The 250,072-nt window shown below is 41.9% G+C and overlaps 1 protein-coding gene across 1 annotated transcript; it reads left to right on the top strand.

The window, feature by feature from the left end:
• Positions 1-50,583: 50,583 nt before the first annotated feature.
• RBM20 (RNA binding motif protein 20) lies at positions 50,584-242,210 on the top strand. Its single transcript, XM_084846282.1, has 14 exons — positions 50,584-50,919; positions 180,003-181,149; positions 183,172-183,233; positions 183,856-183,950; positions 185,441-185,532; positions 191,696-191,839; positions 197,059-197,190; positions 204,143-204,222; positions 205,201-205,897; positions 207,986-208,084; positions 217,352-217,988; positions 222,434-222,553; positions 223,938-224,059; positions 239,283-242,210. The coding sequence occupies exons 1-14, from the start codon at positions 50,762-50,764 to the stop codon at positions 239,391-239,393; spliced, it is 3,696 nt and encodes a 1,231-aa protein (XP_084702408.1). The 5' UTR covers positions 50,584-50,761; the 3' UTR covers positions 239,394-242,210.
• The last annotated feature ends 7,862 nt before the right edge of the window (positions 242,211-250,072 follow it).

Here is a 250,072-nt window from a genome sequence, read left to right as displayed (position 1 = left end):
CCCTTTGTCTAGTCAGTATAAGCAGTTCTTAATAAACATGTAAACAGAAGCAGCATCCTCTGTGCTCCTCTCGGATCTGTTAGGGCAATCAAAGTTTTTCAGTCATCACTTTGGCTAAGCGTGCCAGCAATTTCTAGATGGATCATCCTTTGACCACATGCTGATAAACACTGAATCGTACAATTCAAAAATTCTGCCTTCTGTATTGCTTGGGATTGTTGCTTTTTAAAAAATAAATGCAACTTTTGTTCCCATTTACCTGAAAACAATATAAGCAATTTGATTTTTTTAATGCGTGGATTATCTGATTGTTATAAATGTGTATAATTCTTCATAAGGTTAAATTCATAATTCAAAGTAGAATTTCTAGTCTAAAGCAATACTAGACTGGAACAGTGAACAAGAGCACTCCACACTGCAACATTTTGTTACAGTCTCATTTTTAACATTCTACTAATTCATTACAAAACAGTATAGCGATCCAAATAATAAACGATACAAATATGTAACTTTCTGTTAACATAATGGGAAAGGAAGGAAGTAGCTTGCATAACATGTTGAGGCATAGACATTTCAGAGTTTCAATCATGCCATACTGTGTACAACAGATGGGGAATGTGTTGCCCTCCAGATGATGTTGAACTGCAATTCCCATCATCCCCCACCATTGGCTATGCTAGCTAGGGCTGGTGGGAGTTGCTGTCCAGGAGGTTGATCGGTTCTATGAAGACCTACAACACCTTCTAGAACTAACACCGAAAAAAGATGTCCTCTTCATCATAGGGGATTGCAGTGCTAAAGTAGGAAGTCAAATCACCAGGATAACAGGTAAGCATGGCCTTGGTGTACAAAATGAAGCAGGACAAAGGCTAATAAAGTTTTGTCAAGAGAACATGCTGATCATAGCAAACACTCTTTTCCAACAGCACAAGAGGCAACTCTACACATGGACATCACCAGATGGTCAATATCGAAATCAGATTGATTATGTCCTTTGCAGCCAAAGATGGAGAAGCTCTATACAGTCAGTAAAAACAAGACCTGGAGCTCACTGTGGCTCAGATCATGAGCTGCTTGTTGCAAAATTTCGGCTTAAATTGAAGAATGTAGGGAAAACCACTAAACCATTCAGGTATGACCTAAATCAAATCCCTTATGAATATGCAGTGGAGGTGAGGAATAGATTTCAGGGATTAGACCTGAGACAGAGTGCCTGAGGAACTATGGATGGAGGTCCGTAACATTGTTCAGGAGACAGCAACTCCATCCATCCCAAAGAAAAAAATGCAAGAAAGCAAAGTGGCTGTGTGATGAGGCTTTACAAGTAGCTGAGGAAAGAAGGGAAGAGAAAAGCAAAGGAGAAAGGGGAAGATAGCAAAGAGCGACAAGAAGACCTTGTTAAATGAACAATGCAAAGAAATCGAAGAAAATAATAGAAGGGGAAGACTAGAGATCTTTTCAAGAAAATCGGAGATATCAAGGGAACATTTTGTGCAAAGACGGGCATGATAAAGGACAAAGAAGGCAGGGACCTAACAGAAGCAGATGAGATTAAGAAGAGGTGGCAAGAATACACAGAAGAACTATACAGGAAAGATTTTAATGTCCCTGATAGCCATGATAGTGCGGTCACTGAACTGGAGCCGGACATCCTAGAGGGTGAAGTCAAGTGGGCCTTAGGAAGTATTACTAACAACAAATCTAGCGGAGATGACAGTCTTCCAGCTTAGCTATTTAAAATCCTCAAAGGTGATGCTGTTAAAGTGCTGCACTCAATGTGCCAACAAATTTGGAACACTCAACAGTGGCCACAAGACTGGAAAAGGTCAGTTTACATTCCAGTTCCAAAGAAGGGCAACGCCAAAGAGTGTTCAAACTACCATACAATTGCGCTCATTTCACATGCCAGCAAGGTGATGCTCAAAATCCTACAAGCTAGGCTTCAGCAGTATGTGAACCGAGAACTACCAGAAGTACAAGCTGGGTTCCGAAGAGGCACCAGAGATCAAATAGCCAACATTTGCTGGATCATGGAGAAAGCAAGAGAATTCCAGAAAAGCGTCAATTTCTGCTTCATTCACTATGCTAAAGCCTTTGATTGTGTGGATCACAACAAACTCTGGCAAATTCTTAAAAGAGATTGGAGTACCAGACCACCTTACCTGTCTCCTGAGAAACCTGTACGAGGGTCAAGAAGCAACAATAAGAACCAGACATGAAACAACCGACTGGTTCAAAATTGGGAAAGGAGTACGACAAGGCTGCATATTGTCGCCCTGCTTATTTAACTTATATGCAGAGTACATCATGAGAAATGCCAGGTTGGATGAATCACAGGTCAGAATTAAGATTTCCAGGAAGAATTATCAACAACCTCCGATGTGCAGACAATACCACCCTAATGGCAGAAAGTGAAGAGGATCTAAAGAGCTTCTTGAGGGTGAAAGTGGAGGGTGCAAAAGCTGGTTTGAAACTCAGCATTCAAAAAACTAAGATCATGGCATCTGGCCCCATCACTTCCTGGCATATAGAAGAGGAAGAAATGGAAGCAGTGACAGATTTTATTTTCTTGGGCTCCAAGATCACCGCAGACAGTGACTGTAGCCATGAAATTAAAAGACGCTCCTTGGGAGGAAAGCTATGGCAAACCTAGATAGCATAGTAAGAAGCAGAGACATCACCTTGCCGACAAAGGTCCGTCTAATCAAAGCTATGGTTTTCCCAGTAGTAATGTATGGCTGTGAGAGCTGGACTATAAAGAAGGCTGAGCGCCGAAGAATTGATGCTTTCGGACTGTGGTGCTGGAGAAGACTCTTACGAGTCCCCTGGACTGCAAGGAGGTCAAATCAATCCATCCTAAAGGAAATCAACCATGAGTGCTCATTGGAAGGACAGATACTGAAGCTCAAATATTTTGGCCACCTAATGCGAAGAGAAAACTCCCTGGAAAAGACCCTGATGCTGGGAAAGATTGAAGGCAAAAGGAGAAGGGGACGGCAAAGGATGTGATGGCTAGATAGCATCACCGATGCAATGAATATGAACTTGAGCACACTCTGGGAGGGAGCGGAGGACAGGAAGGCCTGGCATGCTATCATCCATGGAGTCACAAAGAGTCGGACACGACTTAACGACTGAACAACAACAACAACAACATCTGGAGGCCCACACATTCTCTGTCTTTGACCTAGAACAAAACACTAAGATTAGATACAACCAAGAGCAAGTTTCTAAATATAATCGAAGGAAACTAAAATATTTTTTTAAGTAAAATGTTTGCTTCTAAGGGGATTGCTTGTATTGAGGCATCACTTGCCCATTGTATAAGCATTAAGAAATAAGTGGAATAAAATGTAATACACAAATTATTCAGTCTTTTATATGTATTTACACTGCAATGCTTTTGTGTTTGTCACAGAGTGGTATCATCACTGTCTGAGAAAATCAGGGGAAAGGGGATGCAGGGATTTCCACAGATAATTTTCCAGGAGCTGTATAATCTTGAACTTAAGTTTCAAAGAAAGAGGCTCAGTATATGCTACTTCTGTGAAGATAAACAAAATTTGCTCTGAGTTGTCCAAATCAAATATTCTTTTTTTACTGGCCCTGGTTTGGCTATGAAGTTTCAAGGACTTTCTTTTTCTGCACAATTCTCTTCTTCCATATATTGGTACATACAGCTTCCTCCCTGCTGCCTAAAAATGCTGATTCTGCAAAAGCCCAAACTAGGAAAAAATAATTCAAGCACTCTTACTTTGCTTGAAAGCTTTTTGGGCCATGGTTTCCCTGTCCACAGGTTATACAAATAGGATAGTATAGCCTGATGTCAGAATTGTCTTGAGTTGTGTTGAGGATTTCTCTTTCAAGATGCTATTCCAGTGGTTTTCCAGGGCCATCGTTCCTTAAAGTGGAACTGGGCACAGCAGAAAGTTAACTCCAAACAGTAGATCAGGTGTCACTGCAACAAGTGAGTATTAAGCACAGGAAAATCTCCAAAGACAACTTTGTAGATTTCACACACAAACATGTTTCCAATAAATGTATGTTTAATGGGAAGGCTGTTAGGATTGCAACATTAGGTATAAAACATAAGTCCATTGAACTCAGTGGGACTTAATTCCAAGTAAGCCTTTTTATTATCTGGCTGCACAATGTAAATTTAGCTGCACTTCATTCAGAGAATTTCATTATACCCAGTTGTCTTTCTGGCAACGCTGGCTAACATTACCAAATATTAGCTCAATTCTTTCCTCATTTTTAGTTGATACGTTCGCGACACATTTCCCACCCAAGCCATTGTCACATCTGGGAGCTGCCATTGTCACATCTGGGAGCTCACATCTGGGAGTCCCTAGGTCATTTCTTGCATACCAATTTTCATTAACAATTTTGTTCTCCCACAATTCATGCCTAAGATTAAAATCATGTGTTGTTTCTGTCCATGGGTGAGTACACAAGTGTGGCAATTTTTCAAGGATCTCAACATAGCCATGTCTAATGAGACACAGGTTTACATCCATCTACATCATGTTTTCATTGCAGAAGTAACTAGCAGGTGCATTCGGGGGGGGGGGGAATTATCCTGTGGGAATTTGCCTTGTGCTACCTTGATAACCTTCCATTATACAAAGTATGCAAACAACCAGAAACAAAAAACCCTTCAGATGTAGATACATCAGCTGTGCTGCATTAACAGGAAAAAATATTAGTCTGCTTTAATACTGATTCCACCCCCATCCCCTAGTAATTCGGCACTGGTAGCCAGGCAATGTATGGGGTCACGAAGAGTCGGACACGACTTAACGAATGAACAACAAGAAGCCAGGCTATATAGGATTAGTTCCATGTTTGTAGCTGTCTGGATTCAAGTGGACTATCCAAAACATATTCTCCGCTATTGGCAGGGCCAAACTAGCAGCTGGTGGCATTGTAAGACAAAACTTCTTAAATGCCAGGCCAAGGAGACAAGCCAAGGTTTCATTTAGTGTTGTCCTAGTAAACAATCTTAATATTTTTGAAGTGTTTTTAAAATGTGTGTGTATGTTTACTTTCTCTTTGTTGTCCCACCCTACCCTCAGTATTCCTAATCTGGAAAATAGATCTTAATAATTGATTGCTCTGACCAGGTCTTTGTGCAGCCCTCCTGGCCATTTTTAGAGTTTGATATTAGAATCTGATCTGTAATAACTCAGATGCATATTTGTACTTGTATACTTTGATCACCCCAGAGTATGGCTCAGGTGGCCAGATCTGCCCACCCCTACCCTAGAAAAATGAGTGCAGGGACAACCCAAGACATCTGGCTGCCTGAAGCAAAATAACAAATGATGCCCCCACTCAAGTCAAGGTACATAGTTCCCAAGGCCAGCCACATTTTCCCCTGCCCCTGTTATATTAATCATGGATTTCTCTATTGGGTGTGCAAGCCGCTTTGAGACTGCTTTTTTGTGGCGGGAAGCAACACATTAATGTTTTTTTGTTTTTGTTTTTATTTTTTACTTATTTTTTATTTGAGCACTTGAGACAGAAAACCCCAGAAGTGCCTTTCCCCCCCCCCACTGTCCTTTTTTGACACCCAAAATCAGCTACCTGAGGCAGCTGTTTCACCCTGCCTAATGGTAGGGCCAGCCCTGGCAGAGTGCATTTCTTGCACCACAGAATAGTGGAGCCTCCATGCAGTAGGGCTTCGGAGAAGGGCTTCCATATTGGAGAGTGCTGTTTCCAAGCACACTTGAATCCTAGAGTCTGATTCTAGAAATTAAGCACTGATAGTATGTAACATTAGTATTTGATAGTTGACGTGTGAGAGGATCCTGAGAGGATTTGATAGATAACACATGTAATGGTGACTAGTAATTGATTATGGCAGTTTATGAGATTTCACATTTGAAGCCTGCCAAAATCAAAATAATTAGGAGATGCTAACAAGCCTAAAGTATTTATGTGTTTAGTTTTGACTGCAAAAATTCAAATTCAAAATACAAATTAAAATTTGCTTTAAAATTTCTCAAGCACACATTTAAATGGAAAAATCAGGAAATTCAGCAAACTTTTAATATTTTTGATACTCATTCCAGCTCTACTTGTTACATGGTTTTGCAGCCAGCAGATGGTGTCTCTAACCCAACACATTGTGATCGCCTGGCCAAGCCCATATCCTATCTGTTTTTCTTTCACTTGCCAGCTGTTTCATATTGAGTTAAATAGCAATGCACAACTTCAAAGTATGGTTGCCTTCAGGTTCCATTCTTCCTAAGGTTAATGGACAAAGTGTGAAGTAGTTTATGTTCCTTGAAGCAAGCAGTTGCTTTTAGCCTGCCTACTTATAAGCACAGCGGGTGAGCATCAATTTTCAGTGCTACTGGAAGCTTGACGCAGCTGTTTCAAATTACATTTCATGCAGTGGTAATTATCTGTTTTGTTTGTTCCAAATGTTGCTGCATTCCTTTCCATCCTTTGAATCAGATTTCTTTTTCTAATTTATCCTTGTAACATATAAGCAATATTAGTATGGCAGGAAAAAAAAAAAACCCTACCTAGCCTGGTGAAAATATGGTGGAATAAACTGGAAAGTGAGCTATGATACTTGAGACATTGAGACGCCCGGCCGTTCCTTGCTTTATAGACGTGTGATCGTTTTAGCTCAGGAAGCATCACCATGCAGAATTTGACTATTACAGCTGCATAGCTATGTAGAATTCTGAGTCGCTGCAAGTGCTTGATTTGTGTGACACTTTTCAAATAGATTTATTTTAGCTTTTTAGTAGACTTTTTATCCCACTTATTAATAACTTTATATGTGAAGTGGTTCACAAATATCTATATATAACAACATCAGTAATCACATACATAATCGAATTACAACTTTGATAATTAAAAACAAACACTTTTCTAGCCTTTGCCATAGGATGCTGGGGGTCTCCTTCTCCATGGCTGTGGACATTTTTAGCGTTTTAGCATTTTTAGCTCTGCTGTCTTAAATCAGCTATTTCGTTTTAAATATCTGCACTGCTGCTAGGTTTTACTCTGGTTGTATTTTTATTCTCTAGTTTTAATCTATTATATTTCATATTGTTTTTTCTGTTGTATTTTTGTGGTTTTAATTTTGTGAATTGCTCAGAAAGCTTCAGCTATTGGGCAGTATAAAAATGAAAATAAATAAATAAATAAATAACAGCTATGAGCATAGAGGAGAAGATCCGATCATGGATCTTCCCTCCCCCTCCTAGCTGCCGCGGAAAGCTTTTCTTACATAAGAGAAGTTGGAGAGGGAGAAAAGGGGACGGTGTGCTGGTTGACAGGGAAAGAAGAGGAGAAACCAGGTTGCACAGTATCCTATGGGATCTCCAGTTTCCTCCCTACCCAGCGAAAGGTAAATCGGCTAGATGGGCGCAGAGGCCTTAGCTGCTTTTTGTATTTTGAATGGAGGCAACATTTCCTCCATCCTCTTCTTGCCCTGCCTGGCTCTTGTCTATTGGGAGCGAAGCCATAGGATTGTGCCTTAAAACATTAAGCTATGCATTTTAAAAGGCTAAATTGAAAAGATGCATCTTTACACCCTTTCTAAAAGCCAAGAGAGTGGGGGCCAACTGTAGTTCCTGAGAGAGTGCATTCCATGGTCAGAGAGCAATACAGGAGAAAAACATTTCATGCGTGTGCCTGACTAACACTCCTCTGTGGGTAATGGGGCCCGCCAAAGGTCTTCTCCTGCAGATCTTAATACCTACACAGGTGATCCCTTAGAGGAGGCCCATTGATTTTAATAGGTCTACTCTAAGTCTGGAAAGAATCTAAGATTGCCCTGGCCACATGATCTCTAGGTTCTAGAGTAGCCCCAGCTTCTGTTTTATGCAGCCCTTTGAGAGACTTAGCTTGGAGAGGGGTGAGTTTTCTCTTTAAACTCCCCAGGTCCTGCCTTGGTAAAGAGATCATAGCTCAACACCTCCAGGTCAATTAGAGCTGTGCAAACATGAATGGCATCCTACTATGAAAAAACAAATGGCAAAAAAAATTGAGAGCTGACAAGCAGGCAGGCAGACAGTACACCCAGTTAGATTAATCATAAGAGGTAGTAATAGTACTTTCATATCCAATATAGCTTAGCACACGTGCTCAAACCTTCTGAGTTTACTTGACAGTTTCTTGAACTGTGCAAGTGCTTGTGTCATGAAATAAACATTTCCCCCATTCTCTGTATGTAGCATAAGCAAAGAGGACTAATCTCTAGGTTGTTGCATGTGGTGGTTGCACAGAGGCTCCTGCCTTAGGGCAAGAGGATATACTTGGGGCATTTCTACATGAAGTTTTTATCCTGCACCTTTACCGAATCTGCTTCTGGATTCTTTGAGGAATTAAGATTGGCTCCTTTACATGTGTATTTTTCCAGACTTTTTCTTTCTCTGCCTTTCCAAATGTTCCATTACATAACCACTAGGTGGTGTTGTGGTATAGTGAAAATACACAACTCTACAGGAGGCTTCTATAACACCATGCAGAAAAAAAACAGACTTTCCCTGTTAGGAAAAAAAACCCATAATAATGGTTGCAAAGCATAGGAGAGGCCCTGGAGGATGCTGACATCATACAAAGGACCCACAAACTACCATGAGTGAGTAATCACAAGGAGTGCACATTAAAAGCTTTGTGTAGAAACACTCTTGGTGATCTTCAGGGGCCTTATGTCTTTAAAGTTATAATGCCAGGAAAGTACTGGCCTTTCAAGGTAACGGGCTAAATAAAACAGTGGGGCCAAATCTATCGAAGGCTACACGATTTAGCCGTGAGTCCGGAATATCACTCACTGTGTTTTGAGCATATGCACAACTATCTCCCCTTTATCTAGCCTTGGGGAATCTGTTCCCGAGCTGAAGGGGTTGTGCACGGTGCTGATTGCTGGGCCTTTGTGATTGACACAAAGCCATCTCCCCTTTTTCTTGGTGCACTTTAAAAAGTGTAAATAAATTGCTTGGTGTCGGTGTTGTTGTTTAAATACAATAAAGGGCTGAAACAAACATGCAAGGTGCTTGGGGAACAACAACAGGGAGAGGGGCAAAGAGGACGAGGCACTCTGTATTAGAGTCAGAGGCTGTACACTCTCCATTTGAGGAGCATTGGGGGAAGCAGATCTCACTTGCAGTACCAGCTCCTGTATATAGTACTGTTTACAGTAATGAGCCTATCTCATTTGTTTCTGAGTTCTGTTACCTGCAGTGTGCCTTTGGCAATATGATAAGCTAAATGTCCTCACCTGGTTCCAATTCAGATAAGTTCAAAATCACAAATATTCTAGAAAAGGGTTAGCCAGTTTGAGCCACGGCAGTTGGCAACATGTCAGGCCATCCATCAGCATACAAAGTCCTTTCTTGTGAGAAAAATGCCAGAAAAGCCAAAGCAAAATGCTAAGATTCCAAGCCAACAATGAAGTCATTGCGGGGGATGACTTCCTACCCCTTTCAGGCTGTTTATAGGCTCCTCCAGAAATAAGGCTGAATATTTGGATTTAAATTGATCCAATTCATTGGCTGCAATCCTATGCACATTTACTGTGGATAAGTCCTATTCAGCTCAGATGGATGTCCTTCCAAATAAACCTGCATCGGATGAGTATTTAGAGCTTCTTCTACATCCTAGCAGCAGCATTTGAAATCCACTACAAAAAGGCCTCAACGCTGCCATAGACTGAAAGGCATATTCTTGCTCCCACACAAGCAATAGCGTCAACGTTCACTTTAATACTTGGAGGAATTCACAGATTCTCGACTAAGGTTTGGCGGCACAGAATGTTGCTGGACAGCAGAGAAGGTCAATGTAAACCCAGAATAGTTTATGAAATCTGATCTGAATATAATTAACATTGCAATTGTATGCATGTTTACTCAGAAGTAAGCTTCATTGTAAATTGGCTGGCTGGGGGATGCTAGGAGTTGTAGGACTTATTTCTGTCTAAACATGCATACGATTGTGCCCCTAGTGTGTTTAAAATTGCAGCCTAAAAGCCAGTCACACAACCCATTTTGATAGCCTCACCCTCTGAGGCTGACTGAGACCTTGATTACTACAGACCGTCTTCCAGAAGTATTTATGGGGTGGAGAAAATCAGGATCTCTGCGATGCACTTAAGTAATTGCTTTAGCAGACATATACTCAAAACAAGTTGACAAAGAAACTCCGCACACCCTGAATATAGTTTTTTAAAGGGTCGTGTGAATTTGCCCTGATGTTGGCCATAGGACTGTTTAATTCCTGCCTACTTTCTTATCCAAAACTTATTGTGCTGTCAAACAGGCACATCATAATACATTTATTATGTACTAATTCATTTATTTATTTAGCATCTTTTTATCACACCTTTTAAAATATAATTTTTACCAAGGTGAAATCTAAATAGTGCAATTATTAACAGTGCAAAACAACTTAAAATTACAGAGAATTGGACAGTTTACCAAACATCAAACAATTTCAAAACATGTCAGGATAAAAATCTAAGGAAAGCCATCAAAAAGACTAAAACGTCTCTGATTGATTCATGCCCCGACAAAAAAAAAAAGAACATGGGGAATCAAACATAAAAAGCCTGAAGGAATAAACATGTTTTCAAAGTCCATTTGAAAATGGGAAGAAAGTAGAACTGGGGTTCTATGAAGTTCCACACCCATAGAGCCACCACTGAGTAGGAGCTGTCCCTGGTACCCCCCAATTTGATCTTAAATATTCATGGAAAAGAGAGCAGGGCCTCTGATGCTGATTTTAGGGCTTGCATAAGTTCATATAGGTGCCAACCTGGAGTTAGGCTATGTAGGACTTTAAAGATCAACATCAACAGTTTAAATTGAGCCCAGAAGTGAATTGGTTACCAATGCAATTGATGTAGGATTGGTGTAACATGTTCCTACCAGCTGCATTTTGAACCACTTGCAGTTCCCAAAATGTCTTTGGCAGCTGCATGTTGAGCTCATTGCAGTAGTCCAGTGTGGAGGTCACCAATGCAAGAAAAACTGAGGCAAGAATCACCCTCTCCAGGCAGGGTCACAGTTGGCTAACCAGCCAAGGCTGGAAAAAGGCACTTCTAGCCACTGGTTGCCTGAGCATCTAGAGATAAGAAAGGCACTTCTACTATTGTACATTGACTAGCATTGAGGGCAATCAAATACATGATTATTTAAACATTCTTTTTAAAGGCTGAAACCATCTTGATTGGTGTTGTTGTTTATTCGGTCAGTCGCTTCCGACTCTTCGTGACTTCATGGACCAGCCCACGCCAGAGCTTCCAGTCGGCCGTCGCCACCCCCAGCTCCCCCAAGGTCGAGTCCGTCACCTCCAGAATATAATCCATCCACCTTGCCCTTGGTCGGCCCCTCTTCCTTTTGCCTTCCACTTTCCCTAGCATCAGCATCTTCTCCAGGGTGTCCTGTCTTCTCATTATGTGGCCAAAGTACTTCAGTTTTGCCTTTAATATCATTCCCTCAAGTGAGCAGTCTGGCTTTATTTCCTGGAGTATGGACTGGTTTGATCTTCTTGCAGTCCAAGGCACTCTCAGAATTTTCCTCCAGCACCACAGTTCAAAAGCATCTATCTTCCTTTGCTCAACCTTCCTTATGGTCCAGCTGTCGCAGCCATAGGTTACTACGGGGAATACCATTGCTTTCACTATGCGGACCTTTGTTATCAGTGTGATGTCTCTGCTCTTCACTATTTTATCAAGATTTGTCATTGCTCTCCTCCCAAGAAGTAAAGTCTTCTGATTTCCTGGTTGCAGTCAGCATCTGCAGTAATCTTTGCGCCTAGAAAGACAAAGTCTGTCACTGCCTCCACGTTTTCTCCCTCTATTTGCCAGTTCTCAACCAAGCTGGTTGCCATAATCTTGGTTTTTTTGAGGTTTAACTGCAACCCAGCTTTTGCACTTTCTTCTTTCACCTTCGTCATGAGGTTCCTCAGCTCCTCCTCGCTTTCAGCCATCAAAGTGGTATCATCTGCATATCTGAGATTGTTAATGTTTCTTCCAGCAATTTTAACTCCAGCCTTGGCTTCATCAAGCCCAGCACGTCGCATGATGTGTTCTGCGTACAGGTTGAATAGGTAGGGTGAGAGTATACAACCCTGCCGTACTCCTTTCCCAATCTTATACCAGTCCGTTGTTCCATGGTCTGTTCTTACCATTGCTATTTGGTCTTTATACAGATTCCTCAGGAGGCAGACAAGATGACTTGGTATCCCCATCCCACCAAGAACTTGCCACAATTTGTTATGATCCACACAGTCAAAGGCTTTAGAATAGTTAATAAAACAGAAATAGATGTTTTTCTGAAACTCCCTGGCTTTCTCCATTATCCAGCGGATATTGGCAATTTGGTCTCTAGTTCCTCTGCCTTTTCTAAACCCAACTTGTACATCTGGCAATTCTCGTTCCATGAATTGCTGGAGTCTACCTTGCAAGATCTTTAGCATTGCCTTACTGGCATGTGAAATAAGTGCCACTGTTCAATAGTTTGAACATTCTTTGGTGCTTCCCTTTTTTGGTATGGGGATATAGGTTGATTTTTTTCCAATCTGTTGGCCATTCTTGTGTTTTCCAAATTTGCTGGCATATGGCATGCATCACCTTGACAGCATCATCTTGCAAGATTTTAAACAGTTCAGCTGGGATACCGTCCTCTCCTGCTGCCTTGTTATTAGCAATGCTTCTTAAGGCCCATTCACCCTCACTCTTCAGGATGTCTGGCTCTAGCTCACTGACCACACCATCAAATCTATCCCCAATATTATTATCCTTCCTATACAGATCTTCCGTATATTCTTGCCACCATTTCTTGATCTCTTCTGCTTCTGTTAGGTCCTTGCCATCTTTGTTTTTGATCATACCCATTTTTGCCTGGAATTTACCTCCGATGTTTCTAATTTTCTGGAAGAGGTCTCTTGTCCTTCCTATTCTATTATCTTCTTTCACTTCCCCGCATTGCTTGTTTAAAAATAATTCCTTATCTCTTCTGGCTAACCTCTGGAATTTTGCATTTAATTGGGCATATCTCCCCCTATCACTGTTGCCTTTTGCTTTTCTTCTTCCTTGGGCTGCTTCCAGTATCTCAGCAGACAGCCATCTTGCCTTCCTGGTTTTCTTTTTCTTTGGGACATTTTTTGTTGCCGCATCCTGAACAATGTTGCGAACTTCTGTCCATAGTTCTTCCGGGACCCTAAATAGTAAATCTAGTCCCTTAAATTTATTCTTCACCTCCACTGCATATTCATGAGGAATATTCATGAGCTCCTATCTAACTGATCTGTGGGTCTTCCCTATTCTCTTTAGTCTGATTCTAAATTGTGCAATAAGAAGTTTGTGATCTGAACAACAATCAGCTCCAGGTCTTGTTTTTACCGACTGCATAGATGTCCGCCACCTTTCGCTACAAAGGATGTAGTCAATCTGATTTCGGTGTTGACCGTCTGGTGAAGTCCATGTATAAAGTCGTCTCTTAGGTTGTTGGAAGACAGTGTTATGCACAGTGAGTTGTCTTGGCAAAATTCTATCAGCCTATGTCCTGCTTCATTTTGTTCTCCAAGACCATGCTTGCCTGTAATCAGGTGTGTACAAGTACTACAAATACAAGTAGAGAAGGAGAAGGAGAAGAAATTACCTGTAGAGAAATATCAATATTCCATCAAATACAACATTCTTAAAAAAACACACACCAGAAGATTATGCATAAGCTTCAAGAAAAGCAGACCAAATATCCATATATTTATCCATTTGCAAGTGGCACCTATATACCACCCGTTCAGATGTTGATAGTGTTTTTAGTTTTTCAATCCATTGCATTACAGGAGGTGAACATTTATCCTTCCAATGTTGTAATATCAGTCTTTTGGCATAAAGGCTTGGAAAATCCATTTGCGCTGGCCATACATTAACTTCCAAGAAACCGGTAAACAGTTTAGGAGGACATCCACATCATTCAATATTAAAGAGTGTTCCAACACAAACGTTAATCCATATTATGACCTCCTCCCAAAAAGAGGTGACTATTGGGCATTACTACAACATATGAATAAGAGAAGCATTAGATGTTTTACATCTCCAGCAATTGTGTGAATTAGACAAACCCTTATAAAAAAAGTCATTGTGTAGTCCAATAAAACCAAAACAAGATTTTTTTTTGCTGAACAAGGCATAGCCTAAGGTCCATAGATACTTCAGGTACAGATACTAAAACAACATTCCATTGGCTAGGCAAAATAGGGTGCTCCAGTTCTCTGTTCCATTCCTGTCTTAGACCCCGAGTGTCACTGGTCAGCTGCTACAAATATTTCCAGTAACAACCAGGGCTCTGAAGCTGTAAAATACAAGTATAAATACTACCACTACTATTACTAATCATAATAATTTAATTTCTTAAAACCTACAATTCGATTGCTAATCATGTCATTTATGTTATGTGTAGTTAGGCCCTAAGCTAGCCTGCTAGGAGATAAAGGGCAGAATCCCACGGGGCTCTTACGCCCCTGCCAATTTTCTTCCACCCCACAGATTGCTTTTTTGTACAAACAGACCCCACCACTTGCACAACAGTGCTTTAGCATTTCTGGGGCAACCCAACACAAGGATTTCCACTCATTTTGGGGTTTCTCCTAGGAAGCGCTAAATCTCCCTTGCATAGCCTGCTGCTCCCTTGCATAAGCGGTGGGTTCTGCTTGCCCAATGGAATTGGCGAGACCCACTGCTTGTGGAAGGGAATCGGTGGGGTGGAAAAGAATTGGTGGGGGCATAACTGCCCTGTTTGTTTCTGCCCTTAGACTATGATCTAAACCCCACTGAACACAGTGGGACGTACTGATAAATAAATATGCATAGGGTAGACCCAGCTGAATTTGGGGAGGACCATAGGTCAATGGTCAAGCACATTCAGAAGGCTCAGTCCCTTGCATCTCCAGTTTTAAAATATTTAGGTAGCATGTGATCAGAAAAGCTTCAGTCTGAGGCCATGGAGAACCGTTGCCAATCAGAGTAGACAAAGCTGGGCTGTATGGACAAATCATCTGACCTAGTATATGACAGCTTCCTATGTAGTCTTGAGTGCTATAAGGCATTTCTTGCACACTGAAATACGATAGGCATGCACAGAATGTCAACCCACAAGCACCCACAAGCCTACAGTGCATTCTGAAAATAATTCGAGTTTTAAGCTGAAGAAATAAATCACATCGTTAGGCAAAGAACATATATTTTCATCTTTTAATCAATAATTCGCAGCATATGGTGGTGTAAGATGAGGCTCCATTAATTATCTCCCATGTTGCTTCAAAAGGATATGAGGATTTCTGCACACAGAAAAAGGTCTCTGCATACTCTACATCTTTGATCTTCTGCCATCAAATAAATATGACCCCCAAAAATCTATTGCAAATCCTTCTGTCACGTTAATCCCTGAAATATCTTCCAGGCACTTGTTGATGCAGCGATGGTCCAAACATATACTATAACCAACTTCCAGTTGTTAGCTTGCTCTATATTTCCCCCTACTCATTGATTTAAGCCAAAATGTAGGCAGAGTGAGGCAGCAGATGCTTAGAGGCAGGGAGCTGTAGAGAGATGTTGGAAGACCAGAGCTGCATGTGCCACACAGCCGGCCTTGCGCCCCCTAAGCTAGCCTGCTGGATCCGGTTGCTGTCCCTTTGCAAGTGTTGAATTCAAAAGCCAGTCCAGTTGGCTTCTGTAGTAAGTGGAATGGCAGAGGGGTGTTGTATGCTTCAGACAGTACATGATAAGATGCCCCCACCTTATTTCACATGTCTTGGGCAGGCCCTGTTAGTGGGTACTATGAATGTTATTAATATTTTTATTATATGGCATTGATTACAGCACACACACAAATTAATAACTTTAAATACTGCCATTGCAACTAGGAAAGGGAAGAATGTAGGAAAAGACTAAGAAGTGGGGAGAGGTTCTGAGCAGGAAAAGAAAATAGAAAAAAGAACTAGAGAAGGGAAAGGAATTTGACTGGGTGCAATCTCAGTGTTCATGCCTTCTAGGCTGCAAGTATCTTAAGGTGTTACTGGAATTAAGCTGTCATGGATAGATCTCTTCATAGTGTTTGCAGTTAATTTTCTCCCTGAGTACTAGGGTAGGAGTGTCCTCAATCCAGTGCTCAAATTTGGGAGGGAGCAAATTTGATCTTTTCATGTTTGTAGCAGGAAAGTTTTTGTTACCAAGATAAGCCACAACAGCGTAACAGCACCAGGACTAAACCCCACAACTTGAGACTATCATGCATTATTATTTGAGGGATAAGGCAAATTTGAAAATAGTATTTAAATTCCTGCATGCCTCCATCCATTGGGTTGAATTAGATCATATGAATCGAACTGCCCACCTCAGAACCAAATCTCCTGAGAGGTAGCTTTTGCTCACTGATGGGTTATTAAAATAATTCCTTTATCACTAATTAATGCTTTTATGTCACTACGCTTTTGTTGCAGTGACTACATACAACATGCAGAACAGACAACTATTTTAAAAAAGAGAAAATTGTTCATTAGACTTTCTGGGGAAATGGCAGTTTATATTGCAGGGAGGTAGTTTTAAATTAGACATTAGGCAAACATTTGCCCAAATCTAACATTAAGAAATCAGCAAGCTCTTTTACAAACTTATGTAATATCCCACAGAGGTTTTAAAGAAAAGTTTGTAGGCTGAAAAGCTGGAAAGGATGACATGTGGACTCTCTTCTAGTTCTGTGATTCAATTCTATCATTATAAAAATAATTTTTATTTTATTTTAATACTCCCCTAAATACCTTCTCACAGGAAGTAGGGTCAATCCAGAGATACCTATATAAAAGCACACAGATCCAGGAGCAATCCTATGGTCACTAGACAGCCAAAGGATTATTCAATTTCTGGGAACCAAGCTCGGAACCAGGACTCCAAGCTCGGTTCCCAGAAACCTCACTCCCCACTCCTGCCCCCACTGCCCCATAGGCAGCGTGGTTCGTCCTCATCTCCGCACTCATAAGCCCAGAATAAAGCAGGTGAAAAGGGGATGTTTCCTGGGGCAGAGAGGGGAGGAGACCAAGGAAGTGCCATCACGACACTGCCTATGCGCCGTCCAGCCTCTCCCTCCTGCTCCTACATCCCCAGTTAGACAGCCAAAATTGGCTGTCTTGTAGCAAATGCAGGGTGGCTGGAGTGAGTTGAAGATCCCCTCCATTCTCTGCCTGTCCTGTATTGGATAGTCCGCCACCTCTGACTTCAGAGTTGGATGGCTATCCTCATAGGAATGAGCCCTTAGTTCCTCTGGTCCTGCATGGAGTAATTTTATAGGGATGTTCATTTGCATCTGGATCCAAGGATAGATAGGAGTTAACAGATAACAACAGGCAAAGATAGCAGTTCATCCTCTGACTGACAGTCCCCATTTGCAAGCAAAAGGATTTGACATTAGTTTTTACACGTAGTGTAAAAATACACATTAAAGTTACATATAGTTTGGGATTTTGTGTGCATCATGATCCAATGTAGGTTTAAGCGTGAAGAATAACTTTTACGCACACCCATGCACACCCACAACCCCAACCACACACACAACTTGATTAATGGATTGGGGAAGTGTTGGTAACAGGGTGGTTCAAATATCTTCATGCTTATTAGTAGGTCAGCCACAGTGTCGTTTTTTACTTGTATTATTATCAGCACCTTAATTGCAGACACCCATGCCAGTTCAATTGCACATGGGGTGACACAGAAGATGTGGGTGGTTGCCAGCCACAAAAATGACCTTCAAGGTAATTTTAAAGGTCACATATCACTGTTCAGCATGGATTAGGCTACTTTGGGGGGAACTGTCACAACACTGAAAGTAATGATCTGATTTTGACATACTATACAATAAAATGAAGGCAAGAAGCTGTGCTACGAAAGATATAATAGCAGTGGAAATGACCTTTGATGGGTGAAGTGCTATAATGGGTTGAGCAACAAAACCACTGTAAATTATGGAAAAAACATGGCTTTGGAATCCTGCACTGTTTTAACTGCCCCACACATCTCTATCAAGCCTCCTTTCCCACACAGTTTTTCAAATTCATTTAGTATAATTTGATAAATGGAATGTCCAAAATGGATTGTTGTTTACAAAGCTATGATCATAAATAGAGGTCACAGCTATACTCTTTAATGGTAGACCAGCCACAATGTTAAAAGCAGGCATCTATAACAGAAAGAAGCCTAACCTGTGCTGTGCAGTATTAGGTAATTTTTGTGGGTGGCATCAACACACACTTGTCACTCTGTGTACAAGGCAGGGGGACGCTAATCATGCTGATGCTAGTAACTCATTTTCTAAAGCACTTCCTGGATGTTGGCTGGCCTAGACAGGGCCCCCGTTTCCTCATGAGCTTCAGAAAGGGCCCATCCACATGAACATGTGAGTCTAATAGCCATAGCTTTTTAATTTGTTGTTGTTCAGTCGCTCAGTCGTGTCAGACTCTTCGTGACCCCATGGACCACAGCACGCCAGGCCTTCCTGTCCTGCGCTCTCTCCCGGAGCGTGCTCAAGTCCATATTCATTGCCTCAGTGATGCTATCTAGCCATCTCATCCTCTGCCGTCCCCTTCTCCTTTTGCCTTCAATCTTTCCCAGCATCAGGGTCTTTTCCAGGAAGTGTTCTCTTCGCATTAGGTGGCCAAAATATTTGAGCTTCAGCTTCAGTATCTGTCCTTCCAATGAGCAGTCAGGGTTGATTTCCTTTAGGATTCACTGATTTCCTTTAGGATTCACTAATTTCCTTTAGGATTCACTCCTTGCAGTCCAGGGGACTCGTAAGAGTCTTCTCCAGCACCACCGTTCGAAAGCATCGATTCTTCGGTGCTCAGCCTTCCTTATAGTCCAGCTCTCACAGCCATACGTTGCTACTGGGAAACCCATAGCTTTGATTAGACGAACCTTTGTCCGCTAGCTTTGTTGTTAGTAATGCTTCCTAAGGCCCACTTGACTTCACTTTCTAGGATGTCCGGCTCAAGTTCAGTGATCGCACTATCATGGCTATAAGGGACATTAAGATCTTTCCTGTATAGTTCTTCTGTGTATTATTTCCACCTCTTCTTAATCTCATCTGCTTCTGTTAGGTCCCTGCCTTCTTTGTCCTTTATCATGCCCGTCTTTGCACAAAACATTCCCTTGAGACCTCCGATTTTCTTGAAGAGATCTCTAGTCTTTCCCATTCTATTGTTTTATTCGATTTCTTGGCATTGTTCATTTAAGAAGGCCTTCTTGTCTCTCCTTGCTATTCTCTGCCATCTCATGTTTGACCACCTCCAGCTTACCTTGATTCATTGATCTTACATTCCAGGTTCCTAAACAATATTGTTCTTTACAGCATCGGATTTTCTTTTCACCACCAGACACATCCACAGCTGAGTGTCCTTTTGGCTTTGGCCCAGCCGCTTCACTCTTTCTGGCACTACTTGGAAATTCCCTCTGCTCTTCCCCAGTAGTATATTGGACACCTTCCGACCTGAGGGGCTCATCTTCCTGCGTCATATCTTTCATCCTTGTGATACGTTCCATGGGGTTTTCTTGGCAAGAATACTGGAGTGGGTTGCCATTTCCTTCTCCAGTGGACCACATTTTGTCAGAACTCTCCGCCATGACCTGTCTGTCTTGGGTGGCCCTGCACAGCATAGCTTATGGCTTCACTGAGTTAACCAAGCCCCTTCGCCACAACAAGGCACTCAGGCAGTGATCCACGAAGGAGAGCTTTTTAATAGCCATGGCTTTTTTTAAATAGCCAAGGCTTTTTAAAAAATAGCCATGGCTTTTTTTTAGTCCATTTTTAGCTACATTACCATAGGCTAAGCCAGGGGTGGGGAACCTCAGGCCCACAGGCTAAATCGATCCCTCCTGCCGTCCCAATCTGGCCCTCCAGGGTTCCTCAGCCACGCCTCCTTTCCTGGCCACACCCCTTTCCCCTGACCACTGATCATTTGGTGGTGTTCCCAGCTTTTGCATGTTTCTTCCCCATTCTAAAAGGTTGAAATGCCTCTCCTAAGGCTTAATTACTGGCAGTAAATGCTTTTAGCTAAAGTATTCTGGTGTTTTGACCCGACCCCTTTTGTCTTTGACTCAACCCACCACTGGAATGTGGCCCCCAAGAGCTTGTCCAAAACTGAATTCAGCTCTCACGATGAAAGAGGTTCCCCACCACTGGGCTAAGGCAATCATCTTTAAAACCACCTGTTACTGCTTGCCAGTAGTAACTTTGCTTTCTTACATGCCATCTGCTTTGCTTTCTTACATGCCATCACATCTACACCTTTCGTACATGTGAAACCCTGATCCAGGCTCATCTCAGTGCACAGTGGACAGCACTGGGCAGCTTTCATATGAACAGCTTAGCTCCTGGCAGCACTGGCGAAATTCTGATCAGGCTGACTCAAAACACCACTGCTGCAGCTTCAAATGGTCTGTGAATGAGTCAAGCCCAAATCTGTCAATTTCGTCATGACGCTCCCAAGCAAACAGAAGTTTCCTCCAAGTGAACAATTTGCAGCTTCAACTTCTCCAGTTCTAAACTTAGGGCTGATACAGGTGGATCTGGTGTGTGGCAAAATGGACAATGGCAACATGCTTCTGGCAGTTCCCCATAGAAAATGAGCTAGCATAAAATCCCAGCTATTTGGAAAGCACAATTAAATTAAGCTCCTGTGGAAATGCCAAATAAAATTTTTAGCACCCCCCCTGCCCCGCCCCAGGGTTCTCGTTATGTAAGAACACTGCACCTCTTTAAATATTTAGTTCATAGAATAGTAGGGTTGGAAGGGGCCTACAGGGCCATCGAGTCCAACCCCCATAGTTATGTGTAGGAAGCTGACGATCATATTTGTCTTTATTATGATCGATGCAAACTGAGGTCAGTCTCATCGCTTCTGCGACCTGTCCGTTCTTTGGCTATATAATACCTGAACGGGGTGACTTCAGGAGGTAACTTCAGGACTCTGCCATTATTTTCTCAACAGACAGAAAAGGACAGAGACCTTGGTGTGAGCCCTTGACCTTAGCTGACAGCCTGGCGGCGCCGACAACATGCCAGCTGGGGCGTGGTGGGGGTGGACATAAAAGACAGATGGCCTAATTCATCATACACTAGGAATAAATAAAGGCTGCTCCAAACATTACAAGCACAGTGATGACTATACAGTCCACAAATATGGAAACCTGCCAACCAATTATAAACACAAAGGGTAGTATGGCAAGTGCAAAGCAAGCCTAAGAAAGAATAGAAGTTGGAAGTGTGCACAGTGGAGTGTGAAATGCGACTCCTCAAAGCAATAGTCCAGTTCCTCGATGAATGTGGTTTATACCAGCACAGTATTAGCAGTGTATTTTTCTGTAGTGTAACCTTTCCCTGACATGCCCAAACGGAGGGCCAGGAACTACATCAGCTCTATTAATTGTTAATTTCTGTCCCATTAGTTTTCAGTGGGAGGAAAATGAAGAAAGAACCTCCATGCAGAGGGGGAGAAAATAAAAAGGATGCCTCAAGTTTCTGCCCTGGCTAGTGTGAGCTAGCAGGGTTCTGGAAGCGGCTGTTCCTCTGCCACAGATTGTTTCCCATCCCCATAAGATTGTTCCTCCCAAGAGACTATTCAGGGAGCAATTAATTAGCTATTAATTATAATCCCCTTGCCAGGATCAACAAGAAGTATTATGGGATGAACTTTCAAAGAGAGTTTAATTAAGGCACAGGAGCCCTGAAAAGCTTTAATAGTGGTTTCTCTGTCAGCAGTGAATGCACAGCTAGCTCAGGACAAGCACAGAGAATTAGCAATATGGTTTCCTGTGACACACTGCACTGTTTCCTGCCAAAGTCCCTATTCACACACTACTTGGATTTCCTGGGAGCCTCATGGGATTCATACTATAATGTACCACTGTGCAGGATGAAAATAACCTGGCCATCTCAACATCTGGAAATATGTGCCTGGTTGTAAGGAATGAATGCAAGATTGCCTGAATCAAATAAATAAACTATTGAGCTCTGTGATGAAAGCTGAGAGATGGCACATTCCATATTCAGGATTATTTGTTATATTGATTTAAACATTTAGGCATGGAATGGATAGGTTAAAGGAGAGATAATGAAGAAAAATAATATTCTATGCTTTGTTTTCACTTTATTGTATAATAATAAACATGTATACTAATTATTTGAAGGGGCCATGAGAAAGACCTTTTTAAAAAAACAATGTTTAAACCAATACTTACATCAATGTAGGATTTAAATCTTGTTAAGGGTTGCTTAATTTCACTATTTAGCTTGTCACGGGAAAAAGGGTTTAAGCTGGAAGCGTAAGTTTGATTAAGTTCAGTATTGAGAATCTGAAGTGTAGATTCCTGTAAAGGCTTTTCAAAGTAATGGAAGTGTGAAACAATAAAAGTTTAATTTACTCACTGGAAAAAACACCTGATGCTGGGAAAGATTGAAGGCAAAAGGAGGATGAGATGGCTAGATAGCATCACCGATGCAATGAATATGAACTTGAGCACACTCCGGGAGAGAGCGGAGGACAGGAAGGCCTGGTGTGCTATGGTCCATGAGGTCACAAAGAGTTGGACACGACTGAACGACTGAACAACAACAACAAACTGTATTACAACAAACATCCATACAGAATGTGTGACACAACATTTCTGCATCAGTACTCAGAACTGTAAGAGTGTCAACTTTGTATGATCAGCCAGTTTGTGTCATGTGACCAGTGCTCAAAGTAGGATGGAATGGGATAGGATGCCATCTTACTTCTTTTCAGGCAGACATAATTAAGTCTGGCCTAAGTATCCCACTTCCTTTTTCCTCCGACTTTGGGCACTTCATGTGACATAGCATGGTGTGTCACGGGAAAATCCATATATCATTCAGTTAAGTCATAACCTTAAACACAAGATTTGATTCAAGCCATTGGGATTTATTTGGTGGGCATATATGTAAGTAACCCAATCCTGTATATTTCAAAAAAATTTACACCGTTTTTCTGTTAAAAATAATGTCCAAACCAGTTTACAAATTTATTATTATAAAAAAAGGAAAACCCACGAAGGGAGCAATCCTATGGGCGCTAGTCAGCAGCTAGATGGCCATAGGGTATGTGGGTTTCCGGCAACTGACCTCAGAGCCCATGCTCCGAGGTCAGTTCCCAGAGAACCAACCTCCCCTCCCCCACCCCACGCTGCCTCACAGGCAGCTCAGAATGGTTCTGCACTCGGAAGAGGAGCATGGAGCGGCGAAAACGGGGCATTCCAGGGGGATGTTCTGGGGTGGAGAAGGTGGAAATGCCGGTACGACACATCCTATACGTCATCTGGCAGCCGCTTCCCTTTCTCTGCCTTCCCACGGCTAGACAGCTGAGATAGTCTGTCTAGCTGCAAATGCAGGGTGGCTGAAGCACAGAGGGGACTATCCCCTCCGCACTTCTCCTGCCCTGCCTTGGATAGGTGGTCACCTCCGAGTTCGGAGATGGCCGCCTATCCCCATAGGATTGCACCCTAGATGTATTAAATATAAAACACAGCAGCAAAAGCAAAATCCAAAATCATATAAAACCAGAGGTAAAGTAGTAAAAACAGCAACCATCTGTCACCAATTAAAAGCCTTGGAGAATGGAAAGGTTTTGACCTTTTAATGACACAAGTGTGTGTGTATGTGGTTGCGCGCGCGTGTGTGCGTGCACTGTATGTGTATGTATGATTAGGATTGGGCAAATCAGTCTATTAGGATTAGATTTCTGAACTATAAATAAAAAAACATTGTTAGGGGTGGCTAGTATTTTTCCCACATTGTTGAAAGCACATTGTTGAACTACTGTGGATCAATCAGAAAGATACTCAAAACAAGTATCTAAGAAATTGCTATGGGAACTGTATATTCAGGCACAAGCAGACGTTCTGACTCTTTACAGAGGAATCCAATGGTGGTCCAGCGGGGAGGGGAAGTCAGGGGTGGAGGAATCACTACTTCTAAGCAATGCTGGACTTGGCCAACACGGGAGGGGGGAGTTTTTTGCCTTTGTATTTGTTTCACTTGCCAGTTTTTCTTTCCTTTTTTTAAAAAAAATCCCTCCCATTTGTCCTAATGGGAGGGAAATTTACTATGCCAGTGGCATAGTTTCTTTCCAGTTTTGTGGCCATGCTGGGGTAATGAAAAGGCTGTGGATCCTGGAAATCCAGGGCCTCCCAACCTTGGCACAACCCCAATATGCCCACCTTTTCCCCACTGTCACTACTGGAAAAGCAAGGTCCATTGCAACAAGGAGCCTTCTAGCAGCAAACCTCCTACTTCCTCCAACTGTAGATCTTCCTTTCCACCTACAGAGAGGCAGGTCCTCAATATCCTCTGGTTCTGGGACACCATCCCAGGGACGATAGAACTGCACCCTTGGCTCCTCTTTTTATAAAGCAACAAAAAGCCAAACATTAAATGTGGGTTTTTAATAAAATAACGGAACCCACATTTAATGTTTGGCTTTTTGTTGCTTTCAACTTATTCTAAATTTTAATATAGGAAATTATGCTAATTCAAAGGCCATCTTTGTCCCTTTCAAAAGTATTCACTGCAATCATGTGGAGGAATAATGATGACGCTGATAATTACTAGCACTGCAGATTTGTTTTTACTATACTTGTTTTGATTATAACTGTTTTACAGCTAAGGAACACCTGTGTTTCAGTGGTTTCAACATTCAGCTAGTAGATGTTTGAAAGATTTCTGGAAACAGAGATGAACTATGCCCCTAATGAAGCAGTAACTCAATGGACAGTGTATTTCTGGAGGATTATCTGAAGCCTTGAACACGTTGTAAGACATGAGGCTGAAGGCCAAATACTTTCAACCCCCTGCAAATGCAATAATCCATCAGAAATGCTTTGACTGGTTTATACCATCTTATTATGGGCTCTGCAACAAGAATACTTTAAAAGGGTGATGGAAAAAACAAACATGCTGCCACGTGTAGTGGGGATTATCAGTATTCATCTAGGAAGCCTGGCTTGTTCTCACCTATCTAAGAATATTTAATTTCTTAAATCAACTTTAAAAGAAGTCAGATGAGATTTTCCGGACAGCACTTTGCAATAAAACTTTTACAAGCCCAGCAATCCACAAATTTTGATGGATGTGTCTATGACAGAGCTGTTTTTGTTGGCATGCATTTCCACCTTTCATCCCTTCTAAGGAAGTGCCTTAATTTATTTCTCTGCAGCTGCTTTGGGATCCCCACCCTGTGTAAAGATATTCACAAGGCAGTGCTGTGTGTTAACACTGGGGTGATATCCTGGGATATTACACAATAGCTGGTATTCAGAATCACTGCTTGCTAGACTCCACAAATATAGCATGTTATATGCTATATATATATTTCATGAGTATTATTGTTCCCATAACAGAAAACAAATCCAAAATGCATCTTTCATTAATTTTCTAGCCAGTCACAATATCCACTCTGTTTGAGAATAGTATTTGACCTAAACACATAATTTGTACAATGAAAGATGTATTTTGGATTTTAATTCCTTGGAGTCTCAAAGGATTTTATGGCTGTTATAAATCCAATTCCTTGGCGTTTAAAGGGAATGATGGCTGATATAAATGCTGACCCCTATCTTTATGTAAATCTAGATATGGCAACAGCTTCACCTTTACTCAAAAATGAATGTCTGACCTCTTCTAAACTGATTTAGAACACACTAATCCCCAAACATGTGGATAATGAGATTTTACACTTAAAATGGGAGGACTGATATAACTAGCAGAATGTGGAACATAAGTGCCAGTAAAGAGCCACCTGTTTCTAGTCTTTAAAAGTGGCATATAAACTATCTGCCACACAGGTGTTTCATATGAAAATGAAATATCAAGGTATCTTTAGTTACCTTTGATCTTTTAGAATAATTTTGTCAAATATTGATATAGTAGCCTCCTCCACTCCCTCTCTTTGTCTTATTTGGTCTATTTTGTGACTGTGGGACTGCAAGTAGCAGGCCACAATGTTGGAAAGATTATTGTTTGTATTAACCTTTCCAGAAGGGGGTTTATCCTTGTGCACTGGGAATTACGACACGGCATATTCCACGGCTGAACTTCAGTGTGAGGATTATCAGACTCAAGTTTTGTTAACCTATAGCAGTTCCAGACTTCTGTTGGCACACTGATAGTCTGAGGCTCTTGTTGCAAAGTTTTTGAAGCATTAGCGCTTAGTACTGGGGAATGAAAATAAGCAATGTTTCAACATCATGTCTGTGCTGTATGCCAATGACTGTTTCTTTATTTCATTTTTAAAATTTATTTACAACGGTTATATACTGCTCCACATCTAGACAGATTCTGAAGTGGTGAGCAATAAAAGATTAAAAAAAGAAGATAAAGAATAAAATTCCATATGAAAAATTATTAAAAAAACAGAGATGTTTTCAGGAGGCACTGGAAACAACAAAATGTTGGCGCCTGCCTGACCTCCAGAGGCAGGGAGTTCCATAGAAAGAGGGCCACCACACTGAAGGCTCTTCTCCTGGTGGTCTCCAATTGGGCCATAGGTACATGTGGAACCACCAGGAGCATGCCCTCTGATGAACTCAGTGATGGGGCAGGTTGATAAGGGAGAAGGCGCTCTCTTGGGTATCCTGGTCCCAAGTTGTTTAGGGCTTTGTACACTAGTACTAGAACCTTAAACCTGACCTGGTAGTGAATGGTCAGTCAGTGCAGTTCCCTTAGTAAAGGAGTTGCATGCTGAAAGGGGGCAGCTCCTGACTACAGCTGCTGCCTTCCACACTAGCTCCAGCTTCTGGAGCAGTCTTAAGGGCAGCCCCACATAGAGTGTGTTGCAGTAATCCAGTCTTGAGGTTACCAGCACCTGTACCACCGTGGTCAAGGTATCCCTGTCCAGGAGAGGCTGTAGCTGGCGAACCAGCCAAAGCTGGTAAAGGCGCTCTGAACTGCCGCAGCCATTTGGGCCTCCAGCAACAGTGATGGATCTAGGAGTTCCCCCAGACTACGGACCTGGTCTTTCAGAGGGAGTGCAACCCCATCCAGAATAGGCAATGAACCGATTTCCTGGACTCGGGAACCACACACCTACAGGGCTTCCATCTTGCCAGGATTCAGCGTCAGTTTATTGGCTCTCATCCAATCCATTACTGAGTTTAGAGAAATCTTTTGTATGTTTATGTCTCAACCCCAAATCTCGTCCTCTGTAGATCATGCAAAAGTTAAAGCAAATGGATCTACAGCAGCCAAAGAACTGCTCAGAACTGCTCAAAGCAACTCAGAAGCAGATACCTCTAACCTTCAGGGAAACATAGATTTACAGCTGAATTTTGCACTTAGTCTGCCAAACAACTAGATTTCCATGCAGCAGAATATCTCAAATATATTGTTATTTTTTCAAAGTAATAACTGATGTGTTATGTAGCAGTCAACTGCAATGGATTTCCTATTAGACAGTGCAATTAATCTGGGAGATTGCCAATTTAACATCTAAATAATATGTGCTGCTTAACACTTTGTTTCCTAAAATAGGTGAACAATAAAATACCCATTAAACACCCTTGAAACTGCAACCCTATGCGTGTATAAATGTGGTGGTGGTGGTGGAGTGAGCAGGAAGGACCCACCCCTTCCGTCCCTCACTAACACTACCATCTTTTTCAGCCTCTCTCCTCCCTGAAAGGTTGGAATCTCAGACAGCTAGATCACAATTAATAGGATATTCTTCTTGCATCATTTTCTTGACCATTTCTAAGAAATGTAGCCGCGACTAATATATAACTGCTAGATCAGAGGTGCAGAGCCTCTGTTTGCAGCCCTCCCGGCATTCCAATCCAGCCCGCTGCAGTTCCCCAAGAGGCCATACACCCTTCACCCGGCTCAACCCCTTTTCCTGCAACCACTGATAGTTGGATGATCGCACCCCTGCTATACATCTTCCCCTCAGAGTAAGCCCCGTGGGACTCAGTGTCCAATGGGGCGCTTATGCGCTAGTTGATTTCCTTCTTCCCGACTGATTCTGTTGCTGAAATGGCCCCCACTGCTTCACAACAGCAATTCAGTGCTTCCTGGGGGGCAAGCTGAAATGAGCAGAAACACTCGTTTCTGGAATGGGGCAGGTCAGTGGAGCTCGCATAAGGGAGCTTCACTGACCTGTCCTGATCCAGAAATGAGCCTTTCTGCGCGCTTCGGGGCTTTCTCTAGGAAGTGCTAAATCTCTGTTGCATAAGTGATGGGTCCCACTTGCACAACGGAATCAGTGGTATCCACTGCTTGCGGAAGGGAATGGACGGGGGGAAGGGAATGGGCAGGGGCAAAAGCATACTTCGGATACTGCCAATTGGGATTTACTTCTGAGTAGACATGCATAGGAATACACTGTTAATTGTCCTTTAGTCAGATTCAGCACAGCTCTTCTTATATTATTATTATTATTACATTTATTAATCGCCCATCTGGCTGGTCACCCAGCCACTCTGGGCGATGTACAACATACAATAAAACAGTTTAAAACAATAAAATTCTACAATAAAAACATTTTCTAAAATACCCTAACCCACCCCAAATGCCTGCCTGAACAACCACGTTTTTAATGCACGACGGAAGCTCATTAAAGAGGGGGCATGACGAAGTTCCCTAGGGAGGGAGTTCCACAGAGTGGGGGCCACCACAGAAAAGACCCTCTCCCTCGTCCCCACCAGTCTAGCTGTCCTGGCTGATGGGACAGAGAGAAGGCCATCCGAGGCTGATCTTGTTAAGCGGCCTGCCTGGTGCTGCTGGAGGCGCTCCTTAAGATAGGCTGGGCCGGAACCATATAGGGTTTTAAAGGTCAAAAACAACACCTTGAATTTGGCCCGGAAAACACCTGGTAACCAGTGCAACTCCTTATGTTCTTACTTCAACACAGGATGAAGATTATTTAAGGCAGGGGTGGTCAACTTGTGATCCTCCAGATGTTTTGGCCTACAGCTCCCATCCGCCCTAGCCAGCATAGCCAATGGTGAGGGATGATGGGAGTTATAGGCCAAAACATCTGGAGGGCCACTAGTTGCCCACTCCTAAGTTAAGCATTTAAATTAAAGATAAACACTAGCTAGCTTGAACTGGGGTTGGAATAAACGAGGTCCAATATGTTCCTTTGTCCTTGTCCTGGTGGCAGTGCAAGATTCTGAAATCAGTTACTCATCTGCTGCAGCATTCATGATGAGTCCTATACTGAGCCGGCTGTTAATTTTATAGTTTTTTTATACTGTTATTTATATGCCTTCAAGAAAGCAGTGTCAATTGCTGGCCTGAATTATGACAATTTTATTTCTGTATTGACCAAATGTATATTTTACTGTTGCATTTGGTGTGAGCTGGTACTGATATGCAATTTTGATATTCCCTTGTTGCTATTCTAACTGTAATTTTGGGCCCCAGCACCTCATATTTTGAAAGCTTCCTTTTTAATTTGGATACACGATGCTTGTTATTCAAAGCGACTTACACAAATCCACATGCTGCATAATGAAAATTCTGTCCTAATCATCAAAGGGAAGTGAAGGCCAAGTTTATGCATGTCATGCGTATCTTGTTTCTTCTCTGATCATCTGCTAAAAATAAATCACAATGGATGTCATTTAACCTCCATTTCATCGTTTAAATAGCTAGAAAGGGTGATATGTACAATTCATTACAGGAATCCCATGTGAGTATTACAATTATGCTTTATTATCAGTATTAAATCTTTTTTACCAATAATATTTAACAGTTCTATTGTAAATAATGATACAGCCTAAGTATATGTAATTCTAACAAATGCATATTTTACCTGTTTACTCCTGTCTCCGTTTCCCTCCAGTTCCTCTGTTATCTCCCCTCTAACAAATTTTAGGCTGTAAGCTTCTCAGGACCTGGACTTTCCCTCTTGAACCTTGAAAAGACCATGCATACTGATGTTGCTATATAAATTATAAATAATAATACTCCTACCTCATACAGCACAAATATGAATAGGATTATATGAACTTACATTAAAAAATGGTTCTGTCAAAATCACATCACATTATATAACATAATGGTTATATAAATGGTTTGGACCCAACCTACTTGAAGGACCACTTTCTCCAGTTCTAGCCTGCCTGCACTCTTAGGTCATCAGCAGAGGCCCTTCTCACTTGCCTGCCACTAGAGGTGGTTAGGCTAGTGAGTACAAGGGAGAGGGCCTTTTTACTGGTGGCCCCACATCTCTGGAATCAGCTTCCATCGGTGGTTCATCATGCCCTTTCTTTGCAGGTCTTCAGTAAGGCTCTAAAGACCCACTTGTTTTCACTGGCATTTTAATAATCAGTGGGCTGCAGGTGTAATTGGTGTTATTTGTTTTTATAGTGGTTTATAGTATTTTATTGAATAGTTATTTCTTGCTTTTCTGTTTGCTTTTCGCATCTTTATGTATTTTTATGTAGTCTAAAAATCATGAATGATGATGGTGGTGATTATGTAACATTGCCAATACAAAAATGCGACTACCCAAATTCCTATTGAATAATACTGAACAAAAGGTCCTGTTCTGATAAGATGCTATTCAGTCTTAAGTTTCAGTATTTGGCATATTCCAGGAGCTTCAGATTCTACACAGTAAGTAAAGTAGTCTTATCTGGGAAAAACTTTACATATTCTTCTTGAAAGGGATTAACGTGAATTAAAAAGTGGGATCATAATTTGTTAGTAACACCTATGGTTACTATACAAAATATTAGCAAGACATGTAATACCACCTGAGTATCTCCCCCCCACCCTCCCGCAGACTTTCATCCAGGTAGCTGCAAGACTGGAAATATCCAGCTGGGAGAAAAAAGACTTCAGTGTGTATGTGTGTGTGTTATAGGGGAAAAATGGGTTAGCTCTTTCTGCCTGCCTGCCAATTATTTTCTGCAAATTGCCCCCCCTTCCTTGGTATTACCATTAAACTTTTTATTATTCACTGCTCAAATATTTTATTAGATGTAGAGTGGTATCTTGTAAACAAATAATAAACAAACAAACCAGCAAATACATATTTTGGAAACATGTTTGCTAAAGTGATGTGTAGTTCCACCCTGAGTTACGCCATAAAATCCCAGACTAATTTCTTCTTTGTTGGGTATAAGAAAATGCCTAGTACTTCACACCATAAACATTAATAGAGATTTAAAATTGGTTTCTAAAATTGGTTGAAAGCATGATTAAAGATAAAATTAGTAAGCATATAGAGGGACAGGTCTTGCTGAAAAACAAGCAACATGGCTTCTGCAATGGTAAGTCTGGTCTCACTAAACTTTCAGAGTTCTTTGAGAGTGTCAATAAACATGTAGACAGGGGTGATCCAGTAAGCATTGTTTCCTTGGAGCTCAAAAAAGCTTCTGACAAAGACCCTCACCAAATTTCCCTGAGCAAATTTAGCAGCCATGGAATAAGAGGAGAGGTTCTCTTATGAATCAGTAACACGTTAAAGAACAGAAAGCAGAGTGTAGGAATAAATGGTAAATTCTTCGAAGAGAGAGATGTAAACAGTGGGGTCCCACAAGAATCTGAAAGCTTTTCAACTTATTCATAAATGATCTGGAATTAGGAATGAGCAGTGAGGGGGCTAAGCTTGCTGAAGACACCAAATTATTTAGGGGAGTTAAAACAAAAAAGGGATTCCAAAAGGATCTCTCCAAACTGGGAGAATGGCCATCAAAATGGCAAATGTGGTTCAATGTAAGCAAGTGTAAAGTGATGCATGTTGTGGCAAAAAATCCTAACTTCACATATGTGCGGATGGCATCTGACCCGGGGATAAGCTAGGGTCATCCCATGAAGCGGTGACTGAACAAGAAAGAGATCTTGGGGTTATGGTGGACAGCTTGATGAAAATGTCAAACCAATGTGCAGCTGCTGTGAAAAAGGGAAATTTCATGTTAGGCATAATTAGGAAAGGAATCAACAATAACACTGCCAATATCATAATGTCCTTATACAAATCTATGGTGCAACCACACTTGGAATACTGTGTACAGTTCTGGTCACCACACTTAAAAAAAGATATTGTAGAGTTGGAAAAAGAGCAGAAAAGAGCAATTAAAATGATCAAGGAGCTGGAACAACTTCCCTATGAAGAAATCTGGGACAATATCTGGGACTGTTTCACTTAGAAAAAAGGCGAGTAAGAGGAGACATGATAGAGGTGTACAAAATTATACATGGTGTGGAGAATGTGGATGTGATAGGGAGACTTTTTTCTCCCTCTTTTACATTAGAACCTAGGGTCATCCCATGAAGCTGGTTGGTGGGAGATTTAGGACAGATAAAAGGAAGGTCTTATTGACACAGTGCATAGTTAAACTATGGAATTTGCTTCCACAGGATGTAGTGATGGCCACCAATTTGGATGCTTTTAGGGGGGGATTAGGCAAATTCATGGAGGATAAGGCTATCAATGGCTACTAGTTCTGATGGTTCTATGCTATCTCCAATATTGAATGGGGTACGGTGTTGAATGGAGTATGGCTACTCTTGAAAGACCAGGTCTGCAGCCTGATGGTCATTTTGGACTCCAAAATGCAGCTCTGAGCCAGTCAGCGTTGTACCAACTCCATCTGATACAGCGGCTGCTCCCCTACGTTCCCAACCATCTGCTCCCATCGGTAGTACATGCCCTGGTCTCCTCTCATTTAGACTACTGTAATGCACTCTACATGGGGTTACCCTTGAAGACAGTTCAGAAGCTGCAGCTGGTACAGAATGCGGCAGCTCGCCTGATTAAAGGCAGCCGCTGGCGAGATCACATCAGTGCTGAAGGAGTTGCACTGGTTACCAGTGGTTTTCCGGGCCAAATTCAAGGTGTTGGTTTTGACCTTTAAAACCCTATATGGTTCCTGCCCAGCCTATCTTAAGGAACGCCTCCAGAAACACCAGACAGGCCACTTAACAAGATCAGCCTTGGATGGCCTTCTCTCTGTCCCATCAGCCAGGACAGCTAGACCGGTGGGGACGAGGGAGAGGGCCTTCTCTGTGGTGGCTCCCACTGTGTGGAACTCCCTCCCTAGGGAACTCTGCCATGCCCCCTCTTGAATGAGCTTCTGTCACACATTAAAAATGTTGTTGTTCAGGCAGGCATTTGCGGTGGGTTAGGGTATTTTTAGAGATATGATGTTTTTACTGTAGAATTTTATTGTTTTAAACTGTTCTATTATACACTCTGTACATCGCCCAGAGTGGCTGGGTGACCAGCCAGATGGGCGATTAATAAATTTAATAAATAAAATAAAAATAAATAAAATATCAGAGGCAGTATGCCTATGTACACCAATTGCTGGGGAACATTGCTGAGGGAAGCTGCTATTGCATTCATGTCCTACTTGTGGGTTTCCCACATGCAGCTGGTTGGCCACTGTCACTGTGTGAACAAAATGCTTGACTAGATGGACCTTGGTCTGATCCAGCATGGCTCTTCTAATGTTCTTAAAAACATTAGTAGCCCAAATCTATGCTCCCAAAATCTACTACATATTTAAAGAATCTACTGGAGAACCTAGAACAGGATCTACATATGCTGAGGTGGGCACTAGAGTACAAATGGAGTGACTGGATATGAAAACATATAGGCCAAGAGATAGACTTCATGTGGAGGTATTTATTAAATAACATATTTATAATTGAAATATGGAAAGCTGGGTCCTTTTTGTTCTGTGAACAGAAATAGCACTTCCATGAGCAGAACTCTTCTTCTGTGAAAGGAAACTCCTTCCAGGGAAAAGGTAGCATCCAAGACATGGATCATCTTTACATCAGCCTAAAATCCTGCATTTAAAATGGGGCTTTCTGCTTCCATTTTAAATGCAGAATCACGACGAACTCCCTTTACATGCGCTTCCTCCCCACCTTTCCCCTCTCCTTTCCCACCTTATCTGAGTCTTTCGTATGTTCCATTATAAAGCCGCTAGGTGGCACTGTGGTCTAGCTCCACTTATTGCAGCTTTTCCTTTTTCATGGAGGGAACTCAAGCTTGGTAATTTGATAGCTCGTTATCTCCAATCTTTAAAAAAATGGAATAAAGGTAATTTAGGGAGGGAGACGCCCCGGAGGTTAACAAGGTCATCTAAAGGACCTGCAAACTTCCATGAGTAACCAACCTCAATAGCAGGATAAAAGTTCCATGTGAAGAAGCCCATAGTGTTTATAATGTGTTGGATCCAGACTTAGTAATGCTTAGAACTGATCCACTGAAATTAATGGGACTTTATTTATGACTAAGTTGCCCCATTGATTCTAGTGGGTGTACTTTAAGCGTGAGCAAGTTTGGATTCAACCCATTATTCTAATGTAGTGGAATTTCCTCTCCATATAATTAGTGAAACATTCCTTCAACACCTTGTGGGAAGTCATGCAGTGGGTTTATTTCTCAGCAGCCAGTATGTCCATTTAGGCTGCAATCTTATGCACACTTTCCTGGGAGTAAGCCGTATCGAATACCATGGAATTTACTTCTGAGTAATAGGATTGTGCTGTTAATGTTATTGAGCTGCTTTTTTTCCCTAAGAGCTGAATTAAAAATTTGAATAAAGGAACAGCTTTAAGTTTAAAATAAACTTGTAAGAGTTTATTTGCCTTGCAATATAAAATAATATTCTCATAATGGTGAGCCTTACAAACATTATTGTCTCCGTTCCTGAACCCAGTGGTCTAAATGGACACACTGCCTGCTGAGAAATTAATCCTTTTGATACCTTTCTGTTTTTAACAGAAATTTATCAAGAGGTACACTAAGTATTTTGGATAGCTATTTTTAAAAAGGCAGCAATGTTGCTAAGCAACAAATATGCCCCTCCTTAAAAAAAAAAGGCTGTTTCTTCTCATCTATTTTATATCCTATGGTTATTTTAGTAGGAGACATGCATTTTGGTTCAAGCTTCATACTATGGTTTAAAAATGTTCCGTTTTTATGGTCATTAATTGTAAAAAAAAATCTGTCAAAGGAACTACATCTCCATCTTCCCAGATAATCTTGTTTGTATTACAAAATTGTTGTTTTGTTACTGTTACTTTTGTGCAGTTGAACACCTGCATGGGAGATTGCTGTGGATAATTCTCTTCGCATTCCCTTGTTCTCCCCTCCTACCATAGTTTAGATTGTGAAGTCATGCTTTGTAGTACATTTAAATTGTTAGTCAGTAGAATCCACAAACCTTAAAATAGGTATTTCTGGATTTAAAATGAAATTAATGAAGAAAACCTATAACTGAAATGTTTGGGAAACCTGTATAATTTAAATATTTGTGTGTAGAAGCTGTTAGGCAGGCATTTTATTTGTTGATACAATAGGCTACTTACACCCTTCTCCCAGCATTCTGCATTCACAGACTTATAAACAAACCATCAAAACTGGTCCATTCAGCGAGAACCTTATGAAACTCTCCCCACCCCCCTGCATTTTCTCTTCAGAAATCTGGCCTCTTTCCATTTCCCGCCTCTGAATTGTCCTCCCAAGTAACATACACAACAAAATGTGTTCCCTCAGCCTGTTATTTCTCAGTATATTCATCCACTCCTAAATCTCCCTCAGTATTGTTCACTTGAATATTTACGGGCTTTATTGGGGCATGCCTCAATTATCCTTTTCATCCTACTCCAGTTGAGCAACGAGTAGGCTGTGGTTTGTGGGGAGGGGATGCATTAATAGCCATACTGCTGTTTGCCCTGTTTTTATGAACAGGGCTAACTTTGTTTATGAACTTGAGCACACTCCAGGAGAGAGCGGAGGACAGGAAGGCCTGGCGTGCTATGGTCCCTGGGGTCACAAAGAGTCGGACACAACTTAAGGACTGAACAACAACAAACTTTGTTTATTTATTTAATGTAGTTTTGAATTGCTCTTCTGTTCAATGAGTGCTTGACTCGATTTACAATAAAACCATAAAAACAAAATACAACCATTCCAAACAAAACAACACTTTAAGTACCTTCACATACGTGAAGCAAGAATTTAAAAAATGTATGTAGAATACATGTCACTGCACCAGAGGTGACCTACAGCCAAATTGCCCAAAAGGACTTCTAAACAAATCACAGCAGTGAAAAAGCTTCTGTTCTTCTAGAGCCTGGATGTTACATTAAGTGTGGCAATGCTGCTACTCGGAGCTGTTGAGGAAGCTGAGACTGTAGCATCTCCTATTACTCATCAAATTCTTCTATATACTATAATAAATGTCTGGAAGAACCAATGTTAAGAGAGTTAGGCTGCAATCCTATACAAAGTTACTTGGCAGTAGACCCCATTGAACTCAGTGGGGACATACTTCTGAGTTGACATGTACAGGACTGCATTGTCAGAATCCTGCAGAGATAATATTCAAGTAACAGATTGGGAGGATTTCGGAGAATACTGAGGAAAAGACGAGAGAAATGGGGGATATTTAGATCCCAGAGTGGTTCCAGTGTGTAAATGCTCTTCATGTTCTTTGAGCAAAGGTGATATTAACTCCTGTTCAGCTCATACGGGGACTTTGGATATTATGTGATAACAGAAATAGTCATTTGTGCACAATTTCTGGCAACATAAGAAACACTGTTTTCCTGAGCTAGAATTCAGAATTTACAGACTTAATTGATACAGCTTTTATGTTCAGAGTTGATAACATGGGAAATTTTAGGAAGAGGAATGAATTGTGTTTTTGTGCCAGGCAGGATTTGCATATTCAACGCCCAGCCATGGCTTGGTGTGTTGTGCAAATCCGGGACTGTATACCCCATGGTCTGTTTTTCTGGTACAATTTTATTTATTTATTATTTAATCAATGTATATACCACTTACCATATCTATAAAAAGACCTAAGCAGCTTACAAAATTAAAATACATCATAATACAAAGCTCATCTGTTAAAATGTTTAAAATATTTAAAACCAAAACTAAAAACACAGCAAGTACTAAAGAAACTTACTGGGCAGCACTGTTATTCAGGGAAGACTTGGGTAAAGAAATGGATCTAAAAGGTGTCTAAAATATGTCATAGTTGGCACCTCCCAAATACCAGGGTGAAGGCCATTCCATAAGGAGGACGTCACGTCACCACGGAGAAGGCCCACTTGTAGTTGCAGCTATGATTTGCCCTGGGCAGGACTTAACACTTGAACTAACCCTTACGCCACGCCCTTCATGATTAAAGTTCCCAGTTGACATGGCCACTGTCTGTCCGTTTGCATGGAACAACCTTAGAAAATAAGGTGTCACAGTGTTTGGGTCAAGCTCTTTTCCCTGCCCCCAGATACATGGAGATGCTATCACCTACACTTCCTTATAAATAAGGCTGAACAATACAGTGAACTGGTATGACTGCAGTCCTAAATGCACTTTAAGGTAGTAACCAAACTCTGAGAAAACCTGCTCAGGATTGCTCTCTGCAAGACACAACCCATACCACTGATCTTTGTCTGGCTTTTAATATGCACTTTTAAGAATTAATTGACTTTTATATGGCAATTTATATATTAATCTTGCCGTGAAAAATTAAGTTTGTTAGGATAGGACAGGTTATTCAATATAAAATATATTCATTACATTGAGATACCACGCTGCTTTGAAGCTTCTCAGGGCAGCATATATGCTCTCCCTGCCACACACATTCTGTCCTTACAACAACAATCCAGCGAGAAAGAGAGATAATGACTGGCCCAAGATCACCCAGCAAGCTACATGATTGTACGGGGATTAGAACCTGGGTCTCCCCAATCCTATTCAAACCATCACACCACGTGGCCTTGCAAAATAACACAATACAAACTTACGTCTATTGATAGAAAAATATAAAAGAGATGCTTACAATTATTTTAGAATTGAATGCATATTGAGACCAGAGCTTGCAAAACCTGAACATACATAAAAGTTCAGAGATTAAAAGTTTAATTCAGTAATAGGTGAACATAGATACACATTGTAGTTTAAACTGGCTAAAAGGCAAAAAAGAAGAAAGGTGCAATTAATTTTAGAAACCTTTGGAAGCTCTTTGTTAACTAAAGCAGATAATTTTGAAAATAAACTTTTAAAATTGTGGGAAAAAATAATTGTGAAGAGTAGTCTGTTATGTTTTACTCATTTCTTTTCCTTCCATTTAATCTGTAGCCATGATGGTGAAGATTTGATGTTTCTGAATTGAGAAAAGAGCAAGAAACTAGTAACTCATGCCATAAGACAGCATTTTGGGATCCCAGAGCACGTGTATGATCCAAGGTATGATCAGTTACACACTCCACACTTTTTTAAACTTTCAGAATGTAGACCAAGGATTATGCTGTCATCAGCTTTAGGTTGGGGGTAAGAAAGTAATATCCCTTCACTATATTCAAAAGGCAATGTTACATCAGTGAATGCTGTCCTGAATCAGGGGGAGACCATTACAGTAGGTGTCTTTCATCAGCTGACTAAGCCCTTCTGCTGAACAGCTTCAGTGATCACATGACAACCTGGACATATGTGGAATCTATGGTTGAATGCCCCTTCATGGATCACTGCCTTGTTGTGGTGAAGGGGCTTGCGTAACTCAGTGAAGCGAAGCCATAAGCTATGCTGTGCAGGGCCACCCAAGACGGACAGGTCATGGCGGAGAGTTCTGACAAAATGTGGTCCACTGGAGAAGGAAATGGCAACCCACTCCAGTATTCTTGCCAAGAAAACCTAGGGATGTCAGAGAATTCCGCGACGGATCTCAGTGAGGCCGAATGCGAGTGCATTCGGCCCCCCGAAATCTGTCGTGGAACGAAGCCCCTGCCCCCCCCATGAAAGGCGCGTAGGACGAAGTCCCCGCCGCCCCCACCCCATGAAAGGCACGTGAAATAGAGCACTTACCTGCTCCCATCCGCGCTGCTTTGTGAATGGCGGCCGTCCTGCGGCCGCCATTCACTTCCTCCTCTTCATAACCGTGATAGGCTACGTAAATACTTACGTAGCCTATCATGGCTAACACAGGGATGCCATTTGCATCCCTGCAGAGGCCGTGATAGGCTGCGTAAGTATTTACGTAGCCTATCACGACGGGGGGGGGGAACCCAGCGTACACAAATGGCGGCTACCGCCATTTGAGTACGCTGGGTTCCCCCCCCACCGTGATAGGCTACTTAAGTATTTAAGGACCATAAACTTACTACGTAAGTATTCATTGACCATAGCACGCCAGGCCTTCCTGTCCTCCGCTCTCTCCCGGAGTGTGCTGAAGTCCATATTCATTGCATCGGTGATGCTATCTAGCCATCTCATCCTCTGCTGTCCCCTTCTCTTTTGCCTTCAATCTTTCCCAGCATCAGGGTCTTTTCCAGTTACTTTTCTTTTCGCATTTGGTGGCCAAAATATTTGAGCTTCAGCTTCAGTATCTGTCCTTCCAATGAGCAGTCAGGGTTGATTTCCTTTAGGATTGACTGATTTGACCTCCTTGCAGTCCAGGGGACTCGTAAGAGTCTTCTCCAGCACCACAGTTCGAAAGCATCGATTCTTTGGCGCTCAGCCTTCCTTATAGTCCAGCTCTCACAGCCATACGTTGCTACTGGGAAAACCATAGCTTTGATTATACGAACCTTTGTCGGCAAGGTGATGTCTCTGCTTCTTACTATGCTGTCTAGGTTTGCCATAGCTTTCCTCCCAAGGAGCAAGTGTCTTTTAATTTCATGGCTAAAGTCACCATCTGCGGTGATCTTGGAGCCCAAGAAAGTAAAATCTGTCACTGCTTCCATTTCTTCCCCTTCTATATGCCAGGAAGTGATGGGGCCAGATGCCATGATCTTAGTTTTTTTAATGTTGAGTTTCAAACCAGCTTTTGTACTCTCCACTTTCACCCTCAACAAGAGGCTCTTTAGATCCTCTTCGCTTTCTGCCGTTAGGGTGGTGTCGTCTGCATATCAGAGGTTGTTGATAATTCTCCCGGCAATCTTAATTCCGACCTGTGATTCATCCAGTCCGGCGTTTCTCATGATGTACTCTGCATATAAGTTAAATAAGCAGGGCGACAATACACAGCCTTGTTGTACTCTTTCCCAATTTGGAACCAATTGGTTGTTCCATGTCCGGTTCTTACTGTTGCTTCTTGACCCTCGTACAGGTTTCTCAGGAGACAGGTAAGGTGGTCTGGTACCCCCATCTCTTTCAGAATTTGCCACAGTTTGTTGTGATCCACATAATCAAAGGCTTTAGCGTAGTCAATGAAGCAGAAATAGACGTTTTTCTGGAATTCTCTTGCTTTCTCCATGATCCAGCGAATGTTGGCGATTTGATCTCTAGTTCCTCTGCCTCTTCGAAACCCAGCTTGTACTTCCGGTAGTTCTCGGTTCGCATGCTGCTGAAGCCTAGCTTGTAGGATTTTGAGGATAACCTTGCTGGCATGTGAAATGAGCGCAATTGTATGGTAGTTTGAACACTCTTTGGTATTGCCCTTCTTTGGAACTGGAATGTAAACTGACCTTTTCCAGTCTTGTGGCCACTGTTGAGTGTTCCAAATTTGATGGCATATTGAGTGCAGCACTTTCACAGCATCATCTTTTAGGATTTTGAATAGCTCAGCTGGAATGCTGTCATCTCCGCTAGATTTGTTGTTAGTAATGCTTCCTAAGGCCCACTTGACTTCACTCTCGAGGATGTCCGGCTCCAGTTCAGTGACCGCACTATCATGGCTATCAGGGACATGAAGATCTTTCCTGTATAGTTCTTCTGTGTATTCTTGTCACCTCTTCTTAATCTCATCTGCTTCTGTTAGGTCCCTGCCTTCTTTGTCCTTTATCATGCCCGTCTTTGCACAAAACGTTCCCTTGAGATCTCCGATTTTCTTGAAGAGATCTCTAGTCTTTCCCATTCTATTGTTTTCCTCAATTTCTTGGCATTGTTCATTTAAGAAGGCCTTCTTGTCTCTATCTTCCCCTTTGTCCCTTGCTTTTCACTTCCCTTCTTTCCTCATCTACTTGTAAAGCGTCATCAGACAGCCACTTTGCTTTCTTGCATTTCTTTTTCTTTGGGATGGATTGAGTTGCTGCCTCCTGAACAATGTTACGGACCTCTGTCCATAGTTCCTCAGGCACTCTGTCTATCAGGTCTAATCCCTTCCTCACCTCCACTGTATATTCATAAGGGATATGATTTAGGTCATACCTGAATGGTTTAGTGGTTTTCCCTACGTTCTTCAATTTAAGCCAAAATTTTGCAACAAGAAGCTCATGATCTGAGCCACAGTCAGCTCCAGGTCTTATTTTTACTGACTGTATAGAGCTTCTCCATCTTTGGCTGCAAAGGACATAATCAATCTGATGTCGATATTGACCATCTGGTGATGTCCATGTGTAGAGTTGCCTCCTGTGCTGTTGGAAAAGAGTGTTTGCTATGATCAGCGTGTTCTCTTGGCAAAACTCTATTAGCCTTTGTCCTGCTTCATTTTGTACACCAAGGCCATGCTTGCCTGTTATCCTGGTGATTTCTTGACTTCCTACTTTAGCATTCCAATCCCCTATGATGAAGAGGACATCTTTTTTTGGTGTTAGTTCTAGAAGGTGTTGTAGGTCTTCACAGAACTGATCAACCTCAGCTTCTTCGGCCTCAGTGGTTGGGGCATAGACTTGAATTACTGTGATGTTGAATGGTTTGCCTTGGATTCGTACTGAGATCATTCTATTGTTTTTGAGATTGTACCCCAGTACTGCTTTTCCCACCCTTTTGTTGACTATGAGTGCTACTCCATTTCTTCTACGGGATTCTTGCCCCAGTAGTAGATATGGCCACCTGAATTAAATTCGCCCATGCTTGTCCATTTGAGTTCGCTAATTCCCAAGATGTCGATGTTCAATCTTGCCATCTCATGTTTGACCACCTCCAGCTTGCCTTGATTCATTGATCTTACATTCCAGCCCCAGGTTCCTAAACAATACTGTTCTTTACATCATCGTACTTTCTTTTCACCACCCGACACATCCACAGCTGAGTGTCATTTCGACTTTGGCCCAGCCGCTTCACTCTTTCTGGCGCTACTTGGAAATGCCCTCTGCTCTTCCCCAGTAGTATATTGGACACCTTCCAACCTGAGGGGCTCCTCTTCCAGCGTCATATCTTTTAGCCTTATGATACGCTCCATGGGGTTTTCTTGGCAAGAATACTGGAGTGGGTTGCCATTTCCTTCTCCAGTGGACCACATTTTGTCAGAACTCTCTGCCATGACCTGTCCATCTTGGGTGGCCCTGCATGGCATAGCTTCTGGCTTCACTGAGTTATGCAAGCCCCTTCGCTACAAAAAGGCAGTGATCCATGAAGAAGTTATACAGTAGTACCAAAACCTTAAACCTAGGTTTTCACTCTGTATTCACTCTGTAGTGAATAGGATATATATTATCCTATATATATATATATATTCCTATAGTGAATAGGAGGCCCGTGTGGTTCCTTCAGCAGAGGTAGGGATGGCGGAGAATTCCGCCACGGATTCCAGTGAGGCCGAATGCACTGGCATTCGGCCCCCCGGAATCCATGGCGGAACGACCTCCTGCCCCCCCGCCCGCCCCGCGGAACCCCCCAGGACGGCACTTACCGGGGTGAATGCGGCGGCTTCGGCGGCGGCTTCGGAAGGTGCAGCGGCGGCGGGGGAAGGTGCGGCGGTGGGGGGGGCAGGTGCGGCGGGGGCAGCGGTGGCGGTGTGGCAGCGGCGGCGGAAGGGGGGCGGTGGCGACGGAAGGTATGGCGGGGCGGCGGCAGGGGAGGCAGCTGCGGGGGCGGCGGCAGTTGCGGCAGTTGCGGTGGCGGCGGGTGAAGAGGCGGTTGGTGAGGGGGCGGCGGCAGGGGCTGGTCTCCTGGCTGGGCGCAGCGTATGCAAATGGTGGTGGCTACGGTGGCCGCCATTTGCGTTCACTATTTTTAGCCGTTCTAGCCTATGTAAATATTTACGTAGGCTAGAACAGCTAAAAATAGTGAACGCAAATGGTGGCCACTGTAGCCGCCGCCATTTGCGTATGCGTTTTTTTTACTTTGCCATGATAGGCTACGTAAATATTTACGTAGCCTATCATGGTTAAGTACAGGGACGCAAATGGCGGTGGCTACAGCTGCCGCCATTTGCGTCCCTGCTGCCCAGTGGCCAGATGTCCAGCTGCGGGTGGAGCTGGCCGGCGGCTCCGCGGAATCCCAGCAGAGCGGAGCCGGCCGGGCAGGATTCCGGGGGGAGGGACGGAGCGCCTCCCCCCTGTCGAGGATTCCAGTGGGAGGGACGGAGTGCCTCCCACCCCACCGCGAAGCAGATCCGCGAAATGGTAAGTGGCTTTCGTACATCCCTAAGCAGAGGAGTTGCATGCTGAAAAGGGGCAGCTCCTAACAACATTCTAGCTGCTGAATTCTGCACTAGCTGCAGCTTTTGGACCAGCCTTAAAGACAGCCCCACATAGAGTGCATTGCAGTAATCCAGTCTTGGGGTTCCTAGTACCTGTACCACTGTGGCCACGCTATCCCTGTCCAGGAAAGGCTGTAACTGACATACCAGTCGAAGCTGCTAAAAGGTACTCTGAGCTGCCATGGCCACTTGGGCCTCCAGCGTCAGTGATGAATCTTGGAGTACCTGCCACCTTGTACTAATCTTCAGGTGGATGTTTGTTCAGAAGTTACTCTTTATGAAGGTCAGCAAACTACATATTATTTCTTTTAGTTTCCCTTAAATTTATAGCATCAAAGCACAGCTCCATTATGAAAAGCATGACTCTGAAATTCTGGAAAAATTTAAGTCAATTATTCAAAGAGCAAAACCTGAGGAAACTGACTTTTAAAATGAATTTGGATATTGCCCTTGAAGAGAAAACCTTTATTTGTATTTTTCATAGTAAAGTACTGTTCCTTTAGAGTTAGCAGTAAACATTTATTAGGGATTGTGGTAATTAAAATATTTTGCTGTTCTTTTCTTCCACTGTTTTTGCATGTGGTAAAATCATTTTGACTTTAGCCAAGTGGGTGCAAATTGTGTGAAATTGGAATGTTACGCTTATTCAAAGTGGTTATCATATTTTTACAGTCACTACACATACTTCTTGTACAGGTGCAAATGCCTATACCAGATGCAAACACTGGTATACCAGATGGATAATAATATTTCACACACACAAAAATAGACATTTTACAATCTGAGAATAAATTAAGCTAAATGCAAGCCTTAAACACATCTGGTTTACAATATTACAGAAATCACAATATGATCCCATAAAACAGAGATGCTTTGGTCAGAACCTTGGTTCTTTAGTGCTCCCCTTTGTATCCTGGCCCCTTCCTATTTTTCATAAACTTGCAAGACTATAGGTGACATTTACAGACTTAAGAATCCAAGTGTTTAAAAAATACATCTCCTTTCTTCTTCACCTCATAGCCCCATATGCTTGATCTGGTTCAAAAGTAGGACTGAGAGAAAACTGCTGTGGACGTGGCTTCCACCTGCTTAGCAGCAGGAGATGTAAGACACATCTAATGACAAACTTAGGGCCAAACCACACATGACATTAAATGCATTGTTAGAAACTACTCCAGTTTTAAAATAACAACAACAATAATAATAACAACAGCATGCAGGGGGGCGGGGAGGATTAACCCATTAGTCCCAGCTGCAATCTTGATGGAATCCCATCTCCCTTTCACTATTAGAGTTAGAAAAAATTCACTCATTAGGTTAAACCTTTCCTCTGCACATGCTGAGGTCCTGATGAAAGTTGACTCCTGGCACCTATTATTCAGTTTTTAAAATCGGGATGCAATTTCTAATTACACATTTGGTCTCATGTCTAGTTTGACCATTAAACTTGTTATTTCCTGTTTCCAGAAATCCTGGGAACTTTAGTTCCATGATCGGGCTAGGAATCTGTAACTAAAGCTGCCAGAACCTTAAACTCCAGGGCAGTGCCTGGGAGGTCAAAGACAGAGGGGCTGTTAGAGTAGGGGGAAGAACCTTACATGGTTTGTTTTTTGTTTTTAAGAAATCCCAAGCCTTTCCTAACTGATCCCTAGTGCAGGATTTATTTCCCTCTTTGTCTCTCTGTCACTCATCCCTACAGAAATAGATAAAAAGATCCTAGATGGGGAAGACATGCAAAAAATAAGTAGCAGTTCAAACTTCTGAATGGGAAGAAGTCTGGGAATGGACACTGTGGAACACAGCTTGTCCTGTTATTCTAGCTCCTTATCCTTGGGATTGTCTTTCCCCATAAGAGCCCAAATAACAGAGTGGTCAGGATTTCCGGCCGCGGACAGCCTGGTGCAGACGCAAATGGCGGCCGCCATAGCGGCCGCCATTTGCATCCAGCCAGACAGCCGTGATGGGCTACATAAGAATTTATGTAGCCTATCACGGCTAACCTCAAAAACAACAACAACGCAGCGTACGCAAATGGCGGCGGCTACGGCGGCTGCCATTTGCGTGCCCTATTTTTCGCCGATTTATCTTACGTAAATATTTACGTAGGCTAGAACGGCGAAAAATAAGGGAACGCAAATAGCGTCCACTACGCTATTTGCATTCCCCCTTTTTTTCGCCGTTTTATCTTATGTAAATATTTACATAGGCTAGAACGGCGAAAAATAAGGGAACGCAAATAGCGTCCACTACGCTATTTGCATTCCCCCTTTTTTTCGCCGTTTTATCTTACGTAAATATTTCCGGCTGGAAATCCGGCTGCGGACAGCCCTGGCCGGCCGCTCCGTGGCCTGGCCGCGGAGCAGAGCCGGCCATCGAGGATTCCGGGGGGGGAGGACCGGATCGCCTCCCCCCCGTCGAGGATCCCTGGGGGAGGGACAGAGCAAAGGTGAGTTTTGTACATCCCTAGATCCAACTGCAGATCCCCACCAAGCCCCTCCCAGCCACCATGGAAATCTCTGGTGGCTCCCTCTCCCGAAGTCAGAACTATGATCTCAGGGAGAGAGAAAAATGGGTGTGGCTGTGAGCAGGGAGGGAGAGGCCATGGATCCAATTGCCTCTTGACTCACAGACACACCCCTGGAACAGAGGGGAACTTAGTTGGGCCCTGAGGAATTTCTGAAACAGACATTCGTTTTCAGGAGGATGGAAGGGTGGGGGAAATCCTCCTGCCCTACTTGGCAAGTGCCTAGCAAGATGGATGGGAGGCTCTGAAATCAGAGCGTCCACTACGCTATTTAGCATCCACTACGCTATTTGCGTTCCCCTTATTTTCGCCGTAGTCTACGTAAATGTTTACGTAGACTAGACGTGCCAAAATAAGGAACGCAAATGGCGGCGCCCATGGGCGCCGCCATTTGTGTACGTGTGGTTTTTTTTTTTAATTCAGCCGTGATAGGCTACGTAAACATTTATGTAGCCTATCATGGTATTTTTTAAAAATCTAGCCATGATAGGCTACGTAAATCTTTACGTAGCCTATCACAGGTTTTTTTTTTTAACTTGGAAATGGCGGTGGTGGCAGCCGGTCGGAAGACCGGCCGCCGGAGCCGCCGAACCGCCGCCGGAGCTGCTGCCGCCGCCAGGGAGATTCGCCCAAGGTAAGTCCCGTCCCGGGGGGGCGGGGGGCAGACCGTTTCGCCACCGATTTCGGGGGGCCGAATGCGCTGGCATTTGGCCTCCCCGAGATTCGTGGTGAAATTCTCTGACATCCCTAGATAAATCAGCGAAAAATAGGGCACACAAATGGTGGCCGCCGTAGCCGCCGCCATTTGTGTACACTGCGTTTGTTTTTTTAGGTTAGCCGTGATAGGTAAATTCTTACGTAGCCTATCACAGTCCAAGGACAGCAATGGCGGTGGCAGCAGCCCTGCTGTGGCCGGCCAGACCAGCCGCCGGAGCTGCCGCCGCCGCCGAATCCGCCCCAGGTAAGTGCCGTCCCGGAGGGATTCTGCGGGGGGGGGGGCAGGAGGCCGTTCCGCCACGGATTCCGGGCGGCCGGATTCTAAACAATCCGGCCTCACTAGAATCCATGATGGAATTCTCCACCATCCCTAGCTTGGATTTCCTTCTCCAGGTCAGAGCTCTGTCCCCAGCCTCGGACGGGGAGATTTACTGCATCCCATGGCCCCTGGGATTCTGTCTAGGTTCCATAAGATTGTTCCCTAAGGCTAAAACCCTCAGGTCAAACCCTGAGACCTGCTAACCTTATCTCACAATGTATTCTCAACACCATCACCAAACTAAAATCCTCAGGATTCTGTAGGGGAAGTCATAATAGTGAAACTGGCATAAACCAATGTAAGTTTGTAGCATAGATATGACCTTAATTAGGAGAATGCATAGTTTCATGATATTATAAAGCAAAACGGAATTTGATAAATGGAAGCACTTTGACACATTTCAGTTTGGAACTGTACTGAGTTCAAGAGGAGAAAAAGGCATCAGAAGATGAAAATGTGATTGCGGTGAGGCTAATGAAATTAGAAGATAGAAAGGTACAATTGTTACAATACAGTAGTAAATCAGCCATAGTTCAGGATTACTCACTGCAGTCTGCCTATTCCTGTTTTATGGTTGTGAAATTGTTCCTCATAGTTTCTCACCCTCCATTCATTCTGGGTAATAAACAGGACTCTAAATTACCACCCAGCTTGAATATGAGCGAAAGTATAATTTAAAAACAATCCCCTGACAATTGAATTGCTCTGTTTAACTCCACCATCATTTTCACCTGAATACTATTCCTTTTCCATAGTGTTTCTTTCTCATTTTTGAAGTTTCTCGAGGTTTTAAAGGTCTGATCATATATCACCTTTAAATATATTTTTCCTGATATAAAATGGTATCCCATACATTTGTTAGATAGCTACGGTTCACATAGCCCTGATTTATTTCATGTGTAAAGCCCATGATAATAGAGTTTAAATTTATAATATTGAAATGTATAGTAAATATAGATATTTCTTTAGAAGATTCTAATATGTATTCATTTGTAAACCTCCTTGGGTAATGCAGTTATAGTTGATGCTTGGGGTTTAGATGCAGCAATAGTAGAAGCAGAATACATGATATTAATAAAGACTTTTGTATAGACTGAAGCTTTAGAAGGAAGGTGGGGGAGGGGATGGTTCCAATAAAAATGCAGTCATTTGTAAGAGTTCCTTGTAATGTCTCTCTTAGTATACTTTTATTTTCCTTTCTTCCATATAGTCAAACATTTTGTAGCATTGATACATGGATGGAAAAAAATTGCCTCTTCAGGAAACATCTGTATGAGCATACCAAATACAACGTTTTGCATACCCCTTCTGGCAGCATGTAAAATCACTGAAAGAGGAAGCCTAAGGCAGAGTGTGAATAAAGCAAAACCAAACAAAAACACCTTATTTAAGACCCACTTCATGTGTTATATTTTGTTTTTATAAAAAAGGGCTGGCATCAGAGGCTGAGGCCCAATTTCAAGAAGGGCCCCGGCACCAGCCCTTGAATAGCTGCCCCTGAGAAGGATTAGCCACCACTACTGGTGACAGGGCCCCATGGGAGGTTTAGTCCCCCCCCATGTTACCAACTGCAGCAACACCTCCATCTCTTCCTGTACAATGCAAGTAATCCAGTGGCAGTTCAAAGGAACAGTCACCTCCACTCACTTGACTGCCGTTTCCTGCTGGGTGGTAGTGGGTATTGGACCCAGCAAACCCATTGGTAAACGAATGGAGGTGGCTACTCCTTGATCAGTCAAGTGATGGTGGCAAGGTGCAGCTGCCACTTCCACAATCTGCAAGCTGCCCAGAGAAAGAGAGGTGGTAGCACCTCCTTGCAGCTGCCTCTGCTGCTCAGTTGCCGCACCCTCCACTCACTCATGTAATCTTCTCTCTGGGTGGTGAGGCAGTCCCAATCCCAACTGACACACTGCCCAGAAAAAGAGAGCACAGGTGACGGCAGTTGCTCCTGCTACCTCCCCTGGTCACCTGTCCAGTGGTGGATATGCCTGCAAGCAGTGCTGCTGCCTCCTCTCCTTCTGGGTGATGCATGGGGGAGAGGCAGGGAATTGGGAGCTGCTTGGTCTAATTCTGGCCAAAGCACAACCCAAAGAGAGTCAAGGCAGCTGTAGGTGCTCCGCTGCCTGCTTGGGTGAGCAAGCAAGGGGAAGCTGCAAGGAGCTTCTGTCTCCTGCTTCTTGCTACTGGTTGGTACCATAGGAAGATTGGGCTCACTGGAGAATGCAATGGAGGCAAGCAAGGAGAATGGGACTCACCAAAGCCATGTTGCTCACCCTACCCCACCCCTGCTATAGGCCCAGTTAAAAACATGAGTCCAGGAAATTAAAGACAACATACCTGTAGACAATGATACGGTCATACATAATAAAACCTGTGCTGGATCAGACCAAAGGCCTATCTAGTCCAACATTCTGTTCACATATTGGCCAGCCAGATGCCTATGGCACACAAGCTGGTCATGAGTGCAATAACTCTCTCCTGCCAGCGTTCTCCAGCAATTGGTCACTCCCAGCAGCTGGTGATGGCATATTGCCTATACATAGCATACATCCATCATGTGTAGTAGACATTGATAGCCTTATTTATTAGCATTATAAATGTTAATGAGTAAATAAATAATCTCCATGAATTTGTCTAATCCCCCTTTAAAGCTATTCATTTCAAGGTAGTGACCATCACTTCATCATCTTGTGAGAATGAATTCCCTAATTTATGTGCTGTGTGAAGTACGTCCTTTTATCATCCCGAATCTCCCACCATTCAGCTTCATGAGATGCCCTCACACTCTAGTATTATGAGAAGTGAAAAACATTTCCCTCTTCACAGCATGGGTACATTTCATCCACCTCTATCATGTCCCCCTTACTCACCTTTTTTCTAAACTGAAGAGCTTGTATACATACACATGTGTACACTGCAACATATACATGCATTGGGAATCTATATCCATTTGCAGATTCCTGGTGTGACCAGGAATCCTTGATGTGGAACCACCGTATATAGCAATTTACATACAGGTTTCACACTTCCTTATATGGAAGTGCTTTCCATCTAAAACCCATAATAGATGAAAAGTCTCCTGCTTGCAATTCTGGGTTTAATGTGTGCAGTATGGAAATATGCCACATAGTACCACATGGGTATGCTAGAGATGGAGATCACAACACAGCACAGGGGGCTTGAGAGGGTAGAGGATGACTTCCCACCACAGGAAAAGGGACGCTTCTTCCATGGCGCAGAGCGATCCTCCCGTGCTCGATCAGGGACATGTAGCAAGGAGAGCCATGTGCACGAGAGGCTGCGCGCGCCAAAAGTTCGGGCGGTGGGCGAGGAGAGCATTAAGCCCCAACGGGGGGGCGAGGGAGCGGGAACAGGTCGTTGCGCCCCCCAAAGGCTGCGCGGGGCATGGAAGGACTTCAGTTCCCCGCCCCAGCCCTCGTCCAAGAAGGAGCTGGGGAAGCCCCCCCGCCCCTCCCGTATGGCACAGTCTCTAGGATGTGGGTGATCGTCCCCGTGCAGGCCCCCCTCCCCAATTAGCGAAACCCCCGAAACGGCCGGGGCTCCGGAGCCTGCTGGCACAGGAAGGGCACCTCCTCCCTCCATTGGCTCCGCGGCACCAGGCATCGCCATAAATGCGTCTCCGCAGCCTCCTGCCGTCCCCTCAGCGGAGGCACCTTCCAGAAGGGCGAGCGGGCGCGAGCGGCACTTGCCGCCACCGCCTGCTTGGAGTTCCTGCGGACACGCTGCCCGGCCGCGGTCGGGCGTCTCGCCGCGCCCCGGCCTCGCTGCTGCCGAGGGAGACGCGGGGTTGCTGGCTGGCCCTTGGTCTGCCTGAATGGTCCCCGCGGCTGCCATGAACCAGGCCCCGGACCCCAGTGGCCCTGAGCAGCCTGACAGAGATGCCCGAGACGCGGCCCATCTCCAGCCGGGCGCCGGCAGCGGCCCCGCCGGGGTGATGCCGCAGACGCCCAGCCTGCCCCAGCTCATCCAGAAGTAAGCAAGTTTGGGGGAGGGGAACGGGAAGAGGAACGAAGACTTTCCTTTCTGCTCCGTCGCTCGTCATCTCCTCCTTCTTTAGCCCTGGGCAGAGACCGCGGAGCGCCAGAGAGTTCTGTTTGCAGGGCGTTTCCCCTTCTTGGCTTGCTTAGTAACTTTAGTGGTCTTGTCTTCGGAGTATCTCGCATTGACGTACGAAAGGAGATCCCACAGTTGAGTGACTGGGACGTTTATTTCAAATATTCTCCAAAAGGCGGGAGGGAAAGGTACTTTACCTTCCACAGCCGCAACTCACATTTTTGAGGGAGGTTCCTTTGATGCGCGTTTTGGGAAGTGAAATTTTGTGCCTCCACATTCGACTTTAAACAGAAAGTCTAGGTCATCATATGATTACAAACGTTAGGTTGCTTCTTGTACAGCTATTATTCACATTATATTGCAGGTTTACGTTTGCTTTTCCTGTGCTTGTGCTGAGGCCTCGACAGAGTGGGGTAATGCAAAGGAAGTACAAATTGGCAGTTATAGGTATATAATAGCAACACCAGTATGAGAAAGTGGGCTTGGTACTCAAAGTCTTATCACTACTAGCTATAATCCTAATAACACTGTCTCAATAAGCAAACATGATTTAATTTCTATCCATTAACAGTGGAGAAAAATTGGTGTGCATGTGTCTCTCCAAAGACAATGTGTATTTTATTCTTAATTAAAAGAAACATCTGAAAATGAACTGGATGAACTGTGATTATTAGCTTGAAACATAAATAATACTGCATAACAGATGACATGGTGCTGAAGGAAGATAGTTATATGTACTGTACCCAAATGTAGTTATAGAATTACTATAAAATAAATCCTGTTTGGTCAGTAATTCTAGTATTAAATAAATTTGGGAGTTGTCAGAATAGCAGACATTGCTGTAATATTTCACATCATTTGCCTTGATGGAAAAGACACACACACACAAACATGGTGGAGTATGACAATTTAGGATGTGTTAAAAAGTGCAATTTTTATATTATATGGTACTTCCAGAGGTAGAAGTTGTTTGTGTTCATTTATTATATCTTTTCATGAGAAAGAAAGTAATGCTAGTCTTATTTAACAACGCATCTGTAGAACTTTACCACAGGAACTAATTTAAGAGAACCTAATATCTTTAGATTGTTAATATTTGGAAAGAATGAATCCTTTTTCTTAAGGGCCAATTTTTATTTCCACAGTGAGATTCTTTAAAAAATGCTGTGTATTATTTTAATCTTCAAATACGTTTAAAGCAATGTATTATTGCCAGATAGTCTTAATATGAAATAGCTGAAATAATATTAGATGAAAATGTTAGTTTGTTTCAAATTATGATGGTGTGTACAAATTTGTGGGGTTATTTTAGTTTATTACATAATAATTTGAGGGTTTTCTGTAGCTTTTTTTTTTTTAAAAAAAACAGTCTTCTCTGAGCAATAGGATGAGAAGTATAGGTTGCAATAGGATGAGAAGTATATGTATGAAGGATTGGGGATTAATAAGAATTTTGCTGTAAATATTTAATTGGTTGATGTGTGCCACAAAGCTAAGGATCTTCCATGGAAGTAATTTCCAGTGGGCTGTAGTTTCACTTTAGGTTTGCGTTGCGTAACATGACCTAGGCCTTCACAATATGGTATGGTAAGGAGCCCTTATACCCAGATTTTTTACCACTGATCTTTTGGGTGACAAAATGATGAAAGCATATATCAGTCGTATTTTGTGATTGGTCTAACAGTACAATCCTATGCATGTTTACTCAGAAGTAAGTTCCATTGTGTTTAATGGGGCTTACTCCTTAGTAAGTGTGTTTATGATTGCAGCGAAAGTATTCTAAGACGAGGAAAAATTATAGTGGTCTAACAGTGCAATTCTATGAGTTCAGTGAGACTTTCTGCCAGGTAAATGTATATTGGATTGCAGCCTAAAACAGTATATCTGTGAGCAGCATTTTTGTTGGCTAGTGCTGAAATAATAATATAATAATTAATGAAATAATAATTGTAAAATGAAAGCCTGCCATCATATCTGTCTTCAAAAATTTGAATTAAAGAACATAATGTGTTCTGTCCATTCTCTAACATGGCGCCATGGTGTAAAATAGCAAATGTCAGACACTCCCACCTGTGGCAGTGGAACATGATCACAGTATTTGTAACTGCGCTGCATAATTTAATCTCTTTCTGCATGTTGACCTAATTAATAATTCTTCAGTCCTAATTATAGTAAATAGTTGCATGTTGTCTTTGGACTCATTATTTGAACTGCCTAATAAAATAATTAGAAGATCTAAACAGATATTGATTGGCATAGGGATTATGAAAAGTATTTTGTGAAACTTCAATTATGCATTATTAAATTAAAATAAATATTAAAAGAACAACTCCATAGAGTAGGTCTTAAAAGTATTTTGAGAACTGATTGTTTTCTATTGCTTTTACATATGCAGAAAAATTGCCAAAATTACTTTGCTTGTAGGGATTTCATTCTCTTCATATACATTGTGTTTTGCTCTGTTTGTTTTGTATTATTGAAGCAGAAATGAACTGTGGAGTGGATATATCATAAATAGTAGTACATATAACTTTTATTAAATATTATAATCTTGATTGCTCTGGTTTCTAAATCCGATCTCTTTCTCTCTCCTGGCAATTGGGTTCAAAACACTGGAGAGGTAATATTTCCTGAATGTAAAACAATATGATGCACTTTAAGAACATAAATGTTTCCTACAAATATAATTTTAAGCATTATATATTCTTCAGTAAGAAAGTATAGTTGAGACTGTGTATTGATTTATATCATTCTTGGAATCATGAGCTTTCGTCAATCGTTTTAGCATTACATGTACAAACAGATCACAATTCTATACATAACATAGTCATGTTTGGTGTAGGATGTGGCTTTTAGTCTGTGGAAAAAATACAATTCTTATTGTGAAAAAATTGCAAGAGAAGGAGAAAGAATGCTGTATCCTGTAACCTATATTCATATACAAGTGTAAATTGTATAATCAGATTATTATATTCCAAAAGCTAATCAATACATTTTACTCTGATGTAAAATACAGAGTGTTGTGTTTGAATGTGAGATACACAAATTCAAATCTCCACTCTGATAGTCAAGTTGTGAAGCTCACTGGGTGGCCTTGGGCAAGTCAGCATCTCTTAGACTAAGGCGGCTGTTGCAAAGATAAATGGTATGAAAATCACTACAAAATTGACTGATATTTAGTTATGTCTGGAAGACATAACAACATTTAGTCTTTTTTCTGTTCACACTATAGTTCACTTCAAAGTAGTTTTTACATGTATACTCCAGTGTTCTTAATGTAAAATCAATTGTTTAAAAAGGCACTAGTGATGTGTTGGTAACATCATTTCACCTGTTCTTTATTTGAATGGGAACGCATAAATGCTGCCATCTGATTTAGGAAAACCTAAATGGGATCTGACTAGGGGCTAGAAGAGTAATTCAGGATGTAGGTCTCAGAGGATTAATGTGGGACGTACTCAGTTGGGAGAAGCAGCCAGTTCTTTAAAATGTGGATGAAATTATTTGGGTTTAGTCAGGCAATGGTATCACAGAGATGGAAATGATATGTGTGTATTCTAGCTGGGTGGGCAGAGTTCAAGCGGATTTCATATCTCAAAGGAGTTGTGGTGTGCAACTTGGATTTCCAAGGTGTATTTGCTGCTTTGATGTATGATTGTTAAAAATATACAGAAGTAAGGGGAATGGGAAGCATGCAGTTATTTTAAGTAGTATGTAAAGAAATTGATTGAAACAAATTGCAGAGGCTGCAGTCCGATGAACAATTAACTACATTTAGAGTATCCATTCAATCCACTGCAGGTCTAAGAGATAGTAATGCGCATTCTAAGCTACCTTTTCTTCCTAGTGAGCATGCTTATGATCACATGCTGTTGTTGCCTGTCTAGATTTAGTTAACTGGTGTTAAGAATTCTTATGAACTTACTAAAAATAATCACTTTTGAGGAAGAGTAAGTGCTGCAAGACTTGTGAATAAATTTACTTATTAAATATCTAGAATGGATATAGCCTTTCTCACCTTACATGCTAAAATAGGTTTGGTTTCCAGTTTAGAAAAGAATGAACACTTGAAAGACTTTGTTTAAACACTCTTTTTAATATTATACTTAAGACATGGTAGTGTTCATTTTGCTTATTGGATTTCAGTTTAATTATCTAGAATTGAAACAATATCATTTGTTTTCTGTGGGCTGGGATAAGACATAAATACATTTCATCATACAAATTAGTAACAGAAAAAGGCTTTTTATATAATTTGCTTATAAAAATATTCTAGCAATTTAACTATCCAGATGTGTTGCATAGTATCATTGCTTTTGTGAGGTTTTCATATTTATTTGATAATTGATTTAGTAATAAGAAATAAGTTCATTTTCAGTATTTGACTTCCATTGCCTTAGTTCATCCCTTCCCTCCATGTGGGGGAAACTTTAGTTAAACTTCTTTGTGTGTGCTTCATTTCTTTCCACTTTTGCAAAATAAACAGGAAGTAAATCTCTCTCCACATAGACTATTAAGAAACAGTGAAAAAAAAACATAAAAAATGAAACTTGGCAATTCTAGCAAATGGTAGAACTAATTGGAAGCTTACTAAGCTACATTTTTCTTTATGGTAAGTTCTACATCTCATTCTTTCTCACCACGTATTATGTTAGTTTTGTCTTAAACCTCATGCATATGACATTGTACACTGACTGAGCCGCTACTTTGACAGTGATTAATAATATAGTTAACCACAATGAAAAGAGTTTAACCCCTATGCCCCCCGCCTGCAGTATAACTAAACATGGTACTTCAGACTGGAATAAGTCAGAGTTTAAAAAGAATAGAAGACTCGGGAACAAATTTAGGTTCACCATACTTTTATGGCTCTTTCATATTTTCTTTCTTTCACCCTGTAACTGTTTGGGCAAGCATATATGAGGAAACAGGCTACACATAAGCCACTGTGAGATGCACAAAACAGATTATTGAAACAGATGTTCGGTTTAAAACTCCTGCAAGAAAAAAAAGAGTCTAAACTTTTTGAAGTTTCCGTGTGGACTATGAAATGAAAGATTTGAAAATTTTGTCGTGAGATGTATTCACCATGATGTAAACTGTTGAAGTCTTGTGGGGGATGTTGGGATGAAGTGGCAGAAGTTGTATAATCCTAAATAGAATTGCCTTCCCTTTAAAAACATGTGGAATCCCCTGACAAATTAGATGTCCTGTCCAATCTATGTTTTATTGTTAGTTCCATTCATTATCCAATTTGGGATGGCCCTGTAGAACATGCTGATTGTAGCTTGTAAATGGGAAAGGATAATTGATCTCCAGAGGTCATGGTTTGGAGGTGCAATAGTGCCTATAGATTCCATGGTAAGTATTACTCTCAATAGAAACCTCTATACTTCAGGGCAAGGATAAGTTAAACAAACATATGGCAGTGGATTCCTGTTTCCTGTAACAAAATTAACTGGATCTAGCCTTTTTAAAAATTGGAAATGTAATACTGCTGTTCCCATGAATGGCGATACTGGAAAATGTTTGTTTTTGTTAAAGCAGCCTACTCTTTCAAGAAATTATGTTCAAATGCTGAAATTGCCTTATAAAATTAGTGCACTGATACGATTAGTCTTTGTTACACTACACAAAGCTATTAGTGAAGCTCTAAGGAAGAACGAGCTACAGAAAAATACTACAGTAATTATTAAATTGTTATTTCTTTGAACTCATAAAAGTAAATAAATTATTCCGGGTTTGAAGATTACAAATTCTCTAACATTTAGAGAGGAATTGATCTTGGAATTCAGTCATTATATTAATACAATTGTTTTTTAAATGTTTCTCTTTTGTTGTGATTCATCTGTTGCCTTTTGGCTCTTTACATAGATTACCTATCAATTACAAGCGGTTGTTTAAATCCTGAGTAAGACCTAGTAAACCCGTGCACTTACATTATGGAAATGTTAACATCATTGTTTTCCCAACTCATTCATAATCACTATCACAGATATCTCAAGTCTGTTATTAGAACACAGTAGACAATGTATAGGCATTTTATTTTGAAAATATCAAAATATTTGTGACAGGTTTATAATTCATTATCTGAGTACCATTGAAGACTATATAAATAGTATTATATATTGATAGAAACTATTGATGTGTAAGTGAATGGATCCAGACTTAATCATGTTTAGAGTAGACCCATTGAAATGAATAGGACTTATTACTAACTTGTCTTACTGATTTCAGTGGGTCTACTCTAAGCATTGAGGTCTGCATTCAACCCAATATTTCACAAAAAGGTAGATCTCTGATTTTTCATGGGAACACATTTTGTGTTTGCTTGACAGCATGATGTGAAAAATGCTCTTAAGTATCTAGTAATATACCATCATTTTCCTGTAATTTTCCACCATGAAATTATTTTTGTATTTAATTTTTCCTTCTTGCATATAGAGGTATGTATGTTTACCTGGAAGTAAGTTCAGTTCCTCTACAAAAAGCACAGAACAGAGCAACAATGACAGCTACAACACCAGCATCCATGGCAACACCACTGACCCACACCAATTATGGGCCAGCATAGTAATGATGCCCCCATGTCAGCCATCCATAAAAAGAGACAGTACATGCAGTGTATGGAAGATGTTCATATTATGTCACCCGGGCACAAAGGTATCATAGCACCTGCTACTGCATGAGCTACTATGAAACAGGCAGGAAGAACCCAGCAATTGGGTGTTTCTAGGAATCCCTGCATACAGGGGTTCAGATTTTTTATACCATGTCACATAACAAAGGAAGGAGATGAAACATAAGACAGCATCCAAATAGCTCCCTTGGGTGGAGGACTACATACAGAATGCATAGACCTCCCTGAGGGCAATTGTTCAAGGCCAGGGGTGCAGAGCCTTTTTCAGCCTGAGGGCCAAATTTCATTTTGGAGAAGCTCTCAGGGTCCACGTTCAAGCAGTGGATGGGCCGAAGCCAAAAGGGACAGGGCCAAAATACCAAAAATACCAGTATATTGTAGCTTAAAGCTCTTCCAATAACTAAACTTCCAATAACTAATAGGCATCTCAGCCTTTTAGAATGGCTAAAAAACTGCACAAAAGCTGGTAAACTACCAAATAATCAGTGGTTAGTGGAAAGAGAGTGTGGCCAGGGGAAAGCGGGTATGGTCTTTTGAGGAATCTTGGAGGGCCAGTTTGGGATACCCAGAGGGCCAGATTTGGAGCTGAGGTCCTGTACCCCTGTTCAAGACCATGGGTAAGGGAAGGACCCTCTTTTTAGGCAAGGAAAGGGAGGAAGTAGAACAGGCAATGAGAAGCCACAACTAGAGTCTCACATGAGCAACCTCCAGTAGCTCACTGCATAGGGCATAGAGTTGGGAAACAGGAGGTGTGAGTTCTCAGTAACTTTTTGTATGATTGACCAACAACAGACTTTGCCTCAGCCTCTGCACCCGCGCACCCACGACCCTTTAAGAGTTGTGGAAATAGAAGAGTTAGCAATCTCCTGTTTCTAACTGAGTTCTGATCCCAGGCTGTTCATGCAGAGTGCTGTCTTTTTGTGCAAAGTGCCCATTTCCATAGTTCCCCCCTTGTTTCTAAGTGTGCATGAGGCTAGAAAGATATAGCTGTGTGTCCTATAATCTGAGTTAAGGTCTCCCTGTCTGGGATGAGTATGATTGGGTACAGAGTTGGTCTGAATCAACTCTGTGAATTCAGAGTGAATTCAGACCCTGTGTCTGTGAATCCTGAATCAGTGTAACATTGTGTTGGCATCGTGGGCGGAATTGGAGTTTGAGGGAGTGCAAGATTTGGCAGATGTCCTCTCTTTCCATGTAATGCTCTTGTCTCCATCCTGCTTTGGGCCTTCTGGTGTGAAGTTGTACTGGCATATCCATCGAGTTGTTCCATTAGCAGGGGTGTGTCTCAGCATATGCCATTGTAGTGGGACTTTTGCCATATCCTAATGCTCCCCAGCTTATGTATCTTGAGTATAGGATTGGGTCCTTGGATTATTTTTATATTTTAGCTATTGAAGATGGAGAAACAATAATCACTGGATTATTATTGCTTTTTCTGTCCTGAGCTCCATATATTAGGTGCTCACTAAATTAGAGGGAAAAAAAATAGCGTAATCCTATGCATGTGTAGATAGAAAAAAGTCCTACAACTCCCAGCATTCCCTAGCCAGCCAGTTGTAGGACTTTTTTCTGTCTAAACATGCATGGGACTGCACCCCTAGTAATTATAATCCAGAAAGATTTAGTATAAAATCTGTGAATTCTCACTAGACAGTGATGCTGGTGCTTCTCATGGTTTCATCCGGGGCTACAGTTTGTGAAACTGCAAGAGAGATAGCTTGAGTGAAAGTGGCAGAAAACCCAAGTTCTGTGTGATTGAACACTGCTTAGAGTCCATTTGAAGGCCTGTAGCATGACAGCACATCTTTTTCTGCCACCTTTGCATCTGTTCAGTGCATCCAGTGGAGTTCTGGTGAGAGATTGATTAGATCCTGACACATGGAGATAGACAGCCCCTCAATATTCTGTTGTGACTCTTTTGCTAAGCGGTTTACGGGGTGGGGGTGGGGAATAAAGCTGCTCTCATCCAATCTGACTTGGATGTGTTATTATTCCAATAGAGGTGTCTGATTATGCTGTTTGTCCTGTTAGATTGGATATTTTCAGTTGTTTTTTCCTGATGTACGCAGGATCCCGGAAGAATACACCTGATCTCCTGCTCATTTGACTCTAATCCTTCTCAGTTTGTTAAAACAAGCCATGAGAAGCTGGGCCTTCTGCTGAGGTCATGCATCTGAAGTCATGCATCTTTGACAAAAAATGGTTATATTTGTGATGTTGAAACAGGCCATTATTCCTTGCTGCTTAAAACGTTATTCTGTCTGAAAGTTTTTGACCACTATAGGCTCATTTAAAATTTGTCGTTTTGGGGGCAAGGTGTTATAGTGGACAGTGGAGAAGCTGATTATCTAAAGGAGTATCTGAAAGTCACCTACCTTCACATGTGCCCAACTGGACCCTAAGATCCTCATCTGAAGCTCTTTTCCATGTGCCTTTGCTGTCTGAGGTAAAAGGGCATTTTTGGTGATGGCACCCTAGTTGTGGAATCCTTTCCAGAAAGCCTTGTTTAGTGCTTACCTTGCTGTCATTTCAGTGCCTGGTAAAGATAATGTTATTTTCCCAGTCTTCTTAATTTGTTCCAGTTTTCAATTCAAAGATCTGCTTTATCTCTGCTAAGTGATTTTGGTGCAGCTTTAATAGATTATGGTTATCTATTTTATATTTTATCATTGTAATTGTATTTTGATATGTAAGCCACCCTGGACATTAATTGAAGGATGGGGCCTGATTATGATATCTAGACAACCTGGTGGGCAACCTGGTGTTCTCCAGATGTTTTGGTCTACAACTTCTGTCAGCCCCAACCAGCATGGCCAGTGGTCAGGGATTATGACTTTTGTCATCCAAATCATCTGCAGGGCACTGTGTTTCCTATTCTAGACCCATATCAGACTGGACTTTGAAATGGGAAGTGCTTTTGCGGGCTTTGTTGACAGTCTTCTTCTGGAGATATACTGGAGAAATGTTACCCTATTGGTTTTACTAGACCTCCCAGCAGGCTTTGATCCAGTGGATCATCAATTCTTTCTAAGATAGCGGAGAGGCGTGGGAGTTGCGGTACTGCTTGCTGTGGTTTAATTCCTATCTGTTTGTGACCTGTGTGTGTTTGAGTATGTGTGACATAGACATTTTAGTCCCATGTGATATGTTTAGAATTGGAGTTTGAGTGAACCTTGCCATTTGGCTGAGTTGAAAATCTGTAATAACTAATATGTTTCTCAGAGTTTTCAGTAGTCTGTGTATGTATAGTGGACAATGTATTTTTTTCAGACTAAGAACCATGATACGATATATGCCCTTAAGCTCATTGGTTTTTCCCCCCTAGGGAAAGAATCTAGTATGCTGCATTAGTAATACCTGCATTCATTATGTCTACATTTCTGTAGGATATTTTAAAAAGGAAAAAGAAGTAATTTATATTCATATCACAGTTAGAAAAATTAAGGAACATTATTTTTGCTTTAAAAACTCCAATGGTTACTTGTTAATAAAGTTAGCTTATTATACTTTAATGGCAGATCCTTTACAAATGTACGCTCTGTAAAAAAAATATACGTATGTGCTGACAACTTGGGGAGTGGGCTGTCCCACACTAGAGGCATTCAAGACGAGGCAGGACAGCCATCTGTCAGGGATGCGCTGACTTGGATTCCTGCATTGAGCAGGGGGTTGGACTTGATGGCCTTGTAGTCCCCTTCCAACCCCACTATTCTATGATTCTATGAACTTAAAGCATTTAGAAATTGTTTCTATTGTTACAGATTAAAAAAGATTAGTTGTCCTTATACAGGTAGCTCATGCAAGTTGCCAGTTCAGACACAGTATATATTCCTTTGGTGAAATAAAATGAGGTTTGTTGGAGGATAAGAATCTATGTGTCTCATTCTTTTTGTGAACTGCCCAGAGAGCTTTGGCTATGGGGTGGTATAGAAATATAATGAATGAATGAGTGAGTGTTGGAGACCTTTTAAAAAAAATAAAGAAAAGACAACTCTTATTAGTAAACAAGTGTAATTCTCTACCCGTGCCCCTATTAACCTATCTTAAATGCTTTCTGTTAGCACTTAACATTCTTACCCTAACTATCCATATCCACTAAGCCACCTATTTGTGCACTACTCTTTCGCCACCTGAGCAGTTGGCACATTCTTTGTCATCACCACTCTGCTCCCAAGTAGGAACTAGGCATCATGGTCTTTCTTCAGTTTACAGCTTTATTCAAGGTCATGATATATGCAGCTGACTGGGCGGGAAGCTTCAGTCTGTTTCCCGCCTCCCAGCTGAGCAGAGCAGAGCAGAGCAAGCTGCTCCAGCTGGTCCAGGGACTACAGAAGCAGGCAAGCTCCAGAGAGCAAGCGAACAGGGGGAGCAAACAGGAGTTGGCCAGGGGAGTTCGGCAGGGGAGGTCAAGGGGGAGGCCCCTAACATTTTTTTTTAAATAACTTTTTCCCATTTATTTGTCTTGTAACACACACTTCCACACCAGTGGGACTCTGCTTTTAACCTCTACTGAGTAGAGGAGCAGGCACAGGCTAGTCTAGAACAATCACAAAGCTAGACACAAAAAGGGAAAAGGGGCTATGGAAGGACAAGACTCTCCAGTGGTGGTGACCTGCAAGGTGTGTGCCATGTTTGTTTTCTTGCCTGAGAACAACATGGCCTACACCTGCAACAAGTGCAAGTTGATCACGCTGCTGGAGGAAAAAGTAAGTGGACTGGAGCGGCGACTGTCAACCCTCCGGGGAATAAGAGAACACGAAGAGTTCTTGGACAGAATGGGGGAACTACAGCAGCATAGGGCAGACCAGAAGCTTGAAGAGCAACAGCAAGATGAGGCAGAAGTGGGAAATGCTGAGGAGAAGAAAAATGGAGTAGAGGATACTCCTTGGAAAACGGTGACAGTTAGGAGAAGAAGAACTAGACGCCACTCTGCACCAGTGGAAGCGGTGGAGCTGTGGAACCGATTCCAGGTACTTGCAGATGAGACTGGAGGACAGCCTGCAGAGGACGAATCACAGGGGAACCTGCATGAGAGTGAGCAAGAGGCTAAAGGTCAGTCAAACAGAGGCGATGAAACCCAGGCCTACAAGAAGAAGAAGAGAAGAGTGGTAGTAGTGGGAGACTCCTTGCTGCGTGGGATCGAGACCCAAGTATGTCGCGAAGACCCGTGGACTCGCCAGGTATGTTGTCTCCCGGGAGGACAGATTAGAGACGTGACTGAAAGGTTGCCTGCACTCATAAAGACCATTGACAGGTATCCCTTTCTTCTCATCCATGTGGGAACAAATGATACCGCCAAGCGGAGCTACGAAGAGATCACGTCAGACTTTGAAGCTTTGGGAAGGAAACTCAAGAACTTTGGGGCCCAGATAGTTTTCTCATCCATCCTTCCAGTAGTTAGAAGAGGGATAGAAAGGGAACGAAAAATACTCCGGGTGAATGACTGGCTACGAAGGTGGTGCCAACGAGAGAGATTTGGATTCTGGGACCACGGGCTATACTTCCTGGAAGATGGGCTGTTGGCTAGGGATGGGTTGCACCTCACAAAGGATGGGAAGAATGTGTTTGGCCACAGCATGAAGAACTTCATCAGGAGGGCTTTAAACTGAATCCTACGGGGAAGGGAGATGTAATGTTGGGGGTAACAATGGACGTAGGCGCATGCACTCCAATGGAGAGAACAGCGCTGATAGCGCCCAATAATAGTCTTCAGACACATGTAGGAAGAAAGCCAGACTATGAAGCACATGGTCTTCGATGTCTATATACTAATGCCCAGAGTATGGGAAACAAACAGAACGAACTTGAACTCTTAATACAGGAGGGAAATTATGACTTGATAGGTATAACTGAGACTTGGTGGGATGACTCTAATGACTGGAATACAGCAGTTGAAGGATATAACTTGTTCAAAAAGAACAGGAGGAACAGAAAGGGAGGCGGGGTTGCACTGTATGTGAAAAATACATATCTCTGCACAGAAATACAGGAGGAGGAGCTTGGTAGCCCCATCGAGAGCATCTGGGTTGAAATAAATGGAGCAAAGAATAAAAGGAACCTGGTGGTCGGAGTCTACTACCGGCCACCCAATCAAGGAGAAGCCAAGGATGAAACTTTTGAAAAGCAAATAGCCAATGTTTTAAGGAAGCATGATGTAGTAGTAATGGGGGAGTTCAATTTCCCCGATATTTGTTGGGAGACAAATTCTGCAAAACATGGCCCCTCCAGGAAATTCCTGACTTGTATATTGGATAACTTCCTCCTACAGAAAGTAGAGGAAGGAACTAGAGGATCGGCTATCCTTGACTTGATCCTAACCAACAGAGATGACTTAGTGGATAAAGTAGCAGTTACAGGAACTCTAGGGGAAAGCAACCATGTTGTACTTGAGTTCTTGGTTCTAAGGGAAGCAAAAGCCGAGTGTACTCAAACGCGTACCCTGGATTTTAGGAAAGCTGATTTTAATAAACTCAGAACAATGATCAGTAAGGTCCCATGGCAAACAATGCTAGCGAGAAAAGGAGTCCAAGATGGGTGGGAACTTTTAAAAAAGGAAATTCTCAAGGCACAATCACAAACAATTCCAACAAGAAGAAAAGGTGGAAGACAACAGAAGAAGCCAATGTGGCTTCACAAAAAGCTTAGGGATGACCTGAAAACAAAAAAGGACACATATAGGAAGTGGAAAGAAGGCCAAGTAACAAAGGAAGAGTACAGGCAGGTAGCACAGAATTGCAGGGATGGCGTCAGGAAGGCTAAAGCGGAGAACGAGGTGAGGTTAGCGAGGGATGCTAAAAACAACAAAAAGGCTTTCTTCAGCTACGTGCATAGTAAAAGGCAGAGGAAAGAAATGGTTGTTCAGCTATTAAATAAGGATGGCAAAATGATAACAGATGACAAAGAAAAGGCAGAGGTGCTCAATTCCTACTTTGGCTCAGTCTTCTCCCAAAAGAGGGTCTATGACCCCCCTGGCAAAGGCGAAGTACAGGCTGAAGGGGCAGGATTGCAGCTTGAGATCGACAGGCATATGGTCAAGGAACACCTCATTACTTTGAATGAGTTCAAATCTCCAGGGCCAGATGAACTGCATCCTAGAGTAATAAAGGAACTGGCAGAAGAACTCTCAGAACCGCTGTCTATTCTCTTTGAGAAATCATGGAGGACCGGGGAAGTGCCAGATGACTGGAGGAGGGCTAACGTTGTCCCTATCTTCAAAAAGGGTAAAAAGGAGGAACCTGGGAACTACAGACCAGTCAGTCTGACATCAATCCCTGGGAAAATTCTGGAGCAGATCATAAAGCAATCCATCTGGAAGCACCTTGACAACAATGCCGTGATTACTCGAAGCCAACATGGATTTGTCAAAAACAAGTCCTGCCAGACAAATCTGATCTCATTTTTTGATCAAGTCACCTCCCTTGTAGACCGTGGGAATGCTGTAGACATCATATACCTCGACTTCAGCAAAGCTTTCGACAAAGTGCCCCATGATATCCTGATGAGCAAACTAGCTCAAAGTGGGCTAGATGAAACAACGATCATGTGGATCCACAGTTGGCTACAGAATCGGACTCAACGAGTGCTTATCAATGGGACCTTCTCAAGCTGGGGAGAGGTAACGAGTGGGGTACCGCAGGGCTCAGTCCTGGGCCCAGTGCTCTTCAACATTTTTATTAATGACTTGGAGGAGGAGGTGCAGGGAATGCTGATCAAATTTGCAGATGACACAAAATTGGGAGGGATAGCTAATACTTTGGAAGACAGAAACAAAATTCAAAGTGATCTGGATAGACTGGAGTGCTGGGCAGAAAACAACAGAATGGCATTTAATAGGGACAAATGCAAAGTTCTGCACCTAGGAAAAAGAAACCAAATGCACAGTTACAAGATGGGGGATACGTGGCTCAACCACACTACGAGCGAGAAGGATCTTGGAATTGTCGTCGATCACAAGCTGAATATGAGCCAACAATGTGATGTGGCTGCAAAAAAGGCAAATGCTATTTTGGGCTGCATTCATAGAAGCATCGCTTCCAAATCCCGGGAAGTACTAGTTCCCCTCTACTCAGCACTGGTTAGGCCTCATCTGGAGTACTGTGTCCAGTTCTGGGCACCACACTTTAAGAAGGATGCAGACAAGCTGGAGAGGGTTCAAAGGAGGGCAACAAAGATGATCAGGGGACTGGAAACAAAGCCCTATGAAGAGAGACTGAAAGAACTGGGCATGTTTAGCCTTGAGAAGAGAAGACTGAGGGGAGATAAGATAGCACTCTTCAAGTACTTGAAAGGTTGTCACAGAGAAGAAGGCCAGGATCTCTTCTTGATCATCCCAGAGTGCAGGACACGGAATAATGGGCTCAAGTTACAGGAAGCCAGATTCCGGCTGAACATCAGGAAAAACTTCCTGAGTGTCAGAGCAATACGGCAATGGAACCAATTACCTGGGGAGGTGGTGGGCTCTCCCACACTGGAGGCCTTCAAGACGAGGCTGGACAGCCATTTGTCAGGGATGCTCTGACTTGGATTCCTGCATTGAGCAGGGGGTTGGACTCGATGGCCTTGTAGGCCCCTTCCAACCCTACTATTCTATGATTCTATGATTCTATGATTCTACAGTAGCTTTCTTTCATAACCTCTGTGAGAAGTCCCACTTTGATTGTGAGTTTTTCTGCATCCTTTGCCTATTCCTAGAGAATGGAAATAAACCATCTGGAAATAATTTGTTCATCTCGTCCTGTTAATTTTTGGACTCCTTTGTTGTCAGAGATTTTCCCTAGGAAACTATATATCTTTCGAAGAGTATTCTGAGTGCTGATAAGTATATTTGTTAAAATAAAGTATTGAAAAGTTTGTTGTCTGAATCATAGCCAGATTAACCACAGGGCTAAGGGGACTATACCATGAGCCCAACATCTCAGTGGGACCTCTAGCTAGCCCAGTTTCCCAGCTTTCAAATAAAAAATGGAGCAAGCTTCTAGTCCCTGTACAACTCAAGATATGAGGCAAAACATTCAGGCGTATTCCAGTAGTTTCATGAGAAATGGACAATCATTTTGTCCAGTTGTATTGTGAAAAATGAGCCTGCTGCCACCTTTCAGTGTGTTTAGCCAATGAGTGAAGTCACAGGTATAATTAACATTTTGCATAGAGTCTGGAGTGACAACTTATCTGCAGAAGGGACTTCCTGGTTCATGGTGCTTTTTTTCTGCTTTCTGTTAGCACTTGTTATAGATTAAAAAAGATTAGTTGTCCTTATACAGCTGTTATACAGTTGTCCCCCCTGCTTTTTTTACAGGTCCCCCCCTCATGTACTGTGTATCAATCTCAAACTCCACATAATACTCCATACAACTGATGAAGTTTATTCCACAAAAGCTTATGCTAGAAGAAATTTGTTAGGCTTTAAGGTGCCACAAGACTGACTGGGTTTGCACGGCACAATGACCCACAATGGTTGTTATGTGAAACAAGCCATGGTGGATTGTTGTGTCGTCCGAACCTGGTCTGGTTTCTGCAGGATGGCTTATTTTTCACCAACAAGCCACTCTGACAACCCATGGCTTGTTTTAGGGGTTGTGTTACCCATGATGGATTGGCATGTCGTTCGAACCTAACAGATCCAACCCATCATGGGTTTCATAGAATCACAGAATAGTAGGGTTGGAAGGGGCCTACAAGGCCGAGTCCAAGCCCCTGTTCAATGCAGGAATCCAGGTCAGAGCATCTCTGACAGATGGCTGTCCAGCCTCGTCTTGAATGCCTCCAGTGTGGGAGAGCCTCACCTCCCTAGGTAATTGGTTCCATTGTCGTATTGCTGTAACAGTCAGGAGGTTTTTCCTGATGTTCAGCCGGAATTTGGCTTCCTGTAACTTGAGCCCATTATTCTGTGACCTGCACTCTGGGATGATCGAGAAGATCAATCACAAGCTGAATATGAGCCAACAATGTGATGTGGCTGCAAAAAAGGCCAATGCTCTTTTGGGCTGCATTAATAGAAGCATAGCTTCCAAATCCCCAGAAGTACTAGTTCCCCTCTACTCAGCACTGGTTAGGCCTCATCTGGAGTACTGTGTCCAGTTCTGGGCACCACACTTGAAGAAGGATGCAGACAAACTGGAGAGGGTTCAGAGAGGGCAACAAAGATGATCAGGGGACTGGAAACAAAGCCCTATGAAGAGAGACTGAAAGAATTGGACATGTTTAGCCTTGAGAAGAGAAGACTGAGGGGAGATAATGATAGTACTCTTCAAGTACTTGAAAGGTTGTCACAGAGAAGAAGGCCAGGATCTCTTCTTGATCATCCCAGAGTGCAAGACACGGAATAATGGGCTCAAGTTACAGGAAGCCAGATTCCGGCTGAACATCAGGAAAAACTTCCTGAATGTTAGAGCAATACAACAATGGAACCAATTACCTAGGGAGGTGAGGCTCTCCCGCACTGGAGGCATTCAAGATGAGGCTGGACAGCCATCTGTCAGGATGCTGTGACTTGGATTCCTGCATTGAGCAGGGGGTTGGACTTGATGGCCTTGTAGGTCCCTTCCAACCTTACTATTCTATAAGAGATCCTGGCCTTCCTCTCTGTGACAACCTTTCAAGTACTTTAAGAGCGCGATCATCTCTCCCCTCAGTCTACTCAAGGCTCAACATGCCCAGTTCTTTCAGTCTTTCTTCATAGGGTTTTGTTTCCAGTCCCCTGATCATCTTTGTTGCCCTCCTCTGAACCCTCTCCAGTTTGTCTGCATCCTTCTTAAAATGTGGCACCCTGAACTGGACACAGTACTCCAGATGAGGCTTAACCAGTGCTGAGTAGAGGGGAACTAGTACTTCCCTGGATTTGGAAGCTATGCTTCTGTTAATGCAGCCCCAAACAGCATTTACCGTTTTTGCAGCCACATCACATTGTTGGCTCATATTCAGCTTGTGATCGACAACAATTCCAAGATCCTTCTCGCTTGTAGTGTTGTTGAGCCATGTATCCCCCATCTTGTAACTGTGCATTTGGTGTCCTTTTCCGAGGTGCAGAACTTGGCATTTATCCCTATTAATTGTCATTCTGTTTTCTGCCCAGAGCTCCAGTCTATCAAGATCATGTTGAATTTGTTTCTGTCTTCCAAAGTATTAGCTATCCCGCCCAATTTTGTGTCATCTGCAAATTTGATCAGCATTCCCTGCACCTCCTCCTCCAAGTCATTAATAAAAATGTTGAAGAGCACTGGGCCCAGGACCGAGCCCTGTGGTACCCTGCTCATTACCTCTCCCCAGTTGGAGAAGATCCCATTGGTAAGCACTCTTTGAGTCTGATTCTGTAGCCAACTGTGGATCCACCGGATCGTTATTTCATCTAGCCCACTTTGAGCTAGTTTGCTCATCAGGATATCATGGGGCACTTTGTCGAAAGCTTTGCTGAAGTCGAGGTATATTATGTCCACAGCATTCCCACGGTCCACAAGGGAGCTTACTTGATCAAAAAATGATATCAGATTCGTCTGGCAGGACTTGTTTTTGACAAATCCATGTTGGCTTCAAGTAATCACTGCATTGTTTTCAAGGTGCTTACAGATGGATTGCTTTATTATCTGCTCCAGAATTTTCCCAGGGATTGATGTCAGACTGACTGGTCTGTAGTTCCCAGGTTCCTCCTTTTTACCCTTTTTGAAGATAGGGACAACATTAGCCCTCCTCCAGTCATCTGGCACTTCCCCCGTCCTCCATGATTTCTCAAAGAGAATTGACAGTGGTTCTGGGAGTTCTTCTGCCAGTTGCTTTATGACTCTAGGATGCAGTTCATCTGGTCCTGGAGATTTGAAGTCATTCAAAGTAATTAGGTGTTCCTTGTTGTTGTTAAGTCGTGTCCGACTTTTCGTGACCCCATGGACCATAGCACGCCAGGCCTTCCTGTCCTCCACTCTCTCCCCGAGTGTGCTCAAGTTCATATTCATTGCATCGGTGATGCTATCTAGCCATCTCATGCTCTGCCATCCCCTTTTCCTTTTGCCTTCAATCTTTCCCAGCAGCAGGGTCTTTTCCAGGGAGTTTCTCTTCACATTAGGTGGCCAAAATATTTGAGCTTCAGCTTCAGGATCTGTCCTTCCAATGAGCACTCAGGGTTGATTTCCTTTAGGATTGACTGATTTGACCTCCTTGCAGTCCAGGGGACTTGTAAGTGTCTTCTCCAGCACCACAGTTCAAAAGCATCAATTCTGCACTCAGCCTTCCTTATAGTCCAGCTCTCACAGCCATACATTACTACTGGGAAAACCATAGCTTTGATTATGAGAACCTTTGTTGGCAAGGTGATGTCTCTGCTTCTTACTATGCTGTCTAGGTGTGCCATAGCTTTCCTCCCAAGGAGCAAGCATCTTTTAATTTCATGGCTACAGTCACCGTCTGCGGTGATCTTGGAGCCCAAGAAAGTAAAATCTGTCACAGCTTCCATTTCTTCCCCTTCTATATGCCAGGAAGTGATGGGGCCAGATGCCATGATCTTAGTTTTTTTAATGTTGAGTTTCAAACCAGCTTCTGCACTCTTCACTTTCACCCTCAACAAGAGGCTCTTTAGATCCTCTTCGCTTTCTGCCGTTAGGGTGGTGTCGTCTGCATATCGGAGGTTGTTGATAATTCTCCCGGCAATCTTAATTCCGACCTGTGATTCATCCAGTCCGGCGTTTCTCATGATGTACTCTGCATATAAGTTAAATAAGCAGGGCGACAATACACAGCCTTGTTGTACTCTTTCCCAATTTGGAACCAATTGGTTGTTCCATGTCCGGTTCTTACTGTTGCTTCTTGACCCTCGTACAGGTTTCTCAGGAGACAGGTAAGGTGGTCTGGTACCCCCATCTCTTTAAGAATTTGCCACAGTTTGTTGTGATCCACATAATCAAAGGCTTTAGCATAGTCAATGAAGCAGAAATAGACGTTTTTCTGGAATTCTCTTGCTTTCTCCATGATGCAGCGAATGTTGGCGATTTGATCTCTAGTTCCTCTGCCTCTTCAAAACCCAGCTTGTACTTCCGGTAGTTCTCGGTTCGCATGCTGCTGAAGCCTAGCTTGTAGGATTTTGAGGATAACCTTGCTGGCATGTGAAATGAGCGCAATTGTATGGTAGTTTGAACACTCTTTGGTATTGCCCTTCTTTGGAACTGGAATGTAAACTGACCTTTTCCAGTCTTGTGGCCACTGTTGAGTGTTCCAAATTTGTTGGCATATTGAGTGCAGCACTTTCACGGCATCATCTTTTAGGATTTTGAATAGCTCAGCTGGAATGCTGTCATCTCCGCTAGATTTGTTGTTAGTAATGCTTCCTAAGGCCCACTTGACTTCACTCTCGAGGATGTCCGGCTCCAGTTCAGTGACCGCACTATCATGGCTATCAGGGACATGAAGATCTTTCCTGTATAGTTCTTCTGTGTATTCTTGCCACCTCTTCTTAATCTCATCTGCTTCTGTTGGGTCCCTGCCTTCTTTGTCCTTTATCATGCCCGTCTTTGCACAAAACGTTCCCTTGATATCTTCGATTTTCTTGAAGAGATCTCTAGTCTTTCCCATTCTATTGTTTTCCTCAATTTCTTGGCATTGTTCATTTAAGAAGGCCTTCTTGTCTCTATCTTCCCCTTTGTCCCTTGCTTTTCACTTCCCTTCTTTCCTCATCTACTTGTAAAGCGTCATCAGACAGCCACTTTGCTTTCTTGCATTTCTTTTTCTTTGGGATGGATTTAGTTGCTGCCTCCTGAACAATGTTACGGACCTCCGTCCATAGTTCCTCAGGCACTGTGTCTATCAGGTCTAATCCCTTAAATCTATTCCTCACCTCCACTGTATATTCATAAAGGATATGATTTAGGTCATACCTGAATGGTTTAGTGGTTTTCCCTACGTTCTTCAATTTAAGCCGAAATTTTGCAACAAGAAGCTCATGATCTGAGCCACAGTCAGCTCCAGGTCTTATTTTTACTGACTGTATAGAGCTTCTCCATCTTTGGCTGCAAAGGACATAATCAATCTGATGTCGATATTGACCATCTGGTGATGTCCATGTGTAGAGTCGCCTCTTGTGCTGTTGGAAAAGAGTGTATATGATCAGCGTGTTCTCTTGGCAAAACTCTATTAGTCTTTGTCCAGCTTCATTTTGTACACCAAGGCCATGCTTGCCTGTTATCCTGGTGATTTCTTGACTTCCTACTTTAGCATTCCAATCCCCTATGATGAAGAGGACATCTTTTTTTGGTGTTAGTTCTAGAAGGTGTTGTAGGTCTTCACAGAACTGATCAACCTCAGCTTCTTCGGCCTCAGTGGTTGGGGCATAGACTTGAATTACTGTGATGTTGAATGGTTTGCCTTGGATTCGTACTGAGATCATTCTATTGTTTTTGAGATTGTACCCCAGTACCGCTTTTCCCATCCCTTTTGTTGACTATGAGTGCTACTCCATTTCTTCTAAGGGATTCTTGCCCACAGTAGTAGATATAATGGTCACCTGAATTAAATTCACCCATGCCTGTCCATTTTAGTTCAATGATTCCCAAGATGTCGATGTTCAATCTTGCCATCTCATGTTTGACCACCTCCAGCTTACCTTGATTAAGCAAGGTAATCTTACATTCCATGTTCCTAAACAATATTGTTCTTTACAGCATCGGACTTTCTTTTCACCACCAGACACATCCACAGCTGAGTGTCTTTTCGGCTTTGGCCCAGCCGCTTCACTCTTTCTGGCGCTACTTGGAAATACCCTCTGCTCTTCCCCAGTAGTATATTGGACACCTTCTGACCTGAGGGGCTCATCTTCTGGCGTCATATCTTTTAGCCTTGTGATACGTTCCATGGGGTTTTCTTGGCAAGAATACTGGAGTGGGTTGCCATTTCCTTCTCCAGTGGACCACATTTTGTCAGAACTCTCTGCCATGACCTGTCCGTCTTGGGTGGCCCTGCATGGCATAGCTTCTGGCTTCACTGAGTTACGCAAGCCCCTTTGCCACAACAAAGCAGTGATCCATGAAGGGGGTTCCTTGACCATATGCCTATCAATCTCAAGCTGCAATCCTGCTCCTTCAGCTTGTACTTCACCTTTGCCAGGGAGGTCATAGACCCTCTTTTGGGAGAAGACTGAGCCAAAGTAGGAATTGAGCACCTCTGCCTTTTCTTTGTCATCTGTTATCATTTTGCCATCCTTATTTATTAGCCGAACAACCATTTATTTCCTCTGTCTTTTAGTATGCATGTAGCTGAAGAAAGCCTTTTTGTTGCTTTTAGCATCCCTCGCTAACCTCAGCTTGTTCTCAGCTTTAGCTTTCCTGACACCATCCCTGCAATTCTGTGCTACCTGCCTGTACTCTTTCTTTGTTGCTTGGCTTTCTTTCCACTTCCTATATGTGTCCTTTTTTGTTTTCAGGTCATCTCTAAGCTTTTTGTGAAGCCGCATTGGCTTCTTCTGTTGTCTTCCACCTTTTCTTCTTGTTGGAATGGTTTGTGATTGTGCCTTGAGAATTTCCTTTTTTAAAAGCTCCCACCCATCTCGGACTCCTTTTCTTGTTAGCGTCGCTTGCCATGGGACTTTACTGATCATTGTTCTGAGTTTATTAAAATCAGCTTTCCTAAAATCCAGGGTACGTGTTTGACTACACTCAGCTTTTGCTTCCCTTAGAACCAAGAACTCAAATATAAAATGGTTGATTTCCCCCAGAGTTCTTGTAACTGCTACTCGATCCACTAAGTCATCCCTGTTGGTTAGGATCAAGTCAAGGATAGCCAATCCTCTAGTTCCTTCCTCTACTTTCTGTATGAGGAAGTTATCTGACACACAAGTCAGGAATTTCCTGGAGGGGCCATGTTTTGCAGAATTTGTCTCCCAACAAATATCGGGGAAATTGAAGTTCACCCATTATTACTACATCATGCTTCCTTGAAACATTGGCTATTTGCTTTTCAAAAGTTTCATCCTCGTCTTCTCCTTGATTGGGTGGTTGGTAGTAGACTGCGACCACCAGGTTCCTTTTATTCTTTGCTCCCTTTATTTTGATCCAGATGCTCTCGATGGGGCTACCAAGCTCATCCTCCTGTATTTCTGTGCAGAGATGTTTATTTTTCACATACAGCGCAACTCCACCTCCCTTTCTGTTCCTCCTGTTCTTTTTGAACAAGTTATATCCTTCAATTGCTGTATTCCAGTCATGAGAGTCATCCCACCAAGTCTCAGTTATACCTATCAAGTCATAATTTCCTCCTTGTATTAAGAGTTCAAGTTCGTTCTGTTTGTTTCCCATATTCTGGGCATTAGTATATAGACATCGAAGACCATGTGCTTCATAGTCTGGCTTTCTTCCTACATGTGTCTGAAGACTATTATTGGGCGCTATTAGAGCTGTTCTCTCCACTGCAGTGCATGAGCCTTCGTCCATTGTTACCCCCAACTTTACATCTCCCTTCCCCGAAGGATTCAGTTCAGGACTCCTGATGAAGTTCTTCATGCTTTGGCCAAACACATTCTTCCCAGCCTTCGTGAGGTGCAACCCATCCCTAGCCAACAGCCCATCTTCCAGGAAGTATAGCCCGTGGTCCCAGAATCCAAATCTCTTGCGCCGGCACCACCTTCGTAGCCAGTCACTCACCCAGAATATTTTTCTTTCCCTTTCTATCCTTCTTCTGACTACCAGAAGGATGGATGAGAAAACTATCTGGGCCCCAAAGTTCTTGAGTTTCCTTCCCAAAGCTTCAATGTCTGATGTGATTTCTTCATAGCTCTGCTTGGCGGTATCATTTGTTCCCACATGGGTGAGAAGAAAGGGATACCTGTCAATGGTCTTTATGAGTGCAGGCAACCTTTCAGTCACATCTCTAATCCGTCCTCCTGGGAGACAACATACCTGGCGAGTCCACGCGTCTTTGCAACATACTTGGGTCTCTATCCCATGCAGCAAGGAGTCTCCCACTACTACTACTACTACTACTACTCTTCTCTTCTTGTTGTTGTACGCCTAGGTTTCATCGCCTCTGCTTGACTGACCTTTAGCCTGTTGCTCACTCTCATGCAGGTTCCCCTGTGATTCTTCCCCTGCAGGCTGTCCTCCAGTCTCATCCTCAAGTACCTGGAATCGGTTCCACACTGCTTCTACTGGTGCAGAGTGGCATCTGGTTCTTCTTCTCCTAACTGTCACCCTTTCCCAAGGAGTATCCTCTACTGCATTTTTCCTCACGTCAGCATTTCCCACTGCCTCATCTTGCTGTTGCTCTTCAAGCTTCTGGTCTTCCCTTTGCTGCTGTAGTTCCCTCATTCTGTCCAAGAACTCTTCGTGTTCTCTTATTCCCCGGAGGGTCAACAGTCGCCGTTCCAGTCCACTTACTTTTTCTTCCAGCAGCATGATCAACTTGCACTTGTTGCAGGTGTAGGCCATGTTGTTCTCAGGCAAGAAAACAAACCTTGCACAAACCTTGCAGGTCACCACCGCTGGAGAGTCCTGTCCTTCCACTGCCTCTTTTCCCTTTTTGTGTCTAGCTTTGTGATTGTTCTAGACTAGCCTGTGCCTGTTCCTCTACTCACTAGAGGTTAAAATCAGAGTCCTACTGGTGTGGAAGTGTGTGTTACAAGAAAAATAATTTTAAAAAATGTTAGGGCCTCCCCCTTGACCTCCCCTGCCGAACTCCCCTGGCCAACTCCTGTTTGCTCCCCTTGTTCACTCGCTCTGATCACTCACTCTCTGGGAGCTTGCTTGCTTCTGTAGTCCCTGGACCAGCTGGAGCAGCTTCCTGTGCTCTGCTCTGCTCAGCTGGGAGGTGGGAAACAATGATTCTAGTGTTCCAGTGATCAAGCAGCGAGTCACTCTTCCTGAGCAGTCTTGCCTGTGTTGCAGTGACAGCCCCTCCACCGTTGCCCAAATGGGCTGTCACTTGTTTTCCAATCCTTAAAAAAACAAAAACAATAAAAAAACAGCCCCCAAGATTTGCCCAAATGGAACTGTAAAATAGATCTTTTTTTTCAGGAATTGAAAAATTGGCATTTTTCAGCCCCAGGAATTGGCGCAAATGTCTAATTTTTTTGTGGTTAGTTTTTCACAGTTGCTCAAGTGCACACTTGCGGCTGTCAAATATATATAGCTCTGCTTTGTCAATGCCGTTGTATGTTGCACCTCTCAAAGGAAGGAAGCACGGTACGAAACACACATGGAAATTGAGACCACATATAGGCTGATTTGACAGCCCTTGGCAGTGACAGGTTGGGAACAAGACTGGCCACTTAGCAAGGTGATTTCTTTTAAGTGTTGGGCTGACACTTGTGGGTGCCCTGCTTCCATACCACACTTCCTTGTGTCTCCAGCAAGTCCTTTTAAGAGATCTACACTCTGTACCTTTTCACAGCTCCCATTTGCAGTAACTGTGGCATGGAGGGGAGCTGCAAAAAGGGGGTGGGGAACGTAGTTCTATTACTGTAACATTTTAGCAACATTTGTGGTGTTGGCAATATCCTGGGTGGGAAAACTTGTTTTTGTTGTTGTTCAGTCGTTCAGTCATGTCCGACTGTTCGTGACCCCATGGACCATAGCACGCCAGGCCTTCCTGTCCTGTGCTCTCTCCCAGAGCGTGCTCAAGTCCATATTCATTGCATCAGTGATGCTATCTAGCCATCTCATCCTCTGCCATCCCCTTCTCTTTTTGCCTTCAGTCTTTCCCAGCATCAGGGTCTTTTCCAGAGAGTTTTCTCTTCTCATTAGGTGGCCAAAATATTTGAGCTTCAGCTTCAGTATCTGTCCTTCCATTGAGCACTCAGGGTTGATTTCCTTTAGGATTGACTGATTTGACCCCCTTGCAGTCCAGGGGACTCGTAAGAGTCTTCTCCAGCATTGGGGTCCTATATTTCTCCTCATTGTTACTAAATTGTGTGTGTGTGTGTGTGTGTGTGAGAGAGAGAGAGAGAGAGAGAGAAATTATTGTTTTGCAGGGATATGGTCTGGTTGCTATTTTTAACAAGGGGAATCTTGCAAGAAAATGTTGCAGAGTATTCTCCCTCCTAAAAGGGTTTCAGGGTTCCATTTAGCAACTCCTTCTGAACAGGCTGTTATATTCTCTGCCTCCCCACGCCCTGTGTTCCATTTTTCTTTTCCAATTGTCATACTACATTCTGAGACTATTGAATATGTTCAGTCCTCATTGAGCTGCTGTTTTGGGGTTGTTGTTTTTTTTGCCCCCTTAGGTTTTTAGAGAAATATTGGGGTTTCCTTGAGTATGCTGATACCTCCCTCTTGTTTCTCAGTGGTTGCATTTTCGCTACGTTCCTGTTGGCACTCAGCACCTCAGTTCAATATTTGAACAAGACAAAAGAGTCTCAACTTGAAGCTGTATACTTTTGTATTCAGTTTCTGTTTGAAATAGAAATGAAACTTCTAAGTTAGTGAATTGTTATTTTAGCAGTAGAAATCAGCTTTGTAAACAATGGAAACAAAATCATTCTCAGGACAGAAGTTTCACTTTTTGATTGAATTAAATAAACTACCTTTATATCCCTTGGAGTGTCACTCCAGCAATTTAGTGCACAGTGAATTCTCATCCTCATAAAGAAGCAAGCAAGCAAACAAACAAACAAAGCTAGGGTTATAAGACTAGAACAAATGCTAGTGTGAATACCTGTTTAGATTAAAGTTTAAAAACTGGGTGAAAAAATTTAGACGCAGCACTGAAAACTATAAAATAATTATGCTAGGAGGCATCCTTGGAAATGGTATTCCACAATTATGGCGCTACTATAAAGTCCTGCTCTGTACTGCTGAAGATTTCACCTTGCAAGAATATAGGAGACAGAGCAGGGCCTCGTCAGAAGATCTTAAAATCGTAGGGAGGGCAATTCCATATGGCAGGACGCGCTCCCTAAGATGCACAGAATTTACTGAGATGTCTTTTCTATCACAATTTACAAAATTAAAACTCAGTTGAGGCCACAATTCTATGGTCCCTGGGAGGTTTCTGCCCTGCCGACTTGGATTTGGTGGTTCCTGTGCCATGGATTCTTCTGTCTTTCTTCCCCACCTCTGCCCTTTAGTTCTTCCCTTCACATTTGCTTGAATTATATCCAAGATAGAGAATGAATGGGAGATCAAAAGTAATACTTTGAGCTTTGGAAACTAGTCAAGAGTTTCCAAATACTCTTAAAAGAGGGGTGGGGAGAGCAAGAGATCAGGATCTGACAAGAGCAAAATAATATTCTCTTAAGAAAGCGAGGACATTCAGAGAACCACAAGTTAAGTTCTGCTCATGCAAAAGCTAATCTTGGGGGCTGAGGACCTCCTGGAATGGTGTGGGATATGGCATATGGGGCTGCTGTAACTGGAAGGGGAACTAATCTTAGATCAAAGACCTCCCCCTTTCTATGAGTGTTGCCTTGCAGTGACCAGGGCAGGTGGAGGGTATGTGTGTCTTTTTCAGTTTTTCTTCTGCTAATTCCAATGGGTGAGGAAATGCCTCTTCTGGAGGCTGCTGTTGGTAGGGGGTCCAATCCTGTGGCCTCACAGTGGGATAAAGTGGTCTTGGATCCAGCTGTCCAGGCTCTATCCAGAATGCCCCAACAGCAGAGTTGCTCTGCACTAGTGAAGAGGCTTGTCAACCTCTGTCTTATTCTGTGGTTCCTTGAGGCTTCCTGGAGAAGCTAGTAGCATGATGGCTGTCTGATCAAGGCTGGAAAAAAATAGAACCTTGGATAGCTCCAAGTGGGTCCTGGTGGTGGTAACTCACTCCTAATAGATCAATTGGAGGATGTTCCCTCAGCATGGAACTAAAGCCAACTGAAACCTTATGTAAGCTGACAAGACCTGTAGTGAGGTCACCCCTCCACCCCTCCTGGAAGAGCCCTGAACTGTTTCTTTAGTGTTCTTGAATTATTTTTAAGTATATTCTTCTTTTTGTTGCCTTTATTTTGTTTATTTTGAAATAAAATAACATTTCATGGGGAAAAAGGGTCCTTGTGCGAGAACCTGACTACCCAGAGCTGACGCACAAATCTCGGTAAAACATTTTATTGCAGTAAGTCCAGTAATTAGCTATAAGCCTTTACAGTCCCAATAACACTTAACAGATTACAATGTAGATCCTTGACAAGAATCAGTTCATGAGCATCACACAAAAGACCCAAAAGACTGTGGGTTCAGTGCACAGAATATATCCCAGTAAGTTCACAGTTCCAGTGAAAGCAAGAGGCTTTCCAGGTTATTAATATGTTGCTGCCAGCAAAGTCTACTACTGGTTGCTATAGTTTAAATACAGGGAAGTGGCTGCTAAAGATCACTGGCAGGCATTTGATCCTGGCAGGGAAACCTGGCTCTCAAGCAGTTGCTGCGCCTCACCAGATGCCTCTGACCCATCCTTTTTAGCTGACGACGCACCAAAGAAGACACCTCTGAAACTCCCTTTCCTGCAGAGACCTCTTGCTGCTGCCCTGCTCCCATGGAAGACTGGTCGAGAAGCAGGGGCCTCTGTCAAGGTCAGGTCTCTTAGCTGTGGAAGATAGGACGTTGATACAGCTTATATCCCAACCTCTCCCAGCTCGTAAGCCAGTGGGAGGCCTGGTAGAACTGAGTTCTCGGGCACCTGGCTTCCCATGGCTGGGCTTGACTCTAGAGCATCCTGGTCTGTCTCAGAATTGGTGTCACAGGCTATAGCTCCCCTCAGACTGACATAAGGTCTCACACCATGCTTGATTTTGAGACTTCTCTGAGGCTGGAGAGATGGATGTTCTGCTGTGGATTCATCCTCTGAGACAGAAGATGATGGCAGGGCTGTGTCCTCTGGATGGGATGGCAGCCCCCCAAGGAAGTAGCTTCTGCCTGATCCTCATCAGAATCCTCTGCTACACACTGGAAGGTCTGAGGGTCATGACAGCCTCATCCTAACCTCCACTAGTCAGCATGTCTGAGGGCTAGAATTGCTCTGCTTGTCCTGTTAATTTCAATGGGACTAAAGCATGACTAACTTAGTCTGGATCTAAGACAATATAAATTTAAAATTGCATTCCAAACATAATATTAAACCATAAGTTTAAAAATATAGCTATAATTATAAATATTAGTACATCTATATATCTGTTAAAGTAAGAGAAAAGAATGAGAAGGAATTGCGAGTACAGGAGAAAGCTGGAAGGATACTGTAGGTTTGGACAAAGATGTGCAAGAATTTTATATTCAACTGAAATAATTTAAATCCGGCTTCCTGATGTATAGACTCAAGCAAAATAAACATTTGTGCCACTCTGGAGATTCAGCTGCTTAACAATGTGTTGGGAAATGTCAAATATGAAGTGACTGTGTGTAATAAGTAGGGTTTACATTTAGTTATCTAGCAAAAAATAAAAAAGGATAACTATCACATCCAGTGGTGATATAGTAATGATATGTCAGACAAGGTTTGAATGAGGAAACAGCTATCTAACACCAAAGAACTATGGTGAACTTCAAGAAAGAAGGTTCCGTTGTTAATTTATCGTGCAATTTTTAAAATGGGCAGTGGAACATTTTGAAATAGAATATCATTTATGCCCACTTTAATGCATGAGCCACTAAAAATGAATGTATTAGAAACCATTTTTCTAGAAGTTTGTTCTCTGCTTAAATGTTAACAATCTCAGCTTTCATGAAAAAAGGTGTATTTCTACTAATTGTTGCAAGATCACCTTGAACGTACTGTGTATTTCTTATGCATACACAGAGACCTGGTTTGCACGTTCAAAATAAGCCACTGTGGCTAAAGTGTAGTATGTGCTGGGCGTGTGCAGGGCACAGTTTCCATAATCACTGCCTCGGTGCCAGTTGTTGTGTAATCGGAACCTGGGAGGCATGGCTTGTTTCCCCTCCAACAGCCCTCCAATAACCCATGAGATATTGCAGGGTTATTGGCGGCTTGTTGGAGGGGAAACAACCCTCCAATAACCCATGGACTGTTGTATGGTTAGGGTTATTGGCACACACTGTGATTTTAATAAGCGACCATGGTGGCTTATTTTGATCATGCAAACCAGGTCAGAATGTCATGAACACAGGTATCCTTTCTGTGAGCAAAGGAAATGCTCAGCATGTGCAGTGATAAATCCTTGTGTACATAGAGTATATCCTTTCACAGAAATAGAGAGCCTCTCCAAATGCAAGTATTTGAGCCACACTCTATGGCTGCTAAGGGCTCTCAGGCTAGAAGGGCATCTGGGAGAGAGACATCCAGTTGCTGGAGGAAGAACTTCAAGGCTTCCTGTCCCACTTACGGATCTTTATAGAATTCATTTGCCCATTTCCTACTTCCCTCCAATATCCCTTGACTCTCATTCCACCTCCTTCTCTATGTTATTGTGCTGTTTTGAGAGCCTAACCAGTATTGGTGGCACTAGTAAGAAGCTGTTTGGCAGTGCAAATAATTTGTCCAATTACTTTTGATTGAATTTTTACATCAGATAATCAAATAATGTTGCATAAGCTGTGTACTTGATATAGTAATCTGTATCCAGAGAAACTGTAAAATTTAACTTTCTGGTTTGTGGATTTTTTAAAACTTGTGATAAACTGGACTCCTTGCCCTTAGGACTTAGCATGATAAGATTTTGATTAGCACATGGGCAATAAACGTTACAAAAAACAAATGAAATTCTGCCCTCCCTCTAGTTCAGTGTAGACAAAGAGAAATAACTTTTTATTGACTGTATCTGAATGTAAAATCCCTTTAGCCTTTGGTACACAAGGTAAAACTGAAGCTCTTTAACAAATCAGTTAAGTCCATTTCTATATTTCATGGCATGTGAAGGCAAAGTGAAAGAAGATATCTTAAACTATATATCAAGTGGTAGAAAGAAGAAAAATGGTGGTTGTCATTGACCTTTTAAATTATCCTCTAATTCAGCAAACTTTTATACCATCAACAGTAGTTCATTAAGGACATATTAACCAAATAATGTTTCAAGAGGGTATTTACATAATTTCTGTTTCAGGCTAAATAGTTTTAAAGTTACTGTACTGATGCAGACAGTGAAGAGAAAATATACAAAATATAATTTGAAAATAATATTCTCTCTTATGGGTGCAATTATAAAGACATTTTAGAATGCCCAGTAGTAAGGAAGCAGAATTGATTAAGAAAGACATCCAATATAAAATTTTTAAAAATCGGTTACCGTCATCAATCCAGTTTTACAAGTGGGCTTGAACTTCATTTGTTGCAAGAGTATCTTAAGCAGAGGTCATCACTCTTATAGCAGAAATATGATGTTACTGATGTCTGAGCCAGGGAGAAGGATATACTTGGTCTAAATCAGTGTTAGATAAAGAGTTTGAAGGGAAAGAGAATTAACATAAACTGTGTTAGGCTAAACATACAATCAATCCTGGGTGATTGAGTGTGATTGCTGTTTTCCCTTTCATTTTCTAAACTAGAAAGCCCCAATGCTTTAGCTTTTCATTATAGCAAGGTGCTTTTGTCATTTTGGTTGCGCTTTTCTGTCCTCTTGTAGTTCTATGGCACTCCCTTTTTGAGTGGTGGTGTCCAGAACTGTACATGATATTCCAAGGGTAACCATACCATAATGGCAGATACTTGCCATTTGATTTTTCAGTTCCATTCCTAATAATTCCCAACTTTGTGCCTTTTTTCAGTGCTATAAAACACTGAATTGAGTTTTCAGTGAACTTCCTAGTATAATTAACGTTGAGAAGAGAAGACTGAGGGGATATAAGATAGCGCTCTTCAAGTACTTGAACGGTTGTCATAGAGAGGAAGATCAGGATCTCTTCTCGATCATCCCAGAGTGCAGGACACGGAATAATGGGCTCAAGTTACAGGAAGCCAGATTCCGGCTGAACATCAGGAAAAACATCCTGACCGTTAGAGCAATATGACAATGGAACCAATTACCTAGAGAGGTGGTGGGTTCTCCCACACTGGAGGCATTTAAGACAAGGCTCGACAGCCATCTGTCAGGGATGCTTTGACTTAGATTCCTGCATTGAGCAGAGGGTTGCACTCGATGGTCTTGTAGGCCCCTTCTAATCCTACTATTCTATGATTCTATGATCCAGCGCTTGGTTGGGAAAATATGTTCAGAAACATTATGGACTTTTCAAATTTGCGCAGCAAGGTATAGTTGTAATGATGAAATTAGAGTAATAAAGAGAAATGGATACAAACAAATCTGAGTTAAAACTGCAATTTGACTTGGATCAAAAGGATTTGTGCCAGCATCTCTCCGATGCCATTGTGAAGTCACTGCAATGCAGTAGTTTACTATATTCTTCAGCGGCCCAGTTATGTGTCCCACCAGCTAGAGAGGCTAGATTGATGGGAATATCCGAACCGTGGAATTCCCTACATAGGGAAGTTAGATTGGTGCAATCTCTATTCACTTTCAGGCAGGCAGTTAAAACATGTTTGTTTTGCTCAATGCTTTTTAAGATGGGATTGATCCAACTCTCTAGGATACTTGCAAAACTAGCTAGCTAGCTCTTTTTATTGTCGTTTGTTGTGTTGTGTTTGTGTATATCACCTTAGGGTCCCTGCTAGGGCTGGAATGCAATTTATAAATATTTTAATAATAAATCAATAAACAGTTGGATGTGTGAGGATAGGGTATAAGTGTATGGCAAGATGGAGGAGTGGCATCATTAAACACAGTTCCATTTTGAGCTGAGATCCAAAGAGTAGCTTGGGCTCCTACTTGCGCTAGCCCAATGGATTTTTTTTAAAAAAATGTTTTCCCTATGAAAAGCTGGCCCCCATGGCATTTACTGCTTTTCAAATGCCCTTCAGCTTGCTATATACCATAAGGTGCTATTGTTTGAGGAAAAACCACTCTGAGGGCTCCCTTTCACTTTTGAAACTAGTTGCTTGCTTAGTAGTGCAGAGCCAAAAATGCTTCCCCAGCTTCGCAGCCTCACTCTCTGGCTATGGAGTTGGAAGCACTTATTAACTATTTGAAGGTGGGCTAGCAAAATGTTTACACTTTGGGGAGGGGACCTTTTTAAAAGCAGCAGTGGCTTTTAAAATATTATTTCTCCCCTACTGTTAGATTAGTTTTGCTGCTGTGGAAAAGAAGTGGTGGCCCTCCACCACTGGTGCCATGTTTTCCCACGTTGTCTCTAAGGAAGGATGCTATATCATGATGTAGTGCCCTTTCAGGTGTTCTGTGTTGCTGGGCAGGGGGGAACATAGCTACTTCACTGTCCTACATGGTGGCCATGTTTTTCCTCTAACAGTTAACCTGGAAGGGATGCTACATCATGACACGTAATCCTTCCTCAGAGACATTGTGGGGTTACATGGCCTTGGAATGCTGTAGGAGTTTTCTATCTATCTATCTATCTATCTATCTATCTATCTATCTATCTATCTAAAGCATTACCCTGCTGTTCAGCTAAAAAAAGGCTCTCAGAGCCATTTCCCTGCAGCAGCAAAAACAGTTTAAGAATTTTTTTTTTTAAAAGAGAAGCTTCTGCTGCTAACTTCTACAAAAGTAATTCCCCTGTCCCCAAAAGTATTAAGAATTTTGCTAACCCGCCTGAAGATTGTGGGCTTCTTTGCCCCTCCCCCATTTGTTTTGCAGCCTACCCCTGTAAAAGTGCTGAAAATTTCAGCAGAATTTTTAGGACAACCCTAGTTCTTCGATCCTGACCCAGGTAAAGATGACCAGTCCTGTGGGTGTTGCAACTTTGCAATTGCAGGACATGAATATTAACTCAAAAAAGGAGGCCAAGTCGCAAATCTCAGAGTGAGAGTAGCTAGTCTGCCTTTCCAGTTCATAAAAGTGCTACAGAGCTGTTTCTATCCTTCATAATTATGCTGTAGTAGCTTTCACGATTCACAGTATGTGGCCTTATTTCAGAGCATAGTAGCAGGGGGGAGCCTGGACAGGGGCGGGAAACAAGCCTCTCTTATTCCCTGAGCAGCACCTCCAGGGTTTCTAGCCTTCAGAAATGAGCAGTAGTTGCTTTCATGATTCAGAGTATGCAGCCTTATTTCAGAGCATGGTAGTGTGGGGGGGGGGGAGCCTGGACAAGGGCAGAAAGCAAGCCTTTCGTATTTGTTGAGCTGCACTTCTCACCAAGGTGAGCTTGCTTTTACTTCTTGCCCTCCCCCAATCAGCCTCCAGTCAGTTAAGTTCAAATATGATCCTGGTATGAGATTGAGCAACATTACACACACCCAGCAATCCCAGGCTATTCAGAAAATTGGGCTGCGTGGAGTGGAAGGTTCATGGTATATAAAGTTCCAGTCATGAAAAGGGAATGCAGACAGAGAAAGGCTGCAGTCCTCTGTGCTCTTCCCAGGGAGTAAGTCCCGCTGAATACAATGGGCCTTACTTCCTAGTAAAAAGGCGCAGGATGACACTTCATGGCTGCAAAACCCAGGCACACTGCCTCCTTTGAACAGTGTGAGATTTACTTCTGAGTAGACACACACATAGGACTGAGCTGCATGGAACTAAAGTGGGTGGGAGGCTCCCAGAGCTGGCTGCCCCTTCTCCTTCTGCTCCCTGTATTGTTTACTTTCCAGCAGATTGCAGTAACACTACTGCAAAATACTGCTACTGTAAGGCTCCCACTACTGGCTGCCCCCTCACCTTCCCATTTGTGATTTATTTATTGTACACGACATATTGTGAATAGCTAGCCTGGGGACAGACATCTGCACAGAGGGAAAGGGCTGGAGTTGCCTCCCTCTCCTAGCCTCCAATTTCTCAGCCTCAAACTCTGGTTCCTGCAGGAAAGCCTCCTCCTCCTTCGCGCTCTCTCTCTCTCTCTCTCACACACACACACACACACACACACACACAGCAGGGAGCTTAGACAGGGGCAGGGAACAAGCCTCTCTCATTTGCCGAGCAGCGTTGATGGGGTTGATGACGTTCAGTTCTACTCCCCCCACCTGGAATCAGAAGCTCTTTCATGTGACCTGTGAAAGTGGGTTTTTGGGTGCTGTATACTCTGTTGTTCCTGCTTCCTGTGCCCCTGATGGACCAAAGCGATTTCAAGAAAATCCAGATATAACCAGAAAGCGCTTCTCAGGCCACTTCCACATAGATCCCCCCCTTCCTCAAGAGCCACATGCAGTGATGGGGAGTAGGTTGTAGGTTGTACATGTGTGCACACACACACACACACACGTGCTCATTCCCTGCAGTCATACACACACGCATGCATATATTCTTTCCCCACAATCATACATGTACTCCCCACACCCAGACAAACATGCACCCCCCCTTGCCCAGTGAGATCCCTTTGAATGCCAGGATAGCAGTGGGGAGAGCCATCATGATCCTGTCTTTAAAGGGTTCTCCTGCAGTGGTGGAGAAGGGCAGAGTGTCTTCCTTTATCACATAAAAAACTACCCACCCTTGAAAACTGGAAATAGACTGATCCCTAGGTGGAAGATAATTATGGGGCTTATCTAACAGTCCCATTCCTACCTCAAAAGATACCACAGAGCTGTTTCTGCTTGTATGCTAGAGTATAGTGACAGATCTGCTGCCTTCCCTGTCTTCTGTTAACCTCCATGTTATCATTGTTTTGTCACAATAAAGAAACTTTACATATTATATAACTTCTCTGTTCTCATTCAAGCTAAATGCATGGAGAAGTCAAATTCCACACACAATTGAATAGTTATCCACCATGAGATATCAAAGATAACTGATAAAAATGATTTTCTTTAAAATCTATGAAATTTTCATACAGTGCTACACCTTATTTTTCTAACATCTTTATCAATTAAAAAATGAAAAATGATTTTCCAGTATAATTAATAATTTAATACTTTGCAGTTTCAGGAAGTTATATAATGGCATTTGCATTTTGAGGCTGATTGACCTATAGAAGCTAGCAAGAACATTTTCCTGATGCACAGGGAATACAGATTTAACTGTGGCTACAGGAGTTATTAATAGAACATGCTGCATTTCCTTCATATAAACATACGATGAGCACTTTGCTGAGGAAAAAAAAAACCTGCTGTGCCTTTCAGTATTTAGGGCTAGTTCATCACCCAGCTAAAATTAAAAAGTGAAGTCAGACTGTTCTTGTATTCTATTTTAATCCATTTCAGTATGTGAATGTGAAATCTTTCTTTAGGATTATGTTAATTCAATTATCTACTTATTTAGGACATTCTTTTCTCATGTTACTGTTCCAGCACTGTAAACTTATAAGATGGACATATTTTTAAAGTTTGCATTTAAATGGGCCATATGTAGGCCGTATATTAATTTCTGTTATTCTACTAGAAATATTTTTATTACTCTTTGTGTTTAAGGAACATGAGACAAATCTGTATTCTGCATTTATTTTTTCTAATCATGAAAAGTTGCAGCCCATGAATTTATATGTGTAGTATGCAACAGGCAAGTGATCAGAGAGAAAGGGCCCAATCAATTCAGTATATGCTCCAATACCATATTGCATCCTGGTCACATAATGATACATTTTCTAGCCTTTTGCTCTGTGCAGAACATATTCAGCTGCACAGACAACATGAACGTATACAGAATGAACCAGGGCTTTCTCTGCTCAGTTTCCCTTCCTTGGTTTATGGATTACAGTAATTTCAAAACATTTCTGTTACTGAAAGAAGATAACAAGTAAAGGTCACTTCTTTCAAAATAGGAAATTTGACCCGTTTCAATTAGGATGAGTTTATATGTATTGGGTTGCATCCAGTAGCGTCATTCTGGCAGTGGATGGAAAACCACTGGTGGAACAGATCTCTTCTCACCCCTGCAGCCCCCCGCATGCTCCCAAATTTTCTCTGGAGGGTTGGGAGACCCTCTGGAGCAGATTTAAAGGGTGCAGGGTAACCATTGAGCAAGTGCAACTTTGGCTCCAACCCATGGTATCTGAAATCTTCAATATTTTTATGAATGCCACTCCATGTGGTGAAATCACAAATTTCAGGTACACAAATTTGCACTAGTTTAGGGAGCAATCCTATGGCTGCTAGTCCGCGGCTAGATGGCTATAGGATTTGTGGTTTTCTGGGAACTGACCTCGGAGCCCGCGCTTTGAGGTGAGTTCCTGGAGAACCGACCTTCTCCCCTTTCCATGCTGCCTCTTTGAGGCAGCACGGAACGGCCCCATGCTCTGCACTTGGAAGAGGAGCATGGAACGGCCAAAATGGGGCGTTCCGGGGGAGGTGTTCTGGGGTGGGGAAAGAGGAGATGCCAGTATGACACATCCTATGTGTCGTCTGGCAGCCTCCTCCCTCGCTCCGCCTTCCCGCAGCTAGACAAACGAAATCAGATGTCTAGCCACAAATGCAGGGCAGGAGAAGCAGGGAGGGAACGATCCCCTCCATGCTTCTCCTGCCCTGCATTGGATAGGTGGTTGCCTCCAAGTTTGGAGGCAGCCACCTATCCCCATAGGATTGCACCCTTAATCTACTAAACTAGTCATTAGGCACTAAGTGACTGCTCTGCTATGATATGATATTGGTTCTGAGCAGACAGAGGCATCACAGCTATTTTGGCTTCCATGACTTATCTGCTGTGATGGCAGTGAAGGACAGAGCAGTCTGGGCAGCTGAGACTGAGGAAACCTTTGAATCAGGATTCTAATATCAATTAGCATTTTGTGTGTGTGTGTATCACTCCCTTTAACTGGTGCTCATTCATATTCCCTATTTGCATATTACAGCTAATATTAGAAAGGAAAGCTTAATTTCACTTGTACTTCTTTCAGTCCCAGCAAGTTATAATGCACAAAGGGTCCCCCAACTACTCTGGTGGCAGTCATGCTCTGGATAGCTTTGGGGCAGTTAGCTTGAGTGCTAAGGGGGACAGGATGGACCATAAAATTTGAATGCTAAAGTTTATGATGAACTGGATTTTTTCCCCATTTTCCTGAATTTGTGCTAATTTGCACTTGTAAAAATGTGCAAAAAGCCCCAGAATGTGCAAATTCTTCCCTAAATGCACAAATCCCCCCAAAATGTGCATTTTCATTCTTTAGCCTATGCAGGAAATGCATATTTTCGGCCAGTGTTTTTTTTTTTAAATTTTACCTATTTTTCTACGACTAAATTTGAATAACATTCCGGAAAGTAAAAAATAACTGGTCCGCAAGTCCACGAAATCCATGCAACTCAGGAAAAGCTAGTTAGTCTGCTGCAGAATCTGTTGGTTGGATTTATAGAAATCTGAACTCATTTGATTCCGTTGCGGATTTCTCCAGCTTCCGTAGTTGTACCTCCATTTCACCAGTGATGGGGCCATGTATATAAATGTTAATCAAGAAAGCCTGTTTTTAAAACCAGATGGACAGGGGTCTAGGAAGCCATCAACTGCTAGATATGTTGAAACTGCAGAGTGACTTTGCACTCAACAGTTTTAATCCAAAAGAGAATTGGAACAGAGTAATCGCTGATTGGGGAGTTGGTTACTACACTAGCATGTTAAAACATGGCAGTTTATTTGACCCTTAACACTACTGTGGAAGTATATAATGAGCCAGAGGACCTACAGTCTCCTTTGGTTAATGAAGTGATGAATTCTTTGGGATGTAGCTTTCCTTGGTTCACTACTTTTTGAAAGTTATGAGTTTGATTTGAAGCTGACCAGCAAACAGTTCTGATGGAGTATGTAAACTGTGACTAATATTTGAGGAATTGGGAGGAACAGAGATTTTGCTGTTGTGGAATAACTGGAAGGGGCAGCTTGTGGCTGCTTAATTAAGAACAATGACCATATCTTTGATTGCATCAGGGTGGATTGATTTAAATTGAGGCAATTTACATTATTTAAAACTCCAAGAAAAAAAAGACTTAATTAAATTATTGAGTTAAATCAAATTTCCCATTTTAAAATTTTTCCAGGGAAATTGGCATGCCAGCTAACACAATTACCGTTGCATTAGAGTAGTTTACATTAGTGGTTGTGCCCCGCGGGATACTGTCTAATATGTTTCCTGAATCACAATGCATTCTAATTGGTAGCTGTAACAATTAGAACATGAGGGTTAGCACCTACATTGAGCCTCTATGTAACCTAAAGGAATAATTCGAAACATTTGGTTATGTAGCTGACATGCCTTTTGCGCTGCAGAATATACACATGCAGGGATATTAACTGATACCACATACAAGGATACTAAGCAATATCACATGCAAGGATACTAAGCAATATTACTCACTTGAAAGCAACACCTTCAATCCTGTGCACCTTTGTTTGGGGTACCATCACATGAGGCTTTTATTGTGCACTTGTGGTGGGTCACTCACGGAAGTTTGCGGGTCCTTTTCATGATGTCGTCAACCTCCGGGGCACATCCAGCACTATTTCCTGGTTATTCCATGTTAAAAAGATCCAGAGATAATGACGTATTAAAATATATCCTGCATTTCCCCCACTGTGTATATTCGTTGTTGCGCTATTAAACAGCCACTAGATGGTGCTGTTTCATTGAGAACTATGGAATGTTGCTGAGAGGGGAAGTTTTCAATTTTCAGTCACATGTTCACCATCTGGGAGCCTGCGGTAAATGTGGAAAGGTTCCACAGCAAAGAAAGCCTGGCAGGACTGCGGGTTTTTTCTTTGTAGAGATGCCCCTAGAAACAAACACCATTGAAGAAAGTGGAACTTACTTCTGAGTAAAGGTGCATATGACTGGGTAGTAATAAGTGCCCAGATTTTCTCACTAGCAAGGGATAATAGTTGTGGGACAAAAGAATGTTCTTCCTTGGGACAGAAAGTGAATACATATGCAGTTTGCTAAAGTGATAAATATCAGTAATTTCAGAACTGAACATATTACATTGCTCAGGTAGCTGGATATAAAATAGGATTACAAAATCTTCCATGTGGTTTTAATGGATGATCCTGGTGAGATACAGGGTGGCATTACCTGGATTATAGCTCCTTTAGATGCCTGAATCCCAGTATGAAGTCATAATATAAGTGCATGAACTATTGTGCTGTGAAGATTTTCTTGAACAAAGATTTTCTTTGTTTAAATCGAAAAGGAGACTTTCATAAAATGGTCATAAACTCAGTTTTAAGAGATTATGTCTTGGATTTGGAGATCTACCAGTGGAAAGGGGTTGGTGGAAAATTCCTGTCCCCTTCTTCCTTACAACAGCCCCCCAATACCCCAAAAGGCCTATCCTGAGGATCTGGGGACCCTCCTGAATTGGGTGGGCTGTTGTGCTGATCCCTGAAAATTATGCAAGGGCACCTTCCATGAATAAGAGTTCCACTCGTGGAAGATGCCTCCACTTGATTTTCACTTTCTAGGAATGCCCAGTATTGCAGAACCAGCTTTTTGCTAATACATATATATCTCAAACTATATTTCCAATTCCATAAAGAGATATAACCTGTTCTCAGTTAACCAAGAGTCCCCTAAACATCTAAGAACTGTCTCCGTCTCTACTATGCTGCAAACTGTTTCAATAACATCATGGAGGAAGTGAGAACCAGTGTGATACAGAGTCTGGGACTTGGATCAAAGAGATCCCCACTCTGCCATTAACTTTACTGGGTGGCCTTAGGCAAGCCACCATCTCTTACCTTAGCTAATGGACTGTATGAGTGTCTGCAAGTCACTTAAAGTAAACATGAGCTTTGGGGAGTAGTCAGATTAATACCAAAGAGATTAAAATGGATTTACATTGAGTCAGTTAAGGGAGTTTTCTAGTATAGCTACATGAAGAATAAGCCTTCATGTAGCTGAAGCCACATACGTTTAAAAAATCCTACTGGTTTCAGTCTGTCCAAAGTGATAGACAGTTGGATTAAATTACCAAAAAGTAAGACATTTTTCTTCCCTTTATACTACTTCCCCTTTTATTTGAATGCTGCAATTTTTATATAGACTAACAAGATCAAACTTGTATGTTTTAAATCTTGTATGTTAAAAACAGTTATTCTTCATTTTGGGTCACTGGAAGCTGGCAACCAAAGAATCAAATCAATATGTGAAACTCAGGCCCTACTCCATGCCACCCCCTCTGTTTTGTCCCTTGTTCTCTTTGAACTGTTGGGTCACAGTGTTGCAATGACAGTAGAAACCATAGCTGTCAGCATTCTCCTGTTAAGCTCTGTACCAGGGCTTGGCAACCTGTTGCCCTCCAGATGTTTTGGAGTACAACTCCTATAATCCTTGACCATGCTGGCTGGGGCTTATTGGAGTTGTAGTTCAAAACATCTGGAGGGCAACAGGTTGTCTACCCCTGCTCTATGCTTTAGATTTAGCAATTCTATGGATCTCCGACCCACAGTTCCTCGCCCTTCCTTGTGTGCCCATTTAGAACATAACAGCATAAGAAGAGCCATCCTGGATCAGACCAGGGGTCCATCTAGTTCAGCATTCAGTTCACACAGTGGCCAACCAGCTGTTGACCAGGAAACCACAACCAGGACATGACTGCAACAGCACCCTCCCGCCCATGTTCGCCAGCAACTGGTGTACATACCATACTGCCTCAGGTACTGGAGGTAGCACATAGCTCTCAAGTCTAGTAGCCATTGATAGACTTCTCCACAAATTTCTCTAACCCCCATTTAAAGCCATCCAAGTTGGTGGCTGTTACTACATTTTGTGGTAGTGAATTCCATAGTTTAACTATGCTGTGTGAAGAAGTACTCCCTTTTATCTGACCTGAATCTCCCACCAATCAGCTTCATGGGATGTCTTTGGGTTTTGGTATAATGTGAGAGGGAGAAAAAAGTCTCCCTATCACATCCACATTCTCCACACCATGCATAATTTTGTACACCTCTGTCATGTCTCCCCTTACCCTCCTTTTTTCCAACCTAAACAATCCCAGCAGTTGTAACCTTCTCTCATAGGGGGGATGCTCCAGCCCCTTTATAATTTTAGTTGCCCTTTTCTGTACTTTTTCCAGCTCTACAATATCCTTTTTTAGGTGTGGTGGCCAGAACCGTACACAGTATTCCAAGTGTGCTCGCATCATAGATTTGTATAAGGGCAGTATGATATTGGCAGTTTTCTCAATTCCTTTTCTAATTATACCTAACATGGAGTTTGCCTTTTTTACAGCAGCCGCACACTGGGTTGCCATTTTCATTGAGGTGTCCACAACAACCCCAAGATCTCTTTCTTAGTCAGTCACCGTTAGCTCAGATCCCATCAGGTTATACTTGAAGTTGGGATTTCCCCCCCAATGTGCATTACTTTACACTTGCTTACATTGAACTGCATTTGCCTTTTACAGTAGATGCCCATTCTCCCTGTTTGGAGAGATTCTTTTGGAGCTCCTCACGATCCCTTTTTGTTTTAACCACCCTAAATAATTTGGCGTCATTGGCAAACTTGGCCACTTCACTGCTCACTCCTAATTCTTACCAACAGTACACAGCCACAGCCCTATTTTCTGGTTTTGCCCCAGTCTCCTTTTTCTTTGGTTCCTCCTTTGTTCACTATTGCTGATTATTTCCTCAGATCCCATTTTTCAGGACAGTATTTTGTCACACTTCCTTTAGCCACTTTAGTGAGTATTTATCCTTCCAATGTTGTAATATTAATCATTTAGCTGTCAAAAGGGTGCAGAGAATCCATTTACACTGATCATTTGTTAATTTCCATGAAGCAGGTAAATAATTTAAAAGAATGTGTACATCAGTGAATATTAAAGACTGTTCCAGTACAAATTTTTTCTGTGTAATAACCTCTCTGCAAAAAGAAGCAACTACCGGACATTGCCAAAACATATGTGGAGAATGCTGTTGCACTCATGTTCTGCTTGTGGGTTTCCTGTGGTCAGCTGGTTGGCTACTGTGTGAACAGAATGCTAGACTAAATGGACCCTTGGTCTGATCCAGCATGGCTCTTCTTATGTTCTTATGTTAAAAAGAAGCATCACTTGTATTGCATCACCAGCAATTAGCTGAATTAGACAATCCCTTATTAAAGAGACATTACGGTGTCCAGTAGACACAAAGAACACGTTTTTACTGAATAAGATGCCTAAGATCCATAGAAGCGAAAAGTAGATGCCAAAGTGGCAACCCAGTGATTAGGCATTTTGTGGTGGTGCCCACAGCAGTATCTAAAATTCCCAAATGTGCCCACAGGTTCAGAAAGGTTGGAAACCCCTGGACTAGCCCATTATGACTGCCATCTGCTTCAGCTCCTGTGTAGAGTTCCAGAGTGTGCTTAATTAAGCCCAGTTTTCTTTTTTAATATACCAGAGGGTGAGGGTTTGAGATGGTGTGCCAAGAATCACATCCAACTCATGACAACACATGTACATACCCAGCCCAATTCTGTATTGGCAGAAGCAGCTAAAAGTCTGTCTTTTCTTGTAGCTCTGCTGCTCAACAGTCTCCCTACCTGAGCTGATGGAAGTGGTCTCAGGTGTGCTGTTGAGGTGCCCCAGACTCTTGCTTCTGTGGGATGTTAACATTCATGCCAAGAGCACCTTATTTAGGGCCGCTCAGGATTTCATGATCTCCATGACAACTGTAGGGCTCGCTATCCCTCCCCTAAGAACATCTCTACACCAGCCTAAAATTGTGTATTTAAAATGGGTCTTTCTCCTTCCATTTTAAATGCAGGATCACGACAGATTCCCTTGGACACACCCTCTCCCCCTCATCAGCATTTAGAGAAACAAAAGCAAAAGATGCTATTGGGAGACGCACTGCCTGCCTTTCCGAAGCCTAAATCTGGAATGAGGCTTTGTGCAGGTTCCAGCTTCAGTTCTGGTCACTTTGGAGGGAAGCCTGCTCTGCCTTAGGAAATACCAGAAATTATCTGAAGGGGTCTGATTTAGTTTGGGCTTCAGCTGAATCCAATGCACATCCCTAATAAGTAGTGTTATGTTACTTATACGGTGGCATTATTTTCCACAGCGCCCAGGAAATTTGCATACACACTTTTAATGAATGTTGTTAATGTCTTTGAGGCTGAATCTACACATAGCAGTTATACTGTTATCGTACCATTATCATAACTATTGCTGGCCATTGGTGTAATCTGTACCAATAGTTATGATAACAGTATGATAACGGTATGACTGCCAAGTGTGGATTCAGCCTAAGTGAATTAAGTTTCATGTAGAGAGATGGATTTTAGTTAAGGCAGTTTTTAATGTACATTGTTAATATACATTTTATTCCATAAATTAGCAGTTTGTTTGATGGATGGTTAAATGGATGTGAAGTTTGTAAAGCTCTTTGGATAATGCAGTAAAGTTATAACAGAAAAATTGATTGTTAAGATTATGTGTAACAGTACATTTTGGAAGACAGCACAGATTCTTTTTTATCAGTGGTTCTTGTGCAGCATACCATGCATTGGTTATACATGATCTAGTTGTACAAGAGAGTGGACAGTAACATTTTCTGAAATTTTGCTCATTTGTTTTTATTGCATGTATAATAAATTAGTGTAACATGTTTGGTGATATTTCTAAAGCACTGTAAAGGAATGAAGCATAAAACCTGTGTTGTATTAATTTACCGTGTATCTGGCTGTAGTGACATATTTTCTGTCTATTTTCTAGCAAGGTTCAGACATAATTGTCCTTTATGTTCTGTATGTATACTGTGTTGATTCCGCATCAGTTCAACTAGGGTAAGTGTAAAGTGATGCACGTTGGAGGGGGAGAGGGAATCCCAACTGCACTTGTATGCTCGTGACTGACCATCTCTCGTGACAGAGATCTTGGGCTTATGGTTGACAGTTTGATGACAATGTCAACCCAGTGTGCAGCTGCTATGAAAAAAGGCACATTCCATGTATTCCAAGGCATAATTAGGAAAGGAATCAACTTGGCTGAGGGGATGGGAAAATACTGCAAGGCACTGATGTTTCAACATACTCTTAAAGTGTCCCCCCGCCCCCAATCTATGACTTTCTGGTTCAAGTCAGGCAAATACAGTATAAGGACAGTAATTTCACATCTTCTCAGGGCAATTTCTGCAGATTCAAACAAAAAAGAAAAGTGCAAACTTCCCAGTTACACAGGATTCTTTGTACAACAGAATCAGAAGTATGCCGTATCATGGACTCAGAAATTTTCATTAATTGTTATCATAGAAGCTTCCACGCTGCCAGTCACTTTTTCAAAACCACTTTTGAGTGAGAGATCTAGCTTGACATTGTATGCAAGCCTATTTATTTATTTATTTATTTATTTATTGCATTTTACTCTGCCTTTTAGCTCAAAAGTCTCCCAAGGTGACTTACAAAGATAGGAAATAAGACAGCCCCAGGATTACATTCTAAAAATCATAAAAGGAAAGGGGATTGGGAGGGAGGAGGAAACACAGAACCAAGATGGAGAAGCTATGTGGTGTACCTGTTTCTTATTACACATTGCATGGTGCATACAAGAACACAATGCAAAAGGAGGATCATCAAATCAAACCTGCTATAAAGGCTTTGGAGAAGTCAAGTTTACAAATCACAAGCATGTTGAACCCAAAGAAATTTTTATTTATTTATTTATTTATTGCATTTATACCCTCCCTTTTTCCTCTTGCAAGAAACCCAAGGCGGCTTACATTATCCTCCTCCTCTCCATTTTATCCTCACAACAACAACCCTGTGCGGTGGGTTGGGCTGAGAGTGTGTGACTGGCCCAAAGTCACCCAGTGAGCTTCCAAGGCTGAGTGGGGACTAGAACCCGGATCTCCCAGCTCCTAGTCCAACACTCTTGCCACACTGGCACACTGGCTGTCACTGGTAAGTGAAGAGAATTCCTGCTGGTGTGGGTGCATGGAGGGTGAGTTGTAAGCAAGCACAGTTTGTGACATGCACAACGTCATGACTGATCATGGGGCATGTCAGATAAGGCATCAGCCTTAGCTTCCAATTTCCTGGCTTTGTGGCATTTGGACCAATGTGAGATAGCCTTATCATCTGGTATTTTAAACTAGCATGTTTTTTGATGATTGAATATATGTTATAATGATAGCACTTAAGCACTGGTGTGAATCCTTAAGCATTAAGCTCTAGTGTGAATCCTTATTAGCACAGTCTGTTTTGGAATTAGTTTTAAAACTGAAGTCTGGGGCTGATTGTGGGAACTATGTGGTCACTTACTCCCATGACTGGTTTAATAAGTCTAATATGATCTTTCAAAGCATTTTCTTCCTTAAGAAGAACTTAGGGTTTTTTAAAGGCCCCAATTGCAAATAAGATATCACTGGTAGCATTTGCACATGGATGTGAAAATGCTATGCACCTGATAAAACCTGATGCAGGTACTAGAGGTGTGAAGGCCTCCTGAGTAGGGATGGCAGAGAATTCCGCCACGGATCTCGGTGAGGCCGAATGCCAGTGCATTCGGCCCCCCGAAATCTGTGGCGGGACGGCCTGCCACCCCCCCGCGGATCCCCCCCAGGACGAGACTTACCTGGGGCGGATCTTTCGGGTGGCGGAACTTGGAAGCTTCGAACACAACTTCGAAGCTTCAAAGATCATGCCTCAATTAGAAAAAGAAACATAGCGGAGAAGCCCCGATTCTGCAAGGATAACGCCTGAATTTAAAAAAAAAAAATCCAGAGCGGGGGATAGGAGGGGGTAAAACTTAATCTCATTTGAAGGATACAACAACCTCCTGCAAAGTGCACGAAGCCTGATTCCCAGGCGGTCTCCCATCCAAGCACTGACCGGGACCGACCCCGCTTAGCTTCCGAGATCAGACAAGCAAGCGCACATCCAGCCCTTTGCTTGTTGCTGAGAAAATGGGCTGCTGAGGAAGCTATGTGATCAGTAACCGGAAGAAGACATGGGGCCGTTGAGAGCTGTGATTGGACAGGAGGGAAATACAAGCACCGCCGCATATAGACAGGCAGGGGAGGGGACTATGACTGGATATGGTAGCGAAGGCAGAAAATCAGAGCACATTAAGGGGAAATACCAGGATATTAGGGTATTGAAAGCAGGAGCACGGAAATGGGAAATTCTGGTTCCAATTTGAGGCGGCTACTGCGTAGTGTGAAAGGCGGGCGGTGAAACCTTATTGGAAGCAAAAAAAGGCGGTAAGTGTAGATCCAGGCACTATCTTCAGATGGTTAAAGGAAGGGATGATGGTGACCAAAAAGACAAAAGTATAGAGTCTAGTGTATTATGTTTGGCCAGGGTGGCAGCAGTGACTGCCTAAAATGTTTCACCAATCAGAAGGGTAGCAAATAAGCAGGAAAGACCCTTTTCTCACCTTTTTCAGGTTGAGGAGGTGGAGAAAACTCTCGTCACCTTTTGAGCTAGAAAGGTATTAATTAAATATAGGGCTTTAGCTTTCTCTGGCAGACTTGATAAATCAAAAGGCTTCCTGTGTTGTGTATCTGGAAGGCCTGTGGTATTCCATGTGAGCTATGGATGCCAGTATCAGGGTCAAAGATGCTTGTAGCTTTAGAGCAGGGGAGGGCAACTCAGATTGGTGGTGGGCCAAATTACCCCCTCATCCAGCCTTCCATGGCTGAATGACATGTCAAGGGCATGGTCACAGCCTCTGATGTCATTTGGTCCCCAGTGGGTGCATTGGGAGGATCCTTCTGGCATGTCTGCCAGGAACTGGCTTTCCTTCTCTAATGGGGGAAGTGCAGTGAAGCCTCTTCACATGTCCTGCATCTTCTCCCATTGGGGAGAGGACGCAAGGCAGGTGAAGCTTTAGGTCTCCAGTGGGCACATCCGCATGATGATCCCCTCCCTTTTGCTCAGCACAAAATGTTAATATTAATTTTGTATGGAAAAGTAACTATATGTGCGACTGGTGCTGGTAATTCTTAGATATGGTAATATCCTTTACTTAGTTATGACGTTCTTTGCATTGGTTAAGAAATAAGTGGGGCAGGAGGAGCCTTGCCTACCAGGCTTTGTTGAAGTAGGGATTCCCTCCCCTAAGCAGCCAATAAATTTCTCCTTCCATTCAATAGGGACTACCTTCAAGGTGGTCTCCCCCCCCCCCCCACTGAATAGGGCTTTGGAACGAAATGAAGACATGAGGTTCCAAGTATGTTCTATAATATCCCCAGTATGAAAGTTGTCAAGTATATGATTACCAGGACTTGAAGGATTCTCTGTGGTGCTTGTGTTCTAGTCTGAACTGCCTGCAATGCATTCCTGACCAGCAGCTTTGGTGACACAGAGAGCAGGAAACACGTTTGAGCCCCATGGTGTCTGACACTCTTTCACAGTGTGTTACAAGGTATTCAAACAGCTGTGGTTCAGCACATAAATGTGCTACTGTCGTCAGGGTGATTTCAGAGCAATCTTGTCATTTATAATTGCTTTGCAGTCCTACAAAGCAAGTATATTTGTGTAACAGATATAGATCTACAAATATAATATAAAACTATAATACATAACTATGCAAGTATATATCATAGATATACAAATATAATATGTTAAAGGAACATTTTGTGACTGTTTTGTTCAATCTGACGAGGCTTTAGGATGAACTTGAAAAGGTTAGTGTTGTAGTAAATTAGTAATATGTAACAATCAGTGTGCAAGAATGCAAATTGATTATGATGCACTTGAGATTTGGTCAACTTCACATTTCCTGTTTTTCTTTTCTTATAATTTTTTCAGAATGATGCAACTTCACTATTTATATATTTATTATATTTTTATAGCACCGATAGCCAATGCTCTCTGGGCGGTTCACAACAATTAAAATAATAAAATACAAGACAATAAAATAGACAATATAATACAATGTAAAAGTTGAATAATTTAAAACTACAATATAAAATAAATATAATCAAACAGAAATTTGTTTCATTATAGTGCAAATTCATGTTGCAAGAATGAAAACATGCCTTGGAAGCTCAAGAGTCCCATACAACTATAGCTGTTTAATTCAAACATCCATTACTGCGTTATGAATAACGTAGATTAACAAGTCAGCAGGCAGTGAATACCAGAAGATATATTGCCTCTTAAATCTCTTGTATAACACAAAATACAGTGTATTAAGTAACAAACTGTTCTCTAGTTGATAAATTGCATTATAACATTCTCAGTCAGTCACTTGCAGCCTTCAACCTGTTATAAGAACATTTTTGGTAGGCTTCTTTCTGGGTTTAATGGTATTCTAGATCTTAAATGTCTGGTAGTTTTTCTGGTTTCTAATGTATATAATATTTGGGGGGGTCATTTTTATGTTGCATTTTTATGTGTTTGTCTCTTTTTTTAAAGGTGTGTTGCTTTATTCCTTACTTCTGTATTTACTATATGCATTTAGCCTGGGGAGTCAGGGATGCAGAACCTCTTTCAGCCTGAGGGCTGAATTCTATTTTGGAGAAGCTCTTTGGGGCTGCATTCCAGTGATGGGCATTGCTGAAGGCAAAAGCAGGTGGGGCCAAGAGCAAAAGAGGTGGGGCTGAAATACCAAAAATATCAGCATCTTTTAGCTTAAAGTTCTTAGAGTAAATAAACTTTAGGAGAGGCATTTCAACCATTTAAATGGGGAAAAACTGCACAAAAGACAGGAAACCACCCCCATTGTCACTTGGCCCCATCCTCTGATGTCCACATGTGTCTGAAGAGGGGAACCCTGTGTACATGGAGCTCTGTATGAGGAGGCTTCCATACAATCTGGAATCCTACCCATTTGGGGCTCTAAGGAAGGGTATGCCTGTGGAACACTTCAGAGAGTTGGTTTTCCCTCTTCAGATGTCCACACTGAAGATCTACTCTTCATTTCTTCAATATTTGATAATGTAAAGTGTATATAATATAGGAGCTTAAAATCAGAAACTTTGCAGACTTATTGAGTCCTCATTATTCTAATGAACTGTCTTGAAAAACTATGTTTTAATGTCTATGATATTAGTGTTTTTTCCAAGGGTGTGTGGGAAAAGATATATTTAAAAGAGGTAACAGGAGTAACAGATTCCATTATATCAAGTCCCTAATGGATTCCGTAGAACTGACTGTATCTGAAATAACTATGGAAATGTGTGCAGCTGCTATCTGAGCTAGAGTATCTATTTTTGACATTGAAACTATTAACGAGCCCTGGCTTTTGTCAGGTCAAGTGGCAGCCACAGAGAACCTTGTCACTTTTTCTTTGTTGACAGCGCATCGTTATCCATGGCAGGTCACAGGGGGTGAGTAGATTGTTATGGTATTTAAACACCTAGATAGTACCATAGCTTTTGGATTTCTATTTTTAATTTTACTTAGCTATGGCTACTATCAAGTCCTGAATAATTCACATTTAAAGAAGTGGGCTGGGGGAGTATGTGAAAATATCATTAGAAGGTTTGAAAGGTCACAAAAAGGTACACTTCAGTTACTTATTAATGAGCTTTTTAAAAAGACAAAGCTTTTGAATATGTAAAATTATGAAGAGTGGTAGAGAGAAGAGTTCTTTGTAGAAATCTGTATTTTATATATTTTAGAATGGCAACCTTTAAGCTGCCCCCCCTTTTTCTTGGTATTGCTTTGGAATAGAAATGTTTGTTGGAAGTGTATTCAGTTCCACATAAATTTATTAATTGTTGAAAAAACAGAATGTGCTTGTATGTTATGTATATTTTTCTCACAAAACAGTGGAGACTGGAATAAGTGCTACAATGAATTTATACATCAAACCATAATGAAAAAGTGCTTGTACTGTATATCAAAAATATAGTCATTTGCATGTGTGATTACACCAGAACCAGTGAAATTGAGCAGTATTTGCCATGGTAAATTAGAAGTAACTCGTCAAGTAGTATGAATATACAAAATCCATTCCATAAGCCAGACATCCTTGTTGCTCACTAATTGCATAGTAAAGTATTTCCAACATATTTCAAAAGTGAGCTAGATAATTAGGTATGTAGTTTATGTTTTGCATGGATGATTAATAATAATTAAGTGAGAGTTGTATATGTATGCTTTAAATAAGCTTAGTGGCTTTTTAAAAAGCCTTATTAAACGTATACATTTCCCTGAGGGTATTTTTGAATTTTAGTCTAAATAATTTTGCATGTATGATTTATGAGGAAGAATTTATAAGGATAGCAATTAGTGACTCTGAAGGAAATATCTAACATTTCTGTAATTTGAAGACAATAGCAAAATATATTCACATTGATTGCTTGAAAAGTAGGTAAGAAGGGGAAAAGAAAATAATACATTAATTTTCATCTGTTTGCTGGAGATGGCGTTAACCTTTTGTGGGGGGGACACCCCATTTCTATCTTTTATCTTGTCGAACAAATCCTAAAAAGCAGAAAAGGCCTTATCGCTTTTTGTTCTGAGGTCAGGACATAGTTGCGCATATCTCAGAAACTTAGAAATGTTTAGTAATAGACAGAAATAGATACAAAGAGATACATATTATTGGATCATTTTTTAATAATACTATGATGTATATGCTTGTGTAATAGCTCATAGAATGAGAACATATATCAGAGTCCGGGAGATAGGCTTATTGCCTGTTTTGGATGGAGTTGCACTCCCCTGGAAAGACCATGTTTGCAGCCTGGGGGTACTGCTAGATCCATCACTGTTGCTGGAGGCCCAAGTGGCTGCGGTGGCTCAGTGCGCCTTTAACCAGCTTTGGCTGGTTCACCTATATGGCCTCTCCTGAACAGTGATAGCTTGGTCATGGTGGTACAGGCGTTAATAACCTCAAGTCTGGATTACTGCAATGCGCTCTGTGTGGGGCTGCTCTTACAGCTGCTCTGGAAGCTAGAGTTAGTGCAGAACGCAGCAGCTCGGCTGTTGTCTGGAGCTGCCGCTTTTCAGCATGCAACTCCTTTGCTGAGGGAATTGCACTGGCTGCCTGATTGCTACCGGGCCAGGTTTAAGGTTCTGGTACTAGTGTATAAAGCCCTAAACAACTTGGGGCCAGGATACCGGAAAGAGTGCCTTCTCCCTTACTCAGTCACTGAGTCATCAGAGGGCATGCTCCTGGTGGTTCCATATGGTATGGACCTATGGCCTGCTTGGAGTCCACCAGGAGAAGAGCCTTCAGTGTAGTGGGCCCCCTTCCTATGGAATTCCCTGCCTTTGGAAGTCAGGCCTGAGCCAACATGGTGTTGCTTCCAGTGCCTCCTGAAATTGTTATTTCAGAAAGCCTTCCTTGAGCAATCGGCCATGGTTTTATCAGAACCCTGTTTCTTTTTTAAACTAGTAATTATTTTAACATAGTGATTTTATTCTTTTATACTATTTGTACCGCTTACCACTCCAGAATCTGTCTGGATGTGGAGCGGTATACAAATGTTGTAAATACATAAGTGAAAAAATAAATAATATATTGCTTAAATATCCCTCCAAATTGATTCTCGGAGTGGTTACCAATTTATTTGTCATGGCCTCTTCTCTGGATGAGTACTTGGATGTCATCCAAACTCTCCTGAAGACTAGTGAAGTCAGTGAGTAAGGTTTCTTTTCCTTACAGCAATTTTTAAAATTTTAGTATTTTATCCAGAGTTGGAAAGTCCCCATCTGCAAAATTTTATTTTACTCTTATTAAGCCCAATCAAAAACATTGTTACTTATAAGCAAATCTCACTGGTTTCAAGGGGATGCAATGCACAATAAGGCTACTAATTTATGTGAACTTTCTTATAAAGCATGTACATTTACTTGCAAAGCATGCATTGGAGTGTGGATTACAGGCTTTGTGAAGTGCTAAATTAAAATCCAGTTGAAAGCCATTTATGCAATATAAATCGAATGAAGGGAATAAAATGTACTAACTGTAGTTAGAAAAAGGAGGTGTGTGTACAAGTTAGCTTGTGTAAATCAAGCAGATCAGCAGAATAGTACCAAACAGGCTCCCCAGATGTATGTGACGTTTAAAGATGCCTGCACACACATTGTTTTACACTTTACTCACTGCAAGAAATAATGTTATAACACTAGTGCAATCATACTGCAACAGTCATAAGGTGTAGTACTGCCCTGATTTTGTAATTGCAAACAACCAAAGGGAAAAGAATTACAACCAGTTTAAAAAGTACAAATAGAAACAGTTTTTAAAATAGGCATGCTTTCCACTTTGAATTTTGTATTCCAAAGCATATTCTCAGCCCTGTTCGTATGAAAATCACTGTTATGGTTTCATTTGATTTGTCATGAGTAAGAATCAGGTCCTGTCTTTGTGATAAGAATTATAATTAGTGAATTCCTTTGTTTCTTTAGTGTTCATGATTTATTATTATGTATATTCTTCTTTTTTTGCCTTTAAGTTGTTAACTTTATTTCGAAATAAAATAAAATTTCATGATAAAAAAAACATTGTTACACTTTGAAAATTAACATTTTGGAAAGGAGAATGTAATTTGTTTGCTAAAAGTTTGTATTACATGAATAGTGGAGGAATGGTAGAAGCTCTGTTGCTTCAGTTCAGTCAAGGAGCTCTGCATATGTAAGCAAGCTTCTGCATGCATATAACTTGCAAGATACGGCAGGAAGCATGGGTGTAAATCACATGTGCATCCCAAATCCACATTGGCATACTCATCTGACTGTGCATGCCATCTGTCTATACTACATTGTTATCAAAAGGATGCCACTGTTAAATGTGTGCTCAAATCTGCATCCCCATCCACATTGTGAAGAGACTAGTCATGCACAAAGAACTTTTAAAGCATGTCCAGAGCTGGATTGCAGTAACTATGTAACTATGTATCAAAAATATACAGAGAGTCCCTTAAACCCTACACTTCTTCTGTGTTAATTATTTAAACTATTTGGGTGAAGCTTCTTGACTGGAACAGAATATTAGGCCTTGCCTGTACATAATGGCAGTGGTTGTAGCAGAACTAAATGCACTATCAGACTGCCAGAGTGGGAAAAGGACACAGCTGTTAGTGTAGTGTAGACCAGGGGTCCCCAACCCCCAGGCCGCGGACCGGTCCTGGTCCGTGGCCTGTTAGGGACCGGGCCGCAGTAGGGGTGTGGGAATCCCCCCTTACCTTGGGTCCATGGGGGGGGGAGGCGCTCTGTCCCTCCCCCCTGTCCCGGAATCCTCGCTGGCCTTCGCTGGCTCTGCTCCGTACCGAGTCCGTGGAGCTGCCAGCCGGCTCCAGCCCTGTTCTTTGCAGTAATAGCCTATTACTGCAAAGAACAGGGACGCAAATGGTGTCCGCGGATGCCATTTGTGTCCCGGCGGCTGGAAGTCCGCCCCCGGCTGAAGCCGGCCGGCAGCTCCGTGGACTCACCATGGAGTGAAGCCGGCCAGGACTGGTGAGGATTCCAGGGAGGGAGGGACAGATCGCCCCCCCCTGTGGACCCAAGGTAAGGGGCGTTCCCACACCCCTACTGCGGCCCAGTCCCATTCCCCCCCCCCCGGTCCATGGAAAAATTGTCTTCCATGGACTGGTTCCTGGTCCCAAAAAGGTTGGGGACTGCTGGTAATTATATGCTAAAACATACAGAAGCACAAGGATTAAGATGAAAAAGATAACACAGATGAACTAGCTAGGTCTTACTAAATAATATAGACTACCACCTAACTCAGTGGTGGAGCACACGCTTTGCATGTAGAAGGTCCCAGGTTCAATCCCTGGCATCACCAGCAGGTAGGACAGGAAAAACTTCTGCCTGAAATCCTGGAGAGCTGCTGCCAATCATTGTCAATACTACTGGGCTAGATGGACCAAGGGTCTGACTCAGTATAAGGCTGCTACTTATGTTTCTCTAAATAATATAAAGGACACTAAATGAAATTGAATTATTGTGGTGCATATGTACAAACCATAATTGCTGTATTCCATAATTGTATTATGATTTCCACTTTTCAGCCACTAAAATTATGGCAGTTATAAATATTGTTTAATTCTTTTGAATATATCTATTACATCACTGAAAAGGATTACTGCATAATCTAGTGATATAACATTCCCTGTTATCTTTTTAAAGAAGAAATAATTTCCTCACAAAACCTTCAAAGCACAAGTTTACCATAAATGCAGGAAATCTTCATTTTGAATATTAATGTCTTTCTTCTTTTAATTAACTCATGTAATCTAGGCCTCTAAGGTTTAAAGTCTGTTTTTTTTTTAATGTTGTGGTTGCTGTGACTTTTGCTTTTTGTATTTAAAGTTGCTTATGATGTTGTGTTTTTCTATTCTGTTATTTAAATCTAAATTGTTTTTGTGTTTATTTATTGTAAGCCACCCATAGACCTTTACGTTATGGTGTGATATACAAATGTCATAAATAAATACATAAATACCTTCTTAATTTGTCAAGAATTAGACAAAATCACACAAAATCTTGTGAGTTTGCCCTAAAATGTACACCCAGTTTTAAAAAGTATGCAGAACATTGCTTCAAGTTTTTTTCTTTTCCACACTGAATTTTTCTTCTTCATTCATTTCATTTATATTCTGCCTTTCATTTAAGGAGCTCAAGACAGCACACATGGTTCCCTTACCCCCGTTTTAGCATCACAACAGCTCTGTAAAGGTGAGACTAAGAAGTAGTGACTAGCCCAAGGCCAGCAAGTGAACTTCATAGCTGAGTGAAGATTTGAACCTGGATCTCTCCAGTCCTAGGCCAACACTCTAAGCATCACACCATACTGGTTCTTCATAGGTGTGTTTTTACGAACAATAGGGAAACATACTAACATGACTGAAGAATGAATGTGTGCTTGTGTAGAATAGCTGTGTTGATTCCCCAGATGTCTCTGAGACTTGAAATCTAAACAGGTACATTGATGCATCAATGAATTATTATTAATGTATCATATAATACAATAATTGTGTGTATTATTGATCACCTATTAGAATACATTAATGTCTGTCAGCTGGTTGACTTCAGATATTGCAGCCATGTAGTTTCAAAGACTACTATTATAGTTTAAACCAAAGAAAACACAGGTGCAGAGATCAGAAATAAGATTGCACATGTGCTAGTCATCTCATAATAAACTGGTTAATTATACAGCTTCTCTACTTGTAACAGAATATATCTAAACCAAGCTCATGTTTATTGACAGTATTGAGTAATATTTCATACGAGATTCCTTGCTCAGTTTGCTGTATCGCCTATCTGACTGTTCCCCCAAAGCTTCTTCGTTACTTCTGTGTCTCCCCAAAGCTGCAGCCTCTTTGGTGGCTCAGTGATAGTTGATATTCATTTTTCACTTGAACATAAATTGGCATCTCTTCTGCTTTGGATTTTTTGTACAGCACATAGAGAACCTGTTTATAAGGCATTTAATAGATACAATGCATACATACATAGTGATTTTATCATGCTCTCTATAATTAAAACATCTATTTTATCTTTAAGCTAAAATGGATATTTTTGTTTTCAAACCTTTAATATTAAAACAAAAGCATCTGGTTAGTGAACAGATTGGGGCATTTGTGACAGGTTGCAGAAGTTTCTATGTTCAAACTAGAAATCTGACTCCACATCAGTGGTAGTGATGTTAAGAGGTATTAATATTTTTTTTAGTAAATAAGTTTTCACATCATAAGATATCAATTAAAACCAGTGCTATAATTAATCATCTTAGCGATAAAGACTGATGGTGAGAAATGCATTATCACTTGCTGTTTAGGAGTAGTCCTTCAGACAAGTAGAAAGGGAGGGGGATTGGCATACTTAAACTGTTACAACTTGTACTATTTTTGTTTGTAGTTAAATAAACTTCTGAAGTGTTCCATATCTCAGACAGCATGCTTGCAGAAGTATGCAATTAAAAAAAGAAGAAGAAAATCTAAGGGGGCAATTCCCATCAAAAACCCAATAAGGACACAACATGCTTAGTTACCATGGAATGTTGTGTCTTAGCTGGAAAAGAAAAATGAAAAACTGGTGGTGTTGGCATGGAGTATCCTGGAAGAGGACGTGGCTGGCTAGCTGGCTGGCTGGAAAGAGAAAGAACAGGAGCACTCCTACGAAATGAGAATCCATTATAACATTTTATAATGAATAAACCTCATGTAGATTATTTTGTGCACCTAGCATTTTGGTCTTTCCCCCCAGGTTTCCATGTGAGAGTTGTGATATATTTATTCAACAGCATGAGCTTTGTCTTATGAGGTCTAAGCTGAGCCAAGTTCACAGAGGACTAGCTGTGAGGAAAGATGCAGTGATCAATAGATATGCAGTTTAAATTTTATTTATTGATTTTAACAGCATTTATGAATCACTTACATTAAAAGAAATTTCTAAGCAATTTTACAAAAATACAGTATAAGTTCATAATTAAATACTGTATATTATTACTGTATACAGAAGATAGTACCTTCCTGGGAATGCTTGTTGGAAAAAAGTATGTTTTCTGTATGTGCTGAAAACCCAGAAGGTTTCTAATCTTTAGTGGTAGGGAGAGAGTGGGTACTACTAAGGGCTCTTTTTCAAGCCATCATGGACTGGCACTCCAAAATTTTGGGCACCACCAGGAGGGTATCTTTTGATGAGTGTAGCAACCAGACAGGCAAGTAGGACATCAAGCAATGTCTTATGTATCCTGGTCCACAGTTGTTTAGGGCTTAAACCTTAAACCTGACCTGGTAGGATTTAGGCAGTCAGTACAGTTCCCTCAACATAGGTGTAATATGCTGGTGATAAGCTGCTCCTGTTACAAACCTGGCACTTCACTTTTAAATGAGAGAGCGAATACTTTATGGTTAGCATCAAATACTGCTGCTTGTATTTTTAAAAAAAATCTAATTTAGTCAGTACAGGTACTGTGTGAAAATACAGGTTCCTTAAAATAGATTAGCTTTAAGGTTATAGTTTAAATTAAATTAACCAGGTACAGGTACCCAGAGAATTTTAGAAAATAATCCATTATTAAGGTTTCTGGTATTTCTAGTCCCCGTGTCATTTCTATTTTAGATATTTCAGCTAAGCAGCATTTACAGTATAAATTGTTTTTCCTACGTTCTTCAGTGATTTTAAAATATAAACCACATATAACTCTTTGATTAGAGAGATGAATCCTAAAACCATAACCATAATCAGGTACAATTTGACAGCATATAGTATCACCTAATTAACATGGAGAATCTTGGGGCAGGAGGGAGGCATATACTAGCAAAAGGCTGCTTTCTGAATGTCTATGATGGAAAGAATATAGGGATTGCTGTAGTTCAGCTGTGTCAGTAACTTCATATGCTCCTAGGAGTTGCTCTGTCTTTATTCAAGGAGTATGATACATAGTCAGGACATAAGCTGGCGCTATGCATGTGTTACCAAGCCAAGTCACGCACAGTGAAATCAATAAACAAGTGTTGAAGTTGCATATTTATGTTGCATGTGCCTTCACCATGAGCCTTGGGTGCCTTGGGTTGCATCTTATTTTGGTCAGACTTCTGTTACTAGCTTGTATTAAAATAGAAATAGCCAGCTTTATTAATATTCTAGAGGTTTTAAATTTTTTTTAAATCACATTGAAAATCACTAGTAGAAAGTACATATTGACCTACTGAATTTCAACACAAGGTTTGTTATACAGTATGGATAATTCTTATTAAGTAGGAAAAGTATCCAAGATTGCATTCCTCAAAGCAATTTTTGATTTTGCATATAGCTATCGAAACAGCCCCCCCCCCCCTTGAAGCTGACAACTGCCCAAAGATATAGAGAACATTTTTCTTTACAAGTAGTGCCTTCCTATATTTCTCACTTTGGGAAATCTGTAGCTTACCACAAAGATGTGAAAATTTCCCCAAAGTAAATCAACATGGACCTCATACATCAAAATGCTGTATTCTGTGCAGCTGAGGATTCCTGGGTGTGCTCTGCCTGCATGACTGGCCATTCCTGTACCTATCAAATTCATTTATACTAGTATTGCAATCCTTGAGGCAGAAAAGGAGAAGGTAAATTCGGAACAGCTGTCTTTTTTGATAAACTTTCCTCTGTGGAATAAGGCAGGCTGTGACATTTCTGCTATCCCTTTTTGATAATCTGAAAATCTACTATGCTGGATTGTTTTACCCATGGCCTCTCACACTGGAATGCTAAATGAACACTATGTTCCATTTCCTGGTATGGTAGCACATGCACTATAAGCTTTTGTGAGTTAAAACTTCTGACTCAAAAGCCTATTGGAAGGCCACCCCACCAGCTCAGAAAATTATACAAACAGTGATTATATTTCCAAGAAGCAGAAATCAATTCTGGATAGTTACATTTGGCAAACTTTTTTCTATTCATTCTCTGATTTTAAAAAATGGAGGAAATATTGAGATACACTTTTTGATACATTTGTATTTTAGTAGAATGCCTGCACTAAAACATTTTCCTATCACTGTGATCATGTCATACTCATACTACCTGTACTCCATATCTCTTGCCTTCTAAAACAACATTTCTAAAATTTCTACCCAGCCTTTCAGCACAGTACTTAAAGTGGCTTACAGCAATAAAATATAAAACAGTTACACAGTAATCATTAAATAATACAGTATTAACAGCCAAGGAACCAAGTTGATGCAGGTTATCCTTATGCCTTGTAGATGGGCTAGCCACATAATTTCCATTGGTTTCTGTGACAAGGCTGTCCAGCCGTGGAAATTAATTTGCTTTTCATCTCTCAGAACAAGAAAATCTTTTTGGCAGCTGTGTCTAGAGCTGTGTCCAGGTGTAGAAATGTGTAAACTGGACGGAACTAACTGATCACAAAGCAGTGGTGTTTCAGACAACTAGTAGTGACCTTGACACCCCTCTCTCCTCTGTGAGCTGTGTGTGATGTGTGCCACTAGCACCTACATAAAAACTCTGGGAGCAGGAGAAAGTCCAAATAGCAGACCTCAAATTTTATTTAGATTTATATCCTGTGGGCCTGGCCCCAGCTCTTTTTAATACCTAGCAATACCCCTCCCTGTACTGCTCATAATTGCTGTGGTGGTACGGGTGCGTGTGGCTGGATCAGTGTCTCCTGTCTCATCATTTGGAATGGGAGTGGAAATCAGCTTAGGAAGAGACTGGAATCTTAATTCAAGGAGTCTCCTTGCCAACTTCATTTCATCTTGCCAAAATGCTCTTTGACATTTTGGCAAGAGAGGCCACAGCGCCATTGATTGATTGATTGAATATACTGCCCAGCTGGAAGATGCCCTCCAGGCTGTTTACAATAATAAGAAACCTGAAACAATACAATAATAATCAAAACAATAAAAATATAAAAATATTTAAACATTAAAAGATTAAATATTAAAGACCCAGCAGTAAAGTTAATAATCAGAGCAACAGATTAAAAATTACATTTCTGTTGGAAGAGGAAGGTCTTAACTTGGCATCTAAATGTATACAGTGAAGATGCCAGGTGGATCTCCCAGGGGAGGGCATTCGATGGATAGGGGGCCACTACAGAGACAGCTCTTTCCCTGGTAGCCACCCATTGTGGGCGGTAGCACCCAGAGAAGGGCTTCCAAATATTTACTTAGAAATTGGGCAGGAACATATGGGAGAAGGCACTCACAAGGTAATTAAATTAACTCACTTTAGTATTGATGGAATCCTCTCCTGTTAGAAAGGAAAGAAAAAGGGAAGGAGCAATGAAGAGACACAACTTCCTCTACGTGTTTTTCTGAGCCCTTTGGAGCTGGTTAGTCCTCCTCAAAAATGATTGCTATGTCTGAGGAGGAGGAGACAATATCAAAGTTTTCTTCCATTCTCCTCACCCTACATTTTCTGGTGACAGCTGTGAGCCTCACCTTGTTTGCTTAACTCTCTGTCTTCAGCTTCATAGCCCCATCCTGCATTATGTTTCTTGGTGATGCTATAGAGTTATCTTTGACAGCTGCTTTGGATGCTACTTCTTTAGAATGTTCAGTGCAGCTCAGGCTGTGATGGAACCTTGAGCTGTTCAGATACGTAAATGATAAACGTCAGTGCATAAGTCTTTATTTTATGATACAAAAGTACTTTTTCAGCATGTTAGGTAGTCGTCCAGTTTTCTAGTTTTCTGAAGTGATTTTTTCTGATACAAAAAAGTACCATCCCCTTGCTAGAAATTATAGCTTGAAGACAGGGGTTATGGTTTGGCTGCAGCACAGGCATCCATATCTCAGCGTGAGTCACATTTTACAGAAATTCGTTGGCAAAGATCTGTTTCATTGGTCTCAAGGAATCAACACACACATGCATATTCATAAAGACAATTCATGCTTTGTATCAAGTATAACATTAAACTCTGTGGAATTTAATTCTGAGTAAACATGCGTAGAACTGTGCTGTAAGTGCAGTGTTAGTTGCTGTATTTCAGCTTTTGTAAATTCTGTCATGACCATGTGAGACCCTGGCCTGTTGACTTTGCTCAGCTGGAGGCTCATTGGTATCACTTACATGCCATCAAAACCATAACTAACTTCAGTTAAAAAAAAGAGCCATGTAGCAACCTTCAGAATTAGATTCTCTTTTATTCCGTTAAAAATCTTTTTGATGGTCTGAATGAATTTTAGTGAGAGTGATGATGAGTCACAGGCTAGGGTATGAGAGGCAAAATATTAACAAAAGTAATGAACAAAAGTGACATAGGAAATAATTATATATATTGGAAGTACAGTTGAAAGTAGAGCAATTTTCAACTTCAGTTTCTTTTCATAGGTTCATTATTGCAGAGAAAGATTTAATACCATATTCTAAACCTGGACTATAAGAGCTGTTGGGATCTTACTCACACATTACAGTAAACAGTATCCCATGATGCATATACTTTGAGTGTAATGACAGAAAGGCAGTACATACATGTAGTGAATATATTATCTTTAGGAAGGAAGCTCACTCTTACTATTTTTTTAGACATCAGGATCTGAGGCTGAGGGGCAATAATTGTCTGAGAGCACAAGGAAGGACTAATGCTAAAATGTTATAATACCATCATAGGATTTGCTAGGACTGTGTTCACAGTGGTCTGAAACCTCTGAATTTATTTGGCATGGCCCCACAGTACAGCCCTGAGGAATAATTGTCAATTTGTCTGGGAATTGCTCCACTGCCTGCCTAGCAGGAAACTAGGGAAAGGATTGGAAGGGAGGAGGAGAAGTTACATACAAAAGGGGTGAAAGGTGGCTTATCTGCCCTGGTTAGTAGTGTTCACCCTGTGCTGGACAGGGTTGCCCTTCATTAAAGATACAAGTTCCCAGGCCTGGGGGTACTCATTGATCCATCTTTGTCACTGAAGATGCAGATTGCCTCCATAGCATGCAGCACCTTTTAGCAGCTTAGGCTAGTTTGCCAGCTGCAACCCTATGTGGACAGAGATAGTCTGGCCCCAAATAGCCCTGGTAACCTCCACATTAGACTAATGTATTATACATGGGGCTGCTTTGAAGACGGTTCAGAAACCGCAGTTTAGTTAGTCCAAAGTACAGCTCTGCATTTTGATCACCTAAGGCTTTGCAGCTGTAACTGCTCTGGCTCCCAGTTCATTTCTGCACTCAATTCAAGGTGCTATTTTTGTCCTTAAAGTCCTTACATGGCTCAGGACTTGGGTACCTGAAAGACCAGTTGTCTCCACATGTGCTTGCCTATACACCACGATATTCAACCAAGACCCTTCTTTGGTTGCCTCCACCACCTGAGATGCAGTAGGTGGCTACAAGGGAAAAGGCCTTCTCAGTGGTGGTACCTTGACCTTGGAGTGCTGTTGCCAGGGAGGTTCATTTGATGCCTACCTTGATATCATTTCAGCACCAGGCAAATAACTTGTAATTTCTGAGGGCATTTTAATCCTCTGTACATTGCTTTTACATTGCTTTGAGTTTGTTTTAATTCTACTGACTGCTTTCATACTGCTGTTTTATAGTGTGATGTTTTAATGGTCTTGCTTTAATGTTTTTGCATTAATTTGTTTCTATTGTAATGTTAATTTTTTGTAAACCACCCTGGGAACATGTTGAAGGGTGTGTTATATTTTTTTTTAAATACACAGATAAATACATAAATAAGAAAAGCAGACTTGGGGAGAACTAATATTAAATTTTGGTTAACTAAAGGTTGGATATAGTGCTTTTTTGTAACAGCTAAAATATGACCTTAAAAGATGAGTAAATGTAGAGGCTTACGATCAACTGTATCGTATAAGAAATTGTATGTATTGTTCTTAAACCATAAATGGGGATCTCTAGTAATGTGTCTGTGTAGCATCATATCGTCACTATTTTTGGCAGCAATTACACCACTCATGGTATACTTCAAGTGTTAAGTCCTTCCAGGAATGTTTACCTGACCGAATGCCATAGTAGTAATGTAAACTGGATTGCATAGAAAATACACAGTCAAGCTAGAAGTTCAGCTGTTTGTATCATGCATTTGTAACTAAAACAGAGGTCTGGATTATTTATGCATTTATTTTAACCTAATGGATAAATCTTCTGAATTAAATCCTACAGTTTTTAAAGAGTATAAAGCAAGAGTGAGCAACTTTGGGAGGTCCAGGGGCCATCCCCTTCCCAGAACAGACTGAGGATTGCACCCTACCCTGGCTGATGAATTGGCAGCAAAAAAAGACTGAGTTTCCTTTAAAACAAGGACAAATCAGCATTTGTTTGCTATCATATCACTGAATTTTGGGAGCAAACTGCTACTTGTTTTCGAGGAATCAAGGAATATCGACCCCATTTTTTGGCTGTCAAACTGCTACTCATTTTCTTGAGAACTTTGAAAAATAGTTCCCTTTTTTGCTACTGCACCACCAAAATTCAGTAATAAATTCTGTGGTAGTGGGGTGGGCCTTTGGGCCACAAATATAAAGAGTTGTATGTAACTTCCATCAGGGTTCCATTAATGTTATTAACAAGACTTGGGTCCTTGCTTACTGGGTATCCCTTTTTGTGCTGGCATGGATGAAGGTGGCAGGCAATAGAGGTTAGTGATGGATTTCCATTCTGGCTCCTGCTTGGCTGTGCACCATGGTTCAGACTGTGCCCAAGGACCAATCAGCTCTGCCAGCTAGTCTCCTGGGAGTGGGGCACAGACCAGAGGGAGAACCTCTCTCCCTTTGGTTTGCTTCTGGGTTATAAATTAAGAGGCTCAACTAGACCTCAGTTAGCACCTTCTTCATTTTCCTGCCTTCATCTTACGGCACCCGCAGTCTCAATTGGCCTAGCAAAGAGGGAGTTTTGCCTTCTCCATACCAATGTTTTTAGTTACTTCTTCTGTTTTGATGTTATCTATTTTTGTTGCACTTGTTCTGGCTGGCATTTACACCATTGAGCAGGATCCTCTGAAAAGGATAAGTGGAGGTGGGCTTCCCACTTCCCACTGGGGACCCCTCTTAAGGGATCTTGGGGATGTCACACCAAGTTCTTGCCAGGTTCAGGGCTGGCATACCTACCACATCCCAGGTTGGCAGGGATGGCCATGTCAGCGCTGTAGTTGGTCTGCGCCTGATTTCCACCCCTTAACATTTCTACCCCTTAACATTTCCACCCATGCTGCCCTAGGGTGTGTTTCCATGCTATCGGCTTCACTTTGTTTGCAACATTGTTGCATTGTTTCCCCAATCGCATCTTTTCCTTTTCCTGTTTCCACAGCCCTTAAAGACCTGGCTTATCATCACTAATGCTTGGGGCTCTGTGCTGTTTCCTCTGAACTTTAATCTAATAATTTTCTTAATGGCTGGGTGGAGTCTGGGTTGGGTCTGATTACCTCATCAGTGTTCCCACCTCCTCAGCCGTGTTCCCAGGTCAATGGAAGGAGAAGCTAATGGAGGAGATCTCCCCCACTTTCTCCTTTCCCCTGAAAGTCCAGATGCACCTGCATTTCAGGAGAAAGCCTCATTGAGCACAGTGGGAGTTACTTCTGAGTAGACACACATATGCTTGTGCTGGGAAAGGTAGGGGGAGGACGCAAAGAGGAAAATCAGCCCCCATTTTAACCCAGAGGACCTCATTGACCACAATGGGTGTTACTTCTGACAAGACAGTAATGAGTTTGTTGGGGGAAAGAGAGTAGTAAACACAAAGACAGAAACTAGCCTCCATTGTAACCCACAGGATACCTACAAGGAAGCTGTGAAGTACTTTCTTCCTAAGGCAATTCATCGGAGCCTCGTAATCCCACTTGGTCGCTTAATTGCACTTAAGGAATTGGGCTTTACAGTGTGCCATTTCAGTTGAGAGGGAATCTCTGTAAGTTCTGATGTGGGCATTCAAAGGCAGGCCTCATTCAGCACAATAGGAGCTACTTCTGAGGAGACACTAATGGATTTCTTGTAGGAAAGAGACAGAAAGCAACCCCCATTTTAATGCACAGGATCTCTATATGGAAGCTGTGAAGGAGTTAAGTCTTAAGGCAATGGACCAGAGCCTCGACATTGCGCTTAATCGCATTTAAGAAATTGAGGGCTTTGATATGTGTCGTGTCAATTGAGGGGCTTCTCTGTGATTTCTGTGGTCATTGAGGTCAAGCTGTCATTCAGCACAATGGGAGAAAACACCCTTGACTGTGGTCATGGGCTGTGTTCTGGTGCTTACTTTCAATGATGTTTTAAAAGTTGGTCCCTCGGCATCCTGCTCCAAAACAGCGATGAAACTTCTGGAAAACAGGGAGGGAAAGGGTTGGGGCACTGAGGTCAGAGCGACACACCCACAAAGGCTGGGCTACACACCCCATGGGCAGGACTGTGATTCTGAACCCAGTGCAGTTGTGGAAACAGGTCAGTAATGGAGCTGAAGTAAGCTGGAAAAGTCAGACTATAACCAGTCTCAGAAGAAGCGTTTTTTCGGCGTTAAAATGCAGGGCTGGTGCTGAATGGCCACAACGTCATGGAAACCCAGAGACCTCACCGCACAGCCAGGTTGGAATAAATCACTGGTGGAAACACAGCCCTAGTCTACACCAGGGGTACAACTCCAATTATGCACATAAGAGTGGAGAAAAGAGCAACTTTAATAGTGAGAAGTCTTTATATATATTCCATTTTTAAACTCAGTCTGCATAAGGATGGCCAAGATCATAAATTAGAGTCAGACAGGGCAGGAGAGGGTCTCTGTCTGTGAGAGAGACCCTTTGTCTACACTTACAGAAAAATAATATCTTAAGCATTCATATGTGGGAGATTTGATTTGGCGTAGCATGCTTGCTTGCTTAATTTCTGCCCTAAGGCAAGTGTCAGCAACTCCACTTGACTAGAGATACCTACCAGCCTTATGCTCTAACTTCCTTGCCACTGCCCATCTGTTGAAAAGGCAAGGGAGGAGAGCATCAGGAGAAAGGGGAAACAAGAAAAATAGCGTGAGGCAGGTGAGCATGGTGATGTGTATGTTGGTGAGGGAGCATTAAAAGACACCCTGCTTCTGCTCTATCTCCTTCATCTTAAGTGTGTGCTTGTGTGAATTGCATAATGCATATGTGTGTATCCATGTGTGTGGTTGGCACATGCGTATGTGAGAGCATGTGTGGAGGGAATGGATCTATCTTTCTGCCTGTTTCCTAACATAGTACCTAGTACAAAAGACATTTTGCACTTAGCGCTTTATTAGCCTAAAGGTTCTCTTGTTGATTGATTTATACCAGGCTCATTCCAACACCCCCAGCTACACCATATCTTGAAATGAAAAATCATGTGATGCAGATGAGGTCAGTAGCTGTTGTTGACAGATATGTGGGCCAGTGCCCTGGCTGGATATCACAGCAGTCTCCACAGGATTGCTTCTGCTGTTCTCAGGTCACTTGATTATGAAGAATGAAGCTTGACAAATGTTTCTTTGTGTGGAAGTTATATGGATTATTGGTCTTTTGCACCCTGCTAGCTCAGCTCTGAAGATGATTACACATATGAGTAACTTTATACAGAGTAAAACCATACTGATTACGTTTTGAGAGATTGCATTTAAATTGATAATGTTTTTTACATGTGCACTGTAAACATGCACATGAGGGATAAATTAATTGAACAAGGAATGTAAAGAGGGCCGATATAGATGTAGCATAAAGGCCATTTCATTTATTATGCGGAGGCAAATCTGGATTTTGACATGTAAGTGTATACCAACTGGAGCCAATTATGGATGCATACATCTGTAGAGACCTGCTTTTCACATTCACACTTTGTATATTTTACATTTTTAGATGTTACCAAATCAAACATAACTAAAAGGTGACATTATGGAGACTTTTTTTTCCTTAGGTGAGAAGTGGATAGTTTTTCATTCAGAGCCATTAAAGGCCTTAACAGGTGAAGTGCTACAGATTAACAAGCATGTTTTCTATTCCTTTGCTCACATGTTGGGAATGGGGACATGTTATGTTTTCACATTCACAGCCTTGCATAAAGTATCAAATTAACTGTTACAGGACCTTAATGTCTCATAAACATTGGGTGATTTTTGGTTATTCATGATTCTTCGTTGAATTCAGAGTCTGCTTCCTGATACTTCTCTTTTGTTAAATTACAACATGGTTTACTCTTCAGAGTGACAGACCTACAGGTTTTATACAGTACAGACAACTGTTCAGAAGCAAATCAGTTCCCTTTTGCACTGGTTTTCTGTGAACAGTTCACTGTTCCAGGTTATTTATATCCTGTAATATTTGCCAAATACATGATGTAATTTCCTAACTTGTGGCTTCATGATTAGTTGCCAGTGGTCTTGTGTTTCAGAAATAGCATGAATGAAATACAGACTTCACACATCTAAAAGCTGTCTCTGTTCCTATCCCACCTTTCTCCTGTCTGTACCCATGTGGCTGGGTCATCCCACGTGTAGCTATCTCCATAGCTAGACCACCAGATATGTATTAGAAATACAATGTATCCTGATTTTAGCAACCCAAACCTGCCAGGAATGCTTGATTTAAATATACCACATTTCACAGTCATGCATTTTTAGGAGTTTAAAGGTCCTGTTGCTTGAATACAAGAGAGCAGCTTTAAATCCAATGCTATTGTAAAAACAATAATTGTATGGTTTATTGCTATGTGGTGTGTGCACAGTAGGTCAAGCTGATTGGTAACATCAGGGCTTCCGTGAAACTTCAGATTGACAGCCACAGCTTGGTAATGATGACAGATGGAAATCTGCTGTGTCTGCAAGCAATTGCACCCAACAGGTTTTAAGGCTGCAGCACTGTGAATTCAGAGTGCAAAGCCAAATCTTCAGTTCCTGAACAGCTAAGATCCAGAGAAATTAGTATTCTTCAACAAATAACCTGTTGATAGACATACAAAGTTATTACATCAGACAGCTGATTATTTAGACTTCTTTGCTTCTTTGGTTTTTGGTGTTTCTTTGATTGGGCATGCTTTCCCTGTGTAGAAATTGCTTACATTTCCTTGTAATTCTTCCTGGACACATGGTTAGTAATCCCTTCAATATCAATGCCAGCCTCCTGGGCTTAATGGCTTGATTCCAGTTTCGAAGGAAAATATTTTCATTTTCCTTGATGTTCTTATATGTGTTGCTATGCTGTGTTGCAACTTTAATTCACAATTTTAATTTCCTGAATGAAAGCAAACATGTATTAATTAATTAACTAACTAATTAATTTTATTTAAAACACTTCTATGCTGTCTTTCAGTTGAAAAACTCCCAGGGAGGATCACATAAAATGATGACAGCAATGAATATAATAAAATGCAGTGTTAAAAATTGTAGAAATTAGCATAGCCTAGCAAAATGAATAAAAGTGAGTAGAATCAATAGAAATCATTAATTAAATCCTCTTCCATGCAGTTTGGGAGGCAGAAAATGTGGTATGTTTCAAACACCTCATGAAAATTCACTTGTTCACTTGGGCCTTCTCCGGCATGTAAATAATTGCAGTTGATCATATGCTGCTCATTGTAATGGTGTTTGTATTTTCTGTACTGCTGTTGTACTTTTAGAATTGTTTTAGGGAGCAATCCTATCTGGACCGATGGTTGCCTCCGATCCTGGTGCAGGGTGGGAGGAGTAGCGAGGAGCTGATGTTCTCCACGCTCCTGCTGCCTTGCTTTCACGACTAGACATAACTGCGGGACCTCGGAGTGCGGGAAGGGGCGGCCGGACGACACATAGGAAGTATCATACTGGCTCTTCTGACCTCCTCGCCCCTGGAAATGCCCCGTTTCCCCTGCTCCGCGCTGCTCTTCCGAGCGCAGAGCTCAGGGCCAATCCACACTGCCTACGAGGCAGCGCAGGAGGGGGTGGAGGTTGGTTCCCGGGAACTGACCAATCTTATGGCCATCTAGCCACTGACTAGCAGCAGGATCCCTTAATGGTATATTTTAAAGGTATTTGTTTTGTTGTAGTTTAGATTGTTTTAATGATGTTTTAATACTGTATTTAAATGTGATTTTTAATATTTGTATGTGAACCACTTGGAGATTTTTTAATATTAAGCAGTATACAAGTAGTATGTATGTATGTATGAATGAATAAATAATAAAGCTATGGTAACCAGGGTGGATTGATTTAAATCAGCAAGAAAAAGGTCAATTTAAATCATTGATTTAAATCATATCTCCCTTTGAAACCTTTTCATATATTTCCTGAACTAACGTGCAGATCTGACCACTAAGCCATGTAATTTACATTGAAATAGGGTATTATTTACACTGTTTCATTCTTAGAAGTAGTCTTTACATCTCTTCATCTCATTGTATATATTTTTCATGCTTTCCTTTTTTTACCTATAGAGTGTCTTTAAAATATTCCTATGTAAGATCTTTCTTATGACCAGCACCCATGACAGTTTGAGATTAACAGCCAAATCATATCCATTTCTCCTCGGAAATAAGTTCCATTGAGTTCAATGGGACTCCCAGGTAACTGGTATGGGATTGCAACCTTAGTGTGAGAATATGCACTATACTTGTGTGAGGATTGTCTTCTTTCTATCTAGCCTGTATCTTTGCCCATGTGGCTTTAGTTAGAGAAACAGAAAGCTGAGAAATTTCAAGAAGCAAGATATGTTATTTAGGCTGGACAGAGCCAATTTCATGAGATGAAGAACTGAACTGTATGCTCATGTTTGATTGGTGGGTAACTTCATTTTTATGGGACTGTAAGTGTAGTTTTAGCATGTTTATGATGAGATTTAACTGCAGCTATATTATCTTTTAAAGAGAAATTTAGTATTTTACCTATGATTTTTGGAGGGAGCAATCCTATGGCTACTAGACAGTGGCTAGACAGCCATAGGATATCTAGTTTTCTGTGAACTGACCTCCCCCCACTTCCGCACTGTCTTGGAGGCAGTGCGGAGCAACACCATCCTCCGTTCTCGCAAGAGGAGTGCAAACAGCCAAAAAGGAGGCATTCTGGGGCAGGGAGGGCAGAAATGCCTGTACGACACACCCAGTGTGTCATACAGCAGCCTCCTCCCCCGCTCAGCCCTCCTGCGGCTAGACAGCCGCAATCAGCTGTCTAGCAGAAAATGCAGGGCAGGAGAAGTTTAGAGGGCACGATCCCCTCCATGCTTCTCCTGCCCTGCTTTGGATAGGTGGTTGCCTCCGAGTTCGGAGGCAGCTGCCTATCTGAATAGGATTGCGCTCTAAATTGATTTAAATTGTTTAAAAATCAATTAGTTTTAAAAAGTATCCTTCATTTTTATCCACCCTGATTATAACCACTAACCTTTTAGAGTTCTTTGAGAGTGTCAATAAACATGTAGACAGGGGTGATCCTTTAGACATTGCTTACTTGGACTTTCAAAAGGCTTTTGACAAAGTCCCTCAGCAAAGACTCCTGAGCAAACCTAGCAGTCATGGAATAAGAAGACAGGTCCTCTTATGGATCAGTAATTGGTTAAAGAACAAAAAGCAGAGAGTAGGAATAAATAGTAAATTCTCCCAATGGAAGGAAGAAAATAGTGGGGTCCCGCAGGGATCTGTATTAAGGACCAATGCTTTTCAACCTGTTCATAAATGATCTGGAATTAGGAGTGAGCAGTGAAGTGGCCAAGTTTGCTGATGACACCAAATTATTTAGGGTGGTTAAAACAAAAAGGGATTGTGAAGAGGTCCAAAAGGATCTCTCCAAACTGGGAGAATGGGCATCTAAATGGCAAATCTAGTTAAATGTAAGCAAGTGTAAAGTGATGCACATTGGGACAAAAAATCCCAACTTCAAGTATAGCCTGATGGGATCTGAGCTAGCGGTGACCGGCCAGGAAAGAGACCTTGGGGTTGTGGTGGACAGCTCAATGAAGATGCCAACCCAGTGTGCAGCTGCTGTAAAAAAGGCAAACTCCATGTTAAGCATAATTAGAAAAGGAATTGAGAATAAAACTGCCAATATCATACTGCCCCTATACAAATCTGTAGTGCGGCCACACTTGGAATACTGCGTACACTTCTGGTCACCACACCTAAAAAAAAGATATTGTAGAGCTGGAAAATGTGTAGAAAGGGGCAACTAAAATGATCAAGGGGCTGGAGCATCTCCCCTATTGGACAAGGTTACAACAGCTGGGCTTGTTTAGCTTGGAAAAAAGGAGGGTAAGGGGAGACATGATAGAGGTCTACAAAATTATGCATAATATGGAGAAAGTGGATAGGGAGATGTCTTTCTCCCTTTCTCAAAATATTAGAACCCTGGGTCATCCTATGAAGCTGCTTGGTGGAAATTTAAAGACAAATAAAAGGAAGTACTTCTTCACATAGCACATAGTTAAACTCTGGAATTCGCTACCACAGGATGTAGTGATGGCCACCAATTTGGATGGCTTTAGAAGGGGGTTAGACAAATTCCTGGAGGGAAAGGCTATCGATGGCTCCTAGTCCTGAAGGCTATGTGCTACCTCCAGTACCAGAGGCAGTGAGCCTATGTACACCAATTGCTGGGGAACATGGGTGGGAGGGTACTGTTGTGGTCATGCCCTGCTTGTGGGCTCTGGGTCGACAGCTGGTTGGCCGCTGTGTGAACAGAATGCTGGACTAGATGGACCCTTGGTCTGATTCAGCATGGCTCTTCTTATTTTTTTATGTAACATGCTGGTAGACCAAGGCACTTTAAAAGGTAGTCTCCTTGTGTTAGAGAGTCTTGGGCTGGATACATACTCTCTGATCTGGCCCATTGTATGGAGGAGAGCGTGATTGCCCTCTGCCCACCTGGTGTGTGACTCTGCCTTTAGCATCCCCAGATATTCAACTGGGGATAGCACATTTGAATATAGCCCATACAAGAAAAACCCAATGAATGTAGGCCAAAATCATGTTGATTTCCAGATTTTTATTGAGGGACTGCCTGTTTGACTGCATACATTGCCAATATGTAGTGTTTGCTGGATTCTTGTACTGGTGTAGGCAGGCTCCAATAGGTCTGTGTCCAAGAATTACATGATACTTCTGGGAACTTTACAGGTGCTACATATAATGTTGTACTCACACAAGGCTCTCCTGGGTGCAGGAAAGACAGAGGGAAAAGTTCAGAGAGTCCAGCAGATGGGAGGTGTATCCTGTCTCTTGTCTTCCAAATGGTTTTCTGCCAACTGAGTAGCAGGGGCGGTGGTTACTAAACCTTCCAGCTCTGCAAGTGTTCCATGACCACCTTAGCAGCATCTGTTTGGAGAGGCCTTGGAGTGCTAATGTGGGAGGTCAGCCTCCTTGACACCTGAACTATTTTCTAAAATTCCATGCTGAGGTCTTGTAAATAATAGCTGCTGAGTGTTATCAGCCGCAAGTCTAAAGTTTTAGAATAAGAGTGGGGAACGTGGGGCTCTCCAGATGTTGATGGACTACAACTCCCATCAGCCTTAGCGAGTGCAGCCAATGTTGAGAGTAGCAGTCTAACAACATCTGGAGGACCACATGTCCCCCATCCCTGTTTTGGAAGCAATGAGTTTCCCTTGCACTGTGAAACCTTTGTTTCCCACTCTAGGTCATTCTGTGTCTTTCCACATGACATTGTCTAGTGCAGGGATGGGGAATCTCTGGCCCAGAGCCAATTTGGCCTGCCAGGCAAGACCCTTTCCCTTCCTCAAAGCCTGACCCCTCCTGAAATCCTACCCCCTGAGGCTAGTGGGGAGGGGAATTCCCATTGGAGATAACAATCAGTGGTTAGCAAAACAGCTGGGATTCCTCTCCCTGCTAGCTTTGCCAGCCCTGGCTTGGGAAAGCCATCACACAGCAAAGCTGGGTCCCTGGCTGAAGCGCTGTCCGGAAAAGCTCCAGACAGTGATTGAGCCAGGGACCAAGTGATGTCAGGGGGCATGGCCCTGCCTATGAACATTGGGGTGTGTTGCCACACCCACTGACATCATTCAGCCCATAGAGGACTGGACAGGCTGTCATTTTTCTTTTAACTGTTTGTAATCTGCCTAGAGAACATTAGTTATTGGGCGTATTAGATGAAATAAATAAATATATAAATAATCTAACGCCAAACCAGTTCCCCCCTCCTGATCTAATGTGTCCTAAGCATACCCAAAGGTTTGTTTTCTTTCACTTGTTGTCATTGTCAGTCTCTGTGATTTGTTACTAGTAGTCTGATACTGTCATTTGATGCCATAATCAAATTGGAACCGCTGTTAAGATTTCTAGGCTTTCAAAAATACTGTGAACCATATTTGAAACATTTTCCTTCTCTTCAGTTCAGCTCTTGAAAATTATGAGCACACTGTTGCTTCATGCCTCTTTCTTCTTGTGTGCTTTTTCCCCCTTGATGTAGAGTGGAATACTCATCTGACAACATCTTCACAGTGACTGTGTCAGTGCCTTCTAGTTAGACAAACCATATACTAGGACTGTTAAGATATCTGTCAGAGTCTATGTTAACTGATCTCCCAGACTCATAGACAGTATCTAATATAAAATGATTTGTCGTTACTATAAATAGAAGTGCCTACACACTTGTTTGTATCCTAGTCTTAGGCATAATTATAAAGGTCAAGAAGTCTCGCTGTCTGTCTGTGGATCAAGAAAATTCTTTCATTGGATACCCATATTAGTTTCATATCACACCTAAAATATTTCATTTATTTTAGTTCATTTGCATTAAGCAAGCAAATCTTTTATAACTTTATGACTCAGTTGTTGTCTGTGATATTTGATGTCTGGGGCCATGTCTATAACTTAATGACCATGAAGATATCCTTATCTAGCTCATTTTATCATACTGAAAGATATCTTCTAAACTTGGTACAGGAAGTTTAGAAGATAAACGCTTTCAATATTCTGCTGCCTTTCTGAACAGTTTCCTATAGTGAATTCAAGTGTGAAGTGAACAGTTAAAGTCTTTAAAAATATTTAATAGCAATATAAAATGAAAAAGTATGCTGCTGTGTACCCTCCAACTGGTATTTCAAACCTTCAGAAGAGATTTAACATTACCTTTACTTTAAGCTAGGGAAAACTGGTTCAGTTTGGCTTGGATCCAAAGGTGCCTTGTGCAAGTGGAAAGGCACTTCCATTTGTGCAATGTGGAACTCTGATTTCTTCCAATTCCTCCCTCCTGCTGCAGCATTACATTATTTTATTTTATTTTTGTATTATTTATTTCATTTCTATACTGCCCAATAGCCGAAGCTAACTGAGCAGTTCACAAAAATTAAAACCACAGAGTACAACATAAAACAATATAAAAGCTTAAAACCACAATATAACAATACAACCAGAATAAAACCTAGGAGCAATGCAGAAATTTAAAATACAGATTTAAAACACCAGAGCTAAAAGATTAAGAAGCTAAAATGCTAAAATATTGGGAGAACAAAAAGGTCTTCACCTGGCGCTGGAAGGAGAACAAGGTAGGCACCAGGTGAACCTCTCTAGGGAGCTTATTCCACACCTGGGGGGCTACAGCAGAAAAGGCCCTCCTCCTGGTAGCCACCCACCTCACTTCCTTTGGTGGGGGCTCCTGGAGAAAGACCCCTGAGGATGATCTTAGGGTCTAGGCAGGCACATATGGGAGGAGGTGATCCTTCAGATAACCTGACCCCAAGCCGTTTAGAGCTTTAAATGTTAATACTAGCACTTTGAATTCGGCCCAGAAATGGACTGGCAGCCAGTGCAGCTGGAAAAGTATTGGCATAATGTGATCTCATTGGCCAGTCTCTGTTAACAATCCTTCTTCCCCATTTTGGGCTAGCTGAAGTTTCCAGACCGTTTTCAAAGGCAGCCGTGTATACCACAGTGCAGTAATCCAAATGAGAAGTTATCAGAGCATGGATAACTATAGCTAGGCTATCTCTATAGGGCGTAGTTCATATATTTTAATGTAAAATTTTATTGTTTTAAAACTGTTTGTATTGATGTACATCGCCCAGAGTGGCCGGGTGACCGGCCAGATGGGCGATTAAGAAATTTAATAAATAAAATAAAGTAAATAAATATATCAACCTAAGCTCATAAAAGGTGCTCCATGCCACTTAGTTCACCTGTGCCTCAAGTGACAGTTCTGGATCCAAGAGCACCCCCAAACTATGAAGCTGATCCTTTTTGGGGAGTGCAGCCCCCTCCAAAACAGGTTGAACTTCACCTAGCCGGGCAAACAAACCACCCACTAACAGTACCCATCTTGTCTGGATTGAGTTTCAGTTTATTGGCCCTCATTCATTCCATTACTGTGCCCAGGCACTGATTCAGAACAGACACTGCCTCACCTGGGTTTGATGAAAAAGAGAGGTAGTGCTGGGTGTTAGCCACATATTGATAGCTGCTGAGAGGTCCAAGCAATAGGGTCGCACTCCCGCTGCCCCTCTCCTGGCAAAGGTTATCCCGCTGGGAGACCAAGGCAGTTTCTGTTCCAAAACCAGGCCTGAAGCCCGATTGGAATGGATCTAGATAATCCATTTCATTCAAGAGTGTCTGGAATTGTCCTGCAACCACTCGCTCAAGCACCTTGCCCAGGAAGGGGATGATGGCCACTGGCCTATAGTTGTTACTTCTTCTGGGGCCAGGTTAGGCTTTTTCAGGAGGGGCCTGATTACCACCTCTTTTAAAGAGGCCAGCACCACTCCCTCTCTCAAGGAGGAATTTACAACCTCCTGGACCGAGCCAGATATCCCCTCCTTGTTTGATGTAATAAGCCATGAAGGACAAGGATTGAGCACATAGGTGGTCGACCGGACTTGGCCAAGCACCTTGTCCACATCCTAGGGCCTCAATAACTGAAACTCATCCAATAAAACTGGACCAGATGGTGCTCTGGACGCCTGTACTAATGGAACTGCATTAATCGTGGTGTCCAATTCATGATGAATCTGAGCGACTTTATCTTCAAAGTGCTGTGCTGCAAAGTCATCACAGCGTGCTACCAAGGGTTCTATAGTCTCTTTCCCTGGCCCAGAATGTAACAGGCCATGAACCACTCGGAAAAGCTCTGCTGGACGACACTGAGAAGATGCAATGCTGGTGGGAAAGAACTGTCTCTTTGCCACCCTCGCTGCACAGAGTAGGCTTGATAAGGAGCTCTAACCTGTGTTCAGTCAGACTCAGCACGAGTTTTCCTCCACCTGCATTCTAGCTATTTCCCCTCTTGCTTCATTTCCCTCAGCTTGGGTGTATACCAAAGAGCTGGCTGGGCTCTGCTCAGGGGGAGAAGGCGCTTGGGCACGCTCGTGTCAACCGCCCGAGTCATCTCTGCATTCCACAGAGCAACCTGAGCTTTGACAGGAGCACCAGGAAAATCCCCCAGAGCCGTCTGGAATCCATTGGAATCCATTAGCCTCCAGGGGCGGACCATTTTAATAGGTCCCCCAGCCTTGCAGAGGGGAAAGGCTGCCGAGAGTCTAAACCTCAGTAGGAAGTGATCCAACCATGACAAGGGGACAGATGTTAATTCCCCCACTTTCAGATCACCATCCTCCTGCCCAGTCGAGAAAACCAGATCTAGCATGTGTCTTTTTACATGTGTTGGGCCAATGACATGTTGGGGCAGCCCCATGGTTGTCATGGCGACCATGAAGTCCTGAGCTGCCTCGGCATGGAAGTTGAGATCCCCCAGAACCATCATCCTAGGGGTTTTCAGTACCAAGTCCGAGACCACCTCCGTCAGCTCAGGCAGGGAGTCTGATGGGCAGTGGGGTGACTGGCACACCAGCAGAATCCCTAATCTGTTCCAGGTACCCAGCACAAGGTACAGATGCTCAAGATCCACACTTGAATGAACAGGAAGCCTAGAGAGAGAGATCACATTCCTATAGACCTCGCCCCCCCCCCCAATCCCGACCCTCAAGGCAGTGTTGGTGCTGCACTGAGTACCTAGGAGGGCACAGCTGGGAGAGAGCAACCCCTCCCAGTTCCCCCACCCAGGTCTCAGTGATACACACTGAGATACATACAATAAAATCATGGATGAGGGAGATTTTATTTTGGCATTCAGCAGCAGTCCACCAGATCCAAGGGCAAGCTGGCAACGCCACTAGGAACCATCTGGTTGGGGGAAGAACCAGAAGAGGAGATAGCTGTAAGGCAACTCACCCCTCTTCTCCTCAGCTGGCCTGTTGATCCCCCAATGCCATACCTCCCTCTACCTGCGACCACAGTTATGGTGGCATCCCCCCAACCCCCTGAGTTACTTAATGTATTTCCCAGACACATATTCAGAATGTTAAAATATAAAATATAAAACAATATAAAAGCGAGAGCAACAGTTAGGGATGAATGGAACACTTACCTTCCGTTCCGTTCTGTTTCCGCGGTGGGGGGGAGGCGCTCCGTCCCTCCCCCCGGAATCCTCGACGGCGGGGGAGGTGATCCAGTCCTCCCCCCCGGAATCCTGCCTGGCTGGCTGCGCTCCGCTGCCAAGCTGCAGAGCCGCCGGCTGGCTCCAGCCGCCTGCAGCTGGACATCCGGCCGCTGGGCAGCCCTGCAGGGATGCAAATGGTGGCTGTCATAGCCGCTACCATTTGCATCCCTGTATTGAGCTGTGATAGGCTATGTAAATATTTACGTAGCCTATCACGGCAGGGGGAAAAAACCCCAGCGTACGCAAATGGCGGTAGCCTTTTTACATTTCTATGTAAATACTTACGTAGCCTATCATGGCAGGGGGGGAAAACCCAGATTTCCTGAGACTGCTTAAAGTCCGATTCTTTTCCTCAAGTCAGGTTCTCCCCGGTATAGCTGTTGTATGCCCCAATCCCTGCATTTAGCTTGGGTATGCTAGCCCTGCCCAGGGGTGTGCCTTTCACCATGATCCCAGTCAAGGAGTGTTTCCTCCCATTGTGCTGAATGAGGTTTGCCCTCTTAATGACCACAGAAATCATAGAGAAGCCCCTCAATTGACATGGCACATGTCAAAGCCCTCAATTCCTTAAGTGCGATTAAGTGTGATGTTGAGGCTCCCATCCATTGCCTTAGGTAGTAACTCCTTCACAGCTTCCATAGATCCTGTGCATTAAAGTGGGGGCTGGTTTCTGTCTTTCCTACAAGAAATCCATTAGTGTCTCTTCAGAAATAGTTCCTATTGTGGGCATTCAAAGGCAAGCCTCATTCAGCACATCAGAACTTACAGAGATTCCCCATCAATTGAAATGGCACACTGTAAAGCCCAATTCTTTAAGTACGATTAAGCAATCAAGCATGATCTTGAGGCTCTGATTAATTGCCTTAGGAAATACTTCACAGCTTCTTATAGAGATCCTGTGGGTTAAAATGGGGGCTGGTTTCTGTCTTTGTGTTCTCCTCCCCCCTTTCCCAGCACAAGCATATGTGTGTCTGCTCAGAAGTAACTCCCACTGTGCTCAGTGAGGCTTGCTGCTGAAATGCAGGTGCATCTGGACTTTCAGAGGAAAGCAGAAAGGGAGGGGAGAGGGGGGAAGTCTCTCTTATTGGTTGAGCAGCCCCTGCCAGTCAGATGACATTTACTCCAACCCCCACCCCCACCAGGAAATATGTTCTGAGAAGCGATTTTTGCTGGTGTGGAGAATCTGCTCATGGTGGAACTGAGCTGATTCCTTTAAAAAAATCTGGTACCCTTAGCTTCTCCTTCCGTTGTTGTGGAAACACGGCCTGCGGGCCATTTAGATGACATCATGGACCTCCAGGGTATCTCCTGCACTAAATGACCTTTTCCCCATTTTTAAATAGATAAGAGAAAATGGGCATCTTTACACCAGCCTAAAATCATGCATTTAAAACAGGGCTTTCTACTTCCGTTTTAAATGCAGGTTCACAACTGACTCCCTTTACACATGCTTTCTCCCCCCCCCCCATATCTGAGTCTTCCATTATCTTTCATTGATCTCGCTCCTCCCCTTGCTGCTTTAACTCTTTAAACAGAGGAAATTGAAGAGGAATACAAGTGGGATAATTTGATAGCTCATTATCTGCCATCTATTTAAAAACAGAACAAAGGGCATTTAGTGCAGGAGATGCCCTGGAGGGGCACAGCAGCGTGAAGGCATCATGTAAAAAGCCCGCAAACATCCATGACGGAGCAATCTCAATCGCAGGATAAAAGCTCCATGTGAAGGAGCCCAATGAGGTATCAAATTACCCCACTTGTGTTCTGCTTGAGTCCCTTCTGTGAAAAAGGAAAAGCTGCAAGCAGAAGAGCTAGATCAATGAAACATATGGAAGACTCAGTTAAAGGGGAGAAAGAGGGGGAATGGGAGGAAGAAAAGGAAGCATGTGTAAGGGGAATTATAGAAACATAGAATAGTAGGGTTGGAAGGGGCCTACAAGGCCATCGAGTCCAACCCCCTGCTCAATGCAGGAATCCAAGTCAGAGCATCTCTGACAGATGGCTGTCCAGCCTAAATGCCTCCAGTGTGGGAGAGCCCACCACCTCCCTAGGTAATTGGTTCCATTGTCGTATTGCTCTAACAGTCAGGAAGATTTTCCTGATGTTCAGCCAGAATCTGGCTTCCTGTAACTTGAGCCCATTATTCTGTGTCTTGCACTCTGGGATGATCGAGAAGAGATCCTGGCCTTCCTCTCTGTGACAACCTTTCAAGTACTTGAAGAGCACTATCATATCTCTCCTCAGTCTTCTCTTCCCAAGGCGAAACATGCCCAGTTCTTTCAGTCTCCCTTCATAGGGCTTTGTTTCCAGTCCCCTGATCATCTTTGTTGCCCTCCTCTGAACCCTCTCCAGTTTGTCCGCATCCTTCTTCACGTGTGGTGCCCAGAACTGGACACAGTACTCCAGATGAGGCCTAACCAGTGGTGAGTAGAGGGGAACTAGTACTTCTGGGGATTTGGAAGCTATGCTTCTATTAATGCAGCCCAAAAGAGCATTTGCCTTTTTTGCAGCCACATCACATTGTTGGCTCATATTCAGCTTGTGATCGACAACAGTTCAAAGATCCTTCTCGCTTGTAGTGTGGTTGAGCCATGTATCCCCCATCTTGTAACTGTGCATTTGGTTTCTTTTTCCTAGGTGCAGAACTTGGCATTTATCCCTATTAAATGTCATTCTGTTGTTTTCTGCCCAGTGCTGCAGTCTATCCAGATCACTTTGAATTTTGTCTCTGTCTTCCAAAGTATTAGCTACCTCGCCCAATTTTGTGTCATCTGCAAATTTGATCAGCATTCCCTGCACCTCCTCCTCGCAGTCATTAATAAAAATGTTGAAGAGGACTGGGCCCAGGACTGAGCCCTGCGGTACCCTGCTCATTACCTCTCCCCAGTTTGAGAAGGTCCCATTGATAAGCACTCTTTGAGTCCGATTCTATAGCCAACTGTGGATCCACCTGATCGTTGTTTCATCTAGCCCACTTTGAGCTAGTTTGCTCATCAGGATATCATAGGGCACTTTGTCGAAAGCTTTGCTGAAGTCAAGGTATATTATGTCTACAGCATTCCCATGGTCCACAAGGGAGGTTACTTGATCAAAAAATGAGATCAGATTCATCTGGCAGGACTTGTTCTTGACAAATCCATGTTGGCTTCGAGTAATCACGGCATTGTTTTCAAGGTGCTTCCAGATGGATTGCTTTATCATCTGCTCCAGAATTTTCCCAGGGATTGATGTCAGACTGACTGGTCTGTAGTTCCCAGGTTCCTCCTTTTTACCCTTTTTGAAGATAGGGACAACATTAGCCCTCCTCCAGTCATCTAGCACTTCCCCCGTCCTCCATGATTTCTCAAAGAGAATAGACAGCGGTTCTGGGAGTTCTTCTGCCAGTTGCTTTATTACTCTACGATGCAGTTCATCTGGCCCTGGAGATTTGAACTCATTCAAAGTAATTCGGTGTTCCTTGACCATATGCCTATCAATCTCAAGCTGCAATCCTGCCCCTTCAGCCTGTACTTCGCCTTTGCCAGGGGGATCATAGACCCTCTTTTGGGAGGAGACTGAGCCAAAGTAGGAATTGAGCACCTCTGTCTTTTCTTTGTCATCTGTTATTGTTTTGCCATCCTTATTTAATAGCTGAACAACCATTTATTTCCTCTGTCTTTTACTAAGCACGTAGCTGAAGAAAGCCTTTTTGTTGTTTTTAGCATCCCTCACTAACCTCAGCTCGTTCTTAGCTTTAGCCTTCCTGACGCCATCCTTGCAATTCTGTGCTACCTGCCTGTACTCTTTCTTTGTTACATGGTCTTCTTTCCACTTCCTATATGTGTCCTTTTTTGTTTTCAGGTCATCTCTAAGCTATTTGTGAAGCCACATTGGCTTCTGTTGTCTTCCACCTTTTCTTCTTGTTGGAAATGTTTATAATTGTGCCTTGAGAATTTCCTTTTTTAAAAGCTCCCACCCATCTTGGACTCCTTTTCTCGTTAGCGTCGTTTGCCATGGGACCTTACTGATGATTGTTCTGAGTTTATTAATATCAGCGTTCCTAAAATCCAGGGTACGCGTTTCACTACACTCAGCTTTTGCTTCCCTTAGAACCAAGAACTCAAGTACAACATGGTCGCTTTCCCCCAGAGTTCCTGAACTGCTACTTTATCCACTAAGTTATCTTTGTTGGTTAGGATCAAGTCAAGGATAGCCAATCCTCTAGTTCCTTCCTCCATTTTCTGTAGGAGGAAGTTATCTGCAACACAATTCAGGAATTTCTTAGAGGAGCCATGTTTTGCAGAATTTGTCTCCCAACAGATATTGGGGAAATTGAACTCTCCCATTACTACTACATCATGCTCCTTGAAACATTGGCAATTTGCTTTTCAAAAGTTTCATCCTCGTCTTCTCCATAATTGGGTGGCTGGTAGTAGACTCTAACCACCATGTTCCTTTTATCCTTTGCTGCATTTATTTTAACCCACATGTTCTCAATGGGGCTACCAAGCTCATCCTGCTGTATTTCTGTGCAGAGATATGTATTTTTAACATATAATGCAACTCCACCTCCCTTTCTGTTCCTTCTGTTCTTTTTGAACAAGTTATATCCTTCAATTGCTGTATTCCAGTCATGAGAGTCATCCCACCAAGTCTCAGTTTTACCTATCAAGTCAAGTACATTGCATTTAAAATGGGAGTACATTGCATTTAAAACGGAAGCAGAAAGAACCCTTTTAAATGCAGGATTTTAGGCTGGTGTAGAGATGCTCAGGGGAGAGGTTCTAAGTAAGCACCTGATGAAACACTGACAATGTTGGCTAATCCTATCATTACCCTTCTAAATGAAGTGGTAATTACAAAACTAAATTATTTGTTATTGTGAAACAATAGAATTAAAAATTATAATGAATTGACGTGAATTGTAATGAATTATTTTAACTTTTAGCAATGTTTGGTAGGACTCCTATAAAATGAATGATTCACTGAACAGTTCTTCTCTTTGTCTTTTAACTTGGAACACTAGCGTCAGCCTATAGTTACAATTTAAAAAAATGAAATCCAAAATGCATAAAAACATACACAAATGTGGGTGTGGGGATTTTACTATCCCAACCCATTTTCCAATGTATCCTGGTGGTAAAATGTTCCACAACCAGAAATGTGTCTGTGGTGTCGAAGAAGTGTGTTTTAAACTCAAAATATTACAAAAGTATCATAACTGGAGAATGTTTTATACCACTCAATTGGGAATCCATCTGGACCGGATGATTTCCCAGGGTTCATTTTCATTATTGTATTCGTAATTTCCTCTAAACGCAGAGGAGCTAAAAGGAGTGTTGTTGTGAAGAATCTAAACATGGAAGATTGTTCTGAGAAAAAAAAGCATCCATATCTTGCTCTGATACCTTGCTACCAGTACTGTAAAGATGAGAATAAAACTTTAAAAATTGTGAGTTTATGTCTATAGGAGAAGTATATACTTTGCCACTCTCGTCTTTAATTGCTCAAATGACATTTTGATGTTGATGCTATTTAAGATGACATGCAAGGATCTTACTAGGTCATTCACCATTTTTCCAATACTTAGACAAGTCAAGGTAAATTCCCCGTGCTGTTTTTTAGCTTCAAAGTTGTACTGCCTCTATAACCATATTTTTGAGACAGGCTCCCTTTCTTCATTGCTAAATGACGCTTATATTACTGTGATTCCTAAGCTGAACAGATATATCGACCCATGATCCATGTTTACGAATTGTTGTTCAGTCGTTCACTTGTGTCCGACTCTTCGTGACCCCATGGACCATAGCACGCCAGGCCTTCCTGTCCTGCGCTCTCTCCCGGAGCGTGCTCAAGTTCATATTCATTGCATCGGTGATGCTATCTAGCCATCTCATCCTCTGCCGTCCCCTTCTCCTTTTGCCTTCAGTCATTCCCAGCATCAGGATCTTTTCCAGAGAGTTTTCTCTTCGCATTAGGTGACCAAAATATTGGAGCTTCAGCTTCAGTATCTGTCCTTCCAATGAGCTCTCAGGGTTGATTTCCTTTAGGATGGACTGATTTGACCTTGCAGTCCAGGGGACGCGTAAGAGTCTTCTCCAGCACCACAGTTCGAAAGCATCAATTCTTTGGCACTCAGCCTTCCTTATAGTCCAGCTCTCACAGCCATACATTACTACTGGGAAAACCATAGCTTTGATTAGACGGACCTTTGTTGGCAAGGTGATGTCTCTGCTTCTTACTATGCTGCCTAGGTTTGCCATAGCTTTCCTCCCAAGGAGCAAGCATCTTTTAACTTCATGGCTACAGTCACCGTCTGCGGTGATCTTGGACCCCAAGAAAATAAAATCTGTCACAGCTTCCATTTCTTCCCCTTCTATATGCCAGGAAGTGATGGGGCCAGATGCCATGATCTTAGTTTTTTTAATGTTGAGTTTCAAACCAGCTTTTGCACTCTCCACTTTCACCCTCAACAAGAGGCTCTTTAGATCCTCTTCGGTTTCTGCCATTAGGGTGGTATCGTCTGCATATCGGAGGTTGTTGATATTTCTCCTGGCAATCTTAATTCCGACCTGTGATTCATCCAACCTGTGATTCAACCAACCTGTGATTTTCATGATGTACTCTGCATATAAGTTAAATAAACAAGGTGACAACATGCAGCCTTGTCGTACTCCTTTCCCAATTTTGAACCAATCGGTTGTTCCATGTCTGGTTCTTACTGTTGCTTCTTGACCCTTGTACAGGTTTCTCAGGAGACAGGCAAGGTGGTCTGGTACTCCCATCACTTTAAGAATTTGCCACAGTTTGTTGTGATCCACACAATCAAAGGCTTTAGTGTAGTCAATGAAGCAGAAATAGACGCTTTTTCTGGAATTCTCTTGCTTTCTCCATGATCCAGCGAATATTGGCGATTTGATCTCTAGTTCCTCTGCCTCTTCGAAACCCCGCTTGTACTTCCGGTAGTTCTCGGTTCACATACTGCTGAAGCCTAGCTTGTAGGATTTTGAGCATAACCTTGCTGGCATGTGAAATGAGCGCAATTGTGCGGTAGTTTGAACACTCTTTGGCGTTGCCCTTCTTTGGAATTGGAATGTAAACTGACCTTTTCCAGTCTTGCGGCCACTGCTGAGTGTTCCAAATTTGTTGGCATATTGAGTGCAGCACTTTAACAGCATCATCTTTTAGGATTTTTTAAATAGTTCAGTTAGAATACTGTCATCTCCACTAGCTTTGTTGTTAGTAATGCTTCCTAAGGCCCACTTGACTTCACTTTCGAGGATGTCCGGCTCAAGTTCAGTGACTGCACTCTCATGGCTATCAGCGACATTAAGATCTTTCCTGTATAGTTCTTCTGTGTATTCTTTCCACCGCTTCTTAATCTCATCTGCTTCTGTTAAGTCCCTGCCTTCTTTGTCTTTTATCATGCCCGTCTTTGCACAAAACATTCCCTTGAGATCTCCAATTTTCTTGAAGAGATCTCTAGTCTTTCTCATTTGCATTGTTCATTTAAGAAGGCCTTCTTGTCTCTTCTTGCTATTCTCTGGAACTCTGCATTCAGTTGGATGTGTCTTCCCCTTTCTCCCTTGCTTTTCGCTTCCTTCTTTCGTCAGCTACTTGTAAAGCCTCATCAGACAGCTTGGCTTTCTTGCATTTCTTTTTCTTTGGGATGGAATGTTTACAAATACTTATTATCAAAGAATAAATATGATACATGTGGTCTACAGCAGGAATGGAACAGGGAATTGGAATGTCCTATTTTGTCTAATCAATGGACCACTGTTTTGGCACCTGTATCGGATATCTCTGTAGATCTTCGGTTATGCCTTATTCAGCAAAAACGTTTGTTTCAGGTCTATTGGATAATGTCTCTTTAATGTCAAACTCGGCTAATTGTTGGAGGTGTAATGCAGTTAACGCTTCTCTTATTGATATGTTTTGGAAATGCCCAATAGTTGTCTCCTTTTGGGAGGAAGTTACTACTGGGGATGTCAGAGAATTTCTCCACGAATTTCGGGGAGGCTGAATGCCAGTGCATTTGGCCCCCCGAAATTGGTGGAGAAACGGTCTGCCCCACCGCCCCCCCGGGACAGGACTTACCTGGGTCGAATGTCCCTGGCGGCTCCGGCGGCGGCGTGGCAGCAGCCGGTCTTCCGACCAGCTGCCGCCGCCGCCATTTCGAAGTAAAAAATCCCCCCAAAACAAGCAAATGTGATAGGCTACGTAAAGATTTACATAGCCTATCACGGCTGGATTTTAAAAAAACACCGTGATAGGCTATGTAAATGTTTACGTAGCCTATCACGGCTGACTTCGGGGGGAAAAAAAAAAGCGCGTCTGCAAATGGCGGCGCCCATGGGTGCTGCCATTTGCATTCCTTATTTTGGCACATGTAGTCTACGTAAACGTTTACGTAGACTACGGCGAAAATAAGGGCAACGCAAATAGCGTTGCCCTTATTTTCGCCGTAGTCTACGTAAATGTTTACGTAGACTACACGTGCCAAAATAAGGAACGCAAATGGCGGCGCCCTTACGCGCTTTTTTTTTTCAAAGTCAGCCGTGATAGGCTACGTAAACATTTACGTAGCCTATCACGGCTGACTGCAGGGACGCAAACGGCGGCGGCTACGGCGGCGGCTTCTAGTCCCGGCAGGACTAGAAGATTCGCTGCCGGAGGGACGGGGCGCCTCCCCCCCCGGCCAGAATTTCGGGGGGAGGGACGGAGCGCCTCCCCCCCACCGCGAAGCAAGCTTCGGGATCAGGTAAGTGACGTCCATCCCTAGTTACTACACAGATACACTTTGTATTGGAAAGCTCTTTAATATTTACTGATGTAAATGTTCTCTTAAATTACCTACTGGCTTTTTGGAATGTAACACATGATCAGCGTGAATGGATCCTTCCTTTTGGTTGCTAAAAGACTGATACTATGATACTGGAAGGATAAAAGCTATAATGCAATGGATTGAAGACTTAACAATGTTAACAACATTTGAAAGAGTGGTATACAGGCATAACTTGCAAATGGACTTATATTTGGATATCTGGTCTGCTTTTACTGAATTTTATGTCTAACCTATTCTTTCTCTCTCTTTTTCTCCCTAGAATATTGTAATATTTGAAACTGAGGATTTTAGAAAATGTTGTTATATTTTTAATTTTTTTGTTTGTTCGTTTTGTTAAAACTCACAATAAAAAATTGATTAAAAAACAAAACAAAAGTAGCATAACTGTCAAGGTAAAACTTTAGGTAAAATGTTATTACTACTGAGAATTAACATTGTTGGTCAGGTGGAGTATTTCTGTAACCTTATAAGAAAGCTGTCTTTGGTGAGGTAAATATTCCCCAATGAAATCAGTGGTTCGTTTCAATCTCCTGACAGTCAGGATACTGTAGTCTGTTCACCTAGACCAGTTTTCTTTGGAAAAACCTGTGGGAACATTTTATAACTCCCAAATGTTGCTTTGTTTTTGGGTCAATGAAGGCACTTCAATGGCCAAATCAATAGATTCTGCAGATATTTTATGCCCTGTGTTGGGGATTTTTGAAAATCGTGTTATTTCAATCTAGGGCATTGGTTCTAAAGCTTTTGAAAAACAGGAGACAGTGTAGAACTCTTCTTTCTCTGTTCTGTAGAATTCATTGGATCTATACTGTGCTGAATGCTAGATGTCTATCATGTTACAAAACAATGCCATATTTTGAAACTCAGGCCATCAGAAAAGTAGGCTAAACTGTAGATTCCCAACTTTTAAAAAATAACTAATAGAACAAATATGTGTCATATTTCAGAAAACTCTGATTTTGCATGGTTGGAGAGAAATTTAATCTTTTGGCAGCAAATGCAAAATGACATATGCTCAAATATGTAAAATTCATAACTTCGTAAGAGCTTGGAAGATGTGGGAGGCACATATTTTTGTGGGTGAAACATCAAGGCAATAGAAATCCTGTCCAAATTATTAGACAAGTCAAACATAACTCACTTGCTTCTTCTTTGTATATTACTTTTAGAGTTATTCTCTCACCAATCCCAAGCAAGTCTTCCTTCACCACTTTGGTCCTTGTATACTGTGTATCAACACTTTCACAACTGTGATTAAGATTCATCTGTTTTTAGTTTCATACTTTTTTATTGCATTATGTTAAAGCTGGTTTTCATCTGTAGTTTTAAAATGTCCTTCACAATAAAGCATGTTCCTCCATTATGAAATCAGGAAGAACCAAAGAACATGTGCAGCAGCAGAAATTAGTAAGAAGAGGGTAAAACTAGATGTTAAGTTAAATGTGTCTCGGTATGTAATGTGCTCACTTTAAAAAATTCAAATAGCAGACACTCTGTGTGTGTGTGTGTGTGTGTGTTGCTTGCTCATAACTAGAATCACAGCAGGTAGGGAGCTTAATTCTTCCCTTCCCTGTTGCAGTTCTGACAAATTGCTCTGAAAAGGGGTTTCTCATTGGGAGGAATTTCATCATGGTGAAGGATTTCCTTGCGATGCAAATAGCTTCTTCAGAGGAGCATTTTTCAGCATTATTACAGAAGGGGAGAAAAAGAGTATACACTCCATCTTCATCTGCTGTGATCATGACAATTGCCAATGCCTCCTACAAGTGCTATTTGCATTAAAAACAAACAAACATGTGCATGAAATTCAAAGACAGCTTTCAACATCATGTCTAGTTCTGCCTTGGGTAATAAAACTACAGACAAGGAGTTTGTTGCATGCAATAAAAATCACAATATGTGAGGAATGAGCTATTCTTCTATCACTTAGCAGCAAAGATAAACTTCTTTCTTTTCTTTATTAGATATTTACTGTACCTTTCCATCAAATTGCAGTTCATGATAGTTTACAAAATTAAAAACCACTACAAACTAAGAATAAAACCAAGTTAAATTACAATACAGATATAAGTTGAAAACAGCAGCACTTAACAGATAAGAAAGCAGCAGTCGGTCATAATTAAATCCCTGTAGTAAACAAAACAGTTTTCATCTGGCATCTAAAAGAAATTGAAGTAGGTACCGGGCCCCTCCCTTGATCCATCTTCCCACTCTAACTACCATGTGATCTATCTGTTATGTGTCGCCTTCAAATATCTGAAACAGCGAAAGTTCCCCCTCAGTCTTCTCCATCCCATTGGCATTTCTTTGGTTCTGTGCTTCACCCCCTGCTATTCCATCTACGTTGTGTCACTATGTAAAACTCATCAGATCCCATGACTTTCAGTATACCTATACACTGAAGGCATCCTATGACTTGTTGATCACTTTCCTTCACTGTCAGTATCATCATCCACCCTGTTGACCAGGCATGAACGGCTTTTTAAAAATCTTTCCTTCCTCACTCCCCCTACCCTATTCACTTTGTCATAATCATGTTGTTTCTCGCTGTATGCAATATTGCTAAAATGTGCCTTTACTCATTATCCTTTCAGCTGAATTTCTGGTTCATGCTCTGGTCATTGCCCACTAGTACAACCACCATTCCTTTCCTTGTACATCAGTTCTTTCACTCCAATCAAACTTCCTCTGCCAAAATCATTCTCCACTCTCATCATCAAAAAACTATTTGGCATTTCTCAGTTCTCTGCATGGGCTTTCCCCCTAATTCCACATATTGCACAAACTCCTTCTCTTTACCTTAAAGATTTCACATTATACTTCTATGCACTCTTGGCTTTTCCAACTGTACTAGCCTCAGCCACCCTAGACTTTCCCTGCTCTTTTTAAATGACTCCCTCACTGTTGTCTATTTTGGAACTCCCAGCCAGTACAGTCATGGCTAGGAGTTTCAGCATCTATCATCCTTCATCTTCTGCAACCCCACCTTTTCTGTGAAGCTTTTGGCTTTACCTCCCAGGTCCCTATTTCCAAATGCAACAAAGCCTAAGTATAACATATTCACCTGACACCTACTTTTAGAAGTCTTTTGTGGATTGTAACTTTTTAGTGCTGGTGTTCTGAATTTTTAGAATATGGAAGACAGTAGAACAGGGGTCCCCAACCTCTTTGGACCCATGGGCACATCTGGGAATTTGAGAAACTGCTGTGGGCATCATCACGAAATGCCTAATCAGTGGATCACCACTTTCGTGTCTGCCTGTCGTGTCTATGGATCTTAGGCTGCGTCTTATTCAACAACATTTTTTGCTTCGTGTCTATTGGATACTGCAACTTCTCTTTAATAAGAGATTGTCTAATTCAGTTATTTGCTGTCGATGCAATACAGCTAATACTTCTTTTAAAAATATTTTTTGGCAATGTCCAGTAGTTGCTTCTTTTTTGGAAGAGGTTATTACACAGATAAATTTTGTACTGGAACAATCTTTAATATCCACTGAAGTACACAATCTTTTAAATTATTTACCTGCTTCATGGAAATTAACAAATGGCCAACGTAAATGGATTTTCTGTGCCCTTTTGATAGCTAAAATACTGATATTACAATATTGCAAGGATAAATACTCACCTATAATGCAATTGCTTGAGGACCATTCAAACATTCTATTGCAGGGGTCCCCAAAAGCAGACCAAATATCCAAATAAGTATCCATTTGAAGATAGCATCTATATGCTACCTGTTCAAATATTTGAATAAGTTGCATATAAACTCCACCATCAAATGGATACTTATTTGGATATTTGGTCTTTTGTTGAAATCTATATATAATTGCTAGAAAGTTGTATGCATTACGTATGTATTCATCGCTATGGATATATATAAATCCACATATATATATATATATATATATATATATATATATAAACAAAATAGAAAAAAAACAAAGAATTAAAAGATTTGCAGGTGACACCTTCACAGGCACCATTGGAGGTGCCCATGGTGTGTGCTGGAAATCCCTGTAGTAGAATTTTTGAATGTAGTGAGGAATGTGCTAGAGGAAGGAAATAAGTTGATGTTATGGTGGAGGTTGATGGTAATGGTGAGGCAGCTCTTTCCCTGGAAGGGAAGGCAAAAAAGTTGAAGATACGTTGAGGGCTTATAAAAGTAAGAATGTTATAGAGACAGTGGATATATTTTTCCTACTTTTCTCATAATACTAGAACTTACAGTCACCTAATGAAATTATTGGCATTTCAGAATGAACAAAAGTACTGTGTGTCGCACAGTGGATAATTAACTTATGGAATTGACTTATGGATAGTTGACAGGATGTGGTGTTGGTCATAGTTTTGATGGCTTTAAAAATAGTTAGACAAAGACAAGAAAGCTGGTTCTGTCTACAGCTATTAGCTATGATAGTGAGATGGAGTCTCCCTTTCTATTCCTCTAAATTCCAGGCCCTGGAGTCATACAACGGGAGGGCTACTGCATTTATGCATTGATTATAGGCTTATAATGCTGACTGGATAGCCCCTTGGTCTAGTCCAGCAGGGTTCTTCTTACATTTTTCTTATGTTCTTATATTGCTTACTTGCATATATTCTTAAGAAATTAACAAAGAAATCTCTACACTTTGTTTTGAGACTAGGCAACACCATTTTACAGGCTAAGTACTCTCCTGTCATGTATCCAAGAACACATCAGCCTTTAACAAAAGGAATGATGGCATGAAAACAGCAAGCCCCACTCCACTAGCAAGACTCTGCCACCATCTATCTATTGCGTGCGGATTGGCTGTTACCTTTTGAATCAGTACTTGCAAGATTATTCTGCAAAGTCATGCTCTGAACTGATCATCTAGATCAGCCTTACTTTTTTTGTATTTGCTAAGCTGCTAAGGAACTGTTTTTATGTTTTCTTGCTGCATTTAATGTTCTGATTCTGTATATGGACTCTGGTTTCCTTTAAGGGTATTGCTGTTCACAATTCCTTTTGCCTATCCATACATAAACCCTAAGAATATCAAATTAGGATTGGTTTTGATGGTCAACACATTTATTTATTTATTTAAGGCAAATTTGCCTTCTCTTTTTACCCCCTCCATTTACACTGGTATGCAGCAGCTTTTTCTTGTGAATGGTTTTCTTTGTGAGTCAGGGTTACAGAATTTAGGTTTTCAATTAAGTCTATGAATCTGAATGTGTCTATTTATTTGTCTTGAAATACACAGAATGTATTAAAATACACCAGTAACACACACAAAAATTGAATTCAAATTGTAACCCCAATATATGGAAAAATATTTAGTGAACAGTGTAAGGGCTTCTGGGTTTTTTTTCCTTACCTTAATTTATAGATATACTTCCACCAAATAACCTAAAACATTGAGGCGTTATTTCTGTCTCTGAAAGAACAGACAAAATTAATATTTATAGGCCATGAATTAGGCCTTAATTTGCATAGCAAGTCTCATTTACACAGTAAAGAGGAGACTAGATGAAAGGATACTGAAGGGATGAGGAGAAACTTAAGCCAATCAAGAGAAAGTCTGCTGCACATTTCCAAAACATTATTTAGGGAAAACATTGTTATGGCATTCATAAACAAAATTATTCTAAATGAAAGCAGTTTCTTTTTTCCAAATATATAATGCTTTGATTGTGTATAGTCACTGAGATTATTTGTTTCAATTTCTAGCATGCTCTCTTTCTCTCAATATAGATATACATATACACAAGCAACCTATTTAGTAGAGTCTCAGTCTGACATCTCCATCTAGTGGTGATTTGTTTTTAATTCACAACTTTGATACTTTGTGCCCACTAACCTCTCATTAGCACTTTGGGGTGCAAAAGGGCTTGTCCAGGGCATTCTGAACCTCGTGCAATAGTACCACAAGTCTCCATTCATAGACAGTAGTGTAATTCATTCCACACATATAAAGGATGCCTGCAAATCTAAGGCCTACACTCCTGGCGTCTTCTTCAGAAGTATCCTGAAGTATCAGGATCAAACCCCAAGAGAGAATAACTGAAACAGCATTCATACTTCAGGATTTGAGTTATCACAGAGACCCTGGAAGGGGAAAACCGGTGAGCTTCCTCATCAGCCACAACTGGGGCCCATTAATCTGCAGCACCAGTCTGGAAGGATGCTGAGTACCTCCTTGGACATAGTCATACACAGCTCTAGCCACTCTACTGTAACTTGGTGATGACTCTGTCTAGACCCAAACAGAAGCTACCAAGAAAAAAGGAAGAAACTGCTGGCTGCTTGGAAACAACCAGTTTAAAACTACTTAGAACTGAGCGTTGTTGTTTGTTTTTTTAAGTTGTGGCAGTATACCCTTCATCAACTTGGGTAAAGCTAGCACAGTTACTTGAGCTGCAGAGGATGAAAATGGCCACTTCACTGAGAGCAGTTGCTGGTGAACCATCTTGTTAAGCAATTTCTGTCTTGTCATTTTACTGTTTTGCTTCAGGCCAACTTTTTTCAACCAATTTGTTGAACGATCCACCAAAAGCTTTCATCTTTCAACTGTTACCACAAAACTGTCCAATTAAAGATAAAATGTCAGCTATTTTCTTGTCACTCTCGTAATGCAGAACTGAAGTGACTACGCACACAATTACTGGAATTTGCCTTGTTGCCACATAGTAATAAAACAGAGCTGTACTTCCAGTGAAGAATCCGGGGTTTATATATTTTGGTAAGTTGTACCTTCTAGTTTTAAGAGTATACCCCTGAATGAAGTTTTAAAACAGAATGCTGAAAACCATATTTAACTTTTAAAAACGTCTTAGAACATTTTTATTTGGAGGAGTGATGAGCTTCTGTTTGTTTCCCTTTTCTTTTCACAGAAAGGGAATTTTAAGAAGTTATTACATATGCTGTGGAAGCTACCTGGTATGTTCTTTCTGTGGTGAACTACTTTATGAGAATTTGAACTTCATTTTAGAAGAATCTTCAGGCAAAAGGCTCTGAGGTCATGCCTTTGCAACTGGGTTTTGAATTGCTGAGAATTAACTGCAGGCACAAGCTAAACTAAGTTTACTTCCCTCTATATTAGTTGTTATTTATTATTAAGCCACTGGAGGGCAATATCATCCAGTCGGCAGACAAGCAATGTCTTAAATTAAAAATACAGTAATAAAAATATTTTAAGCAGCAATCCTATGCATGTTTAGGCAGAAGATAGTCTTACAATTCCCAGCATTCCCCAGCTGGTATGGAATTTTTTCTGTCTAAACATGCATAGGATTTCACCCTTAGAGTTTTTAGAACCAGGAACCTTATTGTGAGAAAGTTAATAAAAATATAGGCTGTATAAAAAATACAGATTGTCCCTTGCATGACCAGAAGGCATTTGTATAGCCCTCATCCCATTTCTTCTGATTCTCCCCCATCCCCTGCTGCTGAAGCATCCTACAGCCCATTCCATGCCATTCTAGAGGATCCCCTGATTTTCAGGAGCAGCTTTTTCTTATGCTTTTCTGTATCAAACTCAGATACAAATCACCCAGAAGTGATGTCATTATAAGTATAGTTTGAGCTGGTCTGTCTCAGCCATATATGCTCATGTACTTCTTGGACTGATTACTGAAGTGGGCTTTATGCAGGGTTGTGCAAAAAAAAAAAAAATGGTTCAGATGCTTCAGCTAGTGGAGAAGCCCTGCTGCCACCCTCTTGATAAACATTCGGCACAGGGAACATATCAGTCCCATATGTGCTTAACTGTGTTGGCTGCCAGTCAGCCCAATAATTGCACAGTTGCACTGACTGCCAATTAGTTTCTGGGCCTGAGTCAAATGCTGGTTATTATCAATAAAGCCTTACATAATCTGGGACACCTGTGCTTCCCTGTAGCTTCATGACCTACAGTTCCTCTATTAACAAGAGAAAGAAGGCATCACAGCAATTTTGTCAAATTCCCATGTTTTCCAGAGATCAGCCAGGTGAGAGAGAGAGCAAGTCTTCCCAATGTTTTTTTTAGACTTCTATATACCTATTAGATCTGTAAAGACTTCTAAATACCTATTAGATCTCTAGGTATGGATCATCTTCATAGATCCATTGCCTCTATAGAGAACTGGGCCCTCCATAACTCGCACCTTCACCAGATAATGAGCTGTCATGAGAGGAGTAGAGAAGAAATGTTCATTTATATTGGCTGGATTCCTGACTAGTGCTTATCATCAGTCAAGTGTATGTCTTATAAACAGGTGTTGGGCTTTTGAGAAACTGGGAATACTCATAGTACTCATAGCAGCCATTATCTCCTGAGCTGCACCTGACTGGGAGGCCTCAGCATGTACACTTTGGAGACTCTCACCAACACTGTTCATGTCAGTGAGCTTTGAGAGGAAGTCTGGGAGGCGATGGAAAGGATAGTATACCAACAGCTCCCCAGTTTTTCCCATGAACCCAGCATAAGCGCTCAATACTTGAAATTTGCTACATATGGAACCTGGTAAAAAGAGAGTACTCACAACTTCCTTCTGTGACTAGTGAATCACTGAGAACCTAGCCGGAGCCAGCTGAACTAAGACTGATCTATCAGCCTCACCCGTTTGTGGTCTTGGTGATATATATGCCATGCTACCAATTTCAATTAAATAATGAATGCTAAATGTTTTATTTGCTGCAAACTGACATAAGAAGCATCCACTAAAAGAAAGGGAAGAGAATCACAGACAATGCAACATGTTATTGGGGCTGGATAAAAGGTAGGTCAGAGGCATAGTCATTTAAGTGTTTGTTCCTTTGCCCCTAACCATCTTTGGCCTGCCCCAACACTATATATCCCACTTTGTAGAATAAAATTAATTAGGGCACTCTGTAGCTCCCCAGCAATACATTCCCCAGAACAAATTATCCTCTTGTCATTCAGGCTTCAAAACAGTGGAAAACTGGAGCGCATACTGGACAAAACTGACTAGATCAGAACAAACAACCTATTCTCTTATTCTCACCAAATGAACCAACAAAATCTTGAACTCTTACGGCCTGAGCAATACATTATCCTACTAGGAGATGTAACTTTCATTTAGGTGCTCCAAGGCAAAACTAACAAAAGCTAATAACTTACACAGAATCAGCCCCTTAACTCACCACCCCTTCACAAGCACAGTCTTCCAGAAGGGCTACCACTAATAACTGATTCCTTTTTGTATCTCTGCCAAGCAGAGGCCTCCGGCTTTTGAAGGCCTTACTAAGAAGTTTAGTAAGCTCCATCCTGACCAACCTAGGGACCATCAGTTGTTAGAATTATTTCAGCTGTGTAAGAAGTCAAAGATATAGCTGCAGCTGGACATGTCTTAATGAAGGGATATTGAGAATCCTGGCTGGAGAGAGCGTGCCAGTTGGTAAGCAAAATAACTTTATCCACCATTGCTAGCAGTGCTGTCTCTATACTGTCACCAGAGCCCATGCCCCCTTTTCAGAAACAAATATGAAAGACTGTGTATGATTTTCCTAGGGCTTACTTGGTTGTTTCTGCTGTCTAGTCTTTATTGATATTCGCTATCACAGGATGTAGTGATGGCCACCAATTTGGATGGCTTTAAAAGGGGGTTGGACAAATTCCTGGAGGAAAAGGCTATCAATGGGTACTAGTCCTGATGGCTATATGCTACCTTCAGTACCAGAAGCACTGAGCCTATGTACACCAGTTGCTGGGGAACTTGGGTGGGAGGCTGCTGTTGCGCTCATGCCCTGCTTGTGGTTCCCAGTTGATAGCTGGTTGGCCACTGTGTGAACAGAATGCTGGACTAGATGGACCCTTGGTCTGATCCAGCATGGCTCTTCTTATGTTCTTATGATATGAATCTTGAGCCTCTTCCTATCTGAAAAAAGAGTAATGTGTGATGAAGAAATAAGACACAGATGCCACGCAAAGTCTGACCGGTGTACCGTAGAATTCTACATAATAGAAGGATCTGAGGTCAGTAAGATCTAGTATGCAACATATTTTCACATTGCATGGGGTGGGGATAGTATGAGCACTGCAAAGGATTCTTATATCTTTGAAGAAGTATTATCTAAATTGGTCCCCATTATGTACTTAGAGCTCACTTCTCTAGCAGTTGTACTTTAAAAGATATCCATGCTTATAATAACAGTTCCAATTATTATGCTGAGGTTGTTCCTTTCTATCATCAGTTTTAGACATCACAAAACTTCTGGAAAGTGGATTTAGCATATTTCTTGAATGAGATGTTGATATATATTAAAGGTAAAATAACAATATTACTTTCATTTGCACATTAAATAAGCATTAAACAAGAAATCACAAAAGTCTGTGTAAATCTTGAAATATGGAAGAAAATATTAATTTGAGCATCTGAGAGGGGGGAAACACTCTTGCATTGACTTTAAATAAGACTGACAGTATAGTTTTTACTTTGATAAAATTTCAGAATCAGCATACATTTCTTCTGGAATTCCAAACAGAATATAAAAATCACTGAAATAAATTATGTAAGCTTAGTTAGTCTGTGTAGTAAAATCTGCATTTAAACTCCTCTAAGAAAGGCCAGTGAAATTTCACACATGCTTTTTATGAACTATTAAAAAATTAAATATGCTTAATAATTATAATCTTCCTAACAGTTGTTAGAAATTTCAGCCTACAAACCAACTACACTGTTTCCCAAGTATTTGTATCTTTGAAACTGTTTTTAAATTCAGTACCTTTAAGGAAATGGTTCTGTCCCATTGTCCTCTTCTGGAATTATGACAGTGGAAAGGGATCTCTTCTAGTTTCTCACGTTGAGAGGTGATAAGCATTCTTCTGAATAAAATGTTATGAAGCATGCTGAAGAAGGGCATAGCATCAGATGGATCCTTCTCAGGTCTGCATTTTTCTTTTCTTGCTGGTATTTGCATAAAATGATACATTAGAAACACTTGAATATAAAATAACACATGGTATGTTTTCTTTGGTATTTATTCCTATTCATACATAGAACACTGTATTGACAACAAACTCAATAATAGTAGGAGCAAAAAGCTGTGGATATCAAAAGAGCTCACATCTGTCCTGCTATCTTATTTGTTACCACCTAAACACTTATGATTTGGGGCACAATTCTATTTGTAGATGTTCTGGAAATAGCATCTCCTGGAGATCAGCCTGGCAGAGATCACAGGGAATCTTGGCTTCTGATGCAGGATTAAGATTCATCTCCTGGTTTACCCCATGTAGTATGCTGTAAGAAATTTGAGGATCCATATCTACCTATATAGGGAAGGTTGTGACTAACCCTGATAACATTGGGTGGGTTTGCACGTCACCCTAAGCCACCCTGAGAATAAGCCACCGTGGTTGGTTGTTCAGTTGCTAACCCCACAGATGATTGGGTGCTCTGTGGCTTGCCATGTCTTGTTTCCCCTCTCAGTCCTCCTGCCGGCTCTGGCTTGTATCCCAGGTGCCTTTGCAGCAGAACTCCACATTTCCTTGGTCCCTACGTCAGCACCCATTCTGCAATTGGTCTGCTGCGAGGCTGGCTCCCAAGAGAAACTCCCCCCTCCCTGCATCATATTGCCAAATAGAATTAATTTTCTGAGCCCTTATGAATGCAGTAATGCATTTGCAACCTTCCCCCCTTTGTGGGGGGTGTCTTGCGCCAGAGCACAAGCCTACTTTGCTATTTAGCCATACCAATATCCCCCTCTTGTCAATGTCCTTGTCAATTTCATCCTCCATTTCAGCACTTCCCTTGCTAGCAAACACCTTTCTTTTAAAGGCTGCTTCAGGATCTACTGAAGTAAGAACACCGGCCCCAAAGCTCCTTCTCTCCTGCAGCTGCTAGCTGCTTTAGGCTCCCCCCCCCCCGCACTGCACCCTTTATGCTTGTTGCTTCCCTCCACTGGTCTCCATTGCTAGCTGTCACATATGCATATGGATTACAGAGCAGTGTGCAGGATTGTTAAACACACAAATGTCATGGCAAAGCAGTAAAATGGAGAGAGAAATGGCTCAAATTTCAAGGCAGAGCAGTAAAACAAAGTGGAAAATTGTACAGATTTCCTATCAATAGACATTCACTTCTGTGCATTTGCACAGGACTGAAAATTATTACTATTTTTTTAAGGTTGCGAATGTGTTTAGGACACTCACCAGTGTCCTTTCTTCTCAATCTTGACTCTCTCTGGATAACAGTCATGTCTCTCTTTTGTGTGCATTCTGAAATGAAGATTGCTATGGAAGGTAACAATCAAATGCCCTTCACTCAATCAAATGTGTGGTTTAAAAAAATCAATGTTATTATCTTATTATATTTCCTCACATATCAATTCATAATGAACAAGCAATAATTATTTATCCTAAATAATGTAACAATTATAGATAGCTCGTATGGACAGGGGAAAGGATGATTCTGCCAATGATGAAGTTTGCACACTAACATGGTTTGTCTTACAGTAATGACACCAAAAAAGAAGCACATGGTCAACATTCATTTCACTGAATTGTGATTAAACTTACTGATTCACTGGTACCCATACAATAATTTGCTTCAGTTTCAATTTAAGAATACACAAATGAGCTAGTTTCAATATTTTTAGTGATACTAGTTTTATAAACAAGATCAATGAATGAAAAGATACTAAAATTGCTGCTTATTTATGTTTTCCAAACAAGACAAGCTACTAACATTTTGATAAGAGATGATGCTATTATTCTAGAACTGATTACTAGGAAAAGCTAGGATTACCAGAGAGCTGAGAAATATGGCATACCTGCAAACATCCAGATAGTAGCACGATCACTTTAACTAATAATTTTTAATCTTTAGCTTGAATCTGCCTCTCAGTATTTTAAAACTATTGCTTCTTGTTATATTCTCAGAGGATAGGATATACAATTGTCTGGATAAAACTGGTTTTCTTGATATATTTTAGGCTGGCTATAGACTAGTTTTTAGAATTTAAACTGCCTTAATAGCTTTGGTGGACTATCTGGAGAAAGGCAGAGAGATTCTCAGCCAAATTATCTAGCCCTCTTGGAAGCTTTTGGCACCAAAATGCGCTTGACATCTTTCTGGACCACTTAGGTTGGTGATGTGGGCACTAGAATGCAGTGGTTCTGTTCCTTACTCATTTAACAGTACCAGAAATTAGTGGTTAAAGACTTCTGTTGCAACCCATGCTAATTGTTATCCTGCAGGGTCCATTTTTTGATCTTTTGAGGCTGCTGGGTGAGATCACCTCGGGAGGTGTGCGGTTCAATCTTATCAATGTGATGATGCCCGGGTATGAGCAGGGGTTCTAAACTAGGGTCTGGGCCAGGCTGTTAAAGCTGGATAAGAATAAACAAACTGAAGATGAATCCAGATAAGGCAGGTGTTGATGGTTTGTTAGCACTGCTTGCAAAATCTATGTATAACTTTTGTAAGTACCTGTTGGCCAGTGGCTATGGCAGCATGGCTGACTAGCACCATTCTCTCACTCTTATCTGGAGAAATTTTAGAAAATGTTCTATTTGTTTAAATACATACCCACTATTGATGTTTAGTATGCATGAAAGGAAAGGGAAGGTTCCTCCTGTACAAGCACCGGGTCATTACTGACCCCTATCCACTATTAATTATGTAGTCCTTGAAAAATGCAAAAATGGTTACCCACTCCTATGTTACAGTGTCTTTTTAAAACAAACTATTGTATGTGGTTCCAGTCTCAGGCACATAAAACAACAGTCTCTTAAAAAAAAAAAATCCCTTAGGAGCAAAATCTACATGTTACTTGCTATCAGGTCTAGTTTCACATATTACATTGTTCAGTATGATTACTGAGATCACTATTTCAGACATTTCTGCACGTTAGTTACTCCAAAACATTTTGATACTGCTGTGGAAGGTTTTTCCATGTAGGACAGACTGTCCATCCACTCATATATGTAACTTGTCCAGACACTCTTGTAGAATAACGGTTACAATAATGTTGTTGCGTTGGCTATAGGTATACATTTCAGTAACCTGGAGATTATGGAGGTTGATGACGATAGTGAATCCTAGTAGCTTGCATGTTACGCACATCAACCATAAGTGGCTACAATATTTAACACCAAAAAACTCAAATATAAAATTGCTGATCTTCTAACAAAAATATATAACTAAGATCAGGCTCTGTACCAGAGGACTGAAGAATGGCTGCTGTAACACCACTTTTTAAAAAGGGATTCAGAGGGGATCTGGGAAATTACCAAAGACTCTTGAGAAAACTGAACTGTCATGGAATAAAAGGAGAGGGCTTCTTATAGATCAGTAACTGGTTAAAGAACAGAAAGCAGAGAGTAGGAATAACTGATAAAAGGAGCAATCCTATGGCCCACTAGACACTTTCTAGAGGGCCATAGGATATACTGTTTTCCGGGAACCGACCTCGGAGCCCGCACTCAGAGGTCAGTTCCCTGAAAACTGACCTCCCCCTATATCCATGCTAGGGATGTACGAAAGTCACTTACCTTTTCGCGGATGTGATTCGTGGTGTGGGGGGAGGTGCTCCGTCCCTTCCTCCGGAATCCTCGACTGGGTGGGGAGGCGATCCGGTCCTCCCCCCTGGAATCCTGCCCGGCCGGCTTCGCTCTGCGGCGGCTCCGTGGAGCAGCCGGCCAGGGCCGTCCACAGCCGGAGTTCCGGGCTGCTGCGGATGCAAATGGCGACCACCGTAGTGGCCACCATTTGCGTCCAGCCAGGCGGCCGTGATAGGCTATGTAAGTATTTACGCAGCCTATCACGGCAAGCAAAACAAAAAACACCCCACGTACTCAAATGGCGGCGGCTACGGCGGCTGCCATTTGCATTGCCTATTTTTCGCCGTTTTATCCTACGTAAATATTTACGTAGGCTATTACGGTGGGGAAAAAAAGGGAACGCAAATAGCGTAGTGGGCGCCATTTGCGTTCCTTTCCCCCTCTGCTGTTTTAGCCTATGTAAATATTTACGTAAGCTAATACGGCAAAAAAAAGGAACGCAAATAGCACCCACTATGCTATTTGCGTTCCCCTTTTTTTTCGCCGTAATAGCTTACGTAAATATTTACGTAGGCGAAAACTCTGAAAAATAGGGAATGCAAATGGCGGCGGCCGTAGCCGCCGCCATTTGCGTACACTTTTTTTTTGCTTGCCATGATAGGTTACCTAAATAGCCTATCTATTTATCTTGCCTTGCTTTGGATAGGCGGTTGCCTCCAAGTTTGGACGTGGGTGCCTATCTTGATAGGATTGCGCCCAAAGGCTCCCAGTTTAGGGATGTAAACAGCGGGGTCCCACAGGGCTCTGCATTAGAACCAGTGCTTTTCAACTTGTTTATCAATTATCTGGAATTAGGAGTGAGCAGCGAAGTGGCCAAGTTGCTGATGAAACCAAATTATTTAGGGTGCTTAAAACAAAAAGGGATTGCAAGGATCTTCAAAAGGATCTCTCCAAACTGGGAGAACGGGCATCAAAATGGCAAATGTGGTTCATTGTAGTCAAGTGTAAAGTGATGCATGTTGGGGCAAAAAATCTCAATTTCAAGAGTAAGCTAGTGCGATCTGAGCTAGTGGTGACTGACCAAGAAAGAGATCTTGAAGCTGTGGTGGACAGCTCAATGAAAATGTCAACCAAGTGTGCGACTGCTGTGAAAAAGGCAAACTCCATGCTAGGGATAATTAGGAAAGGAATTGAAAATAGAAATGCCAAGACCATACTCCCCTCATACAAATTTTTGGTGCGACTACACTTAGAATACCGTGTTCAGTTCTGGTCACCACACCTAAAGGAGGATATTGTAGAGTTGGAAAAAGTGGAGAAAGGGGTAACTAAAATGATCAAGGAGCTAGAGCAACTCCCCTATGAAGAAAACATCTCAAACTGTTTAGCTTATAAAAAGGGTGAGTAAGGTGAGGACATGATAGAGGTGTACAAAATTATGCCTGGTGTGGAGAAAGCGGATAGGGAGACATTTTTCTCCCTCTTTCATATTAGAACCCAGGGCCATCCCATGAACTGATTGGTGGGAGATTCAGGACAGATAAAAGGAAGGGCTTATTCACACAGCGCAAAGTTAAACTATGGAATTGGCTCCCACAGGATGTAGTGATGGCCACCAATTTGGATAGCTTTAAAAGGAGATTGGACAAATTTATGGTGGATAAGTCTATTCATGGCTACTAGTCCTGATGGCTATATGCTCCCTCTGTTATCAGAGGCAGTATACCTCTATACAGCAGTTGCTGGGAAAAATGGCCAGGAGGGTGCTGTTGCAGTCATGTCCTGCTTGTGGGTTTCCCATGGGCATCTGGTTGGCCACCGTGTGAACAGAATACTGGACTAGGTGCACCCTTGGTCTGATGCAGCATTCTTATGTTCTTAATCAGCAACTGATCAGTGATAAGAAAGGAAGAAATTAATAGCTGAGCTGGGAAAGCCTCTTGCCCCCAATCAGCTCCTTATTGGAAATAAGGGCCTGGTTAGAGCGGGCAGGGCCTGGAGAAGCTGGTAGGCTCCATAGGGAATCCCCATGGGCCAAGGGGTTCACCATGCCTGCTCTACAGCCTTATGGGAGAACTGCCCTAGTTAACACAATGGCACATTACACACTACAAGTTGTCCAAAGTTATGGGGGTAATTCTAATCAATGTTAATGTGGCCAAGGAACAGGTGACTTCATACATTGCTGGTGGAATTGTTCTCAGGCAAACAATATTAATCTAATTGTTGATATTACAACTAGTAAGACCGTAACGCTAATTCTGCTGTTAAACCCAAAGACGCACCTACTGACTTACCTGAATGGATTAGTGCCCAAGAACAAAGACTTTTTCCTCTGTCATAGATTGTGGCAGCTAGATTGACCTGTGCAAAATATTGGAAAAGGAAGCCCCTGAGTTAAGAGAGTGGTATGTGAAACTTCTGGGAACTCTCAATAGTGGATAAGCTATCTTGGTGCATACAGGTCGAAGAGGAGAGTTGATGTAACTAAATAAATTTAAGAATGGGAATCTTTTAAAAGAAGATTGGAACTGGAATTGACTTTGTTTTTCACTGATTTTTGATACTGGCTTAATGCAAATTAGAGTGATTGTTTGAATGTTCCTTGTGTTTTAATAACTTTTTTTTCTAATTATTTAAGGAGATGTATGTATTTCTCAGTTGGGTGTCTACCTTATCTACTGATTCAGTCTTTGGTATTATTTGGATTTAATGTATTTATTTTTATAAGTGATTTGTTTTAATAAAGAGAAAATGTAAAAACAAACAAAAAAGAATTTGCATGACTTCCAGCCAAAAAGAGTGTCTATAAAACAGTGAAAAGCAGTGTGTGGGGAAGGGGTAGAGCAAGATGGGTGTTTGATGAGTAGGGCCAGTGCTGGGTTAAGGGAACAGACAATTTCCCAGAATTTCATTGGTTCAAAACCTCTCTCATCCAGTGATTCTAACATAAGCGTAACCTCGTCCAGACATTGAGAGGTCTATAAGTCCATCTAGTTTTGCATGTGAAAAAGGAGATTTTTCTGCAGATGCTATCATGGAGGTCTAGGTCTATAGCTTTCTACCTGATAGGCTGGCAATCATTCTTCATATTTCTCTTGTCTCATTTGTCCACTTAGGAAGCTGTAGAAGAGGTGGAAACACCAAAGCATTGTTTTCTTTGCCATTAAGAGAGGAGTGTAACAGGCTTGTACCCTATACTATGATAAAGGATAGTCTTTCTTGCTTTTTTCACTTTTGCTGGACTCTTTGCCATTCGATGTTTTATTTCACTGTAGCATTTTTTCACACTACAGATGGTCTTAATGATTTTCTCTTATACCCATGCAATATAAGATGTGTCTAGAATTCCCTTGAGCTTGAATTTGTGCAGATACCCTATTACACAAACAGCTGGGCGTGCATGTAGACGGATGGTTGACCATCTATATGGATCAAATGTGGGCTAGAGATTAGACCACAATTCCCATCTGAAAACAGTAAAATGGCTCCTGGTCCTGATGTTACATATCAAGTATAGAAGGGCCATACCATCACAAATCCTTCTCTCCACTGGATTAACTTTCAGAAGTCAAATAAGGCAGGAAACCTTAAAAGGATACATTTTGGTCATTTTAATTATGGCTATGTGGAAACTACATTATACTAAAGAATACCCTTTTATATTATGGGAAGCAAGGAAAAATCCATATTTGGTGGTTTAATAGAGCCTCATCAGTAGTTGCGGAGAAGATGACATTTCACAAGAGTAAGGCTTATTATGGTTCACTGAAATTCTTCTCTTTGGGAAAAATTCTCTCCACGGTGCTGAGTGAGATAAAAATGTTGGTGATAAGCTACATTTTGGACACTAATAGGGGACAAACGTAATCCCAAGCAATTGAAGTTTTGCTTTCACCAGCCTTAACATACTGTGAAAAGGCTGTATGCTAGGTTGAAGGAATCTCACTAAGGTGGGTTTCTTTACTCTGTCATCAGTCCATTTTGACTGGTAGGGGATGAATATTTAGTCTCTAAAAGAACTATTCTCTCAGTTGACCTATGCTGTAGCTTGTCTGAGTTGCTAGAAGACACAAGGGTCTCACAGAATCCAGACTCTAGTTATATTCAGACCTTGGTGAGGATTGGTTTTGTTGTTGGACTTTCAAATCGTGACTGTGATTACTAGGCTAGTCACTAGCATATATATCTCCACACGCTTCTAAGGAGCTTTATGTGAAACAGATTTATTGTGGTTATTATTGATAGCAATACGATATAAGTGTTGGTTTGTATTTTTAAGTACTGTTATTAGGGTATGCTTCGCATGTACAATTAGATATTTCTTACATATGTGTTGAAAGGCTTTCTACAGCTTTTTCTACCGTGAAATTTTATGCTGTTTTGCGCTGTAGAAGCAACTGAAGAAGTGGCCAAGACTAAGTACTCATCATTTTAGTTAAACTCCTGGCAAGCTTTGGTATAGAAATTACTTCTACATGATACAAAAGACCTAAATCATACTGTTCATTCTTCTTTAGAGAAAATATTTTTGAGAAGTTATAAATAAATTCTAGGCACACACCAACCATAGCTATTGAAAGTAAGTTGCATAAATATGTTATCAAACTGGTTTTACTTCTAAATATACTTTTGGTATTAATATGTAAGGGACAAAAAGCTTGTAAACGGCAAAATGCCATATGTGGTGAAAAAGACATATGACTGACAGCAGAAAATTAACTATAAAAGAACTGATCTGATTGATGAAACCCAATGCAGCTCCTTAGAGAGAAGCCACCCCATATGTCTAATTTTGGTCATTCAAAGGGAATGTTACATTCCAATATGCTTTATTTTTTAAAGACAATCCCACAAAAAACAAACAGCTCAAACAGTTGAAAACTGTACTTGACTATTTGAACTTGTCTGATACCTAAAGAACAGGCAAGCTTTATCTCTAGAAATATATTTCTCTGACAATTTTATGAGCGCCCCCCCCCCCCGCATGTCTATTTTAAACAACTGTCCCTGTTCTTTTGGGCTTGAATTATAATACAAAATGTTACATAGAGCCTTCTTCTATGTCAAGAATTATACATTTTAGTCATTTCCATTAAGAGCTTTACTAGTTTTATATATAACAACTACTATTACTACTAATACCACAAATATATACATGTTTGCTATACTTGTTTATATAGTGTGGGCAATTCTCTTGCTGGTTTATGAATACATTAGAAATATAATAGACAACATACTGTATGAGGGGCCTTGAAGGTATATGACATTTGACAATGCTGCTTTTTGGAGACTTGGAGGCCAAGTTCCAAATAAATATTCCAATGTTTTTTAAACTTTATCATTTTGCTTATTCTAGTACTGTGATTCTTTTGTTATACAAAAATCTATTAGATTGGAATCCCTTCCTCTTCAGAATTCCTTGAATTATGTCTGTGCCGTGGTGCTAATATGTCAGGAGACTGAACATATGGCATAAACATCAAGTGATATTGTTTGCCATTTACACTCAGTGTGTGTAATGCAATAAGAATGGCACCCACAAGCCATGTGACATATCTTCCAGTCGTGGATGTACTTGAGTGTGTAATTTTTTGTTTAAGCAGGGTGAGCTTGTAAATAGCATGTAGAAAGCAGGTAGAATATGAATGGAATTTTGTAGGCAAGAGTGTGTATGACCCCAGAAATGACTACTTCGCTTTCCTTTCTTATGATAAGAATTATACATTATTGGTATTCTAATATGCTACAAAAAGGTAAGATTCCATTATGTCATCCAGTCTCTTTTCTATAATGGAAGTGAAACTGATTTCGGTCATCTCCATATTATTGTTATTTTAGTCTGAATTATTAGTTTACCATTATAAAATTGTTTATAAGTTGAAATAATTAAAATGAAACAGAAGATCTTTATGCTCTAAGAGAAAAGTTCTAATCAAATGTTATGATAAGTTATTCTGTACCGTTTTCAAAAGTGTTGCCTTATTGAAAAGTTTTATTTTGTATAAGATATACAGTATACAAAACTATTTTACAAACTCATTTTACTATTTTGTGATAAAGAATGTATGCATGTGAAAATGAATAGCAAGATTTTTTTAATGTGTACATTTTACTTGTTTATATTTGAGCATTGGCCCTCATACTATTTGAGAAAAGTACAAGTCTTGAGTATACTTTATTTGGAAATAGAGATATAGAAATATATTTATGTGTATTTTTATATTAAAATCTTACATATTTTATTTGTGAACTATTTTTTAAGATGATTTAATCTTAAATACAGTTATACATAAATCCTATTTATTTCCGTGGGACAAATGCTTATAATCATATGCTGAATTGTAGCTTTAAAATGCTATTACAGCAAAAGTAAATGCATTTTAAAAATGTAATATTAGATTGATTAGAACATAATAACCAATACGTTTCTACAGTATTCTCAAAATTTTCAGAATAAAAAGTAATGCCAATATACCCCTAAAACATCTTGAGGAGCGTGAGTTTGGGAAAACAGCTTCTTGCTGCTTTCTCTTTCTACAGCCGTTTTACACAACTCTGTGGAATTTGATCTTTTGAATAAATCTCATTGCTACTTGTCAACATAATTTGTACCATAATCAATTTCAGCATCAACAACTGTGCACATGCAGAATCTCAGTTATCTAACGAACAGTGAGAGCTGAAATTGGAGAACATTGACAATTATTGTTATAAATTTATGATACCTATTTCACATGAAATTGCTCCGTTTATTTGTATTATTGCTAGTGTATATTTACAAACCTAGGAGTAATTTAAAATTGTTTTTTAAAGTATTGGATAATGCTAATTTTAGGGTTAGTAGTAGTGGATTGCCGTCACACAACTTGTAACGATTGGCATATACGATATAGTCGAGAAGTTGCTTTGTCTTAATACTGTCATAAATTTCAAATTTTGGCAGTTTTCAGACCATTTCAAAATAATCGTTTAATCAAAAAGACACATAGAAAACCAACTCTGATCCCAGTTACTATCCTTACTAGTGAGATAGGTATCCCACATGTACCGGGCAGAGAAAGGATGGTTCGGGAAGGTTTTTCTGTATACGTGAAAGAGCCCTGGCTTATGCAAGAAAATCATAGCGTTTAAACCCATAAGGCTCAAGAGTGGAGAGGTATGTGCAAGAGAAACAAACAGCTGCTGGGACCCAGTAGGGGAAAATAATTGCCTACCAGTAATGAGTTCATTTCTTCTTACCCTAGAATCATTTAGGCTATGAAGCAGACTGCTGCTTTGGAGTTTAAAGGTTGGAGAGAGAGATTGGTGTTTTCTGAGCTTAGTCTCAGCCAACAACAACAACAGCACACACACACACATAGTGGGTTTTCTTGATCACTAGCTCCACAAAACTACCAGGCAGCAAAAGTCCTGTGTTTTGGCATCAGCTGTGTTTTGAGCTCCCAGTTCATGGCTGCCTCTCGGCTCTTTTTGCCTGCTTACTTTATAGAACCATTGAACAAGAGGGCAGTGTGCTGGGAAGTAGCCAATTCTTTATTCCCCTGGAGGTGCTGTATGCTGGAAATAGCTTCAGGGAGGATTTTTAGCAGGAAAACAGTGCAGGGGGAAGGGTTAAATGCCCTTCCCCTCTGCCGCAGACCCAGTCTGAACCAGGGCATCCCTTGGCTACATTTTGTTGGGAGAGGCATGCCCAGTCCTAAGGACACTATTTAAACACCTGCTAGCATAACATACAGTTTGGCCCTTAGAGTTCAACTTTTGCTTGTTTAAAATGTTTAAAATATTTTTACCCTGTCTTTCCTCTGGAGAACTCAATAACATCAAATATAAAAGTATTAATTAACTATTTAACACATACTTTATGATCTAACACTAAAGCAGTAGCAGGAAATAAAGGATACAGACAATTATTCAAAATCCGAAGACAGTTCAAACAAATTGTAAACCAGCAATTTACAGCCCAAAGGTCTTCCTAAAAAGGAAGGCTTTTTACCAATTTATGAAAGGCTGTTAGAAAGGATTTGAGTGGGCTTCCTTTGGGAGTTCCAAATCCTAGGTGTAGCCATTCAAAAGGCCGTTTCTCTGGTCCCAACTAAGTGTATTTCTGGGGTTTGGGGGGACATACTGGAAGGCCTCTGATGATAATCTCAATAGGTGGGGAATGGTCCCTCAGATATCCTGGGCCTAAGCTATACAGGGATTTAGAGCTCATCACCTGAACTTTGAATTGTGGCTGAAAACAAACTGGAAGCCAGTGCAGCTGTTTCAACAAGAGAATCATAGAATAGTAGGTTTGGAAGGGGCCTACAAGGCCATCGAGTCCAACCCCCTGCTAATTGCAGGAATCCAAGTCAGAGCATCCTTGACAGATGGCTGTCCAGCCTTGTCTTGAATGCCTCCAGTGTGGGAGAGCCCACCACCTCCCTAGGTAATTGGTCCCATTGTCGTATTGCTCTAACAGTCAGGACGTTTCTCCTGATGTTCAGCCAGAATCTGGCTTCCTGTAACTTGAGCCCATTATTCCTTGTCCTGCACTCTGGGATGATCAAGAAGAGATCCTGGCCTTCCTCTCTGTGACCACCTTTCAAGTACTTGAAGAGTGCTATCATATCTCCCCTCAGTCTTCTCTTCTCAAGGCGAAACATGCCCAGTTCTTTCAGTCTCTCTTCATAGGGCTTTGTTTCCAGTCCCCTGATCATCTTTGTTGCCCTCCTCTGAACCCTCTCCAGTTTGTCTGCATCCTTCTTCAAGTGTGGTGCCCAGAACTGGACACAGTACTCCAGATGAGGCCTAACCAGTGCTGAGTAGAGGGGAACTAGTACTTCCGTGGATTTGGAAGCTATGCTTCTATTAATGCAGCCCAAAAGAGCATTTGCCTTTTTTGCAGCCACATCACATTGTTGGCTCATATTCAGCTTGTGATCGACAACAATTCCAAGATCTTTCTTGCTTGTAGTGTTGTTGAGCCACGTATCCCCCATCTTGTAACTGTGCATTTGGTTTCTTTTTCCTAGGTGCAGAACTTGGCATTTATCCCTATTAAATGTCATTCTGTTGTTTTCTGCCCAGCGCTCCAGTCTATCAAGATCACTTTGAATTTTGTTTCTGTCTTCCAAAGTATTAGCTACCCCGCCCAATTTTGTGTCATCTGCAAATTTGATCAGCATTCCCTGCACCTCCTCCTCGCAGTCATTAATAAAAATGTTGAAGAGGACTGGGCCCAGGACTGAGCCCTGCGGTACCCCACTCGTTACTTCTCCCCAGTTTGACAAGGTCCCATTGAGAAGCACTCTTTGAGTCCGATTCTGTAGCCAACTGTGGATCCACCGGATCGTTATTTCATCTAGCCCACTTTGAGCTAGTTTGCTCATCAGGATATCATGGGGCACTTTGTCGAAAGCTTTGCTGAAGTCGAGGTATATGATGTCTACAGCATTCCCACGGTCTACAAGGGAGGTTACTTGATCAAAAAATGAGAGCAGATTCATCTGGCAGGACTTGTTTTTGACAAATCCATGTTTGCTTCGAGTAATCACGGCATTGTTTTCAAGGTGCTTCCAGATGGATTGCTTTATCATCTGCTCCAGAATTTTCCCAGGGATTGATGTCAGACTGACTGGTCTGTAGTTCCCAGGTTCCTCCTTTTTACCCTTTTTGAAGATAGGGACAACATTAGCCCTCCTCCAGTCATCTAGCACTTCCCCCGTCCTCCATGATTTCTCAAAGAGAATAGACAGTGGTTCTGGGAGTTCTTCTGCCAGTTGCTTTATTACTCTACGATGCAGTTCATCTGGCCCTGGAGATTTGAACTCATTCAAAGTAATTCGGTGTTCCTTGACCATATGCCTATCAATCTCAAGCTGCAATCCTGCCCCTTCAGCCTGTACTTCGCCTTTGCCAGGGGGATCATAGACCCTCTTTTGGGAGAAGACTGAGCCAAAGTAGGAATTGAGCACCTCTACCTTTTCTTAGTCATCTGTTATCATTTTGCCATCCTTATTTAATAGCTGAACAACCATTTCTTTCCTCCATCTTTTACTAAGCACGTAGCTGAAGAAAGCCTTTTTGTTGTTTTTAGCATCCCTTGCTAACCTCAGCTCGTTCTCAGCTTTAGCCTTCCTGACGCCATCCCTGCAATTCTGTGCTATCTGCCTGTACTCTTCCTTTGTTACTTGGCCTTCTTTCCACTTCCTATATGTGTCATTTTTGTTTTCAGGTCATCCCTAAGCTTTTTGTGGAGCCACATTGGCTTCTTCTGTTGTCTTCCACCTTTTCTTCTTGTTGGAATGGTTTGTGATTGTGCCTTGAGAATTTCCTTTTTTAAGAGCTCCCACCCATCTTGGACTCCTTTTCTCGTTAGCGTCGTTTGCCATGGGACCTTACTGTTGATTGTTCTGAGTTTATTAAAATCAGCGTTCCTAAAATCCAGGGTACGCGTTTGACTACACTCAGCTTTTGCTTCCCTTAGAACCAAGAACTCAAGTACAACATGGTCGCTTTCCCCCAGAGTTCCTGTAACTGCTACTTTATCCACTAAGTCATCTCTATTGGTTAGGATCAAGTCAAGGATAGCCGATCCTCTAGTTCCTTCCTCTACTTTCTGTAGGAGGAAGTTATCCGCCACACAAGTCAGGAATTTCCTGGAGGGGCCATGTTACATGCTGCATATATATGACCCCTGTAAACAGCCTGGATGCTGCATTCTGGACCAATGGTACTTTCTGAATACTCTTCAAATGCAACCCTATGTAGAATGTATTGCAGTAATCCTGACATAAGGATTAGGCATGTTTCACCCTGGCCAGATCTATGTTCCCCAGGAACAGTTGGTGCAAAGGCACTCCTCGCAACAATGAAGACATGGGCATCCAAGGTCAAGGCCAGGTCCAGAAGGGCCCCCAAAGTACAAACCTGCATTTTCAAGGGGACTTCCAATCCTATCCAACAATAGTTAAACTGCCGGTCCTCGGTCAGTTCTATGCATATCTCTGTCTTGTCCCGATCAAGCTTCAATTTGCCCATACCCAGTCCATTGCCACCTCCAGGCAATGGTTCATTGTTGCAAGCACCCAAGTACCTTAGTCTGAAACAGGCCACGGGTTATTTGAAGGGTGCTGCCTCTTCAAACAAGCCGTGCTACCCAGGTTAGGATGAGATGATAAGCCGCGCCAGCGACAAATCTGACCAGCACATGTGGCAGGGTTAACAGGATACCGTGGCTTGTTAACTGTGCTGCGATCATGCAAACGAGCCCATAGAGTTGAGTGTCAGCCACATATTGGTGACACTGAACCCCCCAAACTTCAGATGACCTCATCCAGTGGTAGATGTTAAATAATATGGAAGATAAGATAGAACGTTGAGGGAAATCATAGTCCAACAGCCAAGGCATCAAACAGGAGTCCCCCAGCACCACCTTCTAAAACTGGCCCTTAAGGAGGACTGGAGCCATCATAACATTATGCCCCCAACTTCCATTCTGCAGAGCTGGCTCAGAAGGGTAACATGGTGGATGTTATTAAAATGTTACTGTCCATCCTTTTTTAAATGGACATGCAACTTTTGTATGTACATATTTAACTATCCTAGCAAGTCTAATGGGGCTTTTAACCAGAGGTGTAGTGCACACACAGTAGATTTATGCACTATGATCTCACTGAGGTGGGGAATAACTACTTCTAAAATGGGGAAATCAGCTCAGATACTTATGAAAGTCTAAAAGCATAGACATATTTACAGTTTTTTATCTTAAAAATACACATGCACACTCATTACAGAAGAGAAAAACAGCTTGGTTGGTCTACCCATCCCATAGCACATGGGCCAGTACACTAGTTCTAATAGGCCTGATTAGAAAAAAAAATAGAGAAAAACAAAGATTGGGGAAATTAGCATTTGTCAAATGAGAAAGTGGCACTATGAAAATGGCAAGGCAGGGGATTTAAAGGCTATGTTACCCAGGGAGCTCAGGTGTTAATGACAATCCTGGGCTGTAGGGGCAGAAGTGTATATATTTAGAATAAAAGGGAAAGAAATAGCGCAGGAGCAGCTATAACTACTTGAATTCAGAGGAATGGGGAGCCCAAAGGTCTTCACTTCTTGGTCGGTTGCCAAAAGTTAGAAAAATGCTGCAGACGTAGACTGCCAGTGCATTTCTCAGTTTTGGTTACCGATTCAAAATGAGGCAAGAGCCTCAGCTGCTTAGGGACTTGTGAAGATAAAATTATCAAGAAATGACCAAAAGAATGTCTTTGATAATGTAGTATTTGCAGCAATAATGATTCCAGAGCTCCTTTGTTCACAGAAAGCTGCTAAGAAGTCCAGAAGAACCAACAGGGATGTATTTCCCATGTCCATATCTAGCATGGGTCATCCACCATGGTGACCAAGGCAGTCTCAGTTCCCAACTGGGTTTTAAACCAGATTGAAATGGATCTGGATAATCTGCCTCACTGAGAAAAACCTGGAGCTGAAAGACCACCACATGCTTGAGTAGAGAGGCTGGCTGGAAATTCGCCAATATGGTGACATTAAAAGAGGATTTTTTTCAATAAAAGGTCTCACTACAGCCTCTTTTACACATGCTGTGACCATGCTGTCCCACAGCGAGGCATTTTCCTATTCCCACCACCCATTCTGAGAGTCTACCTCTAGCTGCTCTTATTAGCCAGGATGGGCAAGGATTGAGTATACATGTCGCTGGCGTTACTTCTTCAGGAATCCTCTCCATCCTCAGGGTGCACAAATTCAAATATCCAGTTTAAGTGGACAAGTAGGGGTCAAAAGTACATCTGCTGATACTATTGAAACTGCAGCATCTAAACTGAAACAGATACGAGTGACTTTATCCACAAAGTGCCTAGTAATTGGTGACAGTGGGCTGCCACACAATCTTTCTCTCCACCTTTTGGGCTATGATAAGATCCCTCTAACTACTTGGAATAAATCCACTAGGCAACTCTGAGCAAATGTAATAGTGGTGGAAAAGTTAAGATTTGTTTGCTGTCATCATCACCACAGAGTAGGTTTTACCCAGTTGCATGCCCAAAGAAAAGTGCAAAAAATAATAATGGATTTTGTTAGTTCAGAGAGCACATTGCAGTTAATGTAATTCATGTAAATTAGAATATGAGAATGTTTATTGTGGTTAATATATCTCATAGCACACAAATGCTTGTGTCTGTGTACATACTTATGTCTGTAAGGCTCATAGAATGACATCCTAAACATATTTTCCATTTTCTGATATTAACTAGTGCTTCACCACATACATTTTGCAGAGTACTTTTATGCTGTTGTTTTTCTTTAATTTGACTCCCCTGTGGTTCAGTTGCTGTGTGCCCATCCCTCCACTTTCAATTCGGTATGATCAGAGCATTCCTACTTTCTTTCACCTGGCCACACCCTCTCTAATCTAGATAACTAAAGTAACTCGCCTGTCTTTCCAGCACATCAAAGCCCTAGAGCGCTCTTTTGAGCCTTCAGAATCACCCTGCACTTCTATTTCAGCAGTGGGAGTAATGAGCCTCAGTTGATTATGCACTTCTCTGATGTTTGCATTACTTTGTTTCCCCGATGTTGTGTAAATTCGCTTCTCTGATGCATAAGAGCTTTATCAGAGCAGCAATCTGGCAAGGTCTCAGGATCACGGGAGCCTGTCATTGCAAGCAGGGAGAAAGTGCCCAGAGAAGGAGAAGAGGGTTGGAAGCTATAACTCTGCAAGTTTCCTAGAATGGGGAAAAATTTGCGGAGAGGCAATGCTCTCAGGGGGAGCCTTCAGATGCTGCACTGGAGAATTGGGGATTTTGGCTTCTGCAGGCAAAAGTGCACACACTGGGAAAAATGGGGTTGGAGCAATAACTCCACTACAGTTTGCTGGAATGGGACAAAATTGGGGTGGTGGGCTGCTCTTCTAGGGAAACTTCAGATGCTGTACTGGATAATTGGGTTGTTACTAGAGAATTAGTTACTCACCATTCATAACAGTGTAGTAGCAGAGGGGAGCCTGAACATGGGCCTGGAAACAAGCCTCTCTCATTGGTTGAGTAGCTCCTGCCTGGTTGCTGATGTTCAGTTCTATCCCCCCACCCCAACCAACTGGAAAGTATGGTCCTTTCAAGCTCTGTGTGACCTGTGAAAACTGGATTTTAGAGGTATGGTACATTCGGCTTTACTTGCTTTGTGTGTTCCTGACTGACCAAAGCCAATTCCATGAAAATCCGGATAATTCTCCAACGCACTTCTCATTGTCATAATGATCTCCCCTGCCCCCCAGAAAGGGATCTTGCGGTTGTGGTAGACAGCTCAATATAGAAATATTAAAACCAAACCAAACCAGTTCAATGAAAATGTCAACCCAGTGTGCAACCTCTGTGAAAAAGGCAAATTCCATGTTAAACATAATTAAGAAAGGAATTGAAAATAAAACTGCCAATATCATACTGCCCTTATACAAATCTGTGGTGAGACTACACTTGGAATACTGTGTACAGTTCTGGTCATCGTACCTAAAAAAAAGGATATTGAGTTGGAAAAAGTGCAGAACAGGGCAACAAAAATGATCAAGGGGCTAGAGTAACTCCATATGTGGAAAGGTTAAAACATCTCGGACTGTTCAGCTTACGAAAAAGGGTGAGAAAGAGGAGACATGATAGAGGTGTACAAAACTATGCCTGGTGTGGAGGAAGTGGATAGGGAGACATTTTTCTTTCCCATAATATTAGAACATATAGTGTTCTAATAAAGCTGACTGGTGCAGAATTCAGGAGAGATAAAAGGAAGTAATTCTTCACACAGCGCATAGTTCATCTCTGGAATTCACTACCACAAGATGTCGTGACGGCCACCAGTTTGGATGTTCTCGAAAGGGGATTGCACAGATTCATGGAGGATAAAGCTGTCAGTGGCTACTAGTCCTGATGGCTATATGTTACTTCCAGTATCAGAAGCAGTATGCCTAAGTACACCAGTTGCTGGTGAAAATGAGTGGGAGGGTGCTATTGCACACATATCTTACTTGTGGGTTTTCTGTAGGCATCTGGTTGGCCACTGTGTGAACAGAAAAATGCTGGTTTAGATGGACCTTTGGTTTTATGTTGTTATGGGTGGAGAGCTGCTCGCTCCCTGGAATAGGAGTTCACATGCACACATTAGAGTAGATTCATTCAGCACAGCATTTAATGACTGTACATCTTTCATGAAAGAACTGTTTGTATGAACTTTAATGTTTAACGTTGTATGAACTTTTAAACAATTTTCTGTGTTGACAAAATACAGAATACTACTGCAACATCTGCAACACTGTTACACTGTAGTTATCCATGCTTTGGATCAATTCAGGCTTGAGTACTGCCTCTAAAAAGTATTTGGAAATTGCAACTGGTTGATAACAATGATGCTGCTTGTAGTCTAAAAAGCCCTAAATAGTCTGGCACCTGAATACCCCAAAGCCTGCCTTCTTCCATACCAACTCACCCAACAGTTGGGGTTTTCATCAAAGATACCCTTCTCTGGGTGCCTCTGCCTTCAGGTATCAGGTGGGTGGCTTTTCTGTGGAATTCCCTTTTCAGTAAATTCACCAGCCCCTTTGTTTATTTCCAGGTTATTTCCAGACCAGGCTAAGTCCATCCTGTTGGTCAGATTTTTTTTTTTTAACAACAGTTGAGATCTATTGTTTTTTAGCTCATAGTGATATAGCTCTTCCATTTAATTTTTGTCTTGTTTGTTTGTTTTAACTTTTGTTAGTTTTTATATTGTGGTGTAGAGCCAGTGTCGTGTAGTGGTAGAGTGTTGGACTGGGAGTCGGGCGATCCGGGTTCTAGTCCCCACTCGGCTATGGAAGCTCACTGGGTGACTTGGGGCCAGTCACAATTCTCAGCCCAACCTACCTCACAGGGTTGTTGTTGTGAGGATAAAATGGAAAGGAGGAGGATTGTGTATGCTGCCTTGGGTTCCTTAAGGAGAAAAAGAAGTGGGATATAAATATAATAAATAAATACATAAATATTGAGTTTATTTGATTTGTAAGCTCCTTTGAAGGCTTTATAGTGGAAAGGTGAGTGAAAAACACTTAAACAAACACTTAGCAATGCATCCAAACTAATAAAATCTAAGTTAACATTAAAAAAAAATAATCATAGCAATAATAAGAATAGGCTAGACCAGGTTAAGTGTAGGATTTCCGCATTTGGCACAATATCAGAATTGTGCACTTGCTAAGGGTTGGGCTTTGCACAGAGAGAGGAAAAAATGAGATGCTGCCAATTTTTCAAGTGCTGTGTTGAATAGATAGCATGCTGTTAAAATTAGTGCTATGTCCATGATAGTTAAACATGACCATCTGCATTAGCCAATGTATTTATATACAAGAGGTTTGTGCAATGTTAACTGCCATCACCTCCTAATCCTGATTGAGGAACTAGTTTTCAGTATACCTTTCAGATCCTGAATCCCTTTCATAAATAAAACACAACATGTTTAGGGTGTTACTGGTTTGGGAATCTTATTGACTCCCTTTGAAAATTCCAAGCATATACATGCTGGCAGTGATACAAGATTATATTTGATGCAGTGCTTGATTCCCGTCTTACAATAATCTGCTTTTTCTGTAGGATACATGTGTATTTTGCAATATGGAAATGTTAACCTTGTGGAAATACTACTTTATGTGGGGTTTATATGCATTTTGTAATATGGACATACTACCCCTTTTTCTGGAATTTAAAAATTCTGATACATGCCTCAAGAGTGAGGGTTCAGCTGTTGTGTTAACTGGTTACTTCTTGTTCCATCTTCATGTGCACTCTTAATGTGTTTAAGGGCGCAATCCTATGGGGTCCATAGGGATGTCAGAGAATTCCATGACGGATCTCCGTGAGGCCAAATGCCAGTGCATTCAGCCCCCTGAAATCCGTCACGGAACGAAGCCCCCGCCCCCCAACCCACAAAAGGCGCACGAAACGGAGCACTTACCTGCTCCCGTCCACACTGCTTAGCGAATGGCGGCCGCCCTGCGGCCACCATTCGCTTCCTCCTCTTCATAGCCGTGATAGGCTACGTAAATACTTACATAGCCTATCACGGCTAACACAGGGACGCCATTTGCATCCCTGCAGAGGCTGTGATAGGCTACGTAAGTATTTATGTAGCCTATCACGGCGGGGGGGGGGGGGGCAGCGTACGCAAATGGCGGCGGCTACCGCCATTTGCATACGCTGGTTTTTTTTTCCCCTGCTGTGATAGGCTACGTAAGTATTTACGTAGCCTATCACGGCTCAATACAGGGACACAAATGGCGGCGGCTACGACAGCCGCCATTTGCGTCCCTGCAGGGCTGCCCAGCGGCCGGATGTCTGGCCGCGGGTGGCCGGAGCCAGCTGGCGGCTCTGTGGCCTGGCCATGGAGCGGAGCCGGCCAGGCAGGATTCCGGGGGGAAGGACCGGATCGCCTCCCCCCCCCGTCGATGATTCCAGGGGGGCACAGAGCGCCTCCCTCCCACCGCGGATTGCCCGGCGCAGAGCCAGGTAGGTGTTTCGTACATCACTATATGGGGATAGGCAGCCACCTCCGAACTTGTGACCGCCTATCCAGTGTAGGGCAGGAGAAGCATGGAGGGGATCGTTCCCTCTGCACTTCTCCTGCCCTGCATTTGCGGCTAGACGGCCGATTTCGGCTGTCTAGCCGCGGGAAGGCGGAGTGGGGGAGGAGTCTGCCAGACAACACATAAGATGTGTCGTATCGGCATTTCCGCCTTCCCCGTCCTGGAACATCCCCTCGAACACCCCATTTTGGCCACTCTGTGCTCATCTTCCGAGCATGGGACTGTTCCGCGCTGCCTGCGAGGCGGCACAGAAACAAGGGAAGGTCGGTTCTACAGGAACCAACCTCGGAGCACGGCCTCTGAGGTTGGTTCCTGGAAAACCAGATATCCTATGGCCATCTAGCCACTGACTAGTGGCCATAGGATTGCTCCCTAAGTTAAAAGGGCAGAGGATCTGGTGGAATGCCTGCTACCATTCTTATGTAGAGTACATGATTGCAAGACAACTAACTTAATATTCTGTTACCTAGCCCACCAGTTGAAGTCAATCATTCTAGAAATGTAATTCAAATATGTTTTATTTCTGGAAATAGAAAGGTGGTTGTTGTTTTTAAAGCACTTAATTTGCTGTTTATTTTGGCTTTGAGTAAGCAATCATCAGATTATTTGAGTCTTTGAAGTGGCATGTTTTCTACTTAGCCTTTTCATCACTTTCACAGATGGGATTACTTTACTAATCCAGAGATCCAGATAATGTATTATACAAATATAGATTTCTGAATGATAATGGTAACAGAGATAGTAGCTTGACTCAGTTACTTTAGTATGTATCAATAAGGTGCATTCATAATTTTCCAAAACACAATTCATTCTTCATAGTTGTAGTATTTTGATAAATTTTGAGTAGGGTCGGTCTAAAGCTTGTTGATAGTAGAGTGATAACGACAAATAAGAAAATCAACTGTAAACCTGCGAAAAATCATAGATGAGCCTCCCTCATCTTTCTGCACATCACTCTGTTGAGGTGCTCTCCTACATGGAACACTGTTTGTTTTTCCACAGTTCATGCCAGCTACAAGGAAGTGACACAAACACTCCTTACCTCGTGTCTCCATACTCTTTCTCACCAATAGCAAGCACACTCTGCCTTCTGTCTCTTGGCACTTGTGCTAACTAGTCCATGGCTAACCTTAGCACGGGGTGCTTTCTTTGTGCACTTCACCCTCCCCTTCGCCCATTAGGGGAGGAAATTTGAAGCTTCCATTTGTGGTTTAGAAGACACCTGTTACGTCTAAATATGGGAAACAATGGTTTCAACAAACCACAGCTAGTTATAATAAACTGGTGTCAAATATGGTTTCAGATCTTGGTTTGTTATCTAACTGTTGTTTGAACAAACCACAATTTTCTGTATTCAGAAGTAATGGGAAAACTGCAGTTTGTACAAATCATAAATAGAAACTTTAAATGTCCTCCCCTCACATGCAGAGGGAGGGGGAATGCACTAGCTCGAGGCTCACTGCAACACATTCTTGTAACTGGAACTTATGTTTTCTCATTGTGCCTAAACCAGGCCTCAATCTCTAAAAAAGGTAGCAACCCTGATAATTTTTATGAGTGATAGCAGCTGGAGGGGGTGGAGTTGAGAAAACATCATGGGGGAAAAGATTAAATCTCCCTCCCCCCAGCATTGTGGTCCCAAACTGATTACTTCTCTCACCCCCCACAGATGCTTTTAATTTTTCAAATAATATGTTGGAGAGCCTAATCATGTATCCTCCCCGCTTTTGACATACACACATATGCACACACACACACATTTCTTGTTGTGTCCTAAGACAAGTAGAAGTTGCACATTTGAGCTATCTGAGAACAGTGTGAAAATTGGTACGGCGAGGATAGCTAAGGATGCAAAGGACTGCATGTGAAGATGGGAAAGAGAGTGCAAGATCTACAGACAGAGGGTTGGATCCAGATGTGGGGCGTCTTCACACGGAGCTGTTATCTTGCTACTGAGATTGGTTACTCACGGACGTTTGAGGGTCCTTTAGATGACCTCGTTAACCTTCAGGGCATTTCCCACACTAAATGACCTTTATTCCAATTTTTGAAAGATCAGAGATAATGAGTTATCAAATTACAGCGTTTGAGTTCCGCTTGAGTTCCCGCATGACAAAAGAAAAGCTGCAATAAGAGGAGCTAGACCACAGCTCCATGTAGTGGCTGTATAATGAAACATATGGAAGACTCAGATAGGGGGGGAAAGGAGGGGGAAAAGAGGTGGGGAAGGAAGCATGTATTAAGGGAGTCCTTCATGATCCTTCATTTAAAATGGAAGCAGAAAGCCCCATTTTAAATGCAGGATTTTAGGCTGGTGTAGAGATCCACTTAGTCATGCTTAGAGACATTGAAATCAATGGGACTTAAGTTAAGTCCCATTGATTTAAATGGGTCTGCTCTAAGTACAACTAAGTCTGGATCCATCCCAGTGTAATGAGGGAGAGAAAGAATGCTGCAGACTGTAGAACCAAGGCTTCTGTCCAAGGCTTCTGATGGTTGCATATCCTACCCTTTAGAAAAAGATTAAGTTGTTTACTAAAGGTTATTTGAGAACCTGTTTTTAATTGACATTGAAGACTAGTCTCTTAGGTATAGTGTCAGCAGGACTTTTGAATAGTTAGGTACATGTCAATTTCATTTCAGTTGACACTGGAGTCTGTTCTCAATAACTAAATATATGTCATTGTCATGTTTAGTCCTCCAGTAGCCTTCAGATTATTCACAGGTGGGAGATACAGGGACTCCCATATTTAATTTTATTGATTTATTTTAAATATTTAGTACCTTTTCTCATATAGTTCAAGGCAGCTTACAAAAATAATATAATACAATACAAAGAACAATATACAGAAAGGAACAAACAACAACCAAACCAGAAATAAAACAGTTTAAGAACAATCACATTGAAAACATCATAAAACATTATAAAACATAATAAAACATAATAAAAGGCCATAGTGAAAAAACAGAAGGATTCTATGTAATTATGCAAGCAATAGAATCCAGCCTTTAAAGGCCAAAGGCATTTTTAAATAGGAAGGTTTGCAAATGGCAAATAAGGAGGGCATAAGATAAACCTCTCTAAGTAGGGAATTCCAAAGTCTGGGTGCAGTAACAGAGAAAACACTCTCCCTTGTCCCTACCAAATGTGGGTTTGGACTTAAGATCTATGTCTATTAAAAGTAACATCTGAAACAGAACCTGTCATTTGCTTATTGGTCACACATGCTCCAAAGTTGAGTGGCGCTACACAAAACAAAACAAAACTTTTTGCCCCTGCAGACACAAGCTCACCTTCTATTTTTGCTCCTAACCAAACAAATGTTTGCTTTTGTAGCGGAAGCCATTCTTTATGATATCCCTACCAGCTGAGTTGTTCTTATTGCTTCTGCAATGGAACTTTGCATTCTGAAACAATGCCCTTAGGGATAGAGCAATCCTGTCAGATTAACTGGTTTTATTTATTTATGGTGTGGAAAGCCCCTGATGCATTCAGGACTTACTATGACAGCACACAGAAGGGATGAATGATTTTACTATCTCTCTCCAGTGCTCATTCCATGTGTCTAACAGATAGTTGGATGCTTTACAAAGTTATTGCAGCTGTTGGACTATTCTGACTTGTCAACTAATGTGTGCTCTTTCATCTGGTTGAATTAAACTGTTAAAAAACATTATTTGTTTTTGTTTTTTCAAATCAAAAGATAATCCAAACTTTTTAATTAAAATGATTTGTTCATGTTTACTAACTCACTTTTGAATTCTGACGTTATAAGAGCATTTTGTATGGTAAGCAGACTATGGATGAGGACTAAAACAATAATTGTAATTGTTGTGATGCCCACATAGCAAAATATAAAATGTAACATTCCAGATTTTAGCTACACAATCTAGGTTTCATAGTATATAATTAGGCATGAGTATGCCTAATTGTCTAGTAGAAATAAACTACATGCTTGGGAGTTTTCAGTCACATCACATATGTTGGAACGCTTTAGAATGACTCATGGCTTGAATCCCTGCAAAGCTGAGCACCCTTAAATCTTGACAGGAGTTTTTCTACTTTGGGAGAGTTGGGGAGTAGATATCGACCTCTTGCAGGAACAAGTTGGTGTTAATGCCCATGTAATATTTTTCTGTGTTCCTTTGTATCTGCCTTTTGCAAGCAAATCCAAGGAAAGCTCTCTCATAAAATCAGTTGGAATGCTAAGCATGGGAAATAACAAAAAAATAATCAAAGGGAAAAAATTACAGCAGGTGTGAAGTCAGTTGTTTTGAGCATATTCTACTGATCGGGAACAATGTAGCTACATAACAAACCACTTGTGCAAACTCAAGCTTGATAAAGAGGTCCGTTTTCTTTTAAAAGTTTAATATCATGGATGTGAAATGTTTATTTTTCCATAATCATGTTGTTTTCTAGAGTGATATTATTAAAATGGACCATATTGATGAGACTTCAACATCTATTGCAGGCTTATCAGTGAAGGTCCTATCCACATCAGGATCCCTTACCTCTGCTGAGACATAATTCTTCTTCAGTCATCTGGGAGCAGAATCAAAATTGTGGTTCCATATGGCACACTATAGCACTGTATTACCTGTAAAAATCATGTGATGGCCTTCTTTATGATCAAATTCTTATATATGTTTTCTCAGAAGTTCCATTCAGTAAAAAGTGTGCTTAGGATTGCAACCTTCAAAAGTTTCCTTGCTTGATATGATTGAAAGCAGCTCCTGCATTTTGTAGGTTCCTTACCAAACCACCAGGGTTACTGAAATGGATCCTTTTCATTTCATTTTTGCACCCAGATGAATCCCACAGTTCTTCAGTTTTTTATTTTATTTTTTAATGCACAATTGTGCTTTATTGATAAAAGGAATACAGAATGAAATATTTGTGCACTTGCACTTTAGCACAAAACCAAAATCGCATATTTTAAAAGGAGTAAAATTCTGGAAAGGTCCATATGACAGGATATGGTAATTACAGTGCAACCAGGAAATGCAGGGCAAGCAATGCAGAAGACGGGAGGGGGGCATCGTTAATCAGCAACTGCCTAATGGACTACCGCTCCTGCTATGTGCATCCCACAGTGGACAAGCTGGAACTGCAGGTGCACTTAAAATCAGGAAAATTAGGACAGGTCTTTAATAAAATGGAAGGACAACACAGAAAATGTTGGTATGCAAAGATTCGGCATTGGTGTTCTCTAGAATCTTCATAATAGCTAAATGAATTAATCATGACAATTCCAAAGAAAACATCTAGTGCAAAACCAACCAGAGTTCAACTGACAGGTTTGCACCTGGGGAGAGTATTTTTATTTTATTTTTATTTTATTTTAATAGTTAATGGCATAGACAGCATATAATAAATGCTCCTCTCACTTCACTATTCAACTGGTCCTCTTCTTATATTCTAGTTTTGCAGAAGGCAACAGAAGAGGGAGGCAAAGAAGCTAGTCAACAGCTAGGAGGCCCGGTGAGTTCATACTACTCACTCAGTGTTGAACCTCTATAGAGATAGGCATCACCTCTGAGTGAAGATCCTAAACCCATTTTCCTGGGAGTAACCCATTGAACTCAATTGCAATTACTGCATTAAATTGTTACCTGCAAATATTATTTGATAGCAGACAAAATGCAGATGAGGAGAGATAATTAAAACAATTTATTTTTACAGTCTACATATGGTTATTTAGCTCAAGATCCTTACACAGTAGTGTCCATTTCATGTTGTAAATACTATAAGACGAATAGTAAAATAACGTTGCAAATGGAGAAAAACCATTTGGGGGTATGCTGATTATATATGGTATAAGTAATTGAAGATAGCCAACAGTTTTAAATCCAACAAACGAGTTTGCAGATATGAAAAGCAGCTGCGGTCATTCCTCTCTATCTAACTGGCTTCATCTAAACAAAAGGGTGTATTGCTCACAGGGTGTAACTTGCAATTACCATATTATAAATTTCCTGAATTAGGATTATGTAACTTGATTGGAATGACAAAGCATAGTAATTTGTATGTTCCATCAATTACTCAGCTGATATGCTACTGCTGTCAAATTTTATCTCCAGAGTATGTCAGATTAGCCTCCTGGTTTTAATGACAGAAAATTATAAATATTTTATTTTGATTAAGTGTGGAAGTGTGAAGGTCTGTGATACATACAAAGTGTGGAAGTACAAAATGCACTAAATATATTTTCCACAAATGTGCATTTCATTAAAAAAAAACCCAATTAGGCTAGAAAAGTTAATTAAATGTCATGTAATTATGGAGATCTCTTGCCAGAATTTTTTTCCTTTCCTAATCCATTTGCCTCTAGTAGTTAACAAAAACAAAACAGAAACCCAGCTTCAAAACTTACTTCCCCATCGTCTGATTCCAAATTTTCAAGGGACACAGCCTCAGACCAAGGCCTCATTAAATAAGATTCCCAAACCAGAAGTCCACTTCCAAAATGTCCTTTTGAAAATGAGAGGCTTCTTTTTGTAGAGGAGGAATCATCATTTATCTCTCTGGGGAAACTACATCATGGTTCTAATCCCGTCATGGGAATATGAATACTGATACTTAGTGATTTTCACAGTCTTAGGTGCCCAGTTACATTCATCTTTTGTTTCCTTTTTTAATTGCCTATACCAGTTGATATTTTTATTTCTCTGTATTTAACAATTTTTAAACATGTTGTTGTTGTTGTTCAGTCGTTCAGTCGTGTCCGACTCTTCGTGACCCCATGGACCATAGCACGCCAGGCCTTCCTGTCCTGCGCTCTCTCCCGGAGCGTGCTCAAGTTCATATTCATTGCATCCGTGATGCTATCTAGCCATCTCATCCTCTGCCGTCCCCTTCTCCTTTTGCCTTCAGTCTTTCCCAGCATCAGGGTCTTTTCCAGGGAGTTTTCTCTTCGCATTAGGTGGCCAAAATATTGGAGCTTCAGCTTCATTATCTGTCCTTCCAATGAGCACTCAGGGTTGATTTCCTTTAGTATGGACTGATTTGACCTCCTTGCAGTCCAGGGGACTCGTAAGAGTCTTCTCCAGCACCACAGTTCGAAAGCATCAATTCTTCGGCGCTCAGCCTTCCTTATAGTCCAGCTCTCACAGCCATACATTACTACTGGGAAAACCATAGCTTTGATTAGACGGACCTTTGTCGGCAAGGTGATGTCTCTGCTTCTTACTGTTACTTTGTTTTAAATACACTAAGTGTGCAGTCTTATCCCCAGATATATTGGCTTGAGGGAGTTAGGAGGATACTGTGGAGGTTCCTTTCCACTGGCAGAGAGGAGCTCTGCTGGCAGGGAAGGGTGGCACCCTAAGCCCCAGTTATACCCATGGAAAACTCCCTGGGCATAAAGCTGCGACCAGCGATGTTTCTGCCAGCTGTAATCAGTGGAAGGCTTGAAATGGGGCATTCTGGGGTGGGGTTGGGGCAGCTTTGGATCTATTGTATCCAAAGCCTGTCTGTTCCCTCTGATGGCTGGCATAGGTATTTTCCCTCCTTGTGAAATCAGTGTGACCAAGATCCGCTAGAAGAATGCCACTTGTATTTTGCCAGGGCTCAGGATACAGCTGTGGCTTCACAGTGGAACTCCACATCAGGCCCTGTTAGGATTGCTTGTGTCTTGTTTAGGGTCATATTTAATTAGGTACATTAAAATAAAATAAAAATAGAATCAGAAATAATTATGTTTGGCTTCTGATTTAGTTCTGATCAGTTCAGAATAAGACCTCCCGTATCCATGATTGAATAGTGAATGAGGTGGCTCATTCTGGCATGCATAATCGAGACCTGGGTGGATGAGCAGGGAGGGTGGGTGACCTCTGCCTACCGGGGTACTTGGTGCAGCATCAGGGAAGACTTGAGGGCCGGGGGCAGGGGTTGCTGTGGTCTATAGGAGTTCCATCTCCCTCTGCAGGCTCACTGTCCATGTGACTACTGGTCTGGAGTGTTTGCACATTGTGTTGGGCCAGGAGGACAGACTGGGGATTCTATTGGTGTACCGCCCACACCACTGCTCAACAGACTTCCTAGCCAAGCTGATGGAGGTAGTCTTGGGTTTATTGTTGAGATCCCTGAGATTATTAGTTCTGGGCGATCTTAATGTTCATGCTGCAGGCACCTTGTCAGGGGCAGCTCAGGATTTCATGTTCTCCATGACAACCAACATGTTGTCATGGAGACCCAACGTATCTGCCCAATGCATGTAGCAGGGCATACTCTAGACTTGGTTTTCTCAACTGAACAGGGAGATGGTGATCTGAAGATGGGGGGACTTTGCTTCTCTCCCTCTGTCATGGTCAGATCATTGCCTGCTGAAGTTTAGACTTGTGGCAGGTTTTCCCCTCTGCAAGGGTCGGGGACCTATTAAGATGGTCCACCCCTGGAGGCTAATGAATCTGGATGGTCTCCAGAGGACTCTGGGGAGTTTTCCGGCTGATATGGCTGGCTTTCATTTCAAAACCCTGGTTGAACTGTGGAATGAAGAAATGGTGTGCCTACTACCAACTTTGGTTGGTGGCCCAGCTATGCCCCTATCTGGTCAGGGGTAGTTGGCTTCAGTTGTCTATGCTCTGGTAACCTCCAAGTTAGGTTACTGCAATGCACTGTACGTGGGGCTGCCTTTGAAGACGGTTCGGAAGCTGAAGCTTGTGCAAAATGCAGCAGCCAAACTGATAACAGGGACCAGAAGGTCTGAACATATAAGACCAATTCTGGCCCGCTTGTGCTGGCTGCCTATATGCTTCCAAGCCCAATTCAAAGTGCTGGTTTCGACCTATAAAGCCCTACACAGCTTGGGACTACAGTACCTGACAGAACACCTCTCCTGGCATGAACCAACCTGTACACTATGGTCTGCATTCAAGGCCCTCCTCCAGGACCTTCCTCTGAGAGAGGCTCGGAGGGCGGCAACAAGGGAGAGGGCCTTTTTGGTAGTGGTTCCCCATTTATGGAATAATCTCTCTGACAAGGCCCGCCTGGCACCAACATTGTCACCTTTTTGGAGCCAGGTTAAAACTGCCCTCTCAGGCATTTGGTATTTGTTGTTGGTGGTGTGTGTGTGTTGTTTGTCATTATGTGTTTTTATATTTTATATAATGTATTTTAATGGTTTCTAATTTTTGTGAACTGCCCAGAGAGCTTCGCTATAGAAATAGAATGAATGAATGTATCATTCTGCAGACTCACTAATAACACTGTGGGTTGGATCCAGCATTAGATCCCATTGAAATCAGTTGGACAAGATAGTCAGAACTTAGGTCTAGCTGATTTCAGTGGGAACTAAGTTACCTAGTCTTGATCCAACCCTATGGGCCTCAGTACTCAAGTAATATTGCTAGTCTGAAGAGTGATGTATACTGGAAAGTTGGAAAGGCCACAGACAGAGAAGGACCTGCACATAAAGTATACATTGCTAAGCAAGGGAGAAGAGAAGGAGGGCCATTTCACTGGCTCTGCTGAGAGTCCAACTGCCTTTGGCTCTTCTCACTCAACTGCCGTTCCATCGGGCTGCAGCAGCAGGAGAGATGGGACGCAGGAACACTCCCATCTGCTCTGCTCAGGAACCTGCTCCTTTTGGCTCCTCTACTCTCTGAAGTGTTTCCATCTCAACTTGTATAACAACTCTGAAACTTTAAGAACTTGTGCTTGAGTTTGCTTTTTTCACCTTCCTTCCCCATCCAGTTTTCCTTTTGTGCGTGTCTTTTAGATTGCAAGCCTGAGGGCAGGGACTGTCTTGTTCTTTACAGTAAGCTGCTCTGACAGCCTTTTCAGCTGAAGAAGGGGGTAAAAATGATTTAAATAAATAAATTACTCATTGAAAGTCATACATAGGAATATGGTGGTAGACAGTAAACTCCTAAGTGTTTTCAGAGCCACTTCAAAAGTCCTGCCGGGACATGTTGCTATGTCAAGAGATGGGGGGGGGGGGACTTGCCTCATTTTTTTGCTGTCCATCTTCATGTCTTCTCCTCCCCAGTTGGTTCAAATGGGGGTCATAGGGTGGGAATTACATATTCATGGGGGGGGCAGTCCTGGGGCCCTCCTCCCAGAAGAGGAGCCTTTGGATCCAGCATTCTGCCTTGCCCTGCCCCACCTCTAGAGCACTCCCATTTGGGGGCCTTCTGCAGCTTGCAGCTAGCAGTACAGTTGCACCCACAGACTTTTCTGTGGGTGTGACTGGGGCTTCTGGAGCAGACATCGTCCCTGCCCCCCCCCCCCATGGAGGCCCTCTGCCCCATCTTAAACTTTCAGGGATGGCCATCCCAGGTGGTTAGGATTGCTCCAGCTATCAGAACTCATAAGGCTCCGTGTAAAAGGGAATGGTCATGTTCATGACAATATTGTGAACAATGCGAAATTTGTGCTACCACTACCACTTTGTTGTGAACGTCCCAGGGAGCTTTGGCTATTGAGTGGTACAGAAATGAAATGAATATTCAAATGTTGTCAAAATGAAAGCCTATTGCTACGGTCTAGAGTTGCAATTTAGCAATGCTTAACAAATATGGTGTACGTCTCTTGAATGCATTTACGGTGTACAAAAACAGGTAACTATAACCATAGATGATAATACTATTGTTTATGCTGATTGCCTCTAATATCAGACAATCCACATTATCACTAGTTTATTTGGTACAAGGAGAGTGGTCTTTTGTTAATTGCTCAGCAAAGGGATTGAAGCAAAACTCATTGGAGTCAATGAAGTCCTTTCATTGACCTTCAAATTGGTTTTTGGCTTAGATCCCAAATGAACATAAGCTCCCTTTTAATCTTTGAAACACTGATCTGCCTTTAGCATCATAACTGAAATGAATATAGTTCCAGACACATTAGAGGATGGGCTGGGTTAACAGTATGTCATAAATCACTTTCCTTCCTTCCAGGAGTTTAGCAAGGAAAGCTATTAGGCGTAGCATCTTACCACGTAGTCATGATTCGGTGACAAGGGACCACTGTTAAATATTAATTAAAACTGAAACTATCATTGGTTGTTTTGCAGTGCTGCCAAGCTTCTGGACAAGAATCTATTCACTGTCAGCACCCCGAGTCCACTGCTTCCTTCTCCCACAAGTCTTCAGCTTGCTCAGCTGCAAGCCCAGCTTACCCTGCACAGACTAAAATTGGCTCAGACAGCAGTCACCCACAACACAGCAGCTGCAACTGTACTGAATCAAGTTCTCTCCAAAGTGGCCATGTCTCAGCCACTTTTCAACCAATTAAGACACCCTTCCATGTTCAACACCCCTCAGAGACATGCTGGCGGGCCTGGGGTTGTCAGTACTAGATTTCCACCTGGTGGAATACATTTTCCACCACAGAACCCTGCGATAGCAGCACCAGGTGGAACCCTGGGGCCTGTAGGTAACCTTCAAAATCAAAACCCAAATACTGTGGTCATAAATCCCTTTGGGGGTGTAATATCTCAGACAGCTGGACAACATGCTGTAGTTATGGGTCTAAATAAGACTGGCATCTCCTCTGCTACAGGTGGATTTTATGACTATGGTAAACAAGCATTGCCCTCTGATGCTGAACAGTGTAGCCAACCTGGCTTTGTGACCAGTGGGTCTCACTCAGTCCCAACTTCTTCTGGAGGTGGAACCTATGATGGACATTTTGGTAAACATGACAACCAGCCAGGATTTCAGAAAGAGTTTTATGGAGCCACTTCTAAAGGCCAGCATACAACTGGTGTACATACTTTGACTTTTGCTGGGGACCCACATCATTCTCATCAAATTATAAATCAAAAAGGAGATCCGGGGCCTGTAATACATGAAACAGAAACAAATAATAACTGGGGAAATCCTTCTGCTTTCTCTAGCCAAAGTAAGCCTGACATCATGCCCAATGCCAGCATGTGGTCATCAACAAGTGTCCCATATGAAATAAGAAATGAACTCTACAATCCTGAAGAACCAACACCTGACACAAAATTTAGTACTGGTGCTCCACTTATTTTCAGCAGAGCCAAAAGCAGTAAACATTTCAGTAACTGCCAAATGGGACAGAAGCAGGAACCAGTTATACAAGATCTGTCGGTGAGACCTCTTCAGTCTCATGAGCTAAATGACTTTCACAGTATAGCACCTCTTTGTTTCCCTCACATCTGTGCCTTATGTGATAAGAAGGTCTTTGATCTAAAGGTAAGTTTGAGGCAGACTTGGGCCTCCTCCTAGTATCTAGAAGTGTAAATGGATTCTGAGGGATCCTGATACCAGTTGAGTCAGTATTAAAACGCTGTTAGATTTGTTTATTTTGTGTATTTGTTTTTATTTATGTGTTTTTACATGCTTCCTGGAAACTCTTGATAAGTCTCTGGGAATCAAGCTGGCTTCCTTATTCTTTCACAGTTAGGATGATATTAGAGAAATTGTATAACCTGTCTAATAATACTGCTAGAGTTATACAGGCATGACTTTAAGAGATTTGGCCAGTGGTAGTGGCTAGAAAGGTTAAGTCTGAATCCCAGAATCTATGTAGAACCTCTGAAGAGAGCAGCTTAAAACACTTAGTGGCAATCCTAAGGATATTTCGTTTGTGTTTCATTTAAATCAGTAAGGTAGATATGCTTAGGAAACATTCTCTCAGTTGTACGCTGAGCAAATGTTTGGTAAGGATGGATTAATGATAAATGTAGCTTATACCTGAAATACTGAATTGTGGCATTTTAAAGCATTATAATGTCCTTGGAGAAAAAAAGCTGATATTAAAACATCAGATACATTAATCTTGATTCAGCATTGGACAGATACATGGAAAGATGCTATCATTCATTTGCCACTAGTAAAGTCTTGTGAGGCCTGACCTGCAGTCATTCAGTTGAGTTTCATTTATATGAAAGCTCAAACCTGTTACATAATTTGCAAGATGTCTGCATTTGTAAAATGATGTGCTTTGTTCATTTCTTTTGTCCAGAAAGTATTAATATTATGGGAGTTACTAAATACTTCACACTGACCTGTACTATTTATGAAGTCTAACCATTATTCTGCCACTTCCAGCTGATGTTTCTGCGCTGACAGGAGAGTCGTATGTCCTTAACTGCAGTGCTAATAGAAAAATATCTTTGTCCCAACCCCCAAGCTCTGCAGCACCTTATCTTGTTATGGTCCTGTTGTAATCACTGGTTTCCGATACCACTTCCCCATCTCCAAGTGGTATGCATTTGAAACCTGATTCACACTTGTAAGTGAGGGGAAGAGAACAAATCATCAGGTCATTCCCTGGAAAAGTGCAAAATATGGGTTGATGTAGTGAGAAAAGAACATTAATGTATAAATGGGTTGAGGCATTTTTAGCTTTGTTGTCACTGATTCTTGTCCTAGGAAATGTGGTAACTGAGCAGAGATGTTTTTTAAATGTCACATAGATTGAAGAAAAAGATGCTTTTCCAGTTTTATGGGTACTCAAGGGAGTTAAAGTATATTCATGGCTTTAGAAATGTCAGTACTGATATTTGATAACGTTTTCTCCTACTTGTATTTTGAAGTTACAAATATAAAGCCTGCTCTACTGCAGGCCAGTGTGCAGATGTGGCTTCCTCCTGCCTACAAACCCCAGCCCATGACAAAGAGCCAGAAATGTCCAGTTTCATTGCAGTACTCCTCCAGTGACACTGCTGTGAATAGGCTGAGCTGTTCCAACAGCTGTTGACAGCCACAGTGGCATCACTGGAAGGAGCGAAGGTTTCTGGACTCCAGCTATGGCACAGGTTTACAGGTATTTGAGAGTCCTGAGTTTGAGTGTCTGCATAGTGCCCTGCATATTGCAATATTTAGGTGAGTCAGTCAACATCATTTGGAATAACTTCATGTCAAACCTTCCATTCTCTTGTCTCTAAGATGTTTCAGAATACAAAATCCTTTATTTCCTTGTAAATTTCTGAAAGGTATAGAATCTTCCAGAAAAAAAATAAGGGAACTACTAATGTGTGTTCTTCATAGGACCTATTACAAATAAGCCTACTGGGTGGTGTCCAATGTTAGTTCTATTTAGAGGAAGCCCATTGAAATTCATGGGACTGAAGTTAGTAATGATTAACCAAAGTCCCATTCCTTTCAATGGTCCACTGTAAGTAGGACTCACATTGGATATTACCCAGTGTGTTTATTTTCTTCTATCATTTCCACTATTTTACGATATTTTTTCTCGATATTTTCACCTAGGACTGGGATCAGCACATTAAAGGAAATTTCCACATTCAGAAATGCATGGCTTTCACAGAGAAGTGAGTATTAAGTAGTGAAACAAATTTGTGTCTATAATAATCTGACTAACAAATATCTTTAGTACTTTCTATATATTCACTTTCTAATGTTCTGAACTACTCATAAAACATCTCAGTCATAAACACTACATAGATGTAGATTCTAACAAAGAACATAGGAACCTTTAGCAAATAAATGAAGGTGAGTGTTTGTATCTTCGACAGACAATGCATGCATGGCAAACATGATAGCAAGCTGTGACCTTGAATATTGAGGTCCCTATTCCTAGTCTAGCCATTGAAGTCTTTGGACCAAATATTCTGTAAATAGGACTACAGGTTCTGTAATCAGTTCAGTTGCATGGACTGTCTCACACATAGTGCTACACTTACAAAAGACAGAAGGAATGTGCACTGAGTCCAGATACAATTCCTATCTGAAACTCCTAGTTTCAATGGTTAGATTTATGAAGTCTAACCATTATTTTGCCACTTCCAGCTGATGTTTTTGCTGGACTTCCCCAACCTAAACCCTTAAGAGTTGGTGTGAGGCATCTCACTGATAACTGAGTATTTAGTTCAAGATGTATCCCAAATTTTCCTACTGTGATTCTGAATTTTAACCCCCTTTTTTCCTTTTTAGCACTGACATTCGGTGTGTATTAAATTCAGCTGAAGGAATGTTGCACTCATCTTCTCCAAATAACACATCTGTGTTTAATCTTTCTGGAGCTGAAGGTAAATTACAAGAAAAAAGAGTACTTCCTTTCAACTTTTTTTTTAGCGGGCATATAGTTGTAGGAAGTAGACATCTTTCATTGGCTGTTTATGGGCTCAAGACATAATGACTATGCATTAATATGTTTATGTTAGAAGTAAAATAAGGTTTCTAAGGTGTACACTTCTGGAATAATCTTGTTAGAATATTTATGGGAGCAAAGAACAAAGGTATAAGTCGATATATTTACAACTGTTGTGATCAAGGTCCTCCCCACAACTTTTTTGATAGCAAGTCCTCCACTAATGAGCTAGATCATCTGCCCAGGAAATCTCATATTGCCTGAATTCGTTGGGCATTGAGTCAAAGGGAAACTTTCCATAGACCTGTCAGAGCTGCCAGACTAAATCTTTTTTAATGAATCTAAACCTTTTTAATGAAAAGTAAGTCTGATTTTATTCCTGTGACTGCTGCCTTATTTGATGTTTTTATCTGCTGGTTTTATGCTGCTTTCCTGCCATTGGACTAGTTATTTTGTTTGCAGCTTTATTGTTTAATTCTGTTTCTTTCTTAATATTGTTTATTTGTAATATTGTTCATTTGATTTTGATGTTTTAAAATTGTGTTTGTATTTTTAAATACTTGTTCACCATACTCGAAAAGTTTAAAGTTGAAAAATGGGTTAAAATCCTTCAGATAGATAAATAAAATCTGCATTCAGATATTTAGAAAGTCTGAATCAGCCCACTGAATGCCTAGGCTGTTTGCTGTCTTCACAGTCCTTCTTGGAAAAGGCAACAAGCACAGCTCAGGGCCATTCCATAGTGCTACAGTACAGTAAATTCCTTGCAGTGTTACTTTAGGGACAGGGTTCTGGCAGCTATCAGGCTCTGGATTGGTGACATATAAGGATTTAATTGGATACTCCTGCTGTCCAGGGGAGTACATCCGTATCTTGCAGTTCTTGAGTCTGACCAGCTGCTTGTAACTAGTTGCCCGTTCTCTGTGCCCTGCTCCTTGCTGTCACATCCTGTTGCTAGTTATCTTCTGTTTCCAGACTGTTTCTCCCCAACCTTGCCAGCATTGTTGGGGCAAAAAATCTGCCAGTTTAAGGTGAACACTTCATCCATCTGATGAAGTGGACAGTGTCCATGAGAGCTTATACCAAAATATATCTGTTAGTCTTTTAAGGAACCACAGGACTCTTTGCTGTTTTAACTTCACATATACACCAATAGAGGCTGAGCTGACAGTGACTGATCAGGAAAGACTTAGAGCTGTGGAAGAGAGCTAAATAAAAATGTTGGCACAATGTGTAGCAGCTATGATAAAGGAAAATTCCATGCTAGGAATCATTAGGAAAGGCTGTGATGAATTAGATTTCTTGTCTCAAGGACTGAAGGTAGAACGATACTGCTTACTTATTTAAAAAGGAAGTTCATCTTCACTTTTTGCACAACCTCAGTTTACCCATTTCTAGGTTTTCACTGAATATGTGCCATTCCTTTAGATTACCCTTTAAATGCTGGGTCATCATATAGCTCTACATCTTCGTTTGGCCAGCCAGGTTCTACATTCTCTTCTGTACCACATGGAGTAAATGTGAGTATACAAAACTCAATACATGATTTTATTCTCAGTAATATGGTTCAGCCTTCAGTTCTTGGTGAACATGGAAGATTTACTTTAATGACATTAAATCAATTTGCAGTTGCTCCTAAATGCAGACTACCATTTAACTTGGGGTTGGGCCCTTATCACATCCATATTCCACATATGTGATTGCTCTCTGTTCCAGTGAGATGTAGAAAATAATGATGATTCATTGTGGATCTTTGGGCCAGCACCTCCCAAATCGTTTTACCAAAGAGATTCAACAAATGGCTTATATGTTCATGACCCATTTCTTTGTCCTAATCTTTAACGTGGAAACGAACTCTTCTTAGCTCCTTGTATTGTATTGTCCCTAACACTTCCTGCTAACAGTCTGGCAAACTTGCCTACCAGGTAGATCCAAATTCTTACTTAAATTCTTATTATTTGGGAAAATTTTCTCTGAAAAAACAGTATATAGTAAGTTAGCATCATTTTCCTAAGCAAGTAGGAAAAGGTTTTCTTCCATATCATGCACAGGTGCCAATCTCAAAAAGCAACACATTTAAAATAAAACTATATTTACATGGTTACATAGTTCAGGGTATCTTTTTTATTGAGTAGCTACAGTGAGACATGCAGACGATACCACCCTAATGGCAGAAAGTGAAGAGGATCTCAAGAGCCTCTTGTTGAGGGTGAAAGAGGAGAGTGCAAAAGCTGGTTTGAAACTCAACATTAAAAAAACGAAGATCATGGCATCTGGCCCCATTACTTCCTGGCATATAGAAGGGGAAGAAATGGAAGCAGTGACAGATTTTACTTTCTTGGGCTCCAAGATCACCACAGACGGTGACTGTAGCCATGAAATTAAAAGACGCTTGCTCCTTGGGAGGAAAGCTATGGCCAACCTAGACAGCTTAGTAAGAAGCAGAGACATCACCTTGCCGACAAAGGTCCGTCTAATCAAAGCTATGGTTTTCCCAGTAGTAATGTATGGCTGTGAGAGCTGGACTATAAGGAAGGCTGAGTGCCGAAGAATTGATGCTTTCGAACTGTGGTGCTGGCGAAGACTCTTACGAGTCCCCTGGACTGCAAGGAGGTCAAATCAGTCCATACTAAAGGAAATCAACCCTGAGTGCTCATTGGAAAGACAGATACTGAAGCTGAAGCTCAAATATTTTGGCCACCTAATGCGAAGAGAAAACTCTCTGGAAAAGACCCTGATGCTGGGAAAGACTGAAGGCAAAAGGAGAAGGGGACGGCAGAGGATGAGATGGCTAGATAGCATCACCGATGCAATGAATATGAACTTGAGCACACTCCGGGAGAGAGCGCAGGACAGGAAGGCCTGGCGTGCTATGGTCCATGGGGTCACGAAGAGTCGGACACGACTGAACGACTGAATAACAACAACAACAGTGAGACAAACAGGAATTCTTTGGCACAGCTGTCTTACAGTATTCTTTATGATAATATATCAGATATATGTGAATAATCCTCATCTTTGGTGGTGGTGTTGAACTTTTAAATTTAGTTTTAACTGATTACCATTTAAGCTATTTTGGTCATGGATTTTGGCAGAATCTGCCAGTTGAACCCGAATTTTGAGAATCCCAGCTTTCATTAACAAATTTCTATCTCTAATGGTTGTAGAGAGATGCTTGAAAATATGCAGGGAGCCTTCTCAGTCCAGAACTATATGAACACTGCAGTGCTTATATGTAGCACCCCATACGGGTTGAACGGATAATGGTTTACCTGGTTAAAGGCTGTTGTAAAGTGGATAAGGTTAAAGAGGGTGAAATAAAATGCAGACAGGATAAGAGTAGTGCTAGGAGAAAGAACTGGTCCTTTCTGTGACAGATGTGCTGGCAGGTTCCCTGTCTAATTAAATTAGTAATCTATGGGTGCTTCTGGGTCCTGCTTTTCTCCTGAATAAGCATGTATGCTATGCCTCTTTCTGGAGAAGAGAGGGTCTTGCCATGCTCATCCACATTTTTATAAACTGTCAGATTGGTTACTATAATGTGTTTTTATGTGGGCCTGTCCTTGAAAATGACTTGAAAGCTTTAATTGGAGCAGAATGCTAATACCTACCTCTTGGTAAAGTTTTGGAAGTGGAGACGAATCCAACCCATTCTGGGACAACTGTACTGGATACCAATCAGCTCCTGAGCCCAATTCAAGGTTCCATTTCTTCACTTTAAAGCCTTCATAGTCTGGGATCCACATACCATAGAGATTACCTCTCCCCATATGAACCCAGGTGCTTTCTACATCCTGTGTGACAGTTCCTTCTCTTACACAGTGTAAGATGAGAGCATTTATGGCAAGGAGCAAGGTCTTTGCTGCAATTGCTGTGGAATGACCCTCCCCACAACTGTCATGTCCTGACCTCAAGCAGAAGCCCACAGGGCATGGTGGGGCACCAAGCAGAGCAGCAGCGCAGCCCAGAATTACAGCACCTTGAATGGCTCCAAGTGAACAACTTGCTTCAACAAAAGCTGATGGCTGACTGACTCAGGCCAAGCTACCTCTCCTAGGCTCCACCTCTCAGATCTGAGGAAGCTGGTTTCTTAAAGGAACAACCCCTTGGCCTAATGGCAAGCATTTGTACACCTCTCCCTGGAATTTCATCTGATGTGGTCCCACAGCTGGTGTTGTGGAATGGGAGGTGCCTCAGAGAAATTGTGCTCAGAGGGGACATCTCTGAGAGTCCTGTCTCAAGCTCTGCAAGTTCACAGTTGTTTAGTATCCAAAACCTTTCCATGTTCTTCAGCAGGAAGTAAGGCAGCCACAGACTCGACCAGGTCCTCCTCTTCTGTTTCTCTATGCCTTGGCTGTCGCTCAGGGTCATGGGTGAGACACCAACAAGGTTTGGAGATGCTCTGGATTTTCAGCGTAGATTAAATCTTCCAAAAAACCTAGGGCTGCTGATGGGCATTGTGGCCCAGTGTTGCTGCTGTTATTTATTAGAGGTTTGAAGAGGTGGGGCATAAGCGTTTAAAATAAATATCTATTTTCCATGAATGATCACTCACATGGTGATTAGAAGCATTATAAATTTGTAGGCTTCCTGAAAACTATTCCTATAACTTGTATTTTAAGTAGATGTTGGATAGATTAGACGTGTTAAGGTGTTGTGTGCAGACAGTCTTTCAGCATGCAAGTCACATGAGTAATAAATTATTATACTATTAATATGATAGCATTCACTTTTGGACAAAGTGTTGACATAAAACAAAATGGAAATTATACTTGCGTCTATGCACAATCACAAAATATTCAAGTTTCTGAAAGTGTCAGCCATATATGGTCTCACCGCAAATAGTCAGGAAATGCAGAGTTATAACAGGGGTGCTGATCACAGCCTTCATCCTGGCAGAAGTTTATAATCTATATCCCAGATTCTAGGAACATCAACTGTCCTTCAATGCCTATTAAGCAAGAGGCATTATTTATTCCAAGCTATACCAGTCAAAAACCTAAAGAAATGGTAATCTCTTCACTTTATACAACAGAATAGGATGCCCTATAACAACAGCAACAACAACAACAACAACACTGGTATGACTTGGTCTTCATTAGACTTTTCCAGAATAGCTGAGGTTTCAGTGCACAATCTTGATACTAGTTTGCATCCAAAGAGGGCATCTTATATTCAGAATTTATACAGACATATTGCAAATGATCATATTGAAAAAGCTTTTTAAATGTTATTATTCCATGGGGAAAACATAATACATAGAATATTTTGATAGCAATGTAAACAAACATCACTCCCTCTTAATAGTGAATTCCGGTGGTGAATGTTGATAGGACTGGAACCAAAGCAGGACCACTGAGAAAGAAGTAGGAGGTACCCACATGCTCAGGGGAACCTCAAGGGTTAAAAAAAAAAAACATTTTAAAAAAAATGTAACACACACTCCCATGAAAAATAGCCCACTGAGGACTGAGCATGCCCAATCCTCATGGAATATTGAATGTCAGTTTGAAAAGAAAAATGGAAAACCAAAGGGGGCAGGCAGGAAATGGAATGGAATATCCTACTTGGCTGAAACCCTGAACAGCAGCACTTATTTTAGGATACACTACATTTTTTTGCAGATTCTACTTGTCCATAAAGAATATGAAAGAAAACTTTTTGCATTCCCATTCCTTTTGTATTTTTCTAGTTTGGCGGGGGGGGGGGGGTTAACTAAATATTTTTGCTGCTTCTAAATTGAGCCTAAAGACTTAAACTGGCTGAAGATATCAGCCATAGCTTAAGGAATCATCTTTAGGGGGAAAGAACCATCTTTAGTTTGATTTAGATAATGCTTCCTTTTAGAGAAATGTACAGATTCAAAACTTGGGGTTACATCATGCCAACATTAATTCCTGTAATTTGTCACTGTGATGTACACTAGACATGCAAGGCAAATGTTACTGTATAGACACAGTAGGTCAGATGTGCCAGGTGCCTCAGGGGTTTCTCCATGACAACGGAAGGAGAAGCCGATGGAGGATTACCTGGATTTTTTCAAGGAATCAGTTTTGGTGCACTTTGGTCCGTTCAGGGCTCCATGAGCGAGTGCACCGCACCAGTATAAGTCGCTTCATAGAACATACTTCTGGGTAAGGTGGGGGTATTGGAGTAAACGTCATCAGAGTGAGGGGGGCTCCCCAACCAATAAGAAAGTTTCTCCCCCACCCTCCAGGCTCTTCTTTCTCCTTCCACTGATACTTCCATAATGGGATGGATTGAAGCTTAGCACTAATTACTTCCTTACACCAACAAAACAAACAGTAAAGAAACACAGCTGCAGATTCTTCATTACTCGATAAAATCCTGGGAGGTCTCCTCCCATGAAATGGTCTTGACAAAAATCAGTCTCTTTCTCCCCCCCCATTAATTACTTCCTTTCAAGCAAACAGTAAAGACACGCAGCATAGATATCTATGGAACAAGCCTCATTGACCACAATGGGAGTTACTTTTGAGGAGACACCTTCTTCCCCAAGCTATGTCTGATTCCACCAATTTTTTTTTGTCTTCCCCTCTAAAAGCACGATCCCATTTTGTCACTAGCACACATTTGTCCAGCAAAACCTACACCCACTATCTCGTTATGCCATTATTACACATTTGCTGTATCGCACAATTGTGCGCTAGAGCAAATGCGTGTTAGAGGCATACTGAGATGGAAGAAATCACAATCCTGAAAGGAAGTATTTAAATAAATCACACCTACAAAGGGGTTTTAAATGTCACTGTGTCACTATCTTGCATTTGCCAGCTATTCCTATACCCCCTATTTCACTATTGCATAATAGTGCGATAGTGAGGTGGGGGTGTAGGTATTGTGGACAAAAGTGCTATTTTGCTTTAATGCTTTACTTTTTAAAAAAAAGTTACAGGCTTCCTGGAGCACACCTATACTCGGGGGGGATGGCCACCAGAGTTTAGTGGTAGGCAAGGTGAAGTAAATGCCCTGAGGTAGCTCAGAACTCTGACGACCAGCTGTGAAATGGCGGAAACATTGGGGGAACACAGGCGGGAAAAACACTGGGGAAACACCCCTTGACCAGGGTCAGTGAGTCATGGCCAAGTGAATGACACACCCCTGGGCAGGGCTATCATGCCGGAGTAAATGTAGAGGGTGGTGCACACCTCAACAGAAGTGCAGACAAGCTGAATTATAGAAAATAATCGGACTAAAAGTAGTCTCAGAAGAACTGTTTTTTCAGCAATAAGCTCCTGGGTGGCTGCAGGATGGCCACAATGTCATGTATCCCTAACAACCTCCAAACACAGCCAGCTTGGAGTAAATCGCTTGTGGAGACACCCCCTCAGTCACTGGCCTGTGATGAATATTTAGAATAGATAGGCCTGGGACAGAAAGACATTTTGTCCTAACTGTGGAGCAAGGTGTTTATACGTACTAAATCTGATCTGAATGAACTTTGAGGACTGCATGACAACTGGGAAGTCTGAAATATGAAATGAATAATTACAATTAAGAAAGAAATACAATAACTAGGATTAAGGAAGAATGGCAAAGTAAGTTTGTCTTTAAGGCTTGTCTTCATTTTCAGAGCAGGTTAAGAAAATGATTTTAACTGCATGCACCTAGTTGGTGGCTGTTTTAGAAATCTGTATCTAAAGTTATATTTAATAATTTCAGTTGCCACAAAGGAAATGTACACCAGGTCGGGTAGTACATATCTGTAATCTTCCTGAAGGAAGCTGTACGGAGAACGATGTCATCAATCTTGGACTTCCATTTGGAAAAGTCACTAATTATATCCTTATGAAATCTACCAATCAGGTATTCTTTTTTGTATTGTTGTTAGTTACAATAAAAGCATACATATGTGAAGGTATCACTTGGGTTTTGAAAATAAATGGTGCATACTTAAAGTGTAGTAGTTACTGCGAAAGTGACTATGCATAGCAAGTTTTTTAGTGCTTTCAAAATAATTATTTGTTTTTTAAATAAAAGGCGAATTGACTATACACTAGGGCCCTGTCTCCACGACAACGGAAGGAGAAAGGAGGAGTGGCTCACACGCATTTTTGTAGGAGCCACTTTTGGTCCAGGCAGGGCTCCACGAGGGTGTACATCACACCATTCTAAGTGGCTTCACAGAACTTCCGGGTGTATGGGTGGGGTGGGTTGGGGGTGGAGTGAACGTCATCTGAGTGGCAGGGGTTGCTCAACCAATAAGAGAGACCTTCCCCCCTCCAGGCTCCATAGGGAAGGTGCAAAATAGTTACTTCCCCTTCTGCACATTTGTAAGACAAGCCTCCCAACGAGCTCCCTTTGTAGCCCGCTCAACCAATAAGAGAGACCTCCCCCACTCCAGGCTCCATAAGGAAGGTGCAAAATAGTTACTTCCCCTTCTGCGCATTTGTAAGACAAGCCTCCCAACGAGCTCCCTTTGTAGCCCATTCCTGCGCTTGATCATGATAATGGGCAAAATAAACACTCCCGATGTGCACATTTGTAAGACAAGCCTCCCAATGAGCCCCAAGCCTCATTGAACACAATGGGTGTTACTTCTGAATAGACAGTATTTGGTTTGTGCTGGGAAACACAGGGATGGGAGACAGGAAACACCCCTTGACTGGGGTTATGGTAAAAGGCACACCCCTGGGCAGGGCTAGCATACCCGAGCTAAATGCGGGGGTTGGGGCATACAACAACTATATTGCAGAGAACCCAACTTAAGGAAAAGAATCGGATTTTAAGCAGTCTCAGGAAATCCAGTTTTTCCTTGATAAACTTTGGAGTAGGTGTTGGATGGCCACAACGTCATGTATCCCTAATGAACTCAACACACAGCCAGCCTGGACCAAATCACTGGCGGAGACACCCTCTAGTTCAGTTGTCCATTTTATTTTATTTTATTTTTCAAGTCCCTACACGTTTTAGAGGAACTTTGTCAACTTTGGTATTATTGCCCAAAGCAGAATACAGCCTCATCTATTGAATTCCACTATTGTAGTTGAATTTAAGACAACTTTCTTTAAAAAAGCAAACAAAAATCTTGTCACATGTTTATATTGCAAACTGAAACCAACACAGAAATGCCACATAGGAAATGACATTTTTTCTCAGTGGAGGAGAACATTCTTGTATAGGTTACCTGTTCCTATCCACTCCTAGAGCCATAACTATACAAAATTACTTTTCTTCTGGTGGGAGGAGCCCAACCCGTTTTCTCTCGCCTTCATAGAAGAAAGCAGGCTTTTGGAGCAACTCTTTAGTGATTTGACTACAGAGTTGCTCCAAAAGTCTGCTTTCTTCTATGACAGCAACAGAGAAAATGGGTAGGGCTCCTCCCACCAGAAGAAAAGTAATTTTGTCAAATCATCAGGTGAGACATTTATTACAAAGTTCCAGTGCAAAGGACTTTGAAGACTTGACCATCCAGTGGTCCAAAGGTCACCATACAGCTTCCTTCCTGTTGAACTCATACCTTTAATGCTGTGAACACTGAAACTTGAGAAAGTTTTTATAGTTCCCCACCGGCCATGGAGGGCTTCTTTTTCCAATCTTGTGGACATACAGTCAGGACCAGAAATATTGGAACAAGGATAACTGTTTTGGCAATTGGTCTCTGTACACCACCACATTGAATTTGAAAGGAAACACACCCAGATGGGAGCGAAGGCAGGACTTTCAGCTGTAATTCAAGGGGTTTGACAAAAGTGGGGCACTAACCATTCAGGAAGGACAGCCAGTGGCATACACACACACCCATCATTGGTTGCTCATAAGTAATGGAACAAACCAACATCATTTCAAACTTAAGGATCACCTTTAATACCTGGATGAAAATCCTTTGCAGTCAATGACTGCCTGAAGTCTGGAACCCATGGACATGACCAAATGCTGAGTTTCCTCCCTCGAGATGCCTTGCCAGGCCTTTACTGCAGCTGCCTTCAGCTGCTGCTTGTTTGTGGGTCTTTCTGCCTTCAGTCTTGTCTTCAGTAAGTGAAAAGCATGCCCTGTTGGGTTGAGATCAGATGACTGACTTGGCCATTGAAGAACATCCCACTTCTTTGCCTTGAGAAACTCCTGGTAGCTTTTGCTGTATGTTTTGGGTCATTATCCATCTGCAATATGAAGCGGCGTCCTATCAGTTTGGCAGCATTCGGCTGAATCTGAGCAGAAAGTACAGCCCTATACACTTCAGAATTCATCCTGCTGCTTTGATCAGCAGTCAGGTCATCAATAAACACCAGTGACCCGGTTCCATTGGCAGCCATACATGCCCATGCCATAACACTGCCTCCACCATGTTTGACAGATGATGTGGCATGCTTTGGATCATGAGCTGTTCCCTTTTCCATACTTTTCTCTTCCCATCATTCTGCTACAAGTTAACCTTGGTATCATCAGTCCAAAGAATCTTATTCCAGAACTGGGCAGCCTTTTTCAGGTGTTTGCTGGCAAAGGCTAATCTGGCCGTTCTGTTCTTGAGCGTTACCAGTGGTTTGCACCTTGTTGTGAAGCCTCTGTATTTACATTCATAAAGCCGTCTCTTGACTGTAGATATTGACAATGACATGCCTATGCAAGAGCATTCTTGACCTGGCTAGATGTTGTGAAAGGGTTCCTCTTCACCATGAGCAGAATTCTGCGGTCATCCACTTTAGTTGTCTTCTGTGGTCTTCCAAGACTTTTGCTGTTGCTGAGCTTGCCAGTTAATTCCTTCTTTTTCAGGATGTTCCAAACTGTTGTATTGGCCACCTCCACTGTTTTTGCTATCACTCTGATGGGTTTATTTTGTTTCCTCAGCCTAATGATGGCCTCCTTCATTCGCATAGACACCTCTTTGGACCTCATGTTGGGGGTTCCAGTGAACAGCTACCAAATGCAAATGTAACACTCAGAACCACCTCCAGGCCTTTTATCTGCTTGATTGGTCATGGGGTACCCAGGAAACAGGCCACACCTGGCCATGCAGCTGCTTGTCAGCCATCCGTTCCATTACTTATGAGCCACCAATGATGGGGGTGTGTGTATGCCACTGGCTGTCCTTCCTGAATGGTTAGTGCCCCACTTTTGTCAAACCCCTTGAATTACAGCTGAAAGTCCTGCCTTCGCTCCCATCTGGGTGTGTTTCCTTTCAACTTCAATGTGGTGGTGTACAGAGGCCAAATGCCAAAACAGTTATCCTTGTTCCAATATTTCTGGCCCTGACTGTAACAACTGAACATCTGCAGTTTCTTCTAGTGGAGAAGTGCCTTCTGAACTAGGCCCCTACATTCCATAGCCTGGATATGGAGAAGCAAAGTTTGAATTCCCTCTACCATAATTTTGGAGTGGTTAACAATCTCCTGTCTTACAGTAACCAAGAGAATTTACAAAGCATCTTGGAAAATGTTTTCCAAATGGTGCAGACTCAAAAGCAACTAGGCTATCTCCTCCAAGATCAAGGATTTTTAATCAAGGATTTTTAATTAAGATCAAGCCACCTACCATTCATGAGTGCTAAGCTTCCTTGCACGAGTGCTAAGCATAGATGTAAAGCTACTCACAATTAATTTTCTGATAAGCCCATCAGATTGCTGTCTTTCAAAATGATCGGCCTTAAGGTATTTTTCTTACTGGCTATAACTTTAACCAGAAGGATGTCAGAGTTGGGAACCTTGTCAGTGAGTTAGTGAGGAAAATGAGGTTGGATCAGTCTCCTGGACAATATCCAGTACCACTGTCCTGCTTATGCAGTTGATGTAGCACTAACCTTAGTGACCTCTAGAGCTACACCAATAGCATAAGCTGGTATGATGAGTTTCTCCAGAAAGCCTGTCACACCAACTTACACTGTTGGTGTAGTGCTAGAGGTTGCTTATGCTAGTTCTACATCAATTGTGTGAGCCGACTGGCAGTGTTGGATTCTCCCCCCTCACTAATTCAGCCTTTGTTCCTAAGGTAAACTCCATGTTTCATAGGACACAGATCTATCTCTATTGTCTTTCTGCCCCAATCCAAAACACCCTAAAGCAGGAATGAGGAAATGACCTCCCACCCAATCCTCTGCTGCCTGGATGACATCAAGGAGCATAGCCACATTCCTGATGTCATCTGGGCTGCAGTGCCATCTGGAGCTCCAGCTGGCGCTTCAGCTTCTGACACGTCACCTGCCCCCCCCCCATGGGGGGCCCCATGGCTGTGTAGGGAAGGGTGGGGAAGTGTTAGCCTGGCTCATTTTTAACCTAATATGATATTTGTCCAAACTTGAGGGATATATTTTAGCTCATTCCCGAGCTCATCTGACATGAGTGAAGCAGAGCTAATTCATCTCTACATGGAAGGCATCTGATTCCCAAGTTCTGTGTTCAAGGAGTCATCATTTTGGTAAGGAAGTTACAAAACCCACACCAGGCAAGTGGATTAGAGAGTATATTGCCTTACTCCACACTGGGTAAGAACACATCATAGCATAGATGAAGATAGTCCATACAAAGATGCCCTTCTTCCACTGAGAAGAATGAGAGTGTTCTTTTTCTCCTGAGTATAGCTCATAACTAAACTGCAGAAATTAATGTTTATGGTTCTAGTTCTGCTAATTGCTGTGTGCCCAGTCTCATGAAAATCACTTGAAATATTTTGGTCCTCAATATATATTTTGTCTTTAAGTTAAACATTGGGTGGCCAGACACAAAGGAGGACAAGTCTCTTGTAGCTTTTACAGTTGTGAACAAGATGGAATTTTTGCAGTCTTGGTATTTCCCTCTCCTACATGAAAAGATGCATTAACAAAATTATTTCTTCCTTTACAGTAAGATCCTGTTGTCCTGTCTTCCTCTACAACTAAAATTATGCTGGAGTATTTTGTTTCTTTTGATTAGCAAAGAAATGTGTGCATGAATTACTTATCAACACATAGATATCCAATATATTTAAATAACTTTACATTTATTCTTTAAAACCTCACCTTAATATACTATGAATCTGAGATTTTTATCACATTTTTCTTGTTTGCTGTATGATATAAAATATGAGAACTGTGAAGTATTTCTATATTATAACAGGCTTTTCTGGAAATGGCATACACAGAGGCAGCTCAGGCTATGGTGCAATATTACAAAGAGAAGCCTGCCATGATAAATGACGACAAGTTACTCATTAGGATGTCTAAAAGATACAGAGAACTTCAGCTGAAGGTAAAACAGTTGTTCTGTCTTCCTGTGAAATCTGGGTGTTAATTGTGAGATGGCCTTCATCTGTGCACGCTTATTCGCAGATAAAACTTTGTTAGTGTGTTTTCCCTACTTTTTCTTGCAACCATGTCATTATTTATATGTGTGTGTATTGTTCATGGACAGGGTTTTTTTCTGCTTAGGCTAATGAGATATTAAAAATTTCAGGCAAGAAAAAAGTACCCTATGATTGCTGTCACAGATTCATACCCACCACCATCGTGTCCCACTTCCCTATAAAGTTTCACCCTGCTAATTCTGAGAGGTATTATACAGTTCCAACTTTCATTTTTCCACTTAATAGGCTGGAGGACTGGTCTCTTCTAATAAACTTTCTGTATAGACCAGATCAGTATTGTGGGAACATTTTTCCATTTTATAAGTCCATTAGTAACTATGAATGGATGCCAGTTGCATATATAATACTGGGCAAGTTTGGCCATTTCAGAGTTGTAGATGAGTGGCTGTCACCATAACATGCATAGTTCTTTTGGGTTGCTAAAATGTATTAGTGTGTGAACAGTTTTCAGTATCTTTGGGTTTTTTTCTTAACTTTAAAGACAATAGCACGTACTCCCCTTACTTTAATAATATAAGGATAGTACATGCTATTGTCTGTAAATTTTAGCAAGTATTCGAATAAAAATGTCTACATAATACAGCATTTAAATCACAGTGAGTATCCCTTAGATATTTCAGGTCAACTACTTGTGGTGCATTGGGACAAAGAATCAACATGGGGTGCTTTCTTAGCTTTATTGTTTCTTACATACAAATAAAATAAACTGGATCACGGTCTGGTGCATGAGAAATTTTTCTGATGCAAATCAACCTAATTTGCATAGGCAAGTTTTCCTGGAAAATGTCCTGGAAATTTTCCATTTCACAACTTCCTGATGAAAACTTATCAGTGGACCATATCAATTTTTCCAGCAAAAAACTCATCTTTTCAGTAAACCATACATTTTACAATGGCCAGGTCTGACAATTCTGACAAGGTTTGCCTTTATGAAGCAATATCAAGGCAAAAGCCAAGGCTTGATGAGGTAAACAAACTGAAACAATCCAGATAAAACTGAAATGATTATTATAAAGAATCCATTTGACCTGAGAGGTGGTGGCTTGCCTATATTGGGTGGAATTACAGTCCCTTTTAAAGATCAGGTATGCAGTTTGGGAGTACTCTTGGACATCAGTATGCTTCTGAAAGCCCATGTGGCATTAACAGCCAGGATGATCTTGTTTAGATGGTCACCAGCTGCATCCTCTCTTGGAAGATGGTGACTTGGCTGCTTTTATACATAGTGTGGTAACTTCCAAGTTGGCCTAACATAATGCACTCTGCATGGGACTAACTTTAAAAAGTGTTTAAACTTCTGACTCTGTCTCCTTGGCTGATTGATTTATATTGTTGTTTTTATGAAATTGTAATTTCTAAATGTTGTAAACTGCAGTGGGTGATGCTTTTGTATCAGAGGAGCAAGATATAAATCTGTAAATAAATAAATAAGGTGTTTTTGCATCTGAACAGAGCCTCATTTTTGAACTTTCTAAACATAGGCTATCATTTTGATGGGCATCCAATCCCTACCCTCAGTGCATGTGCTCAAGGAGACATGGTTCGCACCTTCTTACACAATTCCTTTTGTCTCCCACAGCAGCACTATCACTAGGAATATTCACTTTACATGTTCCTAGGTAGGCAAAATAAAAAATAAAATTCTCACATTTTTCTCTCTTTACTATTTTATTTCCAGTTTATTTTGTCTGTGCAGTTTGCATTTTTATTTTATTCTTCAGTTAGCTCACATCTCAGAGCATTTTCCCTGCCTCTTAGAGAGCCTATGGCTCTTAAGGCAGCGCCTTCCCTCAAGTGCTCTGCTTGTAGAAGCAAATTCCCTCCTGTGGATGGGCACAATTTATGTCTTTTGCGCTTGGGAGAAAGACATCCCATCGACACCTGACAAGACTGTCAGCACTTTCAGAGAAGTGTCAATATCCCTTCCTCTAACAGACACTGCCACCTTGAGTGCAGCAGAGCAGGAGTGGGCCAGATGTCCTCAGAAATACCTTCCTCTACAAGTGGACAGGTCAGTTCCTGTACCTGTTTTCGATGATCTCACTCATCACAAGGGCAATGGCCAAGATCAAGGGACAGGGCCAGATTGTATCGTGCCCATTCCATAGTGGCCAAGACAGTTTTAGTTTGCAACCATACTGCCCCTCTCCTACTGGGACTATTTGGAGCTGTCAGACCAGATGGACCTCCTGTTCAGGACTGAGGCAGGATTCTCCATCCTGATGTCCTCATCTTGAAGGTGACAGTCTGGTGCATTTATTCTGTACTGAGTTCTCGAGGAGGTAGCCCGCAAACAATTCTATATTGGACAGCCTTAAGTTTTTCCTCTTCCTTAAGACTAAGATACTTGCAATTTCATCTGTTAATATTTACCTTGTGGCTACTTCCACTTTCCATTGCTCTGTGGACAATTTTTCAGTGTTTTGTCACACATTGTTGAGAGATTCTATGAAAGAACTGCTTAACCTTCACCCTCTGGTAGCAACATCTCCTCCCAGTTGGAGACTTTTTGTTGTTCTCACAGTCAGTGGCTTAGTCATTTAAACCTTGACTACTTGCAACCTGCATCTATTAACCGTTAAGGTGGCTTCCCTTGTGTGCGCTCTGCACTGACCTTCCGTACCTGTCTCTATATAAAGCAGGCAGTGTTGTGTCCTGATGTTTCCTTTGTACTAAAGGTGGTTTCAGTGTTCAGTGTTTCACCTTAATCAATATTTCATATTTATGGATTTTTTGTTTTATCCAAACCCTCCTCATAACATGAGAGGTCTTTTCATGCCTTAGAGATTCAGTGGACCTTTTATGTGGGCAGAACGTAGAGTTTCAGGTGGTATCCTTGGCTGTTCCTCTGATAAGAGGATCCCAAGAAGGCACTCATGGGTCCCGTCTACATGGCAGGTTTTCTCCTATGCTGCTGTGACTTAAAGTCGTTAGGGACACATGATGTCGTGGCCAGTCTACAGCCAACCAGCTGCATTCCTCTTGAAAAGCCGCATTTTCTGAAAGTCCTTTTACTCTTTTTTTTTTAATTTAAAGTGGCTCCCAGGCGGTTCTCCTGCAGTATGCCCACTCCCTCTGCATTAAATCCTCTGTGTGCCTCTGTGGCTTTGTCTTGGCAGTGGGGTGGTCAAGGGGTGGAGTGGCTCCTTCCACCCCATTCCCTCTTTTTCTCCATTTGCAGGAGGGCTGATTTAACAATAAGTAGCCTCCTTTTCCCATTCATAATGTCAGTAGCCCTGCTTCATTCACAGTAGTGGAGTAGCCAGTTTATATATAGTGCACAATAAAGCATACACTGAGCAGAAGGAGAAAGGGCAGCCAGCCACTATTTCGCCGTGGTGATACACCTGCAACTTTGCAGTCATGTGATACACCCCACTGAGGAATACACAGATGGAAAAAAGGGCTGCCAGTTCAGCAAGGGAGGATAGACAGGGATGGGAACAAGCCTCCCCAATCATGGAATTTCACTGGGTCGCCCCTTCAGAGTAATGCAGCAGTTTGTTTTTCCTTTCACAAATAGCAGCGTCTGGTTCATTCATGTCTCCCTTTCAGAATAGTCCACGATGTGTGCGATTTTCCTGTGTGTTTGTGGGAAGGAGGGGGAGGCCTAGTTCAGGTCAGGAGGAGGCAGCAGCAGCAGACTCCAGAGAGCTAGCAGAGGGAGGCAATTCCAGCCCTTTCCCTCGTGCAGGACCTAGTCTCCTGCCTGCCTGCCTGTCTGCCAGTTTGTACCTGGGCTTCACTATGGTTGGTGGATGTCAGGGGGAGAGGTGTAAGGTAAACTATCCGACATTACTCATCTCTTTCATTAAACTTCCCTGAGCAGTGGTGCATAGAGGGGGGCAGGGAGCAAGCCTCATTGGCTGAACAGCATCTATGGGTTGATGGATGTTCACTTCTATTAGCAGGAGTCCGCCCATTCAATCGCAAAGTAAGGTGGATTAAAGGGCAGTTGGACCTGTGAAAAGTGGGTTTTAAGGTTGTGTTTACTCCACATTTTTTTGCTTTGTGGGTTCCTGATGGATCAAAGCTGATTTCATGAAAATCCTCATTAAACATGAAAGTGCTTCACATTTGTTGCCATGTAAATCTGGCCATGGTCTCCATCCAGCAATTTGTTCACTGAAATTCATTGACTTTGCAGCTCTGCTACAAATTGGCCAAACTCCCTTTTCCAGAAGAGGTTCATGGACATTCCACTAGAGCAGTCACTTCTTCCACGGGTTTCCTCAGAGGGGTGCTGGAGCTTTGCTACGTTGCTCTACAGTGTGGTTGCAGGAATGTCGGAGAAATCTGTTTATGGGGTTGAGTTCAATGAGTTTTCCCAGGCTTAGCCCCCTGGACTTCATTTTGGTTCCTGCTGTGGCACCCAACTCAGTCTGCAGTGAGTCGGGCCAGTTTGCAGATTTTCTGGAAATGTTGAGCATTTGGAGGGGGAAGGTTCTGCAATTTATGCAAATCACAGCTGAATTTTTTGCAAATTGCTCAGACATTTGTGCAAACTGCAGAATCTCCCTCGCCCCCCACGTGCAAAAGGTTCCCAGAGTTCAGGGAACAACCCGCAGCTCGGCTTGCAGACGCAAAGCTAGTTGTACACATGGCAGAACTCTATCGAGCAAAAAAAGAAACTGATTTCTCAGCCGCGGACATCCCTAATGGTTGCAGCCATCTGTATTCATCTGGCAGCACAGACTTGATGTTTGGGTCAGGGTGGATATTTCCTTTGGAAGGGCTGTGCTGAGCTTTCAAATAAGCACCCAGCCCACAAAGAAGAAAAACTGGTTGTTTACCTGTAACTGTGGTTCTTCATGGGGACATCTGTGCAGGCACACAAGCAACCCTTCTGCCCCACTGCAGGTGTTTTTTTTGCCTACTCAATGCTTCCTCATATTAGCCATTGCATGTGGACCATTAGGAACTCTGGGGAGTTAGGAATCATACCCATTGGGCATGCACACTGAGGGTGGGGGTGAAGTGCCCACCAAAACGCTACCTTGACTAGAAAGTTCCGAAATGAAGCTCTGCTGAGGCCCCATATGTGAATCCACAGATGACCACTCAAAAGGACCATAGTTCCAGATTAGCAACCTGTTTTTGCTCACCCTGCTAACTGAATATCTGCAAAGTAATAATAACATGGTCATCAGACCACTTTAGGAAATACTGCACATTTTGCTTCAGAGCTAGATGGGAGTGGTAATTTAGAAGAGTGGTTCCATAACCCTTTCACCCAGAAGTAGTAGTGATTTTTTTCTTCTATTAGTTCAGTTGGATAGAACCATAGAGGAGTAATTCTCATGCAGCCATGAGAATTACACCTCTATGGTTCTTAGGTTCTATTTTTATGGGATGTGTTTATCCTTTGCATTTAGCATGATTGTTACCATAGAGCTTGGTTGCCCATGAATCCTTGGGATACACATTTTTTGGTCGTTTGTCCTCACTTTGGCTAATAAAATGGAGCTGCCTGCAAGCAAACCTACAAAAGAGGATTGCAGGCTAAAGTGATACCAAAGGACACCAATCCTTTGGTGGTAGTTGAGAGTTTTTGCATTTAACTAGTATCATAGATTCTGGCAATGTTGGTTCCAGGATTTTGTCACTATATATCATTTGCCTTAAAAGTGTGTTCTGTGTTGTTCTAAGAATGCAGATATTTTTTTGAGACCATATAGTTAATGTTTTCTCGTGGTTAGAATGTGCATAGTTATTCTCAACTTAGGTTCTGACCCTTTCTTATGAAGATGAACAACGCTCTGGTTAAGTTTTAGATTTTGAATTTCTCTTGGAATCAACCCCTTTCATGGCCAGCAATAACTTCTTTCACCTGAAATTAGGTATTAGGACTATGCCTCAGTTTAAATTTCTGTATTGAAATACTTCAGTGTGCCATAATTGGGGCTATTTATGAAGACGATTTTTCAGTTTTGCCTAGTGCTGAATGTAACTGTTTAAAACACTGGCTACAGGGAGCACGTTACATTTGGGCTGTATCATTTTCAAAACGTAAAATGGATTCCAGAAAACAAAGCTATAGTTCTGTAATCTCCAAGTTGATTTTTTTTATTTGTCCAATTTGTGTATCAACATACATACATTTTCTAATTCAGTAGTATTCTCAGATTAAACACGAAGAATACTGAATCATAGGATTAAATACAAGTAGTACAATGAAACTATTGGAAATGTTCTGTGTGTCAGGGTGGAAATTGATCCAATAGAGCCCCAGAGCAGTTCTGATTCTGAAGAGGAACAGCAATCCGTGGGAGAGGAGCTTGCACATCTCTCACAGGCACAGCAGCTGGCAGAAATTCCTCCTGCCAGTATTCCTGGGATAGATAGTGACCCTGGCAGTGAGAGAGCGCTGGAGGGGGGAATGCTGGACGCTCGGCACAAACTCAGGGAGTGACGACAGCTGGAGGGCGCGGAAAGGAGGCGTAGCACTCACTTGGCGTGCAAACAACAGTCGCGTCCCAAGGACCCAAGGGAAAGAGGGAGGATCTCTCCCTAGTCCATAGGTTCAGGGTCTTCCCATGGTTCTCCTTCAAACAGGGACCAACTGCCTTACCTGGAGCTTAGGCTACTCTGCTATCTTTCCCCAGTGCTGTTCCTTGCTTTGTCACTAGTGATTAGTATCTGAAAGAGTCATAAAGGAATAAAGTCTCGGAAAGAATTCCTCGTCATCTGTGACCTGAGTTGGCTATTGGTGGGGACTGCAAGAGGCAGCTAGGGCGTTCCTGACACTGTGCCATGTCAGTACTTCACTTTAAATAGCTTTAAAGGAAAAAGTTCATTTCCCATTATTAATAAGTATATTTTTATTTTACTTCTTAGAAACCAGGCCGGAATGTGGCAGCAATAATCCAGGACATCAATTCTCAGAGAGAACGGGACATCTTGCGAGAAGCAGACAGGTACTGCATAATATTACTAATTTCTGCCCTGTTTTTGTGACACAGGTCAAAAAGAAGCTGAGATTACAGCATAGGAGAGAGATGCTATTCAATCCTTTTAGATAATTTAGGAGGATGTTTTGAAGAAAATATGCAGGCAAGATACATTATTAAGGCTAAAGCTAGCAGCTGCTACTTCCACTTTTATGTTATAAAATCTTCTCGTACTGCTTGAATATATGGATTAGGGATGGATGAATCTGTCAATTTTAGTTTCACTCAGTTTCTCATTCTCAGAAATGTTTCCAGAGCACAAACTATAAAACATGTTCCTAAAATTTACAAGAAAAAATGTCAAAATATATCCCAAACTATTTTTAGACAAAAATAATAATTTTGTATTATTTCCATTGGTTTATTTAGATTGCAATCCTTTACTGACTTATCTGGGAGCAAGCCTCATTGAACTCAGTGGAACTTAGATTATGATTTTCTTTCCCATGTTATGCTTATATTTAATGCATCAGAATAATGTTGTATGAACTAGTGTGGATGGAGAGAGATTGAGATTGAGAGAGATTGAGAGAGAGAGAGAGAGAGAGAGATTCGGAACAAATTTCTATTCCGTTGAACTCGAGTTCGCTTATGTGAATGTTACATATCATCCTTACTGTTTGCATACATGTTGATACCGTAATAGTTATACAATATTTTCAAGTTAACTGCTTAGTCTTAGGCATATGGTTTTTTCTGCTTAATAATTCTTTTTTGCTTATGTATGTCTACACAAATGTGTGTATATGATGCAAAGCCATTACCAATTTATGGATATTTTAAAGCAACCATGATGTTGCTCTTACTATATTGACACAATTTGCGATTCATCATACTACTTCTAGAGATAGATTTAAAAAACCATGAAAACTGCTGTGGCATTTTATGGACAAATTGGTTTATTTAAGAATTTTTATAATACTCCACTTTTCCCTTGTACTGTAGGTATGGACCTGAAAGGCCTCGGTCTCGTAGCCCCATAAGCCGTTCACTGTCCCCACGATCACATACTCCAAGCTTTACTTCCTGTAGTTCCCCCCATAGTCCATTGAGTACAAACCGGACAGACTGGGCAAATGGAAGAGAGACATGGGATCAGTCTCCTTATTCCCGAAGGGAGGAAGAAAGAGAAGTAGTGCCCTGGAGAGAGAATGGGGAAGAGAAAAGAGATAGGACCGACACATGGGTGCATGAGAGAAAGCATTATTTACGCCACCTGGACAAACTAGACTTGGAAGAGCGTGTTGAAGGAAGCAGAGGGCACAGAGAAAAATATTTAAGGGGGGGTTCACCCAATTCAAAGGGGGCTCATAGTTTGCCTGGATATAAGAGCAGAGAAGAAGAATATTACAGAAAACCATCTAAGCAAAAATCTGATAAGTATCAAAAACAGTCAATAGATGCAGCTCCAAAGTATAAAAGAAAGGAAGAGGCAAGATCAAGAGAGCACAGACATTCACACTGTGAAGACCCCGCTAAAGAAGAAACATCAGAACAAAAGCCCAACAAGATGCCTGACAGTATCAGGCAAAAGCAAAGTGATAAGGAAAATTTTAAGGATGGTGACAAAAAGCCAGAGGAAGAGGTACCTTGTGCCTCTCTCAAGGTTAATGTGAAGAAAGGAGAAGGAACTGAGAATGAGGTAATAAGTAATTTAAGTTACTACTGGAATACTATGAGAGCTATTTTAATTAATCAGCGTCCCCTTTATAAAAGAACTTCAGTGTTTCTGCAGAGTGAATTAACGTGAATAGAAAATGTAGACTCCCACCAAAATCATATCTTTCTGTCTCTTGCTTACTTAGAGCATAAAAGTGTTTCTGCAAGTCAGGTGAAGAGCTGACTTGCATACATACCATCTTTTTTATACTTGACTGTGGTGCTAATCATGTAAGGAACCATTTTGTCATTCTGCCAGTGAATGACCTCGCTGACCTTTCCATGTAAAAATTAGGAGTCAGTACATGTGTTAATTTTTGGATCTGACATTGGGAGCAAATACTGATATGAAAAATCACTAGGACATACAAGCTAAAACCTCTAGAATGGAATAGAGAAAGGGGACTATGAAAAACATATTGCAACAGTGTGATTAAGCTACATCTGTGCATATTGCAAGTTATCACTATACAGGGAAATCACATTTGATACAATTTTCATAGTCCTCCAAAGGAAGACTGAGTAAAACTGATTATCCCTGCCCACTTTTTCATCTTTACACGTGCTGAGAAATGTCTTATTGTTCATCATTTACAAAACCATGTTTTCCTTTTTAGTACAATCCTGTAGAGCAGATCACTTTCATTTTCATTTTTCAACTTCCACAGAAAGTTGAAGTAGAGAGAGAGTGATTTGTCTTACATTTATTTTAATGTAATCACAGCAATGTGACAGATCACTGTTTTCATTGACTTGGGCCAGTAACAAAGTCTCCAGAATACAAAAGATAATGCATTAGTTTTGCTGTTTCAGGCAGTGAACTCTAACCTTAATTTGTATAAATTAAGAATGAATGTTCCTACAGTGCAAATGGACTTTAAACAACTTCTTGCCTGCTTTTTCTGATAACTTCTATCTTCAGAATTATTACTTTTCTCCTTGTGGTTAGCTGTTACGCACTTAGAAGAGTTTGCATAGTTCCATGGATATTTTTTCTCTTTGAATAACTAACTCCCATGCCACATCAGAAACTGCTTTTGAAGTCCCCCATCATTTTCAAAATATTTTGTCACACAGCATGGCAGCTGGTGGGTTGGTCTCACAAAATAAGTTTAATGGCTGTTTGCATCCTGGCCATTTTCTCTAAAACTCTCAGAAATCGACAGTTCTTTAATAAGTACTTCTTTATAAGAAAATTAGGAGATCTTTAACAAATGTTAAACAAATGTATATTTTAAACGTTTCAAAAGATTGCAGTATTCTATACTAGCCTACCTCCAACATGGTTCCCTCTAGATGTGTTGAACTATGACTCCCATCATCCTCAGCCAGTATAACCAGTAATCATGCTGGTTGGGGAATAATGGGAGTTGTATTACAACACATCTGTAGGGCACCAGGTTGGGGAAAGCTGTTCTATAGCAATCCGTACGTATCTTTTCTTGGTCAATAGGCCTGGGCAGTGGTGATGGTATAGGTATTTAAACCAGAAAATACACATGGCTACCTTCATAAAATAATGTTTCTGTTTAAATTAGATAAAATGTTGCTACTATTATGCTGAATACATACCAAACATTTTTAGAGCAGTGGGTTGGATTTAGAAGTGCCCTTAAAAGTTCCATCCAAATGTACTGGTCCTCTCCAGGGTTGCGCTTTGACGAAACTGACATCTTCAGGCCTGCAGAAGCAGCTGGCTGTGCCCAGCGCTGGTTCAATAGTGACCCATCATGTCACAAAGAAAGTGTTCCCTTTTCCCATAGTCCCAGAATAGTTAAAAAACATACAAAAACACGCCTCTTAGTTTCTTTGTAATAAGAATACAAGCGAATTGATACATGTACATGTGATGGTCAAGTTTAAAAACAAAAATAAAACAGACTGCATGCCTGAAGCATGAAGAGAAGAGCAACGCTCACAGCTGATTCATCATTTTATTTGCTGTTATATATATCTATCAATCAAATTACTAAGGTGGGAGGAACTGGGCACACACCATGATTGAGGAATGCACTGTGAGTTCACTTTTTATACTACATCTGTCTTCACCCATAGACAATCTCTGTCTTAGGTTGAAAAAAAAGATTCTAATGTGGAGAACAGCCCTTTTCCTACAAATACATTATTGAAAGAAACAGAAGATTATGTGGAAAGCTCAAGAAAAGAGAAGGTGAGTTATATACATTTGCTGTCGGTGACAATACCAGGCATCAAACATAATATTGTACTGAGGACATGTTATATCCTCCTGTGAAAAATGCTCAAGGTAACCTTGAGATGGAAAACAAAATCAGGTAGGCATCCAAAGGAGAAAGTGTTGTAGTAACTGGTAATCAAGTGCCCACACATGCAGTAGATAAATGTGTGTTCTAGTCTTGACAAAGAGAAAAAAATTATCAGTATCCTAAATTACTATGCCCTAGATCAGTTGGTCATGAAATTGACCACAGGGTGGGTGAACCTGGGCTTAATCCTAAGTGGTGCCTAGGACCTAATGCGACATATGGTATTGTTGAACTGATTAGAAATAGTGGCTATAGAGGTATCAGACTTAATTTATATGTAAATGGAAAATCGCTAAGGGAGTCCAATGCATTCACATTTGACTTCAAAACAGGACACATCTCTAAAATGAGGAAACTGATGAAAAGGAAGTTGAAAGAGAAAGTCAAGAGGGTCAAATCTCAGCTAGAATGTACAATGTGAGTCAGGAAAGGTAGCACAAGATTTAAGAGGTCACAAGCATAGTTAAAAAGAAGTGTCAAGTAAACTATAAGACAGCTTCCTTCAGAAAATGGAAGTCTTCCCCAAATGAGGAGAACAAAAGGAACACAAATTTGCAGACAAAATGTAAACAAACAAGGGATGTAAAAAAAGGATTTTGAGGAGCATATCATTGGTAACATTAAGACCAACAATTGAACACACTTAATTGTAAAAGCAGGAAACCGGCTAGGGAAGCAGTTGGACCATTGGATGACAATGGAGTTAAAGGAGTACTAAAAGGGGATGATGAGATTGCAGAGAACCGTAATGAATTATTTTCATCTGTGTTCACTACAGAAGATACAGGGTGGATATCCATGCTTGAACTGATATATCTAGGAAAGGAATCTGAGGAACTGAGGCAAATATTGGTGACAAAAGATGAAGTTCTAGACCAGGGACAGGGAAACTTTTTTGGTCCAAGGGCCAAATTCCAATCTAGGAAAGGTCTTGGGGGCTGCCTATCATGTGTGGGTGGGGCCAAAGAGAGAATGACCAGGCCCAAATGTGATTCTTACCAATGTTAAACCTGCTCAGAAGGAATCAGGACAAGCTTCTGCATGTCTCCCCAGAATGAAGCAGGATTGAATCACTCAGCAGCACTTTCAAATAGCATCCCAAATACCAAGCTTATGTATGACTACTCAGAAGTGAGCATAAGCATCATGTCAACTCAGACGTAAACAGGGCAAGCCTCTGCATGTCTGCTCAGGTTAAACCTGCAGGACAAACCTCAGAAGTAAGCAGGACAGAATCAGCAGCTTCCTCCCCAAGCCCAGCCCCCTCTCCCTGGCAGGGAAAAGCTCTGATCTTTGATCAGTAGCTAATAAGAGCTTTCCCCTGCTGAGTGCTGAGAAAGGGATCCTTTTTCAGTGCTTAGCAGGGAAAAGCTCTTCTTTCTGATCAGCTGCTGATTGGAGGTGATCTTTTTCCTGAAAAAAAAGGGAACAGGGCCTGGGGAAGAAACTGGCGGGCTAGGTGGGACACTCCCATGGGCCAGATCCAGCCAGCAGCTGGAGGTTCCCCATGCCTGATCTAGATCTTATTGACAAATTGAAAACAAAGAAATCACCAGGTCCAGATGGTATCCATCTGAGAGTTCTTAAAGAACTCAGATATGATCTTCTAACAAAAATATGTAAAATGGCCCTAAGATTTGCATCTGTACCAGAGGACTGGAAAGCAGCCAATGTAAAGTCAATTTTAAAAAAAATGGGATCTGGGAGGATGCAGGAAATTATAGGCTGATTAGCTTAGGGCACAATCGTATGGAGATAGGTGACCGCCTTCAAACTTGGAGGTGACTGCCTATCCAAAGCAGGGCAGGAGATTGTTCCTTCTGCGCATCTCCTGCCCTGCATTTGCAGCTAGACATCGATTTCAGCTGTTTAGCCTCAGGAAGGCAGATCAGGGAAGAAGGCTGCCAGACGATACATAGGATGTGTCATACTGGCATTTCCATCTTCCCCGCCCTGGAACATCCCCTGGAATGCTCCATTTTGGCCCCTCCGCACTCCTCTTCTGAGTGTGGAGTTTGGGGTGTTCCATGCTGCCTGTGAGAGAGCGCTGAAGGGGGGAAGGTTGGTTCTCTGGGAACCGACCTCAGAGCACGGGCTCTGAGGTCAGTTCCCGGAAAACCAGATATACTATGGCCGTCTAGCCGCTGACTAGGATTTCTCCCCCCATGTCTGTTCCGAGTAAATTGGTGGAAAGCATAATTAAATATAAAATTATCAAGTCCTGCTGAAAAAGAATCAACATGGCTTCTGCAAAGGTGAGTTTCACAAACGTTTTAGCGTTCTTTGAGAGTGTCAAAAAGCATGTGGATTGGAGTGATCTGTTAGGCACTGTTTATTTGGACTTCCAAAAGGCTTTTGATGAAGTCCCTCACCAAAGACTCTTGTGGAAACTTGCCAGTCATGGGATAAGAAGAGAGATCCTTTTATGGATTGGAAACTGGTTTAAAGAAAAGAAAGGAGAGACTAGGAATAAATTGTCAGTTCTCAAAATAGAGGGATGGGATCCCCCAAGAATTGGTATTGGGAGAGGTGCTTTTTTATTCATAAATAATCTGGAGTTAAAGGTGACCAGTGAGGTGGCCAAGTTCATTGACAACACTAATTATTTAGGATGGTTCAGAGAAAAAGGGATTGTGAAGAGCTCCAAAGGGATTTCTCCAGACTGGGGAAATGGGCATTAAAATGGCAAATATTGTTCAATATAAGCAAGTGTAAAGTGATGCACACTGTGGCAGAAAATCCTAACTTCACATATATGCTGATGGTGACTGACAAGAAAGAAATCTTGGGGTTGTGGTGGATAGTTTGATGAAAATATTGACCTAATGTATACCTGTTATAAAAAAGGCAAATTTTATGTTTGAGTTAATTAGGAAAGGAATCAAAGATAAAACTGCCAATATCATAATGCCCTTATAAAAATTTGTGGTGAGACCACACTTGGAATACTGTTTACAGTTCTGGTCATCACACCTCATGAAGCATATCATAGAGCTGGAAACTGAAGAAAGTGGCAAACAGAATGGTCAAGGGACTGAAGCAACAGCCCCATGAGAAAAAGTTACAACGTTTGGGGAATTTTTATGGACCAGTGGAAAATTGCTTGGGAGTCTTGGTGGACCACGTAATCAGTTTGTTTTGTTCTACAAATAAAAGCACATACATAGCTTATATTTTAATAATATATATTTTTTCAGCACTGGCATCATTGTCAAAACCAGCACCATATTATGAAAATCATGTGGCCTAGGCCAGACTGCTGAGCAGGGCCCCTTGGTATCATAGAATCATAGAATAGTAGGGTTGGAAGGGGCCTACAAGGCCATCGAGTCCAACCCCCTGCTCAATGCAGGAATCCAAGTCAGAGCATCCCTGACAAATGGCTGTCCAGCCTCGTCTTGAAGGCCTCCAGTGTGGGAGAGCCCACCACCTCCCCAGGTAATTGGTTCCATTGCCGTATTGCTCTGACACTCAGGAAGTTTTTCCTGATGTTCAGTCGGAATCTGGCTTCCTGTAACTTGAGCCCATTATTCCGTGTCCTGCACTCTGGGATGATCAAGAAGAGATCCTGGCCTTCTTCTCTGTGACAACCTTTCAAGTACTTGAAGAGTGCTATCATATCTCCCCTCAGTCTTCTCTTCTCAAGGCTAAACATGCCCAGTTCTTTCAGTCTCTCTTCATAGGGCTTTGTTTCCAGTCCCCTGATCATCTTTGTTGCCCTCCTTTGAACCCTCTCCAGCTTGTCTGCATCCTTCTTAAAGTGTGGTGCCCAGAACTGGACACAGTACTCCAGATGAGGCCTAACCAGTGCTGAGTAGAGGGGAACTAGTACTTCCCGGGATTTGGAAGCGATGCTTCTATGAATGCAGCCCAAAATAGCATTTGCCTTTTTTGCAGCCACATCACATTGTTGGCTCATATTCAGCTTGTGATCGACGACAATTCCAAGATCCTTCTCGCTCGTAGTGTGGTTGAGCCACGTATCCCCCATCTTGTAACTGTGCATTTGGTTTCTTTTTCCTAGGTGCAGAACTTGGCATTTGTCCCTATTAAATGCCATTCTGTTGTTTTCTGCCCAGCACTCCAGTCTATCCAGATCACTTTGAATTTTGTTTCTGTCTTCCAAAGTATTAGCTATCCCGCCCAATTTTGTGTCATCTGCAAATTTGATCAGCATTCCCTGCACCTCTTCCTCCAAGTCATTAATAAAAATATTGAAGAGCACTGGGCCCAGGACTGAGCCCTGCGGTACCCCACTCGTTACCTCTCCCCAGCTTGAGAAGGTCCCATTGATAAGCACTCTTTGAGTCCGATTCTGTAGCCAACTGTGGATCCACTGGATCGTTGTTTCATCTAGCCCACTTCGAGCTAGTTTGCTCATCAGGATATCATGGGGCACTTTGTCGAAAGCTTTGCTGAAGTCGAGGTATATGATGTCTACAGCATTCCCACGGTCTACAAGGGAGGTGACTTGATCAAAAAATGAGATCAGATTTGTCTGGCAGGACTTGTTTTTGACAAATCCATGTTGGCTTCGAGTAATCACGGCATTTTTGTCAAGGTGCTTCCAGATGGATTGCTTTATGATCTGCTCCAGAATTTTCCCAGGGATTGATGTCAGACTGACTGGTCTGTAGTTGGTAAGGGAAAAATTAGTAGACCAAGCTAGTGCCATATTATGAAAATGATAGGCTCCAGGCCAGGACTTTGTTAACCTGCTTGATAATTTGGCCCTGGTCAAAAAAGCTGTGATTTCCATCATCAGAAAAAATAAATGAATTGCAAGGTCAAGTGCAGATATTCTTGACTGTTCTGCTACCCTTCAGTGGACCACCTAAATGGAGCTTGCAGATCACCAGTAGTCTGTGGAGCATAGTTTGACAACCTCTGCTCTAAGATATTCAGGAAGCAGTTTATTTAGCGTTTTAAAGGTAATAATCATCACCTTGAATTTGGCCTGGAAGCAAACACAATGAATGTTTTTGTCAGTGAAATATTACACCCCTTTTAAAGGGCATTTCTAAACATCTTCAGGAGATTCTAAATTATCCCATCATGACCTTTGCTTCTTTGGACAGATCTCAGACTCTTTTTTTAGTTGCTCTCTGCACACATAAATTGCGTTGAATACTTGGCACTGGCAATCAAAAATGAGGTATCCTTGAAAATAGTACACAGGTTTGTAAATCGTGTCCAAAGATAGGATAGTTTGTCACATTTAAATAGAAGCAAAACACAGTAATTTGAAGTAAAAACTTTATTGAAATGATTTGAATATTGAGAATTTATACAAATTCATTTTTAATGTTTTTGATTAATTAAATAACTGAAAAACTAGTCCCTCAGTCCAGCTCTGGAGAAACAGACCAATGTCCTTGGAGACTTTCCAGCATCATATCTTTAGGGTCATGAGCTGATCATCAGAGCTATCAGTATCTGTAGCAGCAGGAACTTGATCTCCTGAGGGTATAGTGCCTTTCTAGGACATTAGAAGGATAAGCTGAATTGACGAAACAGCAGAGAATCAAATAGACTTAATTTTTATTAGTTTGTTTGGAAGAATTTTAACCCAGCCCTTCAGCACTCCTCTTCCCAGGGCAATAAGCAAAGCATAAAAACAATAAAAAACAATAAAAGCAAATGTTAAAGAACAATGTAAAGGTAAAGGTGTCCCCAACCGGTCATGTCCAACTCTAGGGTGTGGTGCTCATCTCCATTTCTAAGCCGAAGAGCCAGCGCTGTCCGAAGACGCTTCCGTGGTCATGTGGCCAGCATGACTGAACACCGAGGTGCACGGAACGCTGTTACCTTTCCCGCCGAAGTGGTACCTATTTATCTACTTGCAATTTCTTGCTTTCGAACTGCTAGGTTGGCAGAAGCTGGGACTGAAGACGGGAGCTCACTCCATCACGCAGCACTCGGGTCTCGAACTGCTGTCCTGCCGACCTTCTGGTCTGCAATTCAGCGTCTTAACCACTAAGCCACCGCGGCCAATAAGCATGCTATATTTCATATACATACTGGGATTTCAAAAGAAAATTTGTGCCATAGATGGCCATTTGAACAGAAACAGATTTTTTTAAGGAGAAGGTTCCTCTGTCTGGTGCCATAATCTTATTCAAGATTATTTTACTCAAGATTGTATTTCGAGATGATAATAATTTACCTAATTATTAGTATCATCCCTGCCAGTCTATGTTAGTATAATTGATGGAAAGAAGGAGCTGAAAACCCAATAGCCCAGAATATAGGAAATGAAAGTGGCTGGCCTGAGACGCACTTCACCAGCAAACAGTTGCTTAGGATGGTAGTTATCTAATGCGGCATGACACTACACCAATTAAAACATGGTGTGCAGATAGGTCAGCACATACATATGACTGGAGTGAGCTACCAGAATTGCCATAAAGTGTGTTTCCAATAGAGATATGAACCAACCCCCAGCTTCGACTCGAACCCTGATTTGGCACTACAGAAAATGGACTAGTTCGGTTCGGTGTCCCATCTCCTTCAACCTAGTACCAAACCCAAGTCAAACTTTAGAAATCCAAGGCTTCCTGCTTCCTATTGACTATCATGGGAAATCAAAAATTGGTTATAACAATTTTTCTGTTTGTCAGAATTAGACGATAGCAGCAGGCATAGTTTATGCCAAGGGATTGTGCCTGCCAGCTGTGAGATAGGTGCGGGGGGGGGGGGGTTGTGGTACATGCCTATCTATCTATCTACAATCTCTCTATCTCTCTTTCTTTCCCTCTCTCTTACACACACTTACAGATATATAAGGGAATTGCTGAACATTTATCCCCATATGTTCCTTATGAACCATTGTTCTGGAAATGATAAACAGCCTAGAGATGGTCCTAAGTAAGAAACCTGAAACTTTTCAGGATAGGTGCAGTGGTTCATGTGAAAGGGAAGTCCTCAAATTTGGTGGGGAAAGATTCACTTCCTCTTCCCTCATTTTTTTTTTGGGGGGGGGCAATTTGTCTGAAAATGGCACACACTATAGATGTGTCCCCAGGCAAGAAATTGCAGATTTTCAGAAGGATAGGTGCAGGGACTAGAGAAATATGCTTAATAGGGAATAATACTGCTATAATATGATGATTAATGAAACACACACACACACATACGAAAAACTGAAGAACAACAGGACTAAATGCAAATTATTTAATTTCTTTTTCCTAGCTAGGGGAGAAGAAAATGGATTCACTACATAATTCTACACAAAGGCACACACAGAGACAGCACAACATAGGACAAATGAGAAACCAAGTACAGTATCTCAAAAAGATTTTGCAGGAAAAAGTTTGAGAGCATTTCTACATGAGGCATTTATTGTGCACTTGTCATTCCTTACTCACAGTTGCTTATGGGTTCTTTAGACAACACAGTGACCCTCCAGGTTCTGTGTCTGACAAGCCGTTTTGGCAAGGTTTTTTTATCGCAGGGAAAATGCAGCATTAATTGTGAAAGTGAAAGAAACTGCTTTTTCACTTGTGTATTTGTGCTATCTTGCTATACCACAGTGCCACCTAGAGATTATGTAGTGGAAAAGCAAGAAAGGAAATGCTCTTTGTGTAGAGCTTGGATCTCAGTTCTGTGATGAAACCAAAAGTAGATACAGCAGATTAACAGCCATTTAACAGCCTTGTGTAGAAAAGCTCTGAAAGACTGAGTTACAGCAGAAAGGAAAGGATGATTTTGAATGAAATTAAACAAACAAAACTTGACACCACCTAGCCAGCCAACCCCATCATACCTAGTAAGAAAGAACCTATCATGACACTTCTTTCTACTCTGACCTGCTAAACTCTACTGAAAGAAATGGAAGACAGCAGAATTTTAATGAAACACTCCACTGAACCCAATCCCTCCCTCAAAGCTCAGCGATTCAGGCCATGGTAAAATGTGCCCTAGGATTGGAAGGTGAATCTGTTAGTCACTCAATCTTGTTCACTCTATCCCCACTCCCCATGCTAATAATCAGCGTTTAGAGGAACAAACCCAAAATACACTATTTGCAGGAGACATAAAGTCTGTGTTTCCAAAACAAGTCACAAACAAACCTCATTCTGAAATTGCTTCGATTCTGTTGACATCAGAGGGAAGCCCACTTCACCTCAGGAAGTAACAGAACTGGACTGAAGCAGTCCAATTCTGCTTGGACTTTGTTCACATCTGATGCACACCCCTAGCTTTCAGATCAATTGGAAAGGCTATTTTAAAATATTCACAGGTATGTCAAGCACAGAAATGTTTATGTTTACCTGCAACTTAATGCATTTTTCTTAACTACTGTAATGCATTATATGTGGGGCTGCATTTGGAGAAGGGCTGGGAACTTCAGTTAGTTCAGAATACAACTATGAGATGCCTAACTGAAACTTGGTAACATGAGCACATTACACCTGTGGTTTGCCAACTTTGTTGGCTCCAAGTCTGTTTCTGTGCTCAAATCAAAGTGCTGGTTTTGACTTTTAGGGCCAGTTCACACAATTGAACATCCCACCATGGCTTATTTAAGCCAGGTGGGCTGCAGTGTGTGCCGGCACGTGCGGGTGGCCATTTTGAATATTCAGCGCCTAGCCATGGCTTGTGATGTTGTGCGAACCCTGATGGCAGGGGCTGTACATAACCGAACAATGGACCATGGGTTATGTAAGGGTTGTACCTTAGTTCTGCACAAATGTATGTGTGTGAATCCTATTGTTTTCACTGGGACTAACACACAAGTAAAGATTGAAGCGATTACATTTTTAGGTGGACCGGTCAAAAAACATTTCTCATAGTCCCTCTAAACATGATTTGGTTCACACATAACAATTAAACATGATGGATAGCAAACTATGGTTTGATCCTAGCTTGTTTTAACTAATCAGAGTTAGAATAAACCCAAGTCTCCCAAATTTGGACATAGGACATTTCCTAGGACACAGGAAACTGTTTTATTCAAAAGTGAAAGCAGAAGCTTTCAGTCTTCTCTTGTGTGCAAAGGCGGATGAAAGGGCAGTAGAAACATGTAAGCCTTAGGCATTCTGTGGCTCATTCTCTTAATAACATACCATGGTTTGTTGTTGCATCTGAACTGGGCCATTGATAATATCCATTTATTGACCTCTTCACAATGAGATTTATATCTTTTATAGGATTGGGAAAGTGGAAGTGAGATGGAAGCTGAAACGTGGTATCCAACTAATATGGAAGAGCTAGTAACCGTAGATGAGGTGGGAGAAGATGACCTTATCATGGAACCTGATATAACTGAACTTGAAGAAATAGTAACAATATGTCAGAAAGACCAAGAATGTCCCATAATGAGTGCCTTAGGGGCTGAACTGGAGGTGAAGAATGAGCACAGCTTATTAAATAGAAATGAAAACAAATCTAAAGTAATGGAAGTAAGCTTAGGGTCAGAAGAGGAAAATGCAGAGAATCCCAGTGGTTCTGAAGGTGATAATACAGCTACTAAAGCACGACATCTAAATCTGGACATTGAGCAGAAGCCAAATGAATTACATGAAGGCAGACCTCAAAGGGATTCTGATTACCATGATAAGGAAAGAACAATAAATGAAAGCATTAACATTCACTTAAACCTGGAGGAGCAGTACATATCTTCTGATCCTCCAAAAGAAGAGCTCTTGCAACAGAACGACACATGCATAAATGATTATACAGAGATGGAATCACTAGAAACTGAGAATAGAAAAGCTACAGAAATGTTGGCAAAAAACTCCCAGGAGGAAACCAGCTGTGGAAGTCAGGAGCATCAAAAGACTCAAGGTAACGAGTATATTTTTCCCTCTCTCTTGTTAGTTTGTTTAATCTTTTATCTGTGCAGGTTTTTTTTAGCTTCCATATATTGTCAGTAAAAATAAATGTTGCCCAAATTATTGTAATTTTTCTAGGAAGTTGCTCAGCAGAAGAACAGGACTGTCGAAATCAAACCATTAGAGGTTCTTAGTCACATGGTGCCAAGGAAATAAGATCAGTATCTTATAAATGTTCTGGAAGAGATGTCTGTTATCATCTTCACTTCTGGGTTCATATAAGTTGAGTTGAACTTCTGGAGCACCCTGCTTAAATTACTCAGAATTGTTAATGGGAAGAGCAGGTCAACAACAATCATTTATGTCTGGTTGATATGAATATTTCCTTAGATGTCTTACAAAGCAGATCAGTTTGCCACGAAATGGCCTTTTAGATGGCTAAATTTCATTCTTTTTGCATGCCAGTACATAGTGACTTAAGTGCCCTATTCTGTTATTATTTAATAGATTTATGTACTGCCTACCATATTTAAAAATGAACACTAAGCAGTTATCATTATCACCCATATGTTTTATTGTTTGTGATATGTGATAGTATAATTAGAAAATATTTACATAAGATATAGTGCATCATTAATTTTATCTTTGAAACCTTTTAACGTTTTAGAAAAGCAAGTAGGATTCTTGGAAAGGATCTTACAGCCTGCTCAAATCTCAGCTCAGTGGAATACTGTGCAAAAAGTAAAATAAAAACAAATCCAAAATCCTGCATTGGAAAGAGGTGCTTTATGGGAATAACAGTGAGGTATAAAATATATATTCTACCCAACTGTATACTGAAGCTTTGTAGCTGCTATCCAAATAATGGGGTTATGGTTCAGATGCTGTGTAACCCCAGGACACAGCTAGCTTCACGTATCTTTAGGGCATCTCTTGTTGTTGTTGTTCAGTCGTTAAGTCGTGTCCAACTCTTCATGACCCCATGGGCCATAGCACGCCAGGCCTTCCTGTCCTCCACTCTCTCCAGGAGTGTGCTCAAATTCATATTTATTGCATCAGTGATGCTATCTAGCCATCTCATCCTCTGCCGTCCCCTTCTCCTTTTGCCATCAGTCTTTCCCAGCATCAGGGTCTCTACACCATCCTAAAATCCTGCATTTAAAATGGGGCTTTCTGATTCTGTTTTAAATGTGGGATCACGACTTCCTTTTTCACTCGCTTCCTTTCCCCCTCTCCTTTCCCTCTCCTTCTCCCCGTATCTAAGGCTTCCATTATCTTTCATTGATCTCGCTCCTCTTCTTGCCGCTTTAACTCTTTTCACAGAGGGAACTCAAGCGGAACACAATGGGGTAATTTGATAGCTCATTATCTGCGATCTATTTAAAAATGGAACAAAGGGCATTTAGTGCAGGAGACACCTTGGAGGATCACGGCATCATGTAAAGAGCCTGCAAACTTCCATGAAGGAGCCATCTCAATCACAGGATAAAAGTTCAGTGTGAAGAAAGCCATAGTCAGCTGAACTTTGTGACAAAAGAATTCAGACGTGACCTATCCAGACACTGCACAAGGCAACCTGCAGCTTCTGGCAAGCCATCAGCATGTTTCCCTGCTCAGTGATTGAGGCCCAGATTGTAAGAATTCTTTTTGCAGGTCTTCCAGTCTGCATAGCTAGCCTACATCTAAAAAGCATAGAGGCCACCTGTCAACCTAGAAATTATAGATTGAGTTCAGAGTTAGTCATGTTTAATGTAGACCCAACAAAATCAAAGGGTCAGGTTAGTCATGACTAACTTAAGTCCCACTGATTTGAATGGGTGTACTCTAAGTATGACTAAGTCTGAATGTATTCCTTTATGAGTTCTGAAGTGAGAAAGTAGGCCTTCACTTTGCCTCCCTCATTCCTTTATCAGGTCTTTCACTTTTCCCACCCTCCTTCCCCAGGACTTCAGTTTTGTCCCACAGCAGGTGGCGGTGGTGGAGGAGGAGTTCAGGTCTCAACAAGTCTTTAGTTTTGTGGCAAACAGGACTTCAATTTTGTCCCACAGTAGGTGGGAAGAGGAAGGGCAAAAGGGGCTGGTGGAGAAACTGTCATTTTGGGAAGAGCTGCTGTTACATCCTGTCTTGCTATGTTGTGGCTTTTAAAGGGGCAACATGGTCTCTCTACTAAATAACATTTGATGTTTAAACACTTTTTTTTAATTTAAAGTTATTTTTATTTAAAATATTTCCTCTGCATGTTGTTCTCCTGATACGGGAGATCAAGGTATTTAAGTATGACAAATGTCAAAATCTTTCAGGACTGGAAAAACGACAGATGTCTCATTGCCCATATAACATTTTAGACTGGTACTGTAAGGGCATTTTATTATGTTTCTTTCCCTTAATGTTAAAATTAGAAAAGGAAAAATAAAAGATAGAATGAAGATAGCCTCATCAGGAAGTTAGGATTTATTGCTCTAAGGCATACATTTGTATATTGCCTGATGGTACATACATCCTGTATCACCTTGAAACAGTGTAATTTGAAAAAGAGACAGTCCAGTGTTTTAAATATTAATGTTACAATTGGTCGTTTATGATATTTGAAATATTTTTAAAAATTATTAAAAATATGTGGGGAGGGCTCAGGAGCATGCAGTATTCAAAGCTAGGTCCAGCTCTTTTCTATGAAGATCTAGTGTTCCTGGCAAGAGATTGTGGACAGATTCTCCATTGTATAAATATACATTTTGGGTTGTGTGGTAAAGGGTGCTTGCAAAAGATTAATTGTGCCCTATTTTCTGAAACAAATCTCTAGATACTTCAGGGATATTTTTCACTTGCTTGGTATCTAGAGACATGTTACCAAAAATAAGTGCATTATTTTTATTCCAGATGTCAGTCTGCATGGTGCTCTCAACATACAGGCCAAAATCAGTTAAATGTTTTGCATATGAATTCAGCCTTATGACCAAATTAGATGAAACACTGGAAGCATATGAGTATCTCCTGATCTTTTAGAAGATAACAGCCTTGAAATACAGCTACAGGGGGTTGCAAATTTGATCAGAACAGCAGCCAGGGTTGCAGTGCTTAACCTACCCACCCCAAAACATGCTGCTTTTCTACTTGCAAATTAAAATATGTGGGGCCTATGTCTTTTCCCCCAAAGGTAGAAAAGTAGCTGGGGGAGACAATTTTGATCAGAAGAACGTACTGCAGGGGAAGGATAAAGCACCCTTTTCTTCTGCTACTGCTGTGATCAAATTCACAACCCCCACAATTCCTTTTAGTTTTAGAAGGAAAGTTGAGAGGCTGCTCATGCATCTCTCATGTGTCATCTGGTATGACCCTCAGTGTTATTTTAAAAGAGCAATGTATGCCAAGATGTGCATAGTTCCATAATTGTATTTATTTGTATGTATGTGTATGTATATATACATATATGTGAAGGCTATTTTAACAGATTTACAGGCAATCACTAATTCACATGAACTCATAGCTGAAAACCATGAAGTGTGTGAGTAGTTGCTGTTGACTTATTTACTGACAGCTGGACTACGTTAAACGTTATTCCTGGATTGCTTCCACACTAGGGCTCTTTAGCACTGCTGATGGATTGCTCTTCCACAGTTATCATTGTGGTTTCACATGGCACCTAATTATATCCTTATAATACTTACTACATTTTTATATTGCCCTTCCTCCAAGAAGCAGTGTACATGTTTCTATCATGCCCTCGTTTTTTCTTCACAACAAACCTATGAGGTAGGTTCAGAAAACTAAGAGATGGTGATTGTCCCAAGATCACCCCGTGAGTTGCACAGGAAAAAGAGCCCTTTCCCTTGAAGCTGGGCCTACTTTTGCCCCTACAACTCAACCCAACAACCCCAGTCCCCTGATTTGCTGCCCTCTTTGCATTTACAGCAATTGCTCATTAATTTATTATATTTTACTTTTTTATGATCACAATTACAAAGCTGTAAAATTGTGCCTATATTTAAATAAAATAATGAGCAATTGTTGGGCTCAAAAAAACCCTTGGAATTAAAAGTCCCTTCTCTCTGGGATCAGAAGTTCAGATATGCTTTAGCCTGTAAGGATACGGGAAATAATTAGTAAGAAGCCACCAGGAGGAACTTTTTAATTAAAGGGACAATATCCCTGAAAAGCCTCAGTAGCCAGTCCCACTCTACTGCAGTTGTCATCCCCCCCCCCCCACACACACACACACAAATGGTCACAAATCAGATCTGAAGAAAGACGACAACCCAGAAAACACTGGAATGCAGTGATCTGGCAACTTTATCTGAATTCTCCATAAAAACTAAGTAACAATGTAGCAATTTGGGGGGGAAACACAACTAGTGTGAAAATAATCCTGGATTGATCTAGAAAATATTTGGGGTTAGTATTGTAAGCATTTCTGCATGTCACCAAACTGGTTTTATTCAACATATTCCTTTGCTTTCAAAGCAAACTGGAGGTATCAGGAAATGAAAACTCCTGACTTCCCAGAGATAGAATCAAAAAGATCATATTTTTCACCATCTTGGGATCAAGAAGATGTGTTTACAGAGCTCAGCATTCCATTAGGTATGTATGATTACAAGGGTCCCACATATAACACAACTTCTTACAGTACCTTTGTCTTGCAACATGATGTCTCTTTCAGATTGCTTAGAGGAATTATCAGTATCTGAGAGCAATACTGGACATTTCAAGACCAAAGCAAGTAACAGGGTTAGTCAAGGCTGGAAAAGCACAGATGTCTGTTGCCTGCATGTCTATAAATGTAATGTGATAACAGCTAGAGTTCTGAATACAGTTAGGTTGCAGTAATCCATGTGTGAGATGACAAGAGCATGGACCAGAGTTTTATCTGGTGAAGAGTCTATTCCAATGTTGTACAGTGGAGGAAACATCCTAATGGCAACAAAGTGAATACGTAGAAAAAGGAAAAAGAGCAAGTTAAAGCATGGTAAAGGAAAAGACAAATCTTTATGCCTACTTGTCAGGATGAATGATGATGATTATGATGTCAATGGAAACAGAATAGGCAAGGAGACTAAGGTTTAGGAGGACAGATGAGAAGTTCATTCTTGGCCAAATTGAATGTTGAACATCTAAGTAAAAATAGCAGAAAGTCTGTTGGAAATGCTAGCCTGAATGGGAGATTTGGGTTAGAGGGGTACAGTTCAGTGATTCTGAAAGCCATGGGATTTGATGGTCATCTATGAACAGTACATAGAGGTTGCAAAAATATTGGGGTGGAGGGGGGGAACAGAGCCCTAAGAGACCCTAACATATTTCTTTAAGTCCTATGGTTCCTTCCATTGATACCATAATTAACATTTTATATATGTTGGATGTGAGGCCTTTGGTTGGTGATAGTTCAAGTGCTGTTAATGGTCTACAGGCCTGTTTCTGAACTGTAGGTTTGGTACTAAAATGGAGTACCTGGTGTAATTGAAACCAGTTTGCCTTTATGCCTTCCAGTTGGTCCTTCAGTTGTGGACCTGTTTGGGGGGTAGCTCCCACAAATAAATCAATTGACCTAAATAATCTGGCCTGTTTCGATGTGCTAACTTGGGCCCATATGACAATATTGAAAGTAAGAAAGAGCAAGTTAAGAACAGAATCACAGATACCTAACACATGAAGGAAGTCAAGGAGAAAATGAGGAACTGTATTGGGGGGGGGGAGCCTGTGACCCTCCAGATGTTGTTGGACTCCAACTCTAAACAGTCGCAGTCAGCATGGCCAATGATCAAGAAAGATTAGAGTTGTAGTCTAACAACATCTGAAGGGACACAAAGTGGTGAGATAGGATCCTGAAATCCCAAGCATGCGCGAAAACTATAATTATTCAACTGACACCTGATAAATTGAGTGATTTTTCTTCTCTTTCAAGGAAATTTTTGTTATAAGGGTATCACTGATGTTTTTGTAATTGTTGTAATTCAAAATCTTTGTATAGGAGTGGAATTTGTCGTGCCCAGAACTGGCTTTTACTGTAAGCTTTGTGGACTTTTCTACACAAATGAAGAGGCAGCAAAGACTCGCCATTGCAGAAGTACTGTTCACTACAAAAACCTTCAGGTAATAAATTAATTCATGCAGAATATAATTTCATGCTTTTTTAAGCTGGCTCATAGTGTCTGTAAGATCTTCATGCGGTAATATGTGGGAGTAAACCTTAGGCCTGCACACCTCCTCCCCTACTGTATATGCATTGTTTTATGTGACCCAAGTAATATACACTGGCCCAGTTCACTCATAAAGATAAGCCAAGGTTCTGGGAGAATCCTGGCTTCTCATTTATGAGCAGTGTGTTTGTAAATGCTGCCCAGTTCCTTCCAGCATAAGCGGGAATGGCTAAACAAATCACAGACCTTCTGTCTGTGATTTGTTTAGTGTGCCATGACAAACAGGAACTTGTCTGTCTCTTCCCGGAGCCGTAAGATGACACAACAAGCTCTGGCTTATGGCTCTGGCTTGTTGGAGGAGAGACAAATCAGAGTTCCCAGATCTGCTAAACAAACCATGGACAGATGGTCTGTGGTTTGTTTCCTCACTCCTGCTTGCAGGAGCAATCAGACGGCATGTACATCTAAACTGGGCAACTGCCTGTGTGTGAATCTATGGTAGGTTATTTCTAACTCATTTTTCAATCCAAAGCGAGGTATAATTAAAAGATGTTGACAATACAAATAAAATTAAAACAAAGATGACCAAAGGAGGGGACAGGTAGAATCAACTCTCCCCCCAGTCTGTACAACCACTTTCTTCCCTCCAGAGCTGGAATTCAAACAGCCCATCACAGAACTGGCAAATGGGGAGTGGAGCCAACATTTGGGCCAAGCAGATCTCTAAAGTACCAGGCAGGCAGCAAAACAACCATGGAGGCTGACAACAGAAATGCGGGGAGGGGAGAGCTGAAATCACCCCATTCCCTCCATCCACCCTCTTCCTTCCTAGGGTGTGTTTCCACACTATCAGCTTCACCTGCCTTGCAACTTTGTTGCGATATTTCCCCAATCGCATCTGCTCCTTTTCAGTTTTCACAGTGCATAAAGTCCTGGTTCATCATCGCTGTATCCTAGGGCTCTGTGCCGTTTCCACTGAGCTCTAATCGAAGTATTTTCTTGATGGCTGGGTGGAGTCTGGGTTGGGTCTGATTACCTCATCTGTGTTCCCGCCTCCTCCTCTTGCTGAATCCCCCCTCCCTCTCCCCCTTTGCTGACAGAAACATACTTCTGGGTGGGTGGAGGGATTGGAAGTGAACATCATCGGACTGGCAGGGGCTGCTGAAACAATCAGAGAGGCTCCCCCTCCAAGCTGTACTCCCCTTAATGGCAATCTCCGGAACAAGCCTCATTGACCACAACAGGAGTTACTTCTGAGTAGACTTTCAAGATGTATGCCCGATTCCGCCCATTTTTTTCCCTTTCCCTCTAAATAGCAGGCTACCACATTAGGAGGCACCCCTAAGGCTACCACATTAGCAGGCACACACTAAGTCGCTATCTCATTATCACACTGTTGCGCAAGTCTTCCATCAATACGCATCCCCTCCACATCAGTATGTTGCTATGATTCTATCACTCAATCGCGAAATAGCAGTAACACGCATTTGCACTATCACACGATAGCGCTATCAAGCGATAGTGCATTAGTCCAGGGGTGCCTGCTGACTCCTGTTGAGGTCAAGGGGGCTTGTTCTGGAAAATACGCTATCACGTGATAGCGCTATCACACGATAGCGCAAATGTGTGTTAATGCTATTTCATGATTGAGTGATAGAGTGGCAGAGTCATAGGAAGATACTGACATAGAAGGTGTGGATATTGATCGAAGACATGCACAATTCTGTGATAATGAGGTAGCGACTTAGCGTGCAATATGAAAACTAGGCTATGATGCTTGCGGCATCGTTTCCCTGGTCCAAGCGACACAAAGGAATATTAGCCATGAATCATCCCCACGTATAGTTCTTGGGAAGTGACCTGAGATAAACCTTATTTTCAGGCTGAAGTGAGAGTACTTGCTTGCCCGCAATAGCAGGCTTATACGCACTAGTGTTCTAGCACTTATTTTCAATGATGTTTTAAAAGTTGGCCCGTCAGCATCCTGCTCCAAAACGGTGATGAAACTTCTGGAAAACAGGGAGGGAAAGGGTTGGGTCACTGAGGTCATGAGCAACACACCCACAAAGGCCGGGCTACATGCCCCATGGCAGAATTGTGATACCGAATCCAGTGTGGTTGCGGAAACAGTTCAGTAAGGGAGCCGAAGTAAGCTGGAAAAGTCGGACTATAACCACTCTCAGAAGAAGCGGTTTTTCCATGATAAAATGTGGGGCTGGTGCTGAATGGCCACGACGTCATGGAAACCCAGAGACCTCACCACACAGCCAGGTTGGAATAAATCGCTGGTGGAAACACAGCCCTAGAGCCGTAGGCACTGTAGTATCCAAGGCAAGGCTTAAGAGATTATTCCAGTATATCACAACCACAGCTGCCTGAAACCTGGCCATCTGTATTCTAAGAGGATGTGTGATACAGAGGTGCTTGGCATCCTTGCTTACCTCTTAGCTAGGAACTTTGGAACATCCTTAGCCCTGGTGGACCATCTATAGGCAGTGCAGTTACCTTTGGGTATGAGTATATGAATTTGTGTACCGTACACCATAGACGAGAAATGGGATGATGCATAGCAGCCCTTTGATCATTACCTGTTCAGCGCAGCACAACTCCTGATACAAGGCACCAGAGAAGTGATGACTGGAGACACATAGGTCCTAAAGCTGGTACACCAATTTAATTTCCTAAAGCCAACACTTTCCCACTTTACTGTCTCCTTTATGTTCAACATGGGTGTGAGCAATGGCAAAGACATAGTTTCCATGTCAGAACCATGAAGTTCTGGTATCAAGCCTAGATTTGAAAATATATTACTATCCCTTGTTTCATGCTGCTATTTTCAATAAAATATATTTTGAATAAGAATATTTTAAAATATTAGAGATATGTAGACATAACAGAAAGTAGGCAAAAGGCCTCTTTTGCTTGGAAGTGTGCTTGCCCACAGCACCCTTGCCTGACTTTCCAGGGTTCACGTTGCCGTTTTTCACCAGTTATTAGAGTGTTGGTCATTCCACACCACTGTTCCTTGCACAGTTGCAACTCAGGGCTTCCGTTAACTCTTAAGAGTTGTCGAAGCCATCTAGAAGCCGAAGAGCTTTGGTGTAATTCCCTAGCTGCACATTTCAAGAGTCGTTACACATCAAGTAATAATACATCAAGAGAAGATCAACTATCGCCCAGCCTTGGCCTTTCTCTAGGAAATGAAGTGCATGCTGCAAGTTAATACAGAATGCTTTATACAGCACAGTAGCAAGTCACGCTCAAGCCTAAGTGAAAGAGGAGATGGTAACAGGTGAAAGGCTTGCCTTCAAGATTCTTTTTCTCCCTTTAGGGCAGCCACTAATCCAAGACAAAGCTGATTTATATAGCTGGAAAAATATGCATTTGCTCATTAAAGTTCTATATACATTAATGTTTTAGTGAACCTAAGCAACAGATGAATCTCTTTTTAAGCACGTGAAGCAACTGGCATTTCTTTGGCAGAGCTTCATTAGAAGTGTTCAGACAGTTGTCAGCTTTGTTCCATTTGTGCATGTTCATACTGAATTCAACTTTTAATTAGGAGCACAGCTGGTCTGAAGCTCTCACTTTGTACCAAGAGCACTGCCCTCGGTACCCTGTGTTGGGCTGCGATATTAACGAGCAGTGTAAAGAGTTATCATACCTGAAAAGGAAGAAAAGTGATGTTATATGTGATTCATAGTTCAGTTGCTGTTCCCCTTCCTCTTTTCAAAACACTTTGACATGAAAGTGTCAAAGCTGAGCCGCCCAGCTGAGCAGAGCAGAGCAGAGCAATCTGCTCCAGCTGGTCCAGGGACGACAGAAGCAAGCAAGCTCCCAGAGAGCAAGCGAACAGAGCGAGCAAACAGGGGGAGCAAACAGGAGTTGGCCAGGGGAGTTGCAGTGGTTGAAGAGACAAAGGAGACAGAGGCTAAGAGGTAAGTGGGCTGCAGGAAGCCCAGGGGGCTGCCCTTTATCCTTCCGATTGGCTGTGAGCTCACCAGGTGCTTCTGAGAGCTCCAACTGAATTGGAGGGGTGTGGCCTGAGTACTCCCAGCAGCTGACTGGGTGGGAAGCTTCAGTCTGTTTCCCGCCTCCCAGCTGAGCAGAGCAGAGCAGAGCAAGCTGCTCCAGCTGGTCCAGGGACTACAGAAGCAGGCAAGCTCCCAGAGAGCGAGCGAACAGAGCGAGCAAACAGGGGGAGCAAACAGGAGTTGGCCAGGGGAGTTGCAGTGGTTGAAGAGACAAAGGAGACAGAGGAGACAGAGGCTAAGAGGTAAGTGGGCTGCAGGAAGCCCAGGGGGCTGCCCTTTATCCTTCCGATTGGCTGTGAGCTCACCAGGTGCTTCTGAGAGCTCCAACTGAATTGGAGGGGTGTGGCCTGAGTACTCCCAGCAGCTGACTGGATGGGAAGCTTCAGTCTGTTTCCCGCCTCCCAGCTGAGCAGAGCAGAGCAGAGCAAGCTGCTCCAGCTGGTCCAGGGACTACAGAAGCAGGCAAGCTCCCAGAGAGCGAGCGAACAGAGCGAGCAAACGGGGAGCAAACAGGAGTTGGCCAGGAGAGTTGCAGTGGTTGAAGAGACAAAAGAGACAGAGGAGACAGAGGCTAAGAGGTAAGTGGGCTGCAGGAAGCCCAGGGGGCTGCCCTTTATCCTTCTGATTGGCTGTGAGCTCACCAGGTGCTTCTGAGAGCTCCAACTGAATTGGAGGGGTGTGGCCTGAGTACTCCCAGCAGCTGACTGGGCGGGAAGCTTTAGTCTGTTTCCCGCCTCCCAGCTGAGCAGAGCAGAGCAAGCTGCTCCAGCTGGTCCGGGGACTACAGAAGCAGGCAAGCTCCCAGAGAGCGAGCGAACAGAGCGAGCGAACAGGGGGAGCAAACAGGAGTTGGCCAGGGGAGTTGCAGTGGTTGAAGAGACAAAGGAGACAGAGGCTAAGAGGTAAGTGGGCTGCAGGAAGCCCAGGGGGCTGCCCTTTATCCTTCTGATTGGCTGTGAGCTCACCAGGTGCTTCTGAGAGCTCCAACTGAATTGGAGGGGTGTGGCCTGAGTACTCCCAGCAGCTGACTGGGCGGGAAGCTTCAGTCTGTTTCCCGCCTCCCAGCTGAGCAGAGCAGAGCAGAGCAAGCTGCTCCAGCTGGTCCAGGGACTACAGAAGCAGGCAAGCTCCCAGAGAGCGAGCGAACAGAGTGAGCGGACAGGGGGAGCAAACAGGAGTTGGCCAGGGGAGTTCGGCAGGGGAGGTCAAGGGGGAGGCCCCTAACATTTTTTTATTATTTTTTATTTTTTTAACTACCTTTTTTCCTTTTATTTGTCTTGTAACACACACTTTCACACCAGTGGGACTCTGCTTTTAACATCTACTAAGTAGAGGAGCAGGCACAGGCTAGTCTAGAACAATCACAAAGCTAGACACAAAAAGGGAAAAGAGGCTGTGGAAGGACAAGACTCTCCAGTGGTGGTGACCTGCAAGGTGTGTGCAATGTTTGTTTTCTTGCCTGAGAACAACATGGCCTACACCTGCAACAAGTGCAGGTTGATCACGCTGCTGGAAGAAAAAGTAAGTGGACTGGAACGGCGACTGTTGACCCTCCGGGGAATAAGAGAACACGAAGAGTTCTTGGACAGAATGAGGGAACTACAGCAGCAAAGGGAAGACCAGAAGCTTGAAAAGCAACAGCAAGATGAGGCAGTGGGAAATGCTGAGGTGAAGAAAAATGGAGTAGAGGATACTTCTTGGAAAAGGGTACAGTTAGGAGAAGAAGATGCCACCCTGCACCAGTGGAAGCAGTGGAGCTGTGGAACCGATTCCAGGTACTTGCGGATGAGACTGGAGGACAGCCTGCAGAGGAAGAATCACAGGGGAACCTGCATGTGAGTGAGCCAGAGGCTGAAGGTCAGTCAAACAGAGGCGATGAAACCCAGGCCTACAAGAAGAAGAAGAGAAGAGTGGTAGTAGTGGGAGACTCCTTGCTGCGTGGGATTGAGACCCAAGTATGTCGCAAAGACCCATGGACTCGCCAGGTATGTTGTCTCCCGGGAGGACAGATTAGAGATGTGACTGAAAGGTTGCCTGCACTCATAAAGCCCACTGACAGGTATCCCTTTCTTCTCATCCATGTGGGAACAAATGATACCGCCAAGCGGAGCTACGAAGAAATCACATCAGACTTTGAAGCTTTGGGAAGGAAACTCAAGAACTTTGGGGCCCAGATAGTTTTCTCATCCATCCTTCCAGTAGTTAGAAGAGGGATAGAAAGGGAACGAAAAATACTCCGGGTGAATGACTGGCTACAAAGGTGTTGCCGACGAGAGAGATTTGGATTCTGGGACCACGGGCTATACTTCCTGGAAGATGGGCTGTTGGCTAGGGATGGGTTGCACCTCACAAAGGCTGGGAAGAATGTGTTTGGCCACAGCATGAAGAACTTCATCAGGAGGGCTTTAAACTGAATCCTACGGGGAAGGGAGACATAAAGTTGGGGGTAACAATGGACATAGGCGCATGCACTGCAACGGAGAGAACAGCTCTGATAGCGCCCAATAATAGTCTTCAGACACATGTAGGAAGAAAGCCAGACTATGAAGCACATGGTCTTCGATGTCTGTATACTAATGCCCAGAGTATGGGAAACAAACAGAACGAACTTGAACTCTTAATACAAGAGGGAAATTATGACCTGATAGGTATAACTGAGACTTGGTGGGATGACTCTCATGACTGGAATACAGCAATTGAAGGATATAACTTGTTCAGAAAGAACAGGAGGAACAGAAAGGGAGGTGGGGTTGCACTGTATGTGAAAATACATATCTCTGCACAGAAATACAGGAGGAGGAGCTTGGTAGCCACATCGAGAGCATCTGGGTTGAAATAAATGGAGCAAAGAATAAAAGGAACCTGGTGGTCGGAGTCTACTACCGGCCACCCCAATCAAGGAGAAGACGAGGATGAAACTTTTGAAAAGCAAATGGCCATTGTTTTAAGGAAGCATGATGTAGTAGTAATGGGGGAGTTCAATTTCCCCGATATTTGTTGGGAGACAAATTCTGCAAAACATGGCCCCTCCAGGAAATTCCTGACTTGTGTGGCGGATAACTTCCTCCTACAGAAAGTAGAGGAAGGAACTAGAGGATCGGCTATCCTTGACTTGATCCTAACCAACAGAGATGACTTAGTGGATAAAGTAGCAGTTACAGGAACTCTGGGGGAAAGCGACCATGTTGTACTTGAGTTCTTGGTTCTAAGGGAAGCAAAAGCTGAGTGTAGTCAAACGCGTACCCTGGATTTTAGGAAAGCTGATTTTAATAAACTCAGAACAATGATCGGTAAGGTCCCATGGCAAGCGACGCTAACGAGAAAAGGAGTCCAAGATGGGTGGGAGCTTTTAAAAAAGGAAATTCTCAAGGCACAATCACAAACCATTCCAACAAGAAGAAAAGGTGGAAGACAACAGAAGAAGCCAATGTGGCTTCACAAAAAGCTTAGAGATGACCTGAAAACAAAAAAGGACACATATAGGAAGTGGAAAGAAGACCAAGTAAGAAAGGAAGAGTACAGGCAGATAGCACAGAATTGCAGGGATGGTGTCAGGAAGGCTCAAGCTGAGAATGAGCTGAGGTTAGCAAGGGATGCTAAAAACAACAAAAAGGCTTTCTTCAGCTACGTGCATAGTAAAAGGCAGAGGAAAGAAATGGTGGTTCAGCTATTAAATCAGGATGGCAAAACGATAACAGATGACAAAGAAAAGGCAGAGGTGCTCAATTCCTACTTTGGCTCAGTCTTCTCCCAAAAGAGGGTCTATGACCCCCCTGGCAAAGGCGAAGTACAGGCTGAAGGGGCAGGATTGCAGCTTGAGATCGATAGGCATATGGTCAAGGAACACCTCATTACTTTGAATGAGTTCAAATCTCCAGGGCCAGATGAACTGCATCCTAGAGTAATAAAGGAACTGGCAGAAGAACTCTCAGAACCGCTGTCTATTCTCTTTGAGAAATCATGGAGGACGGTTGAAGTGCCATATGACTGGAGGAGGGCTAACGTTGTCCCTACCTTCAAAAAGGGTAAAAAGGAGGAACCTGGGAACTACAGACCAGTCAGTCTGACATCAATCCCTGGGAAAATTATGGCACAGATGATAAAGCAATCCATCTGGAAGCACCTTGACAACAATGCCGTTATTATGTGAAGCCAACATGGATTTGTCAAAAACAAGTCCTGCCAGACAAATCTGCTCTCATTTTTTGATCAAGTAATCTTCCTTGTAGATCGTGGGAATGCTGTAGACATCATATACCTCGACTTCAGCAAAGCTTTCGACAAAGTGCCCCATGATATCCTGATGAGCAAACTAGCTCAAAGTGGGCTAGATGAAAAAACGATCCAGTGGATCCACAGTTGGCTACAGAATCGGACTCAAAGAGTGCTTATCAATGGGACCTTCTCAAACTGGGGAGAGGTAACGAGTGGGGTACCGCAGGGCGGGATAGCTAATACTTTAGAAGACAGAAACAAAATTCAAAGTGATCTTGATAGACTGGAGCGCTGGGCAGAAAACAACAGAATGAGATTTAATAGGGATAAATGCCAAGTTCTGCACCTAGGAAAAAGAAACCAAATGCACAGTTACAAGATGGGGGATACGTGGCTCAACCACACTACAAGCGAGAAGGATCTTGGAATTGTTGTCGATCACAAGCTGAATATGAGCCAACAATGTGATGTGGCTGCAAAAAAGGCAAATGCTGTTTTGGGCTGCATTAAAGAAGCATAGCTTCCAAATCCCGGGAAGTACTAGTTCCCCTCTACTCAGCACTGGTTAGGCCTCATCTGGAGTACGGTGTCCAGTTCTGGGCACCACACTTGAAGAAGGATGCAGACAAACTGGAGGGGGTTCAGAGGAGGGCAACAAAGATGATCAGGGGACTGGAAACAAAGCCCTATGAAGAGAGACTGAAAGAACTGGGCATGTTTCGCCTTGAGAAGAGAAGACTGAGGGGAGATATGATAGCACTCTTCAAGTACTTGAAAGGTTGTCACAGAGAGGAAGGCCAGGATCTCTTCTTGATCATCCCAGAGTGCAGGACACGGAATAATGGGCTCAAGTTACAGGAAGCCAGATTCTGGCTGAACATCAGGAAAAACTTCCTGACTGTAAGAGCAATACGACAATGGAACCAATTACCTGGGGAGGTGGTCGGCTCTCCCACACTGGAGGCCTTCAAGACGAGGCTGGACAGCCATTTGTCAGGGATGCTCAGCTCTGACTTGGATTTTTGCATTGAGCAGGGGGTTGGACTCGATGGCCTCGTAGGCCCCTTCCAACCCTACTATTCTATTATTCTATGATCTATGATTCTATGATGTGAGGAGGTGGGGGGCTATCCAGCAATGAGTTGAAGCAGTTTTCCTGCTACAGAGTAGAGCCAGAAAGGGAGGGAGGGGTAAGATGGTTAATAAAGGATGTGGGTTAAAGCCTTCTCTCCTCACTACCAGATGTCCCCATAAGATAGGCACCTAATAGGCAGACTACTTGAATCAGTTTTCTTTCGACTCTACTAGAGGGAATTTTCTGGATAGTCCCTCCGCCATTACATAGCAATGACCATGTATTGTCAGGAGCGCTCTGGCGGCCTCTCCCAGTAGATTCCAATAGCCAACTCAGGACACAGATGAAAGGATTTCTTTTCAAAGCTTTATTCCTTTTACAACTTAATGACTCTTTCAGATGCTAATCACCAGCGGCTAAAGCAAAGAACAGCAGCGTGGACTAAGCTTCAGGCAGGCAGTTGATCCCCGTTTGAAAAAGAGTCACTTGAAGACCCAGGACTTATGGGCTAGGGAGAGATCCTCCCTCTTTCCCTTGGGTCCATGGGAGGCGGCCGTTGCTACGCCTCCTTTCCGTGCCCTCCATCGTTCGTCGCTCTTTGCATCTGTGTCGAGCGTCTAAGAAGCCCCCCTCCCGCACTCCCTCACTACCCGGGTCACTAACTATCTCTGGAATGCCGGCAGGAGGAATCTCTGCCAGGTGCTGAGCCTGTGAGGGATGAGCTGGCTCCACTCCCATGGATGGCTGTTCCTCCTCAGAATCAGAACTGCTCTGGGGCTCTCTGGGCTCAGTTTCCGCCCTGACATGTATGTACTATTGGGTACATGTGCAGCAGGGGGCCATGTCAATCCCAACTCCCTGGCAATGTCTGTGGGCCAATTCATACTTTATATGTATGCAGGATAGTGGGAAAACATGTTTGTGTTCACACCTTTTAACATTTTTACATATATGTGTAAAACATGTTGTGTATGTATGTTGTATGAAGCAACTTTTAGATGAGCAATCTTACTATGCCTTTGATTGCTCAGTATTAGCATCACAAATGTCTTCTTGGTACTGATGTGTTTCAGTTATTTTTGTGGTCATGTCTCCCAAATGACAGCTGAGATGATGTGCTGTTTTCTAGTATCTTTGAGGATTTAACTTAAACATTGTTTGAAATTAAAGTTTGAATGAAATATTCTTTCTTCTCCTTAATCATTACAATTCACCATATACTTTGAAAGAGCAATTCCATTTCTACTTCCCAAAGAGGGGGAGTCTCCATCAACCTGGACTGGGAGAAGCTGAGCCAGATAGGCAAAGAGTATTTTCTTCCTTAACATTTTCATGGGTTATCAGGCTTTTTGCAGAGTAACCTTCTTGGTTGTTATTTTTGGTTGTTACTTTTTTATGTGTTCTTCATGAAGTTACTGACTGTTTAGATTCTGTTAATGATAATAACTTTTAGGAATGATACTACTAGGATCAGCTCCAGGTTTCTGAGGGCTCAGACAGAAAACCATTGCTGGGTCCCTTTAGATCTCCCTGCAAACCATAACCACTAATGTGAAAACCATATTCTTTTAATCCTAAAGGCATGGTTGGATATAGTTATTATTGGTTTGGTAGGAGAAGGAAGTCTACACATGTTCAAAAGCACTCTGTTTTAATACTTCATATGTTCCAGGGTTGAGCCCTGGCTAAAATTAATCCATGAAAGGAAGTATTGGAAAAGAACAAACGAATAATGAATTAATTTTAAGGACTAGAGCAGGTGTATTGAACCACAGGCCAAATGTGGCCCACCTGGGGTCCTAGTCTGGCCCTCCAGGGTTCCCCAGATGGTGACGCCCCTTCCTCTGGCCCCACCCCTTTCCCTGACAGCTGATCATGTGGTGGTTTCCTAGGTTTTGCACAGTTTTATTCCCCATTCTAAAAGGTTAAAATGGCTCTCCTAAGACTTAGTTACTGTCTGTCACCTAGAGAGAGATTTTTATCCTGTGTTTCTTCTTGTCCTGAGATGTCATTTTGAGAAAAACTGTATGCCTTTGGCTGATAGAACAAACATGTTACGTACCAGGTTTCATTATTTGCAACACCTGCTTTCAATAGTAGATGGAATTATGTATAATTATATTTATATGTGATGGAAATGATTTGATCCTTTATTGTGGATTTGTTTGGGGGGGGTTACCCCTTCTTCTCTCCTGTTTTGTGATGACCTTTTAGTTTTAAACAAATAAAGGTTGAACAAAAGTTACTGTCAGTAAGAGCTTTAAGCTGAAATAGCTGGTATTTTTGGTGTTTTGGTCCTGCCCCTTTTTCCTTTGGCCCCACCCACCAGTGGAATGTGATCCCCAAGAGCTCCTCCTTAATTGAATTAGGCCCTCAGGGCTGAAAGATGAACAGTACTGGACTAGAGGTACCATTCAGTTAAGTTAAAATATAGTCTGATATATTGTTTAAAATTATTTTCTTTGTTTAACATTAAAACACAAGTATGTAATTTTTCATTCCCTAAATTTTAACCCACACTTAAACCGCAACCCAACTCAGAAGTAAGCCCCGCTGAATTCAGTAGGGCTTACTCCTAGATAAGAGTCTATAGGATTGCAGCCTTTAACCATGCATTTTCCCTTGCTTGGATCCCAATTAACTTAAGGAAGTTCACAGAAGGAAAGTTATGTGGGAGGCAGATAAATAAGGAGCTTATAAGTACGGTAAATGACCTGGAGAACAGAAGTTGCTGGAATAATTTATGCTTCAGAGGGTTTCTAGAATGTGTGGGCGATGCCAGTCCAGACCAGTTCTTGCATGAGTGGTTCACAGAACACTTCCAAGATATACCACAGACTGGCAATAGAGCTTGCCCATAGATTAGGACTTCCTCCCACCCTTGAGGCAAACAAACCAAGATATATCATTCCACACTTCATTTACTCCAGGACCAAAGTGGAAATATATAAACTTGCCAGAAGCAGTATTACAGCGGCCTTGAGTGCCATTTTTCTTAGTGGAAAGGTGGGGCACAAATCAAATCAATAAATAAATTCAAGGATGCCAAGATCCAAATATTTCAGCATTTCTCAGCTGAAACCCTGAGATAGTCAAACTGCAACCAGTTACAGTAGCCCTCCATAGAAGAGGCCTGAAGTATGCATGGGGATTTTTGTTTAAGTTACTAGTCACAAAAGACTGAAATCCTTGCAGATCAGTACAGTGTGAGACATTTACCAGCTAATCAGGCATTTAAACATGTCTGTGTCCCTGTGTCTCATTTTCCCTTCCTGGACACTGTGGGAAGATAGATTCAGAGGATAAGATAGGCAACTAGTAGGTGATCAAACGTAAGAGAGCCCAAGAAAGAGTTTCAGCAAGACCATGTGAGAGTCAGAGGAACTGGGGAACCGGAGGTCCTCTACAACATCTCTTCTGGTCCATAGTCGGTCTGCTCACCAAGCTGAGTCAACTCCAGAGTGATGTAAACAATCTGACAACCGTGGCAATCTGCCCACCACCCCAGGATGGCTTAAATGTCATGAAATCTGTGCAACCCTGGATACTTATAACCAAAGTAGCTCTGTTTTACCTTTTTTCTTTCTGTGTACTTTGGCCATATTTATGAAGAGAAGATCTCTGGCCTTCATTGCTTATGTGCTGAGCAATTAGACTCACCCTATTGATTTAACAGCTTCTCTGACAATGGAAAGACTCTGGATTCTACCAGGTTCAGAAAGGGTGGGAAATGTTGCAATTGTTTGAGACTCTTTTTTTTATCATTTTGGCCCAAAATAGCTCTGTGAGTCAGATCTCAGCCACAGTGGGAATCCTTATTCAGTATTTGCTTATATGAGGTGTGTTCTGTGATATTTTCTGTGACATTTTGCACTTTACTAAAAGCTAGTAGGGGAAATGAGAGGTTAGTTAAGTAATCCTGCTCCTTTATTTTCCCAGTATTTCTCTGCCTTGTCATATATGTATCCTTGGGTAGACTCCTCTTGTTTAATAAGGATTAGATCATTCCCCTGGTTTGTCAATATACTGATTATACCTAATATCCCAACTTGTAATAACTGATGAATGAGCTTTTATATTACACTTTCTATTTCTTGTTTTGTTGTTCCTATTTGTTTTCATAGTTATATTTATGCTGAAAACATCAATAAGTTTAGAAAATAATGTGGGATAGGGGTGTGTGTGAGGCGGGGGACTACTGGGGAGGAGAGAATTGCCCAAAATCAGGTGGAGGGCTGCCAATTTTGCGTGATTCTCCTCTCCCCCAGTAGCCCCTTGCACCCCATGCCAAATTGTTTAGGAGGGCCTCCTGACTTTCCCCTTTGGGGAGCTGCAGTGGGGGGAAAATGGGAAACTTTCCATTTGTAAAGTTTCTTCAGGTTGTGATCCTGTACACACTTACCTGGGAGTGAGTCCTGTTGGACTCAGTAGGGCTTATTTCTGTGTAGAGAGGTATAGGATTGCAGTGTAAGTTAATTTATCTTAGGGTCCAAGCCTCTGAAAATAAGTAAGTTCTAAATCTTAAAAATTCAAATGATACTTTAGACATGAGGGCTAAACGGGTGCTTCAAATATGTTGTTCCTGTATTTCCTATCACTTTATAAAATTATCCATGATTCATTTAGCAAAGTCTGTACCCAATTGGAAATAGGGAACACTATCTGCTTTTTGAGAGTTACTGGGTATTTTATTTTGATGAAAGATTATAATAGACTACACAATCATGTAACTTTGGTGGTGAAGGAAAATAACTTGATTGGTGGGTATTTTATTCCACTGCAAGAGTATAAGAATAGGCTACATGTCAATGATTTATATATGAGCTGTTATAAGCATAGAGAAAAATAAAATAGCTACCAACAACTGTGGTAATATCGGAAGATTTCTCCATCGTCACAACATGTTGCAGACCTTGCCAAGTGGAAAATTCAGCATTCTCTATTTTCACACTTCTGTAAAGAAAGAAATCTTCTGATTTTCAAGAGCTAGTGGGATTTTATTCTCTTCCATTCTTATAACAATAGCTCACACATACATCACAGATTGGGTTGGGATGGAAGTTCTGAAGTTTGCACCTCTTTGTAAGGAATGAGGTATTGTCTAATTATCAAAACTTAGTAGGTGTAGACTTAAACTTAAAATTAATAGCAAATGAGGTCTGAATATATGGGTGTGCGTACTTTCCCTGGCTGTCTCTTGTAGACAAGAACAAACTGAACAGGAAGAGTTGGCAGTAGCAGTTCCATTAGGTGCCTGGTCTTTGTCCCAACCAGCACTATAAGCATAATTCATTGACCGAGACCCATCCCAAGTGTGTGAAAATGGTGCCAGCACCACTCTTGTCTTTGTGCTGCAAGTGCTACTTTTCCTCTTCCTCACTACCCATTGCCCAGAGGAATATGCCACTGGAGAGACAGGATGTGAGAGCAGACCAGCAGTGAGGAGGAAAACCATGCCGGGGGGTGGGGGGATGTCTACAGCCACTGCTATGCTACTTCTCACCTCTGCCAGCTCCCACCTTGCCCTTTGGGTGACAAAAGGGAGCAGCAGCACTTCTTTCTTGGGGTGGTTGCAGATAGGGCAACATTCATATGTGCCACAAAATGATGGCATCCAGTCAGCAGTTGGCTCTTCATTGATGTGGACTGGTGTGTGTCAAATGCCCAGCCATACTGACTTCTGATACTGGGCCTGAATATCAGGTTTGTATTTCTTCCATCTTAGGAGCTATTCATGCATCTTCAGTAATATAAACAATTGTGGCAATGGCATAAAAGTATGAATGACTGTATGGTAGGTAATTTAATTTTCAATCATTGTAAAAATATTTTTATTTTGTTATTAACCACAGAAGTACCTATCACAGCTTGCAGAAGAGAATCTGAAGATGAATGAAAAAGAAAGTTGTTTGACACAAGATGATACTGGAATTGTCCCTCATTTTGAGGAGAAAAGGCTATGATCTTGATTAATTTGAAGTAAACAGTTCATGATTTTTTGCTGATCCCAATGATGCACCTTTAGTTTTCACGCTGTTAAAGGAGGGAAAGCATAATGAAGAGCTTGTTCTATGCATCTACACTGAGAACATCATTAATACGTAATGCCTGAAATACAGTGAAGCAACAGTGACAAATCTATAGCCAGCAGAGCTCAGCTTCCTTAAACTGTAACGAATGCAACTAAATCAGAATTCTCAGGGATTTTCTCAGTGTTAGGTCTTCAGGTAGATTGTTCAGTGAAAATTATTTGGGGGAATGACCTGAATAAAGATACAATATTTTCATTCAATCACCTTGTCCAGCAGTGAACCACAGGTCGTGTAATCATGTCTATAGGTCAGTGTGTTACTGCTGATAAGATTGCTACTTTGATGACAGCAGTACCTCTGTCTTGTATCAAGTAGTTCATGGTCCATATATTCAAAAGGTTTATAGTCTGCATTGGAGGGGACAGGAGCAGTGAAGTCTTCAGTGCCTGAACAGATTCCAGAAGACTAAAATTTGAAACTTTTGGCATATCGTGTTCCCAGTTTTGTCTCTGATAAGATTGGTAATCTATTTACATCAACTTTTCTTAAGGCTTATTTCTATTAAATCTATTAAAGGCTTATTTTTATTAAATCTGCATAAATTTGCACATGAATAAAATAGTTTTAAATGGAAAAGAGCATTTTGCTTTATTTTAGGTGATGCATACAATTGTTGCATCACCATAGAAGACACACTTCTCCCTGCATGAGAAAGAAGTAGGTATGCCTCTTCTAAGATGGTGCCTGCCACCCTGAGGGGTTTCGGTCCCAGGACATAGTCTGAAGACATACGATGCAGTAATCTTGCTGAAGCTAAGCAGGCTGGTCTGGACTCTACCTGGATGAGAAACTCCTCAGGAGCCGTATGTATGCTGCCTTGAGTTCTATGATCAAAGGCAGGCAAGTGCACATATAAAACTAATAAATACTTTAAATTTCTCCAGTAAATCAGAAGCATCTTTTTAACTGATCAGAGAGTTTTCAATTATTTATTGACTAAACATTGCAGCCCTAGTTTGAACAGACTGAATTTCTATGTTGATATATAGATGCCCAATATAGTATTATTATGTATGTGCTTAAACAATATGTGTGTTATATCATCCAGAGTTCCACTAAAGTAAATAGCATATTTATCTAATTTGTTTCAGTAAGGCTTGAAGTGATTAAATGGATAGATCCTGTAAATCTGTTAGTAGTATCAATCATAGGATGATCTTTTAAAAAATGCACCAGGTACCATATGAGTTGCTGAGCCATATCCAAAGGAACAGCAAGTATGTTCGCTGCAGTTCCTTGTTTAGAATGTTTCTGATGGAAGTTTGAAATAGGAAAAATACAGGAGAAAGGTTCCCATCATTTACTGCTTCTAAAGTTTACTAGATTATCATCCCATACCACTGGTACTTCTGAGATCTTCCCAGTGAGTAAATTACCAGAAAAATGGGCCAACTGCCAAGATCTTCCAACCAAAAACGTGTTTTATGTTACTGGTTTCCTAATACCATAATCCTTTTTCTTGGAGGTGGAGTGGTGAACCAATATCTTCAGTTCACTTTCCCCGTTTCTTTGTGCTGTCATTAGGGTAGGTTCCATTTCATTAAATGGTATAAACATTCCATTTATTACTATCAGAGATGGGGCCAAACAGCACATTTCAGATTCATAAACTTTAGAGCCTTTGAAGGTCCTGGCTTGGGCTTGGCAGTGTAAAACACAGGGGCAGGCATATTTTTCAAGCACACACCTGATCTCTTCCAGATATTGAATGTAATGAACTTTCCATCCATCCCTTAAAAACATTTTATCCCATCGTTTCACATACAATTTTCCAAGACAGCTGAGTTTTAATACAACAATTGAAACAGAAAAAAAAAACAATAAAACCATAAAGCAGCACTAAAAGGAATAAATGTTTACTGCTGGCTTCCAGAAACATGAATACCCTTACCTTGTCACACAAGACGCTGTTGGTCTGTGTGGAGAATGTAAAGTCCTTTCTGTTGCTGTAATTTATGACATGGATCTTAGGGAAAATGTTGACATGGACAATTCCTAATGAATGCACATCTAGCTGGGAGATAATAGACATGGCTGAGGGAAAAAAGCTTTTGCCTTGCAACAAAAATGGGCCACCTTGCATTTAAATTCTTGCACCGAAATTTGAAATTTAAGAAACATTACTTTTGCACCTGCTTTAATTCTTCACAAATGTAATGTGCACTGAGTTATATGTATGTATAGCACAAAGCAGTCTGAACTGTAGCCAAAGACTATTTATTATTTCTATGTATTTCTTATTTATGGAATAAATAAGCTTTCTTATTTATAAACTGTTGCTTAGTATCTCAGTTAAACATTTAAAGTCTTTAGAACATGTAATATTTTCATACTTGTCTCAACCTATTATTCGTAATGGGTGTTAATATCACATGTATTTTTCATTTTAAAACTAAAAATCTAAAATTGCCCCATAAAACTTGACAAATGTTGCTACTGACCTGCACACTAGTGTTTATTTCTATTAAGTCTGTGATTCGTTGATATATATTTGAACTGGACCAGATGTTACTATTTATTGAGTTCACACAATCTTGTTTAATTGTTGGCTTGTAAACATTTGAAATGTGTTAGAATTTCAGTTAATTAGGAAACATCACAAGTTTTAATTGCTCTTGTGTACCTAAGATTTCAAACTATATTTGTTAAAATAAATGAATGATTGTAATAAAGATAATTTTAATGATTATGCAGGAATTGGTTATCTTTCCTGTCCGTGTCACAGTTGGTTTAATCTTGTCTTATAGGCCCCTGTGCAAGCATAATGGCTGTGATCTCTTAATCACAGTTCGGAGATCAGGAGGAAGCCACAAGTGCCCCCCTTCCTCCCTTCTACACAATGAGACAAATTCAGGTACCAAAATAGTTGAGTTTAGTTTATTTAAACAAAAACCAGGGCCCAACGTCTAAAATATTTTCATCCTGCTTTTCCTCCTAAAATGGGAAAACCCTGACCTTCCCATTAGGCAAAGTGAAGCAGTTGCCTCAGGCAGCAAATACTGAGATGGAGCAGCAAGATGTTAAGAGGAGAGAATTCTGTGGAATGTGGCCGGTCCTATGCCCCTTAAGTTAGTCTGCTGCCTTCAGATATGAAAATGCTGCCCTGTTGCCAGTGCTGAAGAAAGATTAAATGGTATTCTAGTCAGCTGTTGTACATGGAATGGGAGGAGGCTTCTTCTTGTCCTTTGCATCAGGCAGCAAAATGTCTAAGGCCAGCCCTGGGCAAATCTAGTGCCAGGGCAGGGACCCTCCTGCTCTGACAAACATTTTGATTGGCTGCGGGTAGCTCCTGAATGAAGCCTGATTCTGTGACGAGGGGCTCCTTCACACCGAGCTTTTATCCTACGATTGAGATTGCTCCTTCGTGGAAGTTTGCGGGCTCTTACCTTGACCCTCCTGCACTAAATGCCCTTTGTTTTTAAATAGGTCACAGATAACGAGCTTTCAAATTACCACATTGTGTTCCGCTTCGGTTTCCTCCGTCAAAAGAGTTAAAGCGGCAAGAAGAGGAGTGAGATCAACGAAACATATGGAAGACTCAGAGAAGGGGGGGAGACGGAGGGGGGAAAGGAAGCGCTTGTAAAGGGAGTCAGTTGTGATCCTGCATTTAAAATGGAAGCAGAAAGCCCCGTTTTAAATGGAGGATTTTAGACTGGTGTAGAAATGCCCCTTAGAAATCACTGCTCCTCACAGCTGTGTCCACGTTACCTTGTGCATGTCTGTAACTGAGGATGTTTGTAATTTTTCATGTGTAAGAAGAAATGGACAGCGTAAACTGGCTCAAAGAAGGTACTGTTGATGAGTGAAGCTCAGAAAAACCCATAAATCTTTTTAACGGTGCCGTGGTTCTTCCAAAGGAATTGGCCAGTTAACTTTTGTTCTTGTCCCCAATGTTAGGAATTTTTTTTAAGCCCCTTAAAAAAATTTCACATTTCTATTGTGAATAGTCTTCCCCCTGCTGGACAGTTGATTATTACAGCAACTTCATGAGTTTGTATCTCAGCATCTCAGACCTTCAGGGTCTGCCTAGCCACTGGTAGAACAATATTGTTCTATCAGCTCCAATGCTTCGTACTTTGTTTTCCAGACTTTTCCTTGTGATTGACCCTCTGTGACTGACTCCTGGACTCCTTCTTGACTCTGCTTCTGGACTGTGTAATGTATGCGACTACCTAGCTGTGCTTTAACCTTTGCCTGTTGTCTTGACCACACCTGCCTTAGCCTGAACCTGATGAACTGAAGCCTGTGTCTAAAACCAGTGCCTGCTTTGTTACTTTGCTTCTTGGTTAGCCCCCTCACTCAGAGTCTGCGGCAACCAAAGCAGGACAATCTCCTTAAAGGTTCCAAAATGGAAAAGCACTCAGGTGTTGCACTTTCCACTCAGTTCTTTAATCCAGGGGTGTTGAACCTCAGTTCCACAGGCCAAATCCAGTCTGCCTGCAGTCCTAATATATATTTCTTTAGTTTGTTTATTTATTACATTTCTATACTGCCCAATAGCCAAAGCTCACTTCCCAACAAGGTTCCCCCGGATGGCCACGCCTCGTGACCTCACCCTCTTTCCCCCAGCTGCCAGTTGTTTGGTGGTTTCTTGGATCTTGTGTGTCTCCCCACCCCATTCTGAGAGGCTGAAATGCCTCTCCTATGCCATAGTTACAATCAGTAAGAGGTTTAGAGAGCAATTCTATGGTTCCTGGGTGAGTGTCCAGCGCTCTGACCTTAGAAAGGGGAATTGTAGATCTAATCCCCAGCCCTGCCCCCTTGCAGCCGGTGTGGAGAGAACTGTGCTGACTGCCTCTCCAAGGCTGGAAAACTGACCTTGGACAGAGGGAAAGGGGGGCATTCTTGTGGGTGGAGAGGGGAGGAGACCAGAGAGGCCAGGATACTATTTATCCTGAGCTTCGTCCATCCTCCTTCCCTCTCCCTCCAAGGCACCCTCACTAGAGAGGCTGAAGAGCCCGTTCAGTGAAAAAAAGCAAAGGACAGGGAGGCAAAGATGGCCTCTGCCACTCCTCCTGCCCTGTTGGCTTCAGCTCAGCAGGGCACAGGAATCGTGGAAGCCTCTGAGTTCAGGGGCTTCCAAGCAGTGAGGGCCCAGTCCATGGGATTGCACCCTTAAGCTAAAATATGCTGGTATTTGGGGCCTGCTTCTGTTGCCTTTGGCCCTGCCCATGACTAGAATATAGCTCAAAGAGCATCTCCAAAACTGAATTTGCTTTTGGGCTGAAAGAGATTCAATACCCCTCGATTAACCAGTCATCATTTGCATCTTCTGTGGAATAAATCCTAAATCCTGCTTGCTACAGCAAGTAGAGAGGAAAGCAGCAAGGGGCCTGGTGGGGGAACAGGGCAGGGGGCAGTAACTGTCCTACCTCTGACTGCATTAAATTGCCTTTCCATTTATTATTTGTCCTGGACATGAAACCCAGAGTGATCTTCAGCCAAGTTACTTTGGGCGCTTCTCGCAAGGCTTCTGTGATGCAATCACCCTGCCTTGCTCATGGAATTCTATGGGAGATCTAGATGACATCTTCCACTCATCCTCCCGTATTTTCCCACCATTTCTGTCTTTTTCCTACTGCAGGAAATCTGTTAAGGGGAAAAAGATGGAATTGCTTTGGATTGGTAACCCAAATCTCATGCATCTAATGAAGGAAGCCTCCCCTCTCAACTCTCCAGTAAGCCATAGGGCTGACTTTTAGAAAGCAGAAGACACCATCAGAAAATCTGATCCAGTTTCAGATGCAAATTAGGTGAATTTAGTCCAGAACCAAGCTCAAATTAATGTTTGCCAATAACATCCTAGATTTCCCATAGCTCAGCTCCATGGTTTGTCAGAAAATAGATAGGTATATATGAAATCTCATGCTGCATTAAACTTTGCAGCGTGATGTACAGAAAGTCTTTTAAGCAGCTACCAGTTACATACACAGTTCTTCCACCAGTTGCTAGGTGGGGGCTGTGGTGGAAATGTTGCCTTGAATTGGCATAGTGCTTATCCATCATCATTCCAAAAACCTGGGGTACATCAAATCTTGATTATAAAATCTCACCTTGTAGCTTCTTTAAAAGTGTTTGAACCTGTCTTTCTACTTTTCTTCTCTAATCCTTAAAGAAGAGAAAGGAGGATAAACCGATTTTGTTGTTAGGGTTGGCAAAGCAGGTTGGATGACTTAAACTTATCTTCGACAGATAGCAGCAAGATGATGGCAACAGACGCTTACCTTGACCCAGCAGGGAGGACGTTGCCTGAACAGAATGGTGTGGGCCTGTTGACGGAAGACCTGGCCTGCCTGCAAAACATGAAGACGCACAAATCTACCTGCTCACAGCACTGAAAACAAATGTCTTGTTGGGTTCTGTTATGTCATACAGATACAGCATGTTGGCAAGGCTGCAACCTACGACAATGTGTGTGTGTGGCGGTGGTGGAGAACCCTGCCATTATTAGCCTCTAGCATCACCTTTCTAGGTAACAAAAATATTTCGATTTAGAACTGGCACTCTGCCCTTATTTCCACCCACTGTGCTGTAACAGCCTGCCGAAAACAAGACTGAGGAGAGGAACTCAAATACCATAGTGAGGTATTTCCATCAAGGGAACAGCCCTCATCTTTTGTGCCAGGCCGTGATATGAGTAACTGGAACCTTAAGGATTGCCCTTGCAGCCTATCTGTGGGCTGTAGCTCTGAAAGAGGGTGGCCAGGCCAGGCCAGGATTTCTTTTCACTTTGCCCACCACCTTCAGCTAGGGGAGGGAGCAGCTATACTTCTGCCAAGGTGTTGCTCCTTTCACTGGCTACTTTGTTCCTCGGTTTCTGCTTTCCTCCCTTTTCTGCAGGCTCCTGTCTCTTTTACCTAGCTCTGCTCCAGTTCCTGTGTTTCATTACTCACTGTTCTGTCCCCTTCCTCGAGGCCAGGGGTGCACAACCATTTCAGCCCCAAGGGCTACATGTAATGCTGGCTCGGGGGCTGTGCATGCACACACATCCCAGTGGTCCTGACAATCCTTGCTGGTAGCAATGGTGAGAAAAGAGCAGTCTGTATGAGGATCTCTAGGGGAGGGAGAAATCGCCAGGCGGAAAAGCAGCAGAGGCAGAGGGCCTTGCAAGGATTGTGCACCCCTGCTCAAGGCCCTAGAACCTGCCTCCTCAGACCTCTCCCCTTGCCACTGAGCCCTGACTGCTGGCCTCTTCAGTCTCCTTACTTTATCCACCCATTTCTTCCTGTCTCCTCACCTGCTTGAAGATTCATGCTCACAAAGTGGGACTGTTGCAAACATTCTTATTTCTTTTATGGACTACATTGATAAGCCACCTTTCCGCCAAAGCACTCAATGTGGTTTACATTCATAGTAAGGCTTATAGCAGCCTTCTCCAGCTGGTGCCCTCCAGATGTTTCGGACTTCAACTCCCACCAGCCCCAGCTGGCACGGCCAATGGTCAGGAATGCTGCGAGATGTCATCCAAAACATTTGGAGGGCACCAGCTTGGGGAAGCAGGTTACAACCTAAAAGAGATGACACAAAAAAGAAAGGACATTGGGATGGAAGAGGAAAAGAGTACAAAGTAAATCCTGGTGCTACATAATGAAGTTGCCTAATATTCATATGACCTTCTTCACATGTTCAGTGAAGCTGTGAGCAAGGGATGGGATTGCACCCGCTGGCCATAGCCCCCACCCGCGACATCAGCTTTCCCACTGGCCACTTGTTTGGCATTAGTGAGAAATTGTTGGAAATTGTTTTAGCTATATGTTGTCTGTGTGCACGTGCTGTCTGTTTATATATTTGTCTGTAAATGATTTTACACTTTGTATAATGTATTTTAATCTTTGTAAACTGCCCAGAGAGCTTTGACTTTTCGGTGATACAGAAATCAATGAAATGAATGAAAGCGATGCAGAATGCCTTTTGACTGGGGCCCCATCTACACGAGCTATTTACTCCAGGGCCGCTGTGATTTGTGGTCCCTTGGGAGACATGATGCAGTCGCCACTTTACAGCCTAACCATGGTTTTCAGCCAGAACATGCGGATTTCCAAAGATGTGTTTTGCTGTGACATTTTTGGCTTGCTGCGGGTTTCCCGCAGTTGCGAGCTGTTTGTCCCTTCTTCAAACCGACTTTGCATTCTGTGGTGGGCATGTGGTAGGTGAACCACTCTGTGACACCCCTTCATTCCTCCCCATTCTTCACCTGCACAGTTACAGAGGCACGGGGAAGCGAGCTCATTTCTTCAACCACACTTTCGCACACCTTCGCACCTTCGTATCTTCATGATGGCTGCTTTGGAGTCAATGGCCAAGGGCGGGGGGGGGGCTCAGGGGACCTGAAGGTCCAGGATCAACTTCGCTCCAGCCACCATTTTGGAATGATGGGCAGGCACGTACCTCTCAAGGGCACATGCCTTGGCGAACCATTGTGAGAGTCTCGGGCTGGAGAACTTCCAAGCAAGGAATGGACAGACACAAAAGAACCCCTAAAACACAAACAGCCACTAAACCCCAAAGTGTCGCACCCCCACCCTCATGTGCCTGCTGTGCATTTAAATATAATGGTTTTAAACGGGCTGCGCGACTGCCGCGGTTTACTTCGCTTCAACGGCTGTGTGTCAGTATGCAGCGGATTTTCCCATCAGAGAAGTCTGCAGTAAAATGTGTGCGTGCTGCAGCAGAAGCTAATTCCCTGCTGTGATATTTCATTCCGGGAACTCTTAGTGAACCATTGCCTACTTCCATCCAAGGATCCCCTGTTGGAATGTGTTAGTTGTGAGCCCCAAAGGGCTTTGGCCTTACGGAATCCGAGTTGAACCCAGAAGCCAGAGACGCTGCAACTGGCTAGCAAGTCTCAGCAGTCTATGCCCCACGGCAGTTTTCTGTGGTGTAAGTCATTAGCACGTTCTGCAGCAGGTAGAAGCTGAGATGTTATGCGGGCTGCCTAACTTCTCATACTGCAAATGCAAGAGTAGTGCCTAGGCTTGCTCAGTCTAGGCCTTTGCTTTGTAGTCAATCATCTTCCATTATTTTTGGACTCGTGTTTAGCATGAGGCTCACTGGTTGTATCAAAGCATCCCTTTGAAGTCAGTGATAATTAAATACATAAATGAATGCTACAGAAGAAAGGTCGCTTGCAGCACGATTAAATAACTAATGTTTGGTTCAAGCCATCATTGACCCTGTACCTTGGGTTGGAAGGGGCTGTGAAACCAGCTTGCCCACTCGCTCTGAGTGAGGGTTTGAGGACAAGGAGAGTTGAAAGGGAGGTGCCATAGCTCGCTGGTGCAGCACATGCTTTGCAGGCAAAAGGTTCCAGGTTCAATCCCCAGCATCTCCTAGTACAGCTGGAAAAGCTCCTGCCTGAAACCCCGGAGAGCTGCTGCCAGTCAGTGTTGACAATATTGGGCTAGATAGACCAATGGTCTGCCTGAGTATAAGGAAGCTTCCTTTGTTCCTAGGAAAGCAACATATCCTTTGGAGTTGGCTGGCGTTAGGGTTGCCCATGAATTTTGGTTGCTCCAAACAAAATACCATGTTGCCACTCTCCCTCCCTTTTGTGGCTTACAGTATGCTGAGTAGCATAATAGCATGTTAAACGATCAAGCGTTAACCAGTGTACTATGTTGCTATTATTATTTTCATTTTGTCATGTCTGTCAGCGATGCCGTCAGGCTGGCAGCAGGGGCACAGAAGGCAAGCAGGGGTCGCCATCAGCTTTCTTGAGAAGCCAGCTTCACTTCGTTGGCTCAGCTGAGCTGAGCATGCTTCCAGTCTAAACTCTTTTATTGTGCACTAGCCCGACCTCATTCATAGTGTTTCATGGGAGCGGGGTGTGTGTGTGTGTGTTTCCAGATGACGTTATCTTCTGCTTGGAACCTTCCTGTGTTTTCCCTCTGCTTCTTCCACCTTTTTTCTTTCCACAAACAATCTGTTAAGGAGAGAAACATGGAACTAAAGCACAGTGTATTTTGATTGGTAACCCAAGGAGCTCTCCATGTGGAAACCCACTGAGAGATCAGCCATTTGGGGCTCCTCTTCTCTTTGAGCTGTTTCCATTCCAGCTGAGCATGGTAAGAAAACCAGCAACTTCTGGATTCATTACAGCAGCCTTCTCCAACCTGGTGCCCTCCAGGTGGGTTGGACTACAACTCCCATAATCCCCCAGCATAGCAGATCTGGCTGGCTGGGGTTGTAGTCCCACACATCTGGAGGGCACAGGCTGGAGAAGGCTGTGTTACGGCATTACATCTCTCTTCCTAAAGACAGCTGACTTTGCAACTCCCTACTAACTTGCAGGGCGGGGGCGGGGGGGGAGGGTATGACGTGCTAGAAACACGTTCTGAATTAGTGGGTAAATATCCTTATAAATTCACCTTGCTGTGTTGACTGCCTGAACAAAGAAATGGTTGCAGAGCATTAGAGATAGACAGTTTACATGGAAATGGTATGAGAAGCGCTTTCTGATTATATCCAGATTTTCATGAAATTGCTTTGGTCCATCAGCATCACACGAAGCAAGAAAAGCGGCATATACACTACCTAAAAACCTGCTGTGA

The sequence above is a fragment of the Heloderma suspectum genome, chromosome 3 (genome assembly GCF_057233095.1).
Source record: "Heloderma suspectum isolate Gila_16-S chromosome 3, 16-S_ref, whole genome shotgun sequence".
Lineage (NCBI taxonomy): Eukaryota > Metazoa > Chordata > Lepidosauria > Squamata > Helodermatidae > Heloderma > Heloderma suspectum.
Note: the sequence above shows the minus strand (reverse complement) of the source record. Positions and strands in the feature narration are given on the sequence as shown.

Bases quoted from the DNA above. Each gene is read 5' to 3' on its own strand.
- RBM20 (XM_084846282.1), top strand. From the start codon at position 50,762: ATGGTCCCCGCGGCTGCCATGAACCAGGCCCCGGACCCCAGTGGCCCT. The intron at 204,223-205,200 runs GTACTGCATAAT...CTTGTACTGTAG, and splicing joins ATCTTGCGAGAAGCAGACAG to GTATGGACCTGAAAGGCCTC. The intron at 222,554-223,937 runs GTATGTATGATT...ATCTTTGTATAG, and splicing joins AGAGCTCAGCATTCCATTAG to GAGTGGAATTTGTCGTGCCC.